This window comes from Canis lupus, chromosome 16 (genome assembly GCF_048164855.1).
Source record: "Canis lupus baileyi chromosome 16, mCanLup2.hap1, whole genome shotgun sequence".
In the NCBI taxonomy this organism is placed as follows: Eukaryota; Metazoa; Chordata; class Mammalia; order Carnivora; family Canidae; genus Canis; species Canis lupus.
This window is the reverse complement of record NC_132853.1, coordinates 37,966,236-38,252,845: the sequence shown is the minus strand read 5'-3', so window position 1 is coordinate 38,252,845 and position 286,610 is coordinate 37,966,236. Positions and strand designations below refer to the sequence as shown.

The following is a 286,610-nucleotide window of genomic DNA, read 5'->3' as shown; positions in this document are numbered from 1 at the left end:
TGTGGGCCAGGCCATAAGTTGAATGCTTCAGACCAGCACTGTCAGATAGAACTTTCTGCAGTGATAGAAATGTCCTATTGCTTATCTGTTTAGTATGGTAGTCACTAGCCAATATAAGGTTATTCAGCATTTGAAATATGGCTAACTGTAACTGAGGAAATGAATTTTAAATTCTATTTAATTTTAATTAATTTAAATAGCTACCTGTGGCTGGTGGCTTCCAATTGGGCAATGCAGATTTATTTAATCTGTATTTACAATTATCTTGGGGAGTAGATAATATTATCCCCATTTTACAGATGATGAAGAGTAGCTAATCAGGATGGGAATCCATGTTTGTTGGTTTCCCAAGGAGCTGTTTCAGGGCTTGGGTAGGAGTTATGTATGTGAGGAGGCCATGGAAACAAAGTTATTAATTTTTTTTACTCAATGAGACTTTGTTTTTTTTTTTAAGATTTATTTATTTATGGGAGAGAGAGAGAGAGAGAGAGAGGCAGAGACACAGGAGGAGGGAGAAGCAGGCTCCATGCAGGGAGCCCGACGCGGGACTTGATCCCGGGACTCCAGGATCGCGCCCTGGGCCAAAGGCAGGCGCCAAACCGCTGCGCCACCCAGGGATCCCCGAAAACAAGAATTTTTCCTTATGGCGGGGTGCATGGGCAGGGGCTCTTCCTTGGAACTGGCAACGGAATTGTTTGTGGGGCCATTAGGAGGGATGTGAGTTAGATAATAGGAAGTACCTCCCAAAAGTTAGAAAATGAGGCAAAGGTATGAAACCTCTTCTCCACTTCAGGGCTAAGATAATTAAAAGCATTCATCTTCCTCTAACCATGTTCTGTACATCTTCCTGAGTGGTCAGTAACAGGTAAAAATGTCTGACGGCTCTCCTCTCAGAGCTCCAGAGCTCATCCCTCTCCAATTTCTTTTCTTCTCCACTCTTCCTCATCCCTTTTCCATCTCTCTTAGCTCAAAGCCACTTGCTGGGGCCCAAACAGAGGGACAGCTCCATATGTACATCAGGAAATATTAAACCATGTCAGGAAGGAAGAGCTGGTGTCTGATGTATAGCCTAACCACCTTCTGTTAGTGAGGTGTGAGGAAAGCCAAGGCTTGGGGCCAGTACCAGCTCTGCCAAATCACAGTTGTGTGGTCCAGAGAAATTGGTCAACCTCTCTGAGCCTTTGCTTTCTCATCTGTAAAATGGGGCTAACCATATCTGCCCTACAGAATTGTGGAGTAGGAGATGGCTCATGGAAAGTTCCTGGCAGGGGACACCTAGGTGGCTCAGCAGTTGAGCGTCTGCCTTCAGCTCAGGGCGTGATCCTAGGGTCCAGGGATCAAGTCCCACATCAGGCTCCCTGCAAGGAGTTGCTTCTCCCTCTGCCTGTGTCTCTGCCTCTCTCTCTCTCTGTGTCTCTCATGAATAAGTAAATAAAATCTTTAAAAAAAGGAAAAAACAAAAAGAAAGTTCCTGGCACAGGTTGATATTTAAGAGTTGGTATTTTTATGATTTTTTAAAAAGATTTTATTTATTTTTTTCATGAGAGGCCCAGAGAGAGAGAGAGGCAGAGACATAGGCAGAGGGAGAAGCAGGCTCCATGCAGGAAGCCCTATGTGGGACTCGATCCCAGGTCTCCAGGATAACACCCTGGGCTGCAGGTGGCGCTAAACCGCTGCGCCACCGGGGCTGCCCTATTTTTATTTTTATTTTATTTTATTTTATTTTATTTTATTTTATTTTATTTTTTGCCCTATTTTTATGATTACTATTACTTAGGCTCCAGGAGGCCCTCTCTTCCATCCCCACGAATGAGGGAGGGCCTTTCCCTCCCTCATTTGCCTTCATTCCGGGCTAGATGAAGGTTCCAGAAGGAGCCTCAATCACACTCTGCTCCAATTGAACTTCTTCTTTTCCTAAAACTCAATCCAACCCATCACTCCCTGACGAAATTCCTCTTCAGTTCCCACTGCCTACCAGGACACAACAACCACAGTCATTAAGAGTTTGGGTTTTGGGGTCAAATCTGGTTTTGATGGTCACTTCTGTCACTTTCTAGCTGTGTCTCTTGGGCAAGTTACTTAGTGTCTTTGATCCTCAGTTTACTCATCTGAAAAACAGAATAACAGTGCTTGCTTGGTGTGGTTATTATAATGAAGAAACAAGGCAATTGTTATAAAGCATTTGGCATATGGAAGATGCTAGCTCTATTACTATAACAACATGAAAATCTCATAACTCCTGAGTATGACATGCAAGGTTAGCTATAGGAGTTAGAATTCCCAGGATTGTCAGAACGAAGCACCTGGCCTGCCCAACCAACCTGTTTCCTGCCATCTTCCACATGAATCCCATGTTTGGGTTGGTACAGTGTGTCACTCACCATCTCCATGCTGAGACTTCTTTCGGTGCCTTGGCACTGCTGTTCTCACTGCCTAGAACATTTTTTCTCTCCTTGCCCACCTGGTAGACTCCTACTCATCAGTTAAGACCTAAGTCAAGCCTACAGTCCTCTGTGAAGCCTTTCCAGACCTGGGGTCTGGGATCACGTCCTGGTGCTCCACCAACCACTGTAGACCTTTCCCTCTGTTTAGCATTGGGTAGAGAGCCACAGGCCTTAGGACCAGGCTGCCTGGGTTGGAATTCTAGCTCTGCCACTTCCTAGCACTTCACTCGATACTTCACTTATCTGTGCCTCAGTTTCCTGACCTGGAAAGTGAAACAATGATAATAGTATCTATCTGATAAGGGTCTGAGTAGTAAATGAGCTACTATATAAAAAGACTTGGTTCCCACACTTGACACAGAATAAGTGCCCAGTAAGGGGAAGCTGTCATAATTATTATTTCAGCCTCTTGCTTTCCAGGACAGAGCTCAGTCTACATGTTGGTCTTCCAGACTAGGCTGTGGGATTGGAGAAGAGAGGCTGTAGCTGATTCATAAAGCTCATGTGGAGTGGATAGTTTGTTATCTCATTTGTCCTTCAGGATAATACTGGGGACCAAGGGTCTTCCTATTTTATAGATGAGGAAATTGAGGCCCAGAGGAAATACCTAAGGGCCCTAGTAAGCAAGTAGCAGAGCCAAGTTTTACCCTTGGACCCAGCTGATTCCAATCACTTCACCACCTCAGTTTTCCCATCTCTAGAATGGGGGTGGTAACTTCCAATCTCTCAGATTTACTGTGTGCACTAATACATATGAATGTAAAGGGAAGAATGGGGTTTTTCATAAGTATCTCCCCTTATGAACTGGGTAGTGCTTTGTTTAGGACAAAAACAAGGACTTTTCTGGGAGTGAAATTGGGGAGTAGCTGAGATGCAAACGGTCCCAAAGCCCCAGCTCACCCCTCTCCCTAGGGTTTGTCTGCAGCCTGGGGCCAATTCAGCAACCTCCCTCCTTTCCTGGGCCCATTGCCAGCCCCTCCGCCCCTTCCCCCCACCCATCGCCCCTGGAAGACAATGGTGGGCAGGCCCGGCCTTTGTGAGAGGGGTCAGGCCAGTTAATCTCAGGCTGGGCCAGGGAGGGGCGTGTAGGAAGGCTAGGGTAAGGGAAAGGGGGCTGCTTGTGGGGATGGCAGAGGGCTTATGCAGGTCGGGAGGACACTGGAGGCCAGGGGCCTGAAGAGTAAAAGCTTGAAACAGGCTTTGGGGAGCGTTTCCTCCGAATGTAGATTTGAGCTCCTATTAAACTTGCCAAAAATTTGTGTTAGCTAATGGATTCTTAATTCTGTCTAAAATGAGAGAGGGAAAATTATGCCATTCATCTTGTATTGGTTTGAAATTACATCTGACACCTAATCGATCATACTGTGGAACATTAACTCTTTGGAAGAGACCCAACTTTTCCTCTCTCCCTTGCTTTCCAGCGCTCTCCAGCCACCCCCACCCCCTGATTCCTTCTTTTGTATTTCATTAACTAAGCAAAGCTCTGGCTGTCTCTGGGGGTGAGGGGTGGGAGTTAGGGAAAGGGTTCATTTGAATCAAAGGAGATAACTAGGCCCCCCAATCTTTTGCCCAAGACCAGAGCCCCTGCTTCCAACCTTCAAGTGACCTCCTCTCTCTTCCTGCATTTTCCTACGTATTCTGAGATCTGGAAATGCAGAATGAAAGGCATTGGGTGTGGGGTGACCTCAGAGCCACCTTGGGGGCACCAGAGAGAGGCTGGGAGCCAGGCAAAGCTGAGCTAGCACCTGGGGCTGGGGCAGGGGCCTTGGCGGGGGGCTCACCTGCGACTTGCTTGGCAGATGGGTGGGGAGGAGGAGGGCAGATGACAATAGATTTACCTCTGGGGATCCTGATGAGCTCTGACTGAAAACCCCAACCCCAGACCTGCTTTCCAGGAGGAGGACTTTCTGGCAGCAGAGAGAACCCACTGGAGGCTGACAGACCTGGGCTGGGATCCTGGCTTCACTCCTGACAAGCTGTGTGACCTTGAGCAAGTTACATAATGCCTCTGAGTCTCAGTTTCCTTCTCTGTCAGAGCAGGGTAATAACACTGGCATAGGGCTCAAGCGAGGACTGCAGGAGATAATCCAGGTAAAGCTGGGACAGAGCCCTTCGCCTGGTACACAGTAGGTGCCCAATAAAGGTGACAGAATCCAGATCAACACTCCTCCTCCCTACCACTTCTACCTCCTGGCCTCCCTTCCCACCCCTTCTTCTCTCCTACCTCCAACTGCCTGGCCCACAGGCAGACCTGGGCTGAGAAGCCACAAGGCCAGTCTGTGAGAGCCAATGTCCTTTCCCAAGTGGACACCAAGGGAGGCTGAGGCCCCCCGGGTCTCTGGAGAGCCCGCAGCCCTGTTCCTTCCTGGAGCTCCTCTGTCTCCTCCTAAAGTTGTGGGGGGTTGTCTCCTGCATGGAGAGCTCTCTTCCTACCTCCTGCCCTGCCTGGGTCTCTGGAGGAAGGGGAGCTCTAGCAGCTGATGCCAGGAGGAAGGGCACTCCAGCTGGAAGAGAGTCATTGGCTTTTCCTCAGGAATCTCTGACCTCTGCATGTGGTTTCCAAAGGGTGCCTGTCTCCATTTTGATCATGCTGTATTTGACCAGGGAGGGGTGAATTGGGCTAGGAGTGGGGGCTTGTCCCTCAAGACAAGGGAGGGCAAAGAGAACCAGGTAGGTGTGTGGTGGGGGGGTATGCAGGGACATCATCCCACCTCTACTCCCTAGGAAGCACCACAGCTTCTCCCTAAGGTTGGCTTTGGGTGCTATGGGAAGAGAAGCTTCCATGGCCCTCCAACTCCACATGAAGGGGTCATCATGGAAGGGATGTGGCATGTAGCTGGCTTGTGGCACAGGACAGCATGGAGGGGGCTGAGGGCCTTTTTCATGTCAATCAGGGTGGTCTCTACCCTTCTCAGCATTCTGGATAAGTGCCTGGAAATACCTGAATGAGTGAATGTCAGGTGAAGGGACCATGCTGGTTTAAGTAACCAAACAAGATCACACAAGCAATCATTAACTACAATCAGGTATCCACTCCAAATGCCAGGAAGAATGGCATATAATGCCACCACTGTATTCTTAGCCCTTGTGGAGGAGCCCCAAGTGAAGACTGAGAATAATGGGGCAATCTCATCCAGTACCCTCATTTTACAGAGGAAAGCAGGACTCAGTAAAGGGATCTGATGGACCAAGGCCACAGGGTGAGGCAGGGCAGCTGAGGACATGGCCTCCAGCTCTCAGTCCAGTGCTCTTCCCCATCCACATCTTAAATCTGAAGGGACATTTTCAGGCCTCTTGTCCGCTCCCAGCAGAGCCGACATGGCTTCTGGGGAATGGGGTGGCATTTGGTGAGGGAGTCCGGAGGGCTGCTGAAAGAGGCTTTCCTTGAAGAGAGAAAAGCAGAGGGGGCTGGTGAGGTTTCTTAACTCCCTCTCCCGCCCCAGCACACATACAAACACACAGTGGCAGGAATTTTATTTCCAAATGCCCTTCTCTGGGGAGCTTGCTGTTTCCCAGGAGACGCCTGGTGATGCCCCTTCCTGCCAGCCTCCCTGGCAGCCACTAGGCGGCTGTGGCTCCCTTTTCTGCCTAGAGACGCCACAGCAAGGGTCCCACGTGGTTTGTATTAATAGGAAGTGAAGACCAGGCCTATAAGCGCTGAGGATGGAGCAGGCCAGCCAGGGGTGGATGAGCAGCCAGGCCAGTGTGTAGACTGAGGCAGCCTCTCTCAGGGTCACATTGATCAAGGGCCCTGGGCAGTCTGGCATGCCTAGATACATGTGCTGACCGGCCTCTGGTCATCAGAGGAAAAAACAATCCTCCCTGACATCTTTTTTCCCAAACTGGGAATGTTTTGTGTTTTTATCTTGAATATAAAAGTAATACATGATTGTTACAAAAATAGATAATTCCAACAAAACAGAATGAACAAAAGCTCCAGACTTATATTTTAGGATCTGTCTTTTCTCATAAGAAAGAAATTAGCTGGGATGCCTAGATGGCTCAGTGGTTGAGTGTCTGCCTTTGGCTCAGGGTGCGATCCCCGGATTCAGGACAGAGTCCTGCATTGGGCTCCCTGTGGGGAGCCTGCTTCTCCCTCTGCCTATGTCTCTGCCTCTGTGTGTGTGTGTCTCTCATGAATAAATAAATAAATAGAAAGAAAGAAAGAAAGAAAGAAAGAAAGAAAGAAAGAAAGAAAGAAAGAAAGAAAGAAAGAGGGATCCCTGTGTGGCGCAGCGGTTTAGCGCCTGCCTTTGGACCAGGGCGCGATCCTGGAGACCCAGGATCGAATCCCACGTCAGGCTCCTGGCATGGAGCCTGCTTCTCCCTCTGCCTGTGTCTCTGCCTCTCTCTCTCTCTCTCTCTCTGTGACTATCATAAATTAAAAAAAAGAAAGAAAGAAAGAAAGAAAGAAAGAAAGAAAGAAAGAAAGAAAGAAAGAAAGAAAGAAAGAAAGAAAGAAAGAAAGAAAGATTAGTCCTGGCTGAAACGGCAAGAGTCTGCTCTGTTCAGGAAGGAGGGGAAAGGTATCATGACATTGTGGAAAGTTCTAGACTTTCAGAGGTCCTCCTGAAGCAAATATCCTTGTATTGGAGAGACTGACATATGTATCTGTCTGTTTTCCCCTCAGAAGATCAGCAGTTTCAGAGTGGAGTTCTTACTCTGTTGTTATTCCCACTCTTCCACCTTCTGGGTGCACCATGCTGCCCCAGTGTGGTCACCCAAGAAATATGGGTTGGAAAAATAAATTGATGAACTTACAGATAAGGAACAGACCCAGAGATAGACACTGAGTAGCCACAGTGACCCAGATCATGTTCACAACGATTGCCACAGCTCTGGAAAAAAAAAAAAAAAAAACCTGGCTTCAGGGACGCCTGGGTGGCTCAGTAGTTGAGCATCTGCCTTCTGCTCAGGGTATGATCCCAGGATCTGGGATCGAGTCCCCACATCGGGCTCCCTGCGAGGAGCCTGCTTCTCCCTCTGCCTATGCCTCTGTCCCTCTCTCTGTGTGTCTCTCATGAATAAATAAATAAATATTTTTTTAAAATTGGCTTCAAATTCTCCACCAGCTCCCTCTTTCCCAGGGCTAAAGGGGAGCTAAGGTTGGAGTTAGCCACAAAGGATAAGCCTACAGAAGAAATTTCCTAGGTCTGGTCCTTGGACAGAACAGCACTGAGGCAGTAGAGGGAGACTGTCAGGTCTGGTAGAAAGAGAGGCTCCACCAGAGAGGGATGGGGTGGAGGAGAGCCTGATGTGAATTTAGAAATTAAATCCATGCCATGCCAATGAGGTGAAGAGCAGTTTTGCCCTTCTACTTTGACATGGAAGCAGATCTGACTGGAAGGTTCCAGGTCATCTTCCAGTTAAGAAGGGATTTATGGAGGAGACTTACCTCCTTCAAGGAGAGAGGAGGGATTCATCCAACACAGCAGCAGGGATGGAAGGCAGCAACCCCCCCATCTCCCTTTCTTCTCCTTGCCAGAGAACTTAGAGTCCTGCCATCAACATATTATCCCATTTAGCTATTGATAATTGTCAAGGAGGTCTTAACCCCATTTTACAGATCAATAAACCAAGGCTAAAAAAGGTAAAGTTACTTGCCCAAGTCACAAACTAAATGGCAGAACCAGGAAGACCCTCCAATCTACAGGCCCCAGGCACTCGCCACTGAGGCCTCACCTCAACACTTGGTTTCTTAGGGAGCCATGAGTCTGTGGCCAGACCACCCGCTGCTAGATTTGGGCACAGGTTCTCTAACTCACAGAGGCCCCGGGCCTTTCTTCGAGCTCAGATCCTTGTCGTGTCCTGTGCTGTGTGGGCAGGCCCCGTCCCTGCTTCCCCAGGGAGGCACGGGATAAGACACGAGCCACCCGGGTTTGGCCCACGCGATCAACGCTCCTCGAAGATGCCACCTTTCTCATTTTGCCAAGGCTTGTTCTCCTCAAGTTCTCAGTCCATCACTGTATTCTCTCCCCATCCCGAATCCTCCATACCCTTTTGGGGAAGGTGCAAAACCTTTGCTGAGGGCAGACCCCAAGGCCCGCAGCGTTCAAGGCCCAGGGCGGGCGCCGTGGGCCATTGCAGGGGACCCAGCCGGACACCGCTCGGCTCCTCCCTGGGTCTCTCCCCGCCCACCAGCGGGGGCAAAGGCTGGCCCGGCCCTCTTTCCTTGGTCTGGCCGCAGCGGGGCACCGAGGGGCCGGCAGCCCGAGGAGCGGCTGGGGGCGAGGGCCGGTGCAAGGGCCCGCAGATGCCGCCTCGGCCCCCCTTCCCTGTCCGGGGCCCCCACGGTGTCGGGGAGCAGGAGGAATCAATCAGGATAATGAAGCCGCAGCCTGCCACGCACCGCGGGGGCACTGAAGAGCCGGGGCCGGTGCCAAGTCCGCCAGACGGTTCGGAGGAGCCGAGCCCGGCGTGGCCCGGCGGCGGCGGCGGCGGCGGCGGCGGCGGCGGCTGCGGCAGAGGAAACCCGGGACGGCGCGCGGAGTCCGGACGCAGCTCCGCGCAGGTCCTTGGCAACCGCGCCTTGGCAACCGGGACGCCCGAGAGGAATCTTAAAGCTGCAGCATCTCCTTTCCTCGCCGCCGCCGCCGCCGCCGCCGCCTCCTGGATCTCAGGCCGAAGGGTCGTGCCCAGAGGGTCAGTGGTGGGAGTCAGGCCCCGTGCCTCTCGGGACTTGGGGTCCAACTCATGCCCTCACTTCTTTATTTATTAAATGTAGATTGAGCCTACGTGCCCAGGCACGGATTAGGCACTGGGGAGGGGAAGGGGGCTGTGATAAAAAATGAACAAAGTCCTGCCAAGAGGAGTTCACAGTCTAGCGCGCAAGGCAGACCAGACTGGCTGAGGTGAGCAAACCCCTATATTACCCAGGATGAAAAGGTTTCGGCTGGAGGGCCGAGGGGCTGTAACAAAATAATCCTGCAGCACCTGCTTTACTCTAGGCCTAGACTGTGCTATTATCTTCCCAAAGGCCCTGTGAGATGGGTATTATTGCCATCACTGTCATTCTCAATCCCATTTTAAAGATGAAGAATCAAGGCCCAGAGAGGTAAAGGGACTTACCCAAAAATCTGATTTTATGCTTCTGACTCTGGCCAGTTTTCATTACAGCATGATAACTGGAAGGTTAGACCTGAGTGAGGACTTCCCAATACAAATCACATAGGAAGTGAGGAAAAAGGTAGCTGAAGGAAGAGATGGGTACTTCTCCCTTCTGCTGCCCACTAGTTGGACTCTGTCTGCCCTGTCCTCACAGGCAGACCTATATGTGAGCAAAGACAGTTAGAAGAGGTGACCTCCAGAGGCCCCTCTGGTTCTGCAATTTGATGTCTCCTGCCTGAAGTCCAGGCACTGTGCCACCCTTCTGGGCACCAGTAGTTGGCAGGGGGCTGCAAACTGGGGGAGATTCCAGGCTTCTGAAACAAGAGGTCAGGGGTGATGGGGGAGGATTAAAGGGGTGGGAAGGGGCTTTGGCAAAAGAAAGCCTGAGTCAGTATCATTAGGAAGACTGGGCTTCACCTTCCCTTCTCTTGTCCACCTATCTTTCTTTTTCTGCACATCCATTCAAGTAAGAAATTTGTGCCAGGGCGTGGGATAGGCTCAGAGACCATTGGAAGGCAAAAATCATGCTGGTTTTATAGCCAGATTTATCTGGTTTCAAATCCTGGCTCTGTCACTTATCAGCTATATGAGTTTGGGCAAGTGATTCAATCTCCCTGAGCCTCATTCAGTTTCCTCATCTGTAAAGTAGAGGCATTAATACCTACTTTTCAGGACACCTGGGTTGCTCAGGCTAAGCATCCAACTCTTGGTTTTGGCTTAGGTCCTGATCTCATGGGTCATGAGATCCAGCCCTACATCGGGCTCTGCACTCAGCAGGAGTCTGCTTGGATAGTCTCTCCCTCTGCCCCTTCCCCACTTGCTCTCTCTAAAATAAATAAATAAATCTTTTTAAAAAACTACTTTTCAGGGCTATTGCAAGATTTAAATGTGTTGAGAAAAATGTACGTATGGTGTCTAACACATGGTAGATGCTTAACAAATGGTAATTTTTTTAATTTAATTTATTTTTTTAAGATTTTATTTATTTATTCATGAGAGACACACACAGAGAGAGAGAGGCAGAGACACAGGCAGAGGGAGAAGCAGGCTCCATGCAGGAAGCCCAATGCAGGACTCGATCCCAGGACTCCAGGATTATGCCATGAGCTAAAGGCAGACGCCCAACTACTGAGTTACCCAGGCATCCCAACAAATGGTAATTTTATTTTATTTTATTTTATTTTTTTCGCCCGCCCCCAAATGGTAATTTTAAAGATGTCTTTGTTTATTTTGATAGTTTGACAATGGCTCCCAAAGAGATGTCCACCTCTTAATTCCTGGAACCTATGAATGTTACCTTATCTGGAAAAAAAGATCTTTGCAGATGTGATTAAGAATCTTGAGATGCAGAGATTATCCTGGATCATCTCAGTGGGCTCTAAATGCCACCACAAGTGTCCCTGTAAGAGAGGCCAAGGAAGATTATACACACAGAGAAGAGTAAAGGTAATGTGAAGACAGAGGCAGAAATTGGAGTGCTGTGGTCACAAGCAAAAACTACCAACAGCCACTAGAAACTGAAAGAACAGATTTTCCCTTAGGTTCTTCAGAGAGAGCACAGTCCTTGATTTTGTCTCAGTGAAACTGATGTTGAACTACTGGCTTCCAGAAATGTAAGAGAATACATTTCTGTTTTTTTAAGCAACCAAGGTTGTGGTCATTTGTTACAACAGCCTTGGAAAACTAATACATTTACAGTGGAGATTCCATCTTGAACAAAACCCAGTACCTTCCCTCTAGGAATTCACAGTCTTAAGGGATGAGAGAAGTAAACAGTGCATAGGGATGCCCAGAAGGTAGAAGAGTAAGATAGGGGCTAAAGCAGGAAGGGCATTCCAAGCAGAAGAAACAGGTAAAGGAGTAGAGAGAACATTGTCTTCAGGAGACTCCACATTTGGGATGGCAGGTGTGTTGGCATATGGGGCATGGCATGATAGAACTGCTGAGGTGGGTGGCATAGACAAGAGGGCCAAGTAGCCTCCACCCCAGACTGGAACCAACCCCTCCATCTCCTGCTGCACTGGGCCCCAAATCAGAAGACCCTAAACTATCAGTACTGGTCAGAGGCTTAGAGACCATCCAATCCAGTCCTCCCATTTCATACACAGGGAAATTGAGGTCCACAGAGAGTCCATCCAGGGAATAAGCTATAACAAGACGGTTGCATTCTGACTCTCTCTTGAGCCTGAGTGTCCCATGTCTTAGGATCTCAGGGATGTTGCCTGTGGTCCTCTGTAGCCCACATCCCAAAATCACAAGCCTGGTGGTCTCTAAACAAAGAGGGAGTGATTTGCATATTATTTGCATGTTGCTAATTAAATGAGAGAGGCAGATTCACTTAGCCTTCTCCCTTCATGCCCCTCTGTCCTATGTCACTCTCATTGAGTCCTTCTTCATCCCATTGCTTTTTTTTTTTTTTTTTTTTTTAATAGGTATCATGCCCAGCATGGAGTCCACTGGGGAGCTTGAACTCACAACCCTGAGATCAAGAGCCAGATGCTTAACTGATTGAGCCACCCAGACACCCCTGACCTTCTTCATCCATCTCTTGACCTCAGAAATTTCTCCCATAATTCCAGCCCAAGCCTCACCCCTCAAGGACTTTTACGCAGTCCCAGCACAATCCCAACTGTATTTAGCGCTTGATCCTGCATGGAAAAAGTACCTGCTGGGTCTTTGGTATATCTAGTCTAGGTGGAGGATCTTGGAGCAGGTTATGGTAGAAAGGGAGGTGGTGGGTGTTCCAGCTTAAGATTTTCTCTGGGAGTGGGGAATGGTGAGCTTTGTCTCCCTGTAGTCCAGGGGCCATCTGAATGGGGCTATGGAGTGGGGGAGGAGGGTCCTCCTTGGGGATCTAGTGGGCAGGTGCCAGCTGCATGCCCCAGGCCTGCCCCAAGCCTCTTGGCTGGCAGCCATACCAGTCTGTGAAGGAGCTGGCTTCTTTGAGGGAGGCGGATTCCTGGAGGAAGCTCAGGAAGCATCCTTGGCCTGGCAGTCTAACATGGGTAAGGCTGAGGTTACGAGAGTTACTGTGGATCCTCCAATGGGGACAGCACATCCAGATTCCTGAGGCTGTCATCAACCCAGCTCAGGAAGTTGTGAAGCACTCTACTAACCTAAGCAGTGTTTCCTTGTGGGTAGCCACTCAGTAAATGTTTTCTGATAATGAGGGGCCACCTAACTCCTGGACGCAGGTAAGGAGGAAAGTGGGTCACAGAGAGGCACAGATTCTGCCTCTCTCACCTCCCATTAGCTTCCTCTTCCCTCTGAAATCAAGTCTATGCCCAGCACCTCTCCCAAATGAGATGTCTGAGCCTGTCATCTGATGGCCACCAGAGAAGGAAACACACTATAGCCGGGAAGGTGCATAGCATGAGCACAGGTACCCAAACCCCTATCCTGGCAGAGTTGCTGTGGGGCTGTCACCACCATGGCTGACTCAAGCTAGCTACCAGGACCTGGGAAACATTGGTGCATTAGGATTCATGGGAAAAGCTGGGGCACAGCTTAAGCTAACAACTTGCAGAAACCAACGTGATTAGGGCAATGGTCTGGATGTGGGAAGACTGCCCTGTATGTGTGAATCATTCTTCTCCATGCATGGGTGATAAGTGAGCTGTCTGTACACGTGCTCCAGGGGGCCTCAGCAAGCATCCTGACCTGCATGCACATATGCCGGCATGCGCAAATGTACAATGCATGAGTGTCTTTATTGAATCCCATCTTCCCTCTTCTCTGCTCTGGGTCTTCTCATTTCCTGGTAAAATGGGAAGTGAGGTACGAATGTCAATTTTACCATCCCCAAACCTGCTCCTTTGTGTTGAAGGTCCCTACCTCCATTGGCCCATGACAGCAACTGGTGGATTCCTTGTGGGTTCTGAACTGAGGGATCCCAGCTCCTTATTGGCTTAGATGACCATCTTGCATCAATTCCTCTGCCCTGGTAACTCCCTCATCCCCTAGTGTGTCCCATGCCTCGTCTGTATCTAGTGTCCAAATCAAGGGGAGAAGTGGGAGGAGGTAGGGTGATGTTACAGGAGTGGGAGTAGGAAGGGTGGATCAGATACTGCTCGATTTTGCCTGGGTCCCTCTGGAGCACTGCTGCTCATTTAAAATTCCGATTTAAAGCCGAGCGGCTCTTTAAATTTCCACATTAGCATGCCGCCCTGATGCCAGGCCAAGATGTTGGGATGGATTTGGCAGGAACGCCTCCAACAGCAGCAAGCAGCAGCATTTGCCAGCAATAAAACAACGCATGAATAAAAGAAGGCCAGCTTGGCAGCAGCAGCAGCCCAGGTAGCTGGTTGAGCTCAGTAGGGGCCCTCATATTTGGGGGCTCAGAGGCATGAAGGCTTGTGCAGGGGCATGGTGAGGGTAGGCCTCTGTAGCTGTCTTGCCCCCCTCACCCTCAATCTGTGCCTGCAGTGGAATCTGGGGTGAGGTCCCAGGCAGGATTGGGGGTTTTCCCTTGTGCCTGTCTCACCTCCCTCCCTCCAGGCTTATCTTCTTCAAGGAGACAGATGTTGCCTTTGATGAGGACATAGGAACTTGGCCCAGAGCCTGAGTTGTCCTACTTCATTACGGGCCCAAAGAACAGGTGGGGTCAGAGAGAGCAACACTGCCTAGAGTGGCTTCCAGATCCATGAGTGCTGAGTACTTGGGTGTTAAGGTGCACTCTCAGGACAAGGAGGCTGGGTTAGAAGACATTGTGAGGACTGGGTATTGATGCTGTGCTGGGCTGGAAAGATGCTCTGGGATGGGCAGTTGGCTAGAATGGGAAATGGTCAGGGAGAGCAAGGGGCTGCCAAGCCTGGTCTAACATTAACTTTCTGCAGGTTTAGATATTGTTTCAGGTCAGATGACAAGGGCAGCAAAGAAGTCAGATAAAGCCCCTGGGCTGAATGCTGGGCACCTCCCAGAGGTCCTTTTGTACACTCTCTGCTTCCCAGGGTCTAGAGAGTATAGCTCCAAAGGATGTGAGGCTGCAGGCTCCTGGGTTCCTCTGCTACAATCACCTGGCTGAGGCTCATCAACATCACCCCAGACATTTCAAGGAACAAGCAGATGTCTTGTTTGTCTTGCTCTCACCATGTATTCCTCCCACTTGGTCAAACGATCTCTTTCCCTGAAGTCCAGGGGAAGAGGACAGAAGCAAACAGAGGAGTGGCAACAGATGGTCTCTATAGTCTCAGCTAAGGCAGAAAAGAGGAGTTTCCTGCAGAGCACCCTTTCCTAATAGAACTCCTCTCCTCCAGCTCACTGGTGATTGCAGGCCCCAAATGGAGAGAAGTTATTGGGACTTTGAATTCTCTCCACCCCTGGAGGAGCTGGAGAGCATATATGCAGTTCCAGGTGCTGGAAAGGCAAGGCCCCATATCCTGGAACTTAGTTTACTCCTGTCCTGATGTTTTTATTTCTTCCCCAAGGAGAATGAGATGGCCTGACTTCCCAGGCACCCTGTTTTTTCTCTGGTCCACACATCAAGGGTAGGTCAGCTCTAGGGTGAGGAAGTGGCTAAGAAGCTGAGTTTAGGCCAGAGTGATGTCCTTTCATCATTTATTTATTCATTCAAGAAATATTTACCAAATAGCTGCTTTATGTGAGGCACTGTGCTGGGCACTGGAGCACATTGGTGAGTATCAACAGAAGTGGTCAATGTCCTCATGGAACCTTCCATCTGGTGGGGGAAACAGGATTATTATTCAAATGACTGCACAAATAAGTGACATCACTGTGCTAAATGCTCTGAAAGAAGAATATATAGTACCATGAAAGTATATAATCAGGGGACTTGGCTGAGTCCAAGGAGTTGAGGATAAGCTTGCAGAGGAGACAGAGAAAGAGCAGCCAGAGTGGTAGGAGAACTGGCAGTGAAATCACAGAATCAAAGAAGTTGGTCAACTGTGCCGAGAGATGCTGAGAGCTCATGAGACACCTATTCACCCTAACTCTTCACCTGCTAGTTGTGAGTACAGGTATGAAAAGGCTCTGGCATTGTGCCTGGCTCACAGTTGGTGCTCTGTAATGTTAGCTCCCTCCATCCCCCCTCAAGCTGAGCCTCCCTCTAGGGACCCCAGATTTCTGGAACAAAGGAGCTGCCTAGTCTCAGCATCCTCTGTCAATTCAGGCCCCAAGTTCCAGCCATCCAGTCCTCAGTGAGGGATTCTGGGCTGCTCCCTGCCTCTCCACATTGGTGCCTTCACATGGAGCCCTACCATTCCCTATGTCCTCCTTTGCATTGTTCTTCCATGAAGAGGGGCTGGGGTCTAGGTGTCAGAGAAAGATGTCATTCTGGCTCTGCTTCTGGGCTGAGTCTGAGAAGGGAAGGGTGTTGGAATCCTCAGCAGCTCCTAAAGCTGCCCGGGGTGAATCTGAGTGTCTTAGGTAGGGAGCGGGAGTAGTGGGGAGATGGGAAGGGGGGCTGCCCACCCAAGGCGGCGTAGAGCCCAGAGCCTTTTCCATCGCAGACACCCCATCTGTCTCCCACAGAAGGCTCGGGTTGGAGGAGGTGCCGAAAAGGGGGGTATGGAGGGTGAAACTGTACAGTCTGTGATCTAGCATGACGACAGTGAAGGTGCTGCTGACTGGGAGGGTCAGGGTGGGGTGTCGGCTGGGAGAACTAGAGGTCAGAAGCTGGGACTGGAGGTAGGGAAGATGACAGGAATACTCTGTGCTACTTTCTCTATAAAGCCCTGTGTTTGATTTTGATTTATAGCTTCTCACTTGACTGGCCACAGGGCAAAGACTCACACCCCTCTGGCCAACAAACTACTGGTGTTCCTAAGCCAAGGCCAGGGCTGGATTCATGATGCCTCCCCCTCCCAGCAGTCAGACCTTTTCCAGACCTTACAATAATATTTATTTAAATCTGGCAGTTTCCAGAGTGTTTCCTCTCATATATCACTTTATCTTTTTTAAAAAATTGTATTTACTTATTTATTTGAGAGAGACTGAGAGTGAGAGAGCACAAGCAGGGGGAGTGACAGAGGGAGAGGGAGAAGCAGGCTCTCCCTGAGCAGAGAACCCAATGTGGGGCTCAATCCCAGGACCCCAGACAGAGGGGAGACCCTAAGCCAAAGGTAGATGTTCAACTGACTGAGCCACCCAGGCACCCCTCCATATTGTTTTAATTGGTCCTACTGAAGTCTAGGGCGGTAAACATTATTCTTGATCTATAGGGGAAGCAACAAGGAGTTTATTTTGTTTTTATTCTTTTTTAGAAAGAGTACATATGTGCAAGCTGGATAGGGGGAGTGGGGGGAGCAGCAGAGGGAGACAGAGAATCTTAAGCAGACTCCATGCCTGGCTTGGAGGTGGGGCGATCTCAGGACCCTGAGATCATGACCTGAGCTGAAATCAAGAAATGGATGCTTAACTGAGGCCACCCAGGCAACCCAACAAGGGGTTTAAGAGATTAAATGAATAACTTGGATCACAGGAGAGTAAGAAGAGGGGGCCTTAACCCATGTTTTTTTTTTGTTTGTTTGTTTTGTTTTGTTTTTTAAGAGAGACACACAGAGAGAGGCAGAGACACAGGCAGAGGGAGAAGCAGGCACCACGCAGGGAGCCTAATGTGGGACTCAATCCCAGAACTCCAGGATCACACCCTGAGCCCAAGGCAGACACTCAACCTCTGAGCCACCCAGACATCCCTAACCCATGTGTTCTGATATGCAGCCACTAGGCTATCCTTAGGCCTTCCTTCCCCCTCATTTTTGGTGATACTATACAGCCCCCACTGCTGGGTCAGGTTGGGGTTTCCTAGTAGATAACTCAGAATTCTTTCCCTGTGATTGACAAACTCTGGGAGATAACCCAGGTCTGGTGGACACACACCTATGCAGCCCCCACTCCTGGAAACCCACATCCAGACACTAGGAAACTGGACATCCCCAGAAGGATGGGCCTCTCACATACAGAAATGGTCAGGAAAAGCAGGCAAGGCAGGGAGTGGGGGGTGAAAACTGCCAGCCCAGTTAGTGGTTCTGTTAAGAGTCCACTCCAGGTCCTAAGTAGACCCTTGGGGATCCCTGTGGATATCCCTTTCCCACATTCCAAGTTCTAAGTACTTTTCCCCCCTCTGCCTATATTTAAGAGAATGTGATTCTACAGCTTCCCTATCTACTCCAGTCTTTTCTCCCACTCTTCCCTGTTTAGAAGTTCTTCCTCGGATGTAACTTTATTTCTTCAGGCTGCAGCTTAATCCTTCTAAAAGCCCTCTAAAACAGGTGCCAAGGGAACCTAAGACAGGACTTGGGTTATTAAATATAAATAGACAGGGGAGGGGAACTGAATATAGACAGATATTTTATCTCTCAGTCCCTGCAAGTTATTGGGAAGAAGGCACTAGTGGTTGCTAAGCAACAGGTCTCCATAGAGGACAAGGCACAGAGGAAAAAGCCTCTTTTGAATAGTGAGGTGAGAGGGTAGGGAAGGTGGGGGTCAAAAGGCTATGGACTGGCAGGCAGGACCTCAGGAATGATTGGTTTGTCTTCCAAGAACAGCACCATTCCCCCAGGCCTTAGGAAACTCCGCCTATACAGCCTTCCCAATTGGTGGAAGGAGGAAGGCCTCAGGCACTCCTCCCTTCCTACCAGGAGGAGGGAACCTGGTTTCCACAGAAACCCAGAAACAATCCTGGCCTTATTTTGCTTATGGCTTTTTTGTAACCCCCTCATGGAGCACCAACTATCATGGTCTCCTTTCTCTGACCCCCAACTTCCGATTTGAGGGGGAGGGCCCATAGAAGGTTAAGGGTGGGAGGGAATGCCATTGAGCTGGCCTCACTGGGCCCTGAAGTGACCTAATAAGACTCTAAAGAGGGAGTGACTTTTAGGGGAAAGGGCTTTCAAATGTCCTCTGACCTCTGCATCTCCTAAGGGGTTGCAAAAAGCATGGGCAAATAGTGGCATCAGATGCAAATTCTGTGTCCAGGCTTGCTTTCTAAAGAGCGACTACAGGCTGGGTTTGAAGGTTAGGGGAGAATGAGGGGGCAAGGTCTTTTGTGCCCCTTGGCCACCCAGACCCCTATCTTCTTTGACCTGAAGTCCACTGTCGTCAAGACCAGAGAATGGAGATATAGAACATTAACGTATGTCAAGTATAAGTGAGTGGCACCGAGGGGCATAATCTGTTTTTCTAATATGACCACAAGCAGAGTGTTAGGAGAATTAGGCCGACAGCTGCTGGTGCCCCCCCCTTCTACCCCCCCTCCTCGCTCTCCCTCTCCCTTCCTCCTCGGCGTTTGCACACACCAATGGCAGCCAAGCCCTGCTCGAGATTTCTCTTAATCTTCCTCCGCCATCCTGCGCTCTTTCCGCAGGCGGTGCTGCGAAGCCGGCAGAGCCCCGCGTCACACCTTACTGCTCTCTGAGATTGCTCCACAGAGAGCTCAAGGAGATGGCAATTCGGCGCTGATGCCGGCTGGCAGCAGTTGGGAGAGGGGAAGGAGGAGAGAGAGGGAGGAGGGGAGGGGGGAAAAAGTTGGCACAGATACCAAGTTTTTCCCTAGAGAGACATGGTGGGGGGGTGGTGAGAGAAGAGAGAAAATGACACAGAGAAAAAGAAACAAGGAAAAAGGCAGAGAGAGAGAGAGAGACAGAGAGAGATGATTAAAGTTCTCAGACATTCACATGTGGCATCTCTAGCCCATCTCAACTCATGACCCTCTAAAGATCACACCACCCAGCCAGAGTTCCCAGCCACCCACCAAACACATGTGTGCGTGCACACGCACACACACAGACGTACACACAGTTTCAGCCAACCTGGAAGTCAAAGCAGCCCAGACATGTGTGTATTCGTGCAAGAGTGTGTGTGCGTGTGTGTGTGTATATGCCTGTATGTTGTCTCTGTTTTGGATCGCAGTAGAATGCAGTATGTAAATGAGATGGTTATTACCGCAATGTTCATCAAGCTGAGCCGAGAAGACATTAATAGCCTGATGAATATGCATGTGAATTTGTTAATTAAGTTAATTATTCTGCTGAAAATGCATTCGTCTTCCAAGGACATTTTCCCAATGATTTTTACATGCTCTAGCCATTAGTCATGCTATATTTTATCAGGGAAATGAGTTTGCTTAAGTTGTAAAAAAAAAAAAAAATGGAGCGAGAAGAGAAATAGAGAAAGAAAGGAAGAGGAAAAAAATGAAAGAGGAAAGAGGAAAATGTATTGGAGTTGAGAGTGGAAAGGCATCGGAGGCTGGCCTGAAGTTTGAGGCCCAGCTGGGCTTTTGAAGCCTGCCCTCGATTTTTATGGGTATCTCACTCTACAATTTTTTGCCCTTTTTTGATGACAAACTTTTTTTTTCCAGTGCCAAATTTCCAACACATTAATTAATTGTTGTAGCCAATTAACTGTAGTTGTGCAAATGAGTTTAGCACTAATTACCATGCAGTGCCTGTAATCACATAAAAAACTTGCTGAGAAAGAGAGAGGAGAAGAGAAGGAATGGGAAGGCAGTGGTGGTAGGAGAGAAGGGGGCCTGGAGTAGAGGGGCAGCCAAAGGAAGGAAATAAGCAGGAGTCCTAAGATTTCCTGGTTAGGAGCCATCTTGGCTTTGAGAAAAAGGAGCTGTCTCATAGCCACATTCAGGACCTCTGACAATCAGGAAATCTCACTGGGAGTAAGATTCAGTAAAGAGTGCTATCCCTTTGTCTAAGAACTTCCAGCCAAAAGACACAAGTTCAGAATGGAGATCTCTTGTTGTTTCAATGATAGAATGATGTCCCTACAGATTCTGAAGGCCTCGGTGTTTATCCTCATGCCTGGAATTACTGGGCAAGGGTGGTGCATGTGACTGGGAGATGTGCCATTTCTGATGGGCCAGGGGATGGAGAAGAGTGATATGTGCTTACGGCCTGGTTCAAGACCCATAAGTACATAGGGAAAATTGCTGAGTTCACAGCCACTGGGATAGGCCAATAGAGCAATGATAACATTAGCTATAAAAAGCTAGTTCCAGCAGGAGGTGAGAAGAGGCAGCCTTTGGCCAGACATAGCTCCCAGGAGAGGAGCCAAACCTTCTCTCCCACAAGTTGGCATCTCTACCACCCATCATGTCTGGGCCAACTCTAGGTTTCCACCTGTCAGCTTCGACCAGTGCCCATAGGCTGAAGGACAGACCAAATGATTTCTCCAGCTCCTTCAGATTTTGTTGTCCATGACTTCAGTTGTAGGTAAAGAACAGTTGTAAAGCGAGGACTAAGTGCCAGACTGGCAGTTTTCTTCCATGCTGCTTGCCCCCTTTACCACATCCCAGACACTGAACCTGCCCAAGGTGTGTGTCTGTGTATGTACATGTGCATATGCACAAATAACCTGTAGGTCTCACCCCCAACACCAAACAAATGCTATAATTACCCTTACCCCTCCAGAATAGAGTTCACTTATCATGGCCTGTTTCCTCAGACCTTATCAGAGACACATTCAGCTTCCATGGAGGACCTTAGCCACACATCCTCTCATAGACACCCAAAGGCTTCCTTTCTGATTGCATGTTCCAGGTCTGTGGGCAGATTGCTGGTCAGCTCTATCCACTTCATCCTTGTTCTTCCCTGGCAAAGGGGAAACAATTTCAAAGGCACATGCCATATTGCTCCTTGCTCTATGACAATGCTGCTCTTCTAACCTATGAACCAAAGTTAGCTGTGAAGACCTGAACTGACCCATGCTGCTCCAATGTACTCTTGCTTCCAACATAGCTCTTTTGGTTCTGCCCACACCCTATTCCCAGCAACATTAGTCAAGGTCTGAGAAAGCCTGGTGCAGTAGAAAGAGCCCTATTATCTTGGGTTCCAGGCTCTTCTCTGCCATTTAACATGTGATCATTGGAAAATCATTTACTGGGAGCCTCAATTTGCCTCATCTATGAAATGAAAATAATAATAGTGCCATGCCTGAGGGGTTAAAGAAGCTTAATAATTGTGAGTATAAAAGTCAGCACACCAAGTAAAATGAGCTACTTCATTAATTGTAGTGAGTACAAAGTGAGAGTACAAAGTGTCCTTTAACAGGTGAATGGTTAAACAAACTGTGGTCCATGGTATACCATGGAATAAACAAAAGGAACAAACTAGGATACATACAAAATCCTTGGATGGATCTCTAGGGAATTATGCTGGGCAAAAGAAGCCAATCCTAAAAACTTACATAATATATGGCTCCATTTTTGAAATGACAACATTTCAGAAGTGGAGGACATAGGTGGTTCTTAAGGAGTAAGGAGGGTGTGAGGTAGGTGTGATTATAAAAGGACACATGAGGAATCCTTATGGTGTTGGAACTGCTCAGTGCCTTGACTCTAGTGGTAGATATACAAATTTACAAAGGCAATAAAATTGCACAGAACACACACACACATGAACAAATAAAATGGGGAAATGGGAATAAGACTATATTGGTGGACTATATCAATGTCAACATTCTGGTTGTGGTATTATAGTTCTGCAAAATATTAGCATTGGATAAAAGTAGAAAAATGTACAAGGGATCTCTGTATCATTTTTTTTTAAATTTTATTTATTCATGAGAGACACACAGAGAGAGACAGAGGCACAGAGATACAGGCAGAGGGAGAAGCAGGCTCCAGGCAGGAAGCCCAACGTGGGACTCCGGGATCACGCCACGAGCCAAAGGCGGCGCTAAACCCTGAGCCACCCAGGCTGCCCTAGACTGTTCTATTTAGCCAAAGGGAGACGCTCAACTGCTGAGCCACCCAGGCATCCCTCTGTATCATTTCTTAAAACTGCATGTGAATCTACAATTATCTCAATTAAAAAAAGCTATGCTTGATTAGTAATGTCTCTGTTGGGTCTAGGAGAGAAAGGAGCTGCCCTTGTGTTTCCATTGAAGAATTCTAAAGAGGATGACTTAAAAAACATTATTCTCATTAGGGTATATCAGTAAAATGACCATAACCCAGGGAAGAACGGACATTGTATCTGTTGACCTAATAAATCTACTTTTTAGAATTTACTAGAAAAATTGAGTAAAGTTTATAATGTGTTAGAATGTTCATTGTGGTATTATTTACAACAGTAAAATATTTAAATGATTAAAAATAGGGTATGAGCTTTGTAAGTCATAACATATTTGGGTGATGAAATACTTTATAGACTTCAAACATCCTTAAAAAAAAAACCATCTCGCACATAGTAGGCACTCAAAAAATGGTAGTTCTTTTCACTTTACTGGAATATGCTGGGTATTAAAAGAGCTAATGTAAAGTGCCTGGCAAATGTTAGACATTGATATCCTAATGGTTATCTCTCACAGCTCCATCTTAGATGATGAAGCTATACTTCCAGGCAGAACACTGTCTAATGTGCTACTGGCTTGAGGCATGGGAATGGCAGAGTCTGAGTCAAGGGATTGGTACTTCCTTTCCAGGAGACTGCCACCCCCTGCTCTTATTATGAAGACAATCATAGACATTCTTCCCAGCATACATACATTCACATATTTGGCCTATAACTTCAGAGGATTCATGGAGTCTATGAAGCAATGTCAGCCCTGGTGACTCCATAAAAGTAACAGACTATTATATCAAGCACTGAGCACCTACTGAGTATCAGGCAGTGTTCTAGGTGCTTTACACACATTACTTCACTAAATGCTCTCCACAACCTTAAGAGGTTGTTTATCTGAATTTTACAGATAAGGAAACTAGGGGTCAGAAAGGTTAAGTGACTTACTAAGGTAGCATAGTTGGCTAATGGTAGTGCTGATGCTGGAACCCAAGGCTTCCTGCCTCCCAAACTTGTGATCTAACCATCACATACTACATTTAGAAGGGTCATGAAGGGGTGCACTCTCAGAGCTAGCGTAGAAATTGCACTGAGGCCCACACCTGGAGAAGCCACAGAAAAGTAATGCTATTTTTTCAATTCTGCCTGGGTAGGCACAGACAAACCCATCCCAGGCAGAAAGAAAGTTTCTGAAATTGGCCCATTCTCAAGTTTTATATCCCATGAATAAGTTTTTCCATATGTGTATCTTCTATCTTTTTTGCTAAAATCTGACCTCTTCAATTTCTCTTGTTTTCAGTGGGGACAGTGAATATATGACAAGGTACTCTTCCAAGGCCCTAGGCTGGGAGGGGTTGGAGGAGCTTCTCTTTTCCCAGTTCTGTTGAGGCCATGACTAAGATGTTTCAGTCTCCTTGGTCTCTTGGATTTGTCCAAGGTATCAAACCAAAAGATAAGCAGGAGAAAATTGGGCCAGGAAGAAGAGCAGAAAGGAGTAGCCTAACCAGACCAAGGAGACCAGCTTGGAGAAAGGTCCGGGAGTCTCTGGGGACCCTAGTGCTGGGCTTGGGCTAAAGTTAAGGTGGGCAGTTTTTCCCATTAGACTCAGCAGCCAGTTTCATGTTTAACATTCACCTAGTTGGGGAGATCTGGCCAGCATCCCTAATGCCAGAGTCTCTTGTTAGTCTTGACATGACATCTCTGCAGAAAGGAGGGGGCTGGGAGCTCTGTCACTCCACACTTATTCCGGTTTCAATACTACCTCACTATGCTTCCTCAGGACCAGGCAGCCCAACTGGGGGGCTTAGAGATGCCCAGGGAAGAGAATCATCTTGTGAGGAGGATGCTGGGATTTCAAGGCTGGATCCAAAGCTGTTTTCTCTCAACATGAGAGTCAGGAGGGCAACTGGCGCCTGAGTCTGGACACACTGACTGGGGAAGGGAGGGTCCTCCCTCCTACCTCCCTCTGCACGCCATTCTACCTTGCTGGGGCCCAAGCATGCCCACTGCTCTCTTTGGCTTCCCTCACCCCACCTACCCTATGGACAGGAGAGGGTTAAAGGCATAGTATGGGCAAGCTATAAATTTCCCATCAGTGTGGGGAGAGTAGGACTGTTGGCAGGGAGGGGGTTGGGCTGGGGGGGAGGGGGAGCTGGGAAAAAGCCAGGAGGTTGTCTCTAGGTAACAATAAACACTGCAAGCAAGGAGCAGCTGTTACACTTACTCTCTCTGCATCACAATGCTGAAATAACACTAATAAACCAGTGTGCCCAATGCACAGGCATACACACATTTAGGGCCAGGCCCCACTGTACCCTTAGAGCTGCCCTCTGCCTCAGGTCAGGGCCCTTGCTGTCAGTGGACATACTAGTCTTGGCCTTGTGGGGAGGATGAACACTAAAGAGTCAGTCTCAGAATCAGAGGCATTCTCAGAGTCGGGGGCGGGGGGGGGGGTGGTGGTGGTGGCAGAGGCTGGGGATTTTGGGTTCAGTTTCTGATGGCATTTACTGGTGCAAAGAGTTCAAATGGGGGACCTTTTGGTTGGGAGTTGGGAGTAGAGGAAGAGAGTGGGAGAGAGAAAAGTATAAGGAACAGAAAACTACTTACCATACCTTCTCAAGCTGGAGGGGATGAGGTGGCCAGGAATGGGGCTAGCTGGAGTGAAGTAGAAGAAAAGGGAGCCCAAGAAGAAAGTTTGAGAAAGAGGAGGAGCATGTGTTATTGAGGAGTGATTCTAATCTCTCTCCTGGGTCTAAACTCCCCACACCTGCCTACACCCACCTGGTGCACCCAGGCTCCCCCTCACAGCACCATTTTTATACCAGAGCCAGGTGATGTGTTGGTTCAGTTCAGGACTGAGCTTTATTATGGGTATTCCAGCAGGGGGCCCTAAGCTCCCAATGCTGCCAGGGAGAGCTGCAGGAGTAGAAATGGTCTTATCCTCCTACAGGAAAAGTGAAGAGTGAAAAGTGGCTGGTCTATCACTTTCTCCAGACCCCAGCTGGATCTCCAGAAGCAGCCCAGCAGAGTGCACCCCCTGCCCAGTTCCCGCCCCCCTCAACCTGGACACCAGAGCTGCCAGCAACAAAATAGGCAAATGAAGGGCTCTGTCAGAGAACTCTCCTCCTCTTAGCCCATCCTTCACTGAGGTTAGAGGGAGAGTACTATTATCTGGATACACTAGTATCAAAGATCCCTGTTTCCCTGTTTCCTTTTGCTGAAACAAGGATGACTGTGGGTGTCAGACACTGGGACTGCGGTCAGAGGCATGAATGGTTCTCTTGGTCCACCTTCTGGCCCTTTTCTGCTGATGTGATCTCAAACACAATATCCTATCATCCCAGATTCAGAAAGGATGGAGAAGATGCACACTGCCCATCTGGCTTGTACGGGAAGAGAGAATCAGTACCTTTGAAGATCTATGGTGTCTGTTTGCAGGGTAGAGAGTACTGAGACCAAGTGAAAATCCTTCCAGGGAGGAGTAGCTGTGTCTACCTGCACATGTGAATACTCAGTTCCCTCTGGCAGCCAATGGATACAATAGGATACTACTGGCCTCTGCTATCCTTTCCTCAGTGGGAAGCCTCTTCCTGGGAATGTTCAACTTCTCCTAATCTCTTCTCTCCCATTTCCCTCTATTCTTTCATAGCTGGAGCCTCTCTTTGCCCCACAATCCAGATGAGAGACTCATCCACACAGTTCAGAGTGGGGGAAAATTGGGGCAAAAGAGAGCTCTAACAATCCTGGACCCCCTTCCTCTCTGTTGTTTTCATGAGTTGCCCCCATTGCTATGAGTCACCAGAACCTTGAGCTCAGCTGAGCTGCCAGCAGCCTTCTCCCTCTTTGATCTCTAGTGAGGCAAATATACACCCAAAGCACCCAAACCCACCATCTTCCTACTCACAGGGCCATAGCTTCCTCTTTCATCCCTAGGAATCTGCAACACAGACACATGAGATGAGTGAGCAAAGAGAGTGTGAGAGACCCCAGCATGTGCTCTGTGCCAGAGCAGAGAGCCGGCTGCCTGAACGGCAGAGCAGGATTGCTAGCCAGGAGAGCTGGCACACTTGGGCACACAGCCTTGTCAGCATGTGAGAGGGGGCTCTGGAGAGGATGGGATAAAGAGGCTGTTTCAAGAGCAGGCATCTCCTGGCTCCCTCTCTGGTCACTGTTTCTTCTCCTCCTTGGCCTCATTTCCTAGGTGGTGTTAGGTATCATATCACTGCCACCTCTGAGATGCCTTTCTTCCCTTCCTCCGTGGTGGCTTTGGAAGCTAGAGAGGGTATATGTATAACAACCTTCGAGGTGTCAGGTGGGAGGTTCAGACATCCAAATCTCTTCCCAACCTATAGGACACACAGAGGGAGAAGGAGGAAAGGAAGAATCCCATCAGAGTGAAAGCTAAACCCTAGGCCAATGCTGAGCTCCTTTTTCTCCAAAGGGCAGGGCATCCTGGGTGCTGCTACCTCTGCCTCCCACTTACTTCAAGTCTGTTCCTCTTTCCCAGCAAAGGCTCAGCATTCCTTCTGGCCTCCAGGCTCCAGGCTCTGACTCCAGGGCTGTAGAGCTTGCCTAAATCTTGGGAGTGTGAGGCAGGGCTGGTGGGGACTGCTTGGAGGGAAGCCCCATTCCTTAGAGAAACATCCAGAATCTAGACTGAATGCTTTAAGGGCCTTTTGGACACTCCAGTATGCCACCAATGTTGGAGCAGGAGCAGACAAGGGGTGAGAAAGGGCCTACTAAAAGCCTGACACTTTCTCCCCTCCTTCTTTGCTGTTCATCTCCACTGCTCTGTGTTTCAAAGGAGAAACAGCAGCTCTGTAAACAGGAGCCTCTGATAAATCCTGTGAATAATACTATGAACGGCCTACTATAGGTTAGGCAGCCAGCCCCACAGATGGGACTACAGACCTCAGCTCCCAAATATCCCCTCTGTTTTCTCCCACTTTTTAGGCTCCTCCCTGACTTTCCCGGACAAGAGAAGCAAGAGAATCTTCCTTTTCAATTCCCTGGCATAGTTCTCCTACCAGTTTCCACTACTATCGGCCCTTCGAAGTGAGGGAAGAGCTAGATGGGTTCTTTTTAGACTGTCTGGGGGTGGGGGGGATGTGAGGGGTCCTTCTCACCTATTATTTGTAGAGAAAGCAAGGAAATGACCCTGAAGGTCTAAAGGTAAAGCAAGGTGAATCTAGGCCACTTAAAGAGGCATATCCTGCTCTTCCTCAAGGACTTTGGGGATATAAAATGGGATACTGAGAGAGAAGACAATTTTGGGAGTCGGGGGAAGGTGTTGGGGGCTTGGAGAATGTGATGAAGTTTCTATCCACACTGCTTTCCAAGCCCTGTGTCCATCTTTGCCCTGACTTCAACTTAGTCTCATGAAGCACAGAACAAAGAATCTTGAATTTTTTAAGGGAGGAAGAAGATGCCAGGAAATGCCACCTTTGGCAACCTGGTGGGAAAGTCCCTTTCTCCTTCATTCTTTCCCTCCTTAACTCTAGTGTCTGAATAGCAAAGGAAGGAGGGAGTGGGGATGTGGATGGCTGGAAACATGCCTTCCTCTCCACTGTGCACCAACATCACATGAAGCCAGACAGGGCTTGAGTAAGTGTTCTAGGGTCATCACACCGCATGAATACACGGGCATTTCTGACTTGGCCTTCAGAGCCTTGAGTTTTAACCCTGTCTCTGTTTTAGGCCTAGACATGGGATAAGAGGTATAAGACCACTCCTCCCTACATTTTTGGGCATAATTTTCTCTAGCAATTTATACTATGACAGGGAAACTTGTGATAAGATCTTTAAAAAAGCTCAATATTTAGTCACCTTTGGGAGATTTATTTCTTGGTTCAGGAACTGGTGTAGTTGGTACATTGAATTATCTGTGGACTTTACAGAGTATAGCAAAGTCTCCATGAGAGTTGGGGACCTCTGGGGATCTGTTGGCTTGGAAGCAGGGAAATGTATGCAATGACCTCTGGAACTAGCTATATGAGGGAAACAGTCCTCAAATAATGCACCTGCCTGACTCCCCTCAGTTGCTTCTAAGACTTGGAGGCCAGAGAAATGAGAGTCCAATAATAATCCTGCCAATCCTCTTCCCTCGACTTTCCTCCCCACACCCTATATACCTACCAATCAACCAACCAACCAACCAACCTACCTACCTACCATCCTTTCCTTGGGTTCCCAGGAAGTCTCCAAAGCCAGGAACACAAAGCAATTCCAGGACAGGACTCAACTGATTTTTCCTCTCTGGGTTTCCATTTCCACATCTGTAAAGTGAAGATTCAGTAAGATGAACTCCAAGTTTTCTCCTTTGCAGCAGTAAGGTTCTATGATTCACATCCCAAAATCATCAGTCCTCACATGTATGCTGCTTTGCATGTAACCTCCAGGACACTTCTCTTACGTCTAAACATTCAGAAATATCTTTAAACTCTGCCTTCCTCTTTCCTCATACACCGTCTCAGGTTCTATGGTCCCTAGCTCTTGCTCCCTCTCTTCAAGGACCTCAAAACTCTGTCCCACTTTCATTTCAGTTTTACATCTCACTGGACAAGCCCAGCTGGACAAAATCCTAGGAGCAAGAAAATTGCCTTACCTAATATCCTGGCTGCAATTTTGGGCCTCAAACCCAAGTCAGTTGGTACAGTTCTTCCTTTTTTAGAGGTCCTGGCAGTTGGGGGGAAATCCTGGCAACTCTCCCTAGCACCTCCCCTCCTCCTCCACCTCACTATTCCCCATGCCAGAGAGCAAAGTGGCCAGTGATTGATGGGCCTGGGTTCCCAGTAACCGCACCCAGTGGCCCAATCCTCCTCCCTAACCCAATCCCTCCCCTGTCCCTATTCAGAGATCAGATTGTCTCATGTTGGTCCCTAAGGTCCCATTAATTAAAAATACATCCAATTAAATGGCAGGTGAAAACGTGCTATTGGAGCTCTCCACCCCCTGCCCCAGCTTGGTCTCCCCCCCTCCTTTTAAGGCTCAGCTGTGCTTTGAGCTGAGAAAAAAAGAGAGAGAGAGAGAGAGAGAGAGAGGGGAAGAAAGAGGGAGAGAGAAGAGGAAGACATAGGGGTGGGAGGATGAAGGGGGGGTGTTATTTGAACCTCTGCCAGAGTAGCATGTGCCAGCCTGGGAGGGTGGCACTGTGCCCTGGTGTCTAATTTCTGGAGGTGTGAGTAGGTTCAGTCAGCTGGGTACGAACCTCCATTTCCCTTAAAGGGGCAGAGGGAAGTCAAAGGGTGTGGCTAGCTGTGCTGCCCTCCTTCTGGGCTTGGTGGGTGAAAGGTAAAAGTATAAATGGTAGAGGGTGTGATGTTCAGAGGTTGCAAGAGTCTAAGGCCTCCATTCTTGGCATATCTCTGCTCCTTCCCAGACTGCAAAGAAGGTAATGAGAAGCCGGCTGGGACCCAGGTGGCAGGGCATGGCGATGCTCCCAAGCTAGGCTGTGCCTACCCCTACCCATAGGAAAGCTGAGAAAAATAACAGAGGGAGGGAAGAACAGAGTCATAATTTGGGTGGGAGCAGATGGGTCAGATGGGATAAAATATACAAGGATGGATGTTTGTATGGGCACCACAACACCCAGCACCTTATAGGTAAGAGGGTCCAGAGGGACTTGTCCTATTTGCCCTTTCTCTAGGCAAAAAGAAGCAGCAGTAGTGTGAAGTCCCCTCAACCAGGTCGCCTGGCAGGCTGTGAGCAGGGTGTCTCCCCTGACAAGCACTGATCATTCATTCTTCTCCACACTTATGGTGTCCCCAGCATTTTGTCAGGTAAGGCATCTGCTCCACCCTCTGCCCCTCAGAAAGCCCTCTGGCCCCAAGCAATGCAAAGTTAATGGCCACTGAGAGCTGTTGGGAGAGAAGCTAGGAAAGAAGGGGTGTCTGAAGGTGGTACTCAGAATCTAGGCACCAGTGGGGGTGTCTGTAGACCCAGGGCCCCCGCCTGGCCTCCTTGGCAGCCTCGGTACCTCCTCACTTCACTTTAACGCTAATTGGAGATTTTAATCTGCGCTGCTGCTCTGCTCGGGGTGCTGGGGGGAGCGCCAGCTGTGCAGTAATTCCAGCAGCACCGACTGTTTAATCAAGCTGTCCTCCTGGGGAGGGGCCCTCGGGCATGGGGGTAGGAGGGAGGAGGAGAACCTCTGTCATCTCCCTTAGTCTGTTCAGCCTGGAAGGGCTTCATGGAAACTGAGGATCAATTGTGGGATATCTCACCCTCATAAGGGCCCCATGGCCACTTGGATCCTTGGCAGAACCAGTACACCATATGGGGTCAGTTTGAAGCTCAAGGGCCAAAGCATCCCCCCTCCCCATCCAGCTTCGTGACACCTTTTTTTGGGTGTCCCCCTGCCATGCAAGCTGCAAACATCCATTGGACCATCTTGAGTTTGGCAGGTCTGTGCTGGCGGAGGTGATAGGGGCACAGAAAGCTGAGCTTCTTTACTTTCCTCTTCCCAACACTCTATCGCTAACAAAGATACTTTTCTTAGGACTGTGAGATTTTTTTTCTTTGAAACCCACAGGAACCCCTACTCTCTAGACTAGAAAGTGATTGTTTAAGAGGCAGGGAGACAATGGGGGTAGAAGGGAAGGGCAGCTGAAACCTGCTACACCCTGAGGGAGAAAAGCACCTATGCAAGATGTGTGGTGTCTAGCACTGGGGGCTTCCTGAATTCAGATGGAAACATATGGAGGTGTCAGGCCACTAGGGTGGAGTGTTCAGGGTATCAGGCCATTTTTAAGGAAGAGCAAGTGGTACTAATTATTCTTTTGGCTTCTTGGGGCCTGGCTCCCAGATTCTCTCAGATTGTTTCTGATCCCTGTCTGGAGGAAAGGGTGCCTGCCTCTGCCACCCAAACTATGCCTAAGGGGCAGGAGTTTTAATTGGTCAGCAGCACCCTCGTGTGGCAGAAACCAAGAATGCAGCTGCCCAAGTGGCCCAGCAGCTTTGAGAGATCAGACATCCAGGTTGATATCCAGATGGACAGAATTATAAATGTTGATGATCTTTGAGTCATCAAGGTACCCATGCATACTTACTGTTTGACCACTTCCAGGGATATTTCCTGCTTCTTTATCCTTTCATCCACTGCATCCTAATTCCAACTCAAGATATGTGTCAATCAGGAAGGGAGCACCTGACCCAGAGTTGGCACTTACTATGGCTGATGCTTGTGCTGTCTGGCTTACAGGGGTGAGAGGGGAGCTGCTGAGAGAGAAGGCCTAAGAGCAAAAGGTAAGTTGATGTCACACAATGGCAGGAGAGGCTCTGGCACCTCTGCCAACTTTACAGGTGCCAGTCAAGAGCTGCCACCTGAACTATGCCATCTGAACTACAGACACTGTCACCTGGTGGTGGGTTTCTGCTATACAGCAATCCATTCTTACTCCCTGGGGAGGTCTAGGAATGACTAAGGACAGATTCTCAGAGCCTTGAGATCCTTGTCCTTGGGAGTAGACACCAGATAAACACACCTTTCCCTCAAAAGACCCAGGTATTTTCCAAGGATGCCAGGCCACTGGGCAAAATGCACATCTATGGCTTTAGACTTCCAGCCCCAAGAGAAGTGCTTGTTGCCTATTGTTGGACCCCTATACTCCAGGGTGAAGTGTCTGTTTACTGATCCCTATTTCCTCATCTACCAAAAGAGGAAAATGGTTCTGAACTATAGAAAAGGGGCGGATATTTAATATCAGCAAGGTCCTGCTAAAGATTAAAACTGGAAGTTGCAGGCAGAGAGCTGAGTCATTAAGGCTTCCCCTTGTTGGAGATATTTAACAACAGAGAGAAATACTTCCAGAGAGAAATATGACCCTGTTTGGGGTTGGTGGGTAGAGAGAAGAGCCACCTACCTGGCAGCAAGAAGGGTGGGGGTGGGCACTGAAAGCCCATGACCTGCCTGGTTCTGGGCAATGAGGATAGAGGGAAGCAGGCTTGTGGGCCTCTACTTCTGGTGTCTTGCCCAATGTCTGGACAGGTGAGAAAGGGTTCCATCAACTCTGGAAAGGAGGTAGAAAAGCTGATGAGAAGTAGTAAGAAGGGAAAGAATGCTCAATCCCACTCAAAAGAAAAATAGAGAAAACAGCTTCTTAGAGAAGACAGGGCTGTGTGTGTGTGTGTGTGTGTGTGTGTGTGTGTGTGTGGTGGTGGTGATGGTGGTGGTAGTGGTGGTGGTGGTGGTCGTGGTCGTGGTCGTGTTGGTGGTGGTGTGTGAGTAGGACAAGTGCTGTAGAGAGGCTGAGAGTATCCCACCAAAGAGGAATATCCATTAGTGAAATGGGCCAAGAGGAAAGAAGAGGGATGAAATGACTTGTCAATGTTAATAAAGAGAGTCATCTACTCTAACTGGGGAAAAATTCTTCATGAGAAGGTAGGATACCATAATAGGGTCAAATGAAAAGCCAGGAAAACTCTTCTGGAGATCTTTGGGAATAAGAAACTTCCCTGAGTAGGGGTGGGGGTGAGAAATCCTTTACAAAAGCAGGCCTCAAACCCCTGACTGGCCTTAGGTTCCTACCTGGCTTTAAAGTCAATGAAAGACTGAACTTTTCAGGGCTCCAGATGCCAGGTGACTGATGGACTTCACCAAATTCCTCAAAGGCTATCCTTTCTTCTGCTGCTGCCACCTGTAAAGGAAAATGACAGGTTTCATTAGACATGAGACAAGGGACTAGACATCAAAGAAAAATTTGGTCTTTCGCCCAGTGAGTATGGCTTTAGTAGGTAACAGCGATGGTGATGGTCACCACTCTTCCAATACCCTCAAACATGAACTCACAAAGCCCAGAAGGATGAAGATGAACCTTATATGCTTCCAGAGAGAGTTATAACTGCTCTAAGATTCCTACCTCCTGGGAACCAGCTCCCAATTCAATAAAGTAAAAACAGTGATTTCTATACTTAAGACGTAAATTAGGAATTCAACAGAACCAGAAACTGTAAAGCCCAGAATATAAAGGGTGATGAAGGTTCAAGGTTAATGAAAAGTTAATGCAAGAAGGTGACTCAAGAGGAGACCAGCTAGTTTTAGATCAGATCATGGAGGCTGTCTTATGTAGGGAGGAATCATGTTCTCCCTATATTATCAATTGGGGTGTGATGGAGAAAATGTAAAGGTTATGTACTAGGATGTTTCTTTGTCATCAGCACAAAATGTTCATTTTGCAGACCTGCCGTTCCTCTGACCTAGACTCACAACTTATCTCTAAGCTGTTCAGGGGTACCTTTCTTCCTCCAAGATTTGATTCCAGTTTAGGGACTCTTTAGCATTTCCCTCTATGCACATCATTGGCTCCCAGACTCATATGCTCAGAAACTAAGCATTGGAAGGGACTATAGACACATCTCAGAGAGGTCCAAAGAGGGGTAGGGTAGTCTCAGCACTAGAGTGAGAGGACTTCAGAACCTGCTGTGCAGGTCAGTTCAATGAGCACACTATTTAGGGCTTAGCTCACTGTGGAGCACCACACCACCTTCCTTCTGCCTTATCAAAGGAGAAAACCAACAACTTAAAACTTAATAAGGGAGAGTAAGGGGTTCCCCCCTCCAGGCCCGTTTCCCAGCAATCTCAGAGAATATCTCATTTCACTCGAGTTCTATAATCCCTTTTCTCATTCAGGGAGCCCCTTAGCTTCCCAGCTGAGGTGTGTCTTCTTTCTCCCTTTTTTTGGATTTTGCTTTTTCTACAGCTGTATGGTAATGCAAAAGAGCCTGAGTTGAGATTTAGGGTAAATTCTTCACTGGGCCTCAGAGGGTTTTTCCCCACTGCGTTCCAAACCCGAGAGCTGGTGGCAAAGTGCTCCTGGAACTTTGGGGGTAACTCCGCGCACATCAGGGTCTTTGGTGGTGCCTGCAGCTTGCTTTCCCAATGAACTGAACTCTCTGACTACATAAAAAGATTACACTTCGTACAATTTGTATGTCATAGAGAGATTAGTCTTTGAGGTAAAAACACATAAAGCTCCTCAGTTTTTCTACTGTTTTTCAAATCCACCTTTCCCCCTCAAAACCTCACAGCCCTACTGAGGAAGTTCAACACTCATAGGAGTTGGCAATCTTAAGGTTGGGGGAGATCTATACTCAAGTAGGTTAAGATTCTGGCCTCTTGGATTCCAGTCTTGGCTGGCTGCCACCAACTCACTCACTATGAGATAGTGGGCAAGGCACTTCCATTCCTCAAATCTGTTTCCCCTGCTCTGTACACTGGAAGAGTCAATTAGGTGATCTCTAAGCTCTCGCTGGCCATGATTTTACAAGGAGACAGTTCCTTTTATCAGGAAGTGAACATTCCTGCCCTTCACACCTTCTCTCTGGGCCACTGCAGAAAGAAGGTCCCCTAGAAAAGCCTGTCTTTCTCATACTGGCTTAACCAAAGGGACAAATGAGGGAGTCCCAGTAGGAGGTCTTCCTTTCAGTGCCAAACTCCTTCTCTCCTGAAGAGATGTTAAGAAGGTGATCTAACTCTAACCCTGAATCTTTACAAAGTAGAGAAAACACAAGGCAGGTATGGGGCAGGAAAGAGGTGAAAAGCAAGCCCCCCCAACATACAACTCAGACTGTCTGAGCACACACTTGGCTTTGCCCTAGGGAGGACCATGTGTCAAATACAACTGTATGTGGATGGAATAAGAAAGCAAGGACATGTGTAAACACCCAGAGCATTGATATAAATGTCCAACCAGTGCAAACACACTCACTACTGTTCACTCCTACTTTAGGCCTATGCATGCCTTGTAAGACGCAAGGGTGTGTGGGGGCTACCAAATGCTAGTCTTGCCCCTCCCCAAAGTCAGAAAGGAAGAGATAGTGAGACAGGAGCTACTTGGCTTCCTATAAATTGTTTTGTCCTTCCTCACAGCTGCAATCAGAAGCTAAGGGCTCCCGCAGGCCTTGTTCTGATCTGCTGCAGGCGATGGAGGGTTTTTGAAACGGAGAGGACTTGGCTGCGGCCCCGTTTCAGCTGCCATTGGGGCTGGCTAATGGGCTCATTCGGGAAGACCCCCGCCTGCTGCACTAAAGAGTCCCCCGCGGACCCCCTCCCCAATCCCAACCCAATTAATAAATGGGGGCTCCCACTTTATGGCTCTGGGAGCAGGAACCAGAGATACAAATGACCCCCAGGGAGGGACAGAAAAAGGCCTTCCAAGAAACAAGCCAGAGAATTGTGCATCCATAGGCACATGCTGCCACAGGCTAGTCATATTCCATTTTCAAAGCATTAAAGGAGAAGAAACTGGCAAAAACTGTATTTTCTTTCCTAGATCCAGAGAGGAATAGCATTCTTGAAGTCTGTGAGAACACCCCAGCAATAATCTTTCACCTGGATTTCCCACCTGCAAAGGGCAGAGTGCAAATGACTGGGCACACACCACATACTTCACTATTTCCTAGGTGTGCTGCCTCCACCTAGACCCCACAATACTGAACAAAGACATATCCCATCAATTCGATAATCAAGTAAACACTTCCTACTTCTTAAAAACAAAGCAAATACCTCTTTCCAAGCTCTCATTACCATCAACAGCATAAATGTGTCCTGGGATCATCTCTCCTCTTACATCCAAACTATCATCTAGCCTTGCTAATTCCTATGGACCCCCTTCCTTTCTTCTCATTCTCTTTGTCCCATTCTAGTGCAGGCCCTCAGGGCCTCACATTTGGACCAGAACAAAAAATATCCTAGCAAGCTTTCCTGCTTCTTTGACCCAGTATGAGATCCTCAACATCATATTCAGCCCACCATGCTCTGCTTCCTGTTAATGCTTACTAAATCAAATCTGAACTCATTCAGGCCCGCAAGGCTGCTCCTCTAACTTTAATATTTCTCTCCTTTACCACCCTGACTAGCCCATTCACAGCCTTCTGCACAAAACACACATAAAACTTCTTAAGTTTTGTCTGAATACCTTCTATTCCTCTATCTTCATTACCTCTATCTTCTTCATTACCTCAAAGAATCTTTTCTGGTTAACTCTAACTTGACGAATTATTTCTTGGCTATGGCTATTTCTGTACCAGGTTACTATTTTATTTCAATAGCCTGCATTAATGTGCTGACTTACAAATGCTGATTCCTTACTTTCCACTCAAGTATAAGACTCATCTCCTAGATCCAGAAGCTTTTCTTTTCTTTTCCTTTTTTTTTTTTTTTTTTTTTAAGATTTTATTTACTTGAGATAGCAGATGGAGGGAGATACAGACCCCTGCTGAGCGGGGAGCCTGATGTAAATCTCCATCCCGGAACCCTGAGATCATAACCCAAGCTGAAGGCAGATGCTTACCCAACTGAGCCACCCAGGTGCCCGGATCCAGAAGCTTCTTTTAAAAGTGAGATCTTCCCTTAATCTTCCTCAGAAGTTGTCCTGTACCCAGGACGTGACTCGGCTAATAATATTACTGCTCCCCATTGAAGCAGCCCTCATGAGATAACACTTGGGATATCATATCAAACAACCATGAGGAATAAACTCTTATTCTCAATAGCAATGTTCAAGCTGCCACCTGCTCCTATCAACATTGAAATTGGCACTGAGTCTTTCCAAAATTATAAATTCTTTCATGACCCCAACGTGTTACAAAACAAAAACCCAAAAAACAAGCATGGTCACCGAAGGCATTTGTTTATCTCCTTGATTCTTAGTATACAAACACTATATTCTTTGAAGTTCCCTTAGGATGAGAAGCCCCATTTTGTTCCCTATTTCCAAGATTAACCTATATTCTCAGTCATGAGCTGATTTTCTAGAATGCAAATCAATCCCAGAGCCAACAGTAATCTTGTTCTCTACCAGCTCTGCCTCTAGCCTACCTTTGACCATCACATTTTTGGAAGGTCTCCAGCAATAGAGAAGTTATTCATGAGTCTCAACTATTTTTTTTTTTTTAGGTTTTTTTTTTTTTTTTTTTTGAGTCTCCACTATTTAGCAAGTACTTCCTTAGATTAACCTCACTCTCAAACCCTGACTCTTCACTTCCTATAGTTTAGCCCTATGTGGTTAGACAGAAAAAAGTGATCTGCCACTTTATTGCCACCTATGTATTGCTCAGGATAACAAGAGGAATTTGCCTTTTACTCTTTCCATTCTTCAGCCTCCAGGTGCTTGGATCAAGATAATAAAATCAAAGCATTTAGCACAGTGCCTGACACATAGTAGATTCCCGACAACATTAGTTCCTATTCTCTCTCTCCTTCCTCAAAAAACCATAGGTTCTCAACCTTTCTGGGCCTATTTGTTTACTGGCTGAAGACAGCATTGAACTAGACAAACTAATGTCCTTTTCTGGTTCTAAGTCTGTGACTCTAATTCACTTTTTGGTTTGTTTACTTTCCTACACACTGCCTTCACTTGGATCTAGAAACAAAGGAGAGAGGAATAACACTAGTTCCAATGCTAGTTGGCCTAAAATACACAAAACCACTTTCAGGAGTTTTAAAACTCCAAAAATACAAGTCACTTTTTTAACGTGATGCATCCATATCATCCCTTCCTTCCTTATTTCTGAATTATTCTCTTGAAATATGTAGATAGCAGTAGGAAGCAAAATTTCTGTGTATGCTACTTGCTTAATATAATCAATCAAGCTTTCCTAGTGAAAACGTCTTCAAAGCCTCTCCCAACCTAAGGGTTCTAGGCCCATCCTCCAACTATAAAGGTAATACTACTATACTCAAGGGCAACTCTTTACTCACAGTGGTGCTTCAATGGGTCTCCTTTAAATGAACTGTGAACCTTTAAGGCAATTATCCCTTTTCACTAGTCCATTATCTTTCCTTCTTGTATTTCTATCTCTTCTTTAAAAGCAATTATACCCTTAGTCCCTTTCTGCAGCCCAGCTATCAAGACCACTCTAGTTCTGCTTCCCTTATTTACATCTCCTCGTACTGCTTCATTTTATATGGACCTTTGGTCCCCTAACATAAAATGCAAATGCTGGTAACAAGGCCAAACTCAGAAGTTCCTGGATTTACAGAAAGGATCAGACTTCTAAGCTCTAAGTCTTTGAATTCAGCCTCTTTTCTCCAGGGCCAAAAGCATTCAAAATTGCATGAGCTTTGGTGGGGAGGGTTGTCTGTCTACAAGCTGATCCTTACCTTACCTACAAGGTAGGTATTGTAGTTCTGAGACACAGGAGGTAAAAGAAAAAACATCCTCCAAGACTCAGACTTTATTTTTTCATTTAGCTCTGACTGCCAAATCTGCCTTTCTCCATGCTGCCTCCCTCAAGAGATGATTTGGCTTGGATAAAATGCCCTTCATTCCTTTGGAACTATCAACATTAACTGTAGTTTACAACCATGCCAAAGCAAAACATCTAAAAATCCATCTATTTCCAGGTCCTAGGAAACCTATGTCTAAGTGAATTTACTTTATAGCTACATTCTCTTATTCCAGAGAAGTATGGTGTGGCTATGGGCTACATACTATGGCTTCACTAACAATCACCCATCTAGAGTGTTAAAGACTAACTTCATATCAGCCCCTTTCTCTCAGCCTTGGACCACTAATTTTTGAGGTAGATATGAGAGCAATTCAGTGGTCAAAGCTTTTTGGCACTCTGGTGATTAATCACCAGGGCATCGAAGCAATCCTCATCTGCTTTCTTATGGATAGCAGGGCCCTCTTCTCACGCACCAAGGTTTGCTTCCCACAGACACCATCTGCAACTGAGCTCAGAAATGTCATCACCAAAAGCATATCTCAGGACATGAGGGAAGAGGATGAAGTGAAGTGTTGAGACTCTCTGCCCTTCCTAGACCAGTAAAGGAATCTCTTGTACCCCCACACAACATAAATTAAAATCTCCTTAGCAGTAAGAAAGCATGGTTATTTTGCTTCCTCCCTCACCTCTTATCCAGTAAGTTGAGGATCTGGAATAGACATTTGTCTTCTGAGTTGTTTCGCATTACCTTTCAAAACTATGAAGCAGCAGTAACTCTAAATATCCTGTAGGATTAAGCAATCAATATCTCTGGTAGGCCTAATGCATGCAAGGTGGGCAGTGAGTGAAAAATAGGAAATGAAAAGTGGGTGGACAAGAGATGGAGAGATGGCTGCATATGGGGAGGAGTGGTAGAGTACCACCAGCAATTCCTCCAGGTGTCCTGAAAGTCTTTCAACCCTAGCTTGGCGTAAATTTTCACTTGAGAGTATTCTTAAAGTTACAGGAACATTAAAAGTATTTCTAGAGGATAAATGCCACACCTGGACAGTAAAATTAAACGTGTCCAGAAATGCTCACCTTGCCTCTCAGGACAACCAAAAGACTTAGCAGTTCCACCGCTCCCTTGGAATGGTTGAATATTTACTCACTTGAGGAACTCCCCACTTCCTTTCCACCTAGCCCTTCAGGATGACTAAGTTGTGAACAGAAAAGTAACTCCATACCTGAAACACAGTCAAACTATGGGGCAATCTTTAATAACAAAAGAAATCCCAGCACAAAGAGAATTAACTGTTAAACCTTGAGGCATTAACTTTACCATACAGTTAAGGATACCTGTCTGGTATCTTAAAGAGTGCTTAAGAAATGTTGATACTGAAGCAGCATGGTTTCTAATTAGAAATAGTCTAGGCTGTGAGAAAAAAGTCCATGTTAGTTAAGTTAGGTCCTCAGCCTTTAGGCCCAGAATGAAAAAGAAGCCACTCCTATGAAGTGGAAACAATATTCTATAGTAGGTTGAAGTTCATACTCCTAGGCATGAACCTGCAGTATATAAGGCCAAAAACCAAATTCTTTTTCTCTGGAAGCTAACCAGGAACACAAGATTCCAGGAATTGGAACAATCTTGAGCTCTCCATTTTCCTTCTGGGTAAAGACAGCCCACAGGTAAGGGACCATCATAAACTTTGGGAAGTCAAAAACAGGTCAGCAACCCTCACCACCAGTATTTGAATTTATCTTCCTGATTTCCTTGTTCTGGTGTACCCTTTAACCTGTATGACTGCTCACCCCACCACCAACTTCCTGATAACCTATCTTCCTTCCTTTCCTACTTCCTTTCTGTCTTCTAATGGGTTTGATCTGCTCTCTGCCTACTTATAACTAGCAGGACTGCAGCACACCCAAGGGAAAATTTAGTTCTCAGTGGTCTAAACCATGAAAGAAAAGGGAATAAAATTCTCTCCACAGGTGAAAATAGTTAAGATTTTGAAGATAATAGGATTTTTACCCTTAAAAACAACTTTGACTCATTTCCTGGCTTAGTAACAGATGAGGAAATCTCAACAGCTAGAAGACTAATCTTAATCTCCATGCCTACCCTACTCATGGTAACATAAGAACTGGTGGGGGCGGGGGTGGTTATTTTTGAGACTATTCTTTGGTTTAAACAGCCTCTTACCAATTTTCATTGCCAAGTTGAGCCCAAACCCACTTACCTCTCCTTTCAGGAGTTGGGGTATATGAGGCTCAACTCTTTTGATGGCTTGGCACCATCATTTGTGTAACTATTTCTACTTAAAAAAAAAGAGTTACCTTACGGTTTCCCCAACGTTTTTCTCTAGTTCCTAGTCTAGTGTTCTGAAGCACCTCTTCAAACCCTGAGAACTTTTTTTTTTAAATATATTTTATGAGACTACAGAGATTCTGAGACAAATAATTCTTAAGATAAAGTGGAGGAAAAAACCTTTTACACACTATTAGATTTGCTCAGAGGCTACAGGTAAAGAAGTAAATGCAATGGAGCAAAAGTGGTATAGTAACAGGAAATATTTAATTTTCCAATCTCCACTTTCCATTTTTATAAACTGAAAGAAAAATTTAATATATTACAAAATATCTGTACATAGACAAAGTACACCCGATGTGGGGCAAAAACAAGAGAGAGAAGGAATACAGTGTCAGGAACCTAAATCAGGGAGAATGAGGTGGCAACTGACACTTTTCTGTTGCAGCATTCTCTCTCAAAACCTGCTGGTAACCATTTTAGTACTGTAACTATATATGCATATTACACATACACACACACACACAAGTGGCTGGGTGATGTCTATGGCATAAGTTAACAAAAAAAGTCCTACTTACAAATTTGTGCTACTGCCCTGCTTTTAAAAGTATAGATTGATGTCATTTTATCACTCCTATGGACCGTTGAAGAAAAAACTAAGGAAATTGGGTCAAACAAAATTGTTTTCAAAACCACAAAAATGATCATGGCCAAACTAGTTTTGCCTCTCATTCATGAACAGAATCAGATTTTTTCATCTGTTCAAAATAATGTATTTAATGGACTTATTACCTCCCGTGGTACAGTAACTAAAACAAAACAAAAACTGCTTTTGAATATAATTCAGTTTGAAATTTTCTAACAGTCAAGTTGAAGTTCTGTCAAAACTTTACTTCTATCACATTTATAGATAACATAGTTGAAAAATTAACAAATACCTTTTCTTCCTCCACACAGATTCCAGGTTATTTGAGTTTCTTTTTTCCTCTGGTTTTAAAATAATCAGTTACCAAACTTTTCCTTGTAAAGGCTAGACTCCCCAAAAGGGGGTAGGGAGTGAGATGGGATCATACACACACACACACACATACATACACACACCCATACATACACTCACCCCCTTCCCTAGTAGTAGGGATGGGGGAATGGAGACTTAGTATATTACTTAGAATATTTGGCATAATTAAAAATAAGGGGTGGGAAGGGGGAAGGAAAAACATTATTGATGACTGCTGATAACCAAAATGTAATTAAAATATAGAGCGAATTTTATTCATATTTGATGGGAGACCAATTATTTTTACTGGATAGGTAATTTGAAAGTATCCCAGGCTTAAGGTCTTTAATCATCAGGGCCCAATGCCTCAAATTCAAATATTCTAAAATACAAAGGCCCATGTCTGAGGACTAAGAAGTCAACAGACAAAAGGTTCAGATGAACTTTAATGGAATTTTCCAATAGCATGTCAGTGAGCCTAGCAAATCTAATTGGACATACTGGTATAAAAAGCCATCAATGCCAAAATGGCTAGAAGGTTCTTCCTCTAATGTTTGCCCATGAGGGCAAGGCCAGACCAAAACCCAGAGAATAATAAAGAAATACACACACCGGATATCTGCCTATTTCAGTAAACAGGGAAAAATAGTCTTCATGTTAAGTATCTGAAGAGGATTCTTCATTTCTTTAAAGTTTTTTTTTTTTTTTATTAGTGCACCTTTCTCTCACAAGTAGTTTTTATTTTTTAATATAAGAACTTGGCATTGAAACATGAAACTTCACTTGAGTTCTGAAAACTATCCTCCAAGATGCTGAAGCATGTTTGCCTTTTCTCTGTAAAAGGGCCCTAATCTACGTTTCACAAAAGTCTAAGTCTGTGCAGATAATTTATATGAATGTGTATGTTTTTAAAACACATTATATGCTGGTATTCACATAGAAATGGAAGCCAGAATGAAAAGCCTCCCAAGTTATCCCACCCTGAAAGCCCTTCCCTTTTCCATTTCCTGCTTATAATAAGGCAAAATTCTTGCCATGAAGTCATAATTTAACCCCTTTTACCAAAAACAAAACCAAAATCAAATCTCTCTAGAGGAAACTCCCTAAAAGAACTAGCAGGATATACATGCTGAGATGTGTATATGTCAATACTGTTCTTTCTCATGGTCTGTTCTTTTAAAATTATTTTTTAAAAAAGGTCTCATATTGAATAGATCTTCAGAAAAATATGCACCCTAAACTAACTTACATTTCCATGTATTTTCAGGATGTATTTCTTTTCTCTTTGACAATAATACAATCCTCTGTTTCAAAGTTTTTTTTTTTTTTTGACATAAAAATATATGTGTAAACAGTATGCTAACTGCTCTTACTAGCCCTCTAATTATGGAGGCATCATCTCTAACCCCAGCTCAACAGCAATGTCCTAGGCTGTCTGCATTTATGAAACAACTTCACCATCAGAATATGGTTTTAAAAAAACAAAAACATTTTAGAATTGAAAAGTTACAGAGAACAATATAGGAGTTTGAATTTCCTTTCCTTTATTTCAAAAAAAAGTAAAGAATTATCCCAGGTTCTTGGGCATCTCAACGATTAATTTTTTCCAAACAAATGCCTCGAGAGAGAGGGAGAGAGAGAGAGAGAGAGAGAGAGATGGAGGGAGAGGGAGAGCAAGAGAGAGAGAGAGAGAGAGAGAATGAGAAACTCTATAAAGAAGGGATAGAAAAGGGATGAGATGGGGTAAATCTACCTACATGCCCAAGAGCGCCTCTTTCTACAACCTGCTTCATGTGCAGGGAGAGGGGCATGTCTTTGTCAAAGCAGAGCAAATTTTAAGAGTAATTTATTTGGAAAAAAGGGATGTTCAAGATGCTCAATGGGGGAAAAAAAGAGTTCACTTGAAAGCAAAATTGTGAGATGGTGGAGAGGAAGGAAACATTTATTTAAATCAGCCAGTCACTCTGTTTCCCTTATAGCAAAAGCCTAAGAGTAGCTCAAATTTTGTGAACACTATTATCTTTAAAGGAAAACAAAACAAAACAAAAAAACAAAAAACAAAAAATTCAAAAGAAATCATAAAAAAATCCCCAAAATTTAAAAACCTAAAGAGAGCCTCTCCTGAGCCATCTCAAAATTGAAACTGTTCTCCTTTTCTTCTGCTCAAGAAGTGCAGGCAAATGAACTAATACAACATTTACTTTTCAATTTAATGACCCTCTCCACATTCTCTACTTATAACTACTAGGTAGAGTTGAAGTAATTGTTCTAGCTGTAGCCCATCCAGGGGGAACTGGTGCCAACACCATTATTTTATAAGTCGCCTGCTAGTAGCAAGTGAGCAAGGAATACAACAGACAGCTTTGCAGAGGCCAAATGCAGATGATTACCTTGCTCTGGCAAATGATTTCATTAATATTTCAGAGGACTGGATGGAAGGATGAATAGGGAAGGAATTTTTCAGGACACTGAAGTCTCTGGGTTAGTAAGGAACTCCTCTCCCTCTTCCCCCTCTTGGCGGGACTCTTGTAGGCCCCCGATAGAGCTTTCCATAAGCAGAAGATTGAGCTGGGCCCCCCCAGTTAAGGCCTGCTCCTGAACTACTGGCCCCAGTGGTTCCTGGCCCCAGCTCCCCATAGTTCTGCAATTTGGTCTCTGCATGTACCACAGAGTTGCTGCTTCCCTCAGCTTTCAGGAATGGTTGCCCGACCACTGAGTGTAATGGCAAGGGGACCCTGGCAAAACGGAGGTCCTGGTCCCCTGGGAACTGCACTGACCCTGTGCCCTGGTAACTGCTGGACTCCCCAAGGTGGCTCACAGAGCCTGAGAAGGTCCTGTTCTTCACCAGGGTCTGGGTCAAGGATTCTGTCAAAGCTGGACCAGAGTTGCGTTCATCAGTGTCAGTGGCACTGAACCCTGTTTCAGGCCCATCAGTGTTTCCGTAAGTCCTGTTGGGATGGGGTCGGGTGGAGTATTCCATTGGTCTCAAGGCCTGGTGCTCATGTGGCAGGTGGCCAGGAGGCTCTGCTTCAGGCTGGGATAAAAGTTGCAGCAAGGCGGCTGTCACGGCTGGGTTCAACTCCTGGGGGGCGCTGGAAAGATCGCCTTCAACCAGAGGGGGTGGAGGTGGCGGCGGTGGAGGTCCGGGGGGCTCAGGGGGCCTCTTCTCTGGTGGAAGAATGTGAGGAGGACATGCTGTGGAAGGGTTACTTCTTTTAAACACCATCTTAAAAATCACATGTGATTATAAACACACACACACACACACACACACTCACACTGCCCAACATAAACAAATGTCAATACAAGTAACCAAATATATATATAAAGAATAAAATCTTGGGATCAGGAAATTGCAATTTATAAATAAAATCAAGTGATTAAAATAAAACAGTTGCATTCTGAATCTAACAGCTGGTGTAAAAAAGATCATGTTTCAAATGATTGTCCTGATTTGTCTGAGATTTCCTCCATTTCCTTCCTTAAGGAACTGTTCTAATATGTAGGCTGCTGGCAGCCTCCCCGCCCCTTTTTGCTGTTGGATCAAAATATTAATGAAAATAAAATAGAAAGAAGGAAGATGAGAGGAAATAATACACATGTTGTGGTCACATTTCTAGCACATAATCTTGCTGTACAATAGGAGACCTTGCATAGACTTAGCTAATACATTTTACAGAACATTTTAATGATATACGGTTAACACCTAAAATAGAACTTAATATACAGGAGAAATGAAATTAAGTAAAAACCTTTCATTACCATCATGTATAAATACACACTTGCTTCTCCAAACTTTAGTTCCCTCTTCCCATAACCACATTCTGAAGAAAGGGATGTTAACCACCATTCTGTCGTTCAGCTTCCTATGTTACAGTAATTATAAAGACTAATTATCATAATTTTCCATTTTGTTTCCCAACCTCCTTCATTTTTTCCATGCTATGAAAAAAATTACTAATGTCATGCAGAATGAATGGGCTGTTGATAAACATCTGTTTATCTTGGAGACCGTGACAAGAACTGAGTATTTAGAAATGTATTGAACTTATACACTACACTGTCTTCCAAAGATCTTTGTCTTTCTTGAACTACTCCCCATATTCCCACCCCCCACCCCCACCCAACTGCTGGCTAAATTTGCCCAAGCATGGCAATCATTGTCCGATAACTCCTGCCAAGACCAGAGAGTAGAGATGTAAAATGGTGTGAGTTTGAGGACATACAAAACCAAGTACAATCAGAACAGTGATTTTTAAAGAGTTGGCAGTCACCCTGCTGAAGAAAAGGTTTAATGTTTTGGGATATCTTCCAAATGACTGATTTTCCTGTTCCCTATGGAATATTTTTAAATGTCCATATAATCAATTCTTTATTATCTGAGCTAGTGATATAAAAGTCATTTCTCAGACAAGCCAAAAATAGTTTTTTAGTTATAAAGTATTTTGGTAGCATATTTACCACAATTATATTTTGCAAAGACAATTAGTAAAGTATGCATTCACTTAACATGCAGATGAAAGTACTCTGAAAACACAGTATTGTAACGTTGTGCCCTGGAAGGATGAGGTCAGGTGCTGTATGTAACATACAAGTAGGGTGGCCAACAGTCCCAATTTGCCTGGGACTGAGCAGGTTCTCGGGTTGCTGACTTTCAGTTTTAAAACCAGGATAGTACAGAGATGAGTTAGTCACCCTGTATACAGTACCCACCCAAGTTGCTTGCTGACTAGTTGGTTGGTTGACTAGGTGATAGGTAAAAATGAATTTAAGGACAAAAAATTAGCTATAGAAAACTTACAGTCGAAAAGAAGACATACTGAAAAAGGAGAGCTAACTGGACCACAAACATCTATAGATTTCAGAGTGTTGGGCTACTAATATCTCAGTACCAATTATATTTAAAAGTATTTTTGGACTACACATGAAACACTAGTTTGTTTTTTTTTTTAATACCAATGGCAAACAACTTTAAAAATGCCTAACTGCAAAAGTGAGCAAAGCTAAATTTATTCTTCCAGCTCTACTACTTTTCATAGTTAAACTTTGTCTTTTATATAAATAGTCCAGCTGTGTTTCAGTAGAACTAATTGTTGAGTTCAAGTTCACATGTAGGAGAGGATGAAAACTACCTCAAAGTAGAAAAGCACACAGATTGTAAACAACTATTAAATAAACCTTCTTATAAGAGTTAAAAGATCACATTTCAGAAGTCATACTATTTTAAGATTTAATGTTAACAATATTGGCAATTCTTAATAGTCTGTACTAATGGAGGGAGGTATTAATGAAATGTACAAATAACTTAAAAACTTCAAATGACTCATTAGATTTCAATCATAATCCTTTCCTCAGACAAGTAAAGAGTAGCAAAACATAGCCAGTGATAGATTTTCACCTTCTCTGGCTTACTCAGTCTGCCCTCTGGTGGAAGTGCTAATGAACAGTAAAATGACCAAAAAAGAGGCAGCAGGGGAGGAACAAACATAGGAGACAGAGATAACTGGATAATCAAAGGGTGACTAATAATTAGGAGTGGTATTTTTACTCTCCTTTGAAAAGTAAATCTAGCAATTTCTGGCCACAGGCCAGGCCTTAATTTTAGTTCAATCTCACCATTTGGCTCATAGCTTGTTGGTTCAATTATTGGGTGAATTTCTTTCAATCACTACACTATTTAATTCGAACGACTTATTCCAGGTATTTTGGTTATAGTTAAATTTTTCTGCTGGTGTAGGGAGGAGAAGGAAGGTATGAGAGATGATGCAAAGAGGCCTGCTTTAATTCTAGATTAGCTTTCTCTGTTATTCCATGTCCTAGAATCCCTTAAAAGCAATTGGAATCAATATGACAGAGTAACAAAGTGAATTAAAAAACACGTTAAAAAGAAACATTAAGAAAAGTACACCAGTCCTATCTCTGCCTTTGTGAATAATATGGTTCCAGCACTGGGACCATAGGTAGGCTTATTTAAACTCCCTGGATTTCAGTTTCCCCATCTGTAAAGTAAAGGGGTTAATTTTATTTACGTTATCTTCCAGTTTTAAAAAGCTTTGCATGTGAAAAATAGCTTATATATTTGTATACCAGAAGAAAAAAGGCATATACTTTCTGCACCATCCCATATGAAGTGTGAATGTAGGACAATCTAAAGTTGAAGGTTAGTGTACCTCATCAGCCCTTGTGCTTCTTCTCATTCCCCAATTCATGGGGTCTTCACGGACAGCGAAAATTTCCAAGTTGAAAACACTTTGAGGTAAGTAAGCATTTTGCAAATAGACTGTGAATCAGAATTAGAAAATTTACACTTTTCTTTCCTCTAATAAAATTGTGTGCTGTTGTCATACCAGATCAAGGTATAACATATTTCCATTTCTCAGATTTTTCTTTATGTAATGCTCACTTACTAATTCAATTGTCTCTTTTAGGAACACAGATTTTTAAAAAGCATGTTTATATTTATATACTATTATTTTTGGTGAAAAGAAATGTTGGTGTTAGTTATCTACTTAGAAATATTTCCAAATTACTCTTCAGGAGATTAACAATGGCATTTTATTAGAGTTTTCTTGGCTATATCTTTCAGGTAAGACTGGTATTGAATTCACTACACTAGAGTAAAGCTGATTATTTGTACAATCTGATGATGGTTTATTTGGAAGGCAGATTTTCAAGTACCAATACTAGGTGGCCACTATTCACACAGTGGTTCAAGGTGTATCACTAGCAATGGTTGTGGTTTTCTTGGATTAGAACACAGAGGCTTTACTTACCTACCTCCCAGGAAATGGAAAAACAATCAGTACATGAAAGGTGCTTTGAGAAGCTGTGAGACTTAAACAGAAGCTGGGCAGGGCAAGAAATACATCACTGGATGCTATGTTCTCCTGTAGGCTAGGTTACAGAAAACTGAAACTGAGGCCATTGATGTGAAAAAGAAAATGTTAAAGAGATTTTTAAGAGGATCAACAGCACCTGAGCTCAATGAGATTCATGACCGGTCTGTTTACCTGCTGCCTCCTCCTGTGGCATTGTGGGAGTTCTTCGGGGCCCCTGTGGCCCACTGTTCTTGTCACTGTTGTTTTCCTCCAGGCTGCCTGCTGGCTCCTGGGTTTTCATCAGCTGACTCAAAAGAACTGCCAGCATATTCTGCATGTCAGCTGGTGTGCTTGAAGCTTCAGAGGTTGTCTGTTCTGCTGAAGGCTGGACCACTAGGGCAGGAGGTGCCTCCTTCAAAGACTCCTCTGGGGCCATGGGCTCTGAGTCCTGCTGCTGGGAAGTGGCTTCAGTTAGGGCACTGATGGACTGGTTCAGGGCCTCCAGCTGCTGCTGCATCTCTGGGTTGGAGTGGATGTTAAGCAGCTGTGCCATTTGAGGGATGCTCAGGTCGGTCTGGCTCTGCAGCAGATTCAGTAACACTGCCAATTCACTTTGATTCAACTGCTGTGTGATGTCACCGAGGCCTGTGGACAGACAGTGGAGCCAATAGGATAGAATGAGGCAGGGTAAGGACCTTGGCCTTCAAAAAAATTTTTTTTTTAATTTTTTTTTTTTATTTATGATAGTCATAGAGAGAGAGAGAGAATGAGACAGAGACACAGGCAGAGGGAGAAGCAGGCTCCATGCACCGGGAGCCCGATGTGGGATTCGATCCCGGGTCTCCAGGATCGCGCCCTGGGCCAAAGGCAGGCGCCAAACCGCTGCGCCACCCAGGGATCCCGGACCTTGGCCTTCAACTGGCAATAGCAACTTAACAATATTCAAAAAAGGAAATTTTATTTGAATATCTCATTTTTCATACCTCAAATTGTCATGACAAATTGTATATTCACTTAGAAATACAGAAACTAACTAAAATATCTCTGTACTATGAGTAAATGTGATTTCATTTTATCTGTATTCTTCAAGGCCAGTGACTTACAACCCCTATTATACATCAGAATTACTAGGAGAGATTGTAAAATTCAGATGCCTCAGTTTCCATCCTCAGAGATCTGGCAATTGTTCAGGAGTGTTTACTTTTCAAGCTTCTTAGATGATTCTAATGTGCAGCCACTGTTAAAAACCACTGTTGTATGTGGATGGGGAAGGGTAAATGAACCATGGAAAGAATACCTGTAGTTCAGAAAAACTGATGGTACCACAGGAGAACTATTTTACTATAATAGTTCACTATTACACAGTTCTGGATATATGTAGATCAAATAGCCCTCTATAGAACTAATTACATTTAATAGCAATTGTGATTTAAATGATTAGATTCTAAGAACGTCTTATCAAATCTAACATAAACAGGGCTCCAAATTACATGTACCATGGGTAACCAAACCTTAAATTTGGCTTACTTAACTTACTGATTTATGCTATACATCTAATTGATACAGTATTCTTTCTTGAAAAGACAATGATCTATATTGTAGACTTTTTAGACAACATATACAAAATTTAGTTTAGCTCCTTTTCCTCACAATGAGGACACCTCTTTATTTTTTTTAAAAAGATTTTATTCATTTATTCATGGGGGGGGGGAGAGGGAGCGAGTGAGAGAGAGAAAGAGAGAGAGAGAGAAAGAGGCGGAGACTCAGGCAGAGGCAGAAGCAGGCCCCATGCAGGGAGCCCGATGTAGGACTCGATCCCGGGACCCAGGATCACGCCCTGGGCTGAAGGCAGGTGCCAAACCACTGAGCCACCCAGGGATCCCCAGGGCACCTTTTTATTAATATTAATGCTTCAGTGGCTAAAAGCTCACACACACATATCCTTGTACTTGACCATTAAAACCTGTCCAAATGACCTTAATAAAAGCACAAAAACTCCATCCTAGAACTGACCTATTGCATCCCCAGTCCCAGGCTCCGCCTTGACAGGAGCAGGCTGAGGTGGTGCTGGGCTGCTGTTCTTCACAGGCTCAACACTTGTCCCTGAGGTAGTTTCTTTCCGAGAGGATTTGGATGGAGGTGGCTCTTCTATCACAACACCACTCTGTCGCTGTCGTCGCCGTTTCTTACTCCATAATTCATGGCAATCCTGCCAGTGGGGGAGGCTACAAAAAGACAAAGCAAAGGGGAAATGTGTGTGGGACTGCAATAGTGAGTGAATAGAGGAACAAGAGATTAAAGGCAAAGAACAGAGGGAAACGGAAAGAATAACATAAAAATAGCCAGAAATATTAATAAATAGTAGCAGTGTAAAAGGGATCATGGCATATGGTAGCCCGAGGAAATAAAAGTCCAAAAGCCCAAGAGATTTCTGTAGTGAGAAATAAGGATCTTGCTAATATCAGAGACATACCTACTATACCTACTATGTTCTTGCTTTGCATAACAAATATAAAGAAGAACTTTATTGGTTAAGTTCTTGTTTCTTTTTTTTAAAAGATTTTATTTATTTATTCATGAGAGACAGAGATAGAGAGGGGCAGAGACACAGGCAGACAGAGAAGCAGGCTTCATGCAGGGAGCCCGATGTGGGACTTAATCCCAGGGTTCCAGGATCAGGCCCTGGGCTGAAGGTGGCGCTAAACCGCTGAGCCACCTGGTTAAGTTTCAATTGGGAATACACAGGATAGAGATGATTGGTTTATTAGCAACTACAAAAAGTCCACTGAGGGACACCTAGGTGGCTCAGCAGTGGAGCATCTGCCTTCAGCTCAGGGTGTGATTCTGGCATCCGGGATTGAGTCCCACATGGGGCTCCCTGCGTGGAGCCTGCTTCTCCCTCTGCCTGTGTCTCTGCTGTCTCCCTCTCTGTGTCTCTCATGAGTAAATAAAATCTCTCTCTTAAAAAAAAAAAATTCACTGAAATACAGTATGATTAAATCACATTTGTGTAAAATAAATTTATGTTATTTGGTCTGTGAGGACCAAAAAATGGATTCTTTCCTTCTTTCAACACACTGAATTTCCATGACTTGGTATTTTCATTTGTGGGGTTTATTAGTATATTTTAATATATTTAATCTATTTCCATATTTCCTCATATTCAATAATGTAAAGAGTCCTGGCAACTCAAATCTTATTATAATAAAGATTACCCAAGCCAAAATCTCTCTTTAATAATAAGAGCTCCCAAATTTCAGTTAAAAACTTGTGCATTTCAAGCCATATTTCAATGTATCAAAATTCTGGTGCAGTAAATGAATTTGGACATCTCTTTGGAACAATTAGATTTGTGGTTACTACCCACTCAGTCTTTACTGTATATTTGGGGATCCCTGGGTGGCTCAGTGGTTTGGCACCTGCCTTCGGCCCGGGGCATGATCCCGGAGACCTGGGATCGAGTTCCGCGTTGGGCTCCCTGCATGGAGCCTGCTTCTCCCTCTGCCTATGTCTCTGCCTCTCTCTCTCTGTGTTTCATGAATAAATAAATAAAATATTTTTAAAAATAAATAAATACTGTATATTTCTCTAAGACACATACAGTATCTTGGGACGCCTGGGTGGCTCAGTGGTTGAGAGTATGGTCTGCCTTCTGCTTCAGGCGTGATCCTGAAGTTCCAGGATCGAGTTCCACATCAGGCTTCCCCTGGGGAGCCTGCCATTCCCTCTGCCTATGTCTTTGCTTCTCTCTCTCTCTCTCTGTCTCTCATTAATAAATAATTTTTTTTAAAAAAGAGTTTCTTCATATAAGAAAAAACACACAAAAACTCTGACATGAAAGCTATAACATTGTCAATGATAAATTCAACGACAGAAGATTTTTTATCTGCCAATTGTGAAACACTGAGTGTAGAACCTCAGAAGATCCTACAGAATACAGAAAATAAATAAGATGCTGACGGGAGAGAGACACAGTCAAAGACCCTATTATCAACATTAAAATTAGGGATATGTGACCTGACAATGATGCATACTATTTAAAATTAGGACTGTCTTTACAAGTGTGGGTGTATATGGTCAACACAGAAGGAGATTTGAGAAAATGAAATGGGTAAGAGCAAACACTAGAAGGAATACTTTCAAAGAGCTTGTATAGGGCAATATGCAGGGACAAAAGACAGCTTGAGTCAAATTAGAAAAACATCACTTCTAAATCTATTCCTTGTTTAAAAGGAAAACATAAAGCAATTAAACAAACCTCTTAGCAACCGTAATACTCAAGGGCACCACTCCATTCTGGACTTAGCCATTTGTAGTTCCTTTTACAAACCTATTATTATATTGAGTTTCTCAACTCCTGAGGCTTATTGGAAGGTTTAGGGCCACTACTTGACCAGCAGCACTTACTCTGGAGGATCCATTTTGCTGAGCTCAACATCTTTAAGGAAGTCACTCTGTAAAGTCTGTTCAGCTGTGCAACGTTTGCTAGGATCTAGTGTCAGCATGTGGTCCAGTAAATCAAGTGCTGCTGAGGGAATGCTGTGGAAAGAACAAGTTCACAATGACCCCAGAGTTCTTAAACCTGTAACCTTGTGTCAAAGGTCTCTGAATTTCCAGCTCCATGTAAAACTGTGGAAAGGGAGCTAGAAGCTGGCTAAACAAGCAAACAGATTTGCTATCAAACGGGATTTATGCAATGCTAGAATACAGGTAGAAAACAGGAAGCCAGCAGTTCCATTCTATCATGGGAAGATCAAAAGGACTAGGAGAATATTTACATATTGTGCATAATAAAATGATTTTCTATCATCTAAAGCCAGCCTGGCTGGCTCAGTCAGAAGAGCGTGCAACTCTTGATCTCAGTGTCGTGAGTACCAGCCCCATATTGGGTGTGGTTATTAATTAAATTAAAAAAAAAAAAAAAAAGCCTTAAGAGAAAATTACAACAGCACTATGATAAAATTCACATATGTTCAAAGAAAAAATGTTTTCCTGTGCTGTGCTGCTATAATAAGTTGGGATAACACAAACTCTCTAGGCCAAAAGTCAAGTCTAAACACCCCCTAAAAACAGAAACCAGATGCACATTTCTGCCAAACTCACAAAGAGAATTCTTCTCGTAGACGCCTTCTATATTGCTTCTTCGGTTTCATGGTATTGAAGTAGGGCAGCTTGATAACATCAGGCCACACAGCTGGACAAGGGCTACCACAGAGTCGACTGAAAACAAAGCAAAAAGCCAGAACAAGAAGTGAGTCAGCATTGTGAATTGTGAAGATTATAGAAGCAGAAATTATTACTCCCTGACTTCTGGGGAATCTTAGCTATTAAATTACATGGCATGCAAAAAGGTAAAACCTGACCTCACTGCTTTAAGGGCAGAAGGAATAGGACAGAACTAACTGGTCACAAGACAGTAAAGAGAAAATACTGGCAAAAGAGTCCAAAATGATCTATACATTTGGTTTTGTAAAACATGTTTTAAAACTTCCATAAAAGTTTTCATTATCAATTTTCTTCTATTCAATGATAAGCTGGTCCTATAATGTTCTTATAGGGAGAATGGGCAGAGGGGAGCCTAAGAAATTTTGTTGGAAAACTGAAGTTAATGCATAACAAATGATGAATTATACGCCACCTTTAAAAAAGCCTACATTAGCCTGTTGGATTCTTTCCTTTATTCTTATTGATAAAAAAACCCAAATTCTATCCCAACCCCATGCCTTCCCCAGATCCTCTAATATAGGTTCTATTTTATAATTATCTGTTTACATGCTGTATCACTTACTAAACTGAGCTCTCTGAAGACAAGGACCTATCTTACATATCTCTGAATCCTAAAGTAACAAAGAAAGGAATTTTAGAACAGGCTCAATAAATGTTTGCTGAATAAATTTGATCTTAATCTAACCGAGGAATGAAACAGCCATACTGAAAATGGCATGCTTTTTATATGAAGAACCAATTTAAAAAATGCAAAGATTTCAAAAGTCTAAAAGGGGGGGGGGGACCTAAAAAGTAAGACCTTTAGTAAGACCTAAAAAAGGGGACTACAACTTCTTTACATATAGAGCCCGTGGCAAAGTATGTGGTAAATCTGACTGAGACACTTACTTGGACCTGAAGAGTATAAACTCATTTAGTAGAATTACTGAAAAGTATTAGAAATCAGAAGATGAGATCACCTATTACACCTGGGCACTCAGAGTGCATGCATAACTGTACCTGATCAGTTCTAGTTGAGCTAGTTCCAGATTGGCTTGGAATATAGGCTTCTTTGTGAACAGTTCCCCGAGGATGCATCTACAAAGAGTAAAATTAAGAGGTCAGGAGAGAAATCCCTGGAGCCTAACCTGTGTCTCAATAAACTTTTGTATATAAGCCCCAAACTGCAGTGTCTGAGGTTTGTGGGATTTTTTTGGTTGTTTTTTGTTTTACTTTTTAAGTGTCTGAGTTTTGTAAAAGAAACTATTTCTTGCAGTGAGATGGACAGCATAGAGTTTAGATTTGACAGGAGATCAAACTTTTGCCACCTATAAAGTCTATAAGCAGAAAAAATGAGTCAGAGTCCTTTTCCATCAATTCCATTATAAATTAAGGAAGACTAAAAACCTATACTTCAATTTTATAAGGATGCTCAGCAGCTCCTGTAAAGCGATTAGCTTTTCTATTTATTTGCTCTGTAGAATACACAATATACTACAGCCCTCTTAGCACTGTATTTGTTAAGAAATGTTTACTGTCATCAGACATCAGTTTCAACAGGACTTTCAAATACCTTATGTTTATTTATTTATTTAATTTATTCATTTTTAAGATTTTATTTATTTATTCATGAGAGACACAGAGAGAGAGGCAGAGACACAGGCAGAGGGAGAAGCAGGCTCCACGCAAGGAGCCCGATGTGGGACTTGATCCTGGGACTCCAGGAGCAGACCCTGGGCCAAAGGCAGGCGCTAAACCGCCGAGCCACCCAGGGATCCCCTCAAATACCTTATGTTTAAACACCTTTCCCATTTTTTAAAAAAAGATTTTATTAATTTATTTATTCATGAGAGACATGGAGAGAGACAGAGGCAGAGACACAGGCAGAGGGAGAAGCAGGCTCCGTGCAGGGAGCCCAACGCGGGACTCCATCCCGGGACCCCAGGATCACACCCCAGGCCAAAGGCAGGAGCTAAACCACTGAGCCACCCAGGGATCCCTCCTTTTTCATTTTGAAAATACCTTCCAAAATAATACTGATATACTTACAAAGTCCCCAAACATGTCTCCACAAATTACTTAATTACAAAAGGAAAACTAGTAACTATTTAGTGAGGAAAAAGACAACACCTATACCTAAGTGTCCAAAATTAACATCATCAATAAGAGGGAAACCGGGTTCATGTAAATATAAATGCTGTACCATAAACACTTATGGAATATTCCACCTAAAACTTCATAACCTGAATCTATACAATAGCTGGTCTGTCCTTCAAAAATGTAAATGTCATGAAAGACAAAGGTTAAGGACTGTTCCAGAGTAAAGAATGAGAACTAGGGGCACCTGGGCAGCACAGTTAAACATCAGACTCTTGGGTTTCAGCTCAGGTCATGATCTTGGGGTCCTGGGATTGGGCCTCCATTGGGCTCTGCTTGCTTAGCATAGGGTCTACTTGAGACTCTCTCTCCCTCTCCCACTCATGCACACTCTCTCTAAGATAAATAAATAAACCTCAAAAAAAACAAAACAAAAAAAAATGAGAACTAAATGTAGTACATGATACTAGATTGAATCTTCTATTAGGTGAAGTATTGTTTCCAGGACATCATCAGGGTATTGAAAAACTAAGAAAATGGAATGTAAGCTAACCTATTTAAAAGATAGTGTATCAATGTTAAATTTCCTGAATTTTTTTTAATTTTTTTTATTATTTTTTTTATTTTATTATTTTTTTTATTTTTATTTATTTATTTATTTATTTTTTTAAATTTCCTGAATTTGATGATGGTACTATAATTATATATGAAAGTATCTTTGTTCTTTTTTTCTTTAAGTTTTTATTTATTTATTCATGAGAGAGAGAGGCAGAGACACAAGCAGAGGGAGAAGCAGGCTCCCTGCAAGAAGCCCAATGTGGGACTCGATCCTGGATCCTGGGATCACACCTGAGCTGAAGGCAGACTCTCAACCGCTGAGCCACCCAGGCATCCCGAGAGTATCTTTGTTCTTAAGAAATGTACATTAAGGGGTGCCTGGGTGGCTCAGTTGGTTAAGCGGGTACCTTTGGGTCAGGTCATGATCCCAGGGTCCTGGGGTCAAGCCCCACAACAGGCTCTCTACTCTGCAGGGAGTCTGCTTCTCCCTCTCTCTCTGGCCCCTCTCCCCATACTTGTGCTCTCTCTAAAAAAAAAATAAATAGAATCTTAAAATAAAAATATACATTAAATATTAAGAGGGGAAAGAGCATGATATACAACTATTTTAAAATAGTTCTAGAAAAAAAATGTGTGCATACACACACATGCATTTTATTCTATGTATAGATTTTATGTTGTAGGATACATATACACACACATACACACATGAATATAAAAGCAAATGTGGCAAGATGCTAACAATTAGTGAATCTAGCGTGAATAAATCTCAAAATATCTGAGTAAAAAATGCAAGAGGGAAAAAGAACATATACTGCATGATTCCATCTACATAAAATTTTAGAAATGGAAATCAATCTAGAGTGATAGAAAGCACAAGAGTAGGGATGCCTGCTTGACTCAACAGTTGAGGGTCTGCCTTCGGCTCAGGCTGTGATCTCAGGGTCTGGGATGGAGTCCCACATCGGGCACCATGTTCTCCCTCTGCTTATGTCTCTGCCTCTCTCTCTGTGTCTTTCATGAATAAATAAAATCTTTTTTTTTTAAGATTTTATTTATTTATTAATGAGAGACAGAGAGAGAGAGAGAGAGAAAGAGAGAGAGAGAGAGAGAGAGAGAGAGAGAGAGAGAGGCAGAGACACAGGCAGAGGGAGAAGCAGGTTCCATGCAGGGAGCCTGATGTGGGACTCGATCCTGGGTCTCCAGGATAGGCCCTGGGCTGAAGGCGGCACCAAACCGCTGAGCCACCTGGGTTGCCCAATAAATAAAATCTTAAAAAATAAAAAAGAAAGAAAGCACAACAGTTGTTGCTAGGGATGGGATAGTGTGGGCAGGAGAGATAACAAAGGAACACATGGAAACTTTTGGAAGTTATCATTATCTTGGTTGTGGTGATGGTTTCACTGGTGTATACGGTATGCCAAAACTTAAATTGTATATTTTGAACAAATGCAGTTATTATATACCTCAAAAGGTTAAAAAAATTTTAGTAAATCTGGATAAAGGCTATATACTAAAATTCTTTGTAGTTTTCTAGGAACTTTTCTGCAATTTGAAATTACATCAAAATCAACCTACTTAGTTTTCATTTTAATTCCAGTTAGTAAACATACAGTGTTACAGTAGTTTCAGGTGAACAAATAGTAATTCAACAGTTCCAAATATCACCCAGTGCTTATCAAAATAAATGCACTCCTTAATTTCCTTCACCTATTTAACCTATCCCCTCATATCAATATAAATTTAAAACAAATGAAAAAGACTACATGAATATACGTTTTTGTATTCCTAAAATATCTCATTTTTTAAAATGTGGAAAAAGAAAATGGACAAAGAATCTCTTCTCCAGTCTGTGCTTTGAAATTAGGTTTTCAAATACACACAAAAGCAGTATGTACAGTTTTGCTTTGAAATTCTTTAGCTTGACTAAATTTGAAAGCAAAATAAATCTCGTTTTCAAGGTTATTAGCATTTGTTAACCTCAAATGACAAATTCTTACTTCCTATGCACTCAAACTTTTTTGAGTAGGGGTACCTGGTGGCTCAGTTGGTTATGTGCCTGACTCTGGATTTTGGCTGAGGTCATGATCTCAGGATAGTGGGATTAAGACTCCATACTCACCATGGAGTCTGCTTGAGTTTCTCTCCTTATGCCCCTTCTTCTACTCTCTCTCTCTAAAATAAGTAAGTCTTTAAAATTAAAAAAATTAGAAGTAAAATTTAACTGTTTCCAACATTAACCACTAAATCAAATTCCAAATAGTGTTGTCACATCTAACCCAGGTGAGGCTTCAGAATATGGGTGTAATTCGTTGTACTCGTCTTACAAGTTTCTCCTTCAGAGAGACTTCTGTGGATCACCAAAATAGTAAGCTCACATCAAACATCTAGCAAAATCTCACTTCAATGAAGTTACTAGGCTTTAATTAAAGTCTAATCTTCTATAATTTTAATTTCCAAGATATGTTTTGGTGTTTTCTTTTATTTCAGTTTCTAGTTCTTTGGTGGGGAAGACATTATTATGTAACACTTTTGCTACTACACTGAGGTGGCAGGTGCACACATTGAAATAATAGTACCAACAGAGCTATGAACTTTCCCTGTGTATCTTAATGGGGCGTTAACTTTAGAGCCTAGTTGTGACAATTTAAATGCTAATACTGATAAAACAAATAGTCCAGAACACAAACACACCCAGCTTGAGTCAGTAAAATTTAACTAAAGCTTTATTTGAGTTGGGAGAGAAATTATGCTCTTTCTCTATCACCCTTTTGAATTTTGAAATAAAACCCCTGCAGTGCTCCTTTTAAAGACTGACATTAATATAGGAGAAAATGGGGGGTGGGGGGAGGATATGCTCCACTTATAAATAAATGTCAGAACTCTTAAGCATGCAGGTCAAGGACAGAGTGCATATGCATAAATCATACACTATCAGAAACAACATGGTCCATTTGAAACATCTATTTCTGGGGCAGCTGGGTGGCTCAGTTGGTTAAGTGTCTGCCTTTGGCTCAGGTCATGATCTCAGGGTCCTGGGATCAAGCCCTGCATCAGGCTTTCTACTCAGTAGGAGTCTGCATCTCCTTCTCCCTTCGCTTGTGCTCTCTTTCTCAAATAAATAAATAAATAAATAAATAAATAAATAAATAAATAAATAAATAAAATCTTAAAAAATAAAATATGTCTAAAAATTTTTTTAAATCTTAAAAATTTTTTTAAATTTAAAAAAAATTTGAAAATAAACATTTTATTTATTTGAGGGAAAGAGAGAGAGAGAGAGATAGAAAGCACGTGCTCTAGTGCAAGTGCAGGGAGGGGCAGAGGGAGAGACAGAGAGAGAGAATCTCCAGCAGACTCCCACGCTGAATGTGGAGTCCGCTGTAGGGCTCAATCTCACAACCTTGAGATCATGACCTGGGCAGATATCAAGAGCCAGATGCTTAACTCACTGAGCTACCCAGGCGCCCCCAAAATGTCTATATTCCTAACACAAATTGTGATCTCTAAATATAATTTTCCACTAAAAAAAAACTAACACTCTTTAGAGAGTGACTGATTCCAGGTCTGGCACAGGAAGTAAAATAGGATGAGCTTGGAACCAGAAAACAAGGAAGGCTATCAAATACTATGGTTGTGTCAGAAGGACCCACTAGACTCCTAATGACCTAAGACCAGGAAAATGTGAATAGGAATAAGATGATAACCATAACAGATTAAAACACATCAAAAATGTTGGGGCACTTGGGTGGCTCAGTCAGCTGAGTACCTGACTCTTGATTCTGGCAGATTATGGTCCCAGAATTGTGAGACTGAGCCCTACATAAAGCTCCATACTCAGTGGGGAGTCTGTTTGGGATTCTCTCTCCCTCTCCCTCTGCCCCACCCCCCACTGCACACACACACACACACACTCTCTCTCTCTCTCTAAATAGATGGATGTTAAAAAAAAAAAAAGTTTAAATCTACAAGTTCATAATGAAACTAAAAAACAAAGCAAAATAAAACAAAACAAAAACCCCAAACCCTCTCTTTAGTCACCTTTGAAGGATACTAGGAAACCTCATTATCTTCAAAACTGGTAAATAAAATGAAAGAATTAAAGCTCTCTGCTTTTTTCCTATGACTTGTATGTAAGGTTAGTAAAATAGATGTTATCTTTATCCAGGAAGGAATAATATATCATCATCATCACAAAGCCACCACAAATGGATTGATGAAGGTAGATCATTAATACGGCTAATAACATTTCAAATATTGATAATTATATATTATGTAAAGTGGGGTGTGTGTATGTGTGTAAATCTGCTCTGTTAGGGATGAATATTTTATCAAACATTGTTTAGAATCGCCTGTATAATGCCTTTATTAAAAGGCAGATTATAAGATACTATTTTACTCCTTTTAAATTCCCTACAGATGATGTATCCGGTTATTGGCTATACTCTGGGCAGTCCCACTGTCTCAAACCCCCAAACTTGATGTATCATTGGCAATAATCTTCCAGAAGTACTCAAAACCACCTGTAAAGTAGTTTCGGGCTCAGTAGGCGATTGGAAATCACACTTGAATTCACCTACAACTTATAGGAAATAAAAGGGATAGAGAACCATACTAAAACATTGAAAAACAACAAAAAACACAGTGAGGATGCAATCAGCAAAATTCAGACTGAGGAAACTATATGACAAATGATCCAGTTTCTTCTAAGGAAATTATAAGGTGGGGAGAGGAACCCAAGAAAGACGGAGGGAGAAGCTATAATTATAAGACTTAAGGGGTACCTGGGTGGCTCAGTTGCTAAGTGCCTGCCTTTGGCTCGGGTTGTGATTTTGGGGTCCTGGGATCAAGCTCCACATTGGGCTCCCTGCTTAGTGGGGAGTCTGCTTCTCCTTCTCTCTCTGCTCCTCCCCTGTCCTCATGCTCTTTCACCCTCCACTCTCAAATAAATAAATAAATGAATAAATATCTTAAAAAAAAAAGGACTTGAGATAATCAATTGTAATCTATGTACCCTATTTGAATGTATTTGGATCCCAATTCAAACTAAGTTAAATTTTAAAAAAAAAGTTAAAAGAAAAAAGGCATTCAAGGAAATGTTTTTTAAAAAAGTATGTCTCTGATATTAGGAGATATTCAACAGATTTCTTTGAATTCTGGCTAAACGTTTATCCCCATTCTTTTGAACCTAAAGAAAAGCTACAAAAAGCCATGCAGAGAGAAAACAGATACATGTTCAACATGTGAATTACAATCAAAAGAAAAAGCTCAGAGAGGCTTACCCACAGCTCCAAACGTCAATGGCTGGTGTGTAACGCTCCTCTCCAAGCAGAAGTTCTGGAGGTCGGTACCACAGAGTGATGACTTTGTTTGTGTAAGGGCGACTGAAATGTAAAACATTAACCATGACATAAATGGCTTCTGATCCAAAAAAAAAAAAAAAACCTTGTAAAATTAAAAATCGTAGCCAACTGAAAATGGGGTTGTCAAAAAAACAAAAAAAAAAAAAAAGAAAGAAAGAAAATGGGATTGTCAAAATAGCTACATAGCAATCTAACAGTTCAAAAGTAAACTGGACAGAAGTAGGAGATGAAAAAATAACTTGCATACCAATCTGGGTTGATTTAACTCAGTCTAAGGCTGATTCAAGAATTTAGATAGAATTAACACATTTAGAAAATTAGGAAACTCTGGGACACCTGGGTGGCTCAGGGGTTAAGCATCTGCCTTTGGTCGGGGCATGATCCCCAGGGTTCTGGGATCGAGTCCCACATTGGGCTTCCTGCATGGAACCTGCTTCTCCCTCTGCCTATGTTTCTGCCTCTCTCTCTCTCTGTGTGTCTCTTATGAATAAATAAATAAAATCTCAAAAAAAAATTAGGAAAGTCTGAAAATTATTACAATTTATAGAATACTAGATTATCCAAGAATAGAAAGAATTCTTTCCTTTTTCCCCCACATGTAATTTTGATGAATGCCTCACCTCTCTTCAGAGTTATAGAGCCGAGCAAGTCCAAAATCTGCTAGTTTGATTTGCCCACTGTAAAACAAACAAAAAAATATTTTTATAAAAATAACAGCAGTGGCTTCATATTTATACCTACACAGCAATCCATGAATTTACGAGTTAAACAAAATCACAAAACTCTGAATTACAAATGCGAATTTTAACCTATGCTTAGTTCTGTTCTTAATGGTTACTCTCCCAGATTAAGCCTCTTTTGACTACTTTGGTTTACAAAGTCTTATGGTTTTCTTTTTCTTGGTGTTTTTTGATTTGACTCCTTAACTAAATATTTATTATTTCTTGGCAAACAACAGTCACTAAAACCTGCTAGATTAAATACTTGTTATTGGGGGAAAAAAGGAATAAACTGTTCTAGATTAAGAGAGATTTAAGAAGCCTAAAAATCAAATCCAGTTCATAAACTTTGTTTAATAGTGGTTTGAACAGACTAGCTATACAAAAGACTTATAACACAAGTGAAAAAATATAAAAGTAAAAAATATATATATATAAAAGTATGAATTGTTAGAAGGTAATAGGTAATAATCTTGAGCATTTACGGCTAAACGTAATGATGTCAGTAATTTATTCATTTTTAATAAAGAGTTTATTTACTTATTTATTTGGCAAAGAGAGAGAGGGAAAGGGAGAGAGTGGACGGACACAAGCACGGAAAGCAACAAGCAGAGTTGCAGAAAAAGGCTCCCTTTGAGCAAGGAGCCTGATGTGGAGCTCGATCCCAGCCTGGGATCATAACCTGAGGCAAAGGCAGATGCTTAACCTACTGAGCCACCCAGGCGTCCTGTGTAATTTACTTTAAAATAACTCAAGCAGGGATGCCTGGGTGGCTCAGCAGTTAAATGTCTGCCTTCAGCTCAGGGCATGATCCCAGAGTTCTGGGATCAAGTCCCACATCGGGCTCCTGAGAGAAGCCTGCTTCTCCCTCTGCCTCTCTCTGTGTGTCTCTAATGAATAAATAAATAAATAATCTAAAAAATAAATAAATAAATAACTCAAGCAGAAAAATTAAAAATATATAGTAAAATGTTAACTGCATATGTATTAATTACATTAGTGTCTAAATTTTTCTTACAATTTAACTTAATTTTTCATAATAAAAAGTAAACCACAACAATACCATGGCATAGCAGACTTTTCAAACAGGGAACAGGGCTTTGAACTGAGCACACGATTTTTAAGATGAATGAGGTCCCTTTTACCAACATATGGCCCTCACTTCCTATACCATAAAGACATACAACCATGATCTTAGATGGGTTCTCAAACTTTATATGAAAAAGAATTACTTGGAATGTTTACTAAAAGTTTCTTGGGCCTCATTCCTAGAGATGAAATTTAGTAGGTCATGGATCATGAACTTGCATTTCTTTTCTTTAAGTAGGCTCCATGTCCCACATGGAGCCCAAGACAGGGACTGAACTCATGACTGTGAGATCAAAACCTGAGCTAATATTAAGAGTGGGATCCTTAATTGACTGAGCCACCCAGGCATCCCTGAACTTGCATTTATTTTATTTTCTCTTTTAAGATTTTATTTATTCATAAGAGACACAGAGAGAGGCAGAGACATTAGACTGAGGGAAAAGTAGGCTCCTCTCAGGGAGCCCCATGTGGGACTCGATACCTGAACTCGGGACCACACCATGAGCCAAAGGCAGAAACTCAACCACTGAGCCACCCAGGAATCCTTCTGAAGTTGCATTTCTAACAAGCCTATAGATTATGCCAATGCTGTTGGTCTGAGAACCATACTTGTGAGAACCACTACCTTAAAGGGATTACACCCAAGTTTCACTCTTTAAGTATTCTATCCTTGACGGTGATGTCAAGTAATATTTTAATAAACTATAACATGTCAGAAAACTTTTTAAACTATTAACTATTTTAGATTAATCATTTTTATCTAAATTCTTAAGTAGCCTATTTCATTTACATTTACCGTTTTCATTACTTCTTGGGGAATGAAAAGCCTACTCACTCTTTTTGAAGATACTGGGGATAGCTCTCGTACCTGATAGCTGAGATCAGACAGAAAAGTGAGATAGTGGGATCCCTGGGTGGCGCAGTGGTTTAGCGCCTGCCTTTGGCCCAGGGCGCGATCCTGGAGACCCAGGATCGAATCCCACGTCAGTCTCCCGGTGCATGGAGCCTGCTTCTCCCTCTGCCTATGTCTCTGCCTCTCTCTCTCTCTCTGTGTGACTATCATAAATAAATAAAAAAAATTAAAAAAAAAAAAAAAAAAAAGAAAAGAAAAGTGAGATAGTAGAGAAAAGCGGCTATGCTAGGAGGTGCTCCTCAAACTATGAGCAATGGGACAGAATATTAAAACAAAGTAAGTACTGGCAACAAAATTTTACTTTAAATCTACCCTTATCATTCCTAGTAAAGATTATGGGCACCTTATCTACTTGCCCCATTACATTTTTAACTTCAATTTACAAACTAATTCTAAGAAAAGGAAAAAGGAAAGGACTAGCTGACTTGAGCCCTATAATGAGACATAAATCAATCCTCAAATTTTCAGCATCCTTACTCTGAGAATTTGTGGAGATCCAAGAATGAAGGCACATAGGACTGAAAGTTAAAATGGCAACAAATACGCAGTTATGGAAAATTAGGCCAGACCTCAACATCACCAAGCACTGAGCAAATTTTCTAATCCACTCTCTCACCTCTCAGTAAATGACCTTCTTCATTGAAAAAAGAAATCATGGGGTGCCTGAGTGGCTCAGTCAGTAAAGTGTCTGCCTTCGGCTCAGGTTATGATCCCAGGGTCCTGGAATCGAGCCCCATGTCAGGCTCCCTGCTGTTTTTTCCCTCTCTTCCCCACTTGTGCTCTGTCTCCCTCTCTCTCTCAAATTAAAAAAAAAAAAAAAAGTTAAAAAAAAATCATCAGGTGGAAGCTACTTAACACCCTTTTACCTATATAACCTTAATTGCACCTATAATCTTCCTTTCTTCTTTCAATTACAGAAAAAGAGTGTCAATCTCTCTTGTTCAAGGATAATCAATATTTATAATTGTGGCCACAACCACCTGTGGCCTTGATTCCATCTCCTCTAGAACCTTGCTCCTTTAAATTATTTTGGTTTTTTAAATATTTTTTTTAAGATTTTATTTATTTATTCATGAGAGACGGAGAAAGAACAAGGCAGGCACAGCAGAGGGAGAAGCAGGCTTCATGCAGGGAGCTGGACATGGGACTCGATCCTGGGTCTCCAGGATCATGCCCTGGGCTGAAGGCAGCACTAAACCGCTGAGCCACCCAGGCTGCCTGTCCTTTAAATTATTTTATACTTTTTTGAATCTTCAACTTCTCCCTATTGATTTTCTTGTCCCTTAGTTTTTAAATATACTCAAACTTCTGTGTCCTTAAATAAAAAAAAAAATTAAAGACACACCTACCACCACCTTCCCATTAACTGTGCTACCCAACAACTTGTCATGCCCTGTCAATGCTGACCTTTTAATTTTCAGATTCCTTCTCACATCTCATAATCTGTCTGCATCACCTGACATCTATGACCATTTTTAAACCTTTTTTATTTTTTATTTTTTAAGATATTATTTCTTCAGGGACGCCTGGGTAGCTCAGCAATTTGAGTGTCTGCCTTTGGCTCAGGGCATGATCCCAGTCCAAGGATCGAGTCCTGGATCAGGCTCCCTTCGAAGAGCCTGCTTCTCCCTGCCTATGTCTTTGCCTCTCTCTGTGTGTCTGTTATGAATAAATAAATAAAATCTTTAAAAAAAAATAATTTCTTCATTTAGAGAGAGGGAGTGTGAGCAGAGGGAGGGGCAGAGAGGGTGAGAATCTCAAGCTGACTCTGCAATGAAGTGGAGAACTAGACGCTGGCTTCCATCTCGGGAGCCTGAGATCATGACCTGAGCCAAAACCAAGAGTTAAGACACTCAACTGACTGAGCCATGCAGGTACCCCTAAATCCGCCTATTTTGGAGTCATGATATTTTCCTATTTTCTCTGTATCTTTCTGACCATTCCCTTGAGTTCCATCTTCTGACACCTTTTCTCTGCTTGGTAACTCCTAAACTATACTGCTAGTTTGGAACTTCAATGTGACCATATGCCTATTAAATATCACTACCTTGGATATGCAATAGCCATACCCAAAAGGGATTTATTCTTCACTTGCCTATCCTGCTTTTCCTTTTATATTACCTATATTGACCATTATGTTACCCAGCTAGTTTTTTTTTATAATTTTTTTTTTAAGATTTCATTTATTTATTCATAGACAGAGAGAGAGAGAGGCAGAGACACAGGCAGAGGGAGAAGCAGGCTCCATGCAGGGAGCCCAATGTGGGACTTGATCCCTGGTCTCCAGGATCACACCCCAGGCTGCAGGCGGCGCCAAACTGCTGCGCCACCGGGGCTGCCTGCTAGTTAGTTTTTAAGTAGGAAATCTGTGAGGGACGCCTGGGTGGCTCAGCGGTTGAGCGTCTGCCTTCAGCTCAGGAAATGATCCTGGAGTTCCGGGATCAAGTCCCACATCAGGCTCCTGCATGGAGCCTGCTTTTCCTCCTTCTGCCTATGTCTCTGCCTCTCTCTGTGTCTCTCATGAATAAATGAAATCTTAAAAACAAAACAAAAAAACAAACAAGGAAATCTGTGAGTTATCTGAAAGTACTTTCATTCATTCTCTACCATTCATTCACTCACCAAAGTCTACTGATTCACAAGTTGATCCTGTCCATCTCTACTAGTAATGCCTTGGTTAGTTTAAGCACTGGCAATTTCTTATGGTAGTAATAGGTTTCCCTGCCTCTAGTCTACAACCTATTAGAGTGACATTTAGTGATTTTTCTAAAAGAGAAGACTAATTGTGTCTCTCCACCATCTAAAATGACTTGGTCTCATTTATATTTATGTAATGAAGATATAATGAATATCAGGGAGCCCAGCCCTGCTCTCCTCCCTCTCTACTCAACTGCTTTTGCTTCCTTGTCCAGCTGAGGTATCCTTACCATTTCTCCAGGCCATCTCACCCAGTATTCTCTGTGTAGACAGAGCTAAATAGGCAAGAGCAGTGGCTGGATGGATCAGATTAGATCATAAGACTCCTGAATCCTGCTTAGCAACCTGAGGAGGAAGTTCAGTTTAGTCTAGAACCTCATCAGCTTCCTGAATATGGGAAGTCAGAGACAGGGAGTGGCCTGACCCGCCAAAAAGGACACCAAGTAGGATTGCAGTTATTCCCTGGTCTGAGACATCCTCCTTGGGGAAGCAAAATGATCCAAAGAAAGTATATGCTCTAGTCCAGAAACCTTTAAGCAGATAGCCATTATTAAGTTCTTGAAGCATTATTACTATGGATGTAGATTAACCAAGCCCAGCTTTAACAAAAATTGTGGATAACAGAGACAGCGACAAGAATAATCTTTAAACAGTGACAAGAATAACTTTTAACATAATGTCCTGTCTCAACAAAACTATTTAAGTATAAAATACATATAATTAGATACATCTTATAATTTAAAATGCATTAACTGTGTAACTTAAAATATTACCAAATTAACTGTATAAATTATTTTTTATTTTTTTATTTTTGTTGAGAGTGGGGTGGGGGGTGGGGTGCAGAGGGAGAGAGAATCTCAAGCTGACTCCACACGGAGCACAGAGCCAGATGCAGGGCTCAATCTCATGACCCTGAGATCATGAAATGAGTTGAAATCAAAAGTTGGACATTGAACCAACTGAGTCATCCAGGTGCCCCAACTATATAATTTAAAAACAAAAAATTAATCAAATTAGCGCCATTCAATGGCTATCATCAATAGATAGTGTAAGCTCCTTAGCAAGATATACAAGATCCTTAAATTGGCTGCCCAGTCTCATCATTTTATGCTTCATTCTTCTTGCCCAGCTAATACTGACCTGTTTACATTTTCCCCAATATAACATGTTAATTTGTATATTTATGTGCTTTTGCCCAGTAATTTCTTTTGCTTAGAAATTTAACCCTCTGTTGTCAGTCTTTCTGATAAATTCTTATCCATTCATCAAAACTGCATCTTCTCAGATGCTCCCAGATTCAAGGGGGGGGAAGGGAAGAAAGGCAGGAGGCCAGGGGGAGCTTAGGGGCACTTACTGGCTCAGTGGATAGAGCATGCAACTGTCAATCTTAGGGTTGTGAGTTTGGGCCCCACGATGGGGGTACAGAATACTTAAAAAGTGGTGTCGGGGCTAGTGTTTAATAAATATTTACTGGGTTGAGTGATTTGTTTGTTTGCCCTATTAAACTCAGCTTTCTAGTGACCAACTATCCCATGTGGGACTTTCAGTGCTAAAACCAGGACAAGGACACCTTCCTGGTTGGCTCAGTTGGTAGAGCATGCCAACTCTTGGGTTTGAGCCTCACAATGGTTGTAGAGATTAGTTAAAATAAAAAATCTGGGGATCCCTGGGTGGCTCAGCGGTTTAGCGCCTGCCTTTGGCCCAGGGCATGATCCTGGAGACCCGGGATTGAGGCTCACGTCGGGCTCCCTGCATGGAGCCTGCTTCTCCCTCTGCCTGTGTCTCTGCCTCTTGCTCTCTGTGTCTCTCATGAATAAATAAATAAAATCTTTAAAAAAATAAAATAAAATAAAATAAATTAAAATTAAAACAAAACAAAACAAAACAAAATAAAATAAAATAAAAAATCTTTGGGGGCACCTGGGTGGCTACTCAATTAACTAAGTGTCTAACTCTTGATTTCAGCTTGGGTCATGATCTCAGTGTGTGAGATTGAGCCCTGTATTGGGCTCAGCGCTGGGCATGGAGTCTCTCTCTGCCCCTTCCCCTCCCTGCTTGCTCTTCCTCAAAACACAAAACAAAACAAAGCACACACACACACACAAAAGCCACTTAAAATAAATAAAACCAGGATAGTCCCTGGGCAACTCTGGATGGCTGGCTACCTCACTCTACAAAGACGGAAAAATGGGATCCCTGGGTGGCGCAGCGGTTTGGCGCCTGCCTTTGGCCCAGGGCGCGATCCTGGAGACCCGGGATCAAATCCCACATCAGGCTCCCGGTGCTTGGAGCCTGCTTCTCCCTCTGCCTATGTCTCTGCCTCTCTCTCTCTCTCTGTGACTATCATAAATAAATAAAAATTAAAAAAAAAAAAAAAAAAACAAAGACGGAAAAATGTCATAATCATTCTATAGCTCTATCTAGATAGTATTTGTTAAATTAACTGAACAGAAATGTACAAAACAATGGGTGAATCAGACAAAGACGGCTATAAACAGCCTAGTTACCTAAAGAACCAAATACTGGTAGGACTTTAATCGCATAAGACTTTCTTTTTATTCCTCAACAGGTAGGGCTATTTACCAAAGACTAGTGTACATAATACACTTGATATCACCAATGTAGTTTAGGTAAACAGCCAGAGAAGAAGAAAGTAGTTAAAAACTTCTGAAGATTTAACACTGCTCATCACCAAACTCGTCTGTTTACACTATCAAAACCAGGGAGAAAAAAAAAAAAACAAACAAACAAAAAACAGGGAGTAAATGCTTGGCAGAAAGGTCAACCACCAGCTACACCTGTGTTTACTCTGAAATTTGATAACTTTATCAAATTCTCAAGAGCAGCTGTAAGAGCAGGCATGTTTCTCCCCACGAAACAAGTGAGAATTTCACTTAGAATTCAATGTGTGTTTTAATTTATCAAGGACCACAATAATATTTACCAACTATGGCAAAAAACTCTATGAATATTCCTGTGGGATGTGATTCCCTAAAATGTTTGCAGTTAAAAAATCTTTACAGGGACACCTGGGTGGCTCAGTGATTGAGCTTCTGCCTTTGTCTCAGGGTGTGATCCTAGAGTCCCAGGATCAAGTCCTACATTGGGCTCCCTACCTGGAGCCTGCTTCTCCCTCTGCCTCTGTGTCTCTCGTGAATAAATAAAATCTTAGAAAAATAAATTAAAAAATAAAAAATAAAATAAAATAAAATACCTTTACAATTCTACCTCTGTTAATTCCTTACCAACACAGAGACTGAAGAATCTGTGCATCAGAGTACCCCATCATAAGCTGTTCCCACAGGACAAATATCAGATATATGTAAATACAAAAAACTGCATCATTGGGTCTACCTGTAACGTCAATTAAATAGCTGAAACTAACTGGGTCAGAAGAGAGAAAGAAAATGCTTAACCTCATTTGGTTACTATGTTACCTGTTGTTCAGCAAAATGTTAGAACACTTAATATCCCGATGCAGGAAATTCTTTTTGTGACAGTAATCCAATCCTTCCATTAGCTGTTTCATGAACGACTTGATATGGTCCTCAGAAAAGTGCACCAAACCAGATTCTAGCAGTCCCATTAAGTCATGGTCCATATATTCAAATACAAGGTAAAAGGCACCTATATAAAAATGAAAGAAAAAATTAAAAACAAGAGGAAAAGGATGCTGAAATGATCATGCCTCAGATTTTAATGTAATTTTGAAGTGGGCCATAAGGCTTTCTTAAACAACTGCTTAATTTTATAGACGAGGAAGCTAAAACTCAGAGTACTTGAAGAACTTGCCCTTTCTAATAATAAATAACAGAACTATTTTAATTAATCTTCTCACTCTTAACCCAATGCTCTTTGGACTATTTACTTCTTAAGGAGAACAACTGCTCTGATCAAGTTGTATTACTATTCTTTTACAATCTAAGTCAGTTGGCAAATTAGTATAAATTATTGGTGAAATTCATAGTATTTAAGAATTGAAAGAAAGGTGAACCATCTAAAGAAACTCCCTAGATTTAGAAGTAGATAAAACGTAACTATGCTAAGAGAATTGTGAAAGGCTTGAAATCCATGCTATCTTTCCACCTCGACAAGGTGTATGACAAAAGCAAATATTGTAACATAAGCAATACTAGACCTATGTTAGACAATTCTCTCTCCAGTCTAGAATTCTGTCTCCTATCAACATAAAGGCAAGGATTCTTAATTTAGAGAGTATGCTTCAAGGATTCCTTGAACTCCCTGAAATGGCAATGTAACATTTTAAACACACAATACGCAACATTTTGAACTTATTTTTTTAAAGCATAGATCCATAAGATGTTTAAAGAAGTCCCTAACACCCCAAAGTTAAGGGCCATTGCATAATGGAGTACCTTAGATTTAGCTAAGAGCTCATATAAATTAACAAGAAAAACCTCAAAACTGCAAAAGATAGAAGCAAAGGACACAAAAACACAAAGAAAATAAGTAAAACTGGCAAACATGGAAAAGAACTCAAAAGTAACAAAGAATGCAATCCAAAATAATGTCATACTTTATCTATCAAAATGACAATCTTAAAAAAGATGTACTGAACCTTAAAGGTGCGTGGGTGGGTCAGTCGGTTAAGCATCTGCCTTTGGCTCAGGTCATGATCCCAGGGTCCTGGGACTGAGCCCTGCATTATGCGCCTTGCTCAGTAGAGAGTCAGCTTCTCCCTCTCCCTCTGTCCCTCCACTCTATCTCACTAGTTGTGTTCTCACTGTCCCTCTCAAATAAATAGATAAATAAAATATATATTTTTTAAAGATGTACTCAATTTTAGGATAAAGTGGAATGGTACTCACAGATGGACATAATTACTATCTTAAAAGCAATCTAACATTAAATATAAAAATCCTTTTAACCAAATAATTCTACTTCTAAGAAACTACATTAAGAAATAAACAAGGAAGGAAGGAAGGAAGGAAGGAAGGAAGGAAGGAAGGAAGGAAGGAGAGAGGGAGGGAGGGAGGGAGGGAGGGAGGGAGGGAGGGAGGGAGGGAAAGAAAAGAAAGAAAGAAAGAAAGAAAGAAAGAAAGAAAGAAAGAAAGAAAGAAAGAAAGAAAGAAAGAAAGAAAGAAAGAAAGAAAGAAAGAAAAGAAAGAAAAGAAAGAAAAGAAAGAAAGAAAAGAAAGAAAGAAAAGAAAGAAAGAAAGAAACCAAAATGCCTGGGTGGCTCAGTGGTTGAGCATCTGCCTTTGGCTCAGGGTGTGATCCCAGAGTCCCGAGATCAAGTCCCACATCAGGCTTCCTGCATGGAGACTGCTTCTCCCTCTGCCTATGTCTCTCTCATGAATAAATAAATAAAATCTTAAAAAAAAAAAAAAGAATGAAATCAAAATGCAAAGATTTATGAACAAAGATGCTCAATGCAGAGCTATTATATTTTTTAAGCTGGTAACTAATTGATGCCAGGCTGGCTCAGTCAGTAGAACATGTGACTCTTGATCTTGGTGTCTTGAGTTCAAGCCCCACATTGGTCATAGAGCTTACTTTAAAAAATAATAGGGGGATCCAAAAAAAAAAAAAAAAATAATAATAATAATAGGGGGATCCCTGGGTGGCTCAGCGGTTTGGCGCCTGCCTTTGGCCCAGGGCATGATCCTGGAGTCCTGGGATCGAGTCCCGCGTCGGGCTCTCAGCATGGAGCCTGCTTCTCCCTCTGCCTGTGTCTCTGCCTCTCTCTCTCTCTCTCTATCTGAATAAATAAATAAAATCTTAAGAAAATATATTAAAAAATATATATATAATAATAATAATAATAATAGGGGCACCGGTGGCTAAGTTAAGTGTTCAACTCCTGACCTCAGCTCAGGTCTTGATGTCAGGGTCATGATTTCATGGCCTGTTTGGGCTCCATCCTGGGTGTGGAGCCTACTTTAGAAAAAAAAAAAAAAAAGAGTGATAAATCTGGGTTTAATTTCCATTATTGTTATAATGTGTAAAAAAAAAAAAGAAAAAAAAAAAAAAAAGAGACTTCAAAACTAGTATCTTAACTCTGGCATGGATTCAAGAAGTTGGACTTCTGTGCTTCAGAAAAAATTCAAACAGGCAAACAAGCTAAAAAAAGAAAATAAGATGCACCAATCTACTCTGTAGAAACATGATTCCTTGTGTACCTTTGTCCTTCTTGAAATCCAGTGCATCTTGTTTATCTGTAACAATTTCCTTCATGTTAACAACACTTCGGTGGATTAGCTGACGAAGGATTTTGATCTCACGAATGGCTGTGATTGGAAAGCCCTCCTTCTCATTGTCCAGTCTCACCTTCTTCAGAGCCACTAGCTCTCCTGTGAAAACAAATTCAAACCATTACATTAGAATTTTTTGAAAAAAAAAAAAAAAAAAAAAAAAAAAGAATTTTTTGGCCACCATCATGAACCAGCCAATAAATGTCCAGAGTTGCTCTGAAAGACAGATTTAGCTTTCTTTAATGCTATATGCCAGATACTTTTATACCTTAAAAAACAAAACTAAACCCCATGTTCCCTTTCTTGCCTTTGATATTTTTAAGACTTGTATTTCTTAATTCAGTATTCAGTTAGGCCTAAAAATTTTGAATTATTAAAATATGCCAATAATCCAACTACTTCATTTTATCTTTAAGGACTAAATCCTTACCAAAGAACAACCTATAAATTTTATTTTACTCTTAAATTCCTAGCAAGCTTATTATAAAATATTTATACCAACAACTAATAAAGAGGAAGGTTTTTAAACAGTAATAATTATACTAGTCCTTTGGAAAATTTTAGTCTTTTAGTAATATTTGGAAATCAAATAAGAACTCGAAATTTACTTTTGTTAAGTCTACTTTAGCATTAGTATTGCTACGTTTTTAAACTTCTGACATTTAGAATTTTGTGGCAATATTTACCTGTGTCTTTGTCCTTGGCTTTATATACTTGGCCATAGGTTCCCTCTCCAATAATCCCGATAATGTCAAACTTGTCTACACAGCGTTTCCCCCAGTCACTTTCTGTTTGTCTTCTTTCTCCATAACGAGGACAACAAATTCTAAAAAAAAAAAAAAGGCAAAACAAAAAAACCCCGAAACAAACCAAAAAGTTATTTTAAAAACTTGTCTGTTCAAAGAAGAAAACAGAGCTCTTTTATAATGATTCTCTGGCCCATGAATCTTTTATGAATTTCTTTATTAAAAAGGCGGAAATCAAATGACATGAAATAAATGGTCTCTTACAGTGGGTAAGACAGATTTCTTGCTTCAGGACGACATAAGTTCAAATAATAGATTTGCTGCCTACTTTCTAGCCTCTCTTTAGTATTTGCTTCCTCATCTATTGAATGGGAAAAGAATCCCTACATCATAGAGCTACCATTAAAGTAAAATATAAAAATTGGGCAATAATACGTACTCAATAAATGGTAACTATTTTTACTATTTAAGAGAGGAATGCTGGAGTGCCTGGCTGCCCCAGTTGGTAAAGTATGCTGTTCTTGATCTCAAGGTCATGAGTTTAAGCCCTAAGGTGGGCATGGAGCCTACTTGAGGAATGCTAACAATGAGAAGATCAAATCCAGATTCTATTACATTTATAGCATGGCAATTTATGTGGTTTAAGAAAAAACATACCACATCTGTTAATTTTTCATTAATTTATACACGTTGATACACCCTGAATAAAAGAGCTTTTTTCTTTTTTAATATTCTAAGTATCAAACTCAAAAGATACAATGTTCATACCAATGTTCATGGTGTATCTGGATTTGGGAAATCACTGCTTTTCTAAAAACTCTAGGTATCTGAGGGTACAGATGAACAGATCTCCCAGAAAGGCTTTTATCCACTAATATAAAATAAAAGATACACATTAGGCCCAATCTTTTATAATCCTACAGTGTAGGTTGTGGATGAAAGTGTGAGATTCAGGCCCACCAGTAAGGAAGGAAGCTGTAATTAAGAATAGGTCCCTCTGGGGATCCCCGGTTTAGCCCCTGCCTTCGGCCCAGGGCGTGATCCTGGAGTCTCAGGATCAAGTCCCAATTAAGACTCCCTGCATGGAGCCTGCTTCTCCCTCTGCCTGGGTCTCTGCTTCTATGTCTTTCATGAATAAATAAAATCTTAAAAAAAAAAAAAAAGTCCCTCCAGGGGAGCCTGGGTGGCTCAGTAGGTTAAAAGTCAGACTCGGTTGTGGCTCAGGTCATGAACTCAGGGGTCATAGGATACCATCTCAAGTCAGGGTCCATATTCAGTGCAGAGTCTTGTTGGAAGTTCTCTCCCTCTTTCTCTCTTTTTTTAAGATTTTATTTATTTATTCACGAGAGAGAGAGAGAGGCAGAGACACAGGCAGAGGGAGAAGTAGGCTCCATGCAGGGAGCCTGATGTGGGCCTTGATCCCGGGACTCCAGGATCACGCCCTGGGCCAAAGGCAGGCGCTCAACTGGTAAGCCACCCAGGTGTCCCATCACCCTCTCCTTTCCCCTCTGCTCCTCCCCGCCCTCCCCTCAGCTCATTCTCTCTTAAATAAATAATAAAAGAACAGGTCCCTCCAAAAACTCACTTTGGTCTCTTTTTATATGGTTGCTGAGGTGGTGTAACTGCCTTTGGTTCTGGAGAGTCTGGAGGAGATGGATCCCCACCAGGAAGTTCTGGAGGGAGGGGGAGGTCTGTGAGTAAGTGACGTGGCCTTTGTTCCTTCTCTTTCTTTACAGGTTTTGAAGGTAGAGTTTCTTTTGGACTAAACAATAGATGAAGAAAAGAAAAAGATCATAATTAAGAAATATGCAAATAAAACTTTTCAAAGCTTATGTCTGGCTATTAAAAGATTATAAAGATTTTACTTAAAAGTAATGTAATATATGGAACTAGAGTTTATCACAAAGATTCTTGGATTTCACAAAAAGAAATCCATAGTACATAAAAGAAAACAAAAGATAAAAATTTGGGGTATTACTTGTAGGTCCTTTAACAAACTCTTTAATGTTCTTCCTAAGATTCTATATGGAATTTTATTGAGATGAAATAAAATATAAGAAGTAATCACCTTAAATTCAAAAAGTATCACAGCAACTCATGGGAGTCACCAAACATATTCTACATATTTTGGAATGAAATTCCAAAGAAGGGGGGGGATCCCTGGGTGGCGCAGCAGTTTGGCGCCTGCATTTGGCCCAGGGCGCGATCCTGGAGACCCGGGATCGAATCCCACGTCGGGCTCCCGGTGCATGGAGCCTGCTTCTCCCTCTGCCTATGTCTCTGCCTCTCTCTCTCTCTCTCTGTGTGACTATCATAAATAAATAAATAAATAAATAAATAAGTAAGTAAGTAAGTAAGTAAGTAAGTAAGTAAATAAATTCCAAAGAAATGAAAGTTCAACAATGTCACACTACTGTGTAGATGTTGACAGAATTTGGAAAAGGAAATAGTGGGATCCCTGGGTGGCGCAGCGGTTTAGCGCCTGCCTTTGGCCCAGGGCGTGATCCTGGAGACCCAGGATCAAATCCCACGTCAGGCTCCCGGTGCATGGAGCCTGCTTCTCCCTCTGCCTGTGTCTCTGCCTCTCTCTCTCTCTCACTGTGTGCCTATCATAAATAAATAAAAATTAAAAAAAAAAATTAAAAAAAAAAAGAAAAGGAAATAGTATTTGAGTGTTTTGTAAAAAATATAGTTAAATTGGACTCAAAATTAGTGAATATACTGACCTATTCTATTGGTTTGGAAGCAAAAGGCAACCATATATGACTAGCCAAAATATATAAATAATTCTCAAAGTAATCTAAGCAGAGAGTCCAGGAAACTATTTCAGAATCATTAAAGCAGTTGGTAGCAGGCCTCTCATGATAATCAACAAAATGGTGGTAATAGGGGGGAAGAATGGGAAGAAAGGATGTCTTTTCTGGAATAGATTAGAAAAGTCACTGTTCAGATCCAATTTTTTAACGATCTCAATTTATTTATAAGAAAGGATTTTGTGGGCAACCCCAGTGGCGCAGCGGTTTGGCGCCGCCTGCGGCCTGGGGTGTGATCCTGGAGACCCGGGATCGAGTCCCACGTTGGGCTCCCTGCGTGGAGCCTGCTTCTCCCTCTGCCTGTGTCTGCCTCTCTCTCTCTATGAATAAATAAATAAAATATAAAAAAAAAAGGATTTTGTGCTATGTACATCCTCAGAAAAGATAATATACTAACTCATGCCTACAAATAAAACCATGCTAGATAATAAGTCTTTTCTGTTCTATCACAGTATCAGAAGCTTGAAAACAAGCTGAGAATCCTCCTAACCACAGGAGCCTCTTCTCCTTTTTTTTTTTTTACAAGTAGTTATAAAACATGTATTCTTTCATGAATACGTCGTCCATAGAACCAATGAAGATCTATCCCTTGCAATGTGTCTTTTTAAAGACTGCATGTGAAACACAATCTCAAAAAGTGTAACTTCATACCAATTTTCATCATTTTAATCTCCTGTAAATCAGGCAGAATAGAATCTAGATTAGTTTGTGCATATCAGACAGAACTAGGGTAGTCAATAGATTGCAAAATGATCATTTGAAACTTTCTGTTAAATTACTGATAGAGATGAATGCACATGATTATTATAATTTGCACTAAGATTTTTCTACCCTGGGAACAAAGCCTATTACAAGAAAACTCTTCAGGCAGGACGTAATATAGATTTTTAAATTTCTCCAATGTTTAAGACATTCAAGTAATAAAAATTCCTAATTTTTCAACTATTGTCAGAATATTCTTTATAAATTTTAATTCCTCATGACTCAGAAATAAATTACTTCTTGGTTATGCTTCACTAGAATTGAAGTATCTGAATTTTCTCACCATCACTTCATATAAATTCAGTCTATTTTTAAACTTAAGTCCTGCTTTCTCCAAGGTTGGCTTTATAGGTTCATATTCAATTTGCTACTATGAAAATGTACATTGCTTCTAAAAAATTGTATGATTAGCGTGTTTAATTCATCAAGCATGTGTCTGATATGTACTATCCGTTCAGAGCACATAAGTTGAATGCAGGTCAAATCCTATTTCAACAAATTCCAATGTACCAAAAATTGTGGAATAATGATGACTCATAAAATTGCAATGCTTAACATCACAGCCTATAGCCTTCAGTATTCAGCACTCAGTAAAACACAGCTCTATACAGTGCAGAGGATATATGGCAGGTACAGAGAGGGTCTAACACTGGAGAGCAGATATTGAACATCTAAGTCATTACTATGAAGATTCAGTACTAGGAAGTGCTGATCCTACTAATATCAGTATTTCCTGGTTCCCTGTTTATAACTGTAGTTGGGCCCACAAATGGTGAGTAGCTGCATAAATGCTCACATATAATTTTCTTTCAAAAAAAGTTGTGGAGGGATCCCTGGGTGGCGCAGCGGTTTGGCGCCTGCCTTTGGCCCAGGGCGCGATCCTGGAGACCCGGGATCGAATCCCACATCAGGCTCCCGGTGCATGGAGCCTGCTTCTCCCTCTGCCTGTGTCTCTGCCTCTCTCTCTTTCTCTCTCTGTGACTATCATAAATAAATAAAAATTTAAAAAAAAAAAAAGTTGTGGAAAAAAAACAAGAAAAAAAGTTGTAAAGCTCCATGACTGCTCAAATATTTAAATCTGTATAATCTCTTGGAATTTATAATGATGGGATTTAATCTGTAGTACAATGTCAATATCATTTATAAGAACTCCTTATTGTTAATAAAGAAAATTTACATATCAATTATTTTAAAAGATTAACTTAATATTTTTCATAATTTTATAGTATAAACGACTTTATAAAGATTTTATTTATCCATTGATGGAGAGAGACAGAGAGAGAGAGAGAGAAAGAAAGTGTGAAAACAAACGGGGGAATGGCAGGGAGAGGGAGAAGCAGGATCCCCGAGGAGCAGTCTCAATCCTAGGCCCTGGAATCACAACTCGAGCAAAAGGCAGACACGTAACTGACTGAGCCACCCAGGTACCCCCACATAAATGACTTTAAATATGATCATCTATCCCTTTCTCCTTAAAGCAGGTTGTTTAAAAACTGTTTTACTTTTAGATTCTTCTATTAAAAATTTGAGTCGAGGGCACCTGGGTGGCCCAGTCAGTGAAGCATCTGCCTTCAGCTCAGGTCATGGTCCCAGGGTCCTGGGATCAATCCCGCGTTGGGCTCCCTGCTCTGGGGGAAATCTGCCTCAACCTTTCCTTCTGTCCGCCCCCCAAACTCCTCCTCTCTCTCTAACAAAATATTTTTTTTTTTTACAAAATATTTTTTTAAAGATTTTATTTATTTATTCACAAGGGACAGAGAGAGAGAGAGAGAGGGAGGCAGAGACACAGGCAGAGGGAGAAGCAGGCTCCATGCAGGGAGCCTGATGCAGGACTCGATCCCGAGACCCCAGGATCATGCGCTGGGCCGAAGGCAGGAGCTAAACCGCTGAGCCACCCAGGCATCCTTAATAAAAATCTTTAAAAAAAATTTTGAGGTGAGTACATTAAAAATGGGAACTGAGCATTCCATTAACAAATTCTAAATTCTGAAGCTCACACAAAACTTTTCTATAAGAGCTCAGTACTTTAAAGATAAAGTCTTTAAGAATAATGTAGACTCTGCTAAAGTCTGATAAACTCCAACTGAACCAGGCTACCAAAAAATTGATTGGGAAATGAAGATTTTATTTTTTTTTGTTATTATTTTTAGTAAGCTTTTTGCCCAACGTGTGGCTTGAACTCACAACCCTAAGATCAAGATTTTCATGCTTTACCAACTGAGCCAGCCAGGTACCCTGGAAAGGAAGATTTTAAAACCCTATGTGGGGATGCCTGGGTGGCTCAGCAGTTGAGCTTCTGCCTTTGTCTCGGGTCCATGGTCCCATGGTTCCAGGATCAAGTGCCTCATCAGGCTCCCTGCAGGGAGCTTGCTTCTCTACCTATGTCTCTGCCTCTTTCTCTGTGTCTCTCATGAATGAATGATTAGAATCTTTTTTTTAATCTTTATTTTTAATAAAGATTTTATTTATTTGAGATGCACACACACACACACACACACAGGCAGAGATGTTAGGCAGAGAGAGAGAGAAGCAGGCTCCACTCAGGGAGCCCCCTGTGGAGCTCGATCCCAGGACTCCAGCCAGGATCAAACCCTGGGCCAAAGGCAGGCGCTCAACCACTGAGCCATAAGGTGTCCCTTGAATAGAATCTTTAAAAAAAAAAAATTTCTTGGGCAGCCTGGGTGGCTCAGCAGTTAAGCGCAGCCTTCAGCCCAGGGTGTGATCCTGGAGTCCCAGGATCGAGTCCCATGTCGGGCTCCCTGCATGGGGCCTGCTTCTCCCTCTGCCTGTGTCTCTGCCTCTCTCTGTGTGTCTCTCATGAATAAATAAATAAAAATCTTAAAAAAAAAAATTTTCTTTAAATAAAAACCCTATGTGGTTAACCGAAATTCTATTATCTGAAGTAGGCTCCATGACCAACATGGGGCTTGAACTCTCGACTCCTGAGATTGAGTTGTATGCTTTACTGACTGAGCTAGCCAGGCACCTCAGTTAACTAAAATTTTAAAAACAGTATACAGATGATCTCCTTAAGAGCAGGTGATCCCTGGAGCACCTGGGAGGCTCAGTCAGTTAAGTGTCTGACTTTGCCTCAGGTCATGATCTCAGGAGCCTCGCTCAGCAGGGAGTCTACTTGTCTCTCTCTGCCCCTCCTCTCATTTGTGCTCTAAAATCTTAAAAGCAAACCAGCAGGTGATCCCCATGAATAATTATGTTCATGAAGAATGTACTGTTTCCTGAAGAATGGGTGTTTAGCAGTCCTCATTTCTTGAAATGAAGAATTGCAGACCATGAATTAGAAAGGCTTTTGCAATACCATGTTAAATTCATTCCCGCATTTGATACCTGGATTAATATACTCCTGGCCCAGAGGTACTTGGGTAGCTCAGTGGTTGAGCATCTATCTGCCTTTGGCTCAGGTCAAGATCCCAGGGTCCTGGGTTGGAGTCCCACATCAGGCTCCCCAGAGAGAGCCCACTTCTCCCTCTACCTATGTCTCTGCCTCTATCTCTACATTTCTCATGAATAAGTGAATAAAATCTTAAAAACAAAAAACAAAATACACTCGGTCCAATACATAAGTTTGAAAGAAAAGTTTCATTCTATTCCCAAAGGTGCTTTAAAAGAAGACACATCGGGCAGCCCGGCGGGGGGGGGGGGGGGGGGGCTCAGCGGTTTAGTGCTGCCTTCAGCCCAGGGTGTGGTCCTGGAGACCCAAGATGGAGTCCCACTTCGGGCTCCCTGCGTGGAGCTGCTTCTCCCTCTGCCTGTGTCTCTGCCTCTCTTTCTCTGTGTCTCTCATGAATAAAAAAAAAAAATCTTTAAAAAATAAAATAAAAGAAGACACATCTATGGAATATCTGGGTGGCTCAGCAGTTGAGCATCTGCCTTTGTCTCAGGATGTGATCCCGGAGTTTAGGGATCAAGTCCCACATTGAGCTCCTGCAAGGAGCCTGCTTCTCATGAATAAATAAAATCTTAAAAAAAAAAAAAAAAAAAAAGACGACGACACATCCTCTGATATAAACCTTATGTCATCCATGTGCCAAGTGAATTCTTAACTACGTGCCCAGTGTCATTTCACACAAGTCTTGATCCTGGCTCCTTCGGTAATCTTATTCAAATAAGCAATATTTACTAATTGTATTCTGTGTTTTTATGTTTAAAGCATTGAAGGAAACAAAAATATATAAATCACATTCTCAACAATGAAGCTGCTGCAATCTTATGTGAGATCAAGAAGATAAATGAATTCTGTATGCAACTTTCAGATTTCTTCCTGAAAAGTTTTCTTACATAAAAATTATTTTTTTTAGGGATCCCTGGGTGGCACAGCGGTTTAGCGCCTGCCTTTGGCCCAGGGCGCGATCCTGGAGACCTGGGATCGAGTCCCACGTTGGGCTCCCGGCGCATGGAGCCTGTTTCTCCCTCTGCCTATGTCTCTGCCTCTCTCTCTATCATAAATTTAAAAAGAAAAATTTTTTTAAAGATTTTTATTTATTTGTTCATAGAGACACACACAGAGAGAGGGGACTCGATCCTGGGCCTCCAGGATCACACCCCAAGCTGCAGGCAGTGCTAAACCGCAGCGCCACAGGGGCTGCCAAAAAATTATTTTTCATGCAAAAGACAGGTGCCACTAGTATGATATACGTGTAACATGGCACCAAAAAATAAAGATGAAAACAAAAGCCATCTTGAATTTAAAATACAAAATGAAAAAATAGATTGTGGAAGATATCTTCATTTCCATTTTTCTACCTTTAATAATTCATTTGTGTTTGTGTGGAAAGCTAATAATAATCATACATTTAAAAGTAATTACATTGGTGCTCACTTCAGCAGCACATATACTAAAACTGGAACAATACAGAGAAGATTAGCATGGCTCCTGCGCAAAGATGACAAGCAAATCTATGAAGCATTCCATACTTTTAAAATATTAAAATTTTGGGGATAAGGTCCCTTTACCTTTGATCCTCATTATAAGTCCCATCCACAGAGATAATAATTTTATCAGCTTAATATTTATCTTTCTGGATTTTCTGATGTGAATTTATATGGATATATACACAGACATATGTATCCACAGAAAATAGATGTTTTGTTCTTGTGTATGGGTTTTGTTTTGTTTTTTAAGATTTTATTTATTCATTCATGAGAGAGAGAGAGGCAGAGAGAGAAGCAGGCTCCATGCAGGGAGCCCAATGTGGGACTCAATCCCAGGACTTCAGGATCAAGCCCTGGGCCGAAGGCAGGCACCAAACCGCTGAGCCACCCAGGAATCCCCTGTGTAACGGTTTTTACATAATTATCATACTATTAAAATTACAGGGCAGCCTGGGTGGCTCAGCGGTTTAGCGCTGCCTTCAGCCCAGGGTGTGATCCTAGAGACCCGGGATCAAGTCCCACGTCAGGCTTCCTGCATGGAGCCTGCTTCTCCCTCTGCCTCTCTCTCTCTCTCTCTGTGTCTCTCTGTGTGTGTTTCTCATGAATAAATAAAATCTTTAAAAAATAAAAAAATAAAATAAAAATAAAATTACAATAAAATTACATAGTCCAATAAATTACATTGGACTATGAGGTGAAAGTCATATTTTCAGAATCAGAATTGATATATAACAAAAAATGCTTCTGTTCACTTCATTTTCTCATACACATTCTTAAAGATAGCCACATATACTCAAATAAGTACTGAATGGTCTTACTTTACCTTTCATCTTCAACCTAAAAGATAGAAATCCCTATGTGCCTATCAAAATTATTCCACCTCTGGAAATCAGCATTCTACAGTGATACATAGTAGGTAAGTTCAATAATTATTTGGTTAGCCAAGTAAACATTTCAAAATGAAGATCCTGAGCCACACCGATATTGTTCTAGCCACTATGTAAACCAATATTTAAACAAGGCTCCTATAGATAGATCATGGCCCAGAGTCCCACTGGATAATGCTCAACTGCTATTTTCTTTTCTAATAAAAACTATAGAAATGCATAGGTCATTATCTATGAGAAATATATTGTATACAGGGGATCCCTGGGTGGCTCAGCGGTTTAGCACCTGCCTTTGGCCCAGGGTGCGATCCCGGAGTTCCGGGATCGAGTCCTGAGTCGGGCTCCCGGCGTGGAGCCTGCTTCTCCCTCTGCCTGTGCCTCTGCCTCTCTCTCTTCTCTCTATGACTATCATGAATAAATAATAAAAAAATTTTTAAAAAAGAAATATATTGTGGGGATCCCTGGGTGGCACAGCGGTTTGGCGCTTGCCTTTGGCCCAGGGCGCGATCCTGGAGACCCGGGATTGAATCCCACGTTGGGCTCCGGGTGCATGGAGCCTGCTTCTCCCTCTGCCTGTGTCTCTGCGCCTCTCTCTCTCTGTGACTATCATAAATAAATAAAAATTAAAAAAAAAAAAAAAAAAAAGAAATATATTGTGTACCTAAATAGATTTTTTTACATAAATTTCAGGTTTTATATTTCTCCTTTGCAATTCTCAGGATATAGCAGAATTGATAATATTAAAGCATGTAGAATTTTTCTTTAAAATCAGATTTACTAAAAAAATTTTAAAAATCCGATTTACTGGGATCCCTGGGTGGCTCAGCAGTTTGGTGCCTGCCTTCGGCCCAAGGCGTGATCCTGGAGTCCTGGGATTGAGTCCCCTATCAGGCTCCCTGCATGGAGCCTGTTTCTTCCTCTGCCTGTGTCTCTGCCCCCCCCCCTCTCTCTCTCTCTCATGAATAAATAAAATCTTCTTAAAAAATTAAAATAAAATCAGACTTACCACTATGAATAGTAATGGAGTCATTCTTTAAAAATAATTTTTTAATTGAATTTGCACCTTCTTAAAAGGCAGAGTATATAATCTTGAAAAATATAAAGAGCTGAAACGCATCATCATTTAAATTACTGATGTGGGGGAAACCCGGGTGGCTCAGTCAGTTAAGCATCTGTCTTTGGCTCAGGTCATGATCCTGGGTCCCTGGATCAAGCCCCACATAGGACTCCCTGCTCCACAGGGAGCCTGCTTCTCCCTCTCCCTCTGCCTGCCACTCCCCCTGCTTGTGCACAAGCGCTCCTGGCGCACTCTCTGTCAAATGAATAAATAAAATCTTTAACCACATAAGGTTTTTAAAATCTTCCTTTCCAGGGCACCTAGCTGGCTCAATTGGTAGAGCATGAAACTCTGGATCTTAGGGTCGTGAGTTCAAGCCACACATTGGGCACAGAGCTTACTAAAAAAATTAAAGTCTTCATTTCCAATCAATTTTTTTGGAAACCTGGTTCAGCTAGAGTTTACCAGACTTTAGCAGAGTCTATGCCACTTTTAAAGGCTTTATCTTTAAAGTACTAAGCCCTTATAAAAAGATCTTTGGAGCATTCAGAATTTAGTATTTTGCTAATGGAATGTTTAGTTCTCATTTTTAATGTATTAACTCAAATTTTTAATAGAAGTTTGTAAAAGTAAATCACTTTTTAAACAACCTGCTTTAAGGAGAAAGGGATAACTGGTCATATTTCAAGTTGTTTACGTGGGAAGCCTGCTTGTCCTCTTGTCCCCACTCATGCTTTCTCACTCTCCCTCTCAAATAAATAAAATAAATTACTGACATCACTTGGAAAATTATGGAGGTTTAGGAATTAGTCTGGAATGCAAGATCCATGGTACTTACTTTCATGCTTACAATGAAAGTTTGTTGCAATAAAGTGAAACATATCCTAGAGAACAAGAGGGTAGGATCACCTTAGAAAACACCAGTAACACATACTACCATGGCATATGTCACTGATAAATCATATTTGTTTGATGGTACTTGCCTAGCTAGTCCTGTCAAGATATAGAATGTATTTCCTAATGCCTTCCATAAAATCAGATTCATGCTTCAGAAGAATTTCACTTCTCATTATTCAGAGGACCCATCAAAATTAAAGCTCTTCTCATCATCCCATTGTGAATTTATATTCTAATTAGTAAATATTCTACATACTGTTCTTCCACTTCTTATAGGATAACTTTTTTTTTTTTTTTTTTTTTAAGCAGTGCCTTTCAAAATAAACCTGGTTTATTCTTTTCCTAGATTAGAAAAAAAAGAATCCAGCTATAAAAGACATTTTTGGGGACCACAAAGGATATTTAATATTATTATTGATATTTTACCATTAAATCAGTTAAGTTTTTTAGATTTTTCTTAAGGAAAATGTTCTTAGAAGAGAGACGCTAAAGTATGCTAAAGTATTCTGAAGTAAAGCATCATATCTAAAGTTAAAGCAAATGTAAAAAGTTAACAAGTGATGAATCTTGGTCAAGAGTATAAAGGAATTAATTGTATTATTCTTTAAATTTTTCTACAGCTATTGAAGTTTTCAATATAGGGGTGCCTGGCTGGTTCAGTTAGTGGAGCATCTAACTCTTGATCTCAGGGTCGTGAGTTTGAGAGCCCCATACTGGGTGTAGAGATTATTTTTTTTTAAATGGCAGGGAGGGGAGGGATGCCTGGCTGGCTCAGTTAGAGAAGAGTATGCAACTCTTGATCTTGGAATTATAAATCCGAGCCCCACGTTGGGTGTAGGTATTACTTAAAAATTAAAAAAAAAAATCTTGGGGCACCTGAGTGGCTCACTCAGTTAAAGGCTGTCTTTGGTTCAGGCCATGATCCAGGATCCTGTGATTGAGGCCTGCAGCAGACTCCCTGCTCAGCAGAGAATTTGCTTTTCCTTCTCCCTCTGCCCCTCCCTTGCTTGTGCTTTCTCTCTCTTGCTCTCTCAAATAAATAAAATCTTTAAAAAAAGAAAAACAATCCAAAAAGAAAACAAATTTTCTGCAACATAAAAATTTAGGGAGAAAAACACCATTGATTTTTAAAAACTTTAATCAAAAGTTTATCAATAAACTTATGAAAAAAAAAACTTATGAAGAAAAGGGTTACTAGGCCTCAAGCTGTAATTTTCTCCTTTTTAAAAAATATTTATTTATTCATTAGAGACACAGAGAGAGAGAGGCAGAGACATAAGCAGAAGAAGCAGGCTCCCTATGGGGAGCCCGATGTGGGACTTGATCCCAGGACCAATGGATCACGACCCGAGCCAAAGGCAGATGCTCAACCACTGAGCTACCCAGGTGCCCCTAATTTTCTCCTTCTAAGTAATAATGTTATAAATAAAATCTTTTACACTGACAACCAAATACCAAAAGCATTTCCTATTCATAAAAATATTTTAAACATCCATATATTAGTTTTGACAGTTTGAGAAAATGAATTACATTTAGATCAAGAGGATAAAGTTTTCCTAGTTAACTATAGGACTTACCTATCCATGTCATCATCTCCTGGTAATAAGGGTGGGAGGGGCAGAGGAGGCAACGTTGAAGTTTTTAGGTGTGGAATAGCAGCTGTTACAGATACTTGAGTCTTCACAGAAACCTGTGCAAGGGGCTGAGAATTTGCCTGAGAGGACAAAGTAGATGTCCTTGGGTGAGTAGAAGGGGGCAAAGTTGAAGTACTAGAAGTAAGAACCTGACTAAATGCTGGTTGGGGAGGAGGCAGAGGTGGTTGCTGTGGAATAGCTGGTAGTGGAGGCAAAGGTGGCAAAGGGGGTGTCTGAGGTGGAGGGGTAGTTGTTGGTAAAGGAGGTGCAGGAGAAGTAACTGTGGGGACAGGTGGAGGGGTCTCCTTTTCTGATGTCTCTGTCTCTTTTGGAGTAACAATCTCCTCTTTCAATACTATGGGTTTAGAGTCTCTTGATCCCTGTGCTTTCAAATCTTTAATAGGATGCTTCTCAGAGTTCTCATCCAACTTTACTTTCCCTGTATCTAAAGAATTTTTGACTTCTGTATTTAGATGTGGTACATTCACCAGTTCAGTATCTGGGGCAGATTTTTCCAATTTTACACCTCTGGTTAACTTTTTAGACTCCAAGCCTGAATCTTTAGCCTCTACTAAACTGTTCTCTTTTCTAGGCAAAAATATAGGTGAACCCTTGGATTCCTTTCCATCCATTTTTGCTGCTGCAGCAGCAGCTGCTCTTTCCTTCTTTTTCCTACTGAGTTCAGCTCCCAAGCTGGAGTTCAATGGAAGCCTGACAGGTGAGATGCTGGAATGTCGACTGCGTGACCCGGATCTCTTCTTTTTACTATGAGAAGATGAGTGTCTTGAATATGCGGGACTTCTACTTCTAGACTTCATGGATTTCCTAGTGGAAAAAGAAAAGCAGTTTAAAATGGGTAGCCTACAGCAATAGGGAGGAAAATACATCAGTTAAACTACAGAGCACTGTAACTTAACTCATTTTGAGTAATTTAACAATCTTAAAAATGAATTAGGTACTATCGGATAATAGTAATATATCAGAATTGGTTCATTAACTGTAACAAATGTACCATACTAATGTATAATAATAGGGGAAATAGGGTGCGAGGACATATAAGAATTCTTTGTACTATCTTCACAACTTTTTGGCGCATCTCAAACTGGTCTAAAAAACAAAGTTGGGCAGCCCAGGTGGCTCAGCAGTTTAGCGCCGCCTTCAGCCCAGGGCCTGATACTGGAGACCCAGGATCGAGTCCCACATCAGGCTCCCTGCATGGAGCGTTTCTCCCTCTGCCTGTGTCTCTGCCTCTCTCTCTCTCTCTCTCATGAATAAATAAATAAAATCTTAAAAAAAAAAAAAAAAGTTTACTTAAAAAATAGATTACAAGAAACTAAATCCTGCAGGACACATCATGTTTCAATCATACAATACTAAAATTATCCATTACTTATACAACTCATGGAAGGTGGTTGAGTGTTTTTTACCCATGTTGGAAAACACCCATATTCACAATGATTACTTTTTTAGAATTTTGGTTTAAGTCTGTGAAAAAGTTGGGGCCCTTGGGTGGCTCAGTTGGTTAAGCATCTGCCTTCGGTTTAGGTCACCATCCCAGGGTTCTGGAATTCAGCCCTGTCAGGCTCCTCACTCAGCAAGGAACCTGCCTCTCCCAGCCCTTGTGCTCTCATGCTCTCTCTCACTCTCCATCTCAATTTTAAGAAACAAAATCTTAAAAAAAACAAAAACAAAAATAAAAAAAAACCTCTGATAAAATAAAAACATGATAAAAAAAATACTAAAGGTGAGTTATACAGTCAGGAAATTAAAAGTAACTAGCATGCTTCACCAAACCCTGTTTCAACTAGAGAGCTATTTAATTGACAGATCCCAAGAAGATTGTTCCTTGTATCCTCAGTCAATAATTAAGTTGTGCCCATACTAAACAACCCCTAAGATACAAGAATTATTAGGATTTGCAAAATAGATAAGCTGAAAAAATTGTCTTACCAAATGATTTATAAGTTCTCAAAACTATAAAGACTTCTGGTATTTCATACATAAAATGATTTCAAATCAACTTTTTAGGAACTCATAAAGCAAGGTACTGTTGCATGTTCAATTTATTTTCTTCATTATTAAGAATCTAGAAATCTATGAGGTAGATTATTCTAAATTGAAACCCAACCCTCATTAATTCTTTTTGCCTTTTTCATAAAGCCTAATGTGCTTTCCCCCTCTACATGAGGGGTAAAAAAAATAGCACTAAAAACGTGACTGAAAAAACAATTTGCCCAGTAGTCTAAATAAATTGTTCCCATTCCAGAGCTTCAATATCTCCCTTTATCTTTGGTCATTGGTAATACTGACATAATTCAAAATTTTTCAAAACAAATAGTGTGTGTGTGTATATATATATATAGTAAGTAATTCATATGATATTAGCCATGGTTTTCTTATACCTACACTGCTTTTTGGAAATTTGCTCCCAAAAGTTAGTTAAAATACAAGTCTTTATTGAAATCAAAGTACTCAGAACAGTAATAACAACATGTATATGTACATGATATAGAATACTGAAAGTGGTTAAATGGATTTACTAAACATTCTTCAGAAAATTAACACTTCTAAATAACTGGCTGACAGTTTTCTCTGACTGAATTAGAGCTGGGATAAAACTACCATCTCTATTATCCCAGGACAAACTTCTAAGGACCACATGCTCTAAAAACTAGTTGTTGTTTTTTTTATTAAAAGATGTTATTTAGGATCCCTGGGTGGCGCAGTGGTTTGGCGCCTGCCTTTGGCCCAGGGCGCGATCCTGGAGACCTCGGATCGAATCCCATGTCGGGCTCCCGGTGCATGGAGCCTGCTTCTCCCTCTGCCTGTGTCTCTGCCTCTCTCTCTCTGTGACTATCATAAATAAATAAAAAAAAAATTAAAAAAAAAATAAAAGATGTTATTTATTTATTCACAAGAGACACAGAGAGAGAGTGGCAGAGACACAGGCAGAGGGAGAAGCAGGCTCCATGCAGGAAGCCTGATGTGGGACTCGATCCCAGGACCCCAGGATCACGAAGGCAGGCGCTAAACCGCTGAGCCACCCAGGCATCCCTAAAAACTAGTTTTTTTAATCATTCAGCATTACTAAATCTTTCTAAGGAACTCTGTTACAAACCCTTCAACTTCTGAACAGAAGCTTATTGTTAATAGTAACATCCTGATGGCCATATACTTATGGCATTTTTAGTGATACAGATGCTATATTTGAGGTCCAGATTTCAAGAGTAAAAGTGATGGAGGAGAGAGGTGGTAACAGGAGACAACCAATAAGTAAATGCGAGCAACAATACAAACTGTTCTCAAAAAACAAATGTATTTTCCCCCTGAATTGAGTTAGGTTCTATTAATGTGAAATGAAATTGCTACTATCAATCACTACTAATTTGAAGGATGCAAAGACCTTGCATTTCTGGCAAAGCATTTTTAGTCTTTTAAAACGATGTTGCTTGTTTAATTTTGACTGTGTCTCCCAAGGAAAAACCACAGAGATATCACAGAAGGATCTGCGTGTTCTACTCTAAGAAAATTTTGTACTTACTGTCTGGAATTCCAAAGAATGAGGAAAAATCTGTAGTGCACACATAAAAACACATAATGCTCTCTAAAACCCAACTAAAAATATGCATGTGACTTTAAAATTATATAATGTTTATATTTGTGTCCTATGCTATCATATTGTGTCTCTAATTCTTTCCTGGCTTATTTTTTACCATTACTGCACAGTTCCAATTAACTGAGAAGACAGAACTTGAGATATGAATTCAAAAGGAATCACTGCAAAGCAAGTCCTTTCCGAAAGTCGTTTTAGTTTTTCAGCCTCAAGTGCGATTCCATATTCCCAAAACTCACTACAGTAAAAATTCTCAAAACAGCCTTAATGAAATTACCCCCTCAAGAAAACAATTTGAGAATGTTTCCTTAAACAAGTAAGCTACTTTATAAATGGTACACTTAAGACATCCATTTCACTGTATATAAATTTTACTCACGTCTTCAAAAAAAAAAAAATCAACTCTAGCTAATGCTATACATAACACTAAAATGCTTACAGTGAAGTATACTAATGTCTGTAACTTTGAGAGGAATCAAAACAAAAGAGGAGGGGCGGCCCAGGTGGCTCAGCAGTTTAGCGCCACCTTCAGTCCAGGGCCTGACCCTGGAGACCCGGGATCGAGTCCCATGTAGGGCTGCCTGCATGGTGCCTGCTTCTCCCTCTGCCTGTGTATCTTGTGAATAAATAAATAAAATCTTAAAAAAAAAAAAAAGATGATTAAAAAAACCAAAAAAAATAAAAATAAAAAACCCACAAAAGATGGACTGCTGGAGGGATGGATGGATATGATAAAATATACAGCATATATTAATTGTTGAACCTAGGTAGTACATATATGGATCCTCACTATAATTCTTACAACTTTTCTGTTTGATAAATTGTGATAAAATGGGGGTGAGGGGGTTGGGAGGGAGGAGGACGACTAAGGAACTTTTAGCCTCTGACAACTAGGAACTCTGCAGTTTAATTCAAACTGGCTTATGAATAATTATAACTTTTAGTCAGCAAAAATTACTCACATTAACATACAAAAGACGTGCATGGATTTTTACAAATAGCATAATTTCTCCACTAGCATTGTACACATTTCCTTGCTCATAGATGGAATTTACTGTCTTCCTCCAGGTAACCAGGAACTGTGCTATACACTTCACATTTATTAGCTAATTTAATTCTCACAACTATGCTAGAAGTAGGTAGTTATTATTCCCATTTTACTACGAAGAAACATGGGCAAGGAGAAATTAAATTATTTGTCAAAGTTCACAAAGCAAGATTAGGATTCCGTTCAGGTATAACTTCAAAGCCCATGTTCTTTGTGGACAAAGGTGAGTCCACAAAGAGGAAGGTACATCTCATCATCTAGGAATAAGAACATAGTTTTCAGTAGTAATTCATTTCAACAATTAAATTTCAAACTAACATGCCTTTCTTGTTAAAACATCATGGTAAAGGCACTACCACTAGTTTTTTAGAGAAAGATTTTGAAAATTGCCAGTGGTCACAGGGTAGGTCAATGGTGATGATGTAAAGAAAATAAAATTATCCTTAGAACCAATTTCTGCTAGGCTATACACCAACAAAAAGAAAAAGGACTAAACAACTGAACTCCAGTAAAAACATCAGTTAAAACCAGAGTTATCAAAACACTGTCAATTAAGAAATAAACTTACAGCCCTGGAGATTCAGTGGACAGCACACACACAAATGATAAATGACTTAAGCAAATGGCCTCAAAATTATACAAATGAAAATTTATAGTTTCTTACATCTTCAGTGAGGTCCACTAAGGTCTAAAGCACGAATACCAAGGTGATTTTAAAACATTCAAAACAATGCAACAACAGAAATTGCTAGACAAGCTATGAGATAAACTCAGTTATCAACTCTGTACTCAAGAAGCAGGAGCCTATGGTTTTTCTCACAGGAGCTTACAAGTGACGATCTCACCACTGAAGTACCTACCTTTAGTAGTTTTAGACATGTGAACTCCCCACTTCTCAAATTCTGGGTTAAGAGAAGACCAGATTCAACTACTTGAATAACTAGTCAATAGCAAATTGTTCTAGTTAACGAGGAAGACTGGGGGCTTCAACAAAACGTTAACATGACTAATCGCCAGTTCCTCACGACCCAGCCTAAGTAAGAAAGGGCTGTTAGACAAATAACTCACCTGGGGAGTGGACTCCGACTCAGAGATCGTTTGCTCATGAAAGGGCTGCTAGACCGTCTTCGACCATAGGGACTAGGCGATCTCCCACTGTAAGAGCCACTCCTTTCATAGCTGGAAGAACGTCTCCGACTATAGGGACTCACAGACCTTTGTCGTCTACTGTAGGGACTGGGTGACCGGGTGCTTGACTGGTAGGCGGAAGGCTCCTTGTAAGGAGGGCTAATTGACTGTCTTCTTGAGGTACTTCCAGGACTCTTCTTGTAGGAGTCATAATTGCTAGAGGTGTGAGATCTTGGGGGACTAAGGTCATAATCTTGGCCATAGGAAGCTCCCGAGGGGCTATCATCTTGCTTGGGGCTGTCAGACCATTTTCTATGGGGACTCCTGGATCTCCGTTTGGGGCTGTCTACGGTTTTGTAGCTTTTGGGTGTTTCCCTCTTCCGATGACTTTTACTCCGGTCTTTGTGCCCAGACTTCAACTCACGTTCTTTCCGTGTCTTCTCCTTATGAAGTTTGGATGACCTGGATTCCTTGTTGCTGCTGCTTTTGGATATCTGTGCCTTCCCATAGTCCTCATTCTCCTCATTTGAACGCTTTGAACTTCCTGATATCCGGTCCTTCATCGATCCCGATTTGCTGGAGACTTCCTGGTTTTTCTCTTTTTCTGTTTGTTTAGTTTTTAGTAAGTCCCGGGAACGTCTGTGCTGGTGGTGACGATGTTTGTGCAGACGGTCACTCCGATCAGTCCCACGACGTTCATCATTCTCCCTCCTGTCTAGTTTGAAGGCCATGTCGTCAGAGAAGGTATCTGAATCAGAGCTGATGTCATCATACTCCACCAGAGGTTTGATAATTGTACCCAAAGGTGCTGCTTCGGGGGTCACCAACCCCATGTCTTTGGAGTGCTTGGATTTATGCCGCTTGTGCTTCGACACCAAGCGGTGACGCTCTCTGCTGTTGGAGCTGCCACCTCCCGATGACGGCTGCAAAGTTCCAGAAGCTCCTCCACTCCCGTCCTTCTTGCCCCCATGTCTCTCTGGATTGGGCATTCCCTTTCCCCTACCCTCAAAAAGGGGAAAAAGTTCCCCAGCACTCCCAAAAGTAACCCCCACCCTCCCCCCCAACCCCACGCCTACCAAAGAGCCCCTAGAAGGGGGTGGGGAGGGAAGGGACAGTAGCCCAGGCTCCTCCTCCCTCCCGACTCCTCAGCACCCTCCTACATGAGGTAGGGGGTGAAGGAGCCAGGAAAGAAATGAGAGTTCCTCAGCAGTAGAGTTGCGAGACAACGGGTAGCTGCTCAAGTCTGTTTCCCCTCCTCCCCCCGCCGAGCCAATCCTCAGGCCCCGGCGCCGGGGAGGTCGAGGAAGTAGGAAGCCGACGGCCCTGGGCAGTGGGGCCGACTCCGGCTCTGGGGCCCTGTGAAGACTGCGCGGGCCCTTCCGCTACCCGGTAGCCCGGCTCGGAGCGGCTTCCTGTCGCTGGGGTCCCGCGGCCTAAGTGCCTCACGCCCCCTTTGTCCCTCGCTCCTGAGGGAGCCCCTCTTCTTGCCTCCGCCTCACCTCAACACCTCACACACTCACTCGCTCCCTCACACAGACTCAGTCACACACTAGGTTAAACCGAAACGGCACTTAGAGGAGGGGGGGAGGGGGAATCCCGGGAAATATCGCGAGAATCCCTGGGCTCTCGCGGTATTTCGTGCTTCCCTTTCACCTCTCACCACGGCTTGCTTAAACAACGCGAGAGTAGGTCCTGAACAAGAAACGCGTTCCGCCAGATTCTCGCGATAAGCTCCCGCTCTCCATTTGAGCAAAGCTTTATTGAAACGGTGGCAGGATTTTTTTTTTTATTCAAAACTTTATTGGTAACTCATTGAACAAATAGCGGCAGGCTCCGGCACAAAACTAGCTTTGCATACTTTATAACAACTCTTTTAACTACCAGGATGGAAATATTGTCAACAGGACAAAGGGCGAATGTGGGGACATTTCAACCCCAGTCCCTAAGTATTAATAATTCTTCCCACTTAAATAGCATGTACCACGCGCGTTATGTCTAATTCTCACTATCCTGCAAAACGCGGTATCCTTTTCCCTATTTTACAGATAGGAAACTCAGAGTCACAGAAGTTAAATAACTTACTCAAGGTAACAAAGCTAGTCCAGCAACTGCCAAAAACGAGATTCAAATTAACGTCTATCACCAAAGCGTAGCTCTTGTATAGTGTGGCATTCCTCTCACTACTCTGTTTAAAATCTTAACCCGAAAACCCATCACCTCTTGGGATCATCTGTGGCTTTTCTGGAATCATTTAGCCTTTTTCTTCACACAGAAAATTAAATTATTGAACAAGTAAAAGTATTCATGAGCAAGAAAAAATAAAATATCCCTGCTCTTCTTTTTTTTTTTACTTTTCAAAACTCTGCCCACATTAGCCCATTCCATCTTCACAACAATCATCTGAAATAGGATTGTATATGTGAGGAAACTAAGGTACTGAGAGGTTAAATGACATCCAAAATTCTTGTTTTCGGGGATCCCTGGGTGGCTCAGCGGTTTAGCGCCTGCCTTTGGCCCAGGGTGTGATCCTGGGGTCCCGGAATCGAGTCCCACGTCAGGCTCCCTGCATGGAGCCTGCTTCTCCCTCTGCCTGTGTCTCTGCCTCTCTCTCTCTCTATCTCTGTCATAAATAAGTAAATAAATCTTTTTAAAAATGATTGTTTTCTTCATCAAATTTATCTATGAAGGGCGCCTGGGTGGCTCCATGGTTGAGCGTCTGCCTTCTGTTCAGGTTGTGATCCTGGGGGCCTGGAATAGTCTCACATGGTCCCTGGAGTCTGCTTCCCCTTCTGCCTATGTCTCTGTGTTCCTCATGAAAAAATAAATAAAAACTTTTTAAAAATTACCTATCATACTTTAAGGCCCTTCTCTGTGAAATAATGTCCTTTCTCCTAAGGCCATCAAGCCAATATAGAGGAAATATTCATACCAAAAGATATAAGATGATAAATGTCATAAGAATAACACAGAGCACTGCAAAGGTTCTAAAGAAGGCTGGGAGTGTTAAAAAATTCTATAAATGTAGGGCAATTGAGTTGGGCCATGAAGATTAAGTAGGATACATATATGCAAAGATGGGAAGGTCAGCCAATAAATTAGGGACGAGAAAACACCTTGAACAAATGCAGAAGAATCTACTCTCAAAATCACTCCCTGGGGGTCCCCAGGTGGCTCAGTTTGTTAAGCATCTGCCTTTGGCTCATGATCCCAGGGTCCTGCAATTGAGCCCAGATCTAGGCTCCCTGCTCAGTGGGGAACCTGCTTCTCCCTCTCCCTCTGCCCCCCATTAGTGTTTGCTATAAAACACTCTCTGTCAAATAAATAAATACATAAATAAATAAATAAATAAATAAATAAATAAATAAATAAATAAATAAAATATTTTTAAAAAATCACTTCCTAAAAATGTTCTTGTTACTTTCGGTCACATGGGTACCAAAAAAAATTTTTTTAGCATAAATGTTTGAGTCCATAAATGCTGGCTAAAATGAAAAAAGATAAACTTTTTAATTAACCATGGAAGAAAATTTATTTTTATTTTTTTAAAAAAGATTTATCTATTCAGGAGAGACACAGAGAGACGGAGGCAGAGACACAGGCAGAGGGAGAAGCAGGTTCCTTACAGGAACCCTGGATCCTGGGATCACGACCTGAACCAAAGGCAGCTGCCCAACCGCTGAGCCACCCACGCATCCCAACTGTGGAAAAAGATTTAATGCCATCAAGAAAAAAAATAAAAGGATAGAATTAAGTACTGGGACTCAGGTATGGTAACGCCTTATTCATTGCTGCAAGAGAGCCTGGATATAAAAAGTTCCCACCAGTGTTTGATATGATGATATGGCGTGAGACTTAATGGCCCATTAGATGAAATGACTGAGCCACCAATCAAATACTGGCATGAGTTTGGCAAAAGTACTCTGTTTTTTTATATCTATTAAATGAGATCAAGTCTTTTTTTTTTTTTTTTTAAGATTTTATTTATTTATTCACAAGAGACAGACAGAGAGAGAGAGGCAGAGACACAGGCAGAGGGAGAAGAAAGCTCCATGCAGGGAGCCCGATGTGGGACTCCATTCTGGGTCTCCAGGATCACACCCTGGGCTGAAGGCAGGCGTTCAACCGCTGAGCCACCCACACGCCCTGATTTTATTTATTTATTAATGAGAGAAACAGGTGATCCTCGGGTGGCTCAGCGGTTGGTGCCTGCCTTTGGCCCGGGGCGCGATCCTGAAGTCCCGGATCGAGTCCGCATGGGGTCCCTGCATGGAGCCTGCTTCTCCCTCTGCCTGTGTCTCTGCCTCTCTCTCTCTCTGTGTCTATCATGAATAAATAAAATAAATAAATCTTTAAAAAAAATGAGAGAAACAGAGAGAGAGGCAGAGACACAGGCAGAGGGAGAAGCAGATGCCCCAGCAGGGAGCCTGATGCAGGATTCAATCTCAGGATCTTGAGATCATGACCTGAGCCAAAGGCAGATGCTCAACCACTGAGCCACCCAGGCATCCCTAAATGATATTAAATTTTTGACCCAGGATGTACCCATACTCATGGTAAAATGGAAAAGTGGGGACAGAAAAAGGAATTATGGCAATGTGTTAAAATCTTGAATAACATTCATCATGTAATTTAAAGAGCAGTTGAAACTTTCTTTTTTTTATAATGAAGATTTATTTTTTATTTTTTTGAAGATTTATTTTTAAATAATTATGGAATTTGTTCAGGGATACGGTGTATGTACATGAGTATTCTAATTTTTTCAATTTAATCATTTTGTGATATATAAATTTATGCATTACAACAGTGTAATCAACATATGCTGGTTGATTTTTCATTTTAAAGACAAGAGCAAGGGCACCCCGGGGTGGCTCAGCGGTTTAGCGCCATCTTCAGTCCAGGGCGTGATCCTGGAGATCCGGGATGGAGTGCCAGGATGAGCTCCCTGCATGGAGCCTGCTTCTCCCTCTGCCTGTGTCTCTGCCTCTCTCTCTCTCTCTCTCTCTCTCTCTCTGTCTCTCATGAATAAATAAATAAAATCTTTAAAAAAAAAGACAAGACCAAAATCAATACCTTTGAACTTATTATACTTTTCAAACTGAAAGATTCAAATAGCTACAATTCTAAAATAGCATCAATAAATCCAGTATTTTCCTTGTAAATATCAACAGGCTATACTGAAACAAGGTAAAATATAGTATATAATACCCTACACTGTGCTTAATTGGTAGTGTTTACCACTGAAATCAATTACAGATGTTTATTCTGAGATGCTACTATGAAGACTGTAGACTCAAATGCTGATAATGGTAATCAAAATTAAATTTATGGGATACCCAGAAAACAGGCTGAATTGAAATCTGTACAATTTTAAAATACTCATTAACAACAAATTTTGAAAGACATATAGAAGGCTATTGTTTTCAGGGATACCTGGGTAGCTCGGCGGTTTGGCGTCTGCCTTCGGCCCAGGGCATGGTCCTGGAGTCTCGGGATCGAATCCCACATCGGACTTCCTGCACGGAGCCTTCTTCTCCCTCTGCCTGTGTCTCTGCCTCTCTCTCCCTCTCCGTCTCTCATGAATAAATTAAAAAAAATTTTTAAAGGCTATTGTTTTCATATAAATTGTGTGTTTTAAAATCATCTCCCTTTAGTGCTTCAATTGTCACATGGCCATAAACCAAAGACCAAATAATTTCAAATGATCACAAATACTATTTAAGCAAAAATTCTCATGTGTCCATTCTTTTAATGCTGTATACATCAAATTATAGTAAAAAGATGACTATAAACAACATGCAGTCCCTCTATATTCATAAACAGCACAACAGATTACAGTAAACCGAGTTTATATTCCACCATCAAGTGTGGTTCTCCCATTAGTTCACTTTGTGACGGGTCATTAAGAATATCTTCAAATCCAGTAGTCTCATTATTACCCCTCCAATATCCAGTGAATGGTTTGAACTTGGAAGAAATGGAAGACGCTGAACCTGCTGCATGGCCTTGAATTCCATTTGTAATTTTAGTGGAACAAACAGAACCCGAATGTTTCTTAGTGTAGAAAAATCCATTTTATCTTGGTTGAGCTGGAAATTTTTTTCTGATAATTCAAGAGGATGACTGGGCAAAAGTTCATTTTTCACACAAGGGAGACCTTTTCGCAGATCATGCTGTTCAAAAGGTCCACTTACTGAAAGTTCAGTAACTGGAATACTGTCCTTCAGCTGAGATCCAAGTCCTCTGGCATTCATCTTCACTTGCTCTGTGAACAGCCGCTGGGCCCTATTTGAAACTTTTTAAATTATCTGCGGGCTGCCTACTGAAGACTGTAGACTTGTAATGGATACATGAATGAGTGAATGAAGATTTTCCTGAATTTTTATGACTTATTTCTGTAGCACTGTTCAATTTTCCACAAACTCTTTCAAGTCTGTCAATAGATATTAGTTTAACAAATAACCCCGGGAGGTGGCCAAGATGGGTATTACCACATGCATCTAAAGGTTGAAACTGAGACTCAGGAGTTGGAATACATTCCCATTAAGTGTTAAGAAGTGCCAGGATCAGGGATAGCTCTTTCTTTAATCTTAGACCAGTACTCTTTCTATTCTAGCACACTTTCTCTTTTTGGTGGATGCAATTCTACTCTAAGGTCAATAATATCTCAACAAAGCTGGAAAAAATGTCTACTCTAGGAAATATAGTTTTGTTCAAGTGTTTAAATACAAAATTAAGTGTAAACTGCAGAAATTTGTCCAAGAATTTGTGAAAATAGCACTTTTATAAAATAAGGGTTGCTTCACTCTACAGAAAAACTTTGAACTCAGAAATCCCAGGACTACACAATTTGCTTTATTTGCATGACCTCCCAGGGCAGGGAGTCAGGGCAACTTTATGAACCTCAAGGTAATCAGTCAGATGAACACTATACTTTCCCTGTAAATCCCTCCGCAAGTCAGAAAGCTTCTCTTTAGGCCGTACTCAAGAGGAAATATTTAACTAAAGTCAATAACTCCCCCAACCCTGCCCTAGATCAATTTATTAGTTTAGATTTTAGGTTTTGAAGAGTCCTCTGAAATCCCCCTCAAAGCTTAGTCATTTAAAATTTGACCAGTGTTCCTTTTTGCCATATACAAAGATCGCTCCTATGTGCATCTTAGATGATTTTCTTGTTTAATGACATGTCTCTCCCTATCTTTACTTTTGAAGTACAAATTTTTCAATAATGTCATTTTACCTGCATTTTTAAAAAGATTATTTATTTATTCATGGGAGACACAGAGAGAGGCAGAGACATAGGCAGAGGGAGAAGCGGCTCCTCAGGGGGAGCCCGATGTGGGACTCGATCCCAGGACCCTGTATCATGCTCTGAGCCAAAGGCAGACGCCAACCACTGAACCACCCAGGCGGCCCTTATCTGTATTTTCAAATGAGAAATAACTTCTTATTCTATTCTGTGACCAGAATTTGATAAAATTTATTTTATTTTTAAGCTTATAAGGTTTAAAATTACCTAGCTATAGTTGATATAGACATTATTGTGTATAGTTTCCATGAGAAAATGTAGCTGTATATCTAATATTGATATTTGGGGCACAATTATAAGTTAACAAAAAAATTTTGAGTAACTGATTTTTGTGACCAATCATGTTTTCAGAAGCTTATTATCAAGTGAGTGCATCAAAGTTTGGGGCTCTGTTTTCGTGTTTATATTACCAGCTCCTAGTTATTACACAAGTATTAGGATTCCTTTTTTTTAAAATTTTATTATTTTTTTATTTTTTATTCATAGAGACACAGAGAGAGAATGAGAGGCAGAGACACAGGCAGAGGGAGAAGCAGGCTCCATGCAGAGAGCCTGACGTGGGACTCGATCCAGGGTCTCCAGGATCACGCCCCGGGCTGCAGGCGGCACCAAACCGCTGCGCCACCAGGGCTGCCCCAGTATTAGGATTCCTTAGACGCTTGTCAGCATTTTAAATATTAATTATCTTTGAGGGGGTGCCTGGGTGGCTCAATCTGTTGAATATCTGGCTCTTGATTTCAGCTCAGGTCATGAACCCAGATTCCTGGGTCGAGCCTTGTGGCAGGTTCTGCACTCAGCAGAAGGGCTGCTTGAAGATTCTCTCTCCCTTTCCCTCTGTGCCTCCCTCATTCATGCACATGCACTTGTTCTCTCAAATACATACATCTTAAAAAAAAGTAAATATTATCTTTGAATAATTTTCACTTGGATAAAATGCTCTCTGTACCTCATCAATTTTAAGGTTGCTAGATTTACATTATATATTTTTACTTTTTATTTTATTATTTATTTATTTATCCATTTATTTATGAGAGACACAGAAAGGGAGAAAGCGAGAGAGGCAGAGACACAGGCAGAGGGAGAAGCAGGCTCCATGCAGGGAGCCTGATGTGGGACTTGATCCCGGGTCTCCAGGATCACGCCCCGGGCCGAAGGTGGCGCCAAACCCTGGCTGCCCTATTTTCTTTTTTTTAAAGATTTTTTTTTATTTATCTATTTGAGAGAGAGTACAAACAGGGGGAGGGGCAGAGGGAGAAGGAAAAGCAGACTCCCTGCTGAGCAGGAAGCCAGCTATAGGGCTGGATCTGGGACTGAGCCAAAGGTAGATGCTCAACTGACTGAGCCACCTAGATGCCCCGAAACACTTTTTTATATTAAAAATATTAATTGATTATCTGAAATTCAAATTTAACTGAGTGTTCTGTATTTTATCTGGCAACCCTATCAGTTTATACCAGCAATATGTAATGAGTCTCTAACGTGTGTTAGGGGCTGGTCTAGGCAATGTCACTAGACAGTAGTGAAAGAAGTAGACCCAGTACAACCTTCCTGGAGATAGCAAACTAACAACGAAGACAGGCATTGAACCATCATGTACTTAATACATTTCAATGTATTACGCATTAATACTTTTAATTACTATTAAGTAATAGCAATGAAAGTGCTTTTTTTTTTAAGATTTTATTTATGTATTCATGAGAAACAGAGAGACAGAGAGGCAGAGACAAAGGCAGAGGGAGAAGCAGGCTCCATTCCATGCAGGGAGCCTGACATGGGACTCGATCCCGGGTCTCCAGGATCACACCCTGGGCTGAAGGCAACCCTAAATCGCTCAGCCACCCAGGCTGCCCTGAAAATGCTATTAAAGAGAAGTTGGAGGAACACCTGAGTGGTTTAGTTGATTAAGCATTGGACTCTTGATTTTGGCTCAGGTCATGAGCTCAGGGTCGGGACATCCAGCCCAGTGTTGGGCTCTGTGCTCAGCTTGGGGTCTGTTGCAGATTCTTTCTTCCTCTCTCTCTGCCTCTCCTCCCAACATTGAGCATGCATGCACACACACTCTCTCAAAAATAAAATAAAATCTAAAAAAAAAGAGAGAGAAATTTGAAATAATGTAACAGAGGACTTGATCAAGTCAGGGGTTAGAGAAGACTTCTTTATAGTCTAGAAGAAGACAATTAAATTGACATCTGAGGGATCCCTGAGTGGCGCAGCGGTTTAGCGCCTGCCTTTGGCCCAGGGCGCGATCCTGGAGACCCGGGATTGAATCCCACGTCGGGCTCCTGGTACATGGAGCCTGCTTCTCCCTCTGCCTATGTCTCTGCCTCTCTCTCTCTCTCTCTCTCTGTGTGTGTGACTATCATAAATAAATAATAAAAAAAATTTTTAAAAAATTGACATCTGAATAAGAAGGCCTTAGTGAGGTGAAGGAGTCAGGTAGAGGAAGGACTCTCCCAGCAGTTAAAAAAGGCCTGTTCAAGGAACTTGGGAGGAGAATGCAGCAATTTTCTGCATGAGAAAGAAGGCTAGTATGGCTGGGAATTGGCAACGGGAGAGGTGGGTCTAGGAAGGGTTTTTTTTTTTTTTTTTCCCTAGGAAGGTTTTGTAGACCCAGTAAAACATTTGTCTACTGGGCTCCAGTACAGTAGTAGGTAAGCGGTGGAAATTCAGAAATGAAGGCAAAATCCTGCCCCCAAGAAACTCCCTATGTAGTGACTAAAGGAATGAGGGTAAAGAGGAAAAGATAAAAAATAAAATTTGAATTCTACTTCAGAGAGCATAGTTATAGATATCTTTGTGGTAGTAAATGTGTTCCCAGACGCTTCCAAAGATTTGTTCTTGGGATCCCTGGGTGGCGCAGCGGTTTGGCGCCTGCCTTTGGCCCAGGGCACGACCCTGGAGACCCAGGATCGAATCCCACGTCGGGCTCCCGCTGGATGGAGCCTGCTTCTCCCTCTGCCTGTGTCTCTGCCTCTCTCTCTCTGTGTGACTATCATAAAAACAAACAAACAAAAAAAAAACACACAAAGATTTGTTCTTATTAAATTTACACTGCTGTGCCTGCTCACCTGAACTGCAGTTGTCTGCTGGAATGGCTTTGGAGGATGTTTGAATAGCATTTTTGAAATATGGAGAAATTCTGAGACTGAAAAGCCAGTAGAAATCTACTACTTAGTATCCTTACAGTGAACTAGGTAAAATCCAACTTTACAGCGGCTATTTTCAAAGATTTGTTTGGAAAAAGAACATTAAAAACAAAACAAAACAAAACCAAGCCTTAACTACGTCGAGAACTTCCACCAAATGCTAGTTTTGTATTTTAGCCTGGTCCTTCAGTTCCGGTGGCCATAAACTTCTCATCATTACTCCAAATTTCTCCACGTGAGGAGACAGGACTGCGCATTCTTTGTATTGTGGAGTACAAGCTAAACTGCTTGTTTTACTATGATTACCAGATAGGAACACTAGTAGTCATACACCTTAGTATATAATTAAAAGCATCCCATGCTCTGACTGCTACAAGTTTACCTTAATTTAAAACCTCCCAGATCTTAAAAAACAAAAAACAAAAAACCCCAAAACCAAAAAACCGTTATTGCGTGAGAAATATTTCTGAAATTTGAGGAAAAAATTGGGAAATGGGAATTAAGTGAATTGGGCTGGCTTGGAACGCTGTGTTACAAAGACCCAATACCATTTTCATGTTTCCACCTAGTATCTCAATAAAGCGTATTATCTTTTTTTTTTTTGTATTATCTTTTATTTTATATTATTTTATTTTATTTATTCACGAGAGACAGAGAGAGAGAGAGAGAGAGACAGAGACAGAGACACAGGCAGAGGGAGAAGTCGGCTCCATGCAGGGAGCCCGACATGGGACTCGATCCCAGGTCTCCAGGATCATGCCCCGGGCTGAAGACGGCGCTAAACCGCTGAGCCACCCGGGCTGCCCAGCGTATTATCTTCAACAAAATATTTCTGGTACCTATATTCTTTGAAATGCTAGTCAGTAAAGAGATCCCAGGATTTTAATTTACGAACTCCTTTGCCACTTGGAAGCGAGGTTGAGCGCCAGCAGACGGCAAACACGGTACTCGAGAGCAGTAAGTAAACCTTCAGGTGACCGAAAGCTAAGGGAAGGCGTGATTAGAAGAATCTCGCGAGAAGCACTGCATTCACTATTTTTCGCGATATTTTGGTGCCCAGCCTTTTTCCTATCTCTCGCAGGATCACGGTTAATCTCGCGATATTTGGGAAGTTCCGTTGGGAAGATGGCGGCGGCCGGGAGCGCCCTTCTCTTCTTGCCGCCGGGGACTTCAGACTGAGCCTTCCCGGGAAGAGTGGGGACGGTTGTTCCCCTGCCTCCCGGGAGCCCGAACCAACTTGGTTCCCTCGTTAGTGGTGGGGAAGGGTTTATCCTCTTGTGTAGGACTCAGGACCTCCCCACCGTCAGGATGAAGGCTCAGGGGGAAACCGAGGGTGAGTGACTTGAGGGGGAATGCAGGGGGCGGGACGCAGCTTGGGGGAGCCAATCTGTGAGAGGAGCTGGGGTGGGGGTGGCCCGATGCCTCTGCAGGGGCAACGCTCCTGAGGTCGTGGAGTCCAGGAGGCGGGATAGCTTCTGACTGTGCCTTCGTTGGTGATGCAAGGATCTGAGTCTCGGGTGATGGGGGCTCTCAACTTCTATGAAGGTTTCCTGCATAGCTAGGGACAATCACTTGGGCCTCGGAACGTTTTTAGCCTAAAGTTGATGGAAGACCAGGCGAGTGAATCTAAAACCTGCTTACACCTCGTTTCAGAAGAGATATCTGAATAATGACATTAAAAAAATACAGAGCTGTGTGTCAAATATCGGAGAATGTTTTGGCGTGAATGAAATGATTAGGACCTTATGATTTTAAAAGCTAGTAGTTCCATGGAACGTTACAATGTCCAGACTTACACTATTGTATGTTTATGAAATGCGTTGAATTTCATCCTTTCAATGGCTGGACTAACTCACAACTGCTGAAAAACAACTTTTCTGTGGAACCTTACTTAGATTCTCTAAAGTCCTACACTCTTAAATGCTTCCTTAGCATTTTGGATATAGTTTTGTTAATAAGGATCACTGTATTATGTTTACCCATCTTCTCCACTTTGAGCACCTTGTCTTACGCATCGTTGTGTAGTACCTGGCACAAAAAGTGTTTGATCATTCGTGTAAAGTATTTATCATCAGGCTTCTCAAGGAAAAGGGAGGGGAGTATTTTAAAGGAGAGGAAGAAAAAAGGTATACTCCTTGGGTGCAGAGGATTGGTGAATGTAAAATGGAAACTTGATGAGGCAGGAATTTTGTCTAGTTTGCTCATTTCTATATCCCCAGCACATAAAATCATGTGTGAATGAGTCTTGAAAGTGGGAATTGCCAACAATGTGTCCAGAACTGTAAGCTGGCTGAAACAGTCCCCAAACCGGTTTTCCAGAAGATGAGGACATTGGAGGAAGGAATTTGAATCTTGATTTAGAAAATGTCACTGCGTTAACTCTGATTGCTGAGATTATTTATCTTTCAATGCCAATATCAACTGTCACCTTTTCTGTAATCTCCCCACAACTAATAATGAGATTTTCCTTTTTTGTGTTTCAATTGTAATGTGTCTGTTTTTAACAGCATATCTCATTTTGCTTTCTGTGATGGTTATTTCCACGTTAACTTACGCACACCCCTTCACAGATACCATCTCAGGTGTATTGAGTTTTTGCATTGCCAGTGGTCTCTAGAACAGGTCCTAAGAAGTGTAAGAATTAGAGGAAGGATCACCTATATTTCAAAAGTAAAAAATTTAATAGAAATAAAGCTATAGTTCAGTAGTAAAATAACAAAAATTCAAAAATAAAAATTATAATTCAGTAATAAAAATTAGGAAGGCTGGAGAGCATAAGATCTTTGTTCACTCATAGCCCAGGAAACTGAGGACTTTTTCACCTTTCTCTTAGCTCTGCTAGAAGCTCATCCTTTAGTCATTGACATATTTCCTATCCATATAGTTTTAGTTTGAATTCAAACAGGAAAAATGAAAATGGCAAATACAGCCTATTTTCTTGATAATACTTCTGTATTGTTCTCTTAGAATTACATCAAAGTCTGCATTTCACATTGAAAACCAACTAACCAAAGTAAGGCCATGTTCAAATGTATGCTTTTCATATATCATGCAAGGGATTCATGCATATCATGAAATGATTTTGTCACTAACCCCAAAACAGTCTTGTAGTCTTGACCCCAAAACATGGTTAGAGGTGGTTCTTTTTTTGGTTTTCATTAAAAGACTGGATAGAAATCAGTTATGTTCTGTGGTGCTCATTAGTTTAGAACCCAATTTCTGTGTCATTTTGTTATTAAAAGTAAATAATTTGTATGTTTTGAAGTAAATGGTATTGAAAAATATTTCAACTGAGTTCTTACCAGGTTGAAGTGTGGGAGTTTCTTTTTGCAAGAAAGATTGTGGAAGGTCTGGAAAGGAAAGTTTCTAATAATGTTTTCTGATTTATATCGTAGAATCGGAGAAGCTGAGTAAGATGAGTTCTCTCTTGGAACGGCTCCATGCAAAATTTAACCAAAATAGACCTTGGAGTGAAACCATTAAGCTTGTGCGTCAAGTCATGGTGAGGATTAATGTAATGGATAAAGTGTTATGCTTAGATAATTATTTAATAAGCTAAGCTCCCTGTGTAAATTTTTTTCAAACTAGTTATTATAGGGTATCTCCTCAGCTTTTTTGAAAGAGAGAGAGGTGGGCAGGGAGTAGGTTGGGGGGTCGGTCAGAGGGAGAAGGAAAGAGAGACTCTTAAAGGACCCTGAGATCATGACCTGAGCCGAAATCAAGAGTCAGACCAACTGAGCCACCCAGGCACCTCAAGCCACTTGATTCTAACGAAATAGTATTTTCATTGTATATATACTTCTACTAGAGTTTGCAATTGATTTTTTTTTTTTAAGATTTTATTTATTTTTCATGAGAGAGAGAGAGAGAGAGAGAGAGGCAGAGACATAGACAGAAGGAGAAGCAGGCTCCATGCAGGGAGCCCGGGCCTCCAGGATCACGCCCTGGGCCGAAGGTAGGCGCCAAACTGCTGAGCCACCCTGGGATCCCACAATTGATTTTTTTTAAATATTTATTTATTTTAGAGAGCTCAAGAGAGCATGAGTGCAGGGGGGAGGGGCAGAGGGAGAGGGAGAAGGACTCAAGCAGGCTCTGTGCTTGGGCTGAGATCACGGCCTGAGCCAAAACGAAGAGTTGGATGCTAAACTGACTGCCTCACACAGGCCTCCCTGGAGTTTGTGATTGATTCTTAATTAGCTTCACCTGTTCACTCTGTCTACCTTTTCCTCTATAGTACTGTTTTTTGAATCATTTGCCAGTATCAGGAGCCCTTAAGTGAAGACAGGGCATAGGAACTGGCTATTTAAAGTTCATCCATGATTCCAGTGGTAGTCAAATGATGCAGGAAAATTTAACTTCAATGATTTGACCTGGGCAGTGTTATATGGGTGTGTTCACTTTGTGATAATTCATAGATCTTTTCACTTAAGAGCCATATACCTTTTTTGTATATGTTATTTATATTTCAATGAAAGTTCCACTCCTCCCCACCAAATCTTACTTTGAGTACAGAGTAAGTTCGGTTTAGTAGATTTATTAGTGTTAAAACTGATCATATCTAAAAAAAAATAAAAATAATAAAATGATCATATCTGTATAGCCCTAGTAAAAGAACTAAATTTGCTATCAAAAGACTTACTTTGGACAAATTATTGACTCTGAGTTTCCTCATCTGGAATGCAGAGGCACAGAGTATCAGTTTACTTTTCCACTAGTTTTGTTGTAAGAATCAAGTGAGATAATGCATATTAAATTGTGTGTTGCTAAAAGATTTCTGTAACTGCAAATTTGACAAATGTGTGAATGTCTTCTGGCTGAGGATTACATACATAGAATGTGGGGTTTTGTTTTGTATTGTTTTGTTTAATGTCTTAATAAAAGGCAATTTTTGCAGTTTGGGGATTCAGAGGTTTTCATTTTACGTTACAGAGTAACCATATTCTAATTTGAAATTTGTTCTGTAAATGATATTGTCATTAAAGAGACATTGTGAGATAGAAAAATTCCAGGTGGCTACTAAGACCCTCTCATGGGGAACCGGAGTCTTGGTTTGGTTACCATAGCTTCCACTGTCTACTTCTCACTTTGCAGAATCAGAAACCTAATTTTATTAATATATTAAGACTTATAAGAATTTTCAACAACTGCAATAGTAACAAAATCTCAGTAGATTAAAATGTAAATCAGACTGCCAATTTATTAATTTACCACAGAGAGTTTATCTTTCCACTTACCAAAATATTGGTATCCACTGTTCAGAGCAACCCCTTATCTATTCAAGGTACAAGGGAACCCAGATTATTAATTAATCAGATGTTTGTTTTGTGAGGTGGAATTAAAACAAAGAGAGATGGATTTAGGCCATGGAAAAGCCTGAAAAGCTATCCTTGTATCTTAAAACTATTCACACTTCTAGGAAATGGAATCCTTTGGAGAGAGAAACTTCTTTGGATAGGGTTAGAAAAACTATGTCAGGGATCCCTGGGTGGCGCAGCGGTTTAGCGGCTGCCTTTGGCCCAGGGCGCAATCCTGGAGACCCGGGATCGAATCCCACGTCGGGCTCCCGGTGCATGGAGCCTGCTTCTCCCTCTGCCTATGTCTCTGCCCCATTCTCTCTCTCTCTCTGTGTGACTGTCATTAATAAATAAAAATTAGAAAAAAAAAAAGAAAAAAAAAACTATGTTAAATCTTTTGTTCTTTGGGAGTCCCTTTTTCTGGACTACACTTTGTTTCTTAGAGTCAATCTTTTTTTTTTTTTTTTTTTTTAAAGATTTTATTTATTTATTCATAGAGACAGAGACAGAGAGAGAGGGGCAGAGACACAGGCAGAGGGAGAAGCAGGCTCCATGCAGGGAGCCCTATACGGGACTCAATCCTGGGTCTCCAGGATCATGCCCTGGGCTGCAGGCGGCGCTAAACTGCTGTGCCACCGCGGCTGCCCTCTTAGAGTCAATCTTATTTTACTAAGCTTGATTTTATTTCTTAGATTACATGCGAATCACCTTGTTAGATTTGGGAACTGCCAAATCACCTGAGCCTCCTCATTTAACTGACTAAACTTAGGATGCAGGAGGCTGATCTTATTTATTGTACTTGATCTTCCTAATTAAAATAAGATTAGGGCATACCTTTTTCTATCTTCATGTATATGGATATAGATGTATCCATGTTTATGAACTTTTCCTCCTGTGGCTGAATGGACAGAGTAACAGGCGTCTATAGATTATCTAGAGTATATAGAGAATATAGAGTATACAGACTATAGCATGTAGTGTGTAGATTATCCTGAAATAGTGCTACTAGAATAAGTACCTTTACTTGAAACACTGTTGGCTTGGTCAGTTTTACCTTATGTTTTCCTACTTAATACAGGAGAAGAGAGTTGTGATGAGTTCTGGAGGGCACCAACATTTGGTCAGCTGTTTGGAGACTTTGCAGAAAGCTCTCAAAGGTTTGTAAACATGTTTAAAATATGCTTTTTTAGAATGCCCAATTTTTTAAAAAGACTGTTTTATACTTACATAAGTAATGTAAATTGGGATAGATCAACTTTCTATTCAAGGCATGCTTTTGCTTTTACTATGGAGTTGAGATGAGTTCCTACCTGAACTCTTGAAACATATATATATATGTAATATATATATTTATTTATATATTTATTTATTTTTTAAGATTTTACTTATTCATTCATGAGAGACAGAGAGAGAGAGAGAGAGAGAGAGAGAGGCAGAGACATAGGCAGAGGGAGAAGCAGGCTTCATGCAGGGAGCCCGATGCGGGACTTGATCCCAGGACTCCAGGATCATGTCCTGGGCTGAAGGCACGTGCTAAACTGCTGAGCCACTCGGGGATCCCCGAAACATACATACATATATATATGTATATGTGTGTGTGTGTGTGTGTGTATATATATACATATATATGATTTATTTATTTATGATAGAGACGCACACACACACACACACACACACAGGCAGAAGGAGAGGCAGGCTCCATGCCAGGAGCCCGATGCGGGACCCGATCCCAGGACTCCAGGATCACGCCCTGGGCCAAAGGCAGGTGCTAAACCGCTGAGCCACCCAGGGATCCCCGAAACATATATTTTTTATCTATTTTGGAGGCTGTGAGAAATTCAAAAGATAATTGATGGAAGGTAACCAACCATAAGTTAGCAAGGGAAAGTTCTTTTTTTTCCTTCATATGTTCTCTTCTAATGAACTTGTAATGAGAAGATCGACATTTTAACTTTAATAAAAGATTTTTACATTGTTTATGGACAGTGTTTTCAGGTCAGGAAAGCAAATAACATTTAAATCATGAGTTTGAATATCCATGCTTATAATGACTAGTTTTGTGTGTTTTGTGGGAGAATGAAAGTAAAAACAGATTTGACTCTGATCTATCACAAAGGAGCCTCATTCAGTTGAATACTGTTTTTTTTTTTCTCCCTTGGGTGTCCTTTGAGATCTCAAGTTTGAGAGTGGGCTCCTACAACCTTCATGGCCCCTCCTAACATTTTCTTCTCTATGGTTAAGAATCCTTGTTTAGTTCATCAAAATGTAGAAGATCCTACTTTTGCTTCTTCCAACTCAACATAGAGTCTGCATATTGAAAAACTCTGGTAGCCCTTCCCAATCTGGAAATATGTAGAGACAGAGGATGGTACTTTTTAAAAAAATTGTGGCGTTAAGTCCATCGCATTGTTGTGTAACCATCACCACCACTATCCATCTTCAGAACCTTTTCATCTTTCTAAGCTGAAGCTCTGTACTTACTAAACAATAACTTCTTTCTCCCTCTCCTCAACTGCTGGTAACCATCATTCTGCTTTCTGTCTGTAAGAATTTGTCTACTCCAGATACTTCATATAAGTGGAATCAAATAGTATCTGTCCTTTTGTGACTAGCTTTTCACATAGCCTACTGTCTTCAGGGTTTATCTATGTTGTAGCATGTATCTGGATTTCCTTTTTTAAAAAAGCTAAATAATTGTATGTACCACATTTTATTTCTACATTCACCCATGAATGGACATTTGGTTTGTTTTCACCTTTAGAAATAATAATGCTGCTGTGAATATTGAATATTTGTTTTTATGTTGGTTTGGTTTTGATATTAATCTTCTTTATTCTAGCATTAGCAGATACAGGTGTCTTTTTGAAGTTAAAGATAACTTGTCCTAATTGAGCAACGCAAAAGGAAGAGGAGAAAGGTCCAACAATTTTTAAAAATAGATTTTTAAAGTAAGGCCCCTTCCCCTCAACATGAGGTTCCAACTCATGACCCCAAAATCAAGAGTTGCATGCTCTACTAACTGAGCCAGCCAGGTGCCCCACCCCTAAATATATCTTTTTTTGGACCCTTACTACTGCCTAGGTCACAACTAAGTCTTACTAATGAACTTGTTCAAATTAACAAGCATTTGAACTATTGAATGTAATGACTTGGAAGGATGGATATACTCTTTCGGATATTTCAGTCTTTGAAGAATAAAATTTAAGTGTTTGGAGCGTTTTGTGATTTCTTTCTTTTTTCTTTTTCTTTTTTTCTTTTCTTTTCTTTTCTTTTCTTTTCTTTTCTTTTCTTTTCTTTTTTCTTTTTTTCTTTCTCTTTTTTTTTTTTTTTTACCCTTTCCTAGTAACATCTTTACCAGCAATGACTGACCGCTTGGAGTCTATAGCAAGACAGAATGGGTAAGTAGTCTATCACAGGCAGAAGTATTTAACTTAGTGTTGACTTTGGGTGGCTTTATTTATGTGTCTTCTATTAATTTTTGTTTTGATTTGTTCCTGCTAGACTGGGCTCTCATCTCAGTGCCAGTGGCACTGAATGTTACATCACGTCAGATATGTTCTATGTGGAAGTGCAGTTAGATCCTGCAGGACAGCTTTGTGATGTAAAAGTGGCTCACCATGGGGAGAATCCTGTGGTATGTGTTGTTGATATTTCACTGGAATCTGTGGGGTTTACTTAGGGACATTAATTTTAAAATGAATTGTTGGGGTTTGAAATAGCTTGGGTTTAGGTTTTTTCATGAGCCACTGTAGAGATGATGTGATGGGCTATACTATCAGTAGCTCTAGAATTTAGAATAACATGGGTCCATCTCTGACATCATCCAAAGGCTTCGACAAGTGGAGACACTAGAGGAACACTTTCCATTTCATATCAACAAACATGAGCCGCAATTGAACAATAGGTGCTGGGGATACAGAAATAAATAACTTAAAGTTCCTATCCTCAAAGAGCTAATAATCAAGGACAGATAATCTTATACATAGCTAACGTCTCTGAAAAATCCTGATGAACATTTAATATTTGTAAACAGACAATTGAATATGGACTTAAAGAGAGGTCCTAATGTTTCAAACAAGCTCCTGAAAGTTGATTCCTTTATAAATTATTTCATATATTTTGAGATTTAATTTCCCACCTCAACCCTATGGTTTATTAAGTAGGAAGAAGATGCTTTTTGATATTTTAATGTAAGGATTTTTTGTAGTTTTAATGTTTTTGTTATAAAGCATATGCTCTTAACAAAAGAGAAAAATTTTTGATGTTTTCAGAGGCCTTAAAGTAGTTTAAAGTTTTAATGTGATTTCTTTAATTTCAGAGCTGTCCAGAACTTGTACAGCAGCTAAGGTAAGCAAATGACATTTATATACCCTGATACTGGCACATAATTCTTTGTAGCTAGGCTTGTGTTTTTTTCGTTTTTTTTTTTTTAAGATTTTATTTATTTACTTGACAGCACAAGTAGGGGGATTGGCAGAGGGAGAAGTGGGCTCCCCACTAAATGGGGAGCCTGATGTGGGGCTTGATTCCAGGACCCTGAGATCACGACCTGAGCCGAAGGCAGACGATTAGCTGACTGGGCCACCCAGACACCCCTATAAGTCAGTCTTGAGGTTGGTCAGAAGTTACTCTCCTGAGGACGCCTGAGTGGCTTAGTGGCTGAGTGGCTGTTTTTGGCTCAAGTCATGTCCTGGGGTCCTAGGATTGAGTTCCGCATCAGGCTCTCTGCGGGGAGCCTGCTTGTCCCTCTGCCTGTATCTCTGCTTCTGTATCTCATGAATAAATAAATAAAATCATTAAAAAAAAAAAGTTACTCTTCTGAGGAACATATTTTTTTTGGATCAGGATTTTCAGCATCTGTATTTGTTCACTTTCAGAATTGACTTAGCTTGGCTTTTTAACCTACTCCATCTATCCCAGGATTTCTCAATCTTAGTAGTATTGACAGTTTGGATTGGAAAATCCTTTGCTCTAGGGGGCTGCCCTGTGCACTGTAGGATGTTTAACTGCATCCTTGATCTCTCGCCACTAGTCAGTATTTCCTGACCCATGACAATCAAAAATATCTCTAGATATCATCACATTTTCCCTGGAGGGCAAAATCATTCCTGGTTGAAAACTACTGACCTAGCTTCAAGAATTCTGTGTGCAACAAAAATAAATAGAACTTAATTATTAAATCAGCTAAGGGTTGAGAAACTTGAGTCTATACATGGAAAGAACTTTTATTCGCTTTGAGAAAAATTGTTTTACATTTAAAGTATTTATGTAATAAACTCCCATCATAGTAAAAATGCTAGACTTAAAAAGTTTCTTAGCAGTTGATGGCATTTCCCTCTGGATTATCCTTTCCTTTTAAATTGAGTGAAAATTTACTTTCTGGGATTTTGAGAAAGTCATTACATTAATTTTATGTCTTAAATATAGCAAAGTTCTCAGATACTTCATGGAAGTGTCTTAAGATGTTAATATTGAGGAAAGTTTTATACTCAGACTTTGCAGTGATCATTTTAATGTATTCATAACCAAAAGCACCAAATTTGAACCACCTTTTAAAAACTGCAATGCAATATGAAAATAGCATTTTTTATGACTTAATTGAATCAATTAAGTCTAGCAAAAGTGTGTTGCTAGAATAGTCCAGAAAGCCAGTATTTCTGGTTCTAATCTAGAGTAGGAGACCACCAATTTACGAACCAGTGGTGTTTTATTTTTTTTTTTTTATTTATTTATTTTTTTTTTCCGGTGGTGTTTTAAAGTTAACTTGTAAGCTTACTTTGAAGTGAGAAGCTCAGAAAGAATATTAGCCTTTACATGCTATTTGTAGTTGCTTTGTATAGATCGTGATCCTAAGGTAAGGGGTATTTTGGCTATTGCTCTTGTGGTTTGTTGTTTTTTTTTTTTTTTTTTTTTTTTTACTTATTTGAGAGAGAGAGAGAGAGAGAGAGAGAGAGGCAGGCAGAGACACAGGCAGAGGGAGAAGCAGGCTCCATCAGGGAGCCCGACGCGGGACTCGATCCCGGGTCTCCAGGATCACGCCCTGGGCTGAAGGCGGCGCTAAACCACTGGGCCACTGGGGCTGCCCTTTTTACTCTTTTCATGGCATTTTGGGCAGTAAGTGTTCAATATCTGCTTAGTATATGCCTGACCAAATATCTGACATTGTTAGGGCAATTTAGCTTTCAAGAGACATTTTTTTTTAAGTTTGAAAAAAGATAAAGATAATTAGAATTGTTGAGTTGTGTTGTATTCTTGAGCCAGCCCACATAACTCAGTTGACTAAGAATCCAAGCCTGAATAATGGGTTTTAGGAAGCGAGGGGTCTAGGTAGTAGTTTCTTTTTCCTGGGGCAAGTCCAGTCATAGGAACATTGTAGAATTGTCGTTTGCCTCCACAGTACTCCTCTTACTTTCTCTAGGTCTCCCCTCTGTCTCCTAGTGTTCATTTTCCTCTCTGCTCTTAGATTGTCATATACATACATGGAAGTGTTCTATATTCCCAATTTATTTACTTGCATTTCCTCTCCAATCAAAAGTTTATTTTCCTCATGACATCCAGTCATCTCAGTTACATATTAAGAGGAAAACAAAGTGTTTTTATTTAAGCCAAGTCTTATCACTTAGGATCAAATTATTGGAGTATATGAATTATTAGGTCTTTTTTACTATCTTTTATCATGCTTATGAGCACCTTCTCCAGATAAATGGGGTAGAGAAAGGAAAACATTTTCTTTATTTTATTTTATTTTATTTTATTTTATTTTATTTTATTTTATTTTATTTTATTTTATTTTATTTTATTTTATTTTATTTTATTTTATTTTATTTTATTTTATTTTATTTTATTTTATTTTATTTTATTTTATTTTATTTTACTTTATTCATGAGAGACAGAAAGAGAGAGAAAGAGAGAGAGAGAGGCAGAGACACAGGCAGTGGGAGAAGTAGGCACCATGCAGGGAGCCCAACGTGGGACTCGATCCCAGGTCTCCAGGATCAGGCCCGGGGCTGAAGGCGGCGCTAAACTGCTGAGCCACCGGGGCTGCCCTAGGAAAACATTTTCTTTTGCTACTTTTGACTGATTCTAGAAAACTTTGGGGGAAAAAAAGAGTAAAGCAAATTATTAAAATTAGTTTTATATTGCCATGATTTTTGGTACTTTGCATTAAGCTGAGTAATAATTATATGTTTTATTCTCTTCCCTCTCCCCTGAACTCCTTATAGGGAAAAAAATTTTGATGAATTTTCTAAGCACCTTAAGGGTCTTGTTAATCTTTATAACCTTCCAGGGGACAAGTAAGTATTTTTGAATTTTTTTTGCTTTTGTTGGAAAAATCAGTATAGTTGTAAACCATCTTGTGCTTAGAAAGTTGCCAAGTCTTTTGCCCTATCTTGTTTGTTTTTTTTTTTTTTTTTTTTTTGCCCTATCTTGTTTGTGATTTCTTCTTATACTGACAACTTATAGCTTCCAATTTATATCTTTTGAAGGTATTTTAAATAAATAATATCTATGTTAATGGATATAATGCTAAATGAGACTATAATCCTTGAGATGTCTTCAACACATTGATTTTTAAGCTGAAAAAAAAATTAGCTGTTGTGGAACTGGCTCATTATTTTTATTTTTAACCTACCTGGGATTCTGTTAATTAGCTTGGCTCTTTCAAACAGAATTGCCCACTAGGCTGTGTTAATTTTTGTATGTGTGTATTTTTCAACTTTTTAACTCTTGTTCTCTTCATCTACTTTCTAGCAAACTGAAGACTAAAATGTACTTGGCTCTCCAATCCTTAGAACAGGATCTATCTAAAATGGCAGTTATGTATTGGTAAGACTGGCTAAGGTATCAATTCTATATGAGCCTTCTGGATACTTTGTTCTTCTTTTTTCTTTTTTTAATTTTTATTTTTTTTATTATTATTATTTTTGGATACTTTGTTCTTAAAGCTTTTCATCTAGAGGGTTACTAGGGTTCTGTATTATATTTAAGGTGCATATTTTTATGTATTTTATCTATATCATATATCTTCTCCATCTCCTTTTACTTCCCAAATTATTGCATTCCATTTTCTCAGTGTCTGAGTCGTTGGTTGGTATTCCATCAGTTTTATTGGAAAACTTGTCAAACCTGGCCTTACATCTGATAAATAATAGTCTAGTTGTAATTTTTGTTCACCATATTACTGGTTTATACTTGTAAAAAATCTCTACCTTCGAAGTGAAATACAATTGGTATATGCCCAGTTACAAGACAAGTCATTACAATACTTCTAAGACTTTTAACAGCTTCTCTTTAGCACATTGTGCACTGATACCTTCAGGACTTTAATACAAGCAAACATAGATTATTTGTCTCACAGGAAAGCAACCAATGCTGGTCCCTTGGATAAGATTCTTCATGGAAGTGTTGGCTATCTTACTCCAAGAAGTGGGGGTATGTGATCCTACTTTGCTTACTTAGAAAAAATTTTATTTTATTTATTTTTAAAGATTTTATTCATTAGACAGAGTACATGTGCAAGCAAGGGGCAGGTAGAGGGAGACGGAGAAGCAGACTCCCTGCTGAGCAGGGAGTCCGATGTGGGGCTTGATCTCAGGACCTGAGCTGAAGGCAGACGCTTAACCATCTAAGCCACCCAGGCACCCTATTTATTTTGTTTTTTTTTTAATTTAATTAATTAATTAATTAATTAATTTATTTATTTATTTATGATAGTCATACAGAGAGAGAGAGAGAGAGAGGCAGAGACAGAAGCAGAGGGAGAAGCAGGCTCCATGCACAGGGAGCCCGATGTGGGATTCGATCCCGGGTCTCCAGGATCGCGCCCTGGGCCAAAGGCAGGCGCCAAACCACTGCGCCACCCAGGGATCCCTTATTTTGTTTTTAAAAAGATTTATGTATTTGAGAGAGAGAGAGAGAGAGTGAGCCAGCGAGTCTGGCAGTGCATGTATGCAGGGGAAGGGGCAGAGGGAGAGAGAGAATCTTCAGCAGACTCCCTGTGGAGCACGGAGCCAAGATCATGAGCTGAGCTGAAATCAAGAGGCAGTTGCTTAACTGACTGAGCCATCTAGGCATCTGGAAAAATGTTTTGTTTTAGTTAAGGGGTCAAATCATTAATTTTTTTACCTTGGATTTATAGGCAGAGGGAGAAAATTAGCAGTCACTTGTGTATTTTTAAATGGTTTCTAAAGTGTTAATACCTGCCTTCCCCCACTTACATTTTTAAATTGCAAAGTAAATTGTTGCTACTAGAATCAGTACTTCTTCTTCCATCATATTTCATAAATTGTTTTGGAGCATAAGTCCTCTAATCTGTGAAACGATTTTCTCGTATATAGTTTTGTAGAAATTGGAATGTTTTTCTTTATTTGATAAAAATAGTGATGTTTTATTTTTCGTAGGTCATTTAATGAACTTGAAGTACTATGCCTCTCCTTCTGACCTGCTGGATGATAAGACTACATCTCCCATCATTTTGCATGAGAATAATGGTAAGACTGACTGAAAAGCAATTGAAGGTTTTCTTCAATGTTTTAAGAATATTTAAAATAATTTGAATGTCCAAGCCTGGTTGTGTATTTCCTGATTTGCTACTTTCTACCAAAGTTTGCTGTTTTTTTCATTTTTTTTTTTTTTTTTTTAAGATTTTATTTATTTATTCATGAGAGAGAGAGAGGCAGAGAGGGAGAGGGAGAAGCAGGCTCCATGCAGGGAGCCTGACATGGGACTCAATCCTGGGTCTTCACAATCAGGCCCTGGGCTGAAGGCAGCGCTAAACCACTGAGCCACCCAGGCTGCCCCGAAGGTTTGCTGTTTCTATCAAGAGTTTGAATCTGAGACACACACACACAAATACTCTTAAGTACAGATACATGTGTACATACACATACATAATAATATAAAGCTTAATAGGTGCTTTTGAACACATTGTCTATCCTGAGAGAGAAAGAGAAGAACTATACTAAATCCACTGGTTTATTGACTGGTTCTTTTTTTTTTCTTCTGTTGATCATGGGACTTGTATTGATTTGGTGTTACACTGGAGTAAATGAATTAATGAAAAGGTATAAACCATTTGACCTAAAACAATCCCCTTTAATTATTACTTTAAAGGTGAAGAGATTAGCCAACTTACTAAAAAATACAATAATGGATGTTATTTTCTATTTGCATTTTTTTAAAGATTTTATGTTTATTCTTTTAAAAATATATATATATTTTTTAATGATAGTCACACAGAGAGAGAGAGAGAGGCAGAGACACAGAGACACAGGCAGAGGGAGAAGCAGGCTCCATGCACCGGGAGCCCTACGTGGGATTTGATCCCAGGTCTCCAGGATCACGCCCTGGGCCAAAGGCAGGCGCTAAACAGCTGCGCCACCCAGGGATCCCTTTATCTGTTTATTCTTGAGAGACATGGAGAACGAGAGGCAGAGACACAGGCAGAGGGAGACGCAGGCTCCATGCAGGGAGCCTGATGTGGGACTCGATCCTGGGACTCCAGGATCACGCCCTGGGCTAAAGGCAGGTGCTAAACTGCTGAGCCACCCAGCCGTCCCTTCTGTTTGCATTAAAAAAAATTTTTTTTTCTCATTAGAAGAATGAGAAAGCCCAACATGAAGTTTGAACTCACAACCCTGAGATCAAGACCTTAGATGAGATCAAGAATCTGAGCCACCCACACGCCCCTCTATTTCCATTTTAATACACTAAAACAGTGGGAAATGGCCTAATACCTCATTTGGTCCCCTTATAACTTTAGTTGTTGACTGTTCTATAATCCTAATTCTATTTAAATGAATTCTGGAATTGGAGAAAATAAATGTTGGTATTGAGTCTTTAAAATTTTTTTTTTCTTTGGACTGCATTGTTTCTTATATTTTGCTTTACTTACTGACAGAAATATAGGTTGTAGAAGATAGCTTCTCGCATTTCTAAGTCATATAGGTATTACAGTATCTGACAAATTATGGCAGACAAATTATGCGGAAGTTAAGCCTGTTTTTTGTTTTTAAATGTTAAGATCCTTATTTATTTGTGTTACTTTGGAGAGAGTACCTTTTTTCTTTCCTTTTCTCAGTTCCTCGATCATTGGGCATGAACGCATCAGTGACAATTGAAGGAACATCTGCTATGTATAAACTCCCAATTGCACCATTAATTATGGGGTCACATCCAGTTGACAACAAATGGTAAGTTAAATACAATTCTAGCATAGCAAAGTTCATTTTTTTCAGCTTCAAGCCAGTATGAAACAAGTTATTACTTTCACTTGCCTCTTTTCTCACTTGACTTTTTGGAGATTGGCTTTTTTAAAAAATTCATTTAATTTCTCTCTTCAATATCAATTTGAATGTTCTTCTCTGAACATATAGAACAGATTATCTATCCTGAGAGAGAAAGAGAAGAACTATACTAAATCCACTGGTTTATTGACGGGTTCTTTTTTTTTTTCTTCTGTTGATCATGGGACTTGTATTGATTTGGTGTTCCAGATAATAGCTCAAGCTCAAGATAGATGCTTGATTAAATACTTAAGGGTTAATAAATAGGATGTTTTGAAACTGGGGGAAGAAAGTTGAAAGAATGAACTTTTTTTTAAAGATTTATCATTTATTTATTTGAGAGAGTGCACATGTGCATGAGAGCAGGAGAGAGGAACAGAGGAAGAGGGACAAGTAGACTGCACTGAATATGGAGATTGATCCACAACCCTGAGATCATGACCTGAGCTGAAATCAAGAGTCAGTTGCTTAAGTGAGCCATCCGGAGTCAGATGCTCAACCGATTAAGCCACCTAAGCTCCCCAAAAGTGAACTTTTTAAAAAATATTTAATCTCTACACCTAATATGGGGCTCAAACTCAACCCCAAGATCAAGAGTTGAATGCTCTACTGACTGAGTCAACCAGGTGCCTCAAAAGAGGAAACTTTTGATAGGCTTTTGTTAAATGATATGGACATGTCTTAGAATGGATGTTTAGATTTTTCATTTTTATATCAAGTCAAAATCCAACCCACCCCCTTCTTCTTTTTTTTTTTTTTTTTGAAGGACCCCCTCCTTCTCCTCAATCACCAGTGCCAACAGTGTTGATCTTCCTGCCTGTTTCTTCTTGAAATTTCCCCAACCAATCCCAGTATCTAGAGCATTTGTTCAGAAACTTCAGAACTGCACAGGTGAGTTTTAAGCATCAAGCATTAATTCTTGTTAAAAATGTGAAAAACAAACTTCAAATTCAGATGATCTTAGACCTCTTCAGTCTTGCAGGCCTCGAAAAAGTACTGATGGGTATAAATGTCATGATGTTTTGTATTAGTAAGTGCTTAATAAGTACTTTTTCAATAAATGGGTGAAAGAAATAGAAGTCATGAAGGGAAAACTGAGCTGTCAACATTTTGATGTTATTGTGATCATTATGTTGATTCTTATTTTTCCAGGAATTCCATTGTTTGAAACTCAACCAACTTATGTACCCCTCTATGAACTGATCACTCAGTTTGAGCTGTCAAAGGACCCTGACCCCATACCTTTGAATCACAACATGAGATTTTATGCTGTAAGTAAGGCCCCATAGATTGTCGTAGATTATATTTGAACCCGAGATCAGAATCTTCCTTTATAGGATTACTGAGGTCAGGAACATTCTTTTGGACTACTGGATCATATCCTAGTTTCTCATTCAGGCAGGAAATTACAGAAATTTCTGAAACATACTGAAGAAAAAGAGCATGAGCTTCCAAGTCAGGAAATAACAATGTATATTTCATGGCCAAAATTTCAGATGAAGTCTCTTAATGGTATCCTGAACTTTGATAAGCTTCTAAGTAGATGTTAAGAATTCTTTTTTTTTTCCCATTTTTTTCCTTTTTTTTTTTTTTTTTTTAAAGATTTTATTTATTCATGAGACAGAGAGAGAGAGAGAGAGAGAGAAGCAGAGAGGCAGAGACATAGGCAGAGGGAGAAGCAGGTTCCCTGCAGGGAGCCCAATGTGGAACTTGATCCCGGATCCCAGATCACATCCTGAGCCAAGGCAGACACTCAACCACTGAACCACCCAGGCGTCCCAGATGTTAAGGGTTTTTTTGTTTTTGTTTTTGTTTTTTAAGATTTTATTTATTTATTCATGAGAGACAGAGAAAGAGGCAGAGACACAGTCGGGGAGAAGCAAGCTCTACGCAGGGAGCCCGATGCGGGACCCAATCCCGGGCCTCTAGGATCACGCCCTGGGCCAAAGGTGGTGTTAAACCGCTGAGCCCCCTGGGTTGCCCGATGTTAAGAATTCTTAATTTTTTTTTTTTTTTTTTAAGATTTTACTTATTTATTCATGAGAGAGAGACAGAGACCCAGGCAGAGGGAGAAGTAGGCTCCATGCAGGGAGCCTGACGTGAGACTCGATCCGGGTCTCCAGGATCTCGCCCTGGGCTGAAGGCAGTGCTAAACCACTGAGCCACCGGGGCTGCCCATTAATGTTTCATTCTTTCAAGTGTAATGAGCTTATAATCTGACAAGATCCTTTAAGTACATACAGAGAAGAAAGTGCTAGAATGAATAAATTAAGGAAGGTCTAAAACCTCATCTGGACTTGAATTTATTTGAATGTTTGAGGATGGTCTAGACTAAAGTAGTAGTTCCAAAATTCTGTATTGCAATTATATTATACGGAGTGTTTTATTAAAAATACGGATTTTGGGGTATCCCTGGGTGGCTCAGTGGTTGAGCGTCTGCCTTCAGTTCAGGGCGTGATCCTGGAGTCCCGGGATCGGGTCCCACATCAGGCTCCCTGCATTGAGCTTGCTTCTCCCTCTGCCTGTGTCTCTGTCTGTCTCTGTCTCTCATGATGAATAAATAAATAAAAATAAATAAAAAGTTTTTAAAAAATACGGATTTTGCACTTAGGGTTCAGGAACCTCTTTTATACAGATTTCTGAGGTAATTTTTGTTAGCTATGTTAAGAAACCACTAATAGAACATTTATAGAAGAGGGGTCTTTTCAGCCAAGTGAGTAATTGGCATTTATAACATTAGCTGACCAAAGAATTCACTGTGGAATTTTATTGTCCAATGAGAAACTGTTGCTGATTTTTGAGGAGTAGGGGTTTTTCCCAGGTTATTTTGTGGTTGGAGTATGTTGGGTGAGTTGATAGTGTTCATTTGCTTTGTTCTTTTTGCCAGGCTCTTCCAGGTCAGCAGCACTGCTATTTCCTCAACAAGGATGCTCCTCTTCCAGATGGCCGAAGTCTACAGGGAACCCTAGTTAGCAAAATCACCTTTCAGCACCCTGGCCGAGTTCCTCTTATCCTAAATCTGATCAGACATCAAGTGGCCTATAACACCCTAATAGGAAGTTGTGTCAAAAGAACTATTCTGAAAGAAGGTACTGCCTTTCCTCTTGATATACTTACTGGCAAATGGAAACTGTTTGCTCTCCTGGTTCTCTAATTTGCTGGCTTAGCATATCACCTGTAGAGTTTTGTTTTTTGTGTGTCTGTTTTTTTTTTCTTTTAATCTGTAGAACTTTTATAACTGGTTTCCATTCACAAGTGAACTGAATTAGAATCTCAGTGGGGAGGAGTTGGGAATCTAGTTTAAGCTCCACATATAATTATGATGGAACCAATCTATAAATTGGGATTTGGAAACCACTGTTTTTTGCAATGGACTTACTCTTTTTCTGCATACGGTGATATAATTAGGTATCTAAGTGCCTGAGCCTTATAGAAGGTAGAAGGGATGCTGTGGGAAGAGATTTCTTTTTTTTTTTCTTTTTAAATAATCTCTACACGCAGTGCAGCTGTAATTCACAACCCTGAGACCAAGAGTCATATGCTCTGCCATGTGTCCCAGAGACTATTCCTTGAGATCTACATTTTAGGTTGTTAGGACAATGCTTCCTAGCTTTTAGTCTTGCCTGAGTATGTTTCCTGTCCTCATTCTTTGGGGAACTTAAGCATGTAGCTTAAAAGGGAGTAAGACCCATGACCTTTTTTTTCTCCCTGGATTCTGGAATGCTGATATTTTTCAAACACAGTTTGCTGTTAAAATACTGATGAGAATTTTGGCAACTCTAATTAACTGCAGTTAATTTTTTTACCTTAATCGTAAAACACTTCAGTAATAGAGATGTATGAATGGCAGGCAAAATGAAACAAGGAAGGTAAATCAGGAGATACCTTTTTTGGAATAAGAACTGCTTTAGAAATGAGAAATTTTAGAGTTACAGTAATGACACAGAGCATGTGCAAGTGTGCTTATGGCCCTTCTATTTCGTGTACTTGAATCCTGGGAGAATTTTCCAAGTAGTTTCAGAGCATCTGAAAATTAGTTTTTTTTTTTTTTTAATTAATTAATTAATTATTTATTTATTTATTCATTCATTCATTCATTCATTCATTCATTCATTCGAGACACAGAGAAGCAGAGACACAGGCAGAGGGAGAAGCAGGCTCCATGCAGGGAGCCCAGTGTGGGACTCGATCCCAGGATTCCAGGATCACGCCCTGAGCCCAAGTCAGAAGCTCAACCTTTGAGCCACCCAGGCATCCCTGAAAATTAGTTTTTGTAAGATAGTCAGAGTTAGTCCTGCAGAGATGTGTGCTTTCCCGCAAGAAAGTATGTGATCCTTGTCTTGGGGCTGCCAGTGTATTTGGCTTAGGAACCTATGATGATAGTTGGATATATGTGTATTGACATAAGGATAGAATTGTATTTATTTAAAGATTTATATATTTATTTTAGAGAGAATGCAAGCAGGGTGAGAGGGAGAGAGACTCCTCAAGCAGGACTTCCTGCTGAGGATGGAGCCTGACTCGGGGCTTGATCCTAGGACTCTGAGATCATGACCTGAGCTGAAATCAAGAGTCAGCTGCTTCACCAACTGAGTCACCTAGTTGCTTCAAGGATATCATTTTAGATTATAGCCCCTACATCCATATTTACCAAACTATGGGCCACATAACTAACCTCTGCAAACACTGATAGAAAGCAGGGTTTATGGCAGAGATTCTGGAGGTCTTCTTATCAAATAGAATAAAAAATTCTTGGCCACGTTTATTTTCAGAATTCACTTTCAAGGCAAGACATTTGTATCTGTCAAGGTCTTTAACAATTTAGGGATTAAATGGCCTTCATTTTAGAAAGTGGAAGTTTAGTTACTTATTTGTTTGGAATATTTATAACAAGCTGACATATTTTTTGGAATCGGATTCATTCTATCACCTGTGAATGATATAGTAGTTTTGCATGTAAAAAATGTATAGGATTTAGTTTCTAAGGAGACTGAAAATGATGTTCTGTATACTTAGGGATTATTATTTATTAGGATTTAGTCTTATATTTGATTATTTTATGATCTTTTTCTTTGCCTTTTAGATTCTCCTGGGCTCCTCCAATTTGAAGTGTGTCCTCTCTCAGAGTCCCGTTTTAGCGTATCTTTTCAGCACCCTGTGAATGACTCCCTGGTGTGTGGTGAGTTTTGAGGGGGCTAGCTCTTTTCTTAGGGCAGTAGTTTGGGCTCTTTATCTTCTTTTTGGAAAGTCAGAAGCTGAATTTCTCTCAACTCCTATATGTTTTGTCTTTCAGTGGTAATGGATGTGCAGGACTCAACACATGTGAGCTGTAAACTGTACAAGGGGCTGTCAGATGCACTCATCTGCACAGATGACTTCATTGCCAAAGTTGTTCAAAGGTAGCACTGGCTCTTTTCCATCAGACTCCCATTTAGAGGGGTATAAGAAACACTGTTTTCAGTATTAAAGTGAATGGAAATTTAGGAGGGAAGCATTTATTTATTTTTTATTTTTTTAAAGATTTTATTTATTTATTCATAGACACAGAGAGAGAGGCAGAGACATAGGCAGAGGGAGAAGCAGGCTTCACGCTGGGAACCTGATGTGGGACTCGATCCCGGGTCTCCAGGATCACACCCCAGGCTGCAGGTGGCGCCAAACCGCTGCGCCACTGGGGCTGCCCAGGAGGGAAGCATGTAGTCACTGTTTTGAATTCACCTTTCTCTGCTTTGGGATTCAAAAGCAATGTGAGCTTTAGTTTTTTATTTTTTTTAAGGTTTTTATTTATTTATTAATGAGAGACAGAGGCAGAGATACAGGCGGAGGGAGAAGCAGGCTCCATGCAGGGAGCCTGTTGTGGGACTCGATCCTGGGTCTCTAGGATCAGGCTCTGGGCTGAAAGCAGCGCTAAACCACTGAGCCACCTGGCCTGCCCCAAGCTTTAGTTTTTTAAATACCATCATGGGAGTAATAGGAAGTAAGGTAGAGTAACTTTAGGTTGGTATAGGATTCTTTTAGGAAGGAAATACCTGAAATAAGATGTAGATTTTTTTTTTTAAGATTTTATTTATTTATTTGAGATAGAGAGTGAGATAGACAGGCAGAAAGAGAAGGAGCCAGGGGGACAGCCAGAAGGAGGGGGGAGAAGCAGACTACCCGCTGAGCAGGGAGCCTGACATGGGTATTGATCCCGGGAGTCTGGGATCATGACCTGAGCTAAAGACTGATGTTTAGCCAACTGAGCCCCTAGATTTTTTTTTTTACTTATCTACTGCATCACTTTTTAACATATGTAATATATCAAATGGTGGCATGTAGGAAGATACTTTAAGCTAGTCAGCTTCCCAGAAACATTAATATGTAATTTTGAGATTTTTCTAGAGCTGATGCTTGTGGCCTGTTTTGTAAATAAATTTTATTGGAACACAGCTATGTTTGTTCATTTATATGTTGTCTCTTTTTTTTTTTTTTTTTTTAAGATTTATTTTTTAGAGAGAATTTGAGGGGTGGGTGGGGGTTAGAAGGAGAGAGAATCCTAAGCAGACTCTCTACTGAGTGGGAAGTCTGATGTGGGGTTTGATCTCAGTACACTGAGATCATGACCTGAGGTAAAATCAAGAATTGGGACACTTAACCGACTGAGCCACTCAGGCACCCCTATATATTGTCTGTGGTGCCTTTCGAGCTAAGATGGCAGAATAGTTGGACAAAAACCATGTGATCTTCAAAATCCTAAAATACTACTATTTTGGTCTCTTTAAGAAAAGTTGCTAAAATGTTCTAGAGCAAAGTGTTTTTGAAAATACTTTTTTTTTTTTAATTTATTTATGATAGTCATACAGAGAGAGAGGGAGAGAGAGGCAGAGACATAGGCAGAGGGAGAAGCAGGCTCCATGCACCGGGAGCCTGACGTGGGATTCGATCCCGGGTCTCCAGGATCGCACCCTGGGCCAAAGGCAGGCGCCAAACCGCTGCGCCACCCAGGGATCCCGAAAATACGTTTTTAAACTTATCTATAAGATAAAAAGTGCTTTGCTTTAAAATAATAAAGATTGTAGGGGATTCTTGGGTGGCTCAGTGGTTTAGCGCTTGCCTTTGGCCCAGGTGCGATCCTGGAGTCCCGGGATCGAGTTCTGCGTCGGGCTCCTGGCATGGAGCCTGCTTCTCCCTCTTCCTGTGTCTCTGCCTCTCTCTCTCTATATATATCATATGTAAATAAGTAAATAAATCATTTAAAAAAATAATAAAGATTTTAGAGCAATAATAGCATCTTTCACAATATAGCTTTGGGATGCTTTAAGCCATTAAGGTTTATTTTTGTTTTATTTTATTTTATTTTATTTTATTTTATTTTATTTTATTTTATTTTATTTTATTTTATGATTTATTTTTTAAAGAGTTTATTTATTCATGAGACACACAGAAAGAGAGGCAGAGACACAGACAGAGGAGATGCAGGCTCCATGCAGGGAGCCCAATGTGGGACTCGATCCCGGGACTCCAGGATCATGCCCTGGGCCAAAGGCAGGCGCTAAACCGCTGAGCCACCCAGGTGTCCCACCATTAAGGTTTAGTTTTTTTTTATTATTATTATTATTTTTTGCCATTAAGGTTTAGAACTTGATGGTTCAAGAGCTTTTTCTAGTGTTTCATTAATTAAGGTAAATATTATATCCCATTAATCACATGTGAAGTCCTAAAAGGAGGGCTTTTTTTTAAAGATTTTATTTATTTGAGAGAGTGACAGAGCAAGCATGAACAAGGTGGTGGGGGATGGGCAGAGGGAGAGGGAGAAGCAGACTCCCCTTTGAGCAGGGAGCTGATGTGGGGCTCGATCCCAGGACCCTGGGATCATGACCTGCGCTGAAGGCAGATGCTTAACCACCTGAGCTACCCAGGCGCCCCAGGAGGGCATTTTCTTACTGAGTTCATTATTACCAGTTTTCTTTTGGTTTAGTATGACATGTAATTTGGACTTTGTGGTTGGTTTGTTTTGGGTAGTGCTTTAAAAGAGGTTAAGATTGCCTACTGGTACAGATTCCTTTTAGAATGAATTTGCCCAATGCTCTAGCATTTTATAGAACTATTTCTGTCTTACCGGTTACTTGCCTTACCTGAAAATTCCTTACTGTAAACCTCTGAGTACATATCTGAATTTCAGGCAGAATTAAAGCCTGTTTTCCCAAATAAAAATTGTTTTCTTTCAGCAGCTAATACATTGCTGATTTTGTTTTTTCTATCTTATCTTACAGATGTATGTCCATCCCTGTGACGATGAGGGCTATTCGGAGGAAAGCTGAAACCATTCAGGCCGACACCCCAGCACTGTCCCTCATTGCAGAGACAGTTGAAGACATGGTGAAAAAGAACCTGCCCCCGGCTAGCAGCCCAGGGTATGGCATGACCACAGGCAACAACCCAATGAGTGGTACCACTACACCAACCAACACCTTTCCGGGGGGTCCCATTACCACCTTGTTTAATATGAGCATGAGCATCAAAGATCGGCATGAGTCGGTGGGCCATGGGGAGGACTTCAGCAAGGTGTCTCAGAACCCAATTCTTACCAGTTTGTTGCAAATCACAGGGAACGGGGGGTCTACCATTGGCTCGAGTCCGACCCCTCCTCATCACACGCCGCCACCTGTCTCTTCGATGGCCGGCAACACCAAGAACCACCCGATGCTCATGAACCTTCTTAAAGATAACCCTGCCCAGGATTTCTCAACCCTTTATGGAAGCAGCCCTTTAGAAAGGCAGAACTCTTCTTCCGGCTCACCCCGGATGGAAATATGCCCGGGAAGCAACAAGACAAAGAAGAAGAAGTCATCAAGATTACCACCTGACAAACCCAAGCACCAGACTGAAGATGACTTTCAGAGGGAGCTATTTTCAATGGATGTTGACTCACAGAACCCTATCTTTGATGTCAACATGACAGCAGACACGCTGGATACGCCACACATCACTCCAGCTCCAAGCCAGTGTAGTACTCCCCCAACAACTTACCCGCAACCAGTACCTCACCCCCAACCCAGTATTCAAAGGATGGTCCGACTATCCAGTTCAGACAGCATTGGCCCAGATGTAACTGATATCCTTTCAGACATTGCAGAAGAAGCCTCTAAGCTTCCCAGCACTAATGACGATTGTCCACCCATTGGCACCCCTGTTCGAGATTCTTCAAGCTCTGGGCATTCTCAGAGTGCTCTCTTTGACCCTGATGTCTTTCAAACCAATAATAATGAAAATCCATACACAGATCCAGCTGACCTAATTGCAGATGCTGCTGGTAGCCCTAGTAGTGACTCTCCTACAAATCATTTTTTTCCTGATGGAGTAGATTTTAATCCTGATTTGTTGAACAGCCAGAGCCAAAGTGGTTTTGGAGAAGAATATTTTGATGAAAGCAGCCAAAGCGGAGATAATGATGATTTCAAAGGATTTGCATCTCAGGCACTAAATACTTTGGGGGTGCCAATGCTTGGAGGTGATAATGGGGAGACTAAGTTTAAAGGCAATAGCCAAGCTGACACAGTTGATTTCAGTATTATAGCAGTGGCTGGTAAGGCTTTAGGTCCTGCAGATCTTATGGAGCATCACAGTGGTAGCCAGAGTCCTTTATTGACTACTGGGGACTTAGGGAAAGAAAAGACTCAAAAACGAGTAAAGGAAGGCAATGGCACCAGTAACAGTAGTCTGTCAGGGCCAGGATTAGATAGCAAACCAGGGAAGCGTAGTCGGACCCCTTCTAATGATGGCAAAAGCAAAGATAAGCCTCCAAAGCGGAAGAAGGCAGACACTGAAGGAAAGTCTCCATCTCACAGTTCTTCTAACCGACCTTTCACTCCACCTACCAGTACGGGTGGATCCAAATCACCAGGCAGTTCAGGAAGATCACAGACTCCCCCAGGTGTTGCCACACCACCTATTCCCAAAATCACTATTCAGATTCCTAAAGGTACCGTGATGGTGGGCAAGCCCTCATCCCACAGTCAGTATACCAGCAGTGGTTCTGTGTCTTCCTCAGGCAGTAAAAGCCACCATAGCCATTCTTCCTCCTCTTCTTCCTCCTCTTCTGCTTCCAACTCAGGCAAGATGAAAAGCAGTAAATCAGAAGGTTCATCAAGTTCCAAGTTAAGTAGCAGTGTATATTCTAGCCAAGGGTCTTCTGGATCTAGTCAGTCCAAAAATTCATCCCAGTCTGGGGGGAAGCCAGGCTCCTCTCCCATTACCAAGCATGGACTGAGCAGTGGCTCCGGCAGCACCAAGATGAAACCTCAAGGGAAGCCATCATCACTTATGAATCCTTCTTTAAGTAAACCAAACATATCCCCTTCTCATTCAAGGCCACCTGGAGGCTCTGATAAGCTTGCCTCTCCAATGAAGCCTGTTCCTGGGACTCCCCCATCTTCTAAAGCCAAGTCCCCCATCAGTTCAGGTTCTGGTGGTTCTCATATGTCTGGAAGTAGTTCAAGCACTGGCATGAAGTCATCTTCAGGGTTAGGATCTTCAGGCTCATTGTCTCAGAAAACTCCCCCATCATCTAATTCTTGTACAGCATCTTCCTCTTCCTTTTCCTCAAGTGGCTCTTCCATGTCATCCTCTCAGAACCAGCACGGGAGTTCCAAAGGGAAATCCCCCAGCAGAAATAAGAAGCCGTCCTTAACAGCCGTCATAGATAAACTGAAGCATGGGGTTGTCACCAGTGGCCCTGGAGGTGAAGACCCGATGGATGGCCAGATGGGAGTGAGCACAAATTCTTCTAGCCATCCTATGTCCTCCAAACATAACATGTCAGGAGGAGAGTTCCAGGGTAAGCGTGAGAAAAGTGATAAAGAAAAATCCAAGGTTTCCACCTCGGGGGGTTCAGTGGATTCGTCTAAGAAGACCTCAGAGTCAAAAAATGTGGGGAGCACAGGTGTGGCAAAAATTATCATCAGCAAGCATGATGGGGGTTCCCCCAGCATTAAAGCCAAAGTGACTTTGCAGAAACCTGGGGAAAGTAGTGGAGAAGGGCTCAGACCTCAGATGGCCTCTTCCAAAAACTATGGCTCTCCACTCATCAGTGGTTCCACTCCAAAGCATGAGCGTGGCTCTCCTAGCCATAGTAAGTCACCAGCATATACCCCCCAGAATCTGGACAGTGAAAGTGAGTCAGGCTCCTCCATAGCAGAGAAATCTTATCAGAACAGTCCGAGCTCAGATGATGGTATCCGACCTCTTCCAGAATATAGCACAGAAAAGCATAAGAAGCACAAAAAAGAAAAGAAGAAAGTAAAAGACAAAGATAGAGACCGGGACCGGGACAAAGACCGGGACAAGAAAAAATCTCATAGCATCAAGCCAGAGAGTTGGTCTAAATCACCCATCTCTTCAGACCAGTCCTTGTCTATGACAAGCAACACAATTTTATCTACAGACAGGCCCTCAAGGCTCAGCCCTGACTTTATGATTGGGGAGGAAGATGATGATCTTATGGATGTGGCCCTGATTGGCAATTAGGAACCTAACTTTTTAAGACACAAATGGCCAGAGAAAAACTAATAAGTTTATAGGCAAACCACCATTAAGGGGTGAGTCAGACAGGTCTGATTTTGTGTTTAAGAATATGCTAGGAATCTTAAATGGCATAGCTTTGACACCGAGCTGGGTGAATTTAGAAAGGCATAGCCAGACCCTACTAAAGAGACCATAGGGTTTGATTCTGGTTACCAAGAATCACTTTTTCCTTTGCCAGAGAAAAAAAGAAAAAAAAAAAAGTTAAAATACTTGCTTATGAAAGGGAGGGGGTGGGTGGGGCATAGGGAGAGGGAAGGGTGGGAAACAGTTTTGTGGGAAATATTCATATATATTTTTTTCTCCCTTTTTCCATTTTTAGGCCATGTTTTAACTCATTTTAGTGCATGTATTTGAAGGGCTGGGCAGCAAATGAAAAAGCAATACATTCCTTGATGCATTTGCATGAAGGTTGTTCACTTTGTTTGGATAGTTGTCCATTTGAGGCATGGGCAAATGAAGGACTTTGGTCATTTTGGACACTTAAGTAATGTTTGGTGTCTGTTTCTTAGGAGTGATTGGGGGAGGGAAGATAATCTTAGCTATTTATTTGTAATATTTTAACCCTTTATCTGTTTGTCTTTATACAGTGTTTCTAATTCTATAAGGTTCAGGGTTCAAAGTGATGGGAGGTGAAAGAGCAAGGCTTATTTGGCGGTAGGGAGCCTGTAGCTTGTGCAGGTACTGTAGCATTAAGCCCAAGCAGATTAGTCAGAGCCCACCTTTGGAGTTAAGTAAAAAAACCAAAATGGTATTTTTCGTTTTAGGAGGTTTATCATAGGGTTCAGACATCATAGGAATATTAGGAGTCCCCTCCCTGGGGAGGTACAGATTTATAGTCTCTTTGTCCTTTAAAAAAGGCTGGGCTGGCTTTTTAGGGGTATAAACATCTTTTCAGATGCAGTAAGGTTTAATGTACAGCCTCCCTAACCCAGTGGCATGAAAACCATTACAGAATTAATAGTTCTCCTATTTCCACAATGTGCCAAAAGTCCACATCCCAGCATTTTGTTTGTAGGAGAATTGATGCCATTCCTGAGAGCTGGGCTCCTTGTTTCTCTGCATCACATGGAGAAGGAGTCCAGACTTCCAATCACTCCACTGTATGCTCCCTTAGATAAAACAGTAAAAATTTGCAGCCATAGTTCACTTAAAACAATTTCAAGCTCACTTGAAGTAATGGGGGCCTGGAATGCTAGGTGGGCATGAAGATAAACCCTTGCTACTATGTAGCAACCAAATTGGACCTTTTTGGAGGAATAGGTCTGAGTCTGGATTCTGGGGGACATCAATAAGAAGCCCTTCTCATAAATAAGAAATCCAGGAGACCATTTGAGTGCAACACAAGTTCTCAGTATTTGGAAGGTCCTCTTGAAATTCTGCGGCCTTACTTTGATTTTGACACCTGCACTGTGCCATTCCTGATGATTCCATTCAGGATCTGTATCAGCAGGATGGGGCACAGTCCCCAGCACAACTCTTCTGGATTAAAAAAAAAAAAGCCAGGTGATTCATTTGTGTGTGTGTGTAATAAATGGAGTGGCTTCATCAGATATTGAAGAAGATTTCTATATTCAGCTTTTTCTGCAGGTTGGAGTTAGCATAGAGTTGGAAAATCAGCTTTGGCGTTCTTTCCTGACTGTCTCTGATTTCCTCTAGCGTTCTCCCTTTTCTGGTCATCAGCTCTCAACAACTCTGCCACTTTTGTGTCCCAAGGTAATAAGAAGTAGGAAACGAAACATTGCAAAGTGGAGCAAGAAAAGTTATCGGTTACCGTATCAGAGTCAAATGTCTTGGGTGACACTAAGGAGGACATGGGCAAGGTGATACCAGAGTGCTTTATCTTGTGATGCTGATACAGTAGCAGCCTCTCAGACATATAACCAGGTTGGATTTCTCACAAGTTTCTCACCTAGCTTTGAATCCTATCCCATTGGTTTCTGCAGAGAAAAAAAAATGTTATGTGGTTTTAAAGTTTGTTCTGGGTGGGGAAAATCTTATGGGGAATGTACTACATATCAGGGGCTCAGCTTCCCCAAGCAGAGCCAACAGATACCAAAATGAGTAAACTGGGAAGCTTTTTCTCTCTTTCTGTCTTCATCCCAGATCAAAGAAACCCGAGTTAGGATCTGGATGAAGGATAAGCCCCTGAATTGTCGATGGGCACACCCCACACACTGACCCAGCATCTGAACTTGCTTAACAGGGAGCCGGGGCTAACCTGCTTCACCCTGCCTGAGAACCAGGGAGCACTGCATTTCTCCACAGGGTGGAGGAGAAGAGGCAGAATAAACCAAGCCTGGGACACCTCCCTCCTGTCTAGGTGTACTCATTCTTCTGTTTCAAAAGACTGCAAGGACATGAAGTCAACTTCTACCTGTCTTCTGCTGCTGGTGTCTTAATGTATTCTTAGTTTGACCTGATTCCTCTTCTGTCTTTGGCTTCATGTTAGGGGTTCTTGGTCAAAACCTGCTCTGATGTACATGATTTCAGGTTCAAAATCCATGTGGTTTAAAACAGGTATTTTATAGATGGGGGAAAAATGAAGCAGGATATAATTGCCAAAACCGGCCTTGAGGTTAGTGACTCTTGTAAAGATTTTCCTTAAGGCCGAGGTCTGAAAGTTTAGTGCAGCAATACCATAAATTCTCAGAAGCAACCCTTTCAAGGGAGCCTGTCATACAGTATCCAGTCAAGTCACTTAAAGCAGATACCAGTATAGGAAACTTTCACAATCCCTGGGCAATCTCCTATTCTTTTTCCTTTTTTTTTTCTTTTTCTTTTCAATCCCTCTGCCCCCTTATTTCTACCCTTGAATTAGATTTTTGAGGGGTAGGAACTACCTACCATCTCAACCTAGGTTGGGAAACCTCAGCTGTAAAAGCTGGGCTTTATAAATTTTGTTTTAGAAGTGTACATCAGGAGCAGTTGGGGAGGGTCTTTTCTAAAAAACTTTCAAATTTGATTTTCTGTGCGTATGGCCGTTCTGTAAATACTTTGGGATTTTTCATTTTTTGAAAGTAGACAAAATCTGGGATTTTTTCCCCCGAAACATTACAAAAGAATCTGTTTATTTACATGCAAATAAATTTCTTTGATAAAAAGCAATATGCCTTTGTGTAGTAAATTTTTAACCTTTGAGTAATTTTCATTCAGCTTTTTAAAAGATTTTATTGAGGGATCCCTAGGTGGCTCAGCCGTTTGGTGCCTGCCTTCGGCCCAGGGCGTGATCCTGGAACCCTGGGATAGAGTGCGGCGTCGAGCTCCTTGCATGGGGCCTGCTTCTCCCTCTGCCTGTGTCTCTGCTTCTCTCTCTCTCTCTCTGACTTTCATGAGTAAATAAATAAAATCTTCAAAAAACAAAAGATTTTATTTATTTTTAGAGAGCACCTACTGGCCCAGAGGGGGGTGGGAAGGAGAGAAGTGGGGGGAGGGGCAAAGGGAGAAGGATAAGCAGACTTAAGCTGAACAGGGAACCTGAGGGGTGGCTGGACCCTAAGATCGGGAACTAAGCCGAAATCAAGAGTCAGCAGTGCAACCGCAACTGACTGAGGCACCCAGGTGCCTCTTCAGCTTTTAAAACGTTCAATCAAAAAATTTAATCAGGAAATAAAAGTCTTCCCTAAGTTTATTCAAAATAAGTTAACAGAAAAGGATAACTGAAACCCAGAAGCAGATCTGTGAAAGTTTTCTTCATTTGATTTATCTGCTTGAGCCAGTTTTACTATCTTTTGTAGGTCTTATTCACCAAATTCATCAATAGTTGGGAGAAAATTGCTATTAAATCCGACAGGACTAAAAAGCTGTGTTTATATCGCTGAAGTGAAACAATAACATTAAAAGAGGAAGGAGAGAGTATAACATCTAGACCTGGGTTTGTGGGCCTGAGAATGAGTTTTTGAAGCTAGGTTCCTTGATTAAGTAGCCCTTTCTAGGACAAACACGAGACAAAATTAAATAAATATGCTTGAAGAGTTGAGTAAAAAGCTTCCAACTTGAATGTCTGTTTTTTTTTTTTCCCTTAAATAATGTTATTTTTTAAAGAGCAGGAGCAGGGGTGGAGGACCAGGAGGGGCAGAGAGAGAGAGAGAGAATCTTAAGCAGGCTCCATGACCAGCAAGCAGGGAGCCTAAGAAGGGACTAGATCTAACCACTTTAAGATTATGACCTGAGGGAACATCATGAGTTGGATCCTTAACTGAGCAGTCATGCAGGTGCTCCAGAATATGCCTATTTTAAAAAGATCTCCAGCACAAGTCGCTCTTAAATAAGTTCCTATCTCTCTCTTTCTAAAATATTATAAGTAATCTCTATACCCAACAGGACTTGAACCCACAACCCGAGAAGAGTAGCAGGCTCCACCAACTCAGCCAGCCAGGCGCTGCAAACTTAAATCAGATTCATAACAATCCTGTCCCTAAAACTGCGAATTAAAACAGTTATGAAGACAAATATACTTTGGAATACAACTAGGGGCAGTGATCCTGCCAGGACTGCTGGAATTTATGATACAGTTTCTAATATTTCATCTTTGGCACATGATTCTGCAGTTTGTCATTCTAAAAGAGGGTAAAGTCATTCTTTAATCCTGGAAATTTGTTCATAAATTCCGAGACCTTGAGGGCTGGTGTTGCTAAGTATAATAATATGAGGACACAAACTAGCTTCTATGGAAGGAGCCAAGGAGTCAGATGAATATCGTAATTTCCACTAGGCCAGCGCCCCCGCCTACTCGTTAAGACACGCTTGTTTCTCCCGCCAAAATGGCGTCAGGATCAGGTTCTCACCAACCAAAGCCCTGATTGGAGGACGAGCAGGCACTAGAGCTCATTGGGCGCCAGCAGCGGTCTGGTGGCGGAGGGGCGGGGGAAGCCAAAGGCCCTTCAGCCTCACTGGCCCCCCCAACCTCCCAAGCGCGCCCCTCCCCCAGCTAAAAGGAATGGACGCCCAGCTCCTGCGCTGCACCCCCTGACCCCAAGGCACGAGGCGCGGCCTCGCTGCATATTCCTGGAGCAGAGGGTAGCGCAACCAGCCCGCCCCCCCCAGTCTCCTGATCCATGCACAGGGAGACCCACGCCCTGCGGCGGCCCCCCAGGCCTCCTTGCAACACCCGGTAATGAAATCCACGGGGGCGGGGGAGGCGGCGGCAGCGACAGCAACGGCGGCGGCAGCGGCGGCGGCAGCAGCACTGCCTCAATCTAGAGACTACCAGAAACAGGAGGAAAATGGCTCCGAGCAGGGACCGCCTGCTGCACTTTGGGTTCAAGGCGACAGTGAGTGATAGGGGAAAGGGGAAGGGAGTTGGGTGGCCGGGCAGGATCTATGTGGCTGCACAGGCTACCGGGGAAGAAGCGACCAGACTTAGGAGGCTGGACGGACTAGACCGAAAGCTCAGGTGCTTGCTGGGTGGGTGCGTGCCGTCTCCCCGCGAAGGGGATTAGATAGGCTCCGGTGCTGTGTGCAGTTGTCCTGCTTTGCTCACTCGCGAGTCCGCGAGCACGCGCGCACTCGCTCCCTCCCCACTGCCCCTCCCATACACAAATACACACAGACAGATAGGCACTTCCCTGCCTCTCCTTCTCGCGGTGGGCTTGCGCGCCTCGGAGGCAAGAGCGGGGCTCGCGCCGCCGCCGCCGCCACGCTCCGGCTGCTCCCGGGCGGACCGTCGCGGGCTGAGCCCGGGAGTGGGGGAGGGGCGGCCCCGCGCCGCCGCCGCCGCCGCCGCCGCCGCCGCCGCCGCGCGCTCCTCCTCCTCCCCTCCCCACGCCGTTCCGAGGCCCGGGCTGCTCTGCCCAATGAGGAGCGGCGTTGCTGGCAGGTGGGGAGTGTTTTTGTTTTGGGTTGAAGTTGAGGCTGAGGGGAGAGAAGAGCTAGCGACGAGCAGTCGCCGCCGCCGCGGGCTCTGCGGGAGGCGGAGGAGGCCCCGCCGGAGCCGAGAGATTTCTCCTCCCCGCCGACGGCCCCCGGCCGCAGCTCCTCCGCCTCCTCCCGCTCCCGGAACTCCGGGGCCTGCCCCGGGCCCCCAGTCTTTGCACTCCGCACGCCGCAGCGCCGGGCCCCGGCCGCACCCGCCGGCCCCATGAGGAGGGACGTGAACGGAGTGACCAAGAGCAGGTTTGAGGTGTGAGCCTGGGGGTGCCGGGGCGGCGTGAGCAAGGCGATTCCCGCCCTTGTTTGCCCCGAAAATGCCTCTCCGCACGGAGCCTCCTCCCTTGCCTGGCGCCGTCACCCTCCGACCGCCGGGGCTGCCGGACTTCTTTCCCCCTTAATCGCGCCCCGAAAGCCCGGTTGCAGCCCAGCTTCCCTAGTCCTCCGGGCTGGTCGCCTCCTGCCTGTTCCACGAGCGGGCCCCGGCAAGGGATTAGCTCTGGCGCCCTAATTCTCCCCCTCCCCCCAGTATCACTCAGCTTTCCATTCTTTACACAACCCTTGGCTTGCCTCCCTCCACCCGGCAGAAAAAGCATCACAGCTCCGATCAACCGGAGCTGGCTTTTCTTTCTACCCTTCGTGAAAGGGGGTGGGGTGGGGGGAATTACGGGCCAGGAGGCCATTTCTCGGAGTTGGCGAGACCTCGGTTAAACTAGGGAAGTGGTGGGGGTGGTAGAGTGGATGATAGAGACGACCACGGGTTTTCGGTGCCGTGTTTGGTTTGCGTATTGCTGGGTATTGTTCTGATACTTCCTCTTCTCTCCCGTTTAGTCTGTACTTTTGCAGCTCATTGTTTCTGGGAACTCTTAGATGTATGCGGGCTTTGAGATTGGGACGAAGGTCGAAGAGCCCTGAGAAAATCCGTTCTTTAAGAAGTTCTTTAAGAACTTTTGCTCCTTTGGCGAGAGAGGTTTGTAGCTGTGGAATTGAGGAATGGATGAGGAAAGTGGGAAAACGGCTGCAAGCGTCTTCAGTGAATAGTCATCGTGTTAAGGAAGTGATTCCTTTGCGAAGTGAAGTATCCTAACTACAGATGAATTGCGGTGGTGTGGGTAGTATACCACCAGGTTTACCGAGGGGAGAAGAGAAAGAAACTTAGACAACGGGAAGAGTAAATGTTACCTGGCCCTTTCTGGCAGAGATCAGACTGACCCGGGATCACTCACAGCTTAGCTTGGGTGTTTTTCTCTTCATTTCCTTTTGCAGGGTGAAACTGTAAGACGATGAGACAAAAGTTGCAGGAAACTTGCCAGCTAGGTGCGGAGGGTGAAATCACCTAAGGGTCTTCAGGTTTAGTCTGTTCGTTGGTTTCTTTTTATGCTTATGGGGAATATGTTTTCATATATCCGCAGAGAGTGAGGTAGGAAGTCTTTGGGAGGAGTTTAAATTCAGAGCTCTACAGTATTACTGTTGGAGATGAGGAGTGGAGAAAATCAAGAAATTGGCCTCTTCAGACTTTTCATATTTAATCGTAGGAAGAAAATATTATAGTAGATGTGACTTGGTGTTTAACAGAACTTTAGATTGCCTTAGAGTAGATTCAATAAGCTTAACTTATGGTGGTTTCATATTCACTATTACTGTACTTTAAAAGGCGAGACCATCTTTAAAATTACTGGAGTGGACTTTTAGCAGTTAACAGAAACCTTGAAAGAGAAACCAAATACTGAGATCTGAGTGGGAGCTAGCCTTTTGCCGTTGAAGTCCGCTCTTTATCATTTTGCTATTTTCTTTAGGTTGAGTGAGCTATTGCTGGGAGGAGTTCTTTTGTAGTATGTGTTTTTAAAATTGCCCCGCTGCATCCTATTTTTATAATTAGCTTATATTTCACTTTGTAGTTTACCTGTAGCGGTAGTACTATGATAATAAGATTTATCACCTTATCAGGTATATTAAGTATATCTATTTACCTTAAACTAAATCAACTGAAGCTTTCTAAAGGTGTCTGATAAGATAAAGAATACGAGGGGATTAAAAAAACCCTCCTATAGTCATGATTGGCTTTTGGTTTATAAATAAAAATTCTGGTCTTTTATTGTGATGTAAAGTGGTCCATGCCAGAACACAAATGGGAAAGGCTGGAAATGATATGTGTTAATGAGTTTCATTATCAGAATATTTCTTTTTTTTTAATATATTTTATTTATTTATTCACGAGAAACACAGAGAGAGGCAGAGACACAGGCAGAGGGAGAAGCAGGCTCCATGCAGAGAGCCCCACGTGGGACTCTATCCTGGGTCTCCAGGATCACCCCCCCCCCCCCCCCCCGAAGGTGGTGCCAAACCACTGAGCCACCTGGGCTGCCCTATCAGAATATTTCTTTTTTTTTTTTTTTAATTTTTTATTTATTTATGATAGTCACAGAGAGAGAGAGAGAGGGGCAGAGACATAGGCAGAGGGAGAAGCAGGCTCCATGCACTGGGAGCCCGATGTGAGATTCGATCCTGGGTCTCCAGAATCGCGCCCTGGGCCAAAGGCAGGCGCCAAACCGCTGCGCCACCCAGGGATCCCTATCAGAATATTTCTTAAAGTCATTTTACCTCCCCCCTTTTTTTTTCCATTTACTTCTTTACTGATCTAATTTACAAGTGGTAAAACAATAAACTGTTAGGCCTCTTATGAAGTAGTAAACTTACTAATTCATTGAAAACATTTAAAATATTTAGTCTGAATGGAAAAAACATGTAGACAAAATAAAGCATGCTTTTCATATCTAAAATACTTACATCAAGTTATTTTTTTGATTCTCAAAATTATAGAATGGTTTTTAAAGGACTCATAATTTTATGATTGTAAGCAGATAGCCTGTCCCTAAGAATTTTTGTGAGGGTAGGAAATTTTTGTAGCCAATAATAACTGATTTCAAATTAATTGTGTTTAATACAGAAAGTGAGATTGTTTTTTTCTTCTTGGTCACTTATTTTTTTCTGGGTGGAAGATAACTGAAGTTTATCTTTTTATAGTTGGTTCATTAAAATCTTATTATAAGGAATATTAGGTGAATTATGCTTTTGGATGTTGTAACCACAGGCCCCATTAAATCTCATGCTCAGGGTTAGAGCTGTAGAAAAAAATTTTAAGTTAAAACGAAGGGAGTAAAAACAAACAAATGAAGGGAGTACTTCTTAGTACTCTGTAGAATAGCATCAGAATATGGTGCTATTCTGTAGAATAGCCAAAGTAGATGACAGTTGGGTAAAAGATTTTAAAAGATACAGAGATGTGAAAATTATTGTTCTTTGTTGTATCACTTTGGCATTAAATTTCTACAAAAATAACATTTATAAGCTAACCTAATGGGTGCTGACTAATGTATCTCTCAATTGAAATTCTTCATCTAAATACTTTTTATTACATTGCTTATAGTATACATTGTTTTGTGACAAATCTTCATAATTTCCTTTCACATTTAATAATTGTTATTGAATCCTACATGCCAGGCACTGAGCTGGATGCTTTACCTCAGTTTCTTCTAGTCACAGTTCTGTTTTACAGTTGAGGAATAAGCTAGGGCGTAAGAAGTGCTCAAGTTGCACAGCTAGTAAGTGGGGAGCCAAGATTCCAACCTGCATTTTTTAACTTCACTCTGCCATTCTGCTGTTTTTAGAATAACATGGCATAATAAAACCCCATAAAAATGTGTGGAAAAGAACTTTTCTAAATTTCTTCATCCAGTATATTTTATTTTGTCTTTGCTTTCAAGAATGAAGCTGTTCATTTGAAGTACTATAATGTGTGTTATCTTTTAAAAAAATTTGTTAGAGAGGGGGAGTGGCAAAGGGAGAAAGATTGAGAGAGAGAGAGAGAGAAAGAATGAATCAATCTTAAGCAGGAGCAGGCTCCATGCCCGGTGCAGAGCCTTACATGGGGCCCAATCTCACAACCCTGAGATCATGATCTGAGCTGAAATCCAGAGTTGGATGCTTAACCAGCTGAGTTACTCAGGCACGCCTATAATGTGTTATCTTAATACTCAGTGCGATTAGTGACAGACATGTATAAATATCTAAGCTAGGCCTTGAATCTAAGGTTAGATTTTTTCAGTAAAGCCTCTCTGTTTCATCATTTTCTTAGTAGCTCCATTATAAGATGATAGGTGCTGTTGGAGGAAAATATCTTATTTGGGTTCATTAAAAAGTCTAGCATTATCTATAGTGACAACATTAACTGACATCACAGATACTATTTACAGTTTAATCAGTGCCTGGAAATGTTAAAGAGTCACATAGTTAGGATATGATAAGCTCCAATTTGGGTACTTTAAATCTCTGTTCATTATTGTTTTTTCATTCTACCTCACTGCCTCTTTGATAAATGTATAATATTGCAGCCTGTAAGATTAAATTGTAATACTTATTTGCCTGCTTCATTTTATCAAGTCAGTTTGTCCAAAATAAGAAAAATCATGGGGCACCAGGCACTCTGGTCATGGTCCCAGGGTCCTGGGATCGAGCCTCCGCATCAGGCTCCCTGCTCAGCTAGCTGGGAGCCTGCTTCTTCCTCTGCCTTTCCCCACTGCTTGTGTGTTCCGCTTGCTCTCTCACTCAAGCAAATAGATAAAGTCTTTAAAAAAAGAAAAACAAAAAAATCATAAAATGTGGTATGGCCGAAAGAACATAACTGCATTGGGAGTCAAGAGAATTGGATGTTAATTAATCTTGTTTTTTCCCCACTAACTAACTATAAGTTTGGTCATTTTTCTTAATTTCTCCAGTTTGGTCATTTTTCTCCTTTGCAAAACAAAGACGTTAGAACCAATTGTTAAGATTCCTTTTGTTACAGAATCCTATGAATCTGTAATTTTTATTTTATTTATTTTTTTAAGATTTACTTCTTTTTTTATTTTAATTTTTTATTTTTTTATTTTAATTTTAATTTTTATTTATTTATGATAGTCACAGAGAGAGAGAGAGAGAGAGAGGCAGAGACACAGGCAGAGGGAGAAGCAGGCTCCATGCACCGGGAGCCCGATGTGGGATTCGATCCCGGGTCTCCAGGATCGCGCCCTGGGCCAAAGGCAGGCGCCAAACCGCTGCGCCACCCAGGGATCCCTACTTATTTTTTTAAAAGATTTTATTTATTTATTCATGAGAGACACACACACACACAGAGGCAGAGACACAGGCAGAGGGAGAAGCAGGCTCCATGCAGGGAGCCCGATGTGGGACTTGATCCCGGGACCCCAGGATCATGCCCTGGGCCCAAGGCAGGCGCTAAACTGCTGAGCCACCCAAGGATCCCAAGATTTATTTATTTATTCATGAGAGACACAGACTGAGAGAGAGAGGCATAGGCAGAGGGAGAAGCAGGCTCCTCGCAGGGAGCCTGATGTGGGACTCGATCCCGGATCCTGGGATCACGACCTGCAACGAAGGCAGGCACCCAACTGCTGAGCCACCCAGGTGATCCCTGAATCTGTAAATTTTAAAATAAAAGCAGAGGACCACATTTTCTTGGCTATTTTTTTCTAAAACAGCCTCTCTAGTGCATTGTTAGAGTTTGTAGGCAGAGTTGCACAGTACTACTAAGGCTGCAGTAATTACCTTTTTTCTCCTGTAAGGTTTTATCTTCTGATCTAAAGAACATTCTGCATAGTAAATGACCATATTTTCCTAGTTGGTGCACACTGAAAATGTTATACATTTTTCCAGTGCGTTAGCAGCCATTTGTTTCATTCTGTTTGAAAAGCCTTGCAAGGGGAAAGAATACTAGTACAAGTGAGGGATTTTGTTTTTAACACTTTAGACACTGGTTTGAAAGCAATTATTTAACATAATCCAAGGTCCAGATTACAGGTCTAGGCTTTTTGGGCCCATTCAGACAATCTGTGTGTTTTTGATTTTGGTTTTTAAATAGTGTTATTGGTGTTTATTCTAGAATTATAGGTCCTTTTAACCTTTTGAAGCATGGTATGTTGTATTATGTACTTACTGTAGTAATTTATTATCTAAAAATCAACATGTTTCTTTCTTTCTACAGTCTACATAAGATAAATCATTACACATTGAAAATTATGTTTTCTGGGGCACCTGGGTGGCTCATGGTTGAGCATCTGCCTTTGGCTCAGGTGGTGATCCTGGGGTCTTGGGTTCGAGTCCTGCATTGGGGTCCCTAAAGGGAGCCTGCTTCTCCCTCTGCCTATGTCTCAGTCTCTCTGTGTGTCTCTCATGAATAAATAAATAAACTATTTTCAAAAATTAGTTTTCTGTTGTTGTTAAAAATTTTTAACTTGGGCAGCCCTGTGGCTCACCGGTTTAGTGCCGCCTTTGGCCCAAGGTGTGATCCTAGAGACCTGGGATCAAGTCCCATGTCTGGCTCCCTGCATGGAGCCTGCTTGTATCTCTGTCTCTCTCTGTGTCTCTCATGAATAAATAAATAAAATCTTTAAAAAAATTTTTTTAACTTGGCATAACCTTTACAAAGTGTTCTTGATATTTAAGTCATACATTTTTAGATGTAGTCTATTTCTTTTTTTTATTTTTTAAAGATTTTATTTATTTATTCATGAGATACACAAAGAGGCAGAGGGAAAAGCAGGCTCCCTGTGAGGAGCCTGATGTGGGACTCAATCCTGAGGCCCCAGGATCACCACCTGAGCCAAAGGCAGATGCTCAACCACTGAGCCACCCAGGTGTCCCAGATGTAAGCTATTTCTACATTGAAGATTTTCATTTATTAATTGGTATTAGAAGTGTTTAGAAGTATTTACACTTTTACATTCTTTTTTTTTTTTTTTAATTTTTATTTATTTATGATAGTCACAGAGAGAGAGAGAGAGAGAGAGAGAGGCAGAGACACAGGCAGAGGGAGAAGCAGGCTCCATGCACCGGGAGCCCGATGTGGGATTCGATCCTGGGTTCCAGGATCGCGCCCTAGGCCAAAGGCAGGCGCCAAACCGCTGCGCCACCCAGGGATCCCCACTTTTACATTCTTATATTCTTATGTTTTAGGCCATTTGTCAGTTTTTGCTGTTAGTGTTGATGTCACTTTTTAATTTTTCTTTTTTTTTTTTAAGATTTTATTTATTTATTCATGACTGACATAGAGAGGCAGACACAGGCAGAGACAGAGCAGGCTCCATGCAGGGAGTCCAATGTGCTACTCGATCCGGTGACTCCAGGATCACGCCTTGGGCTAAAGGCAGGCGCTCAACCGCTGAGCCACCCAGGCATCCCAATTTCTTTCTTTCTTTTTTTTTTTTTTTTTTAAGATTTTATTTTTTTATTCATGAGAGACAGAGAGAGGGGCAGAGACAGGCAGAGGGAGAAGCAGGCTACCTGAGGGGAGCCTGATGTGGGACTTGATCCCAGGATCCCGGGTTCATGACCTGAGCCATCCAACCACCCTAATCTTAATTTATAAAATCCTTCTATTTTTATCTCCAGAGTGTGTCTTTTTCAAATCTTGGTCTTGTTTTTCTTGCAAATTATTAAGTATTTTTATTACAGGCCACAGATTCCATTCCCAGCCCTTAGATTACTGTTTCCCAATTGGTGACAGGTTGGGAACTGAATTAAAATTTTCAGTAATCTAACTAGTACTGCGGTTTTGGAAGGGTATTTTTAGATGCTCAAAATAAAATATTCCGTTACACCAGGAAAATCCAAGGGAGGGAGGAAGAAGAAAGAATGCCCTTAAACTGACCAAATTTAGCTGCTTGTGCATAGTTGTCTTTATACTGTTTTCCTACTTGGCCTTCCAGACTTGGATTCTTAGATCAGACCCCCTACCAGAAAACTGACTCAGAAAGATGAAGGCATACAACTTGGTTTTACAGTTTTATGTCTTAGTGCACTTGGGCCCATTTGATAAAAGATTTTAACCTAATAGCAAATAACAATAGGTGGTGGTATTGAACTGTGCAATAGTATTTGTGGTTGATTCATTTTGCTTAATTATGTAACTTTTAAAATTGAAGATATGTATTCAAATGTAAATAAATCCAAAGCGTTTGCATTAGCTTTTGGAGACTTTCTGTTAAAAGAATAGCTTTGCTAAGTAGTTATTTTTAGCACATATCTAATAACTATTTAGCAGGCATATGAGTTACAGCTATAGGTTAAGTAACTTCTATTCCCTAATCATTTTCCCTCCACTTTGATTTTATGATATTCTCTTGGATTTTAAAAAAATATTTTATTTATTAATTCATGAGAGACACACAGAGAAAGACAGAGACATAGGCAGAGGGAGAAGTAGGCTCCCTGCAGGGAGCCCGATGTGGGACTCATCCCCACACTTGGGATCATGCCTTGAGCCGAAGGCAGACTCTCAACCACTGAGCCACCCAGGTGCCCCTCTCTTGGATTTTTTTTATTTTTATTTTTATTTATTTATGATAGTCACACAGAGAGAGAGAGAGAGAGAGGCAGAGACATAGGCAGAGGGAGAAGCAGGCTCCATGCACCGGAGCCCGACGTGGGATTTGATCCCGGGTCTCCAGGATCGCGCCCTGGGCCAAAGGCAAGCGCTGAACCGCTGCGCCACCCAGGGATCCCCCTCTCTTGGATTTTTAAAAAAGATTTTATTTATTTATTTTTGAGAGAGAGAGTGTGTATGAGTGGGGGTGGGGGGTAGAGGGGGAGAGGGAAAAGCAGACTCCCCTCTGAGCAGGGAGCCCGGTGTGGGGCTTGATCCCAGGACCATAAGATCATGACCTGAGCTGAAGGCAGATGCTGAACTGACTGAGCCACCCAGGTGCCCTCTTTTGGATTTAATAAGCCTCATAGCTGACAGTTGGGTGGAAGTGTAATTTCAGTCATTTTTGCTCAGTCTCTTGAGTTGCTATGAGGTTAAAATCACCAATTAAATCATAGTAGACAAGAATTTTAGTCAATTATGAAACATATTGGCAATGTCTTCTCTCATTTTTGTCCTTGAATTTTGTCCCAGGAATTTCTAGTAAAAACGAAAAAGGAAATAGAATACCATGAAAGCAAGTAGCAAATTGATCTTATGTGTTACTCTGGTGCTAATCTGACAACATAGGGGTGAAGGCTAGCAATAAATCAAATGCCTGCCCTATTTTACATAATCAGATATACCGACTATTATGGTATTTGTTGGTTACTGTGACTTCCTGATCAACTAGAGGGTGCAGGCAGATATATTTCATAATCATTTAAAAGTAAAAAATGGAAAAGCATTTTCAGTTTTACTTATAATTTGCAATAATAAGAAGAAGCTCTAGTATAGCTATTCTGTGTCCTTGAGTTTGCTTTACTATCTGCAGAATGAGGTGATTTATGTGACAGGAAAGACTGGCAAAAAGAAAACAGTAAAATTTCTAGATTAGTCATGTTTTTAAATATAGAGTACCTATTCTTACGCATATCACCCTTGGTTGACAGTTTAGGCCCAGGGAAGATCATTGCCAACTCTGTGCATACTGAATTGCAGTTTACGAACAAGAAGCAAATTTTGTTATGTTTTTTTGTTTTCTTTTTTCCTCCTTCAAGGTGGGTGGGGAAAAGAAAAAGAAAGGATTTGCAGTTGCCTACAAATTAACAATTTAATGTTAACTGTAAAGGATAGCTGCAAAGTTTTCCAGAGTTCTCTGTTAGAATGTCATCCTTGTCGCCTGATGTTTGTTTTTTTAAATCATTCTTTGTCATTTTATTTTTTGAACTAGATCATTTATATATTTTAATGATCTAATTTTGAAATCAATTTGAGTTAAAAGGAGATGAAAGTGTTAAGGTGATGTCTTAAGATTTTACAAATGGAAATAATACAGTTAGGAACTATGAAATAAGTACTCATCTTTTATAAATATGCATTATATGTATATATGAGTATTTGTATATAATAATGTATATGTGTGTTCTGGTATCTGTATGTCCTCTCTGGACTTCCATTGCTGCAACTCTAAGTTCCTTTCTAGCATAGAAGTTCTGTGATTCTTGGGGTGCCTGGGTGGCTCAGTGGTTGAGGGTCTGCCTTTGGCTCAGGTCCAGATCCTGGGGTCCTGGGATTGAGTTCTGTATCAGGCTTCTTGCAGGAAGCCTGCTTCTCCCTCTGCTTATGTCTCTGTCTCTCCTGAATAAATAAATAAAATCTTTTAAAAAACATTCTGTGATTGTCTATGAGTATAAAATCCCCCAACTTGCTGCTGGTTAGAGATTAGATATTCAGTTTATTGCCAGTATTCTTATATTTCTTTGCTTACAACTGCTAGCAAAGACAAAATAGCCTGTGTGATCTTAACCCATATTCTATTTTGGATTCCTGCTTGTTTTTTTTACCCTGAATTATATTTTTTTCCTAATATTATTTATTTATTAATGAGAGACACAGAGAGAGAGAGAGAGACAGAGACAGAGACACAGGCAGAGGGAGAAGCAGGCTCCATGCAGGGAGCCTGACGTGGGACTTGATCCCAGATCTCCAGGATCAGGCCCTGGGCTGAAGGTGGCGCTAAACTGCTGAGCCACCCTGGCTGCCCTGCCCTAAATTCTGATTAAGAATGGAGGTAGACCCTTAAAGAAAACAAAAACTGTCGTCATATATCTGTCCAAATGAACACCTTTGCCAAATGATTTGAGGAATGAATATAATGATTGTATGATATCCTGGAGTTAAGCATGCTGTGATTCAATTTCTTAGAATGTATGAAATTTATATATTTATATAAAGAGAATCTATTTAAGAACATTAGCTTTGTCTGAGCTCTGAGTCAAACTCTGAAGACTGATTTTGATCTCTGACTTTGCCACCTACTGTCTGTTAGCTTGGGCAAGTTATTTAATCTCTCTGAGTCTCAAATTTTCAATATCTAAAATGGGTGTAATGCCTACTTCACTGGATTGTGAGGATTTAATTCTATAATGTTTACTTAGCATTTAGCAAGTTGTCTACTGAACAATAAGGGCTGGGTAAATAATGCCTATTATTAGATTACTCTGTGGAATCTACCACACAATAAGCACTCAGTAAATTATGACTCTTATTATATTACTTTGTGGAGAAGTGTTTTTAATTAGACTTTTTGTAAATCATTATTTTAAATGATTTAAAAGAATTTACTATTTAACAGAAAAATTCTATTACAAAGGAAATAATGTAACTATCTCTTTATTCGTCTGATTCAGTTTTACATATTGGGTTTATTAAACAGGAACACCTATGAATTTTAATCAGTCTAGTTGAAGAGTACTAATTTAGCAGTGTTTCAATTTGGAGTTTATACGTATCCGTTGTTAGGCAGATGTGGGTAAATGTCTCCTAAGATGAAAATCTGGCACCAAATTGTAAGTTGGCATTTATTTATTTATTTATTTATTTATTTATTTATTTATTTATTTATTTATTTTAAAAGATTTTATTTATTTATTCATGAGAGAGAGGCAGAGACATAGGCAGAGGGAGAAGCAGGCTCCCTGCAGGGAGCTTGACGTTGGACTCAATCCCGGGACTCCCAGATCACGCCCCGGGTGAAGGCAGTCGCTAAACCGCTCAGCCACCCAGGGACCCCGTAAATTGGCATTTAAAACACTAAATCAGTCAGCTTTTACCCAGAAACTGGTCATTCTTCCTTCCCTGATAATGTGGAAAATAAAGCTGTGTGGTGTGACTGCACACAAATAGAGATGCATTTATTTTTGAAAAAGAACTCTGCATTGCTAATATCCTTTCCCCACACTCATCCTTATCAGCTTTTTGAAAATTGATTACATGTCCTTCATGTAAAGAAGCCCATATTGAGGGATCCCTGGGTGGCGCAGCGGTTTGGCACCTGCCTTTGGCCCAGGGCGCGATCCTGGAGACCTGGGATCGAATCCCATGTCGGGCTCCCGGTGCATGGAGCCTGCTTCTCCCTCTGCCTGTGTCTCTGCCTTTCTCTCTCTCTCTCTCTCTCTCTGTGTGACTATCATAACTAACTAACTAACTAACTAACTAAATAAGCAAGCCAGCCCATATTGAAAAAAATCACATCATAACTTCTGCAACTTATTTGTGGGAAAGAAACCTGACCTGGGATGCCTGGGTGGCTCATCGGTTGAGCATCTGTCGTCTGTCTTTGGCTCAGGGTGTGATCTGGGTCTGGAGATCGAGTCCCACATTGGGCTCCCTGCAAGAAACCTGCTTCTCCCTCTGCCTGTGTCTCTGTCTCTCTGTGTCTCTCATGAATAAATCAATAAAATCTTTAAAAAAAAGAGAGAAAGAAAGCTGACTTATTTTGGAATTCTCCGTGGAGAAGTTAAAACATTTATTTACTACTGTAACTTTCCTAACATAGTCTCATGAATGGTAACTTCAGGAAGATAATGGACCTCATATTCAGTATTCTTAGTCACAGCTGATGGGTACACAAAAGAAGTTTCCTAAATCTAGATCTCTGCAACAACAACAAAAAAGCTGTCTCATCATTTATAATTATTCTTTAAGGAAAGGATTAGATTATATGAGTCAAAAGATGGATTATAGGCCCTAAGTGACATAAATTTCATCTGAGCTCATCAGTGTCTGGTCCAGACAGAAGAAATTTGGCTAAATAGAGGAATCAAGATCTCAAGAGACCTAATGTTGGCACTATTGTGAACTTATACACTGAGCCCCCCAATGGAATTTCCCTAACTTAATACAAACTAGAGTAATCTTAAAGATTAAACCTAATATAATGTTGTCAGTTATAGCTCAGTTAAAAAAAATAAACCTAAAACTCTTACTAATAGTACTCCTTGAATTAAGTGGACATTATTAAGGAGTAATAAATGAAATTAAATTAATTTATCAAAACTGGATGTCATAGTGGAAATAAATAAGGAAGGACTTGAATGTCTATTACAATCACCAGTGAAGTTTTTGCCTAATACTGATCCCTTGAAACCATAGGATCTGGCATGCAAGTTTTCTAGATGTTCTCTTATAGATAATGATGTAAATTTCTTTTAAAGAAATCCAGGGGTAAGGGATACAAAGATAACTTGTATTTGCAACATGAACTCCATAAAGAAACAGATTTACATACCATGAATTTGACATCTTATGATCAGTACACCTTCTATCAGGTTTCTTTTTTTTTTTTTTTTTTATGATAGTCACACACACAGAGAGAGAGAGAGGCAGAGACATAGGCAGAGGGAGAAGCAGGCTCCATGCACCGGAAGCCCGACGTGGGATTCGATCCCGGGTCTCCAGGATCGTGCCCTGGGCCAAAGGCAGGCGCTAAACCTCTGCACCACCCAGGGATCCCTTCTATCAGGTTTCTAGCCTATCTTACATGTTTTAGCCCTAGAAACAAGGTGCAGTATCTAATATACAGTATCTGAAATGGTTATTTTATAGCTTGTATGTTTTACATGATCAGATACATTCAGTTTCGCCAGAACACACTATAAAGCCTCTCCAGTTCTGAAAAACATCTGGGAGTTCAGGAAAGCTTATCTTGACCTTGTCTAGGGCTCAGAAAATTTCAGTATAGAAAACCAAGGTATACTGTTGGTAGGAGTTCAGTACTAGTCAAAATTTACTTAACTACAAGGGTGCCTGGGTGGCTCAGTCAGTCAGGCATCTGCCTTCAGCTCAGGTCATGATCCCAGGACCCTGGGATCAAGCCCCCATCAGGCTCCCTGCTCAGCGAGGAACCTGGTTCTCCCTTGGCCACTACTCCTGCTTGTGTGCTCTCCCCCCCCAAATAAATAAATAAAATATTTAAAAATTTTTTTATTTCCAACTGTGTGTCAGATATTGATAGACGTTAAAGGTACAAATCTGCTCCAAAACATTGTCTCTGCCTCAGGGGGTTTGTGGTCTAGTTAGGAAGAAATATAATTAGTGGGTTCTGGTAAATGCAGTGTTACAGTCATGGGAGATCTTTAATTTCATGAAAAGCATTCAGTGCTTTTATTATTTTTTATTTTATTTTATTTTTCATTCAGTGCTTTTAAAAGAAAAAACCCACTGACCCTGCTTTTAAAAAACATTAGCACTTTACTGTCAGGTGTAAACTCTTAAAAAATGCAACTATTATCCTTGCATATTATAATCCTTCTCTGTGATGTTCTCTGCATATTTATTAGAGAGGACCTAGGGAAAAGATAGTGGGTTTTTATTAGCCATTTCTTTGGGTTTCTGGATCCATCTTTAGGAAAACAAAACAGTAGCACCTCTAATGACCTCCCTAAAGCTGGACATTTCCTCTGAGATTTAAACAAATTGAACAAGGTTAAAAAAAGAGTAATAGGAAAGTCACTCTTTGACCAATAGTTCCAGGAATTGATTATATATAGCTATACACTGGTGCTCCATTGTTTTTTCCGTCAATAAATAAGTCTTGTTAAATAATTTATGGATAATTCTGTTTAGTACTGACTCATATATATATATAGGACCTCCTGCTCACCACCCCCCTTCAATAGGAGAGATATTTGAACTTCTCAAGTAACAAATTAACATAGTGTTTTACGTATTAAAGAACATGTTCCCATTTATGATTTCATTTGAACTTAAAACTTGCGTGTTAGATGGAGGATATTTCTCTGCTATTTTATAGATAAGAAAGCAGATGCTATGAAAGGCTGTTATTTTCCCAACATTAAATAGCTAAGTATAAAAGGCAAAACTTTAATCCAGTTGACTTGAAGTCTCTTATAGTGTCTCTAGGGTATGCTAAGAATGAGTTGCTTTGAACAGTTTATTCATTATTCCTCTTTTGATCCATAACAGGCATTTATATATTTTTAAGTTGTTGGTTAGAACTGATTTAACATGAGTTTGTGGCTGTAGAATTGAGCAAAGTTAATTGTGTGGGGAGATTGCAAAGTATGGGAATAGAATCTGTACTTTGGCTTATTAGCCATACTTACTAGCCAAGTTAAATAATTCTCTTAAACAGCTGTGAACAAATATTTTGTGTAAAGAATACCAAGGTATGTGTAAATTACAGTTGGACCAAAAGCTGTTAGTATGTAATCCATGTGGTCTAGTAAAACTAATCTCATTACCTTCTTTACTATTCGTAAAGACCAGGAATAAGATATTAAAACAATTTAGTAAGTATTTGTAGAACCTTGAATATAAGATTGTGAAGCTTCATGGGTTTTCTTAGGTTTGACTTAGCCTGGGCAGCATTTTACTCAGTTTCACATAATGTATTATTAAAAATTAAAAGTAGCAATATGCTACCATTGAGTTAAAATAATAATGATTTTGGGTATTTTAGGAATATATGAATTTATAAACAAACATTTCTAGATAAAAAATCAAGTAGGAAAAAAGTCAAGTAGGTCTAGTATAATCAAACTATTTTTAATAACAGGGCACAGTGGCTCAGGCAGTTAAGTGGCTGCCTTTGGCTCAGGTCATGATCCCAGGGCCTGGGATCCAGTCCCATGTTGGGCCCTCTGCTCAGCAGGGAGTCTGCTTCTCCCTCTTGCTCTCCCTCTCTCTCAAATAAATAAAATCTTTAAAAATATGTATATATATGTATTTATACATATACATATACATAGGTGGCACCAAACCTCTGAGCCACCAGGGCTGCCCCATATATTTTTAATATCAGAAAGTACTAAGAAACAAACATCGTTTTCTAAAGTATTTACATTATTTAATGATGTAAAATTTACATTAAAAATGATCCCATTCATAAAAATACAAGGTATTCTAGAACTATGGCCAAGATCTGTCCCTTCTAACCACTGTCGAATACATGTTAAAGTGAAATGTGTGGAGAAAAAAAAAAAAAAAGAAATGTGTGGGCAGCCCTGGTGGCTCAGCGGTTTAGCGCCACCTTCAGCCCAGGGTGTGATCCTGGAGACCTGGGATCGAGTCCCACATCAGGCTCCCTACATAAGAGCCTGCTTCTCCCTCTGCCTGTGTCTCTGCTTCTCTCTCTCTGTGTCTCTCTCATGAATAAATAAATAATTTAAAAATGAAATATGTAATTAACTCATTACATTACCTTTTTAGTCTTTTTTTTTTTTTTTAAGTAAACTCTACACTTAGGATCCAGTTTTGTTCTTCTGTGTTTTACATGTTCTAGCTGTTGTCAAGTGGCTGGGGTTTTGTTGGTATTACCAGTAGCACATATTGTTTCAGAGCTGAATTAACATGAAAATGATAAACCACAGGATTCAATGCAGCATTAGTCTGAGATCTAGGGGAGAATATATATATGCTCCACATTATCGTAATTGGACTCCGGGTTTTTCCTCTGTGGAATTCAGCTTGGATACACATTCATGTTAAAGATGCACCAAATAGTATTTGTAGGTAGTTGTTATGCTTAATGCTGCTAGTAGTGCTCTTTAAAAAAAATGCTGAGTTGGACTATGGCTGATTAAGTGGTGTGCTCTGTGAAATGTTACCATTATTTAAGCCAAGTGAAGCTAGCATCACCTTTGTTGGCTGTCCTAAACTGTCTTCAGGTCCCTCAGTTCAGTGTGTTTCAGGGTCATGTCTTCTGCCCAGTTCTTTCTGTCTTAGAGGCTTGTGGTCTAATTTGGGAATGAAAATGGAGGTTAAATTGAATTGTTTATTTAGGGGCACCGGGGTGGCTCAGCAGTTGAGTGTCTTCCTTTGGTTCAGGGCGGGAGTTTCCAGTGAAAAGTAATTCCTCTACTCTCGTCCCATCTCCAGAGGTAATTAAAAATTGTTAACTGTTTATTATATATTTTGTGAATTATGTATCTATTATGTATGGTTATGTTTGTATTTTAGGAACAAACAAGATTATACTGGACATAAGGTTTTTAGCATCTTGATCTTTCCCTTTTTAAAGTAAATAAATTTTACATAATTTACATAGACCATACATGAGTAAAATTAAAGCATTCTAAGTATGGGGACACCTGGGTGGCTTAGTGGTTGAGCGTCTGCCTTTGGATTAGGGTGTGATCCTGGGGGCCTGGGATCAAGTCCTGTATCAGGCTCCTCAGAGGGAGCCTGCTTCTCCCTCTGCTATGTCTCTGCCTTTCTCTCTGTGTCTCTTATGAATAAATAAAATCTTTTAAAAAATTATAAGTATGATAAAAGTTCCCCCTTATACTGCCCATAATCCAAATCCTGTCTACCTAAAGAGCTAAGAGCCAGTTGCAAATATTGAGAGTATCCTTGTCAGTCTTTTATTTTGCTTTTATATAGCCTTATTTTTATGTGTGTATCTTTAACAAATCAGTTTTGTATTGTGTCTACATAATATTCTATGAATATTCTAGTATATAAAGCTAGCTGTTAATGGACCTTTAGGTTTTCTCCTTGGCATTGCAAACAGAAATGCAACAAATGTTCTGGTACCCATACATGCCTTCTGGTATATACGTGTACATGTTCCTTTATGGCAAATACCAAAGAGGGATTTTGGGGTCACAGGGAATATATGTTTTTTAGGTTTATTAGATATTGTCAGACTGGCTTCCAAATTTATGTTTTGGCCCATAGTATATGAGTGAACTTGTTTCTTCATATCTTCACTAACACATAATGTTTCCCAACTTTAAAATTTTTTGGTGACAGATGAAAAGTTGTATTTTATTTTTGGTTTTTAAAGACATTATTTATTTATTCATGAGAGACACAGAGACATAGGCAGAAGGAGAAGTAGGCTCCCTGTGGGGAGCCTGATACAGGAGTCAAAAGCAGGACCTGGGGATCATGTCCTGAGCCAAAGGCAGACGCTTTACCACTGAGCCACCAGGTGTCCCTAAAGAAAAAAAAAATCTTAGAAAAAAAAAAAAAGAAGAAAAAAGAAATGATGGAGCAAGGAAAGACCATTAAGGCCACGGAATGCAAAAATGAAGGTGGGAGAGTGTGCTTGATGTATTCTAAGAATGGCCACCAGGTTGGTCACTGTGGCCAGATCATGATGAAGTTGGGTTACTGTGTGAGAGATGGAGAGAGGGAGGTCAGAGAGTCAGGAGTGAGAATGGGAGGGGATTGATGGAAACCAGAGCCTATCATGAATGGCCTCATTGGCCATTTTAAGGCCCTGAATTTTATTCTTTTTTTTTTTTATTTTTTAAAGATTTTATTTATTTATTGAGAGAGAGAGAGAGAGAGAGAGAGGCAGAGACACAGGCAGAGGGAGAAGCAGGCTCCACGCAGAGAACCCGATGCGGGACTCGATTCTGGATCTCCAGGATCACACCCCGGGCTGCAGGCAGCACCAAACCGCTGCGGCACCAAACCGCTGCGTCACCGGGGCTGCCCCCTGAATTTTATTCTGACACGGGAAGCTAGAAAGATTTTTGGGCAGAAGAGAAATGTGATATAATTTAAGTTTTGAAAGAACTATTCTTGCTTTGTGGATTAAGAAAAGTAACTGTTGTATCTTGTGTGAAGTTGATTGTGGTGGAGGTTTAAGAAGTAATTGGATTCTGGATATATTCTGAAAGCAGATTTACTGTCATTAGAAAGCTATGAAGTTTGTTGATTTTTGTATACTCATTTTTGTATGCAGTTAGGATGCTCTCAGCTACAAGTAATAGAAAACTGGTTTAGTTAGCTTAAACAATGTGATTATTATCTCACATTATAAGGAATCCAAAGCAGAGCTTTTTTCCAGGATTATGAATCACGGTTTAGAGAGGAGCTTTTCCGATTCAATTTCCTTAACAGTCACCTGGAAAACTGGCATATCACCTGGACCCATAAAATTGCATTTCTAGGAAATATAAAGGTGATGCCTAAGTGAGTACCACACTTTGGATAATACTGACTTGGAGCATAATAATTAGTACAGTAAGTTAGGGTTCAGTATTTGAGCAAAACTGTGGAACCAGACTACCTGGGTTCATATCTTAGCTCTACTGTTTCCGGTCTGTATTTTAAAATTTCAGGTATATTGATCTTAAGAGGCTGTTTTCTTGATAGTTTCTAATTTTAATTTATTATGTATAACATATGTATAATAGTTACTTATGATAATAGGTGTTTGAAATTTCTTTATGGCATCATCAATTTTTGTAAATACTCTGTTGGAAGAAAGGATTTTCTATTTACTGAATGCTTGGGTTTGATTTGGGGAAAAAAAAGATCACAGACACAAAATTTTAAAACGAGACTGTCTTTTTAAAGAACTGAATTTCAAGAAGGTAGAAGTGCTTACTAGTCAGAGGCTGGAGACCAGAATACCCCATTTTCTTAACATTTCTCAAAATTGCGACATTCTATTTATATCTGAATATGAAGTCATGATGGATCAGCAGAAGAGGAAAGTTTCAGGACCCTTAAGTAGAGGAAACAGAAGACTTTTAGATGGAGGAGGAAAAGCATACTGATTGTCCCCTCCTAGGGAAAGGGAAAGTAGACCTTGTTTTATTTCTAACTTAGAAAAATTTTAGAAGTCTATTTAAACTTAGAAAACTTCAAGAGGGCTGATGATAGTTTTGAGACGGATCATAGTGGTTGTCCAATAAAACATTTTATTTTAGTATCTGTTTTTTCTTAAGATCTTTTCTTTTTATCTTAAGGTTTTATTTATATGTGACAGAGAGAGAGCACACAAACAGGGGGAGAGGCAGGGAGAGGGAGAAGCAGACTCCCCGCTGAGCAGGGAGCCCCGATGGAGGCTCGATCCCAGAATACTGGGACAGACGCTTAACCAACTGAACCACCCAGGCACCCTGTTTTCTAATTGCTAACATGCAGCACACTAATTATGGCAAAGCTGATTTTTTTCATCAGTTCGTATTTTGGCTGAGATCACTATTTAAAATTCTGTGACCTTGGAATACATTTAATCTCTGCACCTCAGTTTTCTTACTTAGGAAATGGAACTAGCCATAGAATCCTTCTTTCCAGAGTTGTGAGAGTTAAATGATATAATACATAAAAAGTGCTTACAAGGGTGCTGGGCACATAATGTGCATCAGTGAGTTTAAGTTATTGTTATTTGAGTTCATTAACATCTCTTCCATCAAGCTTGTTCTATGTGTTATTCAGATCCCATAAGTCTTTATTAACTTTTTGCCTATTTTGTCTGTTAGTTTCTTTAAGAATATTAAAATTCTTCAGCCATGTCGAAATTTGTTTTTTTTTCTTCTTTTTTTAAAGATGTATTTATTTATTTGAGAGTGATGAGCAAGTAGGGAGAAGGGCAGAGGGAGAGACAGAGAGAAGCAGACTCTGTGCTGAGCCCTGAGATCATGAACTGAGTCGAAACCAGCTGTTGGCCTCTTAATGAACTATACCACCCAGACACCTCTATCTATTTCTTCTTATAGTGCAGTCCTTGCTTCATGTATTTTGCAGATCTGTTGTTCAGATATATAAACTTCAAAGAATTTTAAATTTTTCTTTGTGAATTGTTTCTATAAGGAAAACCTCTTTTGACTTTATATGATTTTGTCCTTCAATTAAATTTTTTCTGGGATGCCTGGTTGGCTCAGCAGTTGAGCGTCTGCCTTCAGCTCAGGGCGTGATCCCGAGGTCCTGGGATAAAGTCCCACCCACATCAGGCTCCCCGAAGGGAGACTGCTTCTCCCTCTGCCTATGTCTCTGCCTCTCTCTGTGTGTCTCTCATGAATAAATAAAATCTTTAAAAAAATTAATCTAATTATATTGACAGTTTTATTCTTGAGTACTGAACTTTGGGCTTTCAAATTCTAGATTTTGGATCGATAGTTATTTATACTATTTTCTGCTAATCCCTGCTTTATTTATTTATTTTTTATTTATTTATTTATTTTTTAATCCCTGCTTTAAAAAAGTCTACTGGGATCTCTGGGTGGCGCAGCGGTTTGGCGCCTGCCTTTGGCCCAGGGCGCGATCCTGGAGACGCGGGATCGAATCCCACGTCAGGCTCCCGGTGCATGGAGCCCGCTTCTCCCTCTGCCTGTGTCTCTGCCTCTCTCTCTCTCTCTCTGTGACTATCATAAATAAATAAAATCTTTAAAAAAATAAATAAATAAATAAATTAAAAAGTCTACTATTATTGTCATTTTTAACATTTCACCCAGCCTTTTAGTGGTCCTTGGTAGGAGGTTCATGAGAATAATCTGGTCCATCAATACTATAAGCAGAGGCAGAAGTACCTGGTACATTTTTCTTCTTTGAAGATAGATCCTTTTTTTAAAGAATATTTTATTTATTCATTCATGAGAGACACACAGAGAGAGGCAGAGACACAGGCAGACGGAGAAGCAGGCTCTATGCAGGGAGCTGGATGTGGGACTTGATCCCAGGACTCCAGGGTCACACCCTAGGCCGAAGGCAGATGCTAAACTGCTGAGCCACCCAGGGATCCCCGGAGATAGATCCTTTTTAAAAGTTCTTTGTACTGTGGACTTACAGGTGGAGACATATATATTATATATGTGGAGACATCTTTCTTTTCTCCTCATTGCTGGAGTTCCCTTAGGTTAGCTGGGCAAAGAGCCCTCAGTTGCACTTATTTTCCCTCAGCACCCTAAAGATACTCCTCTATTTTTTTTTTTTTAAGATTTTGTTTATTTATTAGAGAGAGAGAAAGCAAGGCAGAGGGGTAGAGGAAAAGGGAGAAACAGACTCACTGCTGAGCCAGAAGCCTGACATGGGGCTCGATCCCAGGACCCTGAGATCATGACCTGAACTGAAGGCAGAGGCTTCATCGACTGACCCACCCAAGTGCCCCTCCTTTGTTATCTTTTGAACTGTTTTTTTTTTCTTTTTAACCCTACTGAAGCTCAGAAGTCTACTGCAAATTTATTTTTCTTTCTTCTTCAAAGAGCTCTTTGAGTACACATTTTAGTTTTTTTATTGATATTCATATTACAAAAAAGTTCACCTTTTTTTTTTTTAGTATGCAATGTAATGGTTTTTGGTGTATTCACAGATAGTGCAAACTCATCACTACAGTTAATTCTGGAACATTTTCTATATTTTTTTAAGTAAATTGGACGTGGAACCCAGTGAAGGACTTGAATTCACAACCCTGAGGTCAAGGCCTGAGCTGAGATCAAGAGTCAGCCACTTGGGATCCCTGGGTGGCGCAGCGGTTTAGCGCCTGCCTTTGGCCCAGGGCGCGATCCTGGAGACCCGGGATCGAGTCCCACGTCGGGCTCCCGGTGCATGGAGCCTGCTTCTCCCTCGGCCTATGTCTCTGCCTCTCTCTCTCTCTCTCTCTCTCTGTGTGACTATCATAAAAAAAAAAAAAAAAAAAAACAAAAAAAAGAGTCAGCCACTTAACTGACTGAACCACCCAGGCACCCCATTTTCTATACTTTAGAAAGAAACTTGTCCCCCCTACCCCCTGTACAACCCCTTTGTTCTAAGCAACTAATCTATTTTCTGTCTCTGTAGATTTCTCTTTTCTGAACTTACATATGAATCGATTTCATATTGTACATAGATTTTGTGACTGGCTTCTTAGCATGATGCTTTCAAGGTTAATCCATGTTGTAGCATGTATCCCATACTTCATTCGTTTTTATGACAGAATAATTAGTTGTATTGATATACACTTTTGTTTATCCATTCATGTCTTAACAGATATTTGGCTTATTTCTACCTTTTGGCTATTGAAATAGTGCTGCTCTGAATATTCTTTTTTTGAGAGAGAGAACGAGCACATGCGTGAATGCTTGAGTGAGCAGGGGAAGGAGCAGAGGGAGAGAGAATCTCAAGTAGACTTGCCGCTGAGACTTGGGGCCTATCTCCGTGCTTGATCTCATGAGTTTGAGATCATTATCTGAGCCAAAATCAAGAGCCCAGTGGCTTAACCAGCCAAGCCACCCACGTACCCCAGTTGGTACAAGTATTCCTATGAACAAATATGCGTTTGAAATCTGTTTGCAGGGCAGCCTGGGTAGCTCAGCGGTTTAGCGCTGCCTTCAGCCCAGCACGTGATCCTGGAGACCTGGGATCAAGTCCCACATCAGGCTTCCTGCATGGAGCCTGCTTCTCCCTCTGCCTGTGTCTCTGCCTGTGTCTCTGCTTCTCTCTCTCTGTCTCTCATGAATAAATAAATAAAATAAAATAAAAAAAGAGAAATCTGTTTGCAGTTCTTATGGGTTTGCACTTAGGAGTGGAATTGCTATATCTTCGGGTAATTCTATGTTTAATATATTGAGGAACTGCCAGATTTTCCACAGCAGCTGCACTGTTTTACATTCCCACCAACCATGTACGGGGGTTCACATTTCTCCATATCTTTGCTAATAATTATTCTTTCCTTTTTCCATTTCCCCCCCTTTTTTTAAATTTATAACATTCTAGTGGGGATGAAGTAGTATCTCTTAGTGATTTTGTGATTCCCCTCCCCACCCCTCCCCTACTCTCCCCTCCCCACCCCTCCCCTACTCTCCCCTCCCCTCTCCTCCCCATACCTGGTGTGGAGCCCAGTGCAGGGCTTGAACTCATGACCCTGAGATAAAGACCTGAGCTGAGATCAAGAGTTGGATGCTTAACTGACTAAGCCACCCAGGCACCTCAAGAGTTTTGGATACTAAACCTTTATCATAAATAGTTTCTTTGCATGCTTTTTAGTTTTCGGCCAAAAACAGAACATCTCGAATTTTAAAATGTGGTAGCTCTAGATATCACTTTCTCTCCCCTCCAGGGTTTGTTGGTACTACTTATTGTAGTATTATTTGTTAAGTGTCTTTTCTGAACTAATTTCTGTCAACTCTGCATTCTTTGTCGTGTGTAGCCACCAAAATGTCTGTTCCATTAGTGTAGTAGACAGCTAATGATTTTACAGAGATTTCCTTAAACACCTGCAACCAGAAATTTTCAGCCTTTGCTGAGAGGCTCTTTGTACATGTTGGGACATGCCTTCAGCACTCAGCCAGATAGTTCACAGTTAGGCCTTAGCCTTCACTTCCTGCTTCTACACACCCTTAAGATCATCTAGAAGTGACAACTTAGGGACTTCTCAGATCTTTCTTGAGCATGTGGACAACCTTGGGCATGCATGGGGCCTTTGGATTCACAAGAATTTGTTGGGGCTTTTCAGCCCCCTTATGGACATCTCCTCCTCTGGCCCGTTCCTCCCTAGCTCTTTGGTTAGTCTGCTCTTTGCTCTGTTATCTGTCCCTCAGACAGCAGTGACTAAAACATTTGCCTATAAATGTTGCATACAAAGTAGGATAGTTTCTTTAGCACTAGATTCCTTTTGAGTCTAGCAAAATAAGGACAGACCTTTTGAGTCAGTCTTCCAAGGAGCAAGCAGACAGGTCAAGAAAATAATTACAATAAGCAATGTGCTATGGATTATAGGAAAGCAAGAGAACTTATCTACTTAGGAAATATTGAGATTTCTGAAGTAGTCTGAAATAAAACATCCCCCTTATCCTTGCCAAAGTTCCAGACAAGTGGAGAAAACAGGAGCAGCAGATAGGGGCCAAAATATCACTTGTATCACTAACAGAGACCAAGTTGAAGGATACAGCTTTCAGTATGTTAATCAAATTTTGCCTTTTAATTTAAGTTCTTTAGGTAGACTTCCTGGTTCCAAGCAGTGCTGTTTAAGCCTTCCTACACAGGAGAGAGTCTGTCCCTAAAGAAGTTGAGAATGTTTGATCCAGACCTTGAAAAGGTAGAAACACAGAGATAAGCCAACCTTTTTCTTCATGCTTCTAAGATTAGCTAATCAGGTAGGTTCAGATAAGTTATTCCATCTGCATCAGTCAAGAAGTACAGAGAAGCCAGGTGTGGGTTTAGAAAAAAATTCTTCCTGAGGCACCTGAGTGGCTCAGTGGTTGGGCTTCTGCCTTTGGCTCAGGGCATGATCCCAGAGGCACTGGGTCAAGCCCCCTCCTTGCCCACCCCCCCTCCCTGCAGCGGGCCTGCTTCTCCTTCTGCCTGTGTCTCTGCCTGTCTCTCATGAATAAATGAATAAAAAAACCTTAAAAAAAAAAAGGAATAAGTTCTTCCTTATGGAAACCTGAAGTGAGAGACCTTCCTCCATAACAGAGGATCAGAGAAGCTTTCATGAAGGATATGAAATTGGAACAGAGCATTTTTTTTAAAGACAGGTTTATTTATTATTTTTTTGTTTTAAAAAAGATTTTATTTATTTGAGACAGAGCACAAGCTGGGAGGAGGGTCAAAGAGAGACAGAGAAGCAGACTTCCCATTTAGCAGAGCTTCCAATGTGGGGCTCCATCCCAAGACACTGAGATCATGACCTGAGCCAAAAACAGAGTCTTAACTGACACAGGTGCTCCTGTTTATTTATTTTAGAGAGAGCTCACCAGCAATGGAGTGGCAAAGAAAAGGGAGAGAGAATTTTTTTTTTTTTTTTGAGATTTTATGTATTCATTTGAGCAAGAATGAGTGAAAGAAGGAGCAGGAGAAGGGGCAAGGGACAGGGAGAAGCAGACTCCCTACGGATCAGGGAGCCCAATGTGGGGTTCGATCCCAGGACCTGAGACTGTGACCTGAGCTGAAGGCAGATGCCAACCAGCTTTGCCACCTAGGCACTGCTGGAGCAGAGCATTAAATTGATAGACTTCAAAGTAGAAGATGAAAAGCCATAGAGATGAGAAAATACAGGCTCTCTTTAAAAACAAGTAGTAGTCTAATTTAAGCATTTGAGTTCTTGATTTCAATTGTGTTACCCTTTGGGAGTTGATTATCAAGCATAAACATTTAGCCCTTGAACAGTAGTTGGCTCTTTTTCAAGGTTATTTGACTTGAAAGATTACAAATATCGCCTCTTTCTGGTCTTAAGACAGCAGAGGGGTGCCTTGGTGGCTCAGTGGTTGAGCCTGCCTTCCGCTCAGGGTGTGATCCCTGGGTCCTCGGATCCCGCATCGGGCTCCCTTCAGGGAGCCTGCTTCTCCCTCTGCCTAACCTTTCTGTCTGTGTGTCTCTCACGAATAAATAAATAAAATCTTAAAAAAAAAAAAAAAAGACAGCAGAGTAAAATTATTTCCAGGCTCTTTTGAAAAATCCCATAAAAACAGGAATATATAAACTTCTGTATTTGAAACTATAAGATGTCTGTAATCCTGCTTGTCCAAGAAGAGGAAAAGCGGAATGAAATAGTAACTTAGCAGAGGAGAGGAAGGTTAAACTCAAATGCCTATAGAGGAGAATATTAACAAGAGGCATATCATGATTTGTCTGCAGGATGCCTCCCTGAGAAACTCAGAGCATGGAAGTACTATATACCACAGATGGAGGTTGAGAACAGGGGGGTTGTCTGAAAGTCTGTAATGGAAGATGAATCCCTCCCTGCTCCCTATACTCCTCCCAGTATTTCTTTCCTTAATCCTTAGCAGTTGGGCAACTGTGATCAACCTTATAGAAGTCAGGAGATTATTTGGATGAATTGAATTTGAGAACTTCAGGACCTAAGACCCCAAGCCCAGAGGACGTTGGGGCTTATCTACCACACTGAATCTTGGAAGTTCCAAGTCTCCTTCCTTCACCTAGTTCCTGAATTCTGTCACCTAGGTAAAAGATTAGAGAATCTTTCTCCCATTAAGAGAATGGCCTGAAAAGCAAAGGTAGCTGAATTTAATAATTTTGCTTATGTATCAACAGGCTCGTACCTACCAGTGTTGATTTTTTTAAAAATCTATAAGCATGTTTTTGTTCATTCTTGATGGTTGATGACAGACACTGCATGAAGCCCTTCATGACCAAATTATTTATAGAACTGCCCCATAGAGAGACACCTGGGTGGCTCAGTTGGTTAAGGTTAAGCTTCTGTCTAGGGTCCTGGGATCCAGCCCTGAATCGGGTTCCCTGCTCAGCAGAGGAGCCTGTTTCCCTCTCTCCCTCTGCCTGCCACTTCCCGTGCTTCTGCTCTTTCTGTTAAGTAAATAAAATCTTAAAGAAAAAAGAACGGCCCCATAGAACAAAAGTTATAGGAGATCTACAAAAGCCTTGGATTAGTAAAATGGAAAAAAAAATTTTTAAAGTAGGCTCCATGCCCAGTGCGGGGCTTACACTCACAACTCTGAGATCAAGAGTCCCGTATTCTGCTAAGCCAGCCAAGCGCCCCTAAAATGGAAAAAAAAATTAAAGAGAGAAGGCTCTAATAAAAGGTTGCCAATATTATTTTTTTAAACATATCATATACCATTGATATTTTAAAATAAAGTACAGGGGATCCCCGGATGGCTCAGCAGTTGAGCATTGGCCTTTGACCCAGGGCATGGTCCTGGAGTCCCGGGATCTAGTCCACGTTGGGCTCCCTGCACGGAGCCTGCTTCTCTCTCTCTGCCTGTGTCTCTGCCTCTCTCTCTCTCCGTGTTTCTCATGAATAAATAAAATCTTTAAAAATTTTTTTTAATTTTAAAAATAAAATACAGATTAATTTACACCAAATATGAAGGATATAATCCCAGCCTTTAACAATACATGTAGATTTGTGAAAAATCTCATTGTCCTAACTTTTTTCATTTTGCGTTAGAATTGCCACTGGTTTGGGGAGATAGGATCAAGCATACTGCCAAAGAACAGTTATCATGCTTATGATGTAGGTTAAGTCCTACTTTGATCATACATACAGTAATGCCTGGCCTGTTTTTTTCCCTCAGTCTGTATTGATTTAAAATTTTTTTGCTTAAGAAAAATAACTATAAATGTAAACCTATCTTAGTACATTCTGTAATCCTTGGGTAAATTACATTTCTTTATTTCTGTTGGTTCTCTTTTTGGTTTATTTTTTTAAAAAAACAGCTTTATTGAGATACAATTAACATATAAACGTGTAAGTTTCAGGCTTACAACGTGATAATTGGTATATGTATATTTTGCAAAATGATTACCACAATAAGGTTAGTTTACACATCTGTCACAGAGTTAATTTTTGTGTGTGGTGAAAACATTTAAGATCTATGCTCTCGGGACACCTGGGTGGCTCAGCGGTTGAGGGTCTGCCTTCAGCTGGGGGTGTGATCCCGGGTCTGGGGATCAAGTCCTGCATCAGGCTCTCTGCAAGGAGCCTGCTTCCCCCTCGGCCTATGTCTCTGCCTCTCTCTCTTTTTTTTTTAAAGATTATTTATTTGGGATCCCTGGGTGGCGCAGCAGTTTGGCGCCTGCCTTTGGCCCAGGGCGCGATCATGGAGACCCGGGATCGAATACCACGTCGGGCTCCCTGTGCGTGGAGCCTGCTTCTCCCTCTGCCTGTGTCTCTGCCTCTCTCTCTCTCTGTGTGTGACTATCATAAATAAATAAATTTTTTTTAAAAAAAGATTTATTTATTTATTTATTTATTTATTTATTTATTTATTTATAGAGATGCAGAGAGAGAGAGAGGCAGAGACACAGGCAGAGGGAGAAGCAGGCTCCATGAAGAGAGCCTGACATGGGACTCATCCAGGGTCTCCAGGATCAGGCCCTGGGCTGCAGGCGGCGGTAAACCGCTGCGCCACCGGGGCTGCCCTGTCTCTGCCTCTCTATGTCTCTCATGAATAAATAAAATCTTTTTTTAAAAAAAGATGTACTCTCAACTTTTACAAGTATGCAGTACTGTAATATTAACTGTGGTCACTATGTTGTACATTAGATTTGCAGAACGTACTCCTCTTGTAGCTGGAAGTTTGTACCCTTTGATCACCTTCACCAATTTCCCCCACCCCTCAAGACTCTGACAACCACTACATTTAAATGAGATTATACAGTATTTATCTTTCTCTGACTCATTTTACTTAGCAAAATGCACTGATCCATTTTGTTATAAGAGACAGGATTTCCTTCTTTTTTATGGTTAAATAATATTTCTCTGTGTGTGTACCCAGAAGTAGGATTGCTATGGTGGTTCCATTTTTAAGTTTTTGAGAAAACTCCATACTGTTTTTTCATACTGTTAGTGGCTGCACCAATTTACATTCTTACCAAGAATACACAAGGATTTCCTTTTCTCCACATCCTCTCCAGACCTTACTATCTCATGTCTTTTTAATAATAGCCATTCTAACAGATGTGAGGGCTATATCATTGTAGTTTTTTTTTTAAGATTTTGTTTATTATTCATGAGAGATACAGAGAGAGAGGCAGAGGAGAGAAGCAGGCTCCATATGGGGAGCCCGATGTGGGACTCGGTCCTGGAACTCTGGGATCATGCCCTGAGCCAAAGGCAGCCGCTCAACTGCTGAGCCACCGAGGAGTCCCTCATTGTAGTTTTAATTTGCATTTCCTGAACAATTAGTGATGTTGAACACCTTTTCATACACCGGTTGGTCATTTATATACCTTCTTTGGAAAAATGTCTGTTAGGGTCCTGTGCCCATTTTTATTTTATTTTTTTTAAAGATTGATTGATTTATAGACAGAGAGAGAGGAGAGAGAGAGAGAGAGAGAGAGAGAGAGAGGCAGAGACACAGGCAGAGGGAGAAGCAGGCCCCATGCCGGGAGCCCGACATGGGTCTCAATCCCAGGACTCCAGGATCGCACCCTCGGCCAAAGGCAGGCGCCAAACTGCTGAGCCACCCAGGGATCCCCCCTGTGCCCATTTTAAAATTATGTGTTTTTTGCTATTGTGTGAGTTCCTTATATTTTGGTTATTACCCTTTATCAGATAAATAGTTTGCAAAAATTTTTCTTGTTCTGTAGGTTGCCTTTTCATTTTGCTGATCATTCCTTTGCAGTATAGAAGCTTTTTTTTATTTTAAAAAGTTTTTTTTAAATAAGTAAGCTTTATGCCTAATGTAGGGCTTGAACTCATGACCCTGAGATCAAGAGTTGTATGCTCTACTGACTGCCCAGCCAGGTGCCCCTGGAAGCTTTTTAGTTTGATGTAGTCCCACCTATTTTTGTTTTTCCTTTGTTTTGATTTTGAGAGAGAGAGAGAGCATGTGTACCTGAGCAGGGGCGGGGAGGGAAATGTGTGGCAGAGGGAGAGGGAAAAGAGAGAATCTTTTTTTTTTTTTTTTTGGAAAGAGAGAACCTTAAGCAGATTCCACACCCAGCCTGGGGCCCAGTGCGAGGCTCAATCTCACAACCCTGAGATCATGACCAGAGTGGAAATCAAGAGTCAAACTTAACTAAGCCACCCAGGTACCCTGATGAGCCCCATATGTTAATTTTTACCTTCCTTGCTTATGCTTTTGGTGTCCTATCCAAAAAATCATTGCCAAGACCAATATTAAGGAGCATCTTGACTATATTTTCTTGTTGGAGTTTTGTAGTTTTGGTTATTATTTATTTCAGTCTTTAATCTATTTTGAGTTAATTTTTCCCAGCATTGTAAGTTAGAGGTCCAGCTTCATTTTTTGCATGTGAATATCCAGTTTCCCTGACACCATTTATTAAAGAGACTATCTTATCCCCCTTCGCATATCCTTGAGTCCTTTTCAAGTATTAGTTGAACATCATATATGCATGTTTATTTCTAGGCACTTGATTCTGTTCCATTGGTATATGTGTCTGATTTTATGCCAGTGCCATACTGTTTTGATTACTATAACTTAGTAATATGGTTTCAAATCAGGAAAAGTGATGACTCTAGCTTTGTTCTTTCTCACAATTGCTTTGGCTATTTGGAATCATTTGTAGTTCCATATATATTTTAGGATTATTTTTTCTATTTCTGTGAACGAATGCCATTGGAATTTTGATAGGGATCGTATTCAATCTATAGATCACTTTGGGTAGTATGGACATTTTAACTCTGAAATTCTTACAATTCATGAACATGGGTTTTCTTTCTATTTGTGTTCTTCATTTTTTTTCATCAGTGTCTTATAGATTTTAGCCTACAGATCTTTCACCTCCGTGGTTAAATTTATTGCTAAGTATTATTTTTGATGTTGTAAATGGGATTATTTTTCAGCTAGTTTGTTAGTGTATAGAAATGCAATTGATTTTTGTATGTTGATTTTGTAACTACAACTTCAGTGAATTTGTTTGTTTAGTTCTAACAGGGTTAGGGTTACTTTGGAGTTTTTAAGATTTTCTATATGTAAGATCATGTCATCTGCAAACAGAGACACTTTTACTTCCTTTTGTTTTGTTATTTTTCTTGCTTAGTTACTCTGGTACTATGCAGAATAGGAGTGGTGAGAGTGGAGGCCCTTGTCTTTTTATTTTAGAGGAAAACCTTTCAACTGTTCATTATTGATTATGGTATTAGCTGTGGGCTTGTCATATGTGTTCTTCATTATGTTGAAGCATATTCTGTCTGTCTGATTTGTTGAGTTTTTATCATGAAAGGATGTTGAATTTTGTCCAGTGTTTTTTCTATATTTGTTGAGGCTAATCATATTTTTATCTTTTTGAAAAATATTTATTTATTTATTGGAGAGAGAGCGAGAGAGAGAGAGAGAGAGAGCAATTAGGGGAAGGGGCAGAGAGAATCCTCAGGCCAACTCCCTGCTGAGTACGGAGCCTGGCACATGGCTTGATCCCAGGACCTGGAGACCATGAGCTGAGCCAAAATCAAGAGTTATCTACCTAACCGACTGAGCCACCCAGGCAACCTGTAATTTTATCTTTCGTTTTTTTTTTTTGTTTTTTTTTTTTTTTTTTTTTTTATGATAGTCACACACAGAGAGAGAGAGAGAGAGAGAGAGGCAGAGACACAGGCAGAGGGAGAAGCAGGCTCCATGTATCGGGAGCCCGACGTGGGATTCGATCCCGGGTCTCCAGGATCACGCCCTGGGCCAAAGGCAGGCGCCAAACCGCTGCGCCACCCAGGGATCCCATTATCTTTCGTTCTATTAATGTGGCATATTAATGTTGTATATCACAGTGACTGATGGTATGTTGAATTATCATTGCATCCCAGGGATAAATCCTACTTGATTATGGTATATGATTCTTTTAGTGTGCTGTTGAATTTGGTTTGCAATTATTTTGTTGAATTTTTGTATCTACTCATCAGGGTTATTGGCCTATGGTTTTCTTGTAGTTTGCATATCTGGCTTTGGTAACTGGATAATATAGGCTTCATGAAATAGTTTTGGGAGTGTTTTCTCCTCTTCAGTTTGTTGGGAAGAGTTTGAGAATGATTTGCATTAATTCTTTAAATGTTTCCTGGAGGGATCCCTGGGTGGCTCAGTGGTTTGGCGCCCACCTTTGGTCCAGGGCTCGATCCTGGAGTACCGGGATTGAGTCCCGCGTCGGGCTCCCTGCATGGAGCCTGCTTCTTCCTCTGCCTGTGTCTCTGCCTCTCTCTCTCTGTCTCTATGAATAAATAAATAAAACGGTCCCGATGCGGGACTCGATCCAGGGTCTCCAGGATCATGCCTGGGCTGTAGGCGGCACTAAACCGCTGTGCCACCGGGGCTGCCCAATAAATAAAAATCTTTTAAAAAAAAATGCTTCCTGGAATTTACCAGTGAAACCATCTGGTTTGGGGCTTTTATTTTGGAGGAGGTTTTTAGTTACCAATTCAGTCTCCTTACTAGTTACTGGTATGTTCAGATTTTCTACTTTTTTATGATTCAGTCGTGGAAATGGTAAAAAAAATAAACTGATGCACATTAAAATTTTGAGTAGTTTATTTGAGCAAACTGACTCAAATCACAGAGTGCCAACCCAGATGATATTTTAGGAGTACTCCACCCACAAGACTAGCAGCAAGGTTTTTATAGATAAGATATAGAAGAAAAGTAAAGAAATTACTTGATTGGCTATCTTTTTTTTTTAAGATTTTTTTTATTTATTCATGAGAGACAGAGAGAGAGGCAGAGACACAAACAGAGAGAAGCAGGCTCCATGCTGGGAGCCTGATGCAGGACTTGATTCCGGGACTCCAGGATCACGCCTTGGCCCTAAGGCAAGTGCTAAACCACTGAGCCACCCAGGGAATCCCTAATTGGCTGTCTTTTAAATGGTTGCCTTATTTGAGATCGATCTTGTGTTTTGATTTTTTTTTTTTTTCAGATTCCAGTGCTTTGACTCCGGCTTAAAGTTTGGTTTGCCTAGAGAGGCTCCCCAGATTGTAATTTCCATACCAAAGCATTAGAGCCTTGTTTAATTACTTTAGCAGTAGGTTATCACCTTTCTAGGAATTTACTCATTTCTTTTAGGTAGTCCAGGTTGTCAAGGTATAATTCATAGTAGTCTCATGATACTTTGTATATCTTTGGCATCATTTGTAATGTTTCCTTTTCATTTATAATTTTATTTATTTGAGGGGTGCCTGGGTGGCTCAGTGGTTGAGCATCTGCATTTGGCTCAGGTCATGATCCTGGGATCCTGGGATTGAGTCCTGCATCAGGCTCCCCATGGGGAGCCTGCTTTTCCTTCTATGTCTCTGCCTCTCTCTGTGTGATTACTTATTTATTAATAAGTATTTTGGTCTTTGTCCACAGTTCTCAGCTCACAACTCCCAAAACTTGGAATTTCCTAAATGATAAGAACAATGGAAACTTCCTTTGTTGGGTGCCTGGGTGGCTGAGTCTGTTAAGGTTCTGCCTTCAGCTCAGGTCATGATCCCAGGATCTTGGGATCAAGCCCCACATTGGGCTTTTTGCTCAGTGGGGAACATGCTTTTCCCTCTCCCTCTGCCGTTCCCCCTGCTGTGTTCTCACTCTCTGTCAAGTAAATAAGTAAAATCTTAAAAAAAGAGAGAGATTTCTTTTGCTATAGTATTTGATCTTTTGTCCTCAGTTTAGAGCCATAAACATAAAATGGCATCTTGTTACTCCTAACAAACCCCTTTCAACCACACCTGAATTTGTGTTAATAAAGTGACTTTTGGAAAGCCTCTAGTGAGCCTCTAAGGATGTAGGCTAGTTGCCAAGGAAACCAACCATGACTAGAAGGTTGGAACTTTCAGTCTCATTCCTCTACTCCCCTAAACCCTACCTATGGGGAGGAGGGTCGAGGGGCTGGGAGTTGAATCACTCACGGATGGCCAGTAATTTAAGCAGTCATGCCTATGTAATGAAGCTTCCATAAAACTCAAAATGATGAGGTTCAGAAATCTTCCATGTTGATGGCATCAAATACAAGGAGGGTGGCACACCCCATTTCTTATGGGGAGGGTAGCTCCTGTGCTCAGAACCCTTTTGGACCCCATCCTATGTACCTTTTCATCTGACTGTTCATCTGTATCCTTATAATAAATTGGCAAATGCAAGCTAATGTTTCTCTGGGTTCTGTGAGCCTATTGAGCAAATAAATTGAACCTGAGGGAGGGGATCATGCAAACTACCAATTTATAGCTAGTTGGTCTAAAGCACAGGTAATAGCCTAGGTTTGCAGTTGGCATCTCAAGTGGGGATTCTTGTGGGACTAAGCCCTCAACCTGTAGGATATGATATTGTCTCCTGGTAGTGTCAGAATTGAGTTAAATTTGTAGGATACCCAGTTAGTGTCAGTTTAGGATTGGGGAATTGCTTGATGGTGTTGGAAAACACATGCCGGAATACCATTGTGATCAAGGAAGATACTTAGTAATGTCTATCTTACTGAATTTATTGAGGTTTGTTTTGTGCCCCTAATGTTCTGTCCTGGAGAAATTTTCTTTCTTTCTTTCCTTCTTTCCTTCTTCCTTCCTTCCTCATTTATTTTGAGAGAGCACATGTACATGAGCACACATGCATGCATGGGGAAGGGGACGAGAGAGGGGGAGAATTTTAAGCAGACTCTGGTGCTAAGGGCAGAGCCCAATGGGGTGAGGGTAGGGGGCTCAATCTCAGGACCCTGAGATCATGATCTGAGCTGAAATCAAGTCCGATGCTTAAGTGACTGAGCCACCCTGGTGCCACTTAAACCATATTTGTCTTTTTAAAAGATTTTATTTATTTATTCATGAGAGACACAGAGAGGCAGAGACACAGAGGGAGAAGAGAAGCAGGCTCCCCATGGGGACTCAATCCCAGGACCACGACCTGAGCCAAAGGCGGATGCTCAACCACTGAGCCACCCAGGCGTCCTCATGTTTGTCTTAATACAAACTGCCTTCATTCTTCTAGGCTGGCTATCTGGAGTAATAATAGAACTACTTGATTCTGAAGGACAATTCTTCAGATATTCTATAGCAACTGTAATGTTCTTCCATTCAAGACTTTGAATATTCCTCTTATTGTTACCATTTTCCCTAAGACTTAGTTTGGAACCTCTCAATATCCTAGAATCCATCTTCTAAATGGTATTTAGTCAGTTTTGTTTCTCAACTGTGACATTAGAGTTCTTGACAACCATTTAATATATACAGTAGGGTAGTTTTCTCGCTTGATCTAGTCTTTATGATTCCCATTAATGTATCCTAAGATTATAGTTTTTCTTTTAAAATTTGTTATATAACAAGTCACATAAATGACTCATAATAAACTGAAACTAAGTTTTTGTGAAACTAGGTTTCCTGCTTTGTATTTATGTAAATGGTAATTGCTTAATCTAAATGAAAGATTTTTTTTTTTAATGAAAGATGTTTTAACTTATCCCTTATGAGTTTCTTCCTGATACTACTATCCTTTAGAAATCATTGAATCCTGATTCTGTTAACAAAGATACTATTTATCCTAATGAGTTTTGTGGTCTCCACCAGTTTAGTAAATATTCTTAATGATTTTATCCACAATGTCTAAAATTAGTATGAAAATTTTGATCAAACATGGGGTTTGACTGAGAGTACGTGTATTTCCTTTACTCTTCAAATAGCACTAAAATTACCATAAAGGAATACAAAGAGGCATTAGACCCCAGTGACAAAAATGAGTGGAAGAATTAGAAACCACCATAGATACAAAATTTCAACTATTTTTTAGAAAAAAACAAAACACACAGAAGAGTGTTAAGTGATTCAGCCAAATGGAGGAAGGTACACCCTGCATTGTCTACAGGGACAAGCAAATGAATTTACCCAACACAACCTCCCCAGAGACTCAACATGTGGTAGCAAAATATCTCTGAAAAGATAAGGACGAGACTTGAGATTAAAAGTAGATAATGTTAAAAAAAATAGGTAACATTTGAAAATCTTATGAAGTGATTGAATCATACAAACTACCTCTTCCTCCTCTAGGAAACTGGGGATTTTTTTCTCCAAGAAAATGGAAGCTGAGGGTTCTGGATCCAGGAACATCAGATGCATGAAGAGGATAGGGGTTTGGAGCCAAGGAATTAAATGAAAATCTGCATACAGACTGGTGGGTCTTTGAAATAAAAATGAGCTTCCATTTAGCTTCTTAAGGTCATGAATAGGAATGGACAGCCAAGGAATAACAAAACAGTTGAGGAAAGCCTCTAAAATAAGAAGCCAGGAGTGCCTGGGTGGCATAGTCGGTTGAGCAGCCAACTCTTGGTTTTTGGTTCAGATTGTAAACTCAGGGTCATGAGATCAAGCCCCACATTGGCCTCTATGCTCAGCACAGAGTCTGCTTACGACTCTTCCTCTGCCTCTCCCCCTGCATGTGTGCTCTCTCCCTCAAAATAAATAAGTAAATATTTTAAAATAAAATGAGAAGCCAAACAAATAAGAGAAAAGGCAGAGAGAGCAAGGGTAGAAAACTGGGGTGGACGGGGAATCTCTAAGAAATGAAATGTTGTGTCTTCAAAAGAACAGGATGTTATTTTGAAAAATCTTTGAACAAATAAAAAACCTTTATAAATAAAATATAATTATACCCCCACCAATAGTGGAAGGATTGTAGGTAAAGTTGAAGCAATTTCCTAGGAATTAGAACAAAAAGATTAAATGAGGGAAATAGAAAATAATTTTTTTAAAGATTTTGAGAGAGAAAGAGCATGTGAGAGAGAGAACATATGTGCATGCATGCATGAGGGAGAAGGGCAGAGGGAGAAGCAGGCTCCCCGAAAAGCAGGGAGCCCAGGATCCTGGGATCATGACCTGAGCCAAAGGCAGATGCTTAACTGACTGAGCCACCCAGGTGCCCCCAGAGAAAAATACATTTTTTAAAAAATTTTTATTTATTTATTCATAGAGACACAGAGAGAGAGAGAGAGAGAGGCAGAGACACAGGAAGAGAGAGAAGCAGGCTCCATGCAGGGAGCCCGATGTGGGACTCCATCCCAGGTCTCCAGGATCACACCCCAGGCTGCAGGCTGCGCGAAACGCTGCACCACGGGGGATGCCCGAAAAATACATTTTAAAATTAAAGATAGACTAGGAGGTCCAATAATTGACTAATAGAAACCCAAATATTAAAGGACAGAGAAAATAGTGAGAAATGATGCCCAAAAAATCTCCAAAGCATTTTTTTTTAAGATTTTATTTATTTATTCATGAGACACCTAGAGAAAGGCAGAGACACAGGCAGAGAGAAGCAGATTCCCTGCAGAGAGCCCGATGGGGACTGGATCCCGGGACTCCAGGATCACGCCCTGGGCCTAAGGGAGGTGCTCAACCACTGAGCCACCCAGTCCTCCAAAGGACTCCAAAGGACTGAGCCACCCAGTCCTCCAAAGGACCTCCAAAGGACGGGAGCCACCCGTCCCTCCAAAGCATTTTCCAAGTCAATAGATTTGTAAATTGAAAAAGCTTTAGAATAGTAAAAAAAGACAAAGACCCAAGAAACTTGATTATGAAATTTAGTAAACTGGAGATATAGAGACTTTACTAAAAGCATCCAGAAAGAGTAGCTAGAGGTTACATTCAAAGGACCCATAAGAATGGCATTTACATAGTAGTAGCATAGGGACATAGAAACAGGATCAAGGGATCCCTGAGTGGCGCAGCGGTTTGGCGCCTGCCTTTGGCCCAGGGCGCAATCCTGAAGACCCGGGATCGAATCCCACGTCGGGCTCCCGGTGCATGGAGCCTGCTTCTCCCTCTGCCTATGTCTCTGCCTCTCTCTCTTCTCTCTCTGTGACTATCATAAATAAATAAAAAATTAAAAAAAAAAAAAAGAAACAGGATCAAGTTGTGTCTTCATATGTCTTCATCGGGAAAGATTTCCTACGTATAATTTTATTGCCAGCTAAATTATCAATCAAATGTGAATTTAGAATAAAGATATTTTTAGACCTGCAAGTGACTCCAAAATTGTAGTTCTCATGAACTCTTTTTTGTTCATAAGTTGCCCTTAAATAGAAAGGGAGAAGAAATCAGGTTCAAGAAGTAGGATTCAAAGAGAAGAGCTAAGGATGAGCCCAAGATGACAGCTGTGTAGCCAGTTCAGAGCATCCCCCAACAGAGTGAAGCAGAAGAAAGAACAGTTTGGGGAAGATACAGATGCAGGAAAAAGACAGAATCTGATATATTTGAGCATATGGGAAATACTGATAGACATATAACAGATGTTGGAGCTTTTGAGTGAAAGCTAAAAATACATAGAAAACGAAAAAAAATGAGGTAGTCATTGATTTGTAGAGAAGAAGTGCATGATCTTAACTGTTCTACTTGACTGAGTACTGACTAGTATCTCTCCAATCCTTTCATAATTCCTCTTGATTTAAACAAAGACTGAAAAAATTACATGGGATGTGGAGGATGGGGGGTTAAGATGCTGAAGCTAAATACTTGTATTTCACAGAAGGGTGTCAGTAAATAATATCTAAATTTGACAAGTCAAGCATATTTAGAAAAAGAAAGGCAAATACCAGAACCTACTAGAAGATTCTGTAGGATGTAGGGATAAGGAGGACTCTGCTGTTTTTCCAAAGCCCTTTGTCTTCATTGTTTTTTTTTTTTCATTTTTTTTACTCTTTTAATATAAAAATTCAGTGAAATTATATGGCATATTGTAGAGACCTCTTTCCAGATATTTATCAGTTAATTAATTCTAGCCAAATATCTAGCTGTATCATGCATTCTTTGTTTAGTTGTCATGTTCATAATAGCACCATTGTCTTACTCATATCACGGCGTAGGAAGTCTAATAGATTTCTTTGGTCTATTAACTTGGTATCACTTTCCCTTAATGATTTTCTTACAAAGTTATTTCTTCACTTCTGCTTTAAAGAGTCTTTGTTCTAATTTAGCATTGTTTCTCTTGGTTCCTTTTAAATTTAAATATAGTTTCTGACATGCAGTCAGGATATCTAGGATGCTGTGTACTTTATTTGTTTCTTATGTTACCTAAAACAAGGGAATGCTTTTTCTACAAATAAATACCATGGCTATGTTAAAATACTGCTTTGGAAATATTTCCATAACAGTAAGATGATTTAGAATGTGTGTTTGTGAGTGAATTGTAAAATTACTATCTGACATATGTCTTGGAAAATTCCACAGCTTCTGCCAGTTTTCAGTTTCTGGCACATTGACTAGAATTTGTAAATGAGGAAATCAAACTCTACTTTCCCTTGATTTACCAACCCCTGGGCATTGGAATACAAGATTAGAGGTAAATATTTGCTAATCCTGAGTCAAATCCCATTATTGCCGGCTGTATCTGCTCTTAGTGTTTTATTTTTTTATTTGTTTTTATTTTTTTAAAGATATTTATTTATTTATTCATAAGAGATAGAAAGAGAGGCAGAGACACAGGCAGAGGGAGAAGCAGGCCCCATCCCATGCAGGGAGTCTGACGTGGGAGTTGATCCAGGGTCTCCAGGATCAGGCCCCGGACTGAAGGCAGCACTAAACCGCTGAGCCACCGGGGCTGCCCTGCTCTTAGTTTTTCAGTGTTTACAGAGATGAGGCGGTGCTAGGGAAAGTGAAGGAGGAGGGGAGTGAAGGACAAGTAATTATATTGCTACTTTGAGTTTTTAGTTCTTTCCTTTTACTTTATAACCTCAAAAAAAAAAAAAAAAAAGTTTTCAGTAGGACATGGAAGATTTCCTGGATTGAGCAGCATCCAAAATGATTTCCAGTCCTACCCAGTGGGTCATCAAAATTCATGGAGTCCTCAGGGCTCAAAAATGTTGCTTGGGATAGTTAAAACTGAGTAAGTGAAAGTAATAATCAACAGAAAACAGAATAAAGGTGCCTACTTATTTTATACTGAGAGCAATGAATTGTTAGTGGATATAGATTTTGGTTAGTAATTAGGATAGAAATCAGGATAAAAGAAAGCTCAGAATGTTGAGTCAGATATTAAAAGGTATCCAAAGCAGAAAGTTTGACCTATTAAGTAATGTGTCTGTTTTCTAAGTGTATCCCTTCCTTAGTATTTTTAATCTAGGAATTTCTTTCTTATGATAAATTTACTCATGACATGGTAATGCACTGACAGTAGTTTTCATTTAAAATGCAATTATATTCCTAATAGGGATGAGATGTTAGGCGGAAGGATTGTAAACTTATTTTATTTTAGGTTTATTTAGCCATACAAAAATGTTTTTCCTCTTAGGTTCTGGAAAGAAAGCCAGTCGGAAAAACATCTGGTGGTAGTTGAATGAAGAAATGGCATAATCAGTAAAAATTACTTATAGGAAAAAAATAGTGAAGAGAAAATTTTATGTAGCTTTAACTCTGGATTTCTTTATGAAAATTCTTTTTTTTTTTAAGTAGAGGAAGAGTTCTTTATTATTTTTTTAAATATGTTTATTTTTAAGTAATCTCTGCTCCCAACATGGAGCTTGAACTCGAGTCCAAGATCAGGAGTTGCATGCTCTACTGACTGAACCAGCTTCAAATTTCATTTTTTTAAAACCATTTATTTATTTATTTGAGAGAGAGAGTGAGTGGCAGGGACAGAGAGGATCTGAAGCAGACTCTGTGCTCAGCACAGAGCCTGATGTGGGTCTCAATCCACGACCATAAGATTATAACCTGAGCCAAAACCAAGAGTCAGATGCTCAACAGACAGAGCCACCCAGCCACCCCCTGAAATTTCATTCCTAATCTCTCCCTAAAATTTTCCTCTCACCAAAATATTTGGTCTGTGTTGGACTACCTTTGTATGTCTCAAGTTTTACCCTCATCTATGATCATGAGTTGTAAACATTAAAGAGCCTGTTTTTGTAGCTTTTGCTGTTATCAACCACTCTAAAATTAAAACAATTATTCAGCTTGGCAGGACTTCTGCTGGTTGCTGAAAAAGTTATTTATGAGACTGCAGCTATATGGTGGCTTGACTGGGGCATGAGTGTCTAAGAGCCTCACAGTCGGACGCCTGGGTATCACTGTCAGCTGGTACTTATTTTTCCACATGGTATATCATCATTCGGAAACCTAGCCTGGACTTTTTCTTACATGGTGGCATGAGTGTTTCAAGAGGATAAAGCTTCAGTGTTTTGTAAGGCTCAACCTTGGGAATCATACAGTGTTACTTCCATCACATTGTTTTGGTAAAATTAAGTCACCATGTCAACTCAGATGCAGAGGGTGGGAAACCAGACTACCTTATGAAGAGAGGTATAGCAAAATCCCATTGCAAAAGGTCATTGCCAGAAGGAGTTAAGATTTATTGAAAGGTGTCATTATGGGCAGCCCAGGTAGCTCAGCGGTTTAGTGCCACCTTCGGCCTGGGGTGTGATCCCAGAGACCTGGGATCAAGTCCCATGTTGGGCTCCCTGCATGGAGCCTGCTTCTCCCTCTGTCAGTGTCTCTGCCTCTCTCTCTCTCTCTCTCTCTCTGTGTGTGTGTGTGTGTGTCTCATGAATAATAAATAAATAAAATCTAAAAAAAAGAAAAAAAAAAAGAAAGCTGTGATTATGAGTTTCTACCATGGTTTCCACTTTGACTCCAGTGATTCACATTCTTATCACATGCAAAATATCTGCTCCCAGTGGTCCTCATGTGCAGTTCCCCTTGATCCAGAGACCTATGAACTAAAAAGAAAAGTCATTTACACCATGCACACAATATACATTGTTGTCACAGGGATAGAATAATGGCAATAGACATTCTCCCTAAAAAAAAAAAAAAATAATAATAATAATAATAATAATGGGGAGCTAACAGGAGGCACATAGCAGTTGTTGGTTCCCATCAGTTCTAAAATCTAGATGGGCACATGTCAGGGTCATCTACTCCAGAAGCAGGAAATGTGGCTGGACTTGGGCCCAATTCTGCTTCCTGGGAATGGTTCCTGAATCTGTTTTTCTCTGTGATTCTTGGTACCACATTCTGGGCTATTAATGCTGCTTTCTGAGAGGTCTCTCCTTCTACTTAGTAATGTCTTATGAAGCTAAATATCTTTCTTAGTGTACTTCCTTCCTAGAGAAATTTGGATTCCCAGAGGCTGCTCTTCTTTTTTGAAAAACCTCTGTCCCTTTTAATCCAGCTGGAACATCTTCCTTTAAAATTTCTAGAATTTTTGGGACACCTGGGTGGCTCAGTTGGTTGGGCATCTGACTCTTGGTTTTGGCTTGGGTCATGGTCTCAGATCAGTCGTAAGATGGATCCCTGTTTTGGGCTACATGCTCAGCGCAGAGTCTGCTTGTCCCTCTCCTTCTCCTCCCCTCACTCATGCACACACTTTCTAAAATAAATAAAATCTTAAAAAAATAAATAATAAAATTTCTAGGATTTTTCTATGAATCTGATTTGTTATTCTCCATCCCAAAAGCTGTATTATAACTCATTTTAAGACAGGCCTCTCTCTAGTTTGGTTGTGTCAGGCTGTTGTGACATAATTCCCTTAAGTTTCTTAGAGGAATTCTTGTCTAATTAAGAGAGTCAACTAGGCATGGCTTTAAGATTTTCTGAGGTTTCTCAAAGCAACTTAACAGCCACATTATTTTATCTGGTATTTACCCTGTAGATAGTTCTTATTTTGAGAATCTTATGGCTTGAGAGACAGAAGATGAGAAATAGTTTTATTTTCCAGTATAGTAAGATCTAGGCCCTCTATATGTCTTCTAATATTTTTTCTTGAAAACTAAACAGTTCTTTCTTTCTTTTTTTCTTTTTTAAGATTTTATTTATTTATGAGAGACACACACACACACACACAGAAAGAGACATAGGCAGAGGGAGAAGCAGGCTCCCCATAAGGAGCCTGATGTAGGACTCAATCCCAGGATCCTGGGATCAGGACCTGAGCAAAAGGCAGATGCTCAACCGCTGAGCCACCCAGGTGCCCCTAAACAGTTCTTTCTGTAGTGTATTTCTTACCATATTTTATCACAAGCAGCTAAAAGAGACTAATTATCACTTTCAAAGCAGCTAATATAAACATGTTTAAAGACTAAAGGAGCAATGCCTGGATGGCTTGGTTAAGCATCTGACTCTTGGTCTCAGCTCAGGTCTTAATTTTAAGATCATGAGTTGAAGCCCTGTGTTGAACTCCATACTGGTCTTGGAGCCTACTTTTAAAAAAGATTAGAGGAAATCAGATTTAAGTAATTAAAGGAGAGTATGATGACAGTGACTCAAATAGACAATGTCAATAAAGAAATAAAATTATAAAAAAATCAAATGGAAATTCTGAAGTTGAAAAGTAGAATAACTGAAAAAATTACTAGTGGAGGAACTCAAAATCAAATTGGAGATCACACAGAATGAGAATCCATGAATTTAAAGACAGAGCAGTAGAAATGATCCAACTGGGATCCCTGGGTGGCGCAGCGGTTTAGCGCCTGCCTTTGGCCCAGGGTGCGATCCTGGAGACCCCGGATCGAATCCCACGTCGGGCTCCCAGTGCATGGAGCCTGCTTCTCCCTCTGCCTATGTCTCTGCCTCTCCCTCTCTCTCTCTATCATAAAAATAAATTTAAAAAATTTTTTTAAAAAAATGATCCAACTTGAAGAAAAGAATGAAACAAAATGAACGGAACCTCAGGAATTATGGGACATCAGCTGTACCAACAATACATATAGTTGGAGACGGGAGATGAGAGAGTTGGAAAAAAATATTTGAAGAAATAATAGCTGAAAATTTCCCAAATTTGATGAAAAGCATGTATCTACACATCCAAAAATCTGAGTGAGTAGGACTAATACAAAGAAATCTACACCTGGTAACACTTGAATTGAACTGTTTAAATCAAGATACAAAGAAAAAATCTGGGAAGTAAAAATTCATGGTGTATGTGAGGGAACAGTGATATGAATAGCAGCTGACTTTTCACCAGAAGCCATGGAAGCAAGAAAGCAGTTGGGTAACAAGTCAAAGTATAGAGAGTAAAAATTATTAAGAATTTTATATTCAGGGGATCCCTGGGTGGCTCAGCGGTTTAGTGCCTGCCTTTGGCCCAGAGCGCGATCCTGGAGTCCTGAGATCAAGTCACACATCAGGCTCCCTGCTTCTCCCTCTGCCTGTGTCTCTGCCTCTCTCTCTCTGTGCGTCTGTCATGAATAAATAAATAAAAATCTTTAAAGAAAAAAAAGAATTTTATATTCAGGGGATCCCCAGATGGCTCAGTGGTTTAACACCTGCCTTCATGCCCAGGGCATGATCCTGGAGTCCCGGGATTGAGTCCCACATTGGCTCCCTGCATGGAGCCAGCTTCTCCCTTTGCCTGTGTCTCTGCCTACACCCCCCCATAAATAAATAAATAAATAAAATCTTTTTAAAAAAAAATAATTTTATATTCACATCAAAGGACACTCAAGAAACTGAAAAATCCTGAAGAATGAGAGAAATTATTTGTAAACCATACCTGAGAACAGATATATTTATATCCAGAATATAAAGAACCCTTACAAAGCCATTACAATGAAACAACCCAGTTTTTTTTACAAAAGTCAAAGGACTTGAACAGACATTTCCTTGAAGAAGATATATGAAAGGCCAACACATATGAAAATATGCTCAAAATCATTAGCCCTAAATAAAAATCATTAGCCCTTAGAGAAAGGCAAATCAAAACTAATGAAATAGCACTTTATACCCACTAGGATGAGTATAATTAAAAATAGCAAAAATGGGAAAATAAGTATTAGCTATGATGTGGAGAAATTTGTGTTTCTTTTTAAGTAAACTCCACCCAGCGTGGGGCTCAAACTCATGAGCCCGAGATCAAGAGTCACAGGCTTCTCACTGATTTTGCCGCCCAAGTGCCCCTGATGTGGAGAAATTGGGGGATCCCTGCGTGGCGCAGCGGTTTGGCGCCTGCCTTTGGCCCAGGGCGCGATCCTGGAGACCCGGGATCGAATCCCACGTCGGGCTCCCGGTACATGGAGCCCTCTTCTCCCTCTGCCTATGTCTCTGTCTCTCTCTCTCTCTGTGTGACTATCATAAATAAATTAAAAAAAAAAAAAAGAAATTGGAAACTTTTACCTTGTTGGTAGCAATGTAAATTGGTGCAGTTAGTTACTGTGGAAAGCACTTTGGTAGTTCCTTAAAAAGTTAGAAGTACCGTACAATCCAGAAATTCCACTCATAGATGTTTAGATACCAAAAGAATTGAAAACAAATATTCAGAGACGCCTGGGTGACTCAGAGGTTGGTCTGCCTTTGGCTCGGGGTGTGATCCTGGGGTTCTGGGATTGAGTTCCACATCAGGCTGCCTGCAGGGAGTCTGCTTCTCCCTCTGCCTATGTCTCTGCCTCTCTTCTGTCTCTCATGAATAAATAAAATCTTTTTAAAAAATTCATAAAAGTATTTGTGCACAAATAATGTTTATAGAAGCAATATTCACAATGGGCAAATGTAGAAGCAATCCAAGTGTCCATTAACAGATGAATGGATAAACAACATTTGGTATATCCATACAACAGAAGATTATTCAGTCAAAATGGAATGGATTACTGACGTATGGTACTATATAGATAAACCTCAAAAATGTTATAAAAAATGAAATAAGCCAAACATAAACGGTCACATTGAATGATTCTGTTTATGTGAGATATCCAGAATAGGGGAACCTGCAGTGACAGAAAGGAGAATAACAGTTGGCTAAATCTGTGAATGGGAGGATATGGGGTGGTAGGTCTTGGGAATGATTACTTAAGGAAGACTGAGTCTTCTAGGGGAACAAGAACTTTGAAGTAGATGTGGCAGTTTGCATAACATTGCAGATACTAAATGCCATTGAATTGTACCTTAAAATGGTACATTTTATGTGAATTTCCCTTCAAAAATAATTTAAGTGAATTCTATATCCAGCAAAGCTATTACTGAAAAATACAGGCAAAATAGAGACATTCCCAGAATAGCAAACACAGAGAATTTGTTGTTAGTAGACATGAAATACAGCTTTACATGAAATCCTAAAGGCAGTCCTTCAACCTGAAAGGATACAGTTCCAAATGGTAACTTGAAGGAAAAGCACTGTAAAAGTTAATTACCAGAGTAAATATTGAAGGCTATAAATAAATTTTTCTCTTATATTAGTTCAACTGAATTCAAAGACACTTGTGTGACACAATCATAAAACTCTATCATTGGGCTTTTTTTTTTTTTTTTTAATCATTGGGCTTTTAAGATATATAGTGGGCCCCTGGCCGGCACAGTCAGTTAAGCGTTTGTCCGACTCTTGGTTTTGGCTCAGGTCATGAGATCAAGCTCTGCATCAGGCTCTGAGCTCAGCAGAGTCTGCTGGTTTCTCTTTCCTTTTCTCTCAGCCTCTCCGTGCATGTGTACATGCGTTCTCTCTCCTCTCTCTCTCACTCGCTGTCTCCAAAATGAGTCTTTAAAAAAAGATACATATGCAGCATGATAATAGCAAAAAGGAGGAGGGGGGAAATAGATTTCTTTTGGAGCAAAGTTTTTATATGTTACCAGGTTTAGTACTAATCTAAAATAGATTGTGATATTTTTTTAAACAAAAAAATTACAGTGATACACTAGAGAATACCAACTTAAAAGAAGATAGTAAAAGAAGAACAAAAGACATGAGACAAGGGACGCCTGGGTGGCTCAGCGGTTGAGCATCTATCTGCCTTTGGCTCAGGGCATGATCCTGGAGTCCCAGGATCGGGTCCCACTTCGGGCTCCCTGCTTGGAGCCTGCTTCTCCCTCTGCCTATGTCTCTGTATCTCTCATGAATAAATAAATAAATAATCTTAAAAAAAAAAAGACATGAGACATACATAAAACAAACAGCAAAATGAGACATATCCCACTAAATAATTACAATAGAATGTGAATGACTTGTATACTTAAAAGGCATAGATTGTCAGACTAGATTTTTTTAAAAAACAAGATTCAACTTTATGCTGTGTAGAAGAGGCACACTTTAAATTCAAAGTCACAGATAGGTTGAACATAAATGAATAGAAGATATACTACATATGTACTAGCCTTGAACCATCTAGAATAAAATTAAGAATTCAGTTTGGGGCACCTAGATAGCTCAGTTAAAGTGTCAAACTATTGGTTTCGGCTCAGGTCATGATCTTAGGGGCATGGGATTGCACTCATCTGCGTGAGATTCTCTTCCTCTCCCTCTGCCTCTCCCCCTGCTTGTGCTCTCCTTGGTTTGAGCACGCGCTCTCTTTCTCAAATCTTAAAAAATTCATTTTGATTCATAGTATTAAAAATAATAAAATACTTGGGGAAAAATAAGACTTATACACTGAAAATTATGAAACATTGCCAAGAGAAATTAAAGAAGACCTAAAAGATAATTAGAAATTCCAAGTTCATGGTTTGGAAGACCCAATATTAAGATGGCAGTTTTCTCCAAATTGATCTATGGAATCAATGCAATCTCTCAAAATCTCAGCAGGCTTTTTTTTTCTTTTTAAGATTTTATTTATTTATTCATGAGAGACAGAGAGAGAGAGGCAGAGACACGGGCAGAGGGCAAAGCAGGCTCCATGTAGGGAGCTCGATGTGGGACTCGGTCCTGGGTCTCTAGGATCACGCCCTGGGCTGAAGGTGGTGCTAAACCGCCGAGCCACCTGGGCTGCCCCAGCAGGCTTTTTTGTAGAAATTGGCAAGGTGGTTCTAAAATTTATATGGGGGCAGCCCCGGTGGCACGGCGGTTTAGCGCTGCCTGCAGCCCAGGGTGTGATCCTGGAGACCCAGGATCGAGTCCCACGTCGGGCTCCCTGTGTGGTGCCTGCTTCTCCCTCTGCCTGTGTCTCTGCCTCTCTCTCTCTCTCTCTCTCTCTCTGTCTTTGTGAATAAATGAAATCTTTTTAAAAATAATAAAATTTATATGGAAATGCTGCAAAATGAACACAGAGGAGTTCACTTACTGATTTCAAAATAACATTAAGCTATGGTAATCAAGACAGTTATTGGCATAAAGATAGACCTACGAAGTAATGGAACAGTATTGAGAATCTAAGAATAAATGTTTACATTTGTGGCCAGTTGATTTTTTTTTTTTTTTGTGGCCAGTTGATTTTTGATAAAGGTTTCAATAGCGGCAATTCAGTGGGAAAAGAATAGTCTTTTAAACAAATGGTATTGAAACAATTGGATATCTGCAGGGTAGAAGATGAACTTTGGTCTTTACTTCCAACCATATGTATGAAAAATAACTCAAAATGGATCATATACTTAAATGTAAGAACTAAAGCTATAAAACTTCTGGAATGAAACATAGCAGATAAGCTTTATGACCATTGGTTAGACAGATTCATATACAGGTTTTCCCCTGCTATCTGAAAGTAGAGCATCCCTGTGAAACTTTGTAAGCTGAAATGGTGCAAAGCGAAGAAGCGGTTCTGTTAATCTATATGGAAACTTGAGGTGCACCTACCTGGGTGGCTCAGTTGGTTAAGCGTCTGCCTTTGGCTCAGGTCATGATCCCAGGGTCCTGGTCAGGCTCCCTGCTCAGTGGGGAGTCAGCTTCTCTCTCCCCCTGCTTGTGCTCTTTCTTACTCTGCTTGATCTCTCTATAAGAAGTAATCTTTTAAAAAAATTTTTCTTGAGCATTCCTAGAACCAAAAAGTAATGTCTCTTCAGCTTTCCTTATACCTTGGGATACATCTTGCTGATAGATCCACAAAATAAATCAAGATAAAGCACAAATGCTCACAGACACAATTAAAAGCTGTGGTAGCTTGATACTGAGATGCTGAGCATGGTTCATGGGAAGGGAGCTTGGTAGTGCTACTCTCACTGCTCTCGGTTTACTCTGCCTCTCTAATGGCTCACTTGTAAAACCCTGAACACTATTTTTGCTTCTTACCTTTTTTCATAAAAGTGAAAATCCTCTTCAGATATCATTTGGTTTTCAGTTAAAAAACAGTACCAGTGTATTAGGGGATTCCTGGGTGGCTCAGCGGTTTAGCACCTGCCTTTGGCCCAGGGCGTGATCCTGGAGTCCTGGGATCGAGTGCCGCGTCGGGCTCCCTGCACGGAGCGTACATCTCCCTCTGCCTGTGTCTCTGCCTCTCTCTCTCTGTGTGTCTCATGAATAAATAAATAAAATCTTTAAAAAAAAAAAAGGAAAGTGGCATAACACAGACTTTCAAAAAGTAGGGATTACATGTATGTAACATCAAAAGCATGATTGATTTTTTTAAAGGTGAATTGAACTTTATCAAAATTAAAAACATTTGTCCTTCAAAAGATACCATCAAGAAGTAGAAGACACAACCCACAGAATGGGAGAAAATATTTGCAGATCATATAGTCCATGATGGGTCTGTATATATATTCAAAGTCCTTGAATATATAAAGAACTGCTAAATCTCAATGGTAAGAAGACAACCCACATAAATGGACAAGTGATTTGAATACATATTTCACCAAAGAAGTCATTTGACTAACATTAAAAGGTGCTCACTAACATTAGTAATTACAGAAAAGCAAATTGAAACCATGGTATACCAATTGGCCAAAGTTAAACAGCTAGACAACAACAAGTGATGGTAAAATATGGACACACTGGAACTCTCATACATTGCTGGTGGGAATGGAAAATGGAAAACAATTTATTGGTTTCTTTGAAAGTTTAAAATAAACTGAGGTGCTTGACTGGCCCAGTTGGTAGATCACACAACTCTTGATCTCAGGGTTGTGAGTTCGAGCCCTATGTTGGATGTAGAATTTACTTAAAAAAAATCTTGGGGCTTCTGCGTGGCTAGGTTGGTTAAGTGTCTGACTCATGGTTTCGCCTGGGGTCATGATCTCAGGATCTTGAGACTGAGGTCAGCATCTCCACTGTCAGCAGGGAGTCTGCTGGAGATTCTCTCTCCCACTCCCTCTTGCCTCTTTCTGCCACACATGTGCACATGCGCTCTCGCTCAAATAAATAAATAAAATCTTTTTTAAATAACAAAAAAAAAAAGTGTAAAATAAACAACCTATAACACAACCCAGCAATTCTCTATCTTAGATTCTGTACATAAGAAATGAAAACCTGGGGGCAGCCCCGGTGGCGCAGCGGTTTAGCGCCGCCTGCAGCCCAGGGCATGATCCTGGAGACCCTGAATTGAGTTCCACATGGGGCTCCCTGCATGGAGCCTGCTTCTCCCTCTGCCTGTGTCTCTGCCTCTCTCTCTGTGTCTCTATGAATAAATAAATAAAATCTTTAAAAAAAAAAAAAAAAAAAGAAATGAAAACCTGGGATGCCTGGGTGGCTCAGTGGTTAAGTGTCTGCCTTTGGCTCAGGGCCTGATCCCAGGATCCAGGATCAAGTCACACATCATGCTCTCTGCGAGGAGCCTGCTTCTCCTTCTGCCTATGTCTCTTCCTCTCTCTGTGTCTCTCATGAATAAATAAATCTTTAAAAAAAAAAAAAAGAACTGAAAACTTATTTCAACCAAGACTTATTTAGAATAATTATAGAAGCATTATTCATGATAGTAAAAAAAATATAGCAATCTAGATGCTTGCCAGCTGGGAATGAATAAACAAAATATGGCATTTCATAAACTGGAATACTATTCAACAGTATAAAAGGAATGACTGGTGCATGCTACAACATGATGAGTTTTTAAAATATGCAGAATAAAGGAAGCCAGATATAAAAGATGACATGTTTTATGTTTCCATTTTTTTTAATGTCCAGAAAAGGAAAATCTGTACAAAAAGAAAGGCAATTAGTGGTTGCTTAAGGTTGGGTATAAGCAAATGGATGGATAGCAAACAGGCATGAAGGATATTTTTGGGGTGATGAAAATTTAAAAATGAAGTGATGGTTGTACAGCCTTACAGGTTTACTAAAAATTATTGAATGTACACTTAAAACCAGTGAATTTTATGGTTAGTGAATTATACCATTTAAAGCTGTTTAAAAAATATGATATATATACAGATAAAATTGCATGATGGTGAAAACCTAGTAATTACAGCTTTTCTTTAACAAGAAATTTAATATGGCCCCTGGCTGGCTCAGTGGTTGAGTGTCTGCCTTTGGCTCAGGGCGTGATCCTGGGGTCCTGGGATTGAGTCCCACATCAGGCTTCCTGCATGGAGCCTGCTTCTCCCTCTGACTGTGTCTCTTCTCTCTCTGTGTGTGTCTCTCATGAATAAATTAAAAAAAATTTTTTAAATGACACTTATGAAATCGCACACATAATTTTCTCTTCTAACCCATTGGCCAGAACTCAGTGACTTGGCTTTATATAGCTGCAGGAGAAATAAAGTTGTCTTTACATACAGCCATGTGCTAACTAAATGTTGGGAATTCTGTTACACTAGGAGAATGGATAACTAATATTCTCTACCAAAGTACTCACTAAATTTTGTGTTCTATAAAGCTGAAAGAGATCTTTTAATTTTTTAAGTCAGGAACTATACTCTAATTCAACCAGCAGGGGTCGCTGTTGAGCAAGTACATTCTTTGCTATTTCCTTTGTTAAACCTACGTGCCATTACTCCATTACATTTCTTAGTTATATAATTTATAGAAAACAATTATAATTGTAGAAGCCAATAACACACTATATGCTAGTTAATTAAATTTTAAAAAAGAAAAATTAAGAATATACCTTCAGAGAACTGAAATGTGTATCCCACATTTATGTACTTTGCTCACCAATAAAATTTGGTGGTGGTGGGGGGGAAATCCCTGGGTGGTTCAGCAGTTTGGCGCCTCGCTTTGGCCAGGGCGTGATCCTGGCATCCGGGGATCGAGTCCTCTTCGGGCCTCCTGCATGGAGCCTGCTTCTCCTCTGTGTCTCTGCCTCTCTCTCTCTCTCTCTGTCTCTCATTAAAAAATAAATAAAATCTTAAAAAAAGAAAAACTTGGTAAGAGATAAGGGAGAAAAAAGTACATTTATCGTTATGAACACTGAGTAATGTACAGAAATATTTAATCATTGTACTGTACACCTAAAAATAATAAAACGCTGTTGTGCTTGAATTTAAAAAATTTTTAATGAATGCAAAAAATAAAAACAATTATAGTTTTATACAAAGCAGCAGTAAATGCTAGTGTATAACAAGACACGTCAATTAGATTTTTTAAAGCCTGAATATTTAAGAATGTCTTATCCTAGATAAATACTGTTGCAATATCTATTTGCTTGTTCAGAGGATGATGTCCTACCTTGAAACAATTAATAGAGAACAACCTAGTTGCTCTCATGTTTTACCCATTACCCTGTCCTTGTAATGTAGATAGATTATAAATATACATAATGAAATTATATATTCCTGTTAATATAAAACCAGATTACCTAAGAATGTCAGATGTTTGGATAGTCAACTTCCTCTACAACAATTATATCCAAAATCTTTGACAAATTTGTTGCAATTCATCATATCCTGGACCTAACCGGTTTTGGCAACCTTTATATTTTGCATGAGAAACCAAAGTTTGATTCAGCTGAAATAGTAGAATACCTAAAACATATTCTATTGCTTCTGTGAAACGTTTATTTTACCAGCAATGCCATGAACTGAGGCAGAAGCCATATGGGCTTCCTAGAAAATATTTAAAATTATTGTGTCTACCTCTAGGATTATTTTCTAAGCTCCATTGTTATGTCACTCCAAATAATGAAATATTCGGATTATTTCTTAGAACTGTAATTTCTTTTTCTTTCTTTCTTTTTTTTTTTTTAAGGATTTTCTTTATTTATTCATGAGAGAGACACAGAGAGAGAGAGAGAGGCAGAGACACAGGCAGAGGGAGAAGCAGGCTGCACACAGGGAGCCTGATGTGGGACTCGATCCTGGGTTTCCAGGATCACACCCTGGGCCAAAGGTAGGCGCCAAACCGCTGAGCCACCCGGGCTGCCCACACATTTCTTTTTCTTTTTCTTTTTTTTTTTTTAAGTAGGCTGTATATCCAACATGGAACCCAAAATGGGGCTCTAGTCATGACCCTGAGATCAACACCTGAGCTGAAATCAAGAGTCAGATTTTTTGTTTGTTTTTTGTTATTTTTTTTCAAGACTTTATTTATTCATGAGAGACACAGAGAGGCAGAGACATAGGCAGAGGGAGAAGCAGGCTCCATGTGGGGAGCCTGATGCGGGACTCAATCCTGGGACTCCAGGATCATGCTCTGGGCCGAAGGGAGGCGCCCAACGACTGAGCCATCCAGGCATCCCAAGAGTCGGACTTCCTAGAACTGTAATTTCTTAAATTATGAGATTCACAATCTGCCTCATCTGGTCCATTGGTTCTGAAACTTTAGGAAGCAGTGGTGTCACCTGAAGGGCTACTTTTTTTTTTTTTTTAAGATTTTATTTATTTATTCATGAGAGACACAGAGAAAATCAGAGACACAGGCAGAGGGAGAAGCAGTCTCCATGCAGGGAGCCTGATGTGGGACTCAGTCCTGGGACTCCAGAATCATGCCCCAAGCCGAAGACAGTCACTTAACCGCTGAGCCACCCAGGCGTCCCTGAACGACTTGTTAAAATATGGATTGCCATTCTTTCTTTCCACCTCCTCCCCACCTCATTTCTGATACTATAGGTCTGGGTACAGCCCAAGAATTTGCATTTCTAATGAAGTCACACTTGATACTGATGCTACTGGTCAGATAACCACAGGTTGTGAACCATTGATCTTATCCTTTCTTGGGACTTTGGAGTAGACTATAAATGTGCAGAAGGAAGAGGAGGGATATGTAAATCTGAACAGATGTCCTGTTAGCTTGGTGTTTCCCAAATCCCCCTGGGACGTTGTTCCTTTTTCCCTTCACTTACCTTCATGCTCCCACATGAAGGGGACAAGACCATTCAGTCTATGTGGACTGATGTGAGGAAAGAAATTAATTATTGGGTGTGATTTTTGTTCCTTTTTATATATAGAGTTTAGAAGGCATATGAATGACCTATGGCAGGTTTATATCTTTAATCAGTTTAGTTACTGTGTATATTCAAGTGAACAAAGTGCCTTACTAGGTGAGATGTGTAGCACTTAAAAAAATAGTTTGAGGGATGCCTGCGTGGCTCATCTGCCTTTGGCTCAGGGCATGATCCTGGAGTTCCAGGATTGAGTTCCACATCAGGCTTCCTGCATGGAGCCTGCTTCCCCTCTGCCTATGTCTCTGCCTCTTTCTCTCTGTGTCTCTTATGGATAAATAAATAAAATCTTTTTAAAAAATAGTTTGAGTACATGAGATAAGGAGGTTAGCATTTTTAGTATATAAATGATTGTCCTTTTGTGAATTTTAGTGGGGCAGAGTCTAGTAGATTGAGGAGTCTGTTTGGTACTTAAAAACTTTTCCCCCCAAAGATCTTAAGCTTAAGATAAATGTTATGTGCTATCTAACTCTGAAAATCTTCCAGGTTTCCATTTTTGATACTTTATTTACAAGACATTGTTATTTATGTCATCAACCCTTGATTATTTGGCTTTTTAAATGGGTTACAATGCATTATTTTCTTTAAGTGTACCCAGAGAGTAATGATCATTATAATGTAGCATCTTAGAAACCATATAATTTGAGAAAAACTTAAGCTTGTTTAGGAGGAAATATGATGGCTTCATTTTGAAAGACTGCCTTATAGAAGAAGGGTATGATTTTTAATAGCTTCCACTAATGAGTAGAAATTATAGGAAAGCAGATTATTCTTTGATGTCATATACTTTACTAAAATATGTCATTGTCAGTCAACAGCATTACTTTTATTATTATAAGATTTTCTGTTGCACTGAAACCTGATAGTTGCACTTTCCATCATCAAGTCCATTTGCTTCTTCAAAAATCTTCCTTTTCTCCAATTTCTTTTTTTTAAATTTTCACCACCCCTATAATCTCACAGAGACCTGCGTCATTTTTTACTTGAACTATAATTTCAGTATATTCTTAGTTTATGTCTTTGCCACCAATCTGGAGTTTAATTTCTTAAGGTGTCTCTTCTCTACAGGATTATTTCAAATCTCTAGCCTGATATACAAGTTTCCTTCATGAGCACCCCCCCCCCCTCCATCCACTTAACAGTTAAATTGGTTGAGTTCCTAGCATGTGTGTGGCCCTGTGCTCAATCCTGGAAATATGATGGCAAACATAAAAGCCACAGTCCCTGCCTTCACAGAGCTTTCCATTTAGCTGGAAGGTATGTTGTTATAGTTATCAGAAAATATTTATCGTAATTACTCTTTGAATGTCTGAGATTGAGGGGGGAGGTACATTCTCTCCACTACTTTCCTACCTCTTTACTTCCCTTCCATTACTTTTTCTACTTTGAATCGTGAAATGCTAAGGCCTTCATATATGACTCCATGATTTTATACATACTACCTTCCCCATTTTTCCTAGTTTATTAGTTTCTGGCCTTCCTTTAAGACCCAGTTTAGATGTCACCTGTGGGCAGAATTAGTTATTTCTTGCCTTGCTCTTGTATACCTCTTGTGATTTATTTCTAATACTTAATATTTACTTATGTGTGTTCATTGTAGAACAAGAGTTCCTGAAATATAAAGAAACATCTCCTGTTTGTATCTCACTGCCTATAAGAGTGCCTGATTTGAGAGGGTGTTCAGTAAATTTCATTGCATGAAGTCAAGAGGTATCTCTTGTAATACTTAATATCAGGGACCGAGCATATTTTCCTCAGCTTCAGTGACATGTATGTTTGCTGTTTTTACTCTGCTTTTTATTAAGTATAGGTATTTGTTTTTTTATGTAGCTTAACTACACAAGCTTTATAGTCGTGATCTCCTCTGTGGGACAAAGGATGACTATTTAAAAATATCCATTATGGGGCAGCCCCAGTGGTGCAGCGGTTTAGCGCCACCTGCAGCCCGGGGCGTGATCCTGGAGACTGGGGATCGAGTCCCACGTGGGGCTCCCTGCATGAAGCCTGCTTCTTCCTCTGCCTGTGTCTCTGCCTCTCTCTCACTCTGTATCTCTCATGAGTAAATAAAAAATGAAATTTAAAAAAAAATAAAAATAATAAATAATAAATAAAAATATCCATTATGGGTTATTTGATTAATTTGTTAAATGATGAAGGGCAGCCACGATGGCCCAGCAGTTTGGCGCCGCCGTCAGCCTGGGGTATGATCCTGGAGACCTGGGATCGAGTCCCATGTCAGGCTCCCTGCATGGAGCCTGCTTCTCCCTCTGCCTGTGTCTCTGCCTCCCTCTCTCTCTGTGTCTGTCATGAATAAATAAATAAAATCTTTTTTAAAAATTTGTTAAATGATCACTTGTGTACATCAAGATTGCATATGGTAATGGCTATGAAGCATTACCAATTTTCTCCATATTATATAAAACTCAGAATGTTCCCTATCCTAGGTTTCTGAGCACCTCCTTGAACAAGTAAATGTGACTTAGATTTGGAGAATCACCTTAACTTAATGGCATTTTTAAATGGTCACTGTGCAGTGATACAATTTTTAAGCAAATAAATCTTTTCCAATTCAGTTTCCTTACATAGAAAATGAAGATTAACGATAATATGAAGATTCAGTACATTAGTACTTGAAAAGCACTTAACATAATACCTGCCACATAATGTCATCCTTCTGATTGTAATTGATTGTTTCTAAAGCTACAAAACAAATTAAATGTCTCAAAGATGTTTTTTAGAGGTATGTGGGTGCTTCAGTCAGTTAAACTTTCTGCCTTCGGCTCAGGTCATGATCTCAGGGTCCTGGGATCGAGCCTCGCATCGAGGCTTCCAGTTCAGAGGGGAGCCTGCTTCTCCCTCTCCCTTTGCTCCCCATCTCACTTATGCTCTCTCATTCTCTTCCTGTGTCAAATAAATATTTTGAAAAAGATGTTTTTTAGCCTAAAGAGTCCCTAAAAATATGACTTTGGTTTATAATAATCACTGTACTTATTTATGTCTCTCTTTAGATGACTGCCTCTAAGCTTTGAGTTGAACATAATAAAATGTTGAGTAATACTAAATTATTTTGTTTTTGCAGATGTTCTCAAATAGTGATGAAGCTGTAATCAATAAAAAACTTCCCAAAGAACTCCTATTACGGTAAGTCTGAATGCTAATTTTAGTTTGGTTGTGTGTGTGTGTGTATGTGTGTATGTATCCTATTTGGCTATTTAAAAATTTTTAGACTTACTGCTAATTTTTGTGTATTTACAGGAACTGGATTATCTGAATTTGTAAATTTATTAATTCTTTTGTTAAATAGTCTTGACTGTATTTTTTAGATATGGATCAAAATTTCAAATGTTTCATTTCAAAACAGTTTTCTCCTACCTGATTTGTACCTATATGATTTTGTTTGCTAGTTTTCCCTTGCTCTATTCTTGTATATAATATGAAAGATATATTTTATTTTATTATAATGCTGATTTTTTAAGTGATTCTAACTCACCCCCCCCACTTCCCATTCCCAATATCAAATATGTCCATAAAATGACTTGTGTTTGAGACAAAATATTACATATAGTGAGGCACTATATAGAAGAGTTACAGCCCTTTATTTTAAAGGTAAAAAAGGTAGGAGTGCCTGACTGGCTCAGTTGGTGGAGCATGAGACTCTTGATGTCAGGATTGTAAATTGGGTGTAGAGATTACTTGAAAATAAAATCTTGAAAAAAATAAAAAATAAAAAGGTAAAAGTTATTTGAAACTCTTTCTTGTATTACGGTTGTAATTTTATCCTCCTTATTTTTAACAAGTAGAAATTACATTTGGGATCACCCACAACATAAAACACAAAGCCTCCAATTTATATATATCTGACCTAGAAATTACCTAGGGAAAAACTAAGGGGGTTATTTTCAGCGCCCATTATTTGGGCACCTATAACTTAGGTATATTGTCATTTGCAAATGTTAAAATTTAACAAGTTGTACTTGGGGGTATCTAACTCTTGTTCTTAGCTGCTACTGCAGCCCAGCCATAACCAGCCCAATTCCTACTCAAGGTGGAAAATAATTTCATGCTAGTGCTGGTGAAGAAGAGTATTTCTGGCATTTCTAAGTATTTGCATGTCTGAGTCCTTCACTATATTGCAAGTACCTTGTAAGCAGAGACTGTTTTCTTTTTTTTTTTTTTCTTTTTTTTTTGCAGGGACTGTTTTCTTATAAATCTTTATATAATACCTTATACATTGGAGATACTAAGAAAAAAAATAACGACATTGAATTTGGAATGAATTTTTTTCATGGAAGTAATGCTTTTGTACATGCTGGTTGACTATAATCGAAATCATAGCAATACACCCTAAGCTACAGGGCTATGGAGAATGTATCCTGGATATCTTGAATATCCCTCAAATTTCAGCAAAATTTTAGCCATTGAAAAGATAAATATTTTTAAATGGGTTATGTTCTTTACTGTTACTATAAACTGAGTACACTAAGACATACTTCAATTTTTTTTTTTTTAAATAATGACAATTAATTCGTACTATAGTAGTTTACCTAAAGACTAAGATTCAGGGAAATTATTTGATTCTTTGGTAATTGGCTGCCCCCTGTTACGGTTTACATTTTTATGTTTTATTAGAGTTTTTCTTCATGGAAGACAGACATAAAGGCCACATACTGTATAATTCCACTTACATGACATATCCAGGATAGACAGATCCATGGAAATAGGGGTTGCCAGGGGCTGTGGTGAGAGATGATAGGGAGTGATTGCTAATGGGTGACTGCTAATAGGGTTTCTTTTGGGAGTGATGAAATGATCTGAAATTAATGATTGTGGATATACTAAAAACCACTGAATTGTGTACTTTAAAACAGTAAATTTTGGGATGCCTAGGTGGCTCAGTGGTTGAGCATCTGCCTTCAGCTTAGGGTATGAACCCGGGGTCCTAGGATTGAGTCCCACATTGGGCTCCCTGTAGGGAACCTGCTTCTCCCACTGCCTATCTCTCTCTCTGTCTCTAGAGAATAAATAAAAATAAATTTAAAAAAATTTTTAAAGGCGGGGGAGGTAAATTTTATGGAATATGGATCCTCTGTAATATGTATATAATTTTTATATTTTCAATTTTATAATACAATTTATAATAAAAATTTCAATAATACAGTTGATTTTTTTTTTTTTTTAAGATTTCATTTATTTATTCATGAGAGACACAGAAAGAGAGAGGCAGAGACATAGGCAGAGGAAGAAGCAGGCCCCATGGAGGGAGCCTGATGCGGGACTTCATCCCAGAACTCCAGGATCACATCCTGAGCTGAAGGCAGATAGATACTCAACCACTGAGCCACCCAGGCGCCCCTCAATAATACAGTTATAATAAAATATGCAATTATATAATAAGTATTTATTATATAATTTATTTTTTTTAAGATTTTATTTATTCATAGAGACACAGAGAGAGAGAGAGAGAGAGAGAGAGACACAGAGGGAGAAGCAGGCCCAATGCAGGGAGCCCGACGTGGGACTCGATCCCAGGTCTCCAGGATCACGCCCCGGAATGAAGGCGGCGCTAAACCGCTGAGCCACCTGGGCTGCCCTATTATATAATTTAAAATAAAAATTCAGGGGCGCCTGGGTTGCTCAGTTGGTTACGCATCTGACTTTGGTTCAGGTCATGTTCCAGGGTCCTGGGATAGAGCCCCACATTGAGTTCTGCGCTCAGCGGGGAGTCTGCTTGTCCCTCTGCCCCTCCTCCCACTTGTGCTACCCTCCCAAATAAATAAATAAATAAATAAAATCTTTTTTAAAAATCAGCTTGGGACACCTGGGTGGCTCAGTGGTTGAGTGTCGTCTATCTTTGGCTCAGGGCGTGATCCCGAAGTTCCAGGATCGAGTCCCACATCGGGCTTCCTGCATGGAGCTTGCTTCTCCCTCTGCCTATGTCTCTGCCTCTTTCTCTCTGTGTCTCTCATGAATAAATAAATAAAAGCTTTAAAAAAAAAATCAGCTTATATGACAAACACAGTGTATTGCTTTATTTTATGCTGTTTATGTTCACTGATTCTTCAGCCATATCCCACTTTTGGTGACTCATTGTAGCAAAGGTTTTGTGGATATTTTCTTTTTTTCTTTTATTTTTTAGACATTTAAAATTTTTCATTTTAATTATTTGACAGAGCGAGGCAGGGAGCACAAGTGGGGGGAACAGCAGAGGGTGAGGGAGAAGCCAAGCTCGATCCCAGGACCCCGAGACCACATCCTGAGTCGAAGGCAGCCGCTTAACTGACTGAGCCACTCAGGCACCCCTGGGTATTTTCTTTGATGCTGGCATCTCTTCCATAGATGCAGTCAGTCCCAAAGACAGCATGAAGGGTAGACTAATAATAGGTGACTTCTTAAGTGGGTGATTTGTAGTCTTCTGTTAAGAATGACCCCACTTTAGAGATTTCTTCATAGCCGTTAGGTTGCTAGTGGTTACCTCTGATAAAATGGTATTGAAGAAGCAGGTATTTGACTCCATACTTGTTTATTTAACAAAAACATTTTTTTTTGCGGAGCATCTGGGTAGCTCAGTCAGTTAAGCATCAAGTTAGGTTAAGCTCAGGTCATGATCTTAGGGTCCTGGAATCAAGCCGCGTGTTGGGCTCCCTGCTCTATAGGAAGCCTGCTTCTCCCTCTCCCTCTGCCTGCCGCTCCCCCTGCTTATGTTCTCTCCCAGTGTATCAAATAAAAAAATATTTATTTATTCATGCATGCATGGATGCTGAAGGCAAGAGCAGCAAATAGAAAGTTGTTACAGTAATCTTTACTGGGGGGAAATGATGGCCTAAACTCCATCATAGTGATGGGCAAGAGAGAAAATGGACTCTATCAAGAGATTTTTACGAGTTGGGATTGACAGTGTATTTGCTGATTAATTTGATGTGATCACTAATGAGGGTATTGGGAAGGAGGCAAGAATGGTGCCCCAATTTTTTACTTTCTGCCAGTGGATGGTTAGAACACTCAGATAAAGAAAATAGGAAGAACAGGGTTAATTGAAAGAAAATAATGAAAATGAGTTCAGTTTTGGTACCTATGGATATCCAGGCAGATGTTTATACAGTTCTCAAGCTTAGCAGCATGATTTAAAAGTCATATATATAAACACATGAAAAAGTAAGAAATTATACATATTTAGCTCTTTTTGGATTTACTAGTACCTGTGGGAAATAAAACAGGAAGAAATACAAGCCCTCTCAAACACTGAAATGAAGAGCTTTGGGACCAAAACATACAGCCTAGTGGGCATCCTATAGATTGGCAACCTTTGGGTCAGGTTTCCAAGTAGACTCAGTCAGATACCAACTTGGTGTCGTTACCTGGTGATTGATGTGGTAAGAACTCTAGAAAAGAGCTGTGTATGGCAGATGTTGAGGTTTGGCCATATGTTCAGATAATTTTACTCAAGCATTCTCTTTTGGCTTAAATGTTCTATATTAAGATAGTTGAAGTCTTATGAGTTAGCGATATTTATGCATATCCTAATATATATATGCATATCCTTTTATATATATATATATATATCAGTATGTCAACTATAAACTCTGGAACCCATTTTATTTTTATTTATTTAATTTGTCTCCAGAGTACTTGAGACGGCTTGGCTCAGGAGCAAGTATAATCAATACAAATAGACTATGAGGACCATGCCAAATATTTTTTAAAGTAGAAAACCAAAGCCAGAAAGGAAACACATGTACCCTTGTAAGACCTTACATAATTGCTTTAGAAGGGTTTCACATTTAGCTTTAAATTTCTTGGTGGCAAAAAAAAAAAAAAAAAAAATTCTTGGTGGCATAAACAAAATAATATTCTTAACAGAAAAGGAGAAATATATATATTCCATAAAATCAGAGCTCTTTCTAGCACTACTTTCTATTTATTTATTTATTTATTTATTTATTTATTTATTTATTTATTTTTATGATAGTCACACACAGAGACAGAGAGAGAGAGGCAGAGACATAGGCAGAGGGAGAAGCAGGCTCCATGCACTGGGAGCCCGATGTGGGATTCGATCCCGGGTCTCCAGGATCGCGCCCTGGGCCAAAGGCAGGCGCTAAACTGCTGCGCCACTCAGGGATTCCCCTAGCACTACATTCTAAGAGAAATTTCTCCAATGAGAGTCTACTTAGATTTGGTGGATAAGTTCTATAGCAAATTCAATCTCAGATTTCATATGGTCACGTCTTGTATTACCTTTGTAATGGTTAAAAACAAAATAATAACGTGGAAAAATGAATGCATGCTTCTGACAGTCCAGTTGATCCAAGGCTGCTTTTGGCTGCAGGTAATAGAAATTCTGAGATGGGCTTAAACAGTAAGGGAAGTTATTTCATACAAAAGGAAGTACAAAATTAGGCTGCCTGCATCCTAAGGTTAATTGATTTAGAGGATCCACAGTGTCATCAACAATTTTCTGTCTGTTCTGCTAGGAATAGCATCAGCTTGGTCCTAAAAGCGCTTTTCTTTATGGGCACAGGATGGATGCCAGCAGTGTTGGATCAACATGTGTCTCCGTTCACTCTGAGGGGAGAGATAGGCATTTATATTCCAATAAAGCCCTTTCTCAGATCTCATTAGCCCAAGTTGTCTTTAGGCCTGAACTAATCACTGAGATAGGTTTAGACTAATAAAATGGGCTGAAGGGATATTGGAGAGTTAGTTACAGTGCCAACCACAGATAGAATATAGCATACTTAAAGGAATCACGGATGCCATTCAAATAGTCTCCTATAAATATCACTTCTATTATATGGAATTTTTATAAGATTAGGATAGTACAAGGATTATATTTCTTAGGAGATCCTGGAGTCAAAATATCCTTAGTTGTGGATTGATGGTTGTTCCTGTACTTCAAACCAGGTAAACAAGTAGATTTATCATCCTTTGATGGAAAATAAAAGTCCTAACCATGACTTCACCCCAATAAGGCATTACCTTACTTTCGCATTGAGTTTTATTTCCTCAGGAGGATATTATATACTTTTTCCAGCATGTCAACAAATGGTTAATGAATTGCTTAAAATTCTGTACCACAGAGCATAGCTAAGGTGATTTTTGTCTAGAAAGTGTTCATAGAAGGTGGTATTGCCAGTTGCTCAACATAGTAACCCCTCATTAACATTCCTATAGAGCTTCTCATTTAGAGAGACAGAACTTCCTTGTCAACTTGGTCTAGTTAATAATGAAGTAGTTGTTACTTGTACACCTGAGGAACTAAATGATTTAGTCAGCTACATGGGGTTACCACATATGAGTAGATTAGATTTGCATAAATTTCTGATCAATATACTCTTGTTTAAATAGTTAACTGTGAGTAGCTGGATAAAAGACCAATTGTCTCATGTGTCCAGATTTGTAACAATCAATTATTTAAAAAACACACAGGATACTTATTTTTCTATTCTTCATGGCCAGGACTGTGCATCTGGTTTATTTAAGAGCAGTTTTGCATTGAGATTCAGGTTAAAAAGGAGGCCAAAAAAGCACAGCCCTAATTTAAGATTCTGAAGATGATCTGATCTCGTGGTGATATCTGCCAGCTCTGATTCATTTCTAATGTGAAGCTATGGTTCTTATGTTCACATTAATAACCAAGTATGTATAGTGAGCTCCTAAAATTTAATCTACAACAGATTCTTGTCTAAAGAGTCAAAAATCTTATCCATGATAGCTACAAGTAACGTACATTGCTTTTAGCAGAATTCTCCACAAGACGATGGATAATAACCATAATGTTATAATTATCCCTGATGTCCTATCACTTAAAACAGGGGCCTGGTAAACCTGCATGTATAGTTTGATAGTAAAGACACTAGCATGCAGTTTTAATGAACAATTCCTGTAACTAATAGTCTCTCGTGAGAAATAAGAAGTTTTTACTTTTGAAAATGTGTATGGGACGCCTGGGTGGCTCAGCGGTGAGCGTCTGCCTTCGGCTCAGGGCGTGATCCCAGAATCCGGGATTGAGTCCCACATCGGGCTCCCTGCATGGAGCCTTCTTCTTCCTCTGCCTGTGACTCTGCCTCTCTCTCTGTGTCTCTCATGAATAAATAAAATATTTTTTAAAAATGAAAATGTGGTGTAGTTTCTGCCAGACAGTAGACAAGTATCAGAACCCCCAAGTTCAGGGGCCCCTGAGTGGCTCTGTTGGTTAAGCATCTGCCTTTGGCTCGAGTTATGAGCCCAGGGTCCTGGGATCCAGCCCCCTGCTTCTCCCTCTCCCTTTCCCTCTGCTGCTTCCCCTGCTTGTATTCTCTCTCTTTTTTTTTTTTTTTTTAAGATTTTATTTATTTATTCATAGAGACACAGAGAGAGAGGCAGAGGGAGAAGCAGGCCCCATGCAGGGAGCCTGACATGGGACTCAATCCCGGGTCCCCAGGATCACACCCCGGGCTGCAGGTGGCTCTAAACCGCTGCACCACTGGGGCTGCCCTCGTGTTCTCTTTCTCAAATAAATAAAACATTTTTTTAAAAAAGAACTTTAAGGGATGCCTGGGTGGCTCAGTGGTTAAGCGTCTGCCTTCTGCTCAGGGCGTGATCCTGGGGTCCCAGGATTGAGTCCCACATTGGGCTCCCTGCAGGGAGCCTGCTTCTCCCTCTGCCTGTGTCTCTGCTTCTCTCTGTGTCTCTCATGAATGAATAAATCTTAAAAAAACAACAAAAACAACAACAACAAAACACCTTTAAATTCAGAGCAGGCCTTATTAAAACATCATGTGGCCAGAGATCTTTGTCCAGGGCCTTTAAACATTATTTAACAAATAAAATACAAATTACTCGCTAACTACTGGGATGCCTGGGTGGCTCAGAGATTGAGCATCTGTCTTCGGTTCAGGGCGTGATCCTGGAGTAACGGGATCGAGTCCTACATCGGGCTTCCTGCATGGAGCCTGCTTCTCCCTCTCCCTCTCCCTCTGCCTATGTCTCTGCCCTTCTTTTTCTGTGTGTCTCATGAATGAATAAACAAAATCTTTTTTAAAAAATTACTCACTAACCCAACACTTTGAAAAATACAGAGTGGTAAACAGCTGGCTTCTTTAATCCCTGTTCTTTCAATATCCTCACACACACACACACACCAAAAAAAGCCTCCTCTCCCCCTCCAAAGGTAGATGTATCCACTTATATCTAGATACATTATATGTATAATACTTAAATGTGCATCTTCATTTATCCATATTTTATATTTTTCAAAAATGAAAACATGGTATAAATACTTTTCTACAACTTGTTTTTGTTTCTGTCATTTAATAATCATTGACTTCTTTTTAGGTCAGTTCATGTACCCCATTCTTTCAAAAGGCAGCTATGTACAGTAGTTCATTGACTGTACCATAATTTAAGCATTTTTATTTATATTAAGGTTTTTTTCTAACTTTTCATTATTTCAAATAATGCTGCCGTGAACATTCTATAAACCAGTTTTATTCCTTTTGCTTCTATAGGTTGTAATATATGTCTTTTATTTTAATGGACACTGTCAAAGTACTCCAAAAAAGTTATACCTATAGATATCCCCATTATATGAATAGAATTATCCAGTTAAAACCTCTCCAGGACCATTGTATGCTTTCTAACTTCTTCTTCTTCTTTTTTTAAGAGAGGGAAGAGGGTGCAGAGGGAGAGAGAATCTAAAGCAGGCTCCATGCCCAATGTGGAGCCCAACACAGGGCTCGATCTCACAACCCTGAGATCATGACCTGAGCTGAAATCAAGAGCCAGACGCTGAACTGACTGAGCCACCCAGGTGCCCCTATGCTTTTTAACTTTTTTATTTTATTTTATTTTATTTTATTTTATTTTATTTTATTTTATTTTATTTTATTTTATTTTATTTTATTTTTATTTAAAGATTTTATTTATTCATGAGAGACACAGAGAGAGAGAGAGAGGCAGAGACACAGGCAGAGGGAGAAGCAGGCTCCATGCAGGGAGACTGACGTGGGACTTGATCCCGGGTCCCCAGGATCACACCCTGAGCTGAAGGTGGCACTAAACCACTGAGCCACCCGGGCTGCCCTAACTTTTTAAATAAGAATTTTATTAGGTGTTGTTCAAGAAGGTTTGGGATATTTGTCATAAGACTGTGTAGCCAAAGAAAGTTGGCTTTTTAGAGAAACATACTATAGGTAACCATATCCTAAAATTTACTTTCGGTATTGATTTGAACAGCCAGCCCCCCGTTTTCTCCTCCAGGGATTTAGTATTAAGGTTTTGGGTTTGTTTGTTTGTTTGTTTTCTTTTTTTGTACAGCAATGAGTTTTACATATGATTAGACCCTATTTTCTTCCACATAATGTCTCAGTGTCTTTTTCTTCCAGGTTTTCTTTTATTTTTTTTTTTTAACATTTATTTATTTATTTATGATAGACACACAGAGAGAGAGAGAGAGAGAGAGAGAGAGAGAGGCAGAGGGAGAAGCAGGCTCCATGCAGGGAGCCGATGCGGGACTCTATCCTGGGACTCCAGGATTGTGCCCCGGGCCAAAGGCAGGTGCCAAACTGCTGAGCCACCCAGGGATCCCCTCTTCCAGGTTTTGTTTATCAAGGGTGGGGAAGGCAAGGTCTATTTTGCTGAAACTTGGGCAGTCTAAATCCAGTCCAGTTTCTTAATAGTCTTTTGATGAGAGATAGGGAAAGACTTATTGAAGCAATCAAGAGGATCTTAGACAATAGCAGACCCTTCATTTCATCTTAGTTTTCTGTCTCTTTGATCTTAACCATTCTGGTTATCAGGGCCGGGGGCCTGACTGGCTCAGTTGGTAGAACATGCAACTCTGTATCTCAGGGTTAAGAGTTGGAGCCCTACAGTGGACATGGAGCCTACTTTTATTTTTATTTTTTTTTTAATTTTTTATTTATTTATGATAGTCACAGAGAGAGAGAGAGAGGCAGAGACACAGGCAGAGGGAGAAGCAGGCTCCATGCACCGGGAGCCCGACGTGGGATTCGATCCCGGGTCTCCAGGATCGCGCCCTGGGCCAAAGGCAGGCGCCAAACCGCTGCGCCACCCAGGGATCCCGGAGCCTACTTTTAAAAAAAGAAAAAGGGTGGTTCAGCAGTTGAACGTCTGCCTTTGGCTCAGTGCATGATCCTGGATTCCTCGGATTGAGTCCCACATTGGGCTCTTTGCATAGAACTTACTTCTCCTCCCTCTGCCTGTGTCTCTGCCTCTCTCTCTGTGTCTCTCATGAATAAATAAAATCTTTTTTAAAAAATATAACAGTGATTTGACAATTGCACATATTACGAAATGCCCACCACAAGAAGTGTTGTTATCATGCATCACTTAACCATTCTGGTTATAGACATGGGTATGTTAGGAGGAATTATGTAAAGGGTTAAAATGTAGAGAAAAGGACCACCACCAGCATGATCTCAGGTACTTAGACTGAAGTTGAAAAGCAGGAAGGTGCTCAGTATAATGTAGTTTTGTTCTTTTTAAAGATTTTATTTATTCATGAGAGACACACAGAGAGGCAGAGACACAGACAGAGGGAGAAGCAGGCTCCCCAAAAGGAGCCCGGTGTGGGACTTGATCCCAAGATCAAGCAGATGCCCAACCGCTGAGCCACTCAGGCATCCCATAACGTAGTTTATTATGTTGACTTATTATATAAATGCTATAGATATACATTTATACATGTATTGATTTTTTTGATTTAAGATTATGATATTTGGAAGAATAAATGCTCATTGTGAGCCTCCCAGTCCAACATAAAAAAAACATCACTCTGGCTAAAGCCCTGGCAGCTTATCCCACCAATTCTTATATTAGGCTTTTCTTTTCTCTTAAGTAGAAGTCAAAGTTTACAAAATAATAGCAGACATTTAGATGGACTACTATTATGGAGTGGTAGAAGGGACTTCAGCACTGAGGCTTATCATTTTTCTTACTGGGGAGCCAAATCAGGACTGGAGAGACCAAGCTCTTTTTACTTGAATACACAGAAGCATAGTGACTATTTGTGACTTCTGTCTTTCTCTCATTTTAATGTACTGTAATGTCAAAATCCGGGTGAAAACCTAACTCATTTGGGATCTTGATATTCAGAACCCCAGTCAGTACATTCTAAGAATGGAATTAGGATTACTGAGATGTGCGCTTCAGAGAGTCTCCTAGGTCTGCATTTGGCTTCCAGCCTGCTGTTTCACCTATAAAGCTGTTCACCTATGTCCCCAGAGGTGTAATACTATATTTATACAAATTACTCAGGGATTAGTGATGAATTTGCAGAAACAGGATCTTTAGATTATGAAACTCCACATAAAGGTACTTACATAGCTGATGAGAGGAATAAGCAAGGGCATTTCAGCAACTCAGAAATGTTTGTTGCATTAGAAAAATGTTTTTTTTAATTGTTTTTCAAAATGTTTTGTTTTAGGAATTGAGGTACCTAAGATGGGGATATCTATATTTATTTGGGAGTGGTTAGTAATCTATATTGAAGAAGATGGGAGATTTATTCTATAAAAAACAGTTATCAGGGTGGTTAGCAGAGCCACCTCATGGGAACATGAAAGGCATCCGGCGTTTCCCTCTATGGACACATGTACAAAATATATACAGATACAGTGGAATATTTTTTATTTATAAGATTTTATTTACTTATTTTAAAGATTTATTTATTTTAGAGGGAAAGCATGAAGGGGTAGAGGAGAGAGACTCTCAAGTGGACTTCTTACTGAACATGGAGTCCGAGGTGGGCCAGATCCCATGACCTGAGCCAAAACCAGAGTTGGCCACTTAACTGACTGCACCACCCAGGCGCCCCAAGATACTATTTATTTGTTTTAGAGAGAGAGAGAGAGAGAGAGCGCAAGAGAGAGCGAGCATGAGGGGGTTGAGAAGCAGAGGGGGAGGGAGAGATTCCTGACCTCCATTTTGTAACATTCTAGGTATCTCCAGTTATCTCAAGGAATTTTTTTTGTTAAGATTTTATTTATTCATGAGAGAGAGAGAGGCAGAGACACAGGCAGAGGGAGAAGCAGGCTCCATGCAGGGAGCCCGACATGGGACTCGATCCCAGGTCTCCAGGATCAGGCCCCAGGCTGAAGATGGCGCTAAACCGCGGAGCCCCAGGCTGCCCAATCTCAAAGAATTTATAAAATTCTATTGATTTATTTAGTTAGTTATGAGAGACACAAAAAGAGAGGCAGAGACACAGGCAGAGGGAGGAGAAGCAGGCTCATGCAAGGAGCCTGATGTGGGACTCGGTCCCTGGAATCCGGGATCACACCCTGAGCCAAAGGCAAATGCTCAACCGCTGAGCCACCCAGGCGTCCCAAAGTTTATAAAATTCTTAAGGCAAAATTAATTTTAATTTACTTAAATCTTTGAATCACATGCTATATCACACTTGTTGACACTTGCAAAAGAGTTTAGCTTATTATTCAGATCAAAATGACCTTTAAAGGGTGCTCATAAGTAAAAAGGGCTTTAAACAGAAGTGACCTTTTTTTTTACAGGTGGCTTAAGTGTAGAGAGTTATCATGCTTTAAGCAAATCAATTATTTCAAATAACAGTGCTTCAAAATAAACACTTCTGTAAGACTGAGAAAAATTCTAGGCAGTGTTTCCCAGCAGTGATTAGATGAGTTTTTATAATTTCCTAAATTAGAATTAAATACGTAAAGATTTAACAGTTACTAATTTTTAGGTATTATTATATTATTTATTTAATTTTTTTCTTCATAACTGTAAAATCCTGTAAGATTATTTATTTATTTACAGAGAGAGCGTGTGCACAAGTAGGCAGAGCTGCAGGCAGAGGGAGAGAGTGAAGCAGGCTTCCCCGCTGAGCAGGGAGACTCCGGGCTTGATCCCATCATGATCTGAGCCCAAGGCAGATGCTTAACCAACTGAGCCACCCAGGAGCCCCTGTAAAATTCTTTATAAAGTTATCCTTCTCCTAGTCTTCTTTTGATTACCAGAAATCTGAAAGTTGTTTTTTTACTTGTAACAAATTGTATCAATGAGAAGTATTTTATTATCCCTTGATGTAAGTAATTGAACTTGTTTGGTACTTATATGTACATTTTCAAGTAATTTTAGTATATGCTCTGCCGAAGCAGGCACATACATTTTCAAATAAGATTACTTTTTCCCTCGATGCTTTATATGAGCCGTGTTATGTTGTAAGTTGCTCCAGCTTTTTGTGTTTGTTTAAAGAATGTCTCCCTTTTTATGCATGTATTAACACAGTTATTTATAGGTAAAAATCAAGAGAAAGTACCTTATCATATAATCAAGTTTGTCTTCCTCTCTTTTAGGATATTTTCTTTTCTGGATGTTGTTACTTTGTGTCGCTGTGCTCAGGTCTCCAGGGTAAGAATGGTTGAGATGATTATAGGGGGACCCCTTCCTGATGCTGATGATGCTGCTATGCCTCTGTGGGAGGCAAACCATTTACTTCAGATGTTAGTTGTATGTTACATTTCAGAAGATGGTATTTTGTGCATGACATTCCCAAACCCATACAATTCTACAGTGGGATTCTATAATATATACTGTCTCTAATTTTTTTGGAAATCTTAACTATTTGTATAATGCTAACAGAAGAAACATTTTCAAGGAATAAGTATTAAAATCAAAGGGTTAGACTCTACTCAGAATTGTAATAAAATAGTGTTCATTATGTTTTCCTAGTTCATTTTATATGCACCTACACACAAAAGGCTGAAGGCTCTAATTCTGTTATTTCCCCATATTGCTTTCTTCAAAATGTAATAGCTAGAGTATAATTTACTTAAAAATTATAGGACAAACCAGATTCCATTCTCAAAGTCAGATTTTAATTTCACTTTTATTATCTATTTTTGTCAGTTGACATTGTTGTGACAAAACTGGAGCATCATAAACTTATTGGCTGCCACTAATATGAAGAATGGGTTCTGTGTTGTGAGAAAAGTGCCTTATGAACCATTCCTACTCTCTTTTGTAATACAGATATATAATGATTTACAGTGAATGAGCACATGTAATCATTTTTTAATAAACTTAAAAAATGGTTTTTTGCTTGTTCATTTAAGAAACATTTATTGAAAAGCTGCTGTATATGAGATACAGTCCTAAGTGCTAGATCTGTAACATGGTTATACCATGTTGTATTTATCTTTGTAGGTGTGTCCAGGTTTCAAATAACCAAGACTACTCCTCTAAAAAAAAAAAAAAAAAAAAACCCCACAAAACTTGCCGTAGAAAATTTACTGTGTCTTACTAACTTTAACATAATTTCTGCATCCCACAGCCATACCAAATCAGTATATCAGCTACTTTGGAAACCATCAGTAGTATTTTGATGATTTCTCTTCATGACTTTCTGACCCTTGTACATGAATGGTTGCTGTAGACATGGCTGGTACAAATGAATAGGGTTTCCTTTATATCGCCACATGAAGCTGAGGTCTTCATTGAGAAACAAAATGCCCAGACTAGTGTCTAAATCTGTTTGTTTAGGTGCAGTCTCATCTCATGGATGTTGATTTTAGTGAATTTTACTTGTTTTCACTTCAAGTTCCTCTTCCCCATTAATGTTTTTCCCCATTAATATTTTAACTTAAAGGAGAGCACAACACCAATTTTCATTAAATCTGGAGAATTAGTACATCAATAGTTATGCTATTGTTCTCTGTATTTGAAGTATGCTCCAGAAAGGAACCTGTCATTCCTAACTTTAGTCTTAGTTTGGTGTGTGTTTCCTCCTTATGGGGGAAAGTAAGGAAATGAAAAATATCAAATCAAACCAGAAGTATACTTAGCCTAAGAATCTAGTAAACATATAATCTTTGAAAGTTTTATCTCCCACAGCTAGCCATTTAAGGAACCATTAGGACCACAGAAAGAAAAGCAACATTGAGCTCTTGAGAAAACCTTAAAGATTTCCAGAATGATAACTATATTTACCCTCATACCCCTGGTCTATTTCTAGCTGTGTGATACTTACCCTGGGGCTTATGAATGTATCCACAGTTTCCTTTTTAGTATCTCAGTCTTGGCTCCATTTTTGATATGTTGTAGTAAGAAATAATATTCTAAGTTTGTACCTCTACAATAAGACTTTTGTTTACACTTTAATAGGGAAAACTTTTACAGGCTTTATCATTAAAATATGACATATAACAAATTAAGACTTATTGGAGTCATTTTTTCTAATCCTGAAAAGTTGAAATTCTTGGCTCTCTTTAGCTTAACTGAAGGAAGAAATGTGTGAGAAGTCTTAAACGTTCACTGTTATAAAATTTCTGCTGAATTGAGTTAGAGGGAGAGATGACCAATTGAAAAACATGCCTCAGTGAGCAAATTGGTAACTGAAGAGAGCATTAAGATTCTGTTGTGTATGTGGAGAAATGAGAGTTTCTTTTATAAGTCCCAGGTCAGCATATCAGTGTCAAGTCTGACCAGGTGATGCTATGGATAGCAAATATGTGTACTGAACATAGCAATATTTAGAGTACTTTACTCTTTCTGTGGTTTCACCTCATCTTGCTCCTAGTTGAACCATGGAGTAAGAGACTTGTTTTTCATCAGCAGAAGTATCTTATTTGGAGATTAGAAACTAAATCTTCCAGTTAGAAAGGAGTTTCTGGCTAGGATGCTTCACACAACCTGTCCTTTCCCAACCCCGCCCCCCAGCTGCTTGTTTCTGTATCCACTAATTTATAAGATAATCTAATTGGATAAAGTATGAATCAGAAACAAAGCAGACCTTTTGGGAGTTAATGGCGGGGAGCTGAGAAATTTTTTAGTCTATTTTAATCTTTAGTTTGAATTGTAAACTTGAATAATGCTGGGTTTCTCCCTTGAGTGACTGCTCATTTTGTCTCTTTTTCTTCAAAACAGGCCTGGAATGTTCTGGCTCTGGATGGCAGTAACTGGCAGCGAATCGACCTGTTTGATTTCCAGAGGGATATTGAGGTATAATTATGTGGTGTGTGGCCCCATTTCTCATGTTAGGATGTAATTACAGCATGGAACAGATTAGCTCCAACCATATAAATCTCCTTTCCCTGGAGAGAGAAAGTATTAATTTCAGTGTATCTGAACTTCATGGGAACCTGCAATGTTTTGAGGATAAGCAGAACTACTTTACTGATGGAATACTAAATTATTTAGTATTTTTAGGCTAAAATTTTTTGTTTTTATTTTTGTGGTAGAAATGTGAACATGGGTTTGCTCATTTTAAGGAAGTCTTTATATTTGATTATTAAAGAATGAATAGGGTTAACAATTTGGGTGGAGGGAGTGGTATTTGCATAAATTGTAACCGAGATGAGCATTTTGGGTTTGGGGGAGCCTACAGACAGTTTTTGTGGAGAATGAATAAAGCCAAAGTCATCTAATGAATAATTTTTGCTGGAGTGAGATTTTTTTTCTCTTCTCACTTCTTCCCTATTTTTCATCTCTTATTATAGCGTATTATCTCAAATGGAGAAGGATAATGGCTTAAGCTTAAATTATTTGAACATGAACCTGAGTTCTCTGGTCCTTGGTTTTCTTTTCAAGAAAGTAGAAATAATAGCTTCCTCATCATATTATAAGGATAAGATGAGATTTAGATTCAGTTTAAAAATTTTTTTAGGGAGATCCCTGGGTGGCTCAACGGTTTAGCACCTGCCTTTGGCCCAGGGCACGGTCCTGGAGTCTCGGAAGTGAGTCCCGTGTCAGGCTCCCAGCATGAAGCCTGCTTCTCCCTCTGCCTGTGTCTCTGCCTCTCTCTATATATATATGTCTATCATGAATAAATAAATAAATAAATCTTTAAAAAATATTTTTTTAAAGGTCCAGTAGAACTTGTTTTGTATTCATGTAAGAAGTTTTTCAAAAGCCTCACATGAACCTTTCATTAGAAACAGAACTTTTGAGGCATCTGCGTGGTTCAGTCAGTTGAGCTTCTGCCTTTGGCTCAGGTCATGATCCTGGGGTTCAATCCCACATCAGTTTCCTTGCTCAGCAGGGAGCCTGCTTTATTTATTTATTCATGAGAGACACAGAGAGGCAGAGACATAGGCAGAGGGAGAAGGTGGCTTCCTGTGGGGAGCCTGATGTGGGACTTGATCCCAGGACCCTGGGATCATGACCTGAGCCAAAGGCAGGTGCTCAACCACTGATCCACCCAGGAATCCCTACACAAAGTGCTTTTAAAATAATACCCACTGACATTATGCTGGATTCTTAGTTTTTCACAGTTGTCTAATCTTCATGGATGTAAATGTTTAAAGAATCATGACCCACAAAATCATTCTGCAAGCTTCTGTTAAATGTCCATTTTGTCTCTGCTGTGTTTAGAATGATATAGTAAACACTTTGGCAAGGATTCAGCAGTAATAAAGATAGCTAATATCCTTCAGTAGCTGCAGTTTAACCAGGAGGACGGTCTGCATTAATATAGTGGTGTGAGTGGGGTGCCTGAGTGGTTCACTCAGTTAGGTGTCTGCCTTTGGCTCAAATCATCATCTCAGGGTCCTGGGATCATGTCTGGCTCCCTGCTCAGCGGGGAACCTGCTTCTCCCTCTGCCACTCCCCCTGCTCATGCTCTGTCTCTCTGTCAAGTAAATAAATAAAATCTTTTTAGGGACACCTGGGTGGCTCAGTGGTTGAATGCCTGCCTTTGGCTCAGGGCGTGATCCCAGAGTCCTTGGATTGAGTCCTGCATCAGGCTCCCTGCATGGAGCCTGCTTCTCTCTCTGTCTCTCTCCCTCTGTGTCTCTCATGAATAAATAAGTAAAATCTTTAAAAAAAATCTTTTTAGGGATCCCTGGGTGGCGCAGCGGTTTAGCGCCTGCCTTTGGCCCAGGGCACGATCCTGGAGACCCGGGATCGAATCCCACATCGGGCTCCTGGTGCATGGAGCCTGCTTCTCCCTCTGTCTATGTCTCTGCCTCTCTCTCTCTCTCTCTCTCTCTCTCTGCGTGACTATCATAAATAATAAATAAAAAATTTAAAAAAAATCTTTTTAAAATATGTATGTAATAGCATGAGAAGTACAGAACACCATTTCCTCAATTACAGAGTATCTTCCAAATTGAACAAAATAAACAATGTAGGGTTTAAGCGTTTTTCAGGTAGATGAGTTGATCAGTAAAGCTTTCTCAAAGTAAGTTGAAATTTCTTTATTGTGGGATGCCTGGATGGCTCAGCAGTTGAGCATCTGCTTTCGGCTCCGGGTGTGATCCTGGAGTCGTGGGATCGGGTCCCGCATCAGGCTCCCTTCATGAAGCCTGCTTCTCTCTGGCTCTTTCTCTGTGTCTCTCATGAATAAATAAATAAAATCTTTAAAAAAAAAAAGAAATTTCTTTATTGAATTAACTAGGTTTTGAAAACAAGAAGCCTCTTCTTTGTTTATAAATTATTGAAAAACGAGGATGTGGGACACTGGGTGGCTCAGCAGTTAAGCGTCTGCCTTTGGCTCAGCACATGATCCTGGAGTCCCATGTCAGTCTCCCTGCATGGACCTGCTTCTCCCTTTGCCTATGTCTCTGCCTCACTCTGTGTGTATCTCTCATGAATAAATAAATAAAATTTTAAAAAAAGAAAAAAAAATGAGGATGTGTTCTCTTCAAAAACAATGTTGTGCCTTACTTTTTTGTTTTTTTTTTTTTTTTAATTTTTTTTTTTTTTTTTTTTACATTTATTTATTTATGATAGTCACACACAGAGAGAGAGAGAGGCAGAGACACAGGCAGAGGGAGAAGCAGGCTCCATGCACCGGGAGCCCGATGTGGGATTCGATCCCGGGTCTCCAGGATCGCGCCCTGGGCCAAAGGCAGGCGCCAAACCGCTGCGCCACCCAGGGATCCCTACTTTTTTGTTTTGTTTTGTTTACCTGTCTTTTTTTACAGGGCCGGGTAGTGGAGAATATTTCAAAAAGATGTGGGGGCTTTTTACGAAAGTTAAGTCTTCGTGGGTGTCTTGGAGTAGGAGACAATGCATTAAGGTAAGAACATCACTATTGGTTAACTGGTCTTCTTAACTGAATATAAATGATTTTTATGTTCTGAAGCTATTCAGAACCCAAACACACATACATAGCTTATAACACAAAAAGATCCAGTACTGGGATGTATGGTTTTGAGAATAAAACAAAGCCCCATATCATAAATGGCTCTTTTGGAGCTTTGAATAAAAAAAATTTTTTTTAATTTGTTGGCTCAAAGTTAGGGTAATTTTAACCTTGGTTGGCATAAAGATCAATGTTTAAAAGTTTATGGTTAAAAATGAATTTATTTGTAAATGTGAGCTAGTTTTGTACCAGTATCCAATATTACAGACAGTAATGTCTTTTATTATTTTTTGTAATGCCTAGAATTATGCCCATTTCATTTCAAACCTTTAACTGTCTTTCTTTCCTGTAAAGGACTTTTGCACAAAATTGTAGGAACATTGAAGTACTGAATCTAAATGGTTGTACAAAGACTACAGATGCGTAAGTATTTTGTGTTTTAGAAGGGTAAGTCATAGCCTCTTGTGTCCTGTCTGTATTAGCTTTAAATGTGGGCTATTAAATATATTTAGTAAATTTCATTTTAGTCTTACAGAAGAAAGATATTTTAAAAGGAAAAAACATTAAAATAGAAATGGCATAAGAAATGTGTTTTGGAATCTGACCCAAATTCATTCTTTTCTTTTCTTTTTTTTTTTTCCAAATTCTTTCTTGATACTTAAAGTGAAATTTAAAGACCATGGATATGAAGTAGGGATTTTTTTTTTTATAGTAGGGATATTAATGATATAAATTACTAGGACTACTTATATTTCAAGAAGACACTAGTAGCTTTACCGTGTCAAAAGACATGGTAAACAGGAGTGCCTGGGTGGCTCATTTAGTTGGGTGTCTGACTTTGGCTTTGGTCAAGATCTTAAGATCCTAGGATCTAACCACACTTTGTTGGGCTTCCAGCTCATCAGGGAGTCTGCTTGTCCCTCTGCCCCTCCCCCCAACCATGCTGGCTCACTCTCTGAAACTCTCTCTCAAATAAAATCTTAAAAAAGAAACACACAGGGTAAACAGATAATTCTACAAAAAGTTATAAAATCTTAAACACATACTAAACAGCTTGTAATAATCAATATTGAGAGCATTTATTAAATGACCTTTTAAATATATTGTGTCTGTGTCAGTTACAATATAAATGAAAGCAATCTTTTATCCTTGAAAGCTTACTATCACAGACATAATAGACAAGGAAGGTAAACATAAAACCCATTCAATCCAGGGTATCTATTGGTAATAATATGTATCAAATAACATTTAAAATTACATAGGGAAATTGTTGCCTATTATGAAGTGAAGCCATTGAGGAAGCTTGTTTATACAGGGTGGGGCTAGGATTATTCAGTGAATGTTCCTGTTCAAAAAGGCCTCGGGAAGGAGATGGGATCTTTAGAATTGCTTAATGAAGGCAAGTGGAAGACACTCCAGACACAGGGTACAGTTTATTTCATTCCTTTCTTTGAGCTCACAGCATTGTTAACTTTTAATACAAGAAAGTGTCTGAAAGACGACTGTGGTTGTTAATTCTACTGTGGTTATTAATTCTAACAAGTATTATTTCTGTGAATTGATTTGACCTTTAACATGAGAAATGAATCTAACACCTCCCCTAACTATGACTTTATACCAGTAGCCTACGTTTATTTTAGATAAATTACCTGTTTATTTTTTGCTTTTGAATATTTAATGTTACAGAGATTAAGAATTTGACCACTTTGATATCTAGACAAGTGACATAAAATTTACACTTTTTTCTAGCTATCTATCCTATATACCAAAGATAAATTGACAAAAATGTAATATAATTTATTACAAGGCTATTCATTTTTGCTGTTTCTAATAAGAAGTAGCAAAAGACAGGAAACAATCCAAATGTCATTCCATAGGAGACTGTTAAATAAAAGGAATGAAGAGAATATATAGTATTCTGGAGTGATCTGTAGTATTCTGTGATCTTAACATACTGTTAAGAAAGCAAACTGCAAAGAAGTTTTATAAGATACTTTTTGTAGGGGCACCTGTGTGGCTCAGTAGGTTAAGTGTCTGCCTTTAGCTTAGGTCATGATCTTGGAGTCCTGGGATCAAGCCCTGCTCAGCAGGGTGTCTGTTTCTCTTCCCTCTGCGCCCACACCCAACCCATGCTCCCACTTGCACATGTTCTCTCTCTCTCTCAAATAAATAAATAAAATCTTTTTTAAAAATATGCTTTTTATAGGACCAGGAGACAATGTAAACAAATATTATATTTTTAAAAAGAATGGAAAGATAAAGAATGAATCAAAAGGTGATTTATGGGAGAGAGAAAACAGGGATGAAAGGGAGACTCTGAAATATCATGTGTTATGGTTTTACCTTATTAGCTGTGTAAATGTTTTACGTAATTAAAATATGAATTAACTCAAAAAGAAATCAAAGCAGTCCCTAAACATTGAAAACAAAATAAAACACATGAACCCAATCATACCAAGTGGAGCTATAACTACACAGAGAAGTTACTTGTGCTGACTTTTGATTTCCTTTTTTTTTTTTAAGATTTTATTTATTTATTCATGAGAGACACAGAGAGAGAGGCAGAGACATAGGCAGAAGACGAAGGCTCCATGCAGGGAGCCTAATGTGGGACTCAATCCCGGGACTCCAGATCATGCCCCGAGCCAAAGGCAGACGCTTAACTGCTAAGCCACGCAGGCGTCCCTGACTTTTGGTTTCTTACAAAATGTTTTAAACATATACCAAGGTAGACAAAATAGTATAATGAACCCATCACCCAGCTTCAGGTTGATAAAACTGAGAAATTACCACTTTATGGACAATCTTGTTTCATCTGTATCCCCAAACTTTTCGTATTTTGAAAAAAGCCTGAACATTATATTATTTAATCTGTAAATATATATTTCTAAAAGATAAAAGCTTTTAATATATGCATGTTAACTTCATCACTCCTATAAAAAAAAACTTAATCTCTTAAAATCATCAAATAACCACTGGTCAGTTCAGATTTTTACTTGTTCTAGTGACTTTAGAAACACAATATTTTAGGGATGCCTGGGTGGCTCAGTGTTTGAGTGTCTGCCTTTGGCTCAGTGCGTGATCCCAGGGTTTGGGGATTAAGTCCCATGTTGGGCTCTCCCACAGGGAGCCTGCTCCTCCCTCTGCCTGTGTCTCCCTCTCTCTCAGTGTCTCTTATGAATGAATAAATAAATCTTTAAAAAAAAAAAAAACACAACATTTTAAGCACAATCTAAAAGAAACATGACACAAACTTCAATAAAAGGTGGAGACGTCTGCTTCTGCCATGACAGTAACTGCCCTCGTGCCATCAACAACTATAAAACTATACAAATCATAGCAAAGAACCAGTTGGAGATGTTGGACAATATGCAGCAAGCACAGGACTGAGAAACAAATCAGGTGAACCCTATGACCACTCTTTCTGCCTGGTGGTATTTTCCAGATGATGGTATAAGGAGAAGGAGCCCAAGCAGAGAACTAAATTCTGGCTGATTTGAAGAGTCAGAGATCAGAGCTCCGGGAGACGGAAGTAACTGGAATTTTTGTCTTGAGACAGGGGAGCTACTCAAAAAGGGCATAGAAATATACATTGAGGGTGCCTGGGTGACTCAGTCAGTTAAACATATGCCTTTGGCTCAGATCATGATCCCTGGGTCCTGGGTTTGAGTCCCATGTCCAGGCTCACTGCTGAGCAGGGAGTCTACTTGTTACTCTGCCTCTGCCCTTCCCTCTCTGCTTATGCTTTCTCTCAAATCAACAAAATCTTAAAAAAAAAAAGAAAAGAAAAGAAATCTGCATCAATTTAGCTGAATAGTAAACTGTAAATGCACATATTGAGACCCCACAAAGTCAGTCAAAGAACATCTAATAAGGAAAGAACAATTACTGGAAAACTGTAAACTGAAAAATTAGCTTTCTGGCAAGAGCTAAAATAACGCTGGGAGAAGTTCTGACTACCCTCAATGGAGAATACCTTGGGACATTTAATAAGCAACTTCAGAAACATCACACCTTGATAGTAAAACTAGACTAGACCTGTCCCAATAAAGGTTAAAAGAAAAAAATTAGGGTCAAATTGATCCAACTAATTCAGCTGTCTGCTAAGGTGAAATTCAACATTCTTTTTTTACAGAAGGCAACAAAACCTAGACACTCAGCATACAGACAGAATTTCTAGCATTCAGTGAAAATTACAAGGCATGCAAAAAGGCATTAAATGATACCAGAAGAAAAACTAGTCAATAGAAACAGACCCAGATGGGACGCCTGGGTGGCTCAGTGGTTAAGTGTCTGCCTTCGGCTCAGGGCGTGATGCCAGAGTCCTGGGATCGAGTCCCACATTAGGCTTCCTGCATGGAGCCTGCTTCTCCCTAGGTCTCTGCCTCTCTCTGTGTGTCTCTCATGAGTAAATAAATAATATCTTAAAAAAAGAAAGAAATAGACCCAGAAATTATGATAGCGATTATAAAATTGACCAATAAAATTTATTTTATTATTATTTTTTTAAAGATTTTATTTATTCATGAGAGAGAGAGGCAGAGACACAGGCAGAGGGAGGAGTAGGCTCCATGCAGGGAGGCCGACATGGGACTCGATCCTGGGTCTCCAGGATCAGGACCTGGGCTGAAGGCAGCACTAAACTGCTGAGCCACCCGGGCTGCCCGACCAATAAATTTTAAACATAGCAAGTACAAATATGCTCTAGAATTTAAGAAAACCTAAAGATAATACAGACTTGAAGGATGAAAAAGGAGATACTATTATAATCACTAATCATAGGAAACTTGGGGCGGTTATTATGAATATGAGATGATATAAACTTCAGGAAAAATGTACATGAAAGATATTAAATAGTAAATGATAAGTAGACAAAAAACCAGTAAAGGTCTGTACTTGAGCAGTATTGTCAATGAACTTGTCCTAATTGATACTTAACAAAATGCTATACCAGAGAGTAACAGAATAAACATTCAAGTGCCCCTAGAGTATTCAGTGAGACACACTAAAATATGCTTTCAACGAACTTAAGATTGAAATCATACTGAGTGAATTAAAGTAGAAATCAATAACATATGGAAAATTTGAAGGTTAAATATCACCCTTCAGAATAATATGGGTCAAAGAATAGGTTACTAAGAACACTATAAAATATGTATTGCTGTGTGAAAATGAAAATACAACATGTGAAACTTGTAGACTGTACCAAAGGCAATACTTTAGAGAAAATACAGTTTCAGATGTGTATGTTAGAAAAGAAAGGTTTAAAATCAGGGACTGGTGTGTGACTGGCTCAGTTGGTAGACTTTATACTAACAAATTAGACAATCGAAATGAAAGAGACAAATCCCTGGGAAGGCACAAATTACCAAATTTGACTTATTAAAAAAAAAAAAGCAATCTAAACATATTCATAACAAGTTCAGCGCATGATTCAAAAGCATCCCATAAAGAAAAGCCCAGGCCAAGATGGGTTCACTGGTGAATTCCATCAAATATTTAAAAGATGAAATAATACCAATCTTCAAACTGATTCATAAAATGAAATAAGTACTTTATAACTCATTCTATGAAGCCAATGTTTTTCTCATACCAAAGACATTACAATAAAAAAGGGGATCTACTGATTGTTATCCCTCAGAAACAGAACTGCAAAAATACTTGACAAAGTGTTAGAAAACTGAATCCAGTAATATATGAAAGGATTTTGAATCATAACCAAGTAAGATTTATCCCAGAAATACAAGTGTGGCTTAATATCTGAAAATCAATTAATATAATATCTCAGTAATTAGTAGAATAGAGTAGAGGTCAGCAGACCTCTGTACAGGGCCAGATAAGTAAATATTTTTAGGACTTTGTAGGCCATACAGTTAATCTGTCACAGCTACTCAACCCTGTCAGTGTTTTACAAAGGCAGCCATAGATTATACACAAACAAATAGGCATAACTGTACTCCAATAAAACTTTATTTCTGGACAGTGAGATTTGAATTTCATATGATTTTCACATGTTGCAAACTATATCTTTTTATTTATTCATTCATAGAGACAGAGAGAGAGAGAGAGGCAGAGACAGAGGCAGAGTCACAGGCAGAGGGAGAAGCAGGCATCATGCAGAGAGCCTGACGTGGGACTCCATCCAGGGTCCCCAGGATCACGCCCTGGGCTGCAGGCGGCACTAAACCGCTGCGCCACCGGGGCTGCCCCAAACTATATCTTTAAAAAAAAAAATGTTTTTTCAACCATTTAAAACACCAAAACCATTCTTAACTTGTGAGCCATATAAAGATAGGCAGCTGGTGAGATTTACTGCTGCCTGGAATAAAGGACAAAACCACATGATCATCTCAGTGCAATTGGTGGCTTCTAAAATGGCCCCCAAGTAACCCCTACCTCCTACTACTCACAACCTTGTGTAATCTTTTCCCTTGAACGTGGGCTGGACCTAGTGACTCATTTCTAACAATAGAAGACTGCAAAAGAGATTGGATGTCACTTTGGAGATTAGGTTACCAGAAGACTGTGATTCTATCTTGCTGTGCTTTCTCTCAGGACTCTGGCTCTCGGGGGAGCAAGCTGCCCTGTTTTGAGTAGCGTGTGGAGAGGGCCACGTGGCAAGGAACTGAGGTCTGGCCAACAGCCAGCAAGGACCTGAAACCTACCAAAAAACATGAGTGAGCTTAGAATTGGATCTTCTAAGGTCTGCCAGTAGTCACCTAAATAAGATTGGAAAGGAATTGGCACCTAGTTAACCTTTAGATGAATGCAACTGTGACCAATAGCTTAATTACAGCCTTGTGAGAGAGCCTGAGTCAGAGGCACTCTACTAAAGCTGCCTGTGCCTGTATTCCTGACCCTCAAAAACTGTGATAGTAAATGTTTTCTTGTTTTAAGCTGCTCAGTTTTGGGGTAATTTGTTTTAAGTAACAGTAGATCATTACTACATCAGCAGATACAGAAAAAATACATGACAAAATCCAACACTCATTCATAATTTAAAAATTCTCAACAAACTAGAAATAGAAGGGAGTTCACTCAATCTGATCAAAAGCATTTATGAAAAAACTTACTACCAACATCATACTTCTCAATGAAAGACTAAGTCCTTTACCCTAACATCAGAAGCAAGGTGAGGATGTTATATGTCACCATTTCTATCAACATTCTGTTGGAGATTGTAGCCAATGCAAAAGGGGGGGGGGGCCTGGGAGGCTCAGTTGGTTAAGTGGCTAACTCTTGATTTCAGCTTAGGTCAGGATCTCAGGTTTCTGGGATCAAGCCCCATGTTGGAATCTGCGCTTAGCGGGGAGTCTGCTTAAAGATTCTCTCTCTCTGCCTCTTTTTGCCCTTCCCCTTTGTTCTTGCTTGCTCACTCTCAAAAATCTTGTTTTTTAAAAAAAAGTCATAAAGACAGGTAGTAATATTACATAACTTAGCTTGTTTGAGCCTTGATGCTGGTCCATCCTCAGTATACCTTGCAAAAATCCAGCCATTTCGTTACTGCCATGCAAAAAGTTATCTTGAACAGAGATTTAAGTGAAAGAGCAGAGATGGGCACCTGGGTGGCACAGGGGTTGAGTGTCTGCCTGTAGCTCAGGGCGTGATCCCGGGGTCTCAGGATAGACTCCAGCATCAGGCTCCCTATGGGGCCTCTGCCTCTCTCTGTGTGTCTCTCATGAATAAATAAATAATCTAAAAAAAGAGTAGAGGGGCGCCTTGGTGGCTTGGTTGAGTGTCTGCCTTCGGCTCAGGGTGTGGTCCTGGAGTCCCTGGGTCAAGTTCCACATCGGGCTCCCTGTGGGGAACCTGCTTCTCCTTCTGCCTATGTCTCTGTCTCTCTCTCTCTCTCTCTGTCTCTCATGAATGGATGAATAAAATCTTTAAAAATAATAATAAAGAGTCGAGATAGAGCTTTCATCTTCATGTTGCACCACGTGCTAACAAGTACTAGCTAGCTTTCTGGTATTTTTGTATTTGCAAAATGCACATAGGTCTCCTGTGAGGACATAGGTAGTTTGCTGTTAAACATTTCCAAATGAGGGGATCCCTGGGTGGCGCAGCGGTTTAGCGCCTGCCTTTGGCCCAGGGCGCGATCCTGGAGACCCCGGATCAAGTCCCACGTCGGGCTCCCGGTGCATGAAGCCTGCTTCTCCCTCTGCCTGTGTCTCTACCTCTCTCTCTGTGTGTGTGTGACTATCATAAATAAAAAAATTTTTTAAATTTAAAAAGAAATTCCAAATGAGAATCAAGTACCATCATCCCCTCATGCAGATTCTCCTATGCAGTACAGCCTTTCTTCTTTGTGAATGGCATCTGCCTCTATCTCAGCAAGAAAGGTCTCAGAATTTATAACTGCTTTTATTTGGGGTATGGAAATTTTACAGTTCTTATGTACACACATATGTTTAATGAGAATCGTGTATGATTTACTGAAGATGTGTTCCTGTTTGCTTATTCATTATTTTTTCCTTTTTCCATTTTTCAGTACATGTACTAGCCTTAGCAAGTTCTGTTCCAAACTCAGGCACCTTGACTTGGCTTCCTGTACATCAATAACAAACATGTCTCTTAAAGCTCTGAGGTAAATTTCTTATAACAAGAATGTCCAGTAATCAGAACAAATACTGATTTTTTTTTCATTTCAAATAACTGAAATAAAGTTGGAATTGAAGGAAACTGTTTTATGGATATGTACTATAGTTCAGAATAGATCTTCTGTTTTATCATTTGCCCAAATTACAGGACACATTCAGGGTAAAATGACTAGAGGTAACTAGGATTCTGAACAGACTGGTACAGTGTATCCATAAATGATTAGATTTCTATGAAGGTTTGATTCCCCCCCGCTCCCCAAAACGCCACATATCATTATAGCTAGTGATTAAAGCAGCACTCTGTGGAGTCAGGTGATTGACAAATGTAACCCTTGTGAACTTTTCCTTATCATCTCATTGTGCTGTTGTTAGGATTAAACAGTATTATCATTGTTTGATAATATTAGGCCAAACCATACAAAGTTGCCAGTGTTTAATAACAACTTTTGTCTTATAAAAATGACAGCTTTTTAAAGTACATTACGGAAGGTGTGCCTTAAGGAAGGTGAAATGTCCATTCTCTTTGTACCTTTACTTTTTTATCAGTCTTTTACAAGTTACTATAGTCCCATGTATTGGTTATGTTTCATGAGTAATAAAAATTAAGCTATTAAAAGAAGAAATGTAGGTTTAGTTAAGTATAAGTAACCTAGAAATGTGGCTTTTTCTAGACCTTCCTATGAATATTGAGTACATATGTATCGAAGGCCATTTGCCATGTAGGATAATAAGTAGGATAATACAACATTTATAGCTTATAAAATATTTTCACATAAATAATTTCATGTATTTAAAAACTATGTGAGGCATATAGGACAGACATGTAATAGATAAGTAAATCTAAAACAACAACAACAACAACAAAAGAAAATCTAAAACATTTTTGAATGCCAGGTAATGTGATTAACCTTGGGATGTCACTAAATAAGGTATTGTTACTGCCTATGAGCTGCTCAGAGTCTAGTAGGAGAAAAAATAATAAACATGTTGTTATATCATAGTGATAAGTGCTATTATAGAAGTGAGTGCATCCATTTGGGGAGAATATAGGCTATGGCTGATCTTAGATTAAGAGAAGTTCAGGCAGGATCCTAAAGGGACTTGCTTGAAGTCACACTGTTAATGTTGAAGAATGGACTTGAACAAGATCCCCCACCTTCATTCTATAAAACAATTAAAGCAATATTTTCCACCTTGCGCTTGGGATTCTTGCATAGCTCAAATGTGAAATCAAAGATGAAACTGGTATTTGATAGAAGGCAGAGATCAAACACAATATATCCTAAATTTAGTCTACGGAGACAGTACCCTAGAGACTTCAGAGATAAGGAAAATTTATGGATCCTGTATAATTTTTTAAATAATTTAAACGTCTTCATTATTACTTTGACAAGTAATAGAATTATTTGATAAGGAATATGAATCTAAACTTCACTAATTACTCTGTTAACGTGACAGGTCACTTAATTCCTATTTCTTTCCCAGAGATGTTTTAAACATGTGTGATATGTGCAAAAAGAATATATTTGCAAAGGATAAACCTCCATAACAATCTAATACATCTGAAAAACAGTATTGTGCTTTATGCTTGTTTAGCTGATTTGAGATGACATTCCTTTCGATTCTAATCACCACTTCCTTTTAATTCTGATTGCCATAGTGATAAAATCCCACATGAACTCCACCAGCGTTGCTAAATATGCTTTGTTGTTGTTGTTGTTGTGGGATTGCCTATATTATAAATCTATGTTAAGTAAATGTAATTATTCTTGTGGGAAAGCATGGAGCTGTAGCCTTTCCCTGACCTAAATAGCCAATAAAATGAGACTTTGGTGCCTTTGGAACTGAATTTAGTCATAAGTTTGTTTCATTTTGTTTTGTCCTCAGTGAGGGATGTCCACTGTTGGAGCAATTAAACATTTCCTGGTGTGACCAAGTAACCAAGGATGGCATCCAAGCACTAGTGAGAGGCTGTGGGGGTCTGAAGGCTTTATTCTTAAAAGGCTGCACACAGGTAATACTCCATGTCATGCCTGTAAATTTTAGAAGAACCAGGAACTTTGTAGGTAGCCCAAAGATAGCTGTGGTAGCTGAAGAAATATGTAGTTCTATATTATTGATAAAAAATACATGGTTACCAGGCAGCTTGGGTGGCTCAGCGGTTTAAGCGCCTGCCTTCGGCCCAGGGCGTAATCCCAGAGTCCCAGGATCCAGTCCCACATCAGACTCCCTGCATGGAGCCTGCTCCTCCCTCTGCCTGTGTCTCTGTCTCTCTCTCTGTCCTCATGAATAAATAAATAAAATCTTAAAAAAAAAAAAAAACATGGTTACCAAAAATTAAAGTGTCTTCCATAGAGTAAAAAATATATATGAAAAGAATTAACATCTGATGGAAGATAATTTCTAAGGGTAGGCGAGATGGGGCGATAAAATCTCACTGAGCATGCTCCATGGGTAGGAAGCATATTACACAATTTAATCTGAAAAGAAAACTTGCCATGTTGTCACTGCCTGAGACTGTGAACTGGAGAGGCAAGGAAGGCAGTCTTAGCAGTTTTCGCTAGTGGTTTAACTACCGGGTTAAATGTGCCAGGTATACAGATCCTACAATTCATAGTATTGATGTTTACTTCCTGCCAGTCACATTACAAATTCCAACATATTTTGTCATTAAAAAGTTTACTGTTTTCCTATTTTACTGTGATAAAAATAGAGAGAGAGAGAGAGAGAGAGGAGTTGACATTGCAGCATTTGAAGGAAAAATCAAAAGTGAGTTTAGAAGTGACACAAGGTAGGGCTAGGCTCTTGTAACATTATTTTATTAATGGTTACTGAAACCATTCCTTGGATTTTGTTAAAAGGGCCTTTATTCCTTCACCATGGTGGGAGGAGTTCCATTGTTTGAGACAGAGCTTTGGAAGTAAAATTGCCTTAAAACAACAGCTTGAGCTTCTGGTTATTTATGGAATCCTGAAAAATATTGATTGGGATGCACCATTATAATCAATTACTTACCATCTGTTCTCAGCACTGTATGCATGGCACTGATCTTCCAGCAGGAGATAAACCGGATTCCTTTCTCAGCTCCTGCTCCCAAAAGTTTCTTTTTAAAAAACTTTATATAGGAAGTATAGAAGTGTGAAAATTATTTTAGCTTCATAATCCCTGAGCAAAATGCTGTGAGGCATATTTATCAGAAGAAAAATCCATAAACATTAGGTAGTGTTTATCTTTTTCTTGATGTAGTGATTGTATGAATTTGATGTGGTTGGAACTGATGAAAAATACTGATAGCCATACTAATGATATGAATTACACCTTTATGTGATCACAGCTTCTGGTTCATTGTTCCTTTGAAACTTGGTTGGCTGTATTTAGAATGTGTATATATAGTCCTGAATCTTTATCCCTTGAAATGGTGTTTGTAATTATTTTTCTCTTTTTAATTTTTGTAGCTAGAAGATGAAGCTCTCAAGTACATAGGTGCACACTGTCCTGAACTGGTGACTTTGAACTTGCAGACTTGCTTAGTAAGCAGCACTTCCCACAATTCTTTTGTATTCAGTAATTCATTTCAGTAATATTTTGTAAGAGCTTCAGTTATCGAGATCAGTGGTTTTTCCCCCTCAGCCCTGGCGACACAGTAAACACACAGATGATTCTTTGCGTGCTTAATGATACTCACTCCTGAGGGTTTTGACATAGGTAATAAAGATACCTCATGCAGAATTCCAAATAAGCGGGCAGCCCGAGTGGCTCAGCGGTTTAGCGCCGCCTTCAGCCCAGGGCCTGATCCTGGAGACCTGGGATCAAGTCCCACATTGGGCTTCCTGCATGGAGCCTGCTTCTCCCTCTGCCTGTGTCTCTGCCTCTTTCTCTCTCTCTCTGTGTCTCTCATGAATAGATAAATAAAATCTTAAAAAAAAAAAAAGAATTCCAAATAAGCAAACTATAACTCCACTCCTTTTCTTTTCTACTTTTAGAAGTGAATTATTCACAGACTTTAGTACTTAGAATATTTTTGGTAAATTAATTGCAGTCATGCCAATAAGATCTCAGTCATAACTATTGGGAACCACTGATCTAAACAGATGACAAGCAAAATGTACTCTCTAAATTATTTCCAAGTAGTATTTGTAGTTCACATTTGGCTTGTTTAGACTGTCAACTTTTGGTGGTCTATCTCCAAAGCCCTGCATTTTGCACATAGAATTTGCTGAAACTATTCAGGGTCCTAGAACATTGACAACAAATACACTTTTAGCTTTTCTCTCTTGTCTTAAGAATTACAAATATCTGTTGCCTTGGAATGAGAGCCTCTCATAGCAATGAAAAAAATTGATGAGGGTTTTCCTTGTTTTTGCTAAAACTTCTGCTCATTATACCCTCCCCTTCTTGTATGATCACCTGAAACTTAAGAGCATAGCGCTTGTTTAAAGGTGACACATAAAAGGCCACGTTTTGTGCAATTGAAGCAACCTCCCCATCTAGCCCTTAAGGGATGGTGCTGATAAATGATCTGCTTGGGAGGCCTCCTGAAGACTGAGTTTAAAGGAATGACATTCCTTTTAATTCTCATCACTGCTTACTTCTAATTCTGATTGCCATCATTGCTCTCAGAATTTGCCTAATTTCATTTATGAAACTGAAATATTTGGCCTGACAGGAAGAGCTTACACAACTGTTATAAACATGAAACCATCATCTTACAGTGATAGGAAAAAAATTGTTCTCAGGCATCTTTGGATTTTACACACACACACACACACACACACACACACAGATAGACTCTGTATATATTTGTGTGGCTATATGTTAAATACACATTTGCACAACTATATAAATACATACATACCATACCTAACCTTTTCTGTTTTAGTTTCATTTCCTTGATCCTTCCAGCAGACAGAAATCACAGCCAGTAATCATAAAGAACCAGTTCTATCATGTATTTTACTCTTTCCCTTCACCCAGATCTTAGGACATAAGGACATATGTCATTCCTTCTGTAGAATGTGATGGACATAAGTCATTCCTTCTGTAGAATGTGATGCAATGATTCTTATTCCTAAGACTTCACGTTTCTGCCCAAAACTGTTGACATGACCGAAGTACATTCTTGGTCATTCTCTTTTTCTTGTCTAATTTGAAAACATAAAAGTTTGGTAAGTTTTATTTTAAAATCTGAAGAATTGGGATCCCTGGGTGGCGCAGTGGTTTGGCGCCTGCCTTTGGCCCAGGGCGCGATCCTGGAGACCCGGGATCGAATCCCACGTCGGGCTCCCGGTGCATGGAGCCTGCTTCTCCCTCTGCCTGTGTCTCTGCCTCTCTCTCTCTCTCTCTCTGTGTGACTATCACAAATAAATAAAAATTTTAAAAAAAAATCTGAAGAATTGTTACATAGGACTTTCTTCTTCAGTAATCCCTTATAGACTTGAAAACATTAAGAGGCAAAGAGCAACACAGCCCTACAATATTTTCCCAATATTATGTGACACAAATTCTCATTGACCTGATAAATATGCATGTTTATTGATTGCTGCCTCCCCTTTTACATTTCAATTATCCTCATTTAGTAATAACTGCACATCATACTTGCATGGCACTTTTTTAGTTACTTCCACATGTGTTGATCCTTGTTAATTTATCCTCATGGATAAATCTTGTATCTGCCTTAGCATCCTTTTTTTAAATCTGTATCTTGCTTCAGTTATACAATATTGAGAATATACTGATTTAAGCAGTGAATATTTAAAGCTTGATTTTTTTTTTCCCAGTTGTCCTGGCAACCTAAGGACACTCATTAAGCAGAGATGACAAGTGAGCTTTATTCTGAGGCTTACACAAAATTTGTGAATCTAGCAGGACAAATTGAAGTACTAATCATATCCAACATGTTAAGGTGTTTATAAGTGGCATCTTTTTTTTTTTTAGGATAACATATTAGTGTCACCTTTTTTTTAGAATATAAAAGTATATTTGAGTTGGATACAGATGTTTATCTCCATAAATTAGGGTGTTCTTTATTATACAACTAAGATAAATAAATGGAAAAAATGAAATGATCTGTGGTTGATATAAAGTTGCAACTGTCATCCACAGTTGTTTTATTTTTTCAGTAAGTTAATATCAGTGTCAATTTTGGACTTACAAATATGTTTGTACTGCTGTTTTTATCTATTTTCTAGGTTTTAAAGTAATTTAATTGAATCTACCCTATGATGTACCTCATGCTGTTCCCAGTCTCATTAGGTTAAAAGAATCTCATTAGTGCTTCTTCCGTTTACACCAAAAATGAGCACAGGGGTGGGTGCGTGGTGGTCTCAGTCTCGTGTGACTCCTGATCTCAGGGTCGTGAGTTCAAGACCCATGTTGGGCATGGAGTCTACTTAAAAAAAGAAGGGAAAAAAAATGAGCAGATTCTCTCACAAAGTAAATCAAAAGGAACTGAAAATGAGGAACAAAGTGTGCTCATTTTCTTTTAGGTCTGCTACTTGATTAATATTAGATCTGTGTTGTGTTTTTTTTTTTTTTTTTTTTTCTTTTTGGTGCTTATTTTCAGAGATAACATTTTTTTTCCTTATTTTTCTTCTGCTAAGTTACTAATATCTATGGGGGGTTTTTTGCTCTTATTTTTTAGCAAATCACAGATGAAGGTCTCATTACTATATGCAGAGGGTGCCATAAGTTACAGTCCCTCTGTGCCTCCGGCTGCTCCAACATCACAGATGCCATCCTGAATGCTCTAGGTCAGAACTGTCCACGGCTTAGGTAAACATTTCTTGTTTAGCTCAAAAAATCTGGGGAAAGGAACAAAGGCATTCTTCACCCAAATTTATCTCTTGGAACTTTGATATTTTTAAGGTAGACACTACAAGGCTGCTGCCCTTTTAGATGCTCACCTGCTTGCTTTGTACCTCATTTAATTACATGTAATTGGCTTAAACCAAGGGGTGATAGCCCCCATTTCCTATTTCTTGCTATCCATAGTAGAATAAAATTAACATTTTATTTCATTACTTGAGAAATGAAATAAAGGCATTTTATTTTCTCTTCTTAATACTTTCATATAATTCCTTTCTGGAGAAAGTTCTTAAGGGCCTACCCTGTGGTTATTTGTTGTGGTAATGATGCCAGATACATAGTTAAGTATTTAAAAAGAAAAAACAGCCCTGCAAGAAAACTTCCTTTGTGCTTATAGTCTTTTAGAGCAAGCCTTATTTCTCTATGTTTCCTCCTCTTTGTCTAAATATAGGATTGGCTGAATATTTACCAAGAATGCCATGTTAGCATGCATATGGTTTCAAGCCCATATTGGTTTTATAAAAGCACACAACATGCTGTTTTGTAATAAATAGGCATGATCCCCATATACCTTTTTTGTTTTTATAACAGAACCTTTATTGTACTTAACATGTTAGATATGTTAACCATTGTTTTAAGTGATTTGCAAATATTAATTCATTCAGTCCTCAAAATAGCATGTAAGCACTGTTACTATCTCCATTACAGATGAGAAAACTAAAGCACAGAGCAGTCAGGTAACCTGTTCAAGGTCTCACAGCTAGTGAGTTCAGGAGCAAGGATTCAAATCCAGGCAGTCCGGCTCCAGAACCCAGGAAACCACATATAATAATCATTGTAAACCCATATAACTTTATTAAAGCTTTTGATTATCACCTGGCTAGGGGCCTAACCATAATTATTAAAAGAAAATTTAATTTGCCTAGATTATCAAAACTCCTTGATTGATCATAGACTTGGTCAAAATTAATAATATCAGAGGCTGGGAGCTGAGGAGGTAGCCAGACTCCTCACTAAGAATATTACACATTACCTTTTTCTCTTTTAAAGAGAGGAGTGTTCAGCTCCTTACTCCTTCGTGGTTTATTTTATTGGTCGAACACAATGATTCTCAAACATAATCAAAAGTTAGGTTTCAGTCAGATCACACTTTCCCATTAAATATCCGTTTCTAATTGATTGTTAGTTAATAATGATTTCTTTTACTGTAGCTTTGTTTCATCTCACGTAGTAAGCAATTTGTAAGCAAACATAAAAATGTTCTTTGGTACTATCATGCAGACGCCACCAAACTTTTCACAGAAAAGAGCTACTTTTGATCCTGGTCCTGTGGTTGGGCTTTCGGTTGATGTTCAGCAGTCCCTGAGGAGGAGAGAGGCTGCCAGCTCAGCCCTGCTCTGCCCTGGGCCTCCCTGAGAGCCTGTGGGCAGAGGCAGGAAGCTTAAGGGCATTTTTTCATAAGTATGGAATTTCATACTTGGGACAGGACTGTAATTAACAGTCCCGTCATACATTTTTAAAAGCTATTTAAATCTGAGTGAACTTACATGTAAAATAGGGAAAGAGAATAATTTACTTGAGCAACAGATTAATTGAAACAGAGTATTTATCTCCATTTCCTTTGGTTTCTAGGAGCAGGCTGCCCTCTGGGGGTTAGCAGTATGCCATCAAGAAGGCTTTTAAGTGCGTTTTTCATGCATTTTGGCATTAAATACAAGCTTCTATTATATTCTTCTGATTGCATCACCCTGAAATGTGTTATTTACAGGGCCACTTTATGATGACTCCATGAAAATGAATGGCAAGATCTGTATACACTTGGCTGTTAATGTCACTATATCATGCAGTGCTTAGGGAACAGGAGGTTGTTTTCTTAATTTCTTGTTGTTTTAATAAACCCAGTTTTCAGGGAACACAGGATTGACTTTCACTTTTGTGTTGTGTTTTTTTAACAGAATATTAGAAGTGGCAAGGTGTTCTCAGTTAACAGATGTAGGCTTTACCACTCTGGCCAGGGTAAGTATTTTCTCCTGGTCCTGTAGGTTTGGTGTGGGATTTTTTTTTTTTTTTTTCCCCCAGAACAGTGAGCAATGAGGGAAAATTGGAATGACAGTAGAATTGAGGGTGTGGGATATGAGGGAACTTCTCTGGTAGGTGTGCCTGAGCATTGTTGTGCTGCAGCTATAAGCCTGTATAACACAAACTACTCTGGAAACATAGCCATGCTTTGGAGAACATGATGCTCCTTCATGAGACTTGATTTGCCACATTTTCATTAAATGGTAAATTACACAGGGCCTTCCTAATGCTTCATGAAAAAAATCTTTCTTGGTTATTTGGTATGCGACTGGTGGGTGAGAGTAACGTTGAAAGAAACATAGAAGCCTGAGTTTAAATGGAGATTGTTTGAGGCATCTGGGTGGCTCAGTTGGTTGTGTCTGCCTTCCACTCAGGTCATGGGATCGAGCCCTGCATCGGGCTCCCTGCTCAGGGGGAAGCCTGCTTTTCCCTCTCCCGCTCCCCCTGCTTATGTTCTCTCTCTCTCTCTCTCTATCAAATAAATGAAAACTTTAGAAAGTGAATAAAAAATAAAATTATGCTGTCTTTAAGCAGTATAATGGAATATAAGAAGGAACATTTGCTTTCATGCAGATTGGTGGAATACTAATGGGTGAGGGGCAGCATGTGGCATAACTAAATGAGGACACAAAGCTTACCTTCCATTCTTCCAAAGAAATAGTTTTCATTAAATTATTTACGGTTGGAAGGATCTGTATTAGCTTGGTATTAATGTTCAGAAAATTTATTCCCTTGGACTTGTAAGAGATTAGATAGATATTTCAAATGTAGAATAACTGAGAAATTTCCACTGTGATCAAGGCCTTTTAAAATGTGTTAATGGGGGACACCTGGGTAGCTTAGCAGTTGAGCATCTGCCTTCAGGTCAGGGTGTGATCCTGGGTCCGGAGATCAAGTCCTACATCGGGCTCCTTCTAAGGACCCTGCTTCTCCCGCGGCCTATGTCTCTGCCCCTCTCTATTTGTCTCTCATGAATAAAATAAATCAGATCTTTTAAAAATAATATAATAATAAATAAATAAAATGTGTTAATGGACTAAGGCAGAAAGTGACACCAACTCTGAAACGTAAGATTTTTGCATTCATTCATGGGAGACATGAATGGGAGACCCCAGGATCACGCCCCGAGCCAAAGGCAAACAATCAACTGCTGAGCCACCCAGGCATCCCTTTTCCCGTGTTTTAAGTGTTGGTGCTGTAATGTTTCGTTTTATATTCTGTAGAATTGCCATGAGCTTGAAAAGATGGACCTGGAAGAGTGTGTTCAGGTAAGAGTGTGGATTTTTACTCAGAAATACTATATGATAGGGCACCTGGGTGGCTCAGTTGGTTAGGCATTGGACTCTTGGATTTGGCTCAGAGTCATGATATCAAGTCCTGCTTGGTCTCCGTGCTCAGCAGGGAGTCTACTTGAGATTCTCTCTCTCCCCCTTTGCCCCACCCCCACCCCACTTGCACTCTCTCTTTCTCTCTCTCAAATAAATAAATCTTAAAAAAAAAAAAGGTGAGAGAGAGATACATACAGTATGGTAGAAACTTACAGAAAAGAAAAAACTTATATAATACAGGTACATGAAAACATTCAGTTCCCTACCCTAATGTAGTGTCTGGCAGCACTGCTGACTCCATTTATTGAGGTGTCCTCCAGGCTTCCTAGGCAGAAGTACTCATGGTATATGTGGTAAGGAAGTAGGAAAATACATGCCATCGGTAAGGTTACCAGTGGAAAGAAAGCAAGCCCAAGCATTCAGACCATAAAGAAATTAAAATGTTTCCTTAGACCTATAGGGTTATAATACTAAGAAATAATTAAAGCCCCATCACATTGATAATATGGCACTGCCCTTTTTTAAAAAAATGATAAAAATAAAGATATTTCTAGTGACTATAGAAGTTAATTTTTTCTAAATTACTTATTATCCAGACACCACTTAGCAACTGTTCTTACTAAATTAAAACTTACTGGGACGCCTGAATGGCTCAGCAGTTGAGTGTCTGCCTTTGGCTCGAGGTATGATCCCGGGGTTACGGGATCGAGTCCCACATCAGGCTCCCTGCATGGAGCCTGCTTCTCCCTTTGCCTATGTCTTTGCCTATCTCTTTCAGTGTCTCTCATGAATAAATAAATAAAATCTTTTAAAAATAAAAATAAAATAAGTTAAAACTTACTGACATCCATCTATCTCTTGCACATGCCTGAGTGTCCTTTGTGTCCTCTCTGGTGTTACTCCTGAGTGATATGCATGTGCCTTGCATCTTCCACCATTTCTTAGCCCCTGTGAAGCTATGTACATTATAATCATCATCATCATTTCAGAGTAAGAGAAGCATTTGTAAAGAAGCACTGATTTACTTTCCAGCCTAAGATAACTATAAAAGACTGTTCTTCCTTCAAGAGTTCCTCCTTCTAAAAAAAAAAAAAGAAAAAAAGAGTTCCTCCTTCTATGAACTATGTTCATAGTTGACTCAGATTCCAGCAGCCCCTTTTCTGCCACCTTCAGGAAAATACCTGACTCCCAGGTTATCAAATCAGAGTTGTGACATGGCTTATAAAATATAGGATAAATATATATTCTTAAAAATTTGAGGATATTCCCACATTAATTTTTTTTATGGAGCAGTGTCTTCTTATTCTTTTCTGTGGTGGTTCTAAGGCGGTAAAACAAAGTCCAGTGGGTAGAAGTTACAAGGAGACAGATTTTCATTCATTTCAAAAACAAAGGATTTTTCAACAGACTTGTTCAAAGATGAAGACTACAGATGACTAGATATGTTCAAACCTGCCTGGATAGGTTCTCAAAGAACAGGTTCAAGTAGCAAATAGGATTTCAATCTTAAGATTCTGTTATTTTGTGATTAATATCAGGATACCAGTTTAGAATACAATGTATTCAAGAATGAGGTACAGCCCTGAAGCTTTTTTGGAATTATACCTATAATAAACTTATGTGTTTCTTTCAGATAACAGATAGCACATTAATCCAACTTTCTATACACTGTCCTCGACTTCAAGTATTGGTAAGTTTGACTTTTTAAAAGTTTTATGTGTTCATTGGATTTAGTCAAAACCTAGCTCTTATTTTCTTCTTGGTGTCTGGCTACCATTTTGGGGAAAACATATTTCTACAAGTTGCCAACTTATAGAGGACCAAGGATTATGTACTTGGAGATTGAAAAGTGACATGGAGAATATGAGTTCTCTCCCACATGAATTACACTTAACCCTGAAGGATGTTAAACTTCAGAGATCCAGGGGCACCTGGGTGGCTCAGTCGGGTAGGCATCTGCCTTCAGCTCGGGTCATGATCCCAGGGTCCTGGGATCGAGCCCGGAGTTGGGTTCCCTGCTCAGTGGAGAGTCTGCTGCTTCCTCTCCCGCTCCCCCTGCTTATGCATTCCCTCTCTCCTGTCGAATAAATAAATAAAAATTTAAATAAATTTCAAAGATCCAGGAGACAAGGTGGCCCAAAATACAGTTTGCTTCAGCCTGACATTAAATGGTACTGTAAAACAGAATTAGTCATGGCTTTACTGGGGGTGTTCTCTGTTACTGTTTCCAGTAACACACTGTGGGAAAACATTCTGCTTAACTATTTTGTGTCCAGGCTCATTTTTTGTGTGTATTTGATGACATATTACTACCCAGAATTGGGACAAGGGGTTCTGAGTTTCACGTGGAGGAACCAGGGTATTAAGGAAAATTGATAAAGAGGTTTATGTGAAGAGATGACCACACTTAACAGGTGTAGGAATCATCTTCAGTTAGTTAACTATTTTGGCATTTCTCTGTATCAGGTATTCAGTGTTTAGTCCAAATTCCAGAAAATTGTGTTCAAGAAAAGCTTGAACCCCTCTTGTCCCTGTAGAAAAGTGTTAATTTGTATGTGGGGGTGGATATCGTATCTTGTTCAGGAACTGTTTTCAGTCATTGCATGAATTCACACAGTATGTTTAGAATCACACACAGATGGGGCAGCCCCGGTGGTGCAGCGGTTTGGCGCCTGCTGCAGCCTGGGGTGTGATCCTGGAGACCCGGGATCGAGTCCCACATCGGGCTCCCTGCATGGAGCCTGCTTCTCCCTCTGCCTATGTCTCTGCCTCTCTCTCTGTGTCTATGAATAAATAAATAAAATCTTTAAAAAAAAAAAAGAATCATACACAGAGGGACATCTGGGTGGCTCAGTGGTTGAATGTCCCAACTCGATTTCGACTCAAGCCATGATCTCAAAGTTGTAGGATCGAGCCCTGCATCAGGCTCCACACCAGGCATGGAGCCTACTTAAGATTCTGTTTCTCCCTCTCCCTCTGCCCCTTCTCCCCCACAAAAAAAGAATCACACACAAAAATGTCAGTATTGATTGTCAAAAGCAGAAACCCAGCAACTCTAGTTTGCTTTCTTCATTTCACCATATAGATCTTGTGATGGCTTCGTATACATCACAGTCCAACCCAGAAGGTTTCCTTTCTGGCTGTACACAGGCCAGTGGCTAGAAGAATGACACGAGATGTTTCAGTGTCCTTCCTTGCTCTATTTGGCTGCAGAGTCTGTCTCACTGTGAGCTGATCACAGACGATGGAATTCGTCACCTGGGGAATGGGGCCTGCGCCCATGACCAGCTGGAGGTGATTGAACTGGACAACTGCCCGCTAATCACAGATGCTTCCCTGGAGCACTTGAAGAGTTGTCACAGCCTTGAGCGGATAGAACTCTATGACTGCCAGCAAATCACACGGGCTGGGATCAAGAGACTCAGGGTAAAGATGGCTGCACACTCTCCAGCTCTGTGCTCTCGGCACCTTTCCTTCTTTATTTTTTCCTGTCCTCCATTTCCTTTTTGTTTGTGTTTGCCTTTGTTTTAGATTTAGATTTCTGTGATTTTTATATTTACTTGGACATTTAGCAAAGAGGAAAAAAAAATAGAGAGCAAACCTAAGGGTAGATAGTTTTTACCTGTTGTTCCAGATGGAAATTTAGTGTGAAAATATTCACTGAGGGGAAGAAAGTAGGTCTCCTCCCAGCAGAGTCTCTCCTGTAATGTCCAGGGCTTAATAACATACCCAGAGTCAAAAACACATGCCAGATTCAGGAAAGAAAGGAATAACATAAAGAAAATATATATTGAGTTAAATGGGATTTAAGAATTTAATTTGAAAAAAAAAATTTAATTTGTATTTCCTTTCACATCAAACCCTTTTGCTGGGCTTCTTATTTTTTTAAGACAACAAGTATTAAAGTATTAAGTAGGTTTTTTGGGGTTTTTTTACCTTTTCTTTTAGCCCCCATCCTCCATACTAAAGAGACCCATGGATAGTCAAACGGAAGGCAGGTTGCCAGCAAGGAGGTTATAAAAGGATGGATGAATCTCTATGTTAGGTTATTCACTTCAACAGAACAGATTTATTGGAACATCTGCTTCATACCTGCTGTGGGAAAGGCACTGTGCTTAGTGAGGCCCTTACAACCAGTGTCTACAAACATTCATGTTGGCCATATGGCATCTGACTCATAAAGGAGCACCAAATCTCATCTTGAGTTCCAGTTGACCTTTGTTCTTCCTCTTCCTTCTGACCTAGAAGACTGAGAGCATAACTGCAGTGGGGAGGCCTTGCAGCCATATTCCCTTTACACTGAAAGAGGAGAACCACAGGCCAACCAAAGCCTCTTCCGTGGACTCCTTACAGTAGGGTTCCTAGACTTGCCTGGTTGTACAGAATCTCTTCCATCTTTGAGTCCTCAAGACTTTTTATCTGTTCTTCAAATAATCACTTAGTACTTTTCCATTTTAATTTAGCCATTTATGTCTGGACTATTAAGTTCCATAAGAGTGGGATCTCCATGTTGACCATCTTTATACCCCCTAGATAACCAGCACAGTGCCTTGAGTATTGTAGGAATTCAGAAGCTATTTATGTAGTAAAAACTAGCAGTGTGTTGTTAAAAGAAGATAATGAGGTTTTTAAGGAAATATCAGAAGAAACATTGTCCACAATGACTTGGAAAAAATTATTTTAAGCTTGAATAATTTCCTTCAACTTTGGGAATCCAATTAGCAATCCCTTTGGGAGAGGTTAAGAGATTAGTTTGAAGTTTTTCCCCAGTTTTATTATTAAAAAGCAGGTACCAAAGTTATGTGAGCTACTTAGTCATTTAGAATAACCTGAAATGCTACAAAGCAGAACCCAGGCCTCTCAACATCCTGACTGGTACTCAGCCTCTGCCTCGCTCTCATGTTCACTCAGCCCCTGTGGTTTGTTGGGGTTTTTGTTTTGTTTTGTTTTGTTTTTTTCTGAAAAGCAACATTGCTCTTTCTGTTTAAGCCCTCTCTCTCAGTAATGTTTCTGTCTTGTTTCAGACCCATTTGCCCAATATTAAAGTCCACGCCTACTTCGCACCTGTCACTCCACCCCCATCAGTAGGGGGCAGCAGACAGCGATTCTGCAGATGCTGCATCATCCTATGACAATGGAGGTGGTCAACCTTGGTGAACTGAGTATTTAATGACACTTCTAGAGTTACAATGGAGTCTCCAGTGGAAGCAACCCCAGTGTTCTGGGCAAGGGTTATCAAGTGAGGGCAGCGTCCAGATCCCCAGAGCCACACATAACATGCATACCCACCCTCACCTCCACCCATTCAAGTTCTGTGACCAGGGGACTGAAGCCCATGCTGGCTTTATCACGTGGTTTGGTAAAACTTAACCATTCCCAGTGGACATGCCAAGAAGAAAATAGTAGGCAAGGTGGAGGGAAGGGGGCATTCCAGCAAACCCAGCGTTACTGCTCCTGCAGTTTCTTCATTTTGTGAAGGGGGTTTCTCTGGTGGTTTTGGAACAGCAGCTGCAGTCCTCCAGGGTCAAGGAAAGCATAGGAAAACAATATCTGTTGTATCCAGGGACCAGAAAGAAAATTTCTTTGCATCCTCTAAATGGTAGCTGTCCATCAGGAGATGACTACAGAGCTTCTGTGCTTCTTTGTCCCTAAGCCAACATGCTGAGCATGCTCACCAAGAAGGCTCATCCATTCCTCCTCCTATGTTCTCAGTATTTGGCCCAGAGGTTTCCCAAGTGGTTGCCCCGAAATCGCTGTGGTCCAAATGTGATGACTTACTCAAATTGTCACTGTCTGTAGCACACTTTGCACACCTGTCTTCCATTCTTTGTTGCTCCCTCCTGCATTCTGGCTCCATCTGTTCACCTGTTCATTGTCTGCTTACTCACACTCAGTTGTTACTCTTTTGCCGTTGTTGTGTTTACAGTGTGCATTTGGGATGATTAGTTGGGGTTACCAAACATTTTTAAAAGAGACATTATCAATAAATATTTTTTTAATTCTAAATTTTATCATTAGGGGACCCTGCCTGAATCTTTGCCAGTCTGAAGGGAAACCATAATAAAAACAAGAAATGTTATAAGAAGAAATTGAGCTAAAACTATTTTGATGAAAACAAACGTTGCTTTTTGGTTTCTGTTCTACTTTGTGATATATAATAATACGCATGATAGGCCCAGTATTCTCCCTACACATTTTTCCTTCCATCAGACACCACTAACTTAATAAGGGAAGAGAAATGTGTTACTAGTAAACAGTGGAATGGTGAATCCCAAAACTGAGCTGAAAGCCCCCCAACCCAAGTTCAGACAGGTCGTATGTTCACTGGAATCTGAGTGTGAGCAGTAGCATCCCTGATTTGTGTCTGTAAGGTGGTTTTGCTATAGCAGGAACGCTACTACAGTTGCTATGCAGTCTAGCTGGTCAGTTTCTCTTTTTTCCCCCCTGTTCCAGCCTACCAGGGATAGAAGAATGACCCTAGAACAGCTGGTCAACCGTATGTCGGTGTTGATGGTCTATCTCGAATGTTGGCACCATGAAGGACCAGAACCATTTCAAAACCTGTCAACCTTCTCTCTCTTGTGCTCCAGACTTCCCATGAATGAAATGCAGGGATAACCAGGTGAACACTTTGGGGCCGGAGAAAGAAAACATTGAAAAGGAGAAGGGTGTTCAGTGTCTCTGCTGAGCATGGTCAGCAGAGCTGAAGGCAGGTATTCAGTGACCATGACTCAGAGTCAAAGAAGAGGCTTCCTTATCTTATGCCCAAAAAAAGTCATAAAGGATGAGGGAAATAAAATGAGTTTCTGAAGTACAAGAAGTAGATTTAAATCTAAACCCCAAAGTTAGAAACTTTGTGTGATATTTAAGAGGACAACTTTCTTCTTTTGGAGGAGGGGGGTATTTCAGGACATTATTGTGCAGTCCCTCATGATCTTCTACATGATCCAGGCTGTTAAAAGGCTTGTTATAACACTGAAGGTGCTGGCTCTACCAGCATATGTAGGAATAAAGTATGACTTCTTTCTCCACAAGCAATTTGATGAAAGAGTGCTAGAAATCTGTACTATCCGGCATTATTTCGCATGTTAAATTTATTTTAAATCCAAATCCAATTTTATTATTCCCTTGTAAAAGCTCAAATTACTTTTATTTTTCCTTCCCCCTTCTCCTTACCCTCTTTCTAAATTATCACATGAGGAATATACTTAAAAGAATTTTTTGAGCATAGTTGACATAGGAATATACTTTTTTTAAATATTTTATTTATTTGTTCATGAGAGACACACAGAGAGAGAGGAGGCAGAGACATAGGCAGAGGCCAGGCTCCATGCAGGGAGCCCGACGTGGGACTTGATCCCGGGTCTCCAGGATCAGGCCCTGGGCCGAAGGCACCGCTAAACTGCTGAGCCCCCCAGGCTGCCCTAGGAATATACTTTTTAAAGTGAGATTCATTCTCCTGATTATACTCTACCTATACAAAGATACATGCATACACACACTTCCAGATGTGGTTAATAATATTCAGATCCCCAGGTCACTCATTCAAACAAAACTAAGAAGAGAAATATTTAGGAGCCATCTGTTCTAACATACTAAGTTTTTTTTTTTAGTATTGCCTGAACAAATTAACCATAAAACTCTGATTGATTAGCGAGTATGGATTTAAATTGCCCACAGTTGAGGCTAGTAAGGCACTTCTTTACTTAAAAAGTACATAAATGTAAAAGACCCTATTCACGAGGACATGAACATCTTGGAAATGCCATTTCTCAACTCAAAGAGCATACCCACTCCTGTCTGGGTCAAGAACAGAGTCCAGTGAGAGAGAAAAGGAGCGTGTGGCACTGGCTTGTATGTGGTCAGGCCTTGTTCTTTTTGCAAGAAAATTTCAGGCCCATCAAGCATGGAAGGAAATACGTTTTTATGCCAGTCTGCAATCTACGCCAGCTGATGAAATGTACCAGGACCTTAAGAACCCAGAACATGGTAAGTTTTGGTTAGGTGGAAAGGGCTCTGCCATCTGAACATAATGCTTCCTCTCTTAATATCAAGGACACTTTTGAAAATTCAGTAAGGCTTCAGAGGTTTAGGAAAAACTCCTTGGTCCATTCATCTGACTCCAGAGTCCCAGGACTCTGCCTTCTATGATGAATACAGGGTGAATGAAGAGATTTGAGGGAAGTCAAAAGATACCCTCAGAGCTATTGCATAGACCCGCAGGTAGCCAGGAGGGGTTATTGCTGTGTCTGTGGAGGACATTATTAAACATCCAGATTACCTCTTTCTAAGCAGCCTTTCCCTCTACATTTTACAGCATCATTTGCTACGTGAGTATCTTTTCTGGCCTCTACATTGGCTCCATCAAGGTGATTCCAGCTTTTTTTTTTTTTTTTTTTTTTTTTGCACTAACTTCTCCCATTTTCTTCCTATATTCATCCTTGCTTTCTATTTAAAGCCTCCATCTCACTCCCAGTGGTGCTACTGATTTATTCTTTGGGTCCTTTCCTAATCTAAGCAAAGTCTGTGGGCAACCTTGAATATAGTAACTATAGTATGGCTTGGGCCATTTTTCAGTGAGTGGTCTTGAATGTTTGCTTACCAAATTTGAAATCAAGCTGTTGGGTATGAAGAATAAGGGGATTTGGCTTCATCCTTTTTTTTTTCCCCCCAATATTTGGAATATGAAAGCACATTGTGCTCTATGTAAAAAAAAAAAAAAAAAAAAAAAAAAAAATTCCTCCTATTCTCCTCTTTAGTGGATGTAAGAGTATTTCTTAAATTTTTTTTTTTTTATTTTCCACATCAGGTTGACATAGCAGACCTATAAGTCAGAAACTTTACGTATTCTTTATAGCACATATTTTAGAGGGACACTTGGCATATATTTTCATGATGCTTTATTTTGGGCTTTACAGGCCTTTTGAACTGTTCAATACAGCTCTAATGCTACAGCAGTCGGGTTCCTTTATTTCTCCTTATTGCCTTTTAAAATGCTTTGTTACCTTTTTGATAGCCCATTCATGCCATGGGGGGTTAAACAAAATGTGCGGTGGAACTTATCCTGGTCTGAAGTTGTAGGGAAGTATGAGTGTGGCACCAGAAGGAAGAGAGTATTGTCTGCCTACTTGTGTGGGCAGTATATCTTTAGGTGACTGTGGTTTTGAAGAAGAGGAACACTTGTGGATCATGGTTGACCCTTGACCATTTAATGTTTATTGGGCTGAAAGTCACAGGCTGCTTGTGACAGGTGGTACCAATGCGAGAGGAAGGGTTTAAAGGAAATGGGCCCATCCTGCCTTCCCCTCTTTGAGTGCATGGTTTAAGATTAACCATCTCCATTGTGCATCCTGGCTGAAGGACTCTTCAGTGGTATGCTTCGAGCTTCCAATACCCTTTTTTTTTTTTTTTTTTTTTTTTTTGAAGATTGCCTTCCTATCTGCCCACCAGTTCTAGGATCTTTAACCGCCTCATGCCCAGGCAGTGTGAATTAGCCGAGTCTTGTTTGATAGGAGGAAGATGTTTGATTGGAAGTCTTGAAGCAAACCCTCCCTTAGACCAAAGACCCCTAAAGCAGCAGGAGGGTGAGGGGAAATATGGAGTCTAAACCCCTCGTCACCTATCTATCATAAATTTTAATTGTAATATTGGAAGATACAGGAAACTATATAAGACCATGCTGGTAGGATATAATGAACCCAGGTAATTTGGGAATAACATTTGGCTGTATTTGATATATCCAGGTGCCCTAACTTAACAGCTTGGTTCTCCAGCAAAGAACATGCTTCTCTAAACTGGCCGTCTCACTTGAGACAAACTCTGCCTGCCAGAAACTACCATTTGAGGCAAGTGAGTTTTCTGCACGAAGAGCTTCTGCAGCTCCCCTTCACGAGGCAAGTCTACCTGTTTGTCCATTTTTATTAGGAACATCAGATCTGCATCTCTGAAGGCTTTGACCCTTAAGATGGTCAGTAAGAACCTCTCAGCTGAGTCTGAGTGAATCTTTGGAGCCCAACAGAGTTACACTTAATTTTCCGCAAGAGAAAAATGTGTTGGATAAGCTCACATGTGAGGTATTAAGAGAAATTCCATATTGTGCTGCTTCTGACTCTGCCTCATGGGTTGAGTAAGGCCTCGGTGGAGTTTGGTTCAAAGGTGTTGAGTGTCTGCTTCCTCAGCCAAGGTGTCTCACTGCCCTTTTAGGGAAAACACCATGAACAGCCAGAACTGTGTCAATCAAGTCTATTTTCTGTTTTTCAGCATCTTGTTTTGAAGAATTGGGGTGGGAAAATGGTAGATGAGATTCAAAGTAAAGGAAAGAATCAGTTCTAGAACTGGGGCACTTTGCTTCAGGTACAGGCATCTGTCCCAAATATGTAGCAACACCTCCCTCACATATGTGAGTAGGTTCACTTTTCCTCTCCATCCAGTGAACTCCACGCCTTCCTCACTGCAAGGAGGGCTTCTGCCTACCAGGCACCTACCCAGAGTCACCCAGATGGGGATTGGCATCCCTCACAGAACCACCAGTGCTTCTGGGCATGGCTTTCACCAGGGCAAGGGCTGGAAGGCAGTAAATGAGAATCCCTACCCCATGAAGAGATGGGACAAGAGAGGTGTCCAGACACATACCCTTTCTCTTCTGCCATACCCAAAGAACCCAGGGAAATCTTTGAAGCGATGACTTTTTTATTAAAGTAGAAGAAATCTTTGCCCCACTAAGTTTTGCTTGTCACTATTGCTTACTACTAACTTTCACTAATTCAAATCTGTGTCACACTGCTGCTCACACATATACATGTGTTTCTTACCTTAGCCTAACCCTTCTCAGCCCCTGGAGTCATTACTTCTGTTTTGTTTTTCTTTCTTTTCTTTTTTTTTTCTCTTTTTCTTTTTTCTTTTTTTAATGGCACTAGTAAATGACAACCGAAAGTCTTAGGAAATCCTAACCTGAAAAGGAGTCTTTAACTGGCATGGTTTGATTAATACTTTACCTGCCCACCCCCTCTCCCCCTACACCCCCAAAGACTTGAATGATTTTCTTTCCTAGTGCTATATGATAGACCTGTAAAAAGTGAAACCTTTGCTGCTGCTTTTCTGGGTTTACATATTTTTTTCCTGCCCTTAATAATTTCTTACCTGTGCTTCTCTGATGACTGTTACTTTCTAATAAGTGCAGGAAGGAGGTGAGCCTGAGATTGTTTCTCTGACTCCCCTTCTCACCCTACCCCCAAACTACATGCTAACCTCTAACACACACAAGACCAGGAGCCGGGACTCAGCAGAAGCTGTGTGGGTGTTTTCTCATATGCTGCCACCGTTGCTGTGGGAGCTGGCCCCTGAGGGCCTGTGACTTCCCAGGACGAAGGGTTCCAAGCTACTGTTGGTAGGGGAGAAAAAGGCCTTCTGCATCTGCCTTTCTCCGTTCCTGTTTAATGACTCAGCCTTTAGCCTCCTCCCACCCTAGCTGCCTCCTTTTTCCTATCTGGAACTGTTTCCAGGTCACCTGCCTAGTGCAGTTCCTGGCCGCTCTCTCCAGCCTTGCCCACCTTCTGGTGACACTGAGAGCACAGACCTGTGCAGAGTTCAGACAGCAGGGAGGACAACCTCTGCCCATTGGACTCTGCCTGAGGACGCAGATGGGTGGGCAAATGGTGCTGGGAGAGAAATTCTTACCTTCAAACCAGGCTGTTTCATCCCTGCACTGACCCCCTCTGACGCCTCTTCCCCTGAGGGGACAGAAGGCAGAGGATGGTTGAATGGCAGGGTCTGATCCCAGACTTGCTGTGGCCTAAGCCTCCTTCAGCTCTGCTTTGGAGTGCTTCAGTGCGTGAGAACTGCTGCTTGCTTGTTTCTCCACTAGGCCTGCACCAGCACTCAGCTGGTCCCTGCGGCTGACACACAGTCCCCGACTTGGTGACTGAACACCAGGCTCCATTAGCTGTCCAAGTGACTGCTTCCACCCGATACTTTTGGCGCTTGAGGATGGGGGGGGAGGGAGGGTTATTTAAAATCCAAGGTGGCAGTAGAGGATTCCTTTTGCTTTAAAATCTTTGGACTAAAAGAAAAATGTTTTTTATATATAAATATATAAAGTAAATTGTTATGTAACTATTACTGTTTCCTGTATGTTCTAATTTTGTTTATGATGTAATTAAAGGAAATAAGCTGTGAAGACTTTTCATTTTGCTGTGGAAATAGCCTGACTCGGAGCTGTGATTCTTAACTTCCTTGAACCCTAGAACTACAAAGGCTCCTGAGGCTGAATGAAGGCACTTCTTTTTGGCATCCTTATATTTTTTTAAAGATTTATTTATTTATTTATTTATTTATTTATTCATGAGAGACACACACAGAGAGAGAGAGAGAGACACAGGCAGAGGGAGAAGCAGGCTCCACGCAGGGAGCCCTACATGGGACTCGATCCCCGGTCTCCAGAATCATGCCCTGGACTGAAGGCAACGCTAAACCACTGAGCCATCGGGGCTGCCCAGCATCCTTATATTTTTAAAATATTCTTTAACCAGTACCCTTATTAATTATTTTAATAGGCTTAATAGCCTTTAATACCCTGAACACCTGTCTCTAAGAAAAACAGAAAACATAATATAAATTAATATAAATCAGAGTTTCTAAAAACCTTTGTTTTAATTCATTTGACAGCAGCAGTTCAACTGAGTCCCCTGTGAGAGCATTGCCCTCACCTTGACTAGGAAGGAATGATGATAGACTAGTATAATGGTTAAAACAACTCCAAGCCAGATTGCCTGACTTCCATCCGAATAACCTTGGCCAGTTGACCCTTCTGTCTCCGTTCTTCATTGGTAAAATGAGGATAACAGTACCTACTTTTTTAGAGAATGAAGATTAAAAAGATAATGACAACATGGTAGATACTTGTTACCTGCTTTTTTGCCCTTCGTGTCAACAAAGTTCAGTATCTAGTCTGTGCAAGAGGCTCCCGGGTTGAGACACATACACAAAGGTTAATCCAGTAGGGTTCCTGTCCTTTTGGTGGAGATGAGCAGTGGAGCCAAAACAGCAACCTGAATTTCAGTCTGAAGTTAACCACCCTGTCGTGAAACACCCGTGGGGAGCCCTATGGAAGTATAGGCCACATGTGATCAGTGCTGAGATAAATGATCAATAAGGAATTAAACAGATCTTTTTAAGAGGGCATCTTGGCTTGTCTTCCACTCCATACATGTGAGTTTTCTGTTTTCGTGTTTGAAATTTCTTTTTTTAAGACTTATATATATATATATATATATATATATATATATATATATATATATATATATATATTTTTTTTTTTTTTTTTTTTAGAGAGAGAGAGAAAATCTCCAGCAGACTCCCACTGAATGCAGAGCACCAACCTGGGGCTCAGTCTCACAACCCTGTGATTATGACCTGAGCCAAAATCAAGAGTTGGAGACCCAACCAACTGAGCCACCCTGGTGCTCCTCAGTGTTTGAGATTTTTAATAATATTCCGAGGGGGGGCACCTGGTGGCTCAGTCGGTTGAGTGTCTGCCTTTGGCTCAGGTCATGATCCCAGGGTCCTGGGATGGAGCCCACATCAGGCTCCCTACTCAGCAGGGAGTCTTCTGCTCCCCCTGTCCCCCCATGCCCACTCATGCTCGCTCTCTCTCTCTCTCTCTCTCATAAATAAGATCTTAATAAAATAAAATTCCCTACCCTAAATAGTTCTCTCTTTACTTCATCCCTTTAAAAAAAAAAGATTTTATTTTTAAGTAATCTCAACGTTCAACGTGGGGCTGGAACTTATGACTCGAGATTAAGAGTCGCATGCTCCACCAACTAAGCCAACCAGATGCCCCTGCATTTTCACTTTTTAAAACAGTTAATTTAATATAAAATTGGTTTTCTACATGGAAAAGGATATGCAAAAAAAAAAAAAAATCAGTTTCAGGTCAATTATTGACCTAAAAGTGAAATGCAAAATTAAAATTTTAATTTTGCAAAATATGCATAGGAAATTATGACTTTAACATATGGAAAGATTTCTTAAGACCTAAAATACCACTACATTATTTTAAGATTTATTTATTTTAGAGAGCATGAGCAGGAGGGGCAGAGGGGGAGAGAGAAGTAGACTCCCCACTGATCAGGGATCCCCATGCAGGGCTCGATTCCAGGACCCCAGGATTATAACCCAAGCAGAAAGCAGATGCTTAACCTGACTAAGCCACCCTGGAGCTCTAAGTCTCTAGAAGTTTTAAATAAGCATAGTAATTTGATAGTTGAATGGGCTTTTTAGAGGCTCGGTGCCCACACTAGTTGGAAAAAAGAAAAAATCCAGCCAGATTAATCTATTCCTCTGAGACTCCATCCCTTGCTCTAGTCTATAGTTTAAGGAGAGAACATTTCCCCAAGAGGACCAAAACACCCAGAAAGTTTAATAAGCATTGAACAATACATTAAATATATATGTTCCTTTAAAAATTAACTTTTAATTTCAAGAAAAAGAAGAGGTGAATACAATTTTAAATTAACAGGAGTTGATGCACCCAGTGTTTAGGCAGCACTGCTTGGGGCAAAGGTGCCTTTTCCATATTGGCAGGTTTCATGCCTCACAGGCTTGGCCAGCTGAGCAGAAAGAGATGTGAGCCTGAGGGCTGCTCCCTGTCTCTCTAGGGGTAGGATGTGACGCTGCACCTGGAGCCTGATGAAGCAGCTGAGGATTTAAACCAGGCTTCTGGTGAACATGGGGCCCCAGAGAACCAGGCTGGCATCAGTCTCCAACTCTTGCAGTGGGATGTCCCTGGGCCTAGGTGAGAACCAGGTAGTAGCCATCTGGATTCTGCACTGCAAGCAGTGAAAAGAGCACCACTGGGATAAGACTGGCCAGCTACCACCTCTGCCGCTCCCAAACCAAGCAGCCTGCAGGGCATTGGCCATACCCACGTGTTCCTCCCCCAACTGAATCTCCGTCTTGAGGAAACCTCCCTCTATCCTGTAGGAGGGATAGAGGGCAAGCATCTGAATAACCAGAACCACAAGCCAACTGGTCTGGTGCTCTATGCCTGGTGATGCCCAGAAGCATCTCCTGCCTTATAGGATTGGGGGGGGGTGCAGAAGAGACCCTCTTAATAAATGCCCTGACAGGGATCCCTGAGTGGCTCAGCAGTTGAGCGTCTGCCTTTGGCTCAGGGTGTGATTCCCCGGGTCCCCGGATCGAGTTCCGCATCAGGCTCCCTGCATGGAGCCTGCTTCTCCCTCTGCCTGTGTCTCTGTCTCTCTCTCTCTGTGTCTCTCATGAATAAATAAAAATCTTTTAAAAAAATAATAAATCCCCGGACATAGAAACTGGAACATTTCTTCCCTCGTGAAGATGCATTTATTCAGGGTTTTCTTCCTGAGCAGTAAATAGTTGCCTTGCAGCTATATGAATCTGTCCCTTTGACATCAACAAAGCTGGCACTCAGATGTTTACTAGTTGATTGGGACACAGCACACACTGCACCCCACTGCCAGCATATACATACCTTCGAGGAATCTTAATCTTTCTAGGTTCTGCCAGACACAATTCTCTCTAAAACCCCTACCTTTTTTAACCACAGCCACAAAGTATGATTCATCCTTGAGATTCTGAACCACCTGCAAGGGAGGAGGGGTCACTAAGACAATTCTGTTCTCAGAGCCAAACTGAATAAGCCAGGGCAGGAAGAGGGAAACTGGGCCGGAGGTGGAAGAGTGATCAAGGCCCTTGTGGGGCCTGACTGAGAATCATGACTTATTTACCTGGTCGCTGAGGAGAATGAGGATGCCCCCAGGGCCCTGGTGGAAGAGGTGGTGGATCTGATTGGCTGGGAGGGCCAAGAGCTCAGCCAGTTTCCCCATCAGCTCCACAGCACTGAGTTCATCTAGAGGGATCTCTTGATAAAAGCCTGGGGGTGTGGGCAGCACAGGGCAGGGATCAGTGGGGTGCCCTTTACTGGGAAGGAGAGTGCAAGGTGATAGCCTCTTGGGGGACAGACTCAGGAAGGAATAAAGAAGGAAAGAGGCTTATAAATCCACTTAATCCTCACCTATTCCTCAGCTTTGGGGAGGCCTCAGACTGTAGGGAGCCCCAATTTAAAAAGGTGAGACACCTACATATGAATGGCTGAAACCCAAATACAATAAGATTACAATGTTCTAAACCTACATATTAACAGAATGACAAAGTCAGACAGGGTTGGGGAGTAGAACATGAAAGAATAAACCTAGGATACATCTTGGAAGGAGAAGACTAATCTGGTCATGGAAGACACGGGAATGCCAAGGAGGGCATCCTTGGATCCCAGGAATGATGGAGTATCATCCTCTCCTCAGGCCAGAAAAGGTTTAATGCAGCTACACCTGGATCTCTTGCCTTCTGGAAACAGAGGCCAGACCCTCACCTGAGTCATGGTTCTTAGGAACCTCATTCTCTCGCCCTGAGGCCTCCTGCGCCACATACAAAGTCAGCCGGTGACGAATGGGTCTGGATCAGAAAAACAGTTTACATATCAACACTTCCTACCTAAATTAACAGCCCCCATCCCTAGCGGGGGAGGAGGGGAATCCCACTCCTCCCAGGTCTCCAGGGAGATCACCACAAATTTAATGAATGCTGGGCCCTGGGAGAAGAGAAGATGAGAAAAATTCATCTCTATCCTCCGAGTAATGCAAGTGAGATGGCTACAGAAAAAGATCGCAGGACCTAACTTTTCAGCGCATCCCTGCCAGCCTTGCTCTGTGACCTCAGGTCACTGTCCTTGGGCCTGAGTTCCTTCCTCTTTAAAAAGAGGGTGTGGGACTAAGTGGTCCTTAAGGTACCTTCCAGCTTGAACATGCCATGAGACACAACCATTAGCTGAGTTGGTAAACGCCACTACAGAGGAAAAGGGCTCCTGGTTGGCAGTACCCAGCACCTGGCTCTAAGAGCATTGAAAAGGCGGATCCCATCGGCAGCCCCGCAGATCTGGATAAGGTCCTGGCGGGTAAGCTTCAGCAGATCAGTGCCTGCAGAATCAGACAGGACCAGATTGGGGGAAAGAGGCCTGGGATCAAGGGTGGCAAAGGACACAATCCAACATCAGTCTACAAATAGCCTTAAGTATGTGCAGACATGGGGATCAAACTTGGGATTCAAATCCCAGTTTTGCCATTTGCTTCTTAGCTCTGTGTCTTGGGGCAACTTACTTAACCTCTCTGAGCCCTATCCTCATGGGTACTATATAAATTACATGGGATAATACAGAAGAGAGCCTTGCAGGCATAGTGCCTGGCAACTTTCAGTCCTAAATAGAAGTCAGCTGAAGAACACACAGCAAGCCAGGCCATAGGCAGATCCCTGTGTGAGTGTCCTGCCCTCAGTCCCCTACAGGTAAGGTCCCTGCCAGACCCCAGCCTCACCAGTGAAATTGGCCAGCACCCGGCAGTAGCTGGAGAACCGGTGCTGGTGCAACCACTGCTGCGTCTCCAGGATGGAGGCTCCAGGGTTCAGATCCTGAGGCATAAAGAGGGCAGTCCTGGTATCACCGGGGGCCTAGGGACTGAGAGCAAGGGGTAGGAGCAACGCAGCCCTGCCCTTGGGGGCCGCCAGTCTGAAAGCACTCAGGAGGCTCAGCCTGCCGGTGGCAAGTGCCCAGTCCTCTGTGGCCATACAAGCTCTGTCCGCCAGGGGGCAGGGCCACCCCACTCTGGAGGGTGAAGCCCGAGAAGGCTCTGGGATAGAGGTGGGGGGGATCGGAAAAGCAAGACGCACCTCAGCCGGGCTGCCCCCCAAGGCGTCCAAGGCGAACGGTGGGGAGGAGCAGAGCCTGTGGGGGAGCAGAGAGTCGGCAACGCGGCCAGCCCCGCTCCCCCCGCCCCCTCCTTCCCTGGCCTGCAGAGCTTGTTGGGTCACCCCGCGTGTAACCCGAAGGGCACAGGGCTGAGCCTCCTCCCCTCCGCCGCACCCCCAGCCCGGCCCCTCCCCGGACCGCTGAGCTGAGGCGCTCTCCGCTTCACGCTCGCCCCCCCGGGGCTGGGAGGTGCCCTCCCAGCTCACCTCTCCGGGGACAGGAGCTTGCAGGAGTGGGGAGAGGTCAGAGCAAGAGGGCTGAGAGGCGAGTAGGGCCCAGTGCCGGGGTCCGGCCACGGCGAGCACTGTGGGGAACAAGCCACAGGGGTCAGCCTCGGCGCTCCTCAGCCCTTCCGTGAGAGCGGACAGGGGCCTGCGCCGGGCCAGGCGTGGTCCCTGCCCCAGGAGGCCCTGACAAGCAGACCAGACTCCCCTGGAAGCAGGAGAGAACACTAGCCGAGGCCTGGCTGCGGGAGCGGGCAAAGCTTCCAGGAGCAGCTGGCCAGCAGCAGCGCGGCAGGGAGCGAGCCGGGAGCGGGGTGGCCCGGCAGAGGGGGCAGCAGGTAGGTGGGGCCACGGCAGGTGCAGGTGCGGGAGAGAGCCCCGAGGCTGCAAGGCGTTAGCGCCGAGTCTCCAGCAGACGGTGCAGCTCGTCCTTGCAAGGAAATAGGTGGAGTCACAGGGCACTGTGATGATCCTGGAGCAGCCACAGCCCTCGGGCCTCAATTTCCCCACGTGTACAATAAGGATGTCTCCTCCAAACCCCTCTCTGGCCCCCACCACCTCGTGGCACCTGCACAAACACCGTCCTCTCACAGGCGGCCTGATACTTGTCTCTCTCCTGCAGGGGCTGCTTCTCTATCTTCTCCCGGTCCGTTTTCAGTTTGCGGTCAGCTCCTTTGGGCTACAGGAGAGTGACAAGGAAAACTCAGCGGCACCCCCTTCACCTGCCCACTGCTCGTTACAGAAGAGGCTCTAGAACGAGCTCCAGCCCCATCCCTCCGTGTAGAGAGAGAAAGAAGGGGACTGCAGGCTGGCATCCGCCCAGCCAGCCAAGCAAGGGTGATAGTCCTGAGAAGGATGGGAAGGGACCTGCCTGTACCTTGAACACCTTGATGAGGCAGCCAGCTGAGTGCAGGTGCTCAGGGGGAAGTTCCTTGTCCCTGGGCTTGAAAGTGTCAATCTGGAGGCGGAAGGGGACGCCTTTCTCCCCACCTTTTTTCCGAGGAGTGAACTCAGTGCTGATACAGTGAACCTGAAGTGAAGAAGAAGCAAAGAGAAAGCAGGGTGACTGCAGGTCCCACCCACATTCAAGAAAGTCCACTTAAAACCTGTTACCTGGGGCAGCCCGGGTGGCTCAGTGGTTTAGTGCCGCCTTCAGCCCAGGGTGTGATCCTGGAGACCCGGGATTGAGTCCCATGTTGGGTTCCCTGCATGGAGCCTGCTTCTCCCTTGGCCTCTATCTCTCTCTCTGTCACTCATGAATGAGTAAATAAATTAAAAAAAAAAAAAAAAAAACTGCTACCTGCTTGTCACCTGTCAGCCTTTTACTGCAGCAACTTTCCATCCCCAACTAAAATTTCTTCTGAATGCATGACTTTATTAGGTTCTTTCCCTTGCTCAAAATTCTTCAGTAGCTCCCCACGGTTCTGGGCCGAGAAGCAAAGTTCCTGACTCTCGCATTTGAGCACGTTAAAAAGTCAAGTCAAGCCTTTCTGTGAGGCTGCTCTCTCTCACCCATCAGTGAACACACTGACCCACCTAGCCAGCCTAATTATGGCCCCCAATACACTTGCACAGTGCTCCCTAGAATCTTCTACCTGGAAAGCAATGCCTTCTCTCATCTAAGCCAAAACATCACATTCCAGGGTGGAGTTGCCAGTTAAAATACAGGCTACTCAGTTAAATTTGAATTTCAGATAAACAAATAATTTTTTCGTATATATATGTCCCAAATATTTCATGGGATATTCTTTTCCCCACCCCATGGGTCATTCTTATACTAAAAAGTTTTTTAGGGATCCCTGGGTGGCGCAGCGGTTTGGCGCCTGCCTTTGGCCCAGGGCGCGATCCTGGAGACCCAGGATCGAATCCCACGTCGGGCTCCCGGTGCATGGAGCCTGCTTCTCCCTCTGCCTGTGTCTCTGCCTCTCTCTCTCTCTCTGTGACTATCATAAATAAATAAAAATTTTAAAAAAAAAAAAATAAAATAAAAAAAAATAAAAAGTTTTTTATCTAAAATTCAAATTTCACTGAGTGTCCTGTATTTTATTTGCTAAATAGAACAGTCTATTCCAGGAAGCCTTCCCACCCTGCCACTCCACACAGCTTGTGGCCTCTGTGTACTGCCTGGCAGATCTTCCCCTCTGTTTACCTTCACTGCCCACTATAGTCCTCCCACAATCTTTTTTTTTTTTAAGATTTTATTTATTTATTCATGAAGACACAGAGAGAAGCAGAGACATAGGCAGAGGGAGAAGCAGGCTTCCTGTGGGGAGCCCAATGCAGGACTCGATCCCAGGACCCAGGGATCACGCCCTGAGCCAAAGGCAGATGCTCAACCACTGAGCCACCCAGGTGCCCCAGCTCTCCCACAATCTTGCGAAGAACAGTTAAAGGATCTTACTTGACAGGTGGGGAAACAAAGATCATGTGACCTGGGCAAGGTCCCACTAAGAAGGGGGGAAGTGAAATTGTACCACATCCACCTGACCTCCCCTCCAGTCCAGGTGCTTAGACCATGATGAACACTCAAAAGAGGGACACACAGGTAACTTTTGACAATACTGTTGGATTATAAAGGGAAACCTATTCAACCTAGAAAAGATGGAGGACTCTGCCTCAGAGTAAGGAATACATCCCTGTTAACACTCAAGGATCCTTTCTTCCTCCCTTTTCTCTGGGCAAGAAAAAGGGGAAAAAGTACAGTAAGTTGTATACATACACATGTTGTTTTTATCCAACGGACATCAAACTTTAAATGCAAGTTTGTCTTCTACTTTCTCTTTACTTATAGGAAAGCAGTTTCTTTTATCATGTTCTGGCTACATAATTTCCAGTATACATCTGCAGTCAAACTTAGGTAAAAGTCAATCTTCTTCCAACGGATGCTTTGATTGTTTAAAATCTTTGAATATGAGAAAGAACGCTGCTATGAAGAGCTAGTCAATATATCTTTGTGTACTTATTGAACACTGCTGTCAGATAAATTTCTTGATATGGAACCACTAGGGGGTGGGTGCCTGGGTGGCTCAGTGGGTTAGACGTCTGACTCTTGGTTTCAGTTCAGGTCATGATCTCAGGGTCTTTTTTTTTTTTTTTTTTTTTTTAAGATTTTATTTATTTATGGGCAGCCCGGGTGGCTCAGCGGTTTAGTGCCACCTTCAGCCCAGGGTGTGGTCCATGGGATGAAGTCCCATGTCAGGCTCCCTGCATAAAATCTTTTAAAAAATTGTATGTATAAAAAAGAAAGAAAAGAAATGGAATGACTAGTTAAAAGACTAGGAACCCAAAATTTAATAAATTTTGCCCAAGTGCCACTCTACCCACAGAATGAGTACACTAATCTGCATTCTCAGGATATGAGGGTGTCTGTTTCCCCAAACTTCACCAATGAACCTTTTTTATATGTAATTTTAATTAGCATTTTCTGAGGTTGAACTCTCTACAATGATTGGCAGTTTATATCCTTCGTGTATAAAATGTCTGCTTATATCCTTGGCCTATTTTTCTATTGAGCTTTCATCTATTTTTTTCTTTTTTTTTTAAGATTTTGGGATCCCTGGGTGGCGCAGCGGTTTGGCGCCTGCCTTTGGCCCAGGGCGCGATCCTGGAGACCCAGGATCGAATCCCACATCGGGCTCCCGGTGCATGGAGCCTGCTTCTCCCTCTGCCTGTGTCTCTGCCTCTCTCTCTCTCTCTCTCTCTCTCTGTGACTATCATAAATAAAAAATAAATTAATTAATTAATTAAAAAAAAAAGATTTTATTTATTCATTCATGAGAGACACAGAGAGAGAGAGGCAGAGGCACGAGCAGAGGGAGAAGCAGGCTCCATGCAGGGAGCCTGATGTGGGTCTCGATCTTGGGACTCCAGGATCATGCCCCGGGCCAAAGGCAGGTGCTACACCACGGAGCCACCAGGGATGCCCCTTATCTATTTTTTCTTATTGATACATGAGAACTTTTTATATATCGAGGATATTATGCATTATATGTCACATATGGCAATTATTTTTTCCCATTTGATGTCTTCTTTTAATTTTGCCTATGTATTGCAGACCATTACTTTTTATGAAGCTAAGTTCTGTTCTGAGTTTCCTAGCTTCTTTCATTGCTTCAAGGTTTAACAAATCCTTCCCTGCAATGAGATTCAATAAACATTTAGCCATATCTGGGGCAGCCCAGGTGGCTCAGTGGTTTAGCACTGCCTTTGGCCCAAGGCGTGATCCTAGAGTCCCGGGATCAAGTCCCATGCCTGGCTCCCTGCTTGGAGCCTGCTTCTCCCTCTGCCTGTGCCTCTGCCTTTCTCTGTGTGTGTGTGTGTCTCTCATAAATAAATAAATAAAATCTTAAAAGTAAAAATAAACATTTAGCCATATCTGATCTTCAAGGTGCTTTCTGTAAGCAGTTTGTTCTTACTGTTCCCTCACCCCAACCCAAACTCATCTTCCTTTCCCAGCTACCACCCCCATCTGACTTCCGGCCTCCTCCCAGTCCCAGCTTCAGACTCACTTGCAAAAAGAGGGAGGTCCTCTTGGTTGGGTCCCAATTAAACTCCACCATGTTGAGTTGTGAGGGCAGCACTCGGGGTTCTATCACTCCCACAGACAGCGGCACATCTGCAGGCACAAGGTGGCAAGTAGGGAGCAAGGCTCAGCCCTCCCCATCCACAAGGCCTTCTGAGCCAGAAAGTGGCCCTGAAGAGTCTCTGGTCCCTCCCCATTCACCGATGTCCAGGATGCGGTCCCCTGGCCGGCTCCACCTCCACCCATCCAGCTGTTGCTGCTCTGTGTACTGCAGGCGTCGGTCATGGAAAACCACACGTACCACACTCTGTGGGCACAGAAGAGCATGGCTCACAGGTCAGAGGGTGCCTGGGCATTTGGGAACCAGTTCCCACAGCTGGGGCAGGCCAACCATCCCGCCCTCCTCACCCCACCTTGCTTCCTGCCGTCCGGGGACAGAAGAACTTAGATCACTAGGTCTGTGTCCAGATGCCCACCTCCCCCCAACAAGCTGTGAAACTAGGGAAGTAACTTAGAGGTCCTGAGCCTCAGTTTCCTTATCTGTAAGATGGGGGAGTGAATCCCTTCCCACTCCTCGTCACTCTACTTATTTTTTTTCTTGCTGCACTTTTCAAATTGCAATTGGTAAATCAATTTGTCATTGCATAAAATTTGTGTAATCACATGTTTGTCTCAGTAGAATGCAAGCTCCCTGAGGAAGGGAACCACATCTGTTTCTTTACTGTTGCATCCCTAGCTCACAGAACGGTTTCTGGCAATGCATGGGAGCTAAATATATAATTTTTTTGAGAGAAGGAATACTGTATGTGAATAATGCTATGTAAATGTATTTCTAAATCCCAGATCTGCTACTTATATGTCCTTGAGATTAACCTCTCTGCGCCTCTCCTCAGCAATTCCTCCCTACCACCGTGCTGCTGTGAAGGTCAAGTTACAAGGTGAGGGTTACATGGAGAGGGTTTTAACTTGACAGTGACATCACAGCGATGACACTGGCTTCCTGCCCAGCGGGACAGTCATACCCAGCCCTTGCCAGTTCAGGAAGGGGATGCATTTACCTTCAAGAGCCGGGCCCACTGGGTGGCATCACTCAGCTTGGGACTGCAGAGCATCCGCACCTCATAGGACTGGCCTGGGAGAGGTCAAGGGGATGTGTGAGCCCCACTGGGGTAGAGATGGAGCCTGTCCACCCCCATCTCACACTGCGACCCAGCTCCAGAGCTCGCTGCCCCGCTGAGCCCTTCCCTTCCCCAGGCCCCGTACCCTGGTTCAAGTAGGTGAGGGTCTCTTCCTGCTGCTTCACAGCTGGGGACGTGGCTGCACAGAGCACGTACTGGAATGTGGGGCAGGGAGGCTCAGAGCTGGGGATGTTGTGCAGCTCTTCCTGCTTCAGGTATGGCAAGGGCAGGGACTCCCTGCCGGGAACAGGAGAGCATTGGTGGCTTTCTGCCCCGTCCACCTCATTCCCTATGGGGCTCTGCTGCTCTCAGCCAGACCTTCTGGGGAACCAAAGGCTTCTGTAGCAGGCACTCCAGAAGCAGCCAGGGCCTCAGAGTCCCCGGTTCAACTCTCTGGCTTCTGGGAGACCTCCTTTAAGGGGCAAATTCCAGATCCTACTAAACATCTCCAAGAATCAGCTGTCAATTACTTGTTTGCAATCTCAGGGCTTGTCTGATACCAAGTAAATGCCCAACAAAAGTGCCTCAAGAGGGTGGGTGGTCAGGGTGTTTTGAGATGTTCCAGGATCCACTAACCATATGACCACTTCTCTTCTCCAAAAGGAACCCAGGCACAGGAAGCCCATCTCCCTCCTCTATCTGTCCATGCAACTCAGACCAGGACCTTCCCTAGAGGCTGGGGGAAGGGGTTCTGGCCCTTACCTGAGCAAGCCACTTGGTGGCCCTGGGTACAGTTCCCCGGGACTGGGCCACAGGTGATCTGGCTGGTTGTGCCAAAACAACATCTTGGGAGAGGGAGAAAGGCCAGCTGTGTGACAGAGAGCTCAGCCTGGGTTGGGCTGGACCCACTGGACTGTCCACTTGGGGCCCCAGCCTTTATACACAGAAGCAAACTCACAAAAGGGTGGGGCAAGGCCAGGAACCTTCTATTGGCTAAGCACCCAGGGCTTTAGAAACCACAGGACCTATCAGGCAGCCCAGGCAAGGGGAACCAAGAAATGGCATCCCCAGAGCTCTCCACCAATCGTTAACTCAAAGGGGAAATGGTGGTGCCACAAAACAAAGTGCCAGGGATGGACAACCACTCCCCACCACTCCCCAAGAAGCTTAGGGACAAGGAGGGGCAGGCTTGGGCTTCGAGACTGGCCCCAGATCCATAAGCCATGTAGAGTCCTGGAGCCCCACAGGCCTGGGCCCTTCACACGACCCTGTGAGAGGAGCCTGACTGCTCCAGGGGACAGGACAAGTAGACACACGGAATCACATGGACCTACAAAGGGCCTTTACTCTCACTGGCCTCCCCTTCCCCCCATCCTTCCGCTACAGGTGTAAGAAAGCAGGACACCTGTCCTTTTTCTGAGGGCTGCATGGCTAGGGGACTATGGTTTACAGAACAGTCCAGCTTGCTGTGGAAACAACTCTGGGTGGTGCTAGGAGGGGGAGCTCGTGTGTGGGGAGGAGGGCTGTGCCTGGGAATGCCCCCTCCCAGGGCAGTAGAAGGACAGAAGTCCCAGTCTGGTGATGGCTTTGCTCCTCCTCTGCCTGGTGGCTTGAGGCAGACTGTGTTTATGGACAAATAAGGTCTGCCTGGGGGACGGCTTCTTCCCCACACTCAGCCTCTGTTGTCACTGTACACAGACAGCCCAGGCCCCCTATGCCCACCCCACCCACACTACTGTGTTTGGTATAAACAGACCAAGGTCTTGCAAAAAGCAGACACAGCCTCTAAAGATGTGATGAAAGAAAGAAAGAAAGAAAGAAAGAAAGAAAGAAAGAAAGAAAGAAAGAAAGAAAGAAAGAAAGAAAGAAAGAAGAAAGAAAGAGAGAGAGAGAGAGAAAGAAAGGAAGGAAGGAAGGAAAGAAAGAAAGAAAGAAAGAAAGAAAGAAAGAAAGAAAGAAAGAAAAGAAAGAAAGAGAAAGAAAGAAAGAAAGAAAGAAAGAAAGAAAGAAAGAAAGAAAAGAAAGAAAAAAAGAAAGAAAAAAGAAAGAAAGGAAAGAAAGAAAGAAAGAAAGAAAGAAAGAAAGAAAGAAAGAAAGAAAGAAAAAAGAAAAAAGATAGAAAGATAGAAATGATGTGGCCTGACCTCATGTGACCCTAGCTAACTAGGCTTTGTGATTCTGGGGGAGAAAGAAAGCCAAAGAGTACCCCCCTCCCCAACACCAGGCAGGGCACCTCCATTTCCAGGTACCTAGCTCTTGGTCCTCTACATGCTTTCTCCTCCCATGAAGCCAGACAAAATGGAAGGGGGGAGAAAAGGGGGTTGGGAACATGCCTGCCAATAGGGACCAAAGAAGCCTGAAGCCCCAAGATCCCCATGATAAGATCCCCAAGACTTTGAGAACCCACCCAGAGTTGGACTCAAGGCCAGAAGGCCCCCACAAAACCCTCCAAGGTTGGACAGAGCAGGATTCCAGGAAGGCCAGGGGAAGGGGAGTAGGAGGGGATCCAACAGGGCTTGGCCCTGGCCTAAGGTGAGCAGGGAGTAGGGGAAGTGGGGGTGGGCAGAAGAGATGAGCAGGTGAGTGGAGGCTTGTTATAGGGGCAGAGGTAGAAAAGGTAGAGGCTGGTATGGGCCTCCTATGAGGACACTGTGAAGAGCTGGTCAGGGGAGTAGGTGCGACTCCAGTTCCAGAACCCAATCCCCCACCACTCGGCCTCTACCCCCAAAGCTCTCTGTATTTCCCCCTTCTCCCCTGAGGCTGCCTCTCCCCAGCTCTCTTGGCTACTCCCTCCTGCCACCCATCTCAGAGTCTCTGTGCTCTGTCCCCATGCAGATGGTGTTGGGCCTGTTCCTGGTTTTCTTTGGCTCTCTCTCTCTAAGGCAAAAAAAGCCGGGCTCGAGGCAGATGGAGCCTGGCCAGTCACAGCCCCCACCTCACTCTCACTGCGCCCTCTGTGCCAGCACAGCACAGGGTCGAATGACCCATCCTCGGGCCAGAGGGGCCTTAAGAAACTTCTGGCCCAGGTCCCCCACTCTCAGAGAAGTCTCAGGCCCTAGGAGGTGCAAGGTGTGAGGCTCCTCAAAGCAGGGGCACTTTCGGCATGTTACCTTCCTGAACTCACTTTCTTCCTCTGTAAAATAGTGAGGAGGCCTCTCTCCTATTCAGTGTGGTAGCGAGGATTAAAGGAAATTCTATGCAGTTGCATCTGATCCCAGGGTTGTTTTTTTTTTTTAAATTCATGAGAGACACAGATAGAGGCAGAGACACAGGCAGAGGGAGAAGCAGGCTCCCTGGGGAGAGTCTGATGAGAGACTCAATCCCAGGACTCCCGGATCACGACCTGAGCAGAAGACAGACGTTCAACCTACTGAGCCACCTGGGAGCCCCTAATCCCTGATCCCAGGGCTTAAGCCTCAGAGGCTCCATTGGGGTGGTGGCAGACACCACCAAGGACCCTCAGTGTCCCCACAAGAGCCCAGTCCTGGGAGATACAGACATAACTGTCCCAGAAACTATCCCCCTCCACACACACACACACACACACACACACACACACAGATCATTTCAGAGAGAATTTGTGAGGGAGATTTTTTTTTTTTTAATGGATTTTTCCCCACCCCAATCGCTCTGTCATTTTCTATGCCATGGATAACCCAACCCTAATAATAATACCCTTTGGGTTCCCTAAAGTGAGGAAGCAAATTTTTAGCTGTAAAAATTGCTGAGAAATAACAATTGAGCGTCCTTCTCCTGGGACCAAAATGTTTTGTTCTGTTTTGTTTTCTATCCCCAGGCAACATTCCAACCTGGAGAGTTGGAGCAAGGAAGAGGGGCTGGGAGACATGTTCCTCATCTATCCATCCATGCGGTCATCCAACAAATGTTATGGAGTGCCTACAAGGCTGGAGCCTACCTCCCTCTCCCTCTCTCTCTCTCTCACTAGGGAGACACAGGCTCCGTGCAGGGACCCGGGGCAGAGTCCTCGGTGGACGGAATCCTGCCCCATCCAGGGCTCAGGCACCTCCTGCTGCCTCCACTACCCCGAAAGAGTCCTGGGTCCTAGAGGCACCTGGGTGGCTCAGTGGTTGAGCATCTGCCTTTGGCTCAGGACCTGATCCAGGGCCTGGGATCGAGTCCCGCATTTGGGCTCCACGCCCGGGAGTCTGGTTTCCCTCTGCTATGCCTCTGTGTTTCTCATGAATAAATAAAATCTTAAAAAAAAAAAAGGGGGGGGGGTCTTGGTCATAAGCTGTCAGCTAAATGATTTTTTTTTCATGTGTCAGTACTTTTAATGTTGTATACATCAAATTATAGTAAAAAGATGACTATAAACAACATGCAGCCCCTCTATTTTCATGAACAGCACAACAGATTACAGTAAACCAAGTTTATATTCCACCATCAAGTGTGGTTCTCCCATTAGTTCACTTTGTGACGGGTCATTAGGAGTATCTTCAAATCCAATAGTCTCATCATTACCCCTTAAAATATCCAATGAAAGGTTTGAGCTTGGAAGAAATGTAAGACGCTGAACCTGCTGCACTGCCTTGAATTCCATTTGTAATTTTAGTGGAGCAAACAGACCCTGGATGTTTCTTAGTGTAGAAAAATTCATTTTATCTTGGTTGAGCTGGAAATTTTTTTCTGATAATTCAAGAGGATGACTGGGCAAAAGTTCATTTTTCACACAAGGCAGACCTTTTCGAAGAAGATCATGCTGTTCGAAAGGTCCACTTGCTGAAAGTTCAGTAACGGGAATACTGTCCTTCAGCTGAGATCCAAGTCCTCTGGCATTCATCTTCACTTGCTCTGTCACCTAAATGATTTTAAAAAGGAACCTGGGCACCCTGGCTGGCTCAGCGGTTTAGCGCCGCCTTCAGCCCGGGGCCTGATCCTAGACACCCCGGATCGAGTCCCACGTCGGGCTCCCTGTGTGGAGCCTGCTTCTCCCTCTGCCTGTGTCTCTGCCTCTCTCTTTCTGTCTTTCATGAATAAATAATCTTTTTTAAAAATTTGCTAAATTAATAAATAAATAGGAACGTGGCAGTCCCCGTGTGGTCTGCGAGCCTGTGTACACGAACGCCCCCACCTGGCGAGGCCGCGGGGTCCTGGAGCCCAGCTCCGCGCGGAGGGGCGCCCCCTAGAGTTAAGACAGTGCCCGGGCGTGACTCTGAGCCCCCATCCTTTTTGCTCCCGAGCCTCCCTCTCTGTCACCAGGAGTCTCACCTTGGAAAAAGTACGTTCTGTTCACTTCAAACGGACTGTTTGCTTCTTAGCTTTCTTGCAGCCCAGCCAACCGGTGCTTATGTTCTCCATGTCCTTTCTCTGCCCTTCTCCAAATCCCTCAGAGTGGGCATCTGACATGCTGTTTATTCTTTGAGCACTTGGTCCAATGTCTGTTTTCCCATCAGAGCAGGAAGCCCCTTGAGGGTAGGGACTAAGAAGCGTGCCAGAGTTGGGGTTACGAGTATGTGTCTTGGGCGCCTGGGTGGTTCAGTCAGTTGCCCATCTGCCATCAGCTTGGGTCATGATCCCAGGGTCCTGGGATGGAACCCAGTGGGGTTCCCTGCCCAGCTGAGACTCTGCTTCTCCCTTTCCTGCTCCCCTGTTTGTGCTCTCTCTCTCCGTGTCAAATAAATAAAATCTTTAAAAAAAAAAAAAAAAGTATGTGTCTTGAGATAGACTCTGAGTTCAAGCACTACTGTGTGGCTTTGGGCAAATAACAACCTTTCTGAGCTTCATGTGGCTGGCAACTTCTAAAAAGGGGCTGATGAGAACCTCTAACCCATATGGCTAGAGTGAAAACCGATTGAGATAACAATTGAGCCCTTACTAAATGTAGCTGTATCTTTCTCTATGCATCCCCAGTGCCTAGTACATCATATGGGTTTATTTATTTAACATTTATAAGTAAAGAGAGTCCTTATTTAATAAACTGCTCAGTACAACTATAGAGTGCTTTTCAACAGATCTACCTTCTAAGGTAGTTTGCAGGGTTTTTTTTTTTTTCTGTTATTCCCTTATCATCTTCCATTCAGTATACAGATGGAGATACTGAGGCTCAGAGAGGTTAAGTAGCTATCTCAAGGTCACACAGCTGACAGGAGAGGATAGAGGATAGAGTCAGGATTTGAACCCTGGCCCTCTGGGTCACAGTCCCTGCTCTTAATCATGGTACTATGCCCCACTCTGCTTGATAAATATGTATGGAATTTTAAAAATGAATCTCCAGGCAACATTCCAACCCGGAGAGCTAAAGAATGAAGCCTACCCCTCCCCCTAAGAAAGAGGGCTGATGGGGGAAGCGTTTCTCATTTATGAATTCATTCATTCACTCATTCAACAAGTCCCAAAGAAGAATCCCACCCAGCAACCTGGATTCCAGGCATGGCAGTGACCTGGGGCTTTTCTAAGCCCTGGCTCTCCAGTCCAAAATGGGGACAAAATACTTCCCACTCCACTCCTGGGCCATGAACCCTGAGGATGAGTAATAGGAATGACAGTAGCGGGGCTGCGGTGGTTTTCATAGATGAGGGGGAGGGGCAGGGTAGGCTAATGATGGAAATGGGGGCAGGAAGCAGGGGCAGGAAGCAGGACCTGTGGTCTCAGCAGGAGTGCCAGCCTCAGGGGTCCTGCCTGATTTGGGAATTCCCTTGGGTTGCTTAGCCTGTAGCCTGCGGAGGCTGCAGCAAGGAGGGAAAGAAAGGCATTACTGACCAGAGAAGCAGCTTTCCCTGAGGATTTAGTGATGTCTGATCCAGGGAGGAGGAGGCCCAGTCCCGCTACCCACTCTATCCATCCCATGAAGTAAGATGATCCCCATTTATGGACTAGGAAACCAGAGGGATGCAGGTTGTCCAAGTTAATGAACTAGTAAAGAATGAGCTGGAACCTGAGTCACCTCACACCTGCCGTCCACCCAGGCCAAGACACAGGACTGCTTCCTGTCCATCCGCATGGTGAAGCCTTTGGCCAGAGGACCCCGAAAGCTCACTATTCCAGCTCTTTGTTTCCATTTTGCTGCCTTTGGGATCCAGCGGAGTCTCCCTAAGACACAGGAATGACTGAGCCACTCCCCAGGGGAGAACCTCTGCCCCCATTGTTCTCAGCACCATTCTCAAGCTGGGCTATGGAAACCCCTGGGGAACCATGGTCCATCTTCCAGGGTATCATTAGCACAGAACAGTTAGTGCTTAAAATCAGTTTTTCTGGCAGGAAAACCAGCATGGATATTCTTGGAGTCAAATGCAAGGCTTGCAGAAACATTTAATATAGAGCCATGTATCTAAATTCCTTTCGAGTTCTGACTGAACCACTTTGCCTCCTCTCCCGCCCCTTCCTCCAACCCCCAACCTCACTCCCATGCCTCCAGTGGACTGCTGGATTGCTCAGCTGGGCTCCAGTGAGCGTGCTTGAGAAGCCACTTTTCATAGGAAAATCCATTCCGGGTTCAGCACTCAGGGCTGTCTGTCCACTCTCATCCATTTCTTTTTAAGATTTTTATTTTTATTTTTAAAGAGAGATACAGAGAGAGGCAGAGACATAGAGGGAGAAGCAGGCTCCATGCAGGGAACCTGATGTGGGACTCGATCTTGATCTCGGGACTCCAGGATCACACCCTGAGCTGAAGGCAGATGCTCAACCGCTGAGCCACCCAGGCGTCCCATGGATCAGGATTTACATGAAGGCTTTCAGTGCAAGGCTCAGGTGTCCCTGGTGCCCAGAGCCACTTGAGGCTCCTCATAGGACCTCATGGTGTAGATGTGTCAAATGTAGGGGCACCTGGGTAGCTCAGTCAGTTAAGCATCTTTGGCTCAGGTGCTGATCTCAGGGTCTCTGGATGGAGTTGGGCTCCCTGCTCAGGGGGGAGCCTGCTTCTTCTCCCTTTCCCACTGCTTCTGCTTGTGCTCTCTCTCTCAAATAATTATATAAAATCTTTTTTTAAGATTTTATTTATTTATCCATTAGAGACATAAAGAGAGACACAGGCAGAGGGAGAAGCAGGCTCCATGCAGGGAACCTGACAAGGGACCCAATCCCAGGTCCCTGGGATCATGACCTGAGCCAAAAGCAGATGCTCAACCACTGAGTCATCCAGGCATCCCAATTAAATAAAATCTTTTAAAAAAATAGATGTGTCAAACGTAGGCCTTCAAAGACGCCACCTAGACGCCCCTCCCTGAAGGCCACCCCTGCGCTGTTTTCTGTGCAATCTGTAGGGGGCAATCTGTAGGGGACTCAGGCTGACCCCCAGGCTCTCCAGGGTTGCTTCAGCTGGGTCTAGACTCTCTCAGCCCGCCTCTCCCTCTCCGGAGGACAAGTTAGCAAGCTGGACCCTGAGGGAGAAGTTAAAGGCAGTCTCCATTGTTTCTGCCTCAACTCGGCCTTGGCATCACCACCCTCACGCTTCTCCAGCATCGCAAGCCAGAGTCACCCTCACCTCTAATATCTGGATCCAGCTGCTTCCAGACTTCATCCTCCCTCTTTTTCACAACCTTTCTACAACCTTCCGCCCCAGTCTGTGCCTGGGCCACTCTGCACCAAAGATCCTCCTTAAGGGTCTGGGGGCCCTTCATTGTTTACCTCTCCAAAATTCTAACCCCTAACAGCACCCTCCTCTACCAGTCTACTGGGTTCCACCTCCTTGGCTCACCCCAAAGTGATGACATTGCTGTTACCTTGGTAACAGATGCTTTGTGAGTGGGTAGGGGGAATGGACTAGTGAAAGCAAGCTGTGGCTTCAGGGCACCATCAGAGCCCTGGGAGGTAGTGAGGTGGGGGTGGGGACAAACTGGTACAGGGCCCTGGGAGGGTGCAGCCAGGGGCTGTGACTCCTGACCCCATGACTCTTGTCCACCCTATGGCCCCAGCCCCAAGGAAAAAAAAAAAAAGAAACAGATTAGAAGGGGCCCCTGGGTGGCTCAGGTCATGATCCTGGGGTCCTGGGATCAAGTCCCACTTTGGGCTCCTTGCTCAGTGAGGAGTCTGCTTCTCCCTCTTCCTCTGCCTCTCCCTGTACTTGGGCTGTCTCTCTCTCAAATAAATAAATAAAATCAAAGAAAGAGAAAGAAAGAAAGAAAGAAAGAAAGAAAGAAAGAAAGAAAGAAAGAAAGAAAGAAAGAAAGAAAGAAAGAAAGAAAGAAAAAAGGAGATCTCTTTCAAGAAGATCTCTTCATGGAAGAGACGGAAATAACCCCAATGCCACTATCCCACTCACATGAGAATATGTCTCCTGGACAGCCTCAGCTTGGCTGGGGAGGCAGGGTAGGGATTGCACACACTGGAGCCCATGTTGTTCCCCTCCAGGGAGCCTGGGGCACAGAGAGAGGGAACAGCTCACCCAGAGTGTGTTAGGGACAGTGCCACGGGCAGTGGGAGGGCGGCTCTATGCCAGTGTCCCGAGCTCCAGGGGTTGGTGGCAGCAGGGAGTAGTAGAAGGGCTCTCCTCCAGCCCCTGGGGACCTGGCTGTCCCAGATGCCACAGCCAGGAAGTGTGTCAGGCACTTGCGTAAGAGCCTTCTATATTTCCATAAAATCATAATTACCGATGCCTGCCATAGGCCTTTGTTCATTAGAGCAGTATCTGTCTCTGGGGCCTCGGTGGGCCAGCAGGGTGAGGTAGGGGAGATTGGGCAAGGCCAGGCCTCTCACCGCGTTCCCTGCATCCCCAGCCCCACCGAGCCTCGGCCCTCTTCCTCTCCCCAGCTGGGAGATGAGAACCGGACTTGAGCTCAACCATGACAGACTCCTTCACCCTAGGAGCTCCAATTCTAAAGCTGGAGAGAGAGACCAGCCACTCATGTCTTCAGCTTGGGCTGTCCTTGGCAACCCGTGGGGGCAGAGGCTTGAACTGAAGATGAGAGAAAATAGGTCGGTCCTTATGGAAGGAGAAGCAATCCCTGCCATCAGAGAATCTGAGTAGAGGAATCCTGGGAGTCATTCAGGCCAGGGGTTCTTAGTCTTTTGGGGATCTTAGATTCTCTGAGGAGAAGGTGAAAGTTCTAGACTACCCCCCAGAAAATGCTTATTCTCCAACATTTTACATAGCTTCAGGGGATTCATGAACTCCCTGAAGCTCACCTACAACCTCAAGATTAAGTATCTCTAAATAAGTAAATAGGATAGATGATAGATAGATGGACAGATAGATGATAAAGACTATTATGTCCTTACTCTGTCCACCTCTTTACATATGTTAACTCACTTAGTCCTCAAAAGAACACTAAAAGATATACAATTATTGCCCCCATTCTACTCCAACTCCCTATTTCAACCTAATCTACTACTCCAATTGTGCTAATCGAAAAAGAAGGAAAACAAAGTCCCTTCAGAGACTGATAGGTCTCTGCCCAAGGTCTCAGGACAGGAAGAAAAGTTCAGGCCAGGATGAGAACCAGTCTTTCTTCATGTGCTGGATATTGTGTTGCCTGCAGATCTGGAGTCATCCAGTCCCTCCCTCTGTCCCCAAGCTCCCAAGAGCCTAGCACCCACTTTCACTCATTCCGCAGTCCCATTAAGAGGCACCTGCAAGTTCTATTATGACTTCAGGTCTAGGGAGCCCTCCTGGGGTGACTGTTACCTACCCTTTTATAGCATCTTGCCCTTGGTTCTGCCCACTCCTCATCTCTGCCCTCTAACTCTGAGATGGGATCATGTTCCTTCTCCAGAAGCTAGCCTGGCTAACTCCTGCCCTGTCCCCAGTCACTGCAGTGGGCGTTGTCAGCACTGAAGCAATGACTCAGACTTAGTTCATGAAAGACTGCTCTGAAACACGAAGGCTGCAGGCCAGAAAGGACATCCAGAGGTCATGAGATGCAGCCCCCTGTCTCCTCCACATCTGCCCCATCTTGAGCTATTGATGCCTATGCCAGATGGGCCCCAGGGCCCACCAACTTCCCTGGCTTTCCTGGGTCACCAGGAGCGCTGCTTCCCCTGGGAATTTTTCCCTAAGTCTAGTCAGAATCTCCTTTGGAGGTGGTTCCCACATGAATTAACAGGAAAGTGAAAGAGGAAGCCGTTTCTTCTCTCTATCCCAGGGAAAGCCCTGGGAAGGGACCAATCTCTCAGAAGAAAGGAGGGAAGAAAGAAAACAACTTGCCCTGTCATCTTCCCTGGGCGAAGGGGAGCTACCTCAGTCATTCTTCTCATGGAAAGGTAGATATTACCTCTGTGTTGCTAATGAAAAAATCAAGGCTTTAAATGGTTTTGGTCCCTACCCAAGATCACACAATTAATTCATGATTATACGGGTATTAGAGTCTAAGAAACTCAGAATCTCTGCTCTTTGGGGGGAAACAGGCATACCTCCCCTCAGGAGGTCTCCAGCACAGAAAAGGCCCCTGTTCGCTCCCACCCAGGCTAGATGGAGGGCCTAATGGCCCTACCTCAGGGTGCGTCAAGCACTCCTATGTCTGAGTGCCCAGGGAGGGATGTTGGGCTAATCTGGGCTGGGCCAGAGGGAAGATGGCAGCCCTCACCTCAGAGGGCATTGGCAGAAGGCTGGCTAATGAATGGGCCTTTGGGGAGACTGGTCTGAGGGCTGAGGCCAGGATCCTTCGAATCTCCTTTCAGGAAAGCTAGTCAGTCAGGCTCAGAGTCAGTCTGCAGCTGATGTCGGTGGATCCGGAGGGGGAGGGGACTAAGCCCCCACAACCACAAACCCTCACTTCTGCCTGTGTCCTACTTCTGCTACTGGCAAATAAATCTCTACTCCTGCACACAGTAACCTGAGCAGTGCTCCAATGGTGAGCTCACTCTGGGAGGACAGAGATGGCATGAATGGCTATATGCAAGGGCCAGCAGGAGAGAGGCCACAGGGCTCAGCCTCTGTTCCCTAGAGCTGCCATAAAGGCAGAACCTTCTCGAGTGCCACCACACCCCCACCCCCTGCCATCGTATCACCCAGACTTCGATCCAGAAGTTTCTCCAACCACAGCAAAGGAAGGATTCCTTCAACCTCCAACCTACCTTCCTTTCTTTGGACAGGCCAAGAGATAAAGCTAGACTTTTGGTCAGGGCCAAAAGGGGCAGGGAGAAGGCTGGCGGTAAGGGAGGACTCGGGGAAATGGCAAGTAAGCAACATGCATAAAGAGGTACCTTTGGGCCAAGTGGACAGAGGGCAACCTGGAGAGTAAGAACCGTCTTCCCTCCACCTCTCCCAACCTCCCCCCTCCCCATCTAACTCTATTTGTAGTAGGATCTCTAGGAGGAGAACGTGTCTTGAAGAGTTTTGGGGACCTTAGGTATGGAGACTGAGGCCTCTTCTCTGCTGAATTCCAAACACCAAGCCTGGAAAGGAAGACAGTTGTCTTGCTTTCCATCCACTAAGGAGGGACTGTCAGGCTTGGCCTTTGACGTTTGATGTTCAATTGTCCTCTCTCTGCTTGAGGAGCAGAGTCCTCTCCTTGAGGACTATGAGGACATCCCCTCATAGTCCAGGGATGTGTATACTTGGAGTCCTCAAGGCAGAGGCGATCCAGTTAATGGGGCAGAAGGGTCCACATTCTTCCACGACTTCGCTCTCAGAAAGTCCTAACTTGGATCTGACTCTCAACTATCCTTCTGCAGATCCGACCTTTTCCTGTGCGTCTCAATCGCATACGGACTCTGATCTCCCAAGTCTCTCCACGACTTTGTCACGCCCCAACTCCCCCCCCCCCCCGGCCCCCACCCCCACCCGTTCCGGGTCTTTTGGTGTAAAACTACCCCCTCCCCACATCTCTCCCTTTCAGGCTCCTCCCCATCTGGTCGAGCCCCCCCCAGGCTCCGCCCAACTCGCCCTCCTGGCCACCACGGCAGCCAATAGCGGAGAAGCTGATTTGCATAGCGGCGCGGGGGAGCCGCCGAGGGCAGGGGGAGGGACCAGGCGACCTCCTAAATCAAAGTTGGAAGGCGAGGACTGGGCGGAGGGGCCTCCGGGTGCGGGGCCGGGGCCGGCGGGGGGAGGGGAAGGGGATGGGGGGCGGGCGCAGAGGACGGCGGGGCCGGCCGGACACGGACTGCTCCGTCGCTCCCTCCCTCAGCTCATCCCCGCGTCCCCACTTCCCTCCTCCCCTCGCTCCGAGCAGCATCCTCTGCAGACCCTCGGTCCTCGTTCCCGGGGTCGTCGGGCTCCCGCGGCTCCGTGTAACTACCCCTCTTCACTGGGCAGCCCGGCAACTTTCTCCGCCCGCTCCCGGGAGTGGGGGGTCGCTTTGCCTGGGCGGATTGTTCCTGGGGTTCACTGGGGGGGCAGTCTCTGGAGAAGGGCCTCAGGGTCCCAGGGAGACATCTGCCATCTGCCACCTGCCCCCGTCGGGTCTCGGCACCCTCTCTTCCCCTCTCCCCCAACCATGACCGAAATGAGCGAGAAGGAGAACGAACCGGATGACGCGGCCACCCACACGCCCCCGGGGACCGTCTCAGCCCTCCAGGAAACCAAGGTAACTCAGGAAGCGAGAGGCCCGGACCCCTGCCCGGTGCGCCCCCAGCCCGGGTCGCCCCCTCCCCGACGCGGTCACCACCGTGGGCTCGGGTGCCCTGGGGTCACGGCAACGGGACCCGCCGATGGGACCCGCGCGACCCCTAAGGCTCTGCGCGGCGCCCGGGGCGAGTGGTCCGCGACGAGGGGCCACGGGGAGCCCCCGGCACGCAGGCACGACACGCCCTTGCGCGCGAGGAGCGGACGCCTGCCGCGACCCTCCGGGGAGGTTGTAACTCGGCTTTGTTGGAGGGAATCGGCGCAGCGAAGGCGGAGGGAGTGTGTAGCGGTGTGTAGCGAGCGGGTGTGGGCCGGTGTACGCGCTGGTGTGTGCGTGCGAGGCGCACCCCTCCGCGCCCGCCAGCCCCTGTGTGCAGCTCAGCCCGAGGCTCGCTCCCCGCCGGTCTCCCTGAAAATGTCTCCACGACCTGTTTGTCTGTGTGGGGGTCTCTCCGCTTCCTTTCGGCGTCTATGTGTGTTTACCCCGAGTCTCTCCGGATGACTCTCGGCCCCGCCGCAGCCCTGCATTCCCCCCGCCCCGCCAGGTTAGGCTCGGGGACGGGAGGCCGCGGCCGGGGGTGCGCAGCTTCCCGGTGAGCGCTGGGGGCTGCGGCAGGCTGGCCACCGCGGGCGGGCACCCGGGCACAGTGCTGCGGCCCCCGAGCCGGACAGGCAGCCCCACCCCCACCCCGGGAGCGGGACAGGGGGCGGGGCGGAAGGGAAAAGAGAAGTCATCGTAATTAATGAATGTCATAATTAACCCTAATTATGTATGATTGTTACTCCTGCGGGAGTCACAATGAATAAATTATTCCCCAGTGAAGGCAGGCGGAGCCCAGACTCCCAGCGCTTTAGGGGTTCCGGGAGGCCACCGATTAAATTTAACGCCCACCCAACCTCTAATCTGTCCACTTCCTCCTCAAGTTCTAAACGCTCAAGGCTGACCCGCCAGAAGTTCTGCGGGGAGCAACCTGAGCTGAGCTGGCTGGGGATGGGGAGAGAAAAAAGAGGCTGTGTCAAGGGCACTCCCTGCCTCCTCCCCAGACTCCAGGCCGAGGCCTCCTTCCCTCTCCCTTGCACCCTGGTGTTTTTTGTTCCCACCTGCTCCTGTAAGGAGGGGGGCACTGAAGACCAAAAAAAATGGGTGGGGTCTTCGGCTCCTTCCTGGTGTGGAGTGCTCATCTATAGCTCTTTCCAATACCCCTCTTGCTCCTAATTCTGTCCAGGCCACACCTCAGGATATGAGGTTAATTCAAGGTCAAGGTCATCTAGAGAGTGACCAGGAGTAGACGAGTAGGAGCAAGGTGGGGCCTGGCGGAGGCACCCCAGGGAGCTCCTCACCCCTAAACTAGAAGGACCCACTGGTTTCCATGTCAGTCTTCGGATCTGAACTTGACCTTCTTCTGCTCCCTTCTGAGAATGAGACTCTGGCTCTCTCAGAGCACAGAGTTAACTCCCCTTCTCAGAGATCCACGTCTCAACTAGGAGTGAGGTCTTGGGGTGGGAGGATATTACTTGGAATATTTGTGTTGGCTTTTTTTAAAGCAGAGGGTCCCAGGAGCCGAGCCCCATCCTGAGCGCCAATATCCCTGGCCTTCCCAGTTGCCTTCTAGTCCCCCAGGACAGACAGACACATTTCCCTGCTTGCTTCCTAAGAGCATGGGGGTCTCCCAGGCCCCTGCCTTGCTTCCCACAGGAGGTCTGGCTGCCCGCCCCCCCTTCTTAAGAGCTTTCCAAGAGCAGTCAGGAGCCAGGGCAGTGCTGCCTCAGCAAACCCACAGGCTGCAAGCTCAGCTGTGTGGGCAGGGGGAGGTCAGGCCTAGCAGATCTGCACCTCCCTCCTCCCAGCGCAAGGACTGTCCAGTGCTATCACCTCTGACCCTGAGCCATGGAGATCACAAGAGCAGGCCACTGGAGGGGGATTGCATACCTTGCCTTGCCCCTTCACCCTCCTCCCCTAAATCTCACCCTTGTGAAGGACTGTTTTAACAACAGAGGCTGGGCTGGGGATTCTGGGTGCAGGTAGTGGGAGTACCCAGGAAGGCAGAGGTAGGCAGGGAGAAGATTCAGGGCCCTGCCAGCCCCATTAGCTCTCCACACCTTAACCAGTCCCAAGGAAGCTTTGGTCTCCAGACTATAGGGCTTGGGGAGGGGGAAGGGAGAGTGATGATGGCCTACCAAACTCAGTTTGAGGCAGGTACAACAGAGGGGGCTGGTGTCTATTAGATAGTGAAGCCAACATTCCAGGCTTATTCATCAGTGTTTGGGGCCCCCTGGGGGGGGGGCCCTTCTTGCCAGCCTAAGTCCAGCCTCCTGCCCACACCAAGATTGGATCATATCCCTGCACCCAAGCTACTCAGTGACCGCTTTGGTGTCATTACTGCCATCTCTGCGTCCCCATGCCATCCTACCACCGGGTGGTACTATCATTCCCTTTGGTGCCATCCTTGGGAAGACCCTGCCATGCCAACTCTGCCATCTGAGTCAGCTTGTGCCACATCTGCCACCACCCACTGCCAGCTGCCTAGTGCCCTTTCAGGAGCTGGAGGGAAGTGAGGAGATGCTGTGGGGAGTTGAGGAAATGAAGGGACCATCCAGTATGTGGGGAGGTGGGGAGGAGACAGGCAGGCCAGGCCCAGCCTCTGGGAGGGGATTCAGAAGAACAGGCCTGGTGGTCCAGGTTCCAAGCCAGACAAGCTCCTGGTACATCTGGAGAGAACAGGATCCAGGTGTGGCAGCTTACCAGGGTCCATGGCAACTTCTCTCCGTGTCAGGGAATGGGTCCTCGGATACTGGGGGCACTGAAAAGATAGCTGATGGCAGGTAAAGAAAAACCCTCTGTGGAAAGAGAGGAGGACCCTCTCCTCCCTGGGAGGAGTCCCAAGGATACAAATACCTGGCCAGGCTGAGCCGAAATGAGGTTTGAATAGCCAAGCCAGATGTCTCTTGAGTGGACAGGCATCAAGCCATTTGGCAGAAGTGCCCCCATCTTGCTGTCTAGCCATAACCCTTGACATCTGCCAGCCATCCCAGGTGATAGGTTGTTCCTTCTTGCCTCTCTGCCCTCCTGGGATCTGGGGCGCACAGCAGAGCCCAGGAGTCGGTGAGTAGAAGTGGGGCTGCCCCAGTGCTGGGGAACATTCTGTTCCAGGGATCTCTGTACCCTGCAGAGGTGGCTCTTGGCACTGAGGCCAGGGGAAGACCAGGAAAGGGCAGAGGCTGGAGAGTAAGGAGGCTTAAAATCTCATCCTGTGGGAATTACTATAGAAATAACAGCCTTGGGGGGTAGGGGGAACATGACTGATGTCTTCAAGTGTTTGAAGGACTGCTGTATATAAGAAGGAGTCAAGGGAGGAACAGAGCCAAGGTAGGAACAGAGCCGATAGGCAGAAAGATCTCAGGGAGGCAGGTTTCAGGTCTATATAGGGAAGCACTTTTCAGCAATTGCAGCTGCCCAAAGATGGAGTGACTGTCCCAGGAGAGGGTGCGCTTCCTGCCACAAGAGGTGACCAACAGAGTCAGACAACTGTCTAGAGGGGACGTGGCAGAGGCATTGTGGGATGATAGTATGGGCTGGGGACTACTCTGGGTGGCCAGTCTTGCAGGTTCCTGCCAACCCTAAATGTCCTGATTGACCTGGTGGACAAGCCCACGGCGTAGCGGAGGGATGGGGGTGAGGGCTAAGGCAGAGCCCAGAGCAGCAGGACTTTCCTGGTCATTTGGGCTCAACAGTCAGAGCCACTGGTTCAGGTTCTGGCTCTGCCACTTACCAGCTGAGGACTCATCCTGTGTGGGTGATTTAACTCCTATGTGCCCGTGAGCTCATCTGCAAAGTGGGGCAAAGGTCATCGGTCATCACTGTCTCCGAGGGTAGTGCCAGGATTGATGAGGTGCTGCATCTGAAGCATTAGCTCCATCCCAATATTCTGGCAATGACAGCCCCTCATTATAGTGTGAAGTTTACCTTTTTTTTTTCGGACCCAGAACCATGTATTGCCTAGAGAGCCTCTAGTCCCGTCTCTTTCTTCTTGGATGTGGAGGAACTGAGGCTCAGAGAATGGAAGTGCAGTGACTTGCCCTCAGGCGGCAGGTGTAGCCTTGCATCCACCCCCAGCACATACATCCTCCCAGATCCCTCTGTGCTCCAAGCTCTGGCCCCGGGGCAGAATAGTGGGTGCTTCTCCCACCTCTCTGGGCCTGTGAGAGCCCCCAGAGCCACACTGGCCCATAGAATACATTTGTGTTCTAATGAATCCTCCCTCTGGCCCTCCACCTCTGCCCTAACACCCAGATGTCTGGGGCCCAGGGCCCCACTTCTTGCAGACACACAAAGAAGCCCACAGTGCTGTGCAGGAAGCCGAGTTTGGAAGGAGCTGGGCAACTCAGTGTGCCAGACACCCCAAGGCTCTGGCCTCCCAGCTGGCACACAGGGGCCTGTCTCTTGCCCAAATGTCTCCCTCTCCCTCTCTGCTTCTTCTGTTTTGCTGCCTGCTGGACTCCCTGGGGCCACACAGGCTGCTCCATGTGCCAGCTGAGAACCATGACCGAGTCTCCCTGCCCGAAGCCAGGCCTCTGGCCCCCTTTACCCATTACTTGTGGGAAGGAGTGGGCAGGGGTAAGGGGGCTCTCACCAGGGGCGAGGGAAAAGGTTCAAGGATCTGGGTAGAGATGTTTCCAGACCTCACTCTGGGTTGGAGTGAGCAATGGAAATAACTCTGGCCTCCCTGCAGAATTGACCCTGTGTTATAGAACATGGGCTCCGCTTAAGACTGCAGCCACAGGATACCTGGGTGGCTTGGTGGTTTAGCGTCTGCCTTTGGCTCAGGGCATGATCCTGGATTTCCGGGATCGAGTCCCGCATCGGGCTTCCTGCATGAAGCCTTACTTCTCCTCCCTCTGTCTATGTCTCTGCCTCTCTTCCTGTGTCTCTCATGAATAAATGAATAAAAAAAAAAAAAAAAGTAGGGATTTGATTCAACTGTCCCTGACGTTAAGGGGTTCCAGTCTCCTGGGGAAGTAAGAAGTCAATGACAATGACAATGTAAACCAGATTGGATCTATAACAGAAGTGAGTACTGGGTGCAGTGGGCCCCAGAGGAGGGAGTGGTTATGCTAAATGGAGTTCCTGCTGAAGAAGAGACAGCTTCCCAGAGGAGGAAATCACTGGAAACCCTGAAGGATAAAGAGGGTATTAAGTGGATCAGGCAAAGAAGAGGACAAACACATCAAAAAAGCTCAGAGAAATAAACACGGAGGAGTTCAAGAATCCCCGTGTCTGGGCTGCAGGTGGATGGTATGGGTCGGAAGGGAAGGCCTGGCCAAGCTGCTGAATCTCATGACCGGGGCAAGGGCCTTGACTGTGTCCTGAGGAGCCAGGAAAAGTTTTGAGCAAGGCCAGGGATCACCTTGCCAGCAGCTGTATAGAGAGCAGGGGAAGATGGGCAAGGGGAGGCAAGGGGTTGTGGCGCTGAACTGGGACAGGGCTGTGGAGATGATGTGGTGGGCATGGGGGAGGGGCTGGAGAGAGATTTTTTTTTTAATTTTTTTTATGATTTTATTTATTCATGAGAGACACACACACACAGAGGCAGAGACACAGGCAGAGGGAGAAGCAGGCTCCATGCAGGGAGCCCGATGTGGGACTCGATCCCGGGACCCCAGGATCAGGCCCTGGGCCGAAGGCTAGCACTAAACCGCTGAGCTACCTGGGCTGCCCTGGAGAGAGACTTTGGACAGGGAATCAGCTCTGAGGATGAGGGCCCAAGATGACCCCTCCCCCACTCCCAGCCTGTTCAAGAACACAGGTGGAAAAACTGGGGACCCGCAGCATCTGTTTGGCCCCCAAAGTATTATTTTTTTAAACTTGAGTAAATGGTGCACCCATATAGTGATATCCAGTGTAGCCACAAACAAGAATGATGAAACTCTTTATATGTTGGTATGGAATGATTTCCAAGATTTACTGTTAAGTAAAAAAAGCAAGGCGTAGGAAAAATAGTACACTACCATTTCTGCAATGAAAAAAAAAAAAAGGGAACTACAACCTCCTGAATTTGTTTCTACCCAAATATGCAGAAAAGTCTAGATTTCTTTTGAAAAGCTGGCAAACCTGGCCCCACTAGGCTGGCATGTAGAGTAGCCCAGTTGTCCAGAGAACCCCAGCAGCTGCTGTGTGGCTGGCGGGCCTGCCCAGCCAGGACTCCTTTGCTCATGGAGGTTCCCACCTGGCTCCTGTAGGTATCCGGAATCATGACCACCTTCTGGAACATGGCAGCCTCTCCCTTAGTACTTCCAGGCTGCCTCTGACCAAGGACATATCCTGGCTGCCAGCCAGTCCCCTCTGGCTTCCACTTACAGCCTCGCTTCCTCTCTCAGCTCCAGCGGTTCAAGCGCTCACTTTCCCTCAAGACCATCCTCCGAAGTAAGAGCGTGGAGAACTTCTTCCTTCGCTCAGGCTCTGAGCTCAAGTGCCCCACTGAGGTGCTGCTGACCCCCCCAACCCCGCTGCCCCCTCCCTCCCCACCACCGGCATCTACAGATGGGGGCCTCCCTCCCCCGGCCCCCTCCCCCTGCCCCATCCCACGGCCCCTGGCACCGCTCAAACCGGTCAGACTGCACAGCTTCCAGGAACACGTCTTCAAGAGAGCCAGCCCCTGTGAGCTCTGCCACCAGCTCATTGTGGGTAGGTGCCTGAGGTGGCAAGGAGAGGGGCCCAGGTGGGGGCGGGGAGGAGGAGGCCAGGGAACAGCCCCATGTCGGGCTCTTGCTATGCAGAGCCCTTGATCCTAACTGAGCCCCGCAACCTTGGGGTGGGTGGGTGCCCAGGGTCACTGTTTACTAGCAATGCAGGCTTCAGTGCTAGTTGACATGGGGAGTGTCTGAAGGGTAAGCCCTGGGCCTCGAGGCTGACGTGTGTGGATGCCCCCACTTCCTCTGTCCGATGCCCTAACCTGCCCCTTTGGCCCCGTGCCCCTGAATGTATCCTCCTTTGCCTAATCCTTCTTGCTGAACCCAAATTCTTCTCAGGAAACTCCAAGCAGGGTCTGCGGTGTAAGACGTGCAAAGTCAGCGTCCACCTCTGGTGCTCCGAGGAGATCTCCCGCCAGCAATGCCCAGGCAAGGCGGTGAGTGGGGTTCATGCAGGGGTGGCTGGCTGTGGGTGCCCCCCAGCACCGGCATGTGGGGGGAATGAGTGCCTCCCCCGATCCAGGCTGGTTCCACTCGTGGGGTGGTCCTTGGGCTGGGGGAAGGACAAGCCCTTGGTGGGCTATGACAGCCTCATGCCCTTTTTCTGCCCATCTTGCCATAGTCCTCCTCCTTCCGTCGCAACTTCAGCTCTCCGCTCCTTGTGCATGAGCCACCCCCCGCCTGTGTCACAAGCAAAGAGTCCCCACCCACCGGTGAGTCCCCTACCCCACACTGCCCCTCATCCCGCTGTGGTGTGATGAGAAACCCACACATTCCTCAGATGGGCACCTCTAGTTCTTGGCACTTCCCTTTTCTGAATCCCCTTGTCCTGAATGGAGGGTGCATTCATTCATTCATTCATTCATCCTTCAACAGACAGTTTATTGAACACTTACTAAGTGTCAGGCATTGTGCAAGACATGGGGACAAGGCACGGAAGAAGGTGGAGTTCATGGTCTAGTAAGGGAGCTGGACATGAAATGGATAATCACACAAGTCATCCATTCATTACTGTTCTCATGAATGCCCGAACCCGCAAGGATAGGGACTAAGAAAAAAGTAGGCACCGTCCCCATCTGCAGGGATAGTGAAAGTGTCCAGAGATGCGCAGCATGGCGAGTTATTCCAAGGGGATCTGGAGAAGACTAATGCAGGCAGAGAGGGTCTGGGGGTGGGACAGGGCAGGGAATGAAAGTGATACAGGGCTTCTGGGCAGAGCAAGGGTGGCAGCTGGGTGCCCGGCCTTGAGGGTGGCTCCTTGGCAGGGGCCAGCGGGAAGGTAGACCCCGTCTACGAGACCCTGCGCTATGGCACCTCCTTGGCACTGATGAATCGCTCCAGCTTCAGCAGTACCTCTGAGTCCCCCACGCGGAGCCTGGTATGTCAGGCACCAAAGGCGAGCCTGGGGCGGCAGGGGTCTCTGAGGGCAAGGCTCCAGGGGCTGAGCCCTCCCCCCACCCCCGACTTGTCCCCAGAGTGAGCGGGATGAGCTGACTGAGGATGGGGAAGGCAGCATCCGCAGCTCAGAGGAGGGCCCTGGAGACAGTGGTGAGTGGAGGCGGGCCCGGGGGCAGGAATGGAGCACAGGCCGGCCACTCCCTGCTGCCTCACGCGCTGGCCCTGCCCTGGCATCTCTAGTATTCACAGCCCCGGCCGAGAGTGAAGGGTCAGGACCAGAGGAGAAGAGCCCCGGACAGCAGGTGAGGTTATGCTGGCACTGAGCCCTGGTAGGCCAGACGGGAAGGGGATGTCACGTCTCCTTGTCGTTGACCCCTAGGTGGGTGAGAGCATGGTGAGTGGGAGTATCTGCTCCTTCATTTATCCTACGTCTACGGGGATGGGCAATGCCAGGGTGAGTACGCAAGGAAGGCAGGGGGTATAACCCCTCCCCGCATTGAGCCAGTGCCTGGTGTGCCCAGTCCTGTGCCAACTCCCCAAGAGTGGGCAGTTCCAAGGAGTAGCAGGCGAGGAGTATTCCCTTTCTCCCTCCTTGACCCAGTCCCCCAAGGATGAACACAGAAGATAGAACCTGACCACTCCCTGCCATGGACCCAGGTGCCCTGTGTCCCACCTCTTAGCTCCCCCGCCCAGGGTAGGCAAGGTCAGGGCAAGTGAAGGGGGGGTGGAGTGAGGAGAGTGTCACCCTCCCACCACTGACCCAGAGCTTTTCCGCAGCCCCCCAAACCCCCTCTGCGAAAGGACGTGGGGCCCATGTACTCCTACGTCGCGCTCTACAAGTTTCTGCCCCAAGAGAACAATGACCTGGCTCTACAGTAAGTCCTCTTTGTGGTCTGGCCCCACTGGGCAGCCACCTGCCTCCAACCTCAGGGCGCTGCTCCCAGACTTTGGAACATGAATGTGAGGGGGACCTTCGGGAACCTTCTCCTGGCATGCTTGAGGCAGCTGAGGCCAGAGAGGAACTGGAATGCTCAGAGTCCAAAAGGGATTGGTGCCGATGTCATATCTCCTGCCCCCCTGCCCAGGATCTGCCCTAGAGATTGTCTGCTATACCTGTGGTCACAGTGTCCTCCGAGGGCGTCAAGAACAGCTCCCCCAGCTACAGGGGGTGGGTGGGAGTGTGCTGGGGATCTGGGGGCCCCAGAGGGTTAAAATGTGGAAAGGGCAGATCCCTCCTGCCCATTTGCGACCCCAGCTCTGTCCTCCCAGGCCTGGGGACCGGATCATGCTGGTGGATGACTCTAACGAGGACTGGTGGAAGGTGACTTGGCTGGGTGGGGAGCAGAGGGACCCTGGTAGGCACTCCCCCATTCCCCACCTTCAATGGGCACTGCCTCACCTTCTCTCCAGGCCCAAAGACCTCCCCTCCTTCAGCCTTGGGCCCTAGCCAAGCCTAGGACCAGCACTTGGGACTTGCTCTCCCTTGGACCCTCCCTGCCTCAGCCTGTCCCTCTGCTCACCTCATGCCCTTCCGAGTGCAGAAGCCACCTTACTGGGGGTTTGGATACAGGAAGTCCAGGATCTGGTGTTTGATGGCATTGGCTCAGAATGGGCATCAAGTCTAGAAGAAGCAACGTGGGAGGGGGTGGCACTGGTGCTCATTGCCAGCCTCATCCCCAGGGCAAGATTGGCGACCGGGTTGGCTTCTTCCCAGCCAATTTTGTGCAGCGAGTAAGGCCAGGTGAGAACGTTTGGCGCTGCTGCCAGCCCTTCTCTGGGAACAAGGAACAGGGGTACATGAGCCTCAAGGAGAACCAGGTGAGTGCCTGGGCCCTGCAGCAGCCGGAGAGGTGGGTGAGGGAGAGAGGCAGCAGGGGCACAGGTGAATGCCCTGGAGGAGGACACTTGTAGCCTGACAGCAGGAGGGAAGGCAGGTCAGAGAGGTGGACTGCAGGGCCCCCTCTCATCCCCCCCTGGGAATTGGGGCTGAATTTGGTTAGACACAGCCTGGGGGAGGGGAAGAGCACTAGATTAGGAGTCCGGAGGCTTGGGTTTGAATGTTGGCTGTGCCTCTGGCTTGTGTAAACCCCCGATAAGCCCTTTTCCTCCCCTTAACCTCCCCTGTGACATGGGTGTTTGGCCGGGGCGTTAGGCCAGCTGGTCTCAAAGGTCAGCCCCAGAGTGCTGCTCCGGGTCTACTGATCTTGCCACCGTGCCCAGTACCCTGATAGGATCTACTCCCTTCCCCCCAGCTGATGTCTCCAATTTCATCTGCTCCTGGTCCCGTCATCCCCTGGGGTGGCCCCCTGGGAGCCCTCAGCAGGACTCAGGGCCAGGGCTGTAGGCAGAGCCAGGACTCAGCTCGCATCTCTCCCACTCAGATCTGTGTGGGCGTGGGCAGGAGCAAGGATGCTGACGGCTTCATTCGCGTCAGCAGCGGCAAGAAGCGGGGCCTGGTGCCAGCCGACGCCCTGACCGAGATCTGAGCGTTGCCCAGAGAACCCAGCTGCCACCCCTGCCCATGCCTGGCCCTTGCTTCTGGCCCCGGGAACAGGAACAGGCATCTGCCCACACTCTTCTTCCCTCCACCTCTCCTAGGGGCCACTCCCCATGACTTGGGAGCCTTCTGCACGGAGGAAGGTTTTATTTTTGGGGTCCCAAGGTACCCCGAGGGGCTTGCTCCCCTGGACTTAGGGGTGAGGGAGGAGGGGACAGTGGGAGGGAACAGGGAAGCTCCAGGTAGGTCCAGCCACTGCCCAGACCCCACTCCCCAGTTGCCTTGCTGAGTGCAGCCCTGGGCAGGGGGGTGTTCCTGGGGAACTCTCCTGCTGCTTTGTCCAGAGGGCCTTCCCACTTCCCATGTCCACACCACCTTTGCATGCCTGACACCACTGCCCTCTCCCCGCGGAGCCCCTGCTTGGGTCTATGTGCGTGTGACCCTGCGGCTGTCCCTTTGGAAGGAAGTGGGGCCGAGTGCCTCAGTCCTCCGCCCCGGGGGTTCAGGGGCGGTGGGAGGGGATTTAGGACTGCAGGAGGATCCTGAGTCCACCTGCTGGTTTCACCACCTCTGTCACTCCATCAATTCTCAGGAAAGTTCTGTGGGAATCTCTCCCATTACTTGAAACCACGGGCGGACAAAGGAGGGGAGGGCCGAGTTCTGGGGAAAGTGTGGTAGATCAGAGACCGTCTCTTCAAGGAGAACAGTCACCACAGAGCAGCCTCATGGTACCCTTATCCACTGGAGAGGGACACTCCAGAATGACTTGCACCCAGAAACCTGACTGAGAACAAAAAACTAGCCTATGCTTAGAACCCTCATTTCACTGTCAGGACTCTAGAAGTCCCTGGTGGCAGGAGGCAGGGCTGGCCACCCAGGGGAGCCTGTGCTGCCTCCTGTCCTGGGTATCACAAGGCCCACCCCAGGAGTCCTGCCTCAAGGCTGACCAGGCCACTGCTCTTCCTCGCCCTCTCCCTCTGGGCTTTGCAGGAAGCACTGGGACCCCTCCTTCAGTGCAGGGGACCCTTCTGACCGAATCTGCACCCTTATCCTGGACAGAGAGTCCTGGGAGGAAGAGGGAGTGCGAGATGGTTAAGGCAGGCCAACAGTTCTGTTTGACCACCAGGAAAGGAGGGGGTAGGCACCCTGGGGGGGGGGGCGCACACAAAGAGGACCCCTCCCTTACAGGTTGTTTTTCTCTGGTGCCAACCTCCCTCTCCCCTCCCAAGCTCAGAGCCTCCTCTTGTGCCCTTGATCGTGCCAGCCAATGCCAGCCCCCACCCTGGGCACAGTCACACCCTCCCATACCCACTAGCCCCTGCTCCACTTCTCCCCCCTCGGAGGGGGGCTCAAGCCACACTGCCCTGTTTGCTGCCATGAGGCCCCCCCCAGCAATATCCCAGGGGCGGGCCCGATGCCCACTGTACATGAGGCTGCATGATGGGTCTGCTGGGGCATTGCTGAGCCCCCAGACCCTTAAATAAATGTTTCTTGTCCCAATCTGTGTGCTCTGTGTGTCTGCTTGGGAGAGAGGATGGAAAGGTGCAAGGAGTGGGGCGGGGGCTGGAGGTGCCAAAAGGAGACTAGCTTGGAGGGGGAAGAATTTGTGGATCTCTGAGGGGAGGGGTGCTGGGGTTGGCCCACACTTGCAGGGGTCCCCTTGCCTTCCCACTCCCTCCCACCTCAGCAGCCTGAGATGGGGATCTGGGGAGGAGTTTAAAAGAAAAGCTTGGCAGGGGTGTGGTGGAGTGGGATGTCGCCAGACGCTGGAAGGGGAGAGGGTACCGCCGCGGTCACAGGTCACATTGTGGCTCGAGGCACATCTGCGTCGGCAGGGGCCAGGCACCCAACTATGCGCATCCACACAGCTCTGCCCACCCAGGGTGCCCTCCAAGACCACCCGAGATCAGCCTCGCCCCCGCCACCCGCCAAGCCGCAGGCAGAAAGGCTGGCGGCGGGGACAGTCGCCGCCAGTGGGGCCCTGAGATGACTCAATCACGGCCGTCATCGAGAGCCTGGCACGAAGGGGCCTGCGGCGCCCCCCTCCCGCAGCAGTGCCCGCCGCCCACCTGCTCCGGCAGAGCTCCCTCGTTCCCCTCCACCCGCCTGGCCGCGTCATCGCCAAGGCGAGCACGTCCTGCGCTATTTATAGGCAGAGCGAACGCAGAGGGAGAGAGAGGCGGGCTGCGGGGGTGCCAGGGCAACGCCAGAATGCGGGGTGGGGGTACCGCCCCTCCTGATGGGCCCCCGTGTTCGGCCGTCCAGCCCCCCACCCCCAAAGCAAGATTGGCCAGGTAGAGCCAGACACCCTAGCTTTCATTGGGTGCCTTCACCCAGGGAAGGCTCTAGAGCTTGGCGGGTGAGCAGCGGGAGGAGGAGGAGGACTTCTTCCTAGGACCTCTGATGGGGGAAGGAGAAAAGGGGTCACAAACCCAGTCCAGTGGCTTAAAGAGAGGGGAACTCACCTAAATAGGCACCCGCCGTGCCTGAAGAGCCAGGCCAGGAACTTTATGTAATCCTCTCCATGACCTAGTGAGGAAAGTGGTACTCTCCCCTTTGCACAGATGAAGAAACTGAGGCACAGAGCTATTAGGCAGCATATTCAAGGTTATCCAGCGTATCCCTCCCAAACCTGCCTCTTTACGTAGGGACACTGAGGCCGAGAGTGGACCAGTAACTTGCCCAAGATCACCCAGCAAATTGGTGACCAAGCCGGTCTCAGAAATCATGTCTCTTGCCTCCCAGGTCAGCAAAGAGCCACTCCACGTCCGCTGATGCCCTGAGCTTGCCACCATGCCCAGTACCCTCATGGGATCTACTCCCACCCCCCCCAGAGAGCCCATCTGGGTCCCTCAGTGCCTTAACCCCACAAGATGGAAACGGAGACACCCCAAGATGTTGGGCCCAGGTCTCTAGGGATCGAAAGCCCACCCCATTGGAGAGAGTGAGAGCCTTTCAGCCAAGTCTGCACACTCCACTTGTGCCTGCCACCAGCCAGCAGCTGGCCTGGACCCCCCCTCCTCCCTGGCCCATTTGCCGCACTGCTGAGTACAGCAGCTTTTTCGGGTGGCTGAACCACTAACAACATGCTCACAGCCTGGGGGCTGGGAACAGCTGGTGCCCCCACGATAGCCTCTGCCCTCCTCTGTGCCCACTCTCGGGGTGGCTGGGCCAGCAACACCACCAGCCTGAGGCAGAGGATGCCCAGGAACCTGCCGGTGCCAGCTCACCATTTGGCTCTATTGTCTGACCCACGCGTGCCCTCCCTCCCTCCACCTCAGCCTGAGACTAACCTGGCATGGATGGTCTGTGGATAGGCTTTGGGGAGATGCAAAAAGACAGGGAGTCTGGCAGCCAGAGACAAGAGGCAGAGAGACAGATATAAGAGAGGGGGTGGATGCACAGAGTGAGACCCCTGTGCAACCTCACCCATCTTGCTAGCACCACCCTATTTGGCCTTGTCAGCCTTTTTCACCTGTCATCCTTGACACGGTCCACCCAGTGCTTGGGATGGGCTGGGGCCATCTGCTGAGGAGCACAGTAGGGCAGCAGTGGACTTCCAGCCTCTGCTCTCCCTAGGCCTGCAGGAAGCTAGCCTGGGTCTCTCTCTTAGCCTTAGAGAGAGCACAGGGCAGGGGGCTAAGGACTCTGTCCCCCTTCTGCTGCTCGTGGCCCTAGAGCATCTGCACGCACTACCTCCACGGCTGCCTACTCTGAATCACGCCCTCCCACGTTGGGAGGATCAAAGGCAGGTGCTAGTGTTCACTCCATGCTGAGATTCTGGGGAGTCATTGGCTTCTCCAGGCCTGTTTCTTCTCCTAGAAATAGAACTGGACTTGCTTAGGGAGTCTTTACCTGAGGGCCACGAGCCCCTCTAAAAAATGATATGCAAAACTACTACGTGGTGGGATCAGTTGTATGATCTTGAGAGAATAGATCTATCTTCCCATCAGAATTTCCTTAGGCTCCAGAACCTGGAAGAGATCCTCCAGTGCTTACTTTAGGGGATCTGCCTGCTAAGGGGGCCCTACCTGGCCCTCCCCTGGAAGGGGTTGGAGGCCCACGGTAAAAAGAGGTAACCTCCAGGTCTGAGGTGAGCTTCAGAAGGAAGTGACTAAACCCAAGGTTTCCCAAAAGATAGGCTCCTACAACCCAGCACCCTTCTCTCCCACCCTAACTCCTTCCAAAACAACCCCAAAAGTGAGGCAGTTTCCTACCCCTGCAGCAACCTGCAAGAGAACAGCGCCATCTCCTGGTCCCTGGGGGGAACCGGCTTCATGTTGCGAGCTCAGGAAGCCTGGTGGGGAGGGTAACCTCTTTCTTCTTCCTGTCATCCCTCCACTGTCCGGATGCAGGGGGTGGGTGTGGGTGTTGGGGGCATGGTGGAGGGGTGGAAGGGGGGTGGCCTTCAATGCTCTTTCTCTCGTGGTCCAGCCAGCTTGGGAAGGTTGTCCCATTTTCCAAGCTGGGAACTTGGCCAAGGTCCTCCCCCTTCTAGGCCACAGCCTCCCCCCATGTGGAATGGCAAAGGATGATAGCAAGAGTTAAAGGATAAAGTTCACACAGGCTGCTACAGTGGTGACAGGAAGCCCAAAAATCAGGTTCTAATGCACATGGGTGGTGGTGAAATTTCTCTGAATATTTCTTACTGAGTCTGGGCTGCCCTGCCTTGGGTTACCCACCTGACCCACCGTGTCCTCACTGGACAGGACACTAAAGGAGGAGTAGGAGGGGTCTGGTGTCCCCAAGAATATGCTAGTTCCATCTTTCCTCTGCAAGTGCAGATGAGAACATCTGTCTAGCACATTCCTTCAAGTCCCCAGCTGGCCTTCACATTGCTCCTAGGAGAGGGGTGGAGGGCAGGGAGGAAGCCAGGACAGGATGCCAGTCCTAGCTGTGCTGACGACTAAAGGAGGTGGCCCCTTCTCTGCAACTTTTTCCCCCAACCTAGACCTCTGGCACTTCTATTTGACTGGCTGACACCTCCCACCTGGACATCTGTCCTTCAAACTGCCACCCACTCAATATATCTAAAGCTCTTCTAGCCATTCTCCCTAACCCAGTTGGTTCCTCCAACCTCCTTCCATGCCTTCCTCCGAAGGCATCACCAGCCCAGTTTCCCAAAGCTTGAGGCCTGGGACAAAGCCACTTCTCCCTCAGTCCCCACAATGTCTACTAAGTCCTCTTTACATCCTAAACATCTTGAATCCATTTCCCCATCCCCAACACAGCAGGCTGTGTGAACCCAGCACATCACAGCCTTCTTCATCTGCAAAATGGAGAGTACTCTTACTTTACAATGTTAGGAGGATTAGGGACACCTGGGTGGCTCAGTGGTTGAGCGTCCCCCTTCGGCTCAGGGTGTGATTCTGGAGTTCCACATTGGACTCCCTGCATGGAGCCTGCTTCTCTATCTGCCTGTGTCTCTGTCTCTCTCCATGTCTCTCATGAATAAATAAATAATAAAAAGTTCTTTTAAAAAAAATTAGGATTAGGGTGGCCCTGGTGGCGCAGCGGTTTAGCGCCGCCTGCAGCCCAGGGCATGATCCTGGAGACCCTGGATCGAGTCCCACATCAGGCTCTCTGCGTGGAGCCTGCTTCTCCCTCCGCCTGTGTCTCTGTCTCTCTCTCCCTGTGTCTCTCTCATGAATAAATAAAATCTTAAAAAATAAAAAAAATAAAAATAAAAAAGTTAGGATTAGAGAATCAATGTTAGTGTCAAGGGCCTCACAGCACGTGGCTCAGAGCAGATACTTCACTGAAGCATTTATTATTTTATTTATTCAAGAGAGATGTAGAGAGGCAGAGACATAGGGAGAGGGAGAAGCAGGCTCCCTGCAGAGCTCAATGTGGGACTTGATCCTAGAACTCTGGGATCACAAGCAGAAGGCAGACACTCAACCACTGAGCCACCCAGGCGTCCCTTCACTGAAGCATTTATTGGTGATTATTACTACCAGCTAAGTGGCAAAATAGAACTTACTCCTGGTCAGTAAACAGGGATACAAATTCATTAAGCAACTCACAATCACTCTGACAAGTGTTTATTCCAATTTCTGCTGAGAAAAACCTTTTCCTTTGTGCCCCATGTGATGGGTATCAACCAAAAAACGGTTAAAATATTTTCAGTAATCTCTATACCCAACCTGGAGCTCAAACTCACAATCCCAAGATCAAGTTGCATGTTCTGAGCCAGCCAGCCACACTTCCCAAAAATCCTTCTTGTGGGGGGGACACCTGGGTCAGGGTGTGATCCTGGGGTCTGCCCGTCTCCTGTGAATAAAATCTTTTTAAAAACCCCTCTTGGTAGGAAGACTTCGACTGCGGACACCAGGGGACAGTTGAGAAATACATTCTTACTATTTGTCTATTTATGACAGAGAAAAGCAGACATAGGCAGAGGGAAAAGCAGGCTTCCTGTAAGGAGCCCAATGTGGGAGTTGATTCTGGATCCCGGGATCACACCCTGAATTGAAAGCAGATGGTCAACCACTGAACCACCCAGGTGTCCCCATGCTTACGATCTTGATTTTTTTAAGATTTTATTCAGAGACACAGAAAGGCAGAAGACACAGGCAGAGGGAGAAGCAGGCTCCATACAAGGAGCCCAATGAGGGACTGGATTCCAGGAATCTGGGATCATGTCCTGAGCCAAAGGTAGACGCTCAACTGCTGAGCCACCCACGCATCCCACCATCTTGACACTTCTTAAACAATGTGACAACTTATGTTGGTTCCCAGTCAACATTTGGGACCACTTCTGACATGTCACCCACCCAGTTTTGAAGCACAGTATTTGAGGTCGGAGTAATAGCCATTTTTCCCTCCCTTTAGATTAGGCCCTAAACCCAACTTAAAAGAAAGGAAGAAATCCCATCTCTCCCATGGACGGGCACAAGGAAACCTGAGGCCAGTAGCCAAGGAAGAAAT

At 42.5% G+C, this 286,610-nt stretch overlaps 5 protein-coding genes, 3 long non-coding RNA genes, 1 other non-coding gene and 2 pseudogenes across 52 annotated transcripts; 5 read left to right on the top strand and 6 right to left on the bottom strand.

The window, feature by feature from the left end:
* Window positions 1–5,491: 5,491 nt before the first annotated feature.
* Window positions 5,492–8,955, bottom strand: LOC140606665 (uncharacterized). 2 transcript variants are annotated; one of them, XR_012008988.1, is made up of 3 exons: window positions 8,794–8,955; window positions 7,206–7,282; window positions 5,492–5,827 (listed from the first exon to the last, which is right to left on the bottom strand). It is a non-coding gene; the product is annotated as an uncharacterized lncRNA (long non-coding RNA). The 2 variants fall into 2 exon arrangements; XR_012008987.1 differs by lacking the exon at window positions 8,794–8,955 and adding an exon at window positions 7,840–8,774.
* LOC140606664 (uncharacterized) lies at window positions 8,934–18,588 on the top strand. The gene is made up of 3 exons (XR_012008986.1): window positions 8,934–9,295; window positions 10,789–10,997; window positions 11,984–18,588. It is a non-coding gene; the product is annotated as an uncharacterized lncRNA (long non-coding RNA).
* Window positions 15,079–94,523, bottom strand: CDK12 (cyclin dependent kinase 12). 28 transcript variants are annotated; one of them, XR_012008964.1, is made up of 22 exons: window positions 92,841–94,523; window positions 87,055–87,936; window positions 75,757–75,933; window positions 74,112–74,251; window positions 73,354–73,524; window positions 70,648–70,837; window positions 62,413–62,469; window positions 61,712–61,813; window positions 54,795–54,872; window positions 53,673–53,789; window positions 52,977–53,108; window positions 50,583–50,794; window positions 48,762–49,214; window positions 44,529–44,946; window positions 32,826–32,934; window positions 32,161–32,307; window positions 31,348–31,530; window positions 28,472–28,575; window positions 25,082–26,646; window positions 24,908–24,955; window positions 20,922–21,109; window positions 15,079–15,228 (listed from the first exon to the last, which is right to left on the bottom strand). XR_012008964.1 is itself a non-coding variant. In XM_072780389.1 (14 exons), exons 1-14 carry the CDS (start codon window positions 93,887–93,889, stop codon window positions 44,234–44,236), a joined length of 4,473 nt encoding a protein of 1,490 aa, XP_072636490.1. In that variant the 5' UTR covers window positions 93,890–94,523; the 3' UTR covers window positions 41,003–44,233. The 28 variants fall into 28 exon arrangements, 2 of the variants coding, with proteins under 2 accessions (XP_072636490.1, XP_072636491.1); XR_012008970.1 differs by having other exon boundaries at window positions 26,205–26,646; XR_012008962.1 differs by having other exon boundaries at window positions 24,908–26,646.
* On the top strand, window positions 82,576–82,682 carry LOC140607595 (U6 spliceosomal RNA). The gene has a single exon (XR_012009563.1). It is a non-coding gene; the product is annotated as a U6 spliceosomal RNA (small nuclear RNA).
* A 3,620-nt stretch (window positions 94,524–98,143) lies between the features above and the next one.
* LOC140607508 (proteasome maturation protein pseudogene) lies at window positions 98,144–99,214 on the bottom strand (annotated as a pseudogene).
* Window positions 99,215–104,447: 5,233 nt separating this feature from the next.
* On the top strand, window positions 104,448–134,598 carry MED1 (mediator complex subunit 1). Of its 2 annotated transcripts, XR_012008957.1 has the most exons (18): window positions 104,448–104,685; window positions 106,748–106,854; window positions 109,725–109,803; window positions 111,990–112,044; window positions 112,148–112,280; window positions 112,965–112,993; window positions 115,870–115,941; window positions 116,399–116,473; window positions 117,006–117,079; window positions 118,048–118,137; window positions 119,727–119,838; window positions 120,698–120,822; window positions 121,084–121,202; window positions 122,819–123,020; window positions 125,015–125,110; window positions 125,225–125,330; window positions 128,184–133,377; window positions 133,597–134,598. XR_012008957.1 is itself a non-coding variant. In XM_072780374.1 (17 exons), exons 1-17 carry the CDS (start codon window positions 104,661–104,663, stop codon window positions 131,434–131,436), a joined length of 4,752 nt encoding a protein of 1,583 aa, XP_072636475.1. In that variant the 5' UTR covers window positions 104,448–104,660; the 3' UTR covers window positions 131,437–134,598. The 2 variants fall into 2 exon arrangements, 1 of the variants encoding a protein (XP_072636475.1); XM_072780374.1 differs by having other exon boundaries at window positions 128,184–134,598.
* Window positions 134,599–136,363: 1,765 nt separating this feature from the next.
* On the top strand, window positions 136,364–251,253 carry FBXL20 (F-box and leucine rich repeat protein 20). 9 transcript variants are annotated; one of them, XM_072780381.1, is made up of 16 exons: window positions 136,364–136,763; window positions 194,169–194,230; window positions 207,403–207,457; window positions 209,972–210,046; window positions 212,971–213,065; window positions 213,486–213,554; window positions 221,620–221,715; window positions 223,616–223,742; window positions 225,184–225,258; window positions 228,369–228,499; window positions 230,488–230,548; window positions 231,835–231,879; window positions 233,573–233,629; window positions 235,153–235,365; window positions 238,393–238,561; window positions 250,619–251,253. In XM_072780381.1, exons 1-15 carry the CDS (start codon window positions 136,716–136,718, stop codon window positions 238,555–238,557), a joined length of 1,374 nt encoding a protein of 457 aa, XP_072636482.1. In that variant the 5' UTR covers window positions 136,364–136,715; the 3' UTR covers window positions 238,558–238,561; window positions 250,619–251,253. The 9 variants fall into 9 exon arrangements, with proteins under 9 accessions (XP_072636482.1, XP_072636481.1, XP_072636486.1 ...); XM_072780383.1 differs by lacking the exons at window positions 136,364–136,763; window positions 250,619–251,253 and adding exons at window positions 137,317–137,611; window positions 173,214–173,337 and having other exon boundaries at window positions 238,393–238,987; XM_072780387.1 differs by lacking the exons at window positions 136,364–136,763; window positions 250,619–251,253 and adding exons at window positions 137,319–137,611; window positions 173,214–173,337 and having other exon boundaries at window positions 236,964–238,987.
* On the bottom strand, window positions 246,387–256,560 carry LOC140606659 (transcription factor CP2-like protein 1). 5 transcript variants are annotated; one of them, XM_072780376.1, is made up of 15 exons: window positions 256,399–256,560; window positions 255,782–255,933; window positions 255,577–255,650; window positions 254,720–254,825; window positions 254,505–254,611; window positions 250,874–251,026; window positions 250,565–250,675; window positions 249,979–250,076; window positions 249,694–249,748; window positions 249,342–249,435; window positions 248,858–248,948; window positions 248,345–248,427; window positions 247,704–247,849; window positions 247,508–247,559; window positions 246,387–247,212 (listed from the first exon to the last, which is right to left on the bottom strand). In XM_072780376.1, the coding sequence occupies exons 1-15, from the start codon at window positions 256,479–256,481 to the stop codon at window positions 247,109–247,111; spliced, it is 1,509 nt and encodes a 502-aa protein (XP_072636477.1). In that variant the 5' UTR covers window positions 256,482–256,560; the 3' UTR covers window positions 246,387–247,108. The 5 variants fall into 5 exon arrangements, 4 of the variants coding, with proteins under 4 accessions (XP_072636477.1, XP_072636479.1, XP_072636476.1 ...); XM_072780378.1 differs by having other exon boundaries at window positions 246,387–246,767; window positions 256,399–256,559; XM_072780375.1 differs by having other exon boundaries at window positions 246,387–247,559; window positions 256,399–256,559.
* A 3,343-nt stretch (window positions 256,561–259,903) lies between these two features.
* LOC140606655 (proteasome maturation protein pseudogene) lies at window positions 259,904–260,477 on the bottom strand (annotated as a pseudogene).
* An 8,093-nt stretch (window positions 260,478–268,570) lies between these two features.
* STAC2 (SH3 and cysteine rich domain 2) lies at window positions 268,571–281,180 on the top strand. Of its 3 annotated transcripts, none has more exons than XM_072780370.1 (13): window positions 268,571–269,060; window positions 275,474–275,578; window positions 275,719–275,780; window positions 276,125–276,222; window positions 276,408–276,498; window positions 277,051–277,163; window positions 277,261–277,333; window positions 277,424–277,485; window positions 277,563–277,637; window positions 277,961–278,058; window positions 278,453–278,504; window positions 278,864–279,001; window positions 279,565–281,180. In XM_072780370.1, exons 1-13 carry the CDS (start codon window positions 269,005–269,007, stop codon window positions 279,667–279,669), a joined length of 1,128 nt encoding a protein of 375 aa, XP_072636471.1. In that variant the 5' UTR covers window positions 268,571–269,004; the 3' UTR covers window positions 279,670–281,180. The 3 variants fall into 3 exon arrangements, with proteins under 3 accessions (XP_072636471.1, XP_072636470.1, XP_072636472.1); XM_072780371.1 differs by having other exon boundaries at window positions 268,572–269,060; window positions 277,563–277,577; XM_072780369.1 differs by lacking the exon at window positions 277,563–277,637 and having other exon boundaries at window positions 275,474–275,780.
* Window positions 276,508–281,850, bottom strand: LOC140606654 (uncharacterized). The gene is made up of 3 exons (XR_012008956.1): window positions 281,750–281,850; window positions 278,704–278,804; window positions 276,508–277,558 (listed from the first exon to the last, which is right to left on the bottom strand). It is a non-coding gene; the product is annotated as an uncharacterized lncRNA (long non-coding RNA).
* Between the last annotated feature and the right edge of the window lie 4,760 nt (window positions 281,851–286,610).

What these genes read in the sequence shown, in the direction of transcription:
- FBXL20 (XM_072780381.1), top strand. Translation starts at nt 136,716, where the DNA reads ATGGCTCCGAGCAGGGACCGCCTGCTGCACTTTGGGTTCAAGGCGACA. An exon ending in GCTGTGCTCAGGTCTCCAGG is followed by an intron (nt 207,458 to 209,971) that starts GTAAGAATGGTT and finishes TCTTCAAAACAG; the next exon opens with GCCTGGAATGTTCTGGCTCT. An exon ending in TGAACTTGCAGACTTGCTTA is followed by an intron (nt 225,259 to 228,368) that starts GTAAGCAGCACT and finishes CTTATTTTTTAG; the next exon opens with CAAATCACAGATGAAGGTCT.
- CDK12 (XM_072780389.1), bottom strand. Translation starts at nt 93,889, where the DNA reads ATGCCCAATCCAGAGAGACATGGGGGCAAGAAGGACGGGAGTGGAGGA. An exon ending in CTCTATAACTCTGAAGAGAG is followed by an intron (nt 61,814 to 62,412) that starts GTGAGGCATTCA and finishes TTTACATTTCAG; the next exon opens with TCGCCCTTACACAAACAAAG. An exon ending in GCTCAACTAGAACTGATCAG is followed by an intron (nt 53,790 to 54,794) that starts GTACAGTTATGC and finishes CTTTGTTTTCAG; the next exon opens with TCGACTCTGTGGTAGCCCTT.
- LOC140606659 (XM_072780375.1), bottom strand. Translation starts at nt 256,481, where the DNA reads ATGTTGTTTTGGCACAACCAGCCAGATCACCTGTGGCCCAGTCCCGGG. An exon ending in CCACCAAGTGGCTTGCTCAG is followed by an intron (nt 255,934 to 256,398) that starts GTAAGGGCCAGA and finishes TGTTCCCGGCAG; the next exon opens with GGAGTCCCTGCCCTTGCCAT. An exon ending in TCATTCTCCTCAGCGACCAG is followed by an intron (nt 247,560 to 247,703) that starts GTAAATAAGTCA and finishes CCTCCCTTGCAG; the next exon opens with GTGGTTCAGAATCTCAAGGA.
- MED1 (XM_072780374.1), top strand. Translation starts at nt 104,661, where the DNA reads ATGAAGGCTCAGGGGGAAACCGAGG. An exon ending in GAACTTGTACAGCAGCTAAG is followed by an intron (nt 112,994 to 115,869) that starts GTAAGCAAATGA and finishes AACTCCTTATAG; the next exon opens with GGAAAAAAATTTTGATGAAT. An exon ending in CATCCAGTTGACAACAAATG is followed by an intron (nt 119,839 to 120,697) that starts GTAAGTTAAATA and finishes TTTTTTTTGAAG; the next exon opens with GACCCCCTCCTTCTCCTCAA.
- STAC2 (XM_072780369.1), top strand. Translation starts at nt 268,971, where the DNA reads ATGACCGAAATGAGCGAGAAGGAGAACGAACCGGATGACGCGGCCACC. An exon ending in CAGCCCTCCAGGAAACCAAG is followed by an intron (nt 269,061 to 275,473) that starts GTAACTCAGGAA and finishes TTCCTCTCTCAG; the next exon opens with CTCCAGCGGTTCAAGCGCTC. An exon ending in AACAATGACCTGGCTCTACA is followed by an intron (nt 278,059 to 278,452) that starts GTAAGTCCTCTT and finishes CTGTCCTCCCAG; the next exon opens with GCCTGGGGACCGGATCATGC.